Source organism: Chroicocephalus ridibundus, chromosome 2, assembly GCF_963924245.1.
Source record: "Chroicocephalus ridibundus chromosome 2, bChrRid1.1, whole genome shotgun sequence".
In the NCBI taxonomy this organism is placed as follows: domain Eukaryota; kingdom Metazoa; phylum Chordata; class Aves; order Charadriiformes; family Laridae; genus Chroicocephalus; species Chroicocephalus ridibundus.
The window spans coordinates 144376462-144664819 of record NC_086285.1 but is presented as its reverse complement, the minus strand read 5'-3'; the positions used below and the strand labels follow the sequence as shown (position 1 = coordinate 144664819).

Sequence of the window (288358 nt, the reverse complement as noted above, 5' to 3'; positions counted from 1 at the left end):
ACCTTCTTTTTTTTTTCCTATTTATCTCACAGTGCTGCCAAAAGATGCGGCATACAGCAAAACCCACAAGGCTGTACGTGGATGTGTGTGCAGGAGTGTGTGTTTCACTGATTTTAGAAAAGCCAGCTATAGTAACCATAGCTTGTAGTGACTTAACTGTAAAGATGTGTACTCAGCTCAGAACAGCAGCTCATTGAATTTCTTTTGTTATATTCGTTTTTGCCTCTCACTGTGTTTTCCTGATGCAAGATATGCATTGCAATCTCAATGAAGGTTTTGGCCAAATGTCCTGTGACACTTACAGGACGGTTCCCAACCTTTGTTTTAGCATCCTTGTGGAGTGCGGCACATTTCCCTGCATCGGTGCATTTTCTGAAGGTTTTTGGCTTTTCATTGCAGCCAGAGTGGTCCAAGGCATTGTTTGGGAGTGGTACCTTAGTTTGGGGAACATGTGCCTTGGAAAGGAGTAGATTCCCCAGTGAACTGCAAAGCTGTGAATGGAGATGTGGTTCCTGCCTGGCACTCATTGAACAGCTGAGTCCTACCCAGCCCTTGGGCTGTGGAGCAAGGAAACTAGCAGGGGAAAAAACCCTGCATTTCACACTGGTTTTGAGAGTGATATAATTTTCCTTCGGTGACTCAAATCATAGAATCAGGGAATGCTTTAGGTTGGAAGGAACCTTAAAGATCACCTAGTTCCAAGCCCTCTGCCCTGGGCAGGGACACCTCCCACCAGACCAGGCTGCTCAAAGCCCCATCCAGCCTGGCCTTGAACACTTCCAGGGATGGGGCATCCACAGCTTCCCTGGGCAATCTGTTCCAGCACCTCTGCGTGTAAGCCTGGACTAAAACTGCTCTGCAGAGACTGAAAATTGTCCCCATCAAATTTGTGTTAGATAAGTACTGTGGGCCTTCTCTCCTCCTCCCATTGCCTGACCGCGGTGTGTGGCACATCCAGCAAGCAGGTCTCTGGGGAGACACCTGGCCCTGCAGTGGGGTCAACATCGCTGCTGGTACCCAGGGGACAAACAAGGGCAGAGGCAAGATAGGGGAATTGTGGGTCTATAAATATTGCCCTGCTGCAGGCCAAAGGATGGTAAAGTGGTAATTTGGTTCTGTTGGGCTGTCACAGGAAGATACTGCACACACACCGCCTACTCCAGATGTTCACAGGAAACCTAATAAATGACACAACTTTACACCTTCACATGTCTGCTTTTCCTTACAAAGAGAGTCAGAGCTGGTGGAAGGGGAAGCAAGCTGCTGAAGGAAAGGAGCTAGCCAAAATGGGTAACCGGGAAAGGAGGGCAGAAACACATGCAACTGTCCTCACCTGTAGAGCCAGTCTTGGCAAAAGGAGAAGAAGGTGGCCAGAGGGAAACACACCAGCAAGCCTGACCCTGTGGCTCAAAGAGTTTGCCCATGTTTTAGAGGGGAAGGCTGGAACTGTCCTCAAGTAGTTTCTAGCTATATTCCTGCTACTAGCAGTGCCCATAAAATATATTATACTGTGTTTTTTTTCTATGGTGCCTAGATCTAAAGATATTAATTAATACTAGCAACAGAGAAAAAATGAGCTTGATTTTCAATAAATATCTTATTCATTGTTTCCCATTAGTATTACTACTTGTGATGAAGCAGAGCGGTGTTTCTTTAAGCATCCAGCATCCCCTTCAGTGGTACAGGAAGACCAGTGAAAGGTTCAGAGTACTCAGCTATTTTAATTAAATTTTCAGGGCTTGAGGATATAGATAAATTAAAAGGGGAGAAAGGATTTAAGTAGGGAGTGGTTTGGGATCCAACACACTGTGGTTTTTGTCAGGAAATGACTCTCCAGAATATAATTCTGTTTATCTTGACTATTTATCAGTGTATCAGGAAGAGGAAAATAAGGTATTGTCACTGCCAGATATGGAAATGAGAGCCTGGTGACTGAGTTTGCATCTCAACACATTGCTAGTTTGTCCTTCAAAAGGGGAGTTACAACACAGAAAATTTGGTACATCCTGAAAGGACACAAACTTTGGAAACTGCTTTCATAAGGCACTTTTCCAGGAGCACGGAAATCCTTGAAAAATGTCAGATATATTGGAAAAAAATATATAAAATATATGAGAATATATATAAAAAGAATATATGAGAATATATATATGAAAGAATATATATATGATTGGCTTAGCAAGAAAGAAAATATTTTCCTTCTTTTTTCTTGGCTTTTTCTAATTCCTTCTTTATAATAATAACGGAATAAAGGATCCTTCTCCTGTTGAAAGGAATCCTGTAGCCTCTAGAAATATTTTCTTAGCTGCTTTACCGCCAGTAGATTGCAAAAAGAGTGAGCCACCAATATACAACTGCATAGGGATGTCCATTCCAGTTCAGATACGAATATCCAACTACAAAAAAAACGAAGATCAAAAAGAGGGTTTTTTTTTGAAAGAAGAAAGTAAAGCAAGCATGGACCAATAAGCATTTAAAAGAAGACAGTTAAGACACAGTAAATAAAATAAAATGCCCAGAGACAAGTACTCCCTTTGAAAAAGAACATCAGAAGGAATGGAATTAGTGTGCAAAACATGCCTGACAATACCCTGGTGACAGCAGCGAGGTGGTGATGGAGAGTTGCCTGGTGCCCCAGCAGCAGTTACCGCTTAAAACAGAACTTTGTTCCTGTGCGGAACAGGCAAAATGTAGCAGCAGATTTTTCTGTTCCTCAGTGGCAGTGGTTTTGTCTAGTATTTCCATTTGTTTTGATTAGCACTCTGGGAAACGTACACAAAAAAGCAGCCCTAATCACAAAAAGCAGTACTCTGAATACTTTGTGGGAAAACATCATGGCCTGAGTGCAAGATTTCGGCACTGGAAGAAAGGTTTCTAACACCTACCAAAGAATTAACACTAGCAGATGCAGAAAAAGAACCTTAAAGAAAAAGGGTTCCTGTACCAAGACGCTTGGTACAGGGATGCTCTATCTATATCAGAGATGCTACATATATATTAGAGATGACATAAATTAGTAGTGAATATACCAAAAATGAGGTACCAGTCGAACTCACAGTGATTTTGAGTTGAGTTAGTTTGGTGAAAGGTTTTTAAGCCCAAACTTTCTTGAGTAGGGAATAAAGCTGTCAATGCAGAACTATTTTGACATGAAGTGTTTACTTTTGGAACTGTTATAGCGTTTCACACAGCTGTTTTCCTAATGAAACTTTTCAGCTTGTATTATGAAATATGAAAAGAAACTAACCTAAATTAAAAGATTAAGCAAAATTAGAAAACTTGGTAACATAAGCAAATAATTTCAATTAGTTTCACCAGTTGCCCCCCCAAACATTGTTTTGATTCAACTCAAGTACAATATTTGTCCTGTTTTCTTTTTCTTGTTTCAAGCATGAAACTGAAAAAAAAATAAATCATATAGCTTTAGCTGGGATGTTCCTACTAGGTTTTTAAATATGTAACTTGAAGAAAAAGAACCAGTGAATGTAATCTCTGAGAACTGCACGCCTGTGAAATTGCTAGTTCACTGGGAAGCCGTATCACTATCATAAATCCATTCAGTAGCGGGGTCAGGCTGTCAACACAGGGAAAAATGTACATCAAAAGCTACAAAAGACAAGGTGAAAATTAAATATAATAGACTAATAGAAGATGCAGGTGGAGATACATCGCTGTGAATTTACATGCAATGCTAGTAAGAGGCTTTGTGTTGATCCAAGACTTTCAGATGTCTAATACAAGAAAAAAGAACATGAGAGCAACAAGAGAAAAGGCTAATCCTAAAACCAGAAATTAATTACCCAACTGAGGAAACTCATGTTCTATCCTGACCTACACAACCTTGCAAGCCTTCACAAGAAGCTAACAGATCGTCTCTGGGAAATGTACGTTCCCAAAACCAAAAAAAGGCCCTGGTAGAAACGTAGACAAGAGCTGCAGACCACCATGCAGCCAGTGACCAGCTCTCCTACCACACAGGCATGGGATGAGAAAGCAATTAAAACTGGCACTCAGCATATGCTAATGAATAGGAGACTCTAGATGGGAAAAATACAGCCACATAATGTACTCAAAACCTGGCAAGGACGACCATTTTATTTGGCCAAGAGAACGTCTGGCCAACCTCTGGGGACAGATGTAGTCCCAGTTGTTGGAGCGTGCCGGAGACGGATCGACGTGACCTGTCAAATCGGTCATGCGAAAATCACCCCGAAGCTGCAGGCCGCAAATGCTCGGTGCTCCTGACAGGCACTCTGGTTTTGCAAGTCTGTGTTTTTGCAGGGTGGTCTCAGGCTGTGAAGTACCGGTGTGTCCTGCGCCGGCCACGGCTTGCTCTCAGCCACCTCCAGAGGGGAGCGTGGGCAACGGTCCCAGCCCTCTGCTGAGCCGTCTTCCAAGCTCTTCAGCCACCTGCTTGTTGAGAGGAGACGTGCTCCCTCCAAAGCCAAGTCCAGGGACTCAGAGGGCTTTGCGGTGACAGCCTTGAGAAGACAGGAGGGAAACAAGTCTCAGGAAAACCTGAGGGTTGTTACCCGGCATTAGGGTGTCCATATTTCACAACACCCAAGTTCTAACTTATCTATCCTACTAAAAAGAACCCACCAAAACATTACATTTAAAAAAAAAAAAAAAGTGATACTTTAAAAGACTGTTCAACCAGCATCATTATAATGGACTTTGTAAATAAACAAAGTAGAATTCTAGAGAAATTTAGAAATAGAGACCTCTCCCTTTTTAATGAAAACAATCAGTGTATCAGTAAGTCATCTTTAACAGATTAAACTGAAAGAGCAATTATATGCTTGACATAACATTTTCCATTATGTACTAATTCTAAAGCCACATGGTCCTTAAAAAGCAACAAATGGGCAGCAACGACAACAATAAAAACCCGAGAAACAAACAAACAAACAAACAAACTTACAAAGCCAGATGGGTCAAAGGCTTATTTTCAAATAAGCTCAAGCAAATTCAGACTGAGGGGCACTGGCCCATTACTTGGTGACTTCAGCTTTTTGTTCTTCTTCAATAGTTTAACTAGCTGCAAACTCTGCTCCAAAACACAAGCTTTCTCTAGAAAGACATAGTTTAGTCTTTGAAATGGATGCAGACCCGTGCAATCTGGCCCTCCTCTGCAAACACCAGCATCTGGACGAAGCATCACCAATGTAAAAACAGCCCTGAAATTTCTAGGTGCCTCTGAGTTGAACTCTAGCCCTAACAAAGTCACAGATTTTTATATTTGGGCTTTTATTCATTTGTTTACGCTTAGCTGTACTAAGTAAGACTGTTTTTACTGTCACTATGTGGGGATTCACAGAGAAAAAATAATCAGGTGTGTTAACGTCTAAGAGTAGTTTACACAAAAGATATTTAGGATTTGACTGAAGAAGAAGTTCTACTCACTAAAATTAATTGCTTGGCAAATCAAAACCATTCTTGGCTTTTGTGATGACATCACTGAATCACAGAATCATAGAATCACAGGATGTCAGGGGTTGGAAGGGACCTCTGGAGATCATCTAGTCCAACCCCCCTGCCAGAGCAGGGTCACCTAGAGCAGGCTGCACAGGAACGTGTCCAGGAGGGTTTGGAATGTCTCCAGAGTTGGACACTCCACCACCTCTCTGGGCAGCCTGTTCCAGGGCTCTGCCACCCTCAAAGTAAAGAAGATCCTCCTCATGTTTAGGTGGAACTTCCTATGCTCAAGTTTGTGCCCATTACCTCTTGTCCTGTCCCTGGGCACCACTGAAAAGAGCCTGGCCCCATCCTCCTGACACCCACCCTTTAAGTATTTATAAGTGTTGATAAGATCCCCCTCATTTGTCTTTTTTCCAGACTGAACAGACCCAAATCCCTCAGTCTTTCTTCATAAGAGAGGGGTTCCAGTCCCCTAATCATCTTGGTAGCCCTTTGCTGCACCCTCTCCAGCAGTTCCCTGTCCTTCTTGAACCGGGGAGCCCAGAACTGGACACAGTACTCCAGGTTCGGCCTCACCAGGGCAGAGTAGAGGAGGAGGATGACCTCCCTTGACCTGCTGGCCACGCTCTTCTTGATGCAGCCCAGGATGCCATTGGCCTTCTTGGCCACAAGGGCACATTGCTGGCTCATGGTCATCCTGTTGTCCACCGGGACTCCCAGATCTCTTTCCACCGAGCTGCTCTCCAGCAGGTCAGCCCCCAACCTGTACTGGTGCATGGGGTTATTCCTCCCCAGGTGCAGCACCCTACACTTGCCCTTATTGAATTTCATAAGGTTTCTCTCCGCCCAACTCTCCGGCCTGTCTAGGTCTCTGTGTATGGTGGCACAGCCTTCTGGTGTGTCAGCCACCCCTCCCAGTTTCATATCATCCTGCTGAGATATTTGTCGAGCTGCCTGCATGCATAATACTCACAGTTAGGACCTCTGACATAGAGCAGGTACGCCACTGCTGCATGGTGCAACATCTCCTCTGCAGCCTCTTGGGCGCTTCTGGGCATTTCTGGCACTCATCATCCCCATGTACACTCCATACCTCTCTGAAGCACACCTGGCGCTCACTGTGACAATGTGCTCCCCTCCACCATGCCCTCACTCCCGCTGCTGCTGGTCCCCCAGCTCCCATGGTGCCCATCACCAGGCCAGCCTCCTCTGGGCTGCGGAGAGAACACCCGGTAGACTGCAGTTCCCAGTCTAGAGGAGATTATGCTGCAGTATCTGTAGGACAAGAAAAGCCTGAGGTCATTGGCACTGGACCAGGACACAGCGCAGACAGGGTCTTCTTCTCTGAGAGCAGAGCTTGGGCCCAGCAGCCCTCGGCTGGGAGTGACAACCCCCTAGGCAGTGTGTTGAATGTCTGGCAGATGACCGAGGAAGTCCACGTTCACGCACAGTGTTTCAAGGTGTAATCTGTCATCCAGAGGCAGCATGCTGCCTTTTGGAGCCCTCTGCCCACCAAGAGGGAGGTGTTCATGACCCTTTCAGCTCAACAACCCCCAACCATTTTGGACTAATAATTTGTTATGGGGCAGTAGACAGTGATGCCACCTTGCAGGTCCCCAGCACAGCTGTCATACTAATCCCCTGAAGGGATCAGAAGCAATTCCCCTGCTAGAAAGTGGTGACACCAACAGGATTCACATCCCCATGTTGTGTTCATATGGATTTTATGGCTATATCACCTCCATCACCTTGCAGATCCTTGTTGACCTCAATCAAACAGTAATGGATAGGATGACCAGACTATTGGTTACATACGCTGCCCAGATTTTCTGCACCTCCTTGCTCTTCTTCCAGAGCTTCCACAACAAAGTCCTAATATCAGTATGATGCAGTGTCTGAGCCAGTCTATAGCTGCAAACTGTAGGTGGAAGGGGGTCTTTCAGTGACTCTTGGGTAATGAAAATGTGTGATGGGGGAACTCAGGTTTGGCCCAGTCCCTCTGAAGGACGCCCATAAAAGACACGGTGCTGAGTCAATAGAATCTATGATGCTGCAGTAAGATCAAATGGACTTAGACAGAACTGCAAGGAGACATCTTCTCCACTCTGGACTTTCCTCCTGCATCCTCTCCTGAGGGTGGGTACCCCAGACCTTTATTTGAGAAAGTGAGCAGGGTTGCTTTCAAAACAGCTCTGGGGAAAAACGAGCTGAGTGTTTGGGAAGACAGGACTCTGCCTCCAGCCTTCTGCGGGATATTTTGTTTTGTTTGGATTAACGCAGCTTCAGAAATTCCTGCAGATTTGTTTTATGGTATGTATTTCCTGCATTGCCCAGCCCATACAATTTCTTTCAGTTAATTCTTAATAACATAACTGAACTCAATAACCTGACATATAAGCTGCTGCCTCTGTAGAGCAGCTAATGTCCAGTCCTTCCTGGGGCTTTAAGAAACGACCATAGTAAAAGTTATAACTGCTGCTGGCACGGCTAGTAATCCACAGACAAAGCACAGAACACCCTGCGGCAGGGCAAGCAAACGCCCCTGGTTTGCTGACACGGGCACACTCGACATGGTTTGCTTGATCTAACTCTGACTCTCCCAAAATATCATGCCCTTAGCCTCAGGCTTTAGGTTTTTTTCTCCGTGCACTCAACCCAGCACTTGCCTTCAGCCTCACCCGAATTAAGGTAATAAGGGCACAGGGCTAAATAAGGGATAAATGAGAGCACAGCAGAAACGCGGGTGGGAATGTGTGCAAGAACCTCAGCAGCCAGCACGACAGTCAGAGTGGGAAAGGGAATTCCTTGGAGACAGAAGAATTGGTTTAATCTTCCTCAGGTAGAAGGCAAAATCACGCTTGGCTTTTCCTGGCTCTGGAGCCATCTGTCCCTCCCGCGCTCCGTGTAAGGGACAGAGACACCTAACACAGGTCTCATTACTCAGCACCCCCATGTCTGCAGTGCAGGAAGTTTTCAGAGACAGTCCTTAGCTTATTCTGCCCCAAATCTAAGGATTTTGCCAAAATATCCTATTTCTTAACTGTAAAATGGAAACAGAGTGTTCTTAGGGTAAATAAAATGAATGCTAGGAAATACTCAGGCATCACTGTGAGGAATGAAGAAAATGAAATGGCATCTGTCCTGGCACAATAAAGGGCTTCTTAAAAATACAAGAGTACAGTAAAGCATCTGTAGCATCACCTACCTCCACCGCAGATTAGCCCTGTTTTATACGTAGACTCCAGACTCAAAGCTGCCCAAGCTGAGTATATTTTGATCTAGAATTCTGGGTTTGCTCCGTTACTACATTTTCCATTTATGCAATGACAAATCCAAATTAATGTTTACCGAGGAGAGGAAGTCTGGCAAACAAGAGAGGAAAAAAAGTAAGGGAAAAAATGTTTCCTCCTCTCTGATGTGTGATGAACCTGTTGCAGAAGCACGGGCGGCCGCATTGCCTTTGGATGGAGGGTACCTGGTGCCTTAGCTTGACTGGCTCTGAGCTGCAATCAGTGGTTGTCTCATCTGGGGAAAACAGGATCATTCAGAGCTATTAAAGAGTTACTGGAGTCTGGAAGGAGAGGCCCACTCTGCGCACAGGGACTGTGGCAGCGGCTGGCGCTCCATTGATAGCTCAACACTAGGACTGGTGCCCATATGAAAATAGGAGCTTTTCTGCATGATGCATGCCTCCCTTGGAGCAATGCTTAAAATAATTGCTCACAGTCATTTTACTGTCTGAGGGCTTTGTTGCTTTGGCTTGTTTTGGTCTTTTTTGGTTTGATTTTTTTTTTTTTTTAAATGTGAGGATACTTGTCCAAAGAAAAAAAAGAGTCCAAAGACACAATTTCATTCTATTTTGGGTTCCTTCTTGCCTCCCCTGTCCTGGTTTTACCTTGATGAAACGCTCCCCTGCCCTGGGTGGAAGCAGCGCACAAGAGTCGCAGAGAGTAGGTGGGAGCAGCCCCCTCCGTAGCTGCTGCTGATTCACCCTCCTGAATCATCTTCCAGGGGTGCTGCTCCTCCGGCTGCGGGAGTGATGCAATGAGCGCGGCCGCCCCCGTTTCGCTCTCCTTCCACCCCGCACTTCTGGGGCCGGCACACCCTGGGTGACACAGGCTGCGCGGGGGCCTGGGAAACTGCGGCGGTTCTCAGCAGCGTGGCTCCAGAAGGGCAGTCGCATCGCTCTACCACCAGCATCCTCCCACCAGCTCGCCTGCGAACCCAAATAGCTGGGATGTTACCAAACACATCCAAGAGAGCCAGACAGCGAGGAGTCAAGCCTCCCACCCTGTGCTGCCTTTATGTTGCTTGAGGTCAATTATTATAAACTATCAATTTTTCAGGAATGCCATTAATTTAACTGCTGTGTAAACTGAGTTTCTGTTTCTCAACAATTATAATGCACAAGATCTCAAGCAGTAGTAATCCCTGAGTTTTTGCCTCCTTTTTCTTTTTTTTTTTTTTTTTTTTTTTTTCCCTTTCCTTCCAGAGTTAACAGTTTCCAGCTGTGTGTTCTTTGGATGTGTTTCCACACCAGCTTTTTCCATAATATAGAGCCGGCCCATTTCCAAATCCCAGATGTGCTATTTATTTACTCTGAAGCATCTGGGCCCCGACATGGTCTTGTCACTGCAACGTGGCAAACTTGTGAAAAATCAGAGTGGCAGCCAGTTAACAAGCTGTACTACACTGGCAAGCGGTGAGAACAGTTCAAAGGAGAGAGGAAGAAGGGGGTGGTGGAGTGGAAATGAAAAAGGAGCAAATTTCATGTTTTGCTACACTGTGCTTTCTAAGGTTACAAATGACTAGTGGCATTCAAATTGGAAACTGGGGATTTTTGCTCTTTTGTAAACAGAGCCATAAAGACACCGAAGCCTGAGAGAAGCCGGTCGGGGTGGCTGTGAGATGTCAAACGCCCTCTCCCCAGGTGGATTCTCTGAAGAGCGTCAAGCTCCGGCATGACGCTGCAGGTCTCACACAAGCTCACGCATCCTCTTAAAGAAATGACCGCAGATGCTAGAATAAACCGAGAAAGCTATTTTAAGTTCGCCTCTGAATTTTCCTGCTCGGGAAGGGGCCAGCAGGAGGAAGGACTTTCCATTCAATCTTTATGCCTGAGAAAAATATCCCTATTGCTGTCGTGTTGTAACAACAAACCTCTGGTTTTGCTTTAAAATGTGGAGTATGAGGGGAAAAGCAAACATGCTCTGAAACAAAAACCTGCAAGACTGCAGTGCACTGGAAATATGCAAGCTGAACTGTGTGACTGGGGCCTTTGGCTTACGTTTACCACTACCTTTGAGCCAAGAATCTGAAATTGCTTGAGGGTTACAGAGCTTTCAGTCTTTATGTGGCCCAGGAGATACTGTTGTTGAAGCAGGTGTCAGCATTTGTTTTAAGAAATAGAGTCAGGGTTGCATGTGAACGCCTGAAGAGTTCAAAGGCTGTTAAAGGGAGCAGCAAGGGAGAGACAAAACACTCTGTGGAAGCAATATGTTACCTAGTTCGGGTTTAATCATGCAAATGTTCGATCACCCACAGACGAAGGGTTTCTCTACCACTGTAGCTTGGCTGCCCTGCGTTCTGCCTATTATTTACATTTTAGAGCTAGTAGGATATATATGTTCCCCATTTAATACTGAGGTAGGAAACCAGGTAGGAAAGATGAAAAAAAAAAAACAATTTTAAGCAGTCTTGCATGGAAACAGAAGGGATGAATGCAGGGAAACGGGTTGGCAGCACTCTTTTCTCTAATCTAATGATGTTCTCTGCTTCGTATTAGAAACCACGTCACATGTCAAGAAGTAACACCTCCCAGATCTGTCCCTCTCTCCATGACCATCACGCTCTCTCAAGACCATATGAGTGAAGGAAGGGTATGTCTTTGCTGCAACATTGAAATCAATCTTCCTCAGGTCATTCCCTTTCCTGATTGGCAAATGTATTGCCAATCATTCAGGCAATACAATATGCAACAGAATAAAAAACTCCCAGGAAACAAAGTAGATCTGTCAAGAGCTGCTGGAAGGTGATTAAAAGCTTGATAGGAAATGTTTTTAGAATTTTATTCAGTGAGATTTTTCATCTTCAGATCTTCTTTTCACAAAACTCTTGACTAGCAGTTTTGGTACTAAAACATATCAAAAAGTTGCTGTCATTGAACAGGTACCTATAGAGGAGAAGATATAAGGCAGAGAAAGACAAAGGACTGAGGTACTACTGGTCAGACATGATCAAATGCAACACTAAGATACAGGCAATTTTGTCTGATCTTTCATATCTTCTTTTTTATTTAAAAAAAATCATACAACAGCATCAAGAACCTTTTAAAAAGTGTCTAACTTATGAGACACAGAGAAGCAAATCCAGATGTTTCTGCTTGTCAGACCAGGGGGCTGGGCAGAGCAGTTCCCATTGTCCCGAGAGCTTGCAACAACAGGTGTTGTCCTCTCTAGCGAGCTGGGAGCCAGGGTGCTGTGATTGTCTGGTGGCGAGGTGCAAAGAGTGGGAATAGTAGACGTAACAGGGGAAACCATCGCCCATATCTCTTCAAGGAAAAAAAGGCATTTTCCTAACTTTGAGAAGCTGAGGGCACGGAGGAGTGTGTAGTTCCAGCCTCAAGTTCAGGCTGGTCTTTTCCGAGTGTTGCACTTTTCCCACCATTATAAGTACAAAGTAGAAAGCTTGCAACCAATGTGAGTGAAGCACTCAAGCACGAGTATCCGTCTTTTCATCATTTCCTATGAGACTGTGCCGTTTTCAGGCACCCAGTGACTCATACAGTGCTCCAGAACCAAGTGGAAGAGGCACAAGTATCACGTCCCGGCGGTCTCTGCTGCACCCATAATTCCCACGCGGGGTCGTTACTTCCAAACTGGTGCATCGTAGTGCCACCTCAGGCAGTGGCAATGACTACCAGCACTCATAACAACACCTCCCTGAACTGTTTACACAGCAGCGAGACTAAAGCTCCCCACCACCTCGGTTCACTACGGCTGTCGTTTCCTGAGATCATAAAATTACTGCAAAGATTAAACATGATCTCTCCTTGTTGTCTGAAAGCTTTAGGATGCTTTACAGAACAGCTTATCAAACCATTTCTTCAATTCCCATGGGAAATGCAAATATCACTTATGGGATTGCTATACATGGCCTTTTACTGTTAATGGACACCAGCTATTTGGGTGTCTTTTCATTCTGACATACCGTTGCATGCAGGGGTATAGCACATCACTTTGTAAGTAGCAAAACACAATTATTGGTCATTTAAGTCTTGAGAACTGAGCAATGCGCAGCGAAACTAGCACGTCAGACACCCTCCTGTTCTGGCCATTGGAAAGGCAATCCTCCAGCTATGGCCAGAGCACCACCAAGTAGATTTTATTTGAAAGAAAAAATTTCTCAAGAGACAAGAGTAAGCAGAAGGTTTTGTAACCTCAACAATTGAGCACAACCGCTGCTGGTCGCAACCAAGATGACAGTTATTACTGATGGGAGACTGGCCAGATATTCTACGCTGCGAGTGGTGTCTATTGTGAACTGGGTCTGCCGTCTTCGTGATACACCAAAAATTTTGAAGCCTGCTTTCGAAACTCAGGGGCCAGGGGATTTGACGCAAAAGAGAAGTACAGTGTTCCTGGGGCGGCGGGTTCTCTGCAGGTATCCTGCACCATCTCTGGGTTTAGCACTTTGCACGATCTTTAGAAAATCACCCTGGCCATTGCTGCTCCCTTTTGGAAAGTGAAATGACAGATCATTACCAAACAACCGAATACACAGCAAATGTTAATCTCATTTAGAACTACACATAAACGCTCTGCAGATTAGTGCTCCTGCCATCATTCAAGGTCATCGCTCTGCTGTAGCCAAAAGGGTAATGTCTCATTACATTAAACCATGAATGCTTTGGCCCCAGGCCGGATCCAGCGCAGTGATGTAATGCTGCAGGCATAAGCTATCATAAGATCCCCAACAGTGGAAAATCTGCCCGCAGATGGTGTTGGGTATGAGTTGTTGCTGTGGTGGGTTGAAGGTGTCCATAATTCCTGCTTTTCCAGGAACTTATCCCTGAATGCCCTTTGATCACTGTGGAGCCTGTGTAATCACCATTGTTGGAGGACAACCCCTTCCAGTGCCAGCAGGGAAGGGGGGATGGCTTTGAAAGCTCCACCAGAGGTCCTGCCAAGCCCAGGCTTCAAGGCAAAGCCACTGCCTTTCCACAGCCCCTCTGGGAAGTCAGCACTGCCTTCTGTCTTGGGGTGCCACCAGCAGAGACGTGCATTTCCATCAGGAGAGGATGACCCAATAGACCAGAGACTGCTCACATGGTCTTTTTCAGCTTGTTTAGTGTCTAAATACAAACCTATCTCAGAAAACCTGCCATTTCCTCTTGGGCAAGTAGGAGAGCAGTGCCTCTGCTGCGTCAGACTTTTAATTTCCCTTTTATTGCCCATTCCACAAATGTCCCATGCTCAAAGCACCCCTTCCCCTTCCTGAAGGCATGCTTTTTTATGCTATTGGATATTTTCTTTTTTTAATTATGCATGTTAGCCTTATATCTACAACCTCTCTCCTCCTTCCAGAAGGGAACTGTGGTCTTACAGGCCACATAAACTTTTCCATAAATCAGTGGCCTTGTTATTTAAAAAAAAATGATTGGGTAATTCTCGTTCTAGAATTTTAGGGTACAGTAATCTTAAATAAACTCATTAATTTTGATAAATTAGGGTATTTTTCCCGAGCCAGAGTAGCTGCCACAATATACGTCATCTTCCTCTAAGGTCTTTTTCTTTATTATTTTTTCCAGACTCTGTACACATTAGAACCCAGCCAGCTTGTTTTGCGCATAGCATCAGGAGCTGCATTTACCCCTAGAGTAATTCCACTTAAGCAGAGGGAATTACAGGAGGCTGAAACTGGTTCCAGCATGCTAGATGGTTAAAACATTCCTGGTGTTGATAGACTGGCATTTCTAGATGCCAGTGTATCTGTATGGAAACCATAGTCCCAGGAGTGTGGCTGGTCTCCATGCCTTTGGGTTTTTTTCCTGCTCCTTTGAGCTCATTTAGTGGAAAAGGGAATTGAGGAAAAGTTTGTCAATCTCTTGACAAAAAAAAAAGAAAAAAAAAATAAAATCAGAGCAACAAGCCAGTGTAATTTACACTAATAAAAGTCTTGGTCTCCACAACCACTGATTACAGCTTCAGCTGGAGTGGAAAGAGAACAGCGGGTACTGAGAATCTCTACTGCAAATGAAGCGAAGCCAGAGGACTTGGCCATATTCGTCAAAGGCACAGGGTGACCCACGGCACACAGAATTCATACTAAAGGTCTGTTGGTTTTGCTACAACCAGGACATTCAGGGAAATAAGTCTTTGGGCTGAAACAGTCACATACTTTTTGCACGAGAAACGATAAAAAATTCTGAATTCATAAGTCGTTAGAAGCAGTTTGGATAGCTGCTGGGGTTATCAGCTCCGGACATTGATTACTTAAAATTGATCCCATTTGGTGATCTCAGGTCTAAATAACGATGTTACTATGCCAGCCCTGCCTCTGTTATACAAGCGGCGTATTTTTTTCCTGAATAAGAAATGAAGTACTTGATTCACAAGCAAGAGAGAAGTGTTTCTAATATATTTGTAATTCAAGCAAAACCAATTCCTCTTTCACAGCTAAAGGAGCTTATATCATGTCTGTTGAAGATGAGAGTTTAATGTAAGTTGTAAGTTACATCTGACAATTTCTCAGAAGAAAAGCCAAAGCTATTTGGAAAACTGAGGTTCTCTCAGTGGAAATGTAAAATGAAAAATGTCAAATGAAGCATCACTTTTTTCTTCAGGAAGTTAAGAATGAATCCAAATAGGGAAAAAAAAAATTAACTATAGGGCCTTCTTTTCTTTTTTGTCTCCTGTGCTGGAAATATTCAATGCTGTTTTTCAGCATTGGAAATATTGGAAATATTCAAAGCCACTGTTTTTAAAATTTTTCGTAGAAAATCTAAATATTTTTACCTGAATTAGGATCTTCCAGTGTGGGGAAAGAAAAAGAAAAAAGAAACAAGAAAAAAAGAAAAAAGAAAAAGGAAAAAAGGAAAAAGAAAAACGAAAAATGAAAAGATGTGGGATATTTTAATTAGGAAAGCTTTCTTTACAAGAAATTTCAGACAGCTCTGTCTGGAAGCCATGATAACTGCAAAGAAGGAGCACCTAGACTAACACCTAAAACTAGAGGAGAACTTGGGCTGGACTTGCACCGGGTACTCTCCCACAGCTGTCCATACTCCTTAACTCTTGGCACGTTCCCCAGCACTGGTTTTGGCCATGTCGATGGGCACTTTCCTGGCTCACGCCCAGTCATGACTCAGGGGATAATACACACGAAGGACCATTGCCAAAATGTCCCTGGTCACGGTGTGGAGGGCTACTGAATGGATCCAGACAGCTCTGTTCCAAAAACAGACATAGCCTACGAGCCTGAGGACTGCAGGGAGAAAAGATGCTATCAGACATGATGGAATGTTGAAATTATATAAACCCGACTTGTAGGTTTCCTGGAGTAACACCATTTAAATGAGCTGACTTTTATGAAAATGTCCCCTTCAGCCTTTCCTAAGAGGAGCGTTTTTTCTGTTGATCCTCCGGAGCGTGGGCAAGCAAATGTGAGCCAGGCTGCACATCTGCCTCACTGGGTGTGGGATGCTGGGCTGGTTTAGGGTGGTGTGTGCACTGCCTGGGCCCAGCACGCAGCTCTGGAGCGCTTCTAGGACCTGACTGTCCAGTGCAGCTGGGAATAGGAACACAGGGTATATGATGGAGGCTGGGAACACTGATGGCTTCCCTGTCCACATGGTAATGACAGCTTCCTAAGGTCTTCCAAAAAAGTATCAGGCTGTAAGTCTGGGATATTAGCAAATACATTCCAAACAGAACGTATATGTATCCTCCCTGCCTTCATCCCTCCTAAGGCAGCAGCCGGGTTCCTTATTTGGGTGAGATTTTACCTTATTGCAGTGCTGGAGTCATTAAAGCAGCTGCTGACCTGTGGAGAGACCTGGGACAAGGCTGGGAGAGGGGCAAGAGAGAGGCCAAAGGAGCTTGCAGCTGCTGGGGAAGCAGAGTGGTGCATGTGATGGAGATGTGCAGCAAAGGTTACTCCTACTTCCAATTGAAAAGCCATTTTTGCTCCTGCCATTAAAGACGGGGTTAGAGCAAAGGGTACAGCAAGAGGAGAGAGTCCCTCCCAGGCTGTCCCTCTGCCTCCTTCATCCATAGACATTTAGCCCACCCCATTACTCCCCATTAGAGCAGGTAAAAGCAACGTGCTCCACAGCCATCTGAGCTTCTGGCTCCAGAGCAACCACCAACCATTTTCAGGTGGGTCAGCAGGCCATGTTGCAGGGATGTTTGCATACCATACACATCATCAAGGCAGTTTGCCACAGCTGCTGTACGAGAAGTGACACACCACTTTTCGGTTCTGATGGATAGTGCTCTACCATGTTAGTGGGATGTTTCCAGTGATGTTGTGAACCTTAGCCTGAAAAAGAAGGAGGTTATTTGTGGGGGTGAACTCCAGAATAAAAAGCCAGGAGTGGGTTCAATATCTGAGCGATATCAAGCCACACTTGTACTTTCAAAAAACAAAAATAATTTTGAGTCATATTCTATCCTAAGGAGAGGTCTCAGCATATTGCTGCTCTTTGTCACTTTACCTTTTCTGCATTAAACTATGAGCATGCACAGGAAAAAAATGCCCTTTTGTAAGAACAGATAATGAAGTTTGGTGGTTTAGAAAGTCAAATGCTGCTTTTGGATTAAATCTCATGAAGGTACCAGGGAAGCTCTGCCAAAACTGTAGTTGCCTGACCTGGTAGACAAATAGCATGCATTGCTGGACACAAGCATGTCCAAGCCATCTTCCGAACTTTTGCTGTGGGATACCTTTTTTAAAAAAGTTCAGTATCTCATTCCTTAAGGAATTAAAACCAAGAGAACCTAAGGAAACCCAGATGTAGAAGTAACAATGCCAGGGAAAGCAGGCACTGTTGGTACAGGACAGGGCATTTGAAGAGCATGTAATTCAGCATGAGCAAAGGTAGCAAGACATCGTGCGGCCTCACACAGTCCATTGGTGGCCGCTGGTGGCTGTGCTGCGCCCCTGAGCCCCCGGCTCTCCCACACTGCTGCTGCTCTGCTGTGCAGGGGGGCGGGCAGCACAGCGCTCCTAACAAATTGATAGCTCAATCTTAACTTTGAGGGGCTTGCAGGACAGAGCCAGACCTGGTTAGTGAAGCTGAGGTTCCAATAAACACCACCCAACCTAGAAAGCCTGAAATGATGAATAACCATCCGAGAGAGGAAAACGACTGCTTTTCAGGAACTGTGCAGATTCATTCCGCTTCTGGGTTAATTCCCAGGCGAATCCAGGAGACGTCTGGAGTTTTCTGCCAAAAGCAACCCTTACAGACGTTGTCTCCCAAAGCAAACCCTTGGGAAGAGACAGACACAGTGCACTGTGTCCCATGACCACACGGAGAAAGCCAAGCATGCTGATAAGAGACTGGAGCATATGCCTAGGTTTTGTTCATACTTCTTTCTCCCTATCAAAAGTTTTGAATTATTACAACTACACTAATGAAGTCAATGCTGAACCACCCCACAGTTAAGACGTTACTTAATAAATGAACAAATGAATAGACTTAGGGTGCTCTAAAAGTTAAATGGCCACTCAGTGAAATAATACAGGGCTTAACCTATTATTGGCAGCAGCTCAAACAACTCAGGACTGATGTTCAGTCCTGCCTGCAAGTAAGGGAAGTAGAAGCACATATAGGAAGTGTAAATGTAACATATAGTGCTGAAGATTGGCTGTGATTTCCAACAACAGGAATAATGCCAATTAAACTCCAGCTGAAATCAAATTAATAGCATTGTGCATTCCTGCATCTTGAGAAAGAATATCAGAGAGGCCAGTTTCTGCTTCTTCAGAGCCTGGCTCAGTGGGGAGAGTATGGCTTATTTTGTGACCTAGTCTCCATAGCTTACATGAAACTTCCTCTTCAGCTGCTACAAGGTCCTTGTTTAGATTTCATTAACTGTAGAGAATAGCACAGAAAGAGATGCATGGGTTATAAAAAAAAATAAATAAATCAATCCATCGATCAGGAGAAACACAAGAAGAGAAAGAGCTGTGTGTACGTGCATGTGTGTGAGTTGCTAGATGTAATTGTATTTGCTAAAACAAAAGAAGAAAACCGCACTCATCTTTTCAGAAGAGTGGTCTGCTAAATGCGTATCACCTAGCAACTGGACACTAATTTCTCCCCACGCCTTGAAACCCACCAGAAGCTCCCACTGGTTTTCCAGCTTTATCAACATTTTTGCCTGTCACTAGGCAGAATTCATCCATGGCTGCCGAACCATGGAGTTATATCAAGAATTGATTTGCCATCCAATCTGGGTCCTGTAAATTACCTATTAACCCTCCTTTCCCCTTCCTCAAATTAAACAGCAAAGAAAGTGGCTTTCTGTTTAAATTGCCATACGGTTATGTATTGACTTAACACAGATAAGGCTCTCAGGCAAGTTTGGGAAATCAGCTGAGCAAAGATGTGCAAATTGTTTTGCTGGGAGAAGATAAGTGGGGAACGATTAAAGCTGTAAAGCAACTGTATTGCTGATTATTGCCCATATCACTGCAGAATAAAAACCTAACCAAGTAGCACAGGGCAATGTGTCAACCAGTATCTAGCCACCTAGAAAGTGTCATCCTCTTAAGACCCAGTGAGTAGGGCAAACGTTGCCATGCAGCTACTGAATAATCCCACCAGCCCAAGTGACACTGAAGCGAAAAGCCAGGGAAAGCAGAGCTGATGCATCATCCCATTGTTGTTCTGCAAGAATGGTTAGATGGGGCTTTGAGCAGCCTGGTCTAGTGGGAGGTGTCCCTGCCCATGGCAGGGGGGTTGGAACTAGATGATCTTTAAGGTCCCTTCCAACTCAAACCATTCTATGATTCAGTGATTCCACGGTGTGAGGCTGTTGCATCCCATGCAGGAGGCAAGTGTCTACTTGTACCACTGATAGATAACAACTATCTTTCTACCGGCAATGCCAGGCTGCCAGACCTTCAGCTGGCCCTTGCAGTCAGCTCTGGTGATGCAGACAGGACTAGAGTGCTCTGCTAGGCATGGCAGGTGGAGTTGGCATTTAACAGTCCATCCATGCTGCTCTTCAGGACTGAAAAAACACCTTAGAGCAGCCAAACCCAACAAAGGCATGCCCTCTCCTGTATGGTAACTCCAGGCTGACGTCTTGAAGGCAGCACTGCCTCGGGATGTACCCCAAGATCCCATCCTGGTGCAAGAGGGGAGGACTGCTCCATGGGCTTCATCTCACCTTGAAAGCTTCACTCTGCTCATGGGCAGGCAGAAGGGATGAAGAGCAGGGAGCAGGTTGCACACCAACCTGGGGAAGTGTAAGTTTTCTCCTGGGGTCCACCACCACATCCCCCAGTACTCTCTGACCCATTAAGGGTAGAGGTGGGCCTCACCATTACAGCTAGCACCTGGAAGCCACTGAGGTATCTCACGGTGGGAATTCAGCTTGGCTGACAGACTCCAGAGTGAATAGCTGCCAAAGGACAACGAAGAGACTGCAAATGATGGGCTATTTAATCACGATGAACACATTTGTGTCTGAGCCCTGTCTATACTGCTGTTCCTAATTCAAGCTTAACATTATCTGGCAGAGTCAAAAAACTACCTGAGTTGACCGGCTCAGAGGTGGAGTCAGATTTATAACCACAGGAGTCCTGGATCCCTGTCAGCTTTACCCATGACATTAGATTAAGTTGTTTCTCATAACTAGAACAGACAAAAATCATGTCTATTCAGTCCCTCTCCAGCCTCAGAACCTTCAGATTTGTCTCTTAATCAAAAGAAACATCACTTTTCTAAAATCTTGTTACAGCTTTCTGTACGGGTTACCGTGGTGCTCGCATCCCTTTGGGGAAGCACATTATTCCTCCTCTTGCTCAGCCACCGCATCCAGCCGCTTTGTAAGCTACTTTTCAACCTGGGCAGAACTCAACGATTCCTTTTAAGAGGCACCAAAACAACTTCTTCAGCTGAGACGGATAATAGAAGATTTCCATTTCCTGGCACACGCAGCTAGCCTTTCATCACTGATCTGGGACACGAACACTCAGGCTGACACATGCGATTCACAGTTTCTGGAAATGCCACGTAGGTTTTGTAGCAAAGGGGTGGAATCAGCCAGAAGGATGATTCTGGCATGGGCAACGCTCCTTTGCAGGGATCCCTTGAGTACCTGCTGTCACGGAACATCGCTCAGCTCTCTAGACATGCCCTTTCAGATCGTTCTCTTTCTCTCTCTCGGGAAAGCATCAATAAAGCAAACACTCGTAATTGTTTTTGATAAAGAAAGACCATAAACAAAGGCTTTTCTTTGCTGTGAATAATACTTTTCACTTTTCAATATTTAGAGATATATGTCCCTATCTAGCTATATTGCTGCTGGTGTAATGCTGTTTCATCACCAGAAATATAAGCTAGCTCAAGAGAAAGGCTGAGTTTTTAATCATGCAGTATGCTACATAGAAAGTATACCAGAAATAGCTGACAAAAATACAGAATTCATTAATACACATCAGGAAAATTAACAAAAGATTAGGTCTTTGGTAAGTATCATCATTTGGTAAGCCTAGATGTATTAGGCTACACTTCTGCCACATAATCCTACTAAATTAAATTGATTTACATCACTAGATAAACCTGAACTCCATAAAGTAGCTATTTTTAACTTCTGAAATAAATTTTATTCCCTTTTAGAATTTGGTTAGTTCTCTACATTTTATTACAGATATTTGCTTTGCTGCAAATAGCATTTGGTGGTAAGGCTTATTACTAGGATTCTGTTTGCAAATAAATCCCAGTATTACTGAAGCCCTGGAGGAAGGCAGGCATTTGGAACATTTGAGAAACAGGATATTTGGATCATTGGGAGACAAGGACTTCTATCAGCTCTTTCCTTCAGTTAAGTGTGTGATCAGGCAGTACGATGCTGAGGGATAGGGCTGCCCTTTATGTGATCAGAAGGTAGACTACTGAGTTTATTTTATAAATAAAAAGACCGCAGTATGCTTGCTGGGTCATTCATCAGCTGTGTACCATCAGACTGTCTACAGTCACCAGCCTTCTCACTTTAAATTACACGTGGGTCCATCCTAGAAATCCTTTAACTAGAAATTCCAGTTTGAATTTTGGAATAAATAGCAGCCCCGCAATTTCCAGGGCTCCCATCTATCGATTACGGTGTTAGTCTAGCAAGTTGCCCGAGGTTAACATCAGCAGACTGAGAAGTCACGAGAGCATCCCTTCATATGCCTCACAAACTCGTTCTGAACTCCTTTCCTTTCAACCATACCCAAAAGCCAAGCATCACTCAAGGGCTTCCTAGTGGAGAGCAGTGCAAGTGATAAAGCACAAAGTTGTTTTTCTTGCTTGGTGGCACTTCAGTCTATAGAAGATGTATAGAACTAATACAGACAGATGTTAGCTGCCCTAGCAAGAACTATGAGGAGGACTTACAAGAAGCTTAAGCTCAAAGTAAAGATGTCGGAGACTCTCAGATCATGTTTGGGGTCAGGGCCAGCTTCATTTTAAAGAGGTCACATAAAGCGCATTTGATACAGACAGAAACTCCAAAGCTTTGCTACCTGCCCAGTAAACTCCGCTGTCATGGTGTGTATTTATTCCATGGGAGATCCCAAAGGTGATCTGAATTTTGAACCAAACCCCTTTTTAAAATTGTTTCCGATTAAACAGTCATTTACACATTGAGATGGCAGAAATCTTGATCAAGTACAGTTGACCAAATTTTGGTGCAGAAACAAGGCATGGGATTTTAAATCACGTTTATTATCTTTTAGGACAGTTAGAGCTGCTGGCTTCCAAGCAGTGAGTATATTTAATGTGTTTTTGCTGCTCCCAGTGGAATAAAAAGAAAGCAGCAGTATTTTTAAAAAAAGCACTATGCTTTAAAAATTGTTTGGTATTTTCCTTATGTTATTATACCTTGGTTTAATTATAAATCTAGCACCATCTGATACCAGGACACTACATGTTCTCAGGCAGCCACTTTCAGCCTTTACAGAATATTTTACAGAAGTATTCAAATAAGTGTCGACAAATCTTTTATAATATAGCACCTTTTTCTTAAAAAGTAAAGCAATGCTTCATCTCTACATGCTTTGGCTTCAGATTAACAGCTCCTTTGGACCACATTATTCACTTAAGTCCCAGGCTAGGACTAGGTACAAATCTCAAACGGTGTAATAGCACGGCTGATTCAGCTCTTCATTGAAACATATTTTATGTTTGCTTTAGTTCATTTGAATTAGAGAACAAGTACGCTCTTCTAAACACAAGGAAAGACATTTTCAATTTTAGTATCTTCGTAAAAGCAGTAACATCTACCACTGCACAGAAATGAGTCAGGGGGTTTACGGTGGAATGGTGGCTGTGTGCTTCTCCTGGTTTTCCACCCCCAAGGCTCAAGCCTAGGGTAAATTTCTTCCTTCTCGTCTGTGAAATACGATGCTCTTCACCCACTGTGCTCCTGGTACTACTTGAGTTACTTCAGACCCTCCAATGCAATTAGCCCACAGGAGCTGAAATAAAAAAGACAAACAAAATTACTTTTCTCTCCCCTGCCTTCTTGGGATCAAACCCAGCATTTAATGAATTACAAATTTAAAATTAAATTTATGTCATGGTTTATCCCCAGCCGGCAACTAGGACCACGCAGCCATTCACCCCCCCACACCCCCCAGTAGGGCAGGGAAAAGAGGGAGAAAAAAGAAAATAAAACTCGTGGGTTGAGATAAAGACAGTTTAATAGAACAGTAAAGGAAGAGAAAAAAAAAATAATGGTAAAATATACAAAATAAGTGACTTGATGATCAATTGTCCAGCCCGTCTCCAGCAGCGATTGTGGATTCCTGCCCACCTGGCCAACTCCCAGTTATATACTGAGCATGATGTCCATAGTATGGAATATACTTTTGGCCAGCTTGTCCTGTCTGTGTTCCCTCTCATGCTCTAGGGGAAGCTGAAAAAGTCCTTGACTTAATATAAGCAACAACTAAAACAATATATGTTATCAAAATTCTTCTCATACTAAATCCAAAACAGCAGCTACTAGGAAGAAAATTAACTCTATCCCAGCTGAAACCAGGATAATTTAAATTTAACAAATTACCTGTTCTTTTAAAATGCGGTCTGCATACAGAAGTAGACATCAGTCTTCCTTGACTTCCTCTCTTCTGAAAAATGTTAGAGCAGAAGTTGTTTCCCAGCCACCCAAGGCTCATGGAAAAGGGGGTGCTTACTCAAGCTTTTATTCCAGAAAGAGTTATCATGCTTTAAAATTTAGTTTCATTCCAAAATTCACTGTCTCTTATTCTTCATTCAAGGAATAAGACCTTGATACTAAATAATGCCAAGTTAAATTCTGCAAGTGTTTCAAAAAAACAAATGAGTAGAGCTGAAACTTTCTAGAGATCAGATGATTTTTTCTCCATCACCACTGACTTGAACAAAATGTAGAACTTGGCCAAGACAGCACATATGTATTGCAAACTCTGCTGTTTCCATTAACCACAACCCAAGGTCTTTGCAGAAAGGACTGTGCTCTGGTTTGTTTGACTTTCTGACTCTGGGCCCCCTGAAGAATCAGATATCATAGCTTAAAACCTGTTAAAATACATCTTGGTTTCAGAGCTCAAAAGTTGGTAATCCATAAGTCAGGATCTGAAAACACACTTATTAGCAGAAAGGAGGGAACCCTAAAGATGACAGAATGATGAAAGGTATTTTATTTATATGGGTCAGATCACTTCACAGTCTCTCAAACCACAATGTTCTCACCTCCATGGGTAGGTGAGGGCTCTTTGCTTCTTTACCCCCTCAGAGTAAGACTCTAATACTTTGTTAAGACTGTTACAAAGCATTAAAAAGACGACTTTTCACAAAAGCCCGTTATACCAACACTCAGCAAAACAGTCGCAACACATGCTGCCACATGCCTATCTATTGCCCTACACTATGTTCTTGATGAGGAAACTCCTTCCAAGTTGTTATATTGCAATAACAGGATTTGAAGTTCAGGTAGAGATACGTTTTTCACTTTAGCAGGATGTTTGTGTGACACACGTTTCATGGAAAGAGAGGCTAGTTTAAGGGTAGGACCAAAACAAAAGAAAACAACCACCGAGACTGGACAGCAGGGAGAAGTTTTTCCCTCTAAGGCTGGGAGGGGTTGTTGCATGTGTACAAAGCAGCCCTTGGAGTTATTCCTTGGCAGATCATTTGGTAAATCCTCCCACTTCTATTGCAACGCTCAAGAGCCCAAACCCAAAGTGTTCCTGGACTTTCTTAATGGTAATGTACTTGTGCTAATTAGGAAATCATTTTGCATGATGCCATGCAAAAGAGTGACCTTACCTCTACCATCACAGGCTTACACTGCAAAGTGGATGTTGGAAAAGGAGATACGCTGGAGATCTTGAAGTGTCTTCTGTAGAGTGGGTGCAGCAAAGGAACCTACATCCTGGGTCACTTCCCAAGGTAGGGTGCTCACCCACGCCTAGGGTGGCAGAGGTGTGGGACAGGGCAGGACTGCACAGAGCTGGAGCACCCACACCTCCCACAGTAGGGGGTCTGCAGGCAGGAGGTCCCACACGCCCAGACAAGGAAGGGTGTCTGTGACCCCCATGGCCTGGGAGGGATGTCTGTGACCTGCCCTGACCAGGGAGGGGGATGTGTGGGGGCACACAAACCTGTGTGCGTAAGTAGCACGTGTTGGGATCAGTAACAGAGAGGGTTTAGAAATTTGTAGTTGCATGTTACCTCTTTATAAGTGGGTGGTATTGAGTTTATCTGTTGTATTGCTGATATCGATCCTGACTGTATTGTTCAATGATTGCCATTTCATCACATATCATTGATAAATCAATGCACCACTTCAACCCTGATTTGGTTTAAACTGTGTGAACCGATCAGGATTTCCTACAGTGTTTAGTCAGTGAGAGGAACAATGAGCTGAATTTTGTCAAATCCTCCTCAATTTGTATGGGTAACCCGGCTAATAAACCCTGAGAAATAAGAGTTTCTAATGAATTCATGGAACCGTGAGGAAGAGCACCACCTTTTTCCTCCTGTCTTAATCCTCCCTAAACGTTCCATTGCAGCATCCCCCTGCAGGCAGCATGGCAGAGTTTCACTGCATTGATACAGCGCATCCCCCGCATGGCCAGAACGTGCGTACTTCACTTTGGGAGCAATTGGCTGGTTATCACGACAGCAATTAACCCAAACATTATTCTGCCAAAGTCATCGACGATGGTAGCCACCGACGATGGGCTACCTTCCTTAGCCTTACTTGATTTCTCCATGTTGTGCCATTTGCCACGTCTTTCCCCTCCGGTAAAGCAGGGTAGAGACAATAGTCGGTGCGCTGCTGCACTCGCTGTGCACCGGCAGAAGTGCTGCTCATGGAGCCACAGCCATTTGTTTGCAAGAGTGGGTTGGAATGCTGTCTCTATTGAGCTGTGCCGGGGGGGGGATGTAGAGGAAGTTCTCACTGCAGTATCAGCACCCAGCGCTGATTGTAAGTCACCTGCAGTCATTCCGTCCAGAAAAAAAGGGCCGTTTTCATCGTATGCATATTTATGCTCAGCAGTAACCATCTTACAGGGAAATGGGAAGCAGTTTAACTTTGATGGCTGATTTTAAGTTTTCCCACTCTACCCCATGAAAATACAGTTGGCAGCGTGCATTCTCAGAGAGCGCATTAGCGATGAATTCATTCAAACCTCCCCGCGTGGGCAGGAAAAGGACTGGAGCTATTCTTACATTATTCATGGCAAGCTTTGGCAGCTCTCTCAGTGTCAGCATTCACAGCTTCTGCTCTGTAGTATCTCCATTGTACCACACGTCTCCCATGTTCAGGCTCAGCATTTCCAACAGTGATAAATACATTACAGGCTTCCGGTGCCATTATGCAAAGGCAGGGAGGAAAGCACTAAGGCAGCCTGCGCGCCAAAAGGATGAGGAAGGCATCTCCTCCTCCTCTTGCTTTAGCTGGTGATCCTGAACCTCTTTTTTTCCAGAACACAGCTTGTCCTTTTGGCAGGATCAAACATACTCAAACTCTTCCTCCACTTCTTTCCCTTTCTTTTGCACGGTTAAGCAGTTGCCCTTGAACTTGGCTTGGCTGGGCAGGATCCTGCAAGGAAAAGACTTGGGGCAGGGTGAGGAAAGGCAACAAACAGACCTGGCAGTAAGCTAAGGTCTGTGAAAGCCCATTTCAAAACTCTCCCATAGTATCCTCATTTTGTCAACTCATTGTTATCCCACATCATCCTCCATTCACCCCCCATCATGTATAGTTCATAGTTGCTACTCTTTCTGTTGACGTACATGTGTTAACTGAAAACTCCTCAGCTACGGGGGCATAGTAATATATCAATCCACCACCAGTAACCTGCTGAGGCTGAAAGTTATTAAAAAACATATTTATTTAGGGACGTCCTTCCTGGGCTGACATGTGGCATTTCTGGAACCAGCTGGATTCCTTTGAGAATAAGGTGCAGACTGACTTTTACAGAAAGGGCATGTTTGTAGGCAGCCTGGAGGCTTTGGTGCGTGAGATGTTGCCCCTCTCGAGGAGAAAAGGCGCTTCCTTCCCTGCCTCCTGCTTCCCCCCTGCTGGCTCTGGTGCTGTGTCCATTGTCAGGGGAGCTTTGTAAGGGCAATCTTCTCACTTTTCCTTTAACGTCTCTTAGTCTTGAGTGATGGAGAAATATCCGCACAAAATTATATGGTTAACATTTCCAAAAGCCACAAAGTGGCTGTAAAGGACAGGTCCCCAGCATGGTGTTGGACTCCGACGTCATTTTTTTAGATGATTTTTGAAAATGTTTCCTTTTGTATCACGCAGCTTTCCTCCAAAGCACGTGATTGAACTGAACTTCAATGGCTTTTTCTGGGTCCCTGTTCACAAGTGTTCCTCGTACCACGCTTGAGATGAAATAAAACTGCTGAGGCTCCTTTAAAGTTGCAAAATGTGCTGTCTGAGATTGTTGCCCTGGGGTTTGGTGTGGAAGAAAGACAAATGGAAAATATAATTTTCCTTAAATCCCTGCTGTCCTTTGTCTGAGCATTTGACTCTAATCCTCCTTAGTCGTAATAAGTTTATTATTTGTTTAATGTACCTCTGAAAATAACAGAATTAAGAGAAACGGGATGATTAATAATCGCTCGTGGAAATCATAAAGCAAACTGACAGCTCCTTCCCGTCAGTGTAGGGCTCAGGGCAGCCGCACGGGGAGGCCATGGGGACGGGGATGCTGCACAGCCATGATGTGGGGAACCCGCGCCCGGCCTCGCACCAAGGCCCGGAGCTGCAGCGCTGGGCACAACTGCAGCTCTCTGAGACCTGTGCTCCAGATCAGACCCAATTCACCCTCAAATAGCATTGCCACGGCCACCAGGAGACCCCACCGTGGCTTGTACTCAGGGAGGACCGAAGGTACAAGGCCAATGGCTCCTCAACAGAGGGCTCCAGGACCATCGTCTGTGGAGATAATTTTATTTCATTTACTGCTGACTCTCCTCCAGTTTGTTCAATGGATGTCTGAGGGCTTCATTGCAATGAAGCTAGTGGCCGGTGAAGGCAACTGAAAACACATATTGCCGTCTTCTCTATGGCCACCAATCTACCAGCAAGTGGAATCCAATTTTATATTTAGTGAGTGTCCCAGAGGGAAAAGCAAGATCTAATTGACTTCTTTCATTCCTAACTGCTTTAATGCTGCTCTCCTTCTCCATATCCACTTGGAGAGCAAATTCAATTAAAATGTCCTTGCCAATTTACAAAATGATTAACATGTTAATGATTTTGCAGTTTTACAGAAGGGGAACAAGGAGAGAGGAAATAACTTAGCAAATCCATCTGTACTATGGTGATGAAGAGCTACGGAGAGTCATGGGCACTGGGTCACGATGAGAAATTCCAGCCCCAGGCCAGAGCTGCCTCCAGCCATCTCCTTACCTGGGGCGGAACGGTCTCTTCCACCACCAAAACCAAACCCAAGCAGGGCTGGGATGGCAGGGAGGTCACAAGGCAGATGTAGATGAGGACAGACAGACTCTGGGAAATTCTTAATAGCAGATGGATAAGAAGAGCAAGAATAAAAGAGCAAGTAGAGTTATGCTACACCCACAGTGGCTCAGTGAACATCTTTCCTTCACACCAAGAAGGAAGAAGATTTACTGCACTGAATCCAGTGGCGCTACACTTGTTTGAAACCAATATTAGTGAGAAGTGGGCTGGGCTGCAATTTCTGCAAGCATTTCAGTGACGCCTTACAGGCCCAGCAGGGCTCCAGCCCATTGCTGCGGGTGATAGCCCAGCGTGGGCAAAGAGTAGGAGACTCTTGTTTCAGATTACACCGACTTCAGCAAACTGTGAAAAACAAGAAGGAAAAAAAAGATCAAAATCAAAGTCTCCACGAAGTACTCCGGGAGTGCCTGGCAGCTCCTTAGAGGTGGCGCGTCAGGAAACCGCAGCATAAGCGGGCAGCAGGTTTCATGTCCCCCTGCATGACAGCTTTGCTCCCGGCACCCAGGGCGGCAGAGGGTCAAAAGTCGTCTTGAGCACATCTTCATGAGCTTCAGTCATGGTGGTTCTTCCAAAATATGAGGGGTTTCTCACATGCTCAGAGTACCCAATGGCTCAGGGAGTAAAGGACAAACTATCCCCTGATTTGGAAAAGAAATATTACTTTTTTTCATATTAACTCCTTGTTAAGTTTTGCCTTGAACACCAGTGGTGGTAGCTGTCTTTCAAGCGGTGAGCCGTCATTTCAAAACCTTCCCCCTCACTAACTGCCCTATCGCCGAGAAAAATATTACAGATTTGGGAACGGTGGGAGCATGCTGTTTCCTTTTTTTTTTTTCTGAAAGGAAATACTAACAGTACTGCCAAACCTCAAACCTAATGTGCCGTTTATGCCTTATGCAAGGAAAATTTAGAAAAGTAGAGCTGGGAACAGCGGCAGCTGATGATCCCCCACACTTTGACAGCAGGAGCACGTTGAATGAGGATCTGCCTAGTATATTTAGGTTGGGGTGCAAGAAAAAGAAAAGAAAAAAGGAAAGAAAAAAGAAAGGAAGGAAGATAAAAAATGAAAAGAAGACGGACAATTAAATGTAAAGAAAAAGAGAAGCCCCTGTGAGAAAGAGAAGCCCCCGTGAGAAATTACAGTGTGAAAAGCAAAGGCATTAAGATCTCTGCAGTGGCCATCCACTAAGGATGTGCCTGCATCATGTTGCCAATGATCATGGCAGCAGATCGTGGACCTCTTTTGGAAGACCTGTGGGGGGAAGCTCCGAGGGCCTTGGCTGAGCCCAGCTGCTTGGGATTTCATTGTGTCTTGGCTCTCCCTAGATTTGTACAAGAGCACATTTGTACAAGCCTTGGCACTTCACACCAGGGGCTACTTGTGAAAACAGGGGTCAGTTTGGGGAGCACCAAATGTACATTAAATTGATAATTTTCCCTTGCTTGGCACTTTCTGTGAAAATGTTCCATATGTCGCAGATTGCACGGTTTGCATAAATTAATGGCAGCTGACGCACTAACACACAGGCCAACGAACCGAGCAAGGCTGTAACATTAAACCATAACTCCCCTGCTAGGAGAGATTATAATCCAGCAGGTTTAAAAAAAAAAAAAAGCAAGCACCCCCTCCCCATACCATTTTTAAGCTTTATAAAATTGCCAAATTAGAGTATATTTTACAAGGATTTTTGGCAGCAGTGTTGACTTGCTAGCCAGATTAAAGTGACAGAGTGTGACAATGGCTTCTCTCTGAAGTTCACCAGACCCCACAGCTAGATGAGGGCTGCACAGTTTATCTTGGGCAGATGCAGCTTCAGCACCAGTAAAACAGTTTATAGAAGAGGGAGGTGACTCCGAAGCTGTGGACGCCTGAGGTTATTAATGGCAACGCTTGGCTGGTCCGGCTCGCAAGCCTTCCTTCTTTGTCTCCAAAAGCTCTGCTTGGCATGGCTACGTTTTCCCTGTAAGGCCTGAAAAGCTTCAAATGGAGCTCTTTCTTTGGGTTGGAGAAATTACTTGGGACAGAAAGATGACTTTTTAACCCACTTGCCTGCTGGGATATTTTTAGAGACCACAGCTGAGGCTGCCACTAATTACGCTGTAAGTACGCATGGAGAGATCCAGCCCTTACCTCAACGGCTATGTTCATTTTCCTGGTCTGCAGATTTGTTTCTTTTTGAGAGAAACTGTGTTTTGAGCACAAGAAGCCCAAAGCTTGGAGATGCTTGGAGAAGCTGGAGCTGGAAGCCTGGATTTGGATTACTCCTTTGCAGAAAGCAAAGTGCTCAGCTGTTGGGAAGACGGACAGCCTTGGGAAACCAGGCTGGTCCTGGCTGCCCCAGAGAAGATCTCTGTCCTTCAGAAACCTCCCCTGACTGTGGGTTTCTCCTCAAAAGGGCACAGGCAGGAAGGGACAGGTGAAGAGACCGACTCAATATCATTAAAAGGACGGTAGCAGAGGTGGGGCTTTTCCCCACCAGCAGAACATCCTTCTCCCCCTTTCTGTACTGCAGGTGCTTTTTAATTACATAGTCCTTTAGCTACGAATGTTTATGAACAAGAAATACAAATGCATGCCTGCCTCTGGGATTAATTCCGAACCACGCACCTGCCAAGCATGGAGTGAAGTAGGAAAATAATTGTTGAATGAGTTGGGATTTCCCCAGCAGCCTTCCTTCAAGTTGGAAGAGCTATGCTGTGGGATTTTGAAGAAGCCCCAGTCACCCCAAAGAACAGATGGCAGCCTGGCCACGTTCTCCAGGTGTTTGCTGAAATGGCCAGGAAGTCACTGTCTTCTCCTGGTGTGCTCTGAGGGACCGGTCTGCCTCGAGGACCAGGAACCTCTGGTGTTTGAATGAGCTGCGATACACAGGTTCAAGATTTGCTGGGCCAAGGCTCGGGATGGCTTAACCATAGAACAGGAAAACAAGACACGGAGCTGCATTTTAAGACAGTAATTGTTTTTTTCTGGCTTAAATTACAAATGAAAACATAGATATTGCATTTCTTGGGAAGATCCTCATTCTTCAAATGCCAGTGAGCTCACTGTACTTCTAGAAAGATTTTCTGAGCTTTCTGAATGAATAATGAGGAGGGAAGGAAAGAAAGAAAGAGAAACAATGCACTTTAAAAGAAAGACTTTTCTGCCAGTAAAATGCATGTGACGAATGCAAGCAAAACACAACTGAAGGGGAAATTTTTCCCTATGAAAAATTTTGTATCAAAAGCAAATACAGGTCATTCCACTGGAAGAAGAGAAAGAATGTGTTAGTCATAGAAGTCCTTTGTGAAATAATAGGCTTTATTGCTGTCTGGTTTATTCCAGGTAAAACTTTGAATCTGGAGTGAGAATTGACCTGGGCTCAGGCAGCCACATTAACCAGTGCCCCTTCCGCTTAAAAAATAGATTCTCACATCAGATTTGCCCTCCTGTCCCAGCATAACCTGCTCTTTCCCTGGAAGCCCGTGCTGGCTGACAGACTTCAGGATTACTGGCATAACTCACTCAGCCACTGTTTCTTGCCCGTAGCCTGTTCAGCGGCACACAAGGGTCTGGCATTTGTGTCAAGAGAGATAAAAGCTAGTTTGAATGATGTGAAATTACAGGTGCTGCTCGGGCCTGCAATTCGTAAGCAGAGCTGAAAAATTTTACTGTCTTTTGCTGAGAACAGAGAGAAAAAGGAGACAAGGGGTCATTGTGGTATCGTCTGCTGCAGCAACTTTACACAGGACTTTACCCAGGACTTTACCCTAATTTAAATCCCACTGACACGAGGGACAGTGCTGTATTTGATTTACTGAAGAGGGTGAGCGTGGAAAGCCTCTCAGAGCTTCCTATAACGCTCTGCTTCACGTGGATGCTCTCCTTGGCACAGCACGGAGGAACCTTCCCTGTCCCATGACGTACCATTCTGTACAAAACCACTCCAAACAAAACCAGCAAAGCTCCCCTCCCAGAACAAATGCCTCTCCCCACATCGAATGGTATTTCAAAAGGGCAAGGCTGTTAGATAACGAGGACGGACATCCTCCCCTTCCACCTCCTCCAGCACCCAGCGTGGGCCAAGGCACAACTCGCAAAGGGATCTGCTGCCCCCCGCTGCGTTTGCTGCAGGAGCTGGGGGGGGTGTGGGGTTCCAGCGCTCTGCGGTACAGACACATATTGAACTCTGAGGGTAAAAATATTAAATTAGTATTATTCACCCCACAGAGCAAAGGAGGCAGGGACCCAGAGGAGGTGTTGTCTGTGGTCGTGGCAGTAAAGCAGGGAGGATGCTGCAGGTGTGGAAGAGGAGGAGCTGCGTGTCCCGGTACTATCTCCTGGCTTTTCCTTACTTCAGGTGCTTGTCTCGTACCCTTAAAACGCTCCAAATGTGAAATGTCATTGGTTCTATGAAAAAAGGGATCTCCGGCATGTCTTTGTCACTGCTAAAATAGAGCATAGCGCTGCTAAAAGCCCTGATTTCATCACTCTGCCATTTCGCATCGGCGTGCCACATTTTTCTTTCTGAGCTGTGTGACTCCACTCTGTCTTCCCAGAGGTTGTGCTCGTTTCCAGACCTTATCCTATCGCACAGACCTCTGACTTAATCCTGCCCTTACCTGCTCAATACTGGCAGCCCTAAAAGACTGGCCAGGGCTTTTAAGTGCCTGGTCCATTCATGCAGAAGCATTGCACTGAACTTTTGAAGCCATCCCTTTACGAACCACCACCGTCAACCAGGGTACACCGGCACATCTCAGCCAAGCGGAAGCAAAGAGCAAAACAGCCCAGGGAGGGGGAAACCTTCAACCTACCCTATCCTCCTCCCGCTTGCCCTTCTGCCAATATCAAAAGGGAAATGGGCCAAAGCTAGATACTCTTTAATGTGAATAAGGCACTTTGATATTGCTGGAGAGGGAGTTGATCAGACAAGCTCGGCTATTCTTAATTCTGGCAAACAACGGAGCAGTATGTTATCGACCCCTGCCTCAGGCAAGGCCAGCTTAGATCAAGCAGGAAACCAAATGTTGATGTTTCAGAGATTTCTTAGCTCTGAGGTACTCTAACACACTGAAATATTTGTGCCATAGAAATGAGATTCAATGCACTCGCTATTTTCTCACACTGTTTGAACACCCACGAGGGGTTCCCATGAATGCCTGCCTGAAAGCAGGCAGGGGGTTGCTGATGCCGTAATTATCTCGAAATGGTTGCATTGCATTTTTATTGGATTAGCATTAAAAGCCCAAATATGAGCTTTCTGTGGGACGCCTCAGTGTAATTAGATGTTAGAAGACATGTACATGTATATATGCCAGGGCAGAAGCTACCTCAATCCGTCGCTTATGAGCAGGTAACTGTGTCACTTTGTCATCTCTGGGTTGCGTAGAGTCACCGTGCTGGAGCTTGGGGGTTGCCAGTGAGAACGGGTCTATTTAAGGTCACTTAGGACAGGAGCTGAACAAAGGATTAATACGAGTCTGACAAAAATCATGTTTGAAAATATATTTATTCCGTCAGATTTCATGAGTGGTAGCTATTGCTCCATTCAAGCTGAATGATAGCGTTCAGCGTGCGCACTTACTCATCCTGACAGCTAACAAGATAAACATGTCAGCATGCGATTTGCCAAATATTTTCCCATGGAATTCAGGCAGGAGTTGCCAGGGGAGCTGGCTTTTGAGCGGAGGGACCGGGCCATTTAAGTATACACCCATACGCCATGCACAGTGGGCAAAACCCACACCCGACCTGCAAGGGACCTTTTCCACCATTCCGGCCAAAACTTAGGCTCGATGGCACTCTGCCCACTGTGACGGTCTCTCCTGACCCTTTAGTAAGTCTCCTTTTGTGGCATAGGATAATTGCAAGGGGAAGACCTGCTATTCATGCAAGCTCAATAGACGGCAGGGCAATGCTCATCAGGCCTCGGCAGCCGTGGATGCAAAGGGCAGCACTGGCAGAGCCCAAATTGGCTTTACCTTTCACTGTGGGGTAATTCTTCCTGGAGACTGAGCTTGTGACCTTTATCATAGTGAGTTTTATTTACAGATTGGAAAATGGCAGAGTGTCCTTTAAGATGAAAGGAATCAAAACACAAGGGAAAAAGAAAGATTTTGCAGAAGCAAAAGATCTGACTGGAGAACTGTTTAGAGAAGTCTGTATAAACAGACCTGCTAGGCCGACATCTCACATTTTAGCCACAGCTTTTTGGAGCCTTTAACTAGATAATGAAGGGATTTCTCAGGCTTTGGACTCCGCAGCGCATCTGTCTTTTAATAACACTGCATCTATTTCCTCATGCATTTTCCCTTGCCTGCCCTGTTTTATGTTCCCTCTCTGTCCTCTTACCTGTTACCCACAGGTTACAGTCACTGCCTTAACATTTCTTATCTTGAAGTTGCTCAAAAGCATTTTGCAGCCTCCTGTCCTTATCCAGGTGTCAGTTCCCGCCCACGAAAGAGATTAATTGCTATGTTGCTAATAACAGCCCCTGTGTGATGGGTAGGGATCATGTCACACCACAGAAATGAATCCAGGCTCAGCAAGAGGCTGGTGACCATCACAGACGCCAGCCAGAGATGTCCCCCTGGTAGCCCCAGCCCCACTGCACGGTGCACGGCATGGAGCAGAGAGCAGCCTATGCCAGGCAGCTGGCCAGGACCTCGATAGCCCAGCCTGTTGCCAGAAGTCCCACTGATAGCCCAAAGTGGGACCTCGGACTCCAGGCTGGGCACCACTACACTGCAGTTCCCAGCGAAACCCAGAAGGAAGGGTCCACTGCCCTCCGCCACCAGTTCAGGGGATGCTCAGGAGAGCGGGGTCCCCTCTCACCCACCCCCAGGAGAGACATCAGCGTGAAGTTTGTGGCAAAGGCTGAAGTGTCTCCAGAAAAGGAGGATATGAGGAGACCTCCTACTGCATCAGGCTGTGCCCGAGAAAGGGGCTCTCCTCTCTCAAGCTGCCTCCTAAGGACGGCGCTGGGGTGATGAGGAGACCACTGGCTTTCCCCTTCATGGCTGGCCCTCACAGCAACTGGCTATGTTTTAAGCTGAATCCACTGCACCAATAATTTTACTGAAATAAGTTTTTAAATAGCAACAAACAACTATATACTGTGTACCAAAGAAGAACTGGGAGGATAAATTATGATTTACTTAATGCTCAACTGCTCCCAACAGTGTAAATCTCTCATAAACGCTGCTGGTGGATAACAACCAACCCACCTTTCAGGCAGCCTGACATAGCCACCGTTAGTATTGTTCACAGAGCAGTGAAGGTTCCTGCCATCCTACAGACATGAAATAAAAATAGTTTGCATTCTTACAAGTAGGAAAGACTTGAGCCTAATAACCCTGCCGTGAGGTGTCCCCAGCTGAGGGAGGAGGGGATCCAGGTTAACCACAGGAGAGGATGGAACAGAAGAGAACAGGGCTCTGCTGACCACCTGCCGGAGCTCCCCACCTGCATCTCCCTCCAGGGCCCATTCATACCCCACTGGGCATCTGTCAAGAAAATATGAGATATCTGGGTACTAAAGTATCCAGTGAAATAAAAATGTAGCCTGCCCATAAGGATCTCCCAGTTCCCAGTGGTTTTTGGCTTAGCTTCCTTCTGAAATACTTCATCAGCATTTTAGTGGAAGATGCCTTTCAATGGAGCTCACCCTCTGCAGCACTTGTAACAGTCCTGAAAAGAAACACTGCTCTCATTCGCTTGTACAGCTTCCCTCCAACCCATGATGCATCCCACCCACCGTTTCAAGTGTTCACCACCCTACCCCAAAGCCATGTCCCACACCCTGACCCAGCTTTGCTGTGGCTGTGTTGTAAGAGTGCCCCCGCGGTGTCCCAGAGGCCAAACCCAACACATTGTCTTCACCATGCTCTTTAGGGTGTCACAACAGTGTCTGCCCTTTCGGCCTCCACTTTGCATACTGCCTGCAAGAAAAATGTCCCCTCCACCACCATACAGGAGGCCCAGGTGATGCTTGCTGCACAGAAGCAGTGTGTGAGCTACCCCAATGGAATTACATCTGCAAAACAGAAAATGTTGAAATCGGCTAGCAAGACTGCCCACCATCCCCTATTTTTGATCTTGGTTCACCAGAAGACAGCATGCAGAAGTACTCCAACAGCAGCTATGTTTGCACATGGTCAAACCTTCTGGCTATACTGGTGCCTCTGACTCCTTTTGCTCCATTCTGGCATCCACTTCCCATTCCTGACCAACTAAAATGCTGATAAACTGTAGTGGTGTGTAGGTATATGGCCCCATACAACAAATAAAAAATGCTGTCTTATCTCAAAATCAGGCACTAATTAACCTGGTCTTCAGTACCTGTCCGAAATCCAGTTTGGAACTGGTGGTACCATCTCAAAAAGTCCCATTTTCTCCTCTCTGATGGATGGCAGTAGTTTTTGGACATTTGGCACACCCTACAGGTCTCCTTTTCAAGCCTGCCTGTGACTGACCACTGGTGAAACCATCATGCTGGGGAGAGAGAGGCTTCTCCCATCTCCTCTTGGCCTGCTGCTGTCTGGAGAGGGGTGAGGACTAAAGCCATGAGCATTGTCTTTGTCTGGGAGTCCTTTGGGCAGTGTTTCTACTGCTGTTGGTTGAAACCAAAGGTCCTATGGGTGACTGAGCCCCTCAGACCCTGCCTTGGACCAGCTATAAGACCAACCTCAGCAGGAAACTGTCATGAGACCCCCAGGAACTCAAGCAATGGAAACACCTGGGGGTAAAGGCAGAGACAAGGGACTTCCCTACAAGCCCTAAGGTGTGTTTTGGATGTGCCTTTATTTTGGGGTGTTTCAATCAGTTGGGAATTCCTTTATTTGGAAACTCATCTGGAACACCCAAAAGGGCTGTGGGAGAGCCCAGTGGCCCTGAGGAGCTTGGGACCTTCTAGTGACCACAAGCTGTCCAGCTTGCCTCCCATGGCTGGGACGAGTGCCTTTCCTTTGCACAGGAAGAGCGACGGGACATTTTGTGCGGTGCAGACATTTGGGCAAACCTTCAGGAACATGAGCCTAAGTGCAGACAGTGACAGGGAGAGGAACGCAGAGGCTGTTGGCTGAGACAGGACTAACCACCGCCTTTAAGGTCCAGACAGAGGTGTGTGTTGCTGAGGTCCTGCTTCTTCTCCCTGTGCCAAGAGAGACCTGGGACAAGTAGGGCTGAGGAGAAGGGCTTTGCAGGGAAGTTGGGGGCTTGGTGGTACCCAGAAGGGGCTGTGGGTACACTGCACGGCCTCGCTTGGCTATGGGCTAGCTCAGTCCTCTAGGCACGATCCCGGCTTATAAATTTCTTCCTCAGCCAGGTCTAATAGTTGGCTAAACAGTGTCCACTCCCCACAGGAGCCACAGATGAAGGCCTTGCCTCTGCTGGTGGCAGCGGTGGGAAGTCCAGCCTTTCAGGGGCAGAGAGGTTCTGCCCAGTGCCTCTGCAGAGGATGGGAAGGCAGCCTGTGTCCCTTCCCTGTTTCTCCCATAGGACGAATCAACACTTCGCCTTTTCGTTTGATCCACTGGTATTTCTGAAGGAATTTACACAGCCTTTAATGTGGGCTGTTTCCCTGAGTTCAACAGAAAAGGGCTATAACTGAGGCTACGCTGATACTAGAAATCAATAAGCTGCAATGGAGATGTATGGAAATACACTGTGCTGTGTGCTAAGGGCATGGACTCGTGTCAAAACAAAATATCCTTGAATTGGTTTGTGCCAGCGTGGGTTTGGTCTGACCTGCGGACGCAGGTGTTCAGTCCCAGGGCAGCGCAGGAGGGCGCCGGGCTCTCCCCCAGTGCTTCTGCAGAGCAGGGAGGGAAGGAAGGGAGAAAGAAGGAGAAGGGTATTTTGGGAGTTGTTTTGAGCGTTTTTCATCCGGTCATAACAGACGATGAATTGGATACCGAGCAAAGTTAACAGCGACAGCTTGAAGTTTGCGGCTGCTCCGGTGCTGGTGAACCAGCCACCAGCTCCCCATCCATCGCGCTGCGCCCAGATCCACCCCACCGCTGAGCGAGGCGGGCAGGAACGTACCTTGTAATTACAGGCTGCAAACAAGCAGCGCAAGATGACAAACAGGGAAAAGTATAGCCTATCAGAAGCAACTCAAATTGCATCTCTACGTAGGATTGAAATGTAGTTTAAAATTCAGAGATTTGCTGTAACTCTAAATACACTGGTAATGTGCTGTATTATATTTGTAATTTTACCATAATGGAATTTAATGCTAGGCTATTTTTCAATATTTCAAGACACTGTCAAAAGGGTGAGCTGAATAAAGGAAAAAAGCAGTATAGTGGAAAATTTCAAAGAAACTTAACATCTAAAAAGAAAACAACACACACCAATATATAAAAACAGACACTTGAAAATGAATTTGTGAGTTATCTCCTGAGTGCGTTAGAAAAGACAGTACTTTCCCTTCAACTTTCCCTTCTACTTTCTCATTGTTTGAAAATCAGGGAGAAGGGAATAAAAGAGAGGAGAATCTCATAGCCCAAAGATTTACTCTGTCACATTCAATGACAGAAGAAAGATGGGGAGAAAACAGGAAAGAATAAAAACCATTTAAGACTCAAATTTGGAAATGCCTAAATGTCTGGTTTGGGGGATTCCCTTTCCCAGCCAAACTTTAGAAGGAAACGAATTATTTTCATAAATGTCACTCACTCCTTTGGGGGAAAAAAAGAAAATGATTCATGCAGAAAATTTCCACCAGCTCCAGTTGTAACATCTTTGCTATTTGAAGTGGTATGTAATCAAACTGCATTCTTACACCCATTTATGGATATTTATGTCATACAGGGTACGCAGCCTTGAACTTAGCCATTCGCATACAAGAATACGAGCTGGTATCAGGTTAATTTATTTTCCATCATCTTGTAGGCGTATTTCACTAGCAGACCATTTTAAAAACAAAAGGAGTATTTTGATAAATAAAACTAGAACGGGTTATGGAGATCCCACTGAAATTGCAAACTGAAAAGGATTCAAATGGGTGGAAAGTAGCACAGCCCAGGAAGAGGAGATGATGAACTTCTACAATGCATGAAAATGGAGCTATTTTGCGGGAAAGTCATTCCACAGCAATTTCTCTTTATAGGCATGTACTGTGCAAGCCGGGAAGTACACAGTGTGAAGCTTGCACTGCAATTTTTTCCCACTCATCATTCCCGAAACAGTGCTCAAATCGATGGCATTTTAGATTTCTAATCAGTATTCCTTGTGTGTCGGTTGAAAAAAAAAAAACCAAAACCCAGCAGTTAGTGGATGTTTAACTATATGTTTAATTACGGAGTTTTGGTTTTAAAACCCAAGGCCTGATGCTAAGGTTGGGCTAAGGTCCCACTGAAGTTCATGAAATGTTTGTCTAATTAAAAAAACCCCAGGGCTGGCTCTGGAGGCCAGGTGCGAATTGGGAGCTTGGCTTCTCTCACACCTGGTTCCTTGCAGGCATGGCCAATAGCATATACAGTTACTGTTTGGTCAAGAGGTTGCCTGATATAGCATGTACACAAAGCACAGGTCCAGGATGATCTTTTGAGTTTAAGGGATGTTTTCCTGCTTTCACAACTCTAATACTGCTAGCGCTGGATTTTCTGCACGGCATTTACAGGCACGTATACACACACAGACTTACTGTACCAGGGAACTCAAAGTTTTGCTGGTGACTCACAGGTACCTACAGCTTATTATAATAATTGGGACCTGCAGATCTACTCTAATTTTGAGTGCAGGTGTGGGAAGCAGATGAAAGTTTATTCTTTCAAATTAACTTTCAATGCGTTTTGGTAGGAGCGGTATGAAAAGATAAGACTGGGTTAATTCTGCCAAGATTTTTAATACCCTCCCTAATGCAATTAATAGGTTAGAGCTGTGAAAAATAAACAAACAAACAAACACACAAACAATGTTGTCAGAAGTTGGACAGGGTGAGTGGGGAGAGAAACTTTTACTAGGTCAGTCGCTTGGCATTCCTGACTGCGAAACAAGCCACAGCCAGCCAACCAAAAATATTCACTCTATACACCAGATTCCAGCTAATTTTTAACACTCGGCGTTATTAACACACTCTGGGTCCATTTACTTAATCATAATTAGTACCGCTTGTTCCTTCTTTAAAGGATTTAACATTCATTCGGTAGTTACTGCCTAGATTTGGGTGCGCATGTAAAACATCGCATGTTTTATACACTCTCCAACACGCTTTGCCTGTAGTTCCAACTGCCGCGCAGCTCAAGCAAAGTTTTGCCGTATGTTCAGTCACTTCTCAAATAAATTAAAACCTCAGAATTGTTTTTAAATGCGTAGGCAATCCAAACACCGAGACAGATTTGGGGTTTTGAGGCCACCTGAATTCTAGGAGATTGCATTAAGGAAAGATCCTTTGCTTGAGAATCATTATTAGTTGCTGAGGATGCAATAATTCTTAGGTGACGCAGTGAAATTTAGGCCTCTCAGCAAAAGGCAACAAAGCTGCATGGAGGGGTCTGCTCTGTTCCTTCTCTGAAGTGCTGCAAAAGAAACTGAAACAAGTCAAAATCCTCCCATTTTCACAGCATCTTTTAGGAGCACATACAATAAGACCGAAAATTTGAGGAGTTCTATTAAGCATAGCGGTCAGCTTTCATTGCAGCCTGGTTTTCTTTTTGCCGGCAGTGACTAATTGTCCTTCAAGTGGATGCTGACGCGTCTCTTCACGACCGTGATACGAGAAAAAGCCAAACGCAGAAGGTGGAATGGAAATTCCCTCCTTCTCATTTGTGTGTGAAAGCCCACCCAAACATGGTGCTGGTCCAGCTGAACACAGGGATGCTGCTGGAGGCTCTGCCACGCTCTGTGGCTCACACCGGGAGCAACAAAGACAGAAAGGCTCCTAAAGCACAGGTCCACACCCGAAACCAGGAGCCTGTAGCTTGGAGGAACTAAATGAACTAGACAAATATTTGTCTCCCCATTTAGACTCCTCTTCACAATGCTTGTCCCCACGGGTTTGCTTCTTCCAAGAACTTCTCTGTCAGTTTTCTACGCTGCCTTTTACACACGGGAAAAAAAGTTTACTAGATCAATCAAAACCTTCAACTACTTCCTTCCTATACATTAAAAGAAGGGTAACCCTATGTTGATGTGCTAACAAAAAACTGGTTTTGGAATGCATTTAAATTAAAGCAAGTTGTGCAGTTAGTAATTTCTAGAATTGTGTGATCTGATTTTTGTTAGACTTCACGTCCCTTTATATATGTACCACTAACTGTAAGTCGGGAACGTTCCTCCAGATACCTCCTTTGTACATCTAATGACTTTTATCACAGGATCAAAACCATTAGAATCTTCAAAATATTCATTTGCAAGCAAAATCTGTGTTTTCCATTTAATATGTCTGATATAACAAATCCACATCTCACAACATTATGGTACAAATAGAGAGTGCTTTCATACTTTGCCAGATGTTTCATCAACACTGATGTGACAGAGCCAAATCGGTTTCCCTCTACACAGCCCTGTCTCTTCTCCCAGCCCGGTGTGACCTGTGAAATGCTTTCACATCCAGGTATTTTTATTCTGGCAGCACAGAAGCTTTATTTGCTTTAGTATCATGAGAGTCATTTTTGAAGATCACGTGCAATTGCTTTTCTATTTAAAAAATAAAACAGTAATCAGACTAACCTGAAGTAATCATTTCAGCTCGCTTCCATTTCTCTGCGCATGAAGCTGTACAGGGCAGAGTCCCCTGACAGTGCTGGAGAAGAAATGCTGCCAAGGAATATTTTTCAGATTACGAACGGGTAGATCGGGGTGGTCTCTCACATGAGTGCCCTTTACAATAATGTTCTACCAGCCGATCTGTCAGGGTGATGACACAGGTTATCTCAGGACCAGGGGAAGGACTGCTGTCACTAGAGCCGCCTTCGGAGCCACAGCAGCAGCAGCAGCAGCAGCAGCTCGCCTGCTGGAAAACAAGTCCCTTGGCCAGAAGCCTACAAACGCACATCCAGCAGCCCTGGTGCGTTACGACGGTCATCCCTCGGTGGCAAACAGCACTTGCACGCTGTCTGTGGGCTCTTTGGAGAGCTTCCACTTCCAGCAATGCCCAGGTGCCCCAAGTGGGAGAGCACAGATGCCCAGCCCCTGCTGACAGCTGTACCATCAAACAGGCCACTTGGGTGCTGTTGATGTCCACGATTCCCAGACAACACACTTGGAAATGATCCCCTGTTGCCAACCGTTACTTTGTTTGTTCAGACAGTGGTTAGATGAATTGGGTGGAGAAAGAATGTTGGAATCAACTTTTCTTGTTTCACAAACGACCCAGGCCGCAGGCGCCCATACCAGTGGTCCTTTCTCAGCACTGCCAGGGACGGTTTTGGATTGCTTTTTGCTTGTAGTATAGTTATTTCAACCTTATCAGTGTTTGGAGATCAAACACAAGCACGCCTGCCCGCAGACGGGCAGCCCGTGGCGCAGACCACGAGCACACCAGCAGCCCTAGGGCTTATCAGCAACAGAAAGTCGCACCACTAACCTAAAACGTGCTTTGCAAGTAAGTAAGTGCACCATCTTGGGTAAACACCCATTTCAGTTATGAGTGCCTGCTTGCAGTGGTGTCAGCTTATGCAGCCGAAAGGATACAACTCAGATTTTGGTTTCAGAGACGTTAGTATTTGCACCACTTTCTGTAAGTGAATGTAACTTTGAGTGTCACGCCGCAGTGGTGCAGGATCTTGTGTGGAGAAGGTGCAATAGTCCGTGTATTTGAATTTGGGAATGAATGGAGCTAGCCTACCCGCGCGCATTCAAGATCTACATCTTGTTTTATCACATTGTCAGCTTTATGCACTCCATAAAATACATTATAGGATCTTCTCAATAAAACCTGAAATCATATTGAATGTAATTGGCTTTGTGCCTTAATATATATTTCCTTATTAGATTTCCTAGGCTTCCCATGCCTTTACTCAAAACTAGGTCTATATATAGCAACGACCCACATTGACTGAGGAACTTAGTTTTTTCCGTCATATCTTCAACACAAAGCCAAGGGAAATGGCAGTTGAGAGGTGTGGAGCTTCTGCAAACTCAAAATTCAAAGGAAAATACGGCAGCAGAATGACTTCATGGAAGCTCCTTCAGCCCAAGGACTCATGCAGGCAAGTCACTGACTCATCAGCTGTAACGCCGATCCTTTCTGAGCCCATCTGTACTTGTGTAGCTCTGGTTCTGTGCCCAAATGTAAGTCCAAGCATGTAGCACACTTGACTATAGGGAAATCTCAAGGCACAGGCTCTACTCTGTTGTTTTTTTCTTATTTTTAATTTTTTTTTTTTCCTACGACACAGTTGTAGGAGGCAGGGATGCTTGCAGGCTGTCACCATTCAAACCCAAAGGAATCAACATGGAGGAGAAAAATTTGCAAAAACACGCTGTAAAAGGAACCTTCAAGAGCTTTACCAGTTGCCAGTGAAACCATGCTACATCGCACCAGAAGAAAACACCACAAGGCTGCATAAAAATACATGACGGTTAATATCCAGCGTTCAGCAGGCTTTACTGGGAGATGGGGATGGAGAGGAGTCACTCGATGTAAACAGCTTGAACCACAGAGAGTAGGCTGTGTTTGAAGGTAAACAGATAGCTGTTTGAATCAGGAAAGAAAAATATTTTAAAGTCTTAAAATCCAGTTGGGCTTTTGTTGTTGTTGTTGTGCCAAATGTTTGTTTGGTTTGAAGTCTTACTGCGCTTTGGTAACCAGGTCTAGGAAATGGGGAGAGGTTGGAAATGAAAGACTTTTAGCAATACAATGGAAAACAATCTGTAGCATTCACAGGAGGGCTCGTCTTTGTGCCAGGCACAGTCCTTTCTTTTCACGTATTTTCCATTTCACAAAGGAAAGACAGTAGTGGGTTTTTTTCTCAAGACCAAATGAAACGGTCTGTCCGTCTGCAGCCAGTCAGGGAGAGAACGCAACTTCTTGTGAAACGGTGCCAAGATGATATAGTTACTTTGAGGGAATGATTTTCAGTTCTTGTGAAAGCTCTTGTTTTGCAGAAATTAGTGTTGCAACATGTTGCTTTGCTTCACAGAAGTTTTGATCATCTTTTTCCCCAGACACAAAGTGCCCGGGATGCGAATGCTTGTATTCTTGCAGGCGTATGAGCTTGCATTATATTACTCCTGTTTTAATGACTTTACATTGGCTTCCAGGAAAGTCATGTATTGATTTTGAAGTTCTCTTTATTAACTGCCATTAAGAGACTTTCAGAGGACTTGCTACATCATAGCTCTCTGATCTTTTTTCTATTTATTAAACACACCATTATTTAAAATGCAGATTGGCTGGCTACTTAATTTGAATTGAACCTGAATTTATGGATCCTCACTACATTAAGGGGAGATTTGTTATAAGATGTATCTTCAGACAAATTCAGCAGTGAGAAAACGTACACCTTTCTTTTATCTGACACCTTCCTCCTGCTGGGAAATGTCTCACTTCATCTGTGCAGTATCTTTTGCTTCAATCATGTACAAAAATTTGCAATCATTTTTTTCTAAAGATTAAAGTGTAAAAACAACCTTTGATGCGCTTTTATTCCTGTTGTTTACATTAATGTATTAGATAGCAACCTATAGTATTAGGTAGCAACCTTACATAAAACCCTTTGCAGGGAAGGGAGGAACGTGTGGACATTTCAGAACCTCCTTTATAAAGAAAGGTGAGGCGTAAATGCCCTTTGGATTTTGGAAGCCTTCTCTGGGTGTGGATCGAGACATTGAATTTGTAGTGACATACTGAAGGCAAATAGCAGAGCACTTGGCTGACCAGCGAGCCCTGCCTACGGCCTCCACGCGGCAGTTTTCTTTTCACCTGTTATTCTCAGGCTGCTGCTGAGGTTCCACAAAGGCACCGACCTCAAAAGGCTGGAGAAGCAGCGAAGCAGTTGGGGTTTGCTTGCTTGCTTTCTTCAATTAAGAATCACTGCATGTAACATAAATAAATCATCAACATCTGCAGTTGCATGAACCCCATTCTCTCCTAGAAGACAAATTAAAGGGCAGTTTTTTCATGCCTGAAAATTGTGCAAGCACACTGAAGGTCAGCGTTATCCCACTGGTAAGTTACAAGCTCCAAAGAAGTTGGTAGAGAATATTCATTGCAAAGAAAACTTGCTCAGGGGAAATCGTGGGAAGCCCATCAATTTCTAACTTTAAAGTAAACCTTGGCAAAAGGCTGAGCATTGACTGCATGAAACAATCCTCAGCAAAGGGAAAAAGAAAGATGAAAAGTCCTGCTACAAGCAGTGTTACGCACTGCAGTTTCCAACCACAACTTCACACAAGAATTCTTTTGGCATCGGGCACTGTTGTTCCAAATTTCCCTTGAACCAAAATTCTAATATAAGTGCACCGAGATCAGCCAATTTTCACCTACTTGGTGATGAAAGATAATGAACCCTTAAGTTATACATTTCTTCCATCCAGCTGGCTCAGGTTTACTTCCAAGCTTTGAACTTCCAAGCCTGCCATCAGCCTGGCCCAAGTCTTGGTCCTGTAACATCTGAAGCAGTGTTTCCTGGATTAAAAAATCCTTACTTTTTTACATAGTTGTACTGAATACAGGCATTTTGCTCTTCAGTTTCTTCTTTATTTTTTACAGCTACTAGAGTAGTCGAGTGCTTTGGGTATCTTGGCGCTACATTACCTTACTTAGGCACATTAACAATCTCATCTTCCCATTCGCACTTAGTATTTTACTTTATAGATCCCATTTCCCTAAAGACGTTCCATTTTCTTCCACCCTAAATACAAGGTAAGAACATGTTTTTCATTCCTTGAATGGCAGCATCTCAGACTTATTGTATGTAATTGCTGGTCCCGCTTTTTTAACCGCTACTTTTTGATTATGTTAGTGCCTGCAAGAAGAATAAGTCTTCCTCGTGCTGTTTTCTTTCGGCTGTGTGAATTGTGGATATGCGTACTACTAGTGACAGAAACTGACTTTTTAAACAAGTATTTGGAAAAAATATTTGAGGGCAATGATTCATTTTAAAGACAGTTTTAGTTTCACTCTAAAGGACAAAGAAGAACAGTTTAATATAACTAAGTTCTGTTGTCATTTCCATTAGCAAAGAGATGCAGTCAATACCAGGTATCAAATCTAGAGCCAGGGTTGGCAGGTGAAAAAGTGAGGAATTGATGTATTTGGGAGGCTGAAGAATGAGTTATCAGTAAGCTCTCTTCTTAAGTCACTGGCATTACTTCAAACTTTATCTTTAATTTATACCCTGAGAAGTCCTCAGTGTCATTAATTGAATCCACTAAGAAAACAGAGGGGAAAGTAGGTGAATTAGTAATAAAATCGAACATAGAGGGAAATCCTCTGACATTTCACTAACTTGTAAGTGCTTTATGAGGGATGACTCCTAATTATTTGTACTAAAGGCTCAGTAAGCACCAGGAACAAAAGCAGAATTTGTGAGTTTCGTGTAGATTTCTGTTCAGGATAATGAAGAAGGGTGGGACCTATTTCTCTTTGCCGAGTTTTCTCTGAATTGACTCCAGTAGGGCTGCCTTATTTCCCGCAGCTATAAGAAAATGACTGTGCGTTAAGAATAAATTAGACACTTTATTAAACTTACTCTGCAGTTTTATTATCCTAACTCTTATTGTTAAAAAAAACCCCACCCAACACTTCAAATTTGGGATATATTCCCTGTTTCCAGGCTCATGGTATTACTACGCATGCTGTTTTTTATACTAACCATTTCTATTTTTTCCCCCTTCAATGTTATTTTCTAGAAGTGTCTGTGCAGAACTTTGAAGGGAGACATCTACAATTTCACATGCAGAGGGTCCAATCTTTTAACCAACAGAAAATACTCCACAACGCCAAGGTTTCATCTGTTTTGAGGTCAAAAACCCCATGAAATTCTGATGTCTTTTCCATTCCAAACTGGGAATCAGTCACAGTGAAGACGGACCGCAACGGTATTCAGATTTCAGCCAAGTTGAAGTATTATTTAACTGCAAGGTTAATTCACCTACGGAGCGTAAATTAGAAGATGCCCAAATCTCAGCTGTTTTCAGGTTATGACCAAAGATAAAAGACATTTCATTAGAACAAAGATTGTCCCACACCTCTGGCTGCATCCAGGCTAGGAAATAGGCCTTTCTTTTTTTTAGTTTTTGACAAATTAAATCTGCACAGAAGGCATACCTTTAGGGTGTGCCAAGACCACCCAGCAAGATGGTTACCGAGGCAGAATTAGAACTTGGGAGTTCCTGGTTTATTGTCTTAAGTTAAAACCACTAGACTGAGCTTATTCTAAGGAGGGAAAAAAGTGGCCAGAAAGTAAACTTTTACAGCATGGTAGTTAATTTAAAGCTTGTTAGAATGTTGGAGATTAATGGCAACAGGAGGATTTTTGTAAAAATCAGGATAACTTTGGGAAAAAGAAAGAGTCTAATGTAACTGCTTGCTCTGCTACAGAGCAGAACGCCCAACTCCATCTGCCCACATTTGCAAATGTTTTTAAAGAAATTCCTACTGACTTGACCAATGCTTATCTGAAGCTGAAATCTTTGTTTCTTTGTATTTGAAGCCAGTGTAAATCAAAGGAACTCTGGGAGCTCTTCCTACAGTTATTTTAAACTGGGCTGAGGGGTTTTTTTCATAGAGGAATATAAAAGTAATAAGTTTTAAAAAAGCAGGTATTAATTTCGCTTTGTTAGTTTACAAGAATAAAGTAACAGAGGTCTTGCAAAGCGTTAGCTGATCAGCAAAATGTTTCTGCAAATAGTGCAAAACTCTATACACTTCTGGTTTTCAGGCTCATCCACTACCGTGTGAATAAACACTGCGCAATAAACCACGTTGCTACGTTTGCAACTTCTCTGAAGTTTGCCAAATCCCGGTGTCTCTCATAATCTTACACCTCAAACCAATTTAGAAGTATTGTAGCAGCAACTCTAAGACTCGCTGCTGCAGAAACACAGAGCAGCAATGTTTTCTCCATCCATCACTTCACAGATGAGGGAGGGAGGGATAAAATTTTCGTTGACACCTAATAGAGCACACACAGCAAATGTTTACTCAGTTCTTCTGCTTTGAAGACGTTGTCAAGCGCTCTGCTGACAGCCATTACTGTTCCTGCTTGTTTAGACACAGCTCTGAAACGCAGAGATATGGAACATGAAAAGTATCAGGCTTTGGTGATTTCACAGCGTGATGACAATGTTACATATTACAAATCCATTGCAAATCCAAGTCTGAAAGACATACAAGTACTGCAGTTTGAACTATAATTCAGGCTATCTGGGAGGAAAAAAGAGCCTGTGACCCTGAGCTCTTCCCGAACTTCTAGCATTTGGAGTGGGAAAAATAGTATTCACCTACAGACAGTCAGCAAGCACGAAAACTCTCCTCTCATTCCAGCTCTATGAGAGCATGGATGCAAAGGAGAACAGAACAGAACCGAATAGAATAGGCCAGACTATTTCAGTTGGAAATAGATGATACAACAATCATCTAGTCCAACTGCCTGACAAAAAGTTAAAGCATGTTGTTAAGGGCATTGTCCAAATGCCTCTTAAACGTGGACAGGTTTGAGGCATCGACCACCTCACTAGGAAACCTGTTCCAGTGACTGACGACCCCCTTGGTAAAGAAATGCTTCCTAATGTCCAGCTAAACCTTCCCTGGTGCAGGTTTGAACCATTCCCACATATCCTGTCACTGGATCCCAGGGAGAAGAGTTCAGCACCTCCCTTTCTACTTCCCCTCTTCAGGAAGCCGTAGAGAGCAATAACATCACCCTTCAGCCTCCTTTTCTCCAAACTAGACAAGCCCCAAGACCTCAGCTGCTCCTCACGGGACATTCCTTCCAGCCCTTTCTCCAGCTTTGTTGCCCTCCTCTGGAGGCATTCAAGGACCTTCACATCCTTCTTCAATGGTGGGGCCCAGAACTGCTCACAGTGCTCAAGCTGAGGCCGCAGCAACGTTGAATACAGTGGGATAATCATCTCTTCTGACCAGCTGGTTATGCCGTGGGACCTCTTAGCTGTGTGGAAAGAGGGCTTGGGTCAACCAGACACCTGGACTCTGTTCAGTGATCTTCAGTTCTCTCTAGATGAGGCCTGGAGTGATCACCCTTTCCACAGGAGCCCAGGGCAACCACCTGGGCTGAGGCGAGTGGCTGAGCTACCAACGTCTGGTTTATTATTTGTTTGCAACACGAAGATGTGGTGTCAAGAGCAGCTGTGTCATGCACTTCTAGCAAAACATTCCCAACAAATACTTTTGGCCTCACCCCATAAATTTAAGCTTACATAGTTCTGGGAACATAGCACATCCAGTGTGTTATTAAACACATAGTGGATGGAGAACCCCCTGTCCCCAGAGCCTCCTGAGGAGCAGCCTCTGCTGATACCACCACAGTTCGGAGTTTGATCAACAAGAGACAAATACACATTTTCTCCAACTTCTTTGAATCCAAGTGAACGCCCAGTGTAAAAAAACTGAAAGGAGGTTTTTCTCAATCAAAAGTCTACACTTTCTTCTATCACTTCTACTTCCTTACAACAACTTGCCAAATTAATCCTGTCTTTATAATTGCATTTTTTGTAACATTGATAGGCTGCTCTTTAATACGTATGGTACTTATATAGAGTATACTGAATTATTTAATTTACTATGTTCTCATACCTATGGAAACACTATGGTTTATCAGAGGAATGAAAAGAGCCTTCAACAACTGCACATGTCAAAAACTAAGTTCAGCTATTAACAAGCTAAAGGTATTTGTACATTAAAAAAAACCAATTTCATCGTTTCATGAAGATCTAACAAGACAACATTTTACAGTAATCTCTTCTACTGCTCATACTTATCCTCCCACCAAGCTTTCCATATATCCCAAAAGGCCCCCTGCTTGGAGGGACAGCAATATTAATGCCAGGCTGAGTTTCCAATAGAGCTGTACCCTGTTTACCATTGCAAAAAAGGCATATAGGAATTCGCAACAACTAGTGTGTTTTTGCTTCCCAACGTTTCATGTTAAAGGTTCAGGCTACATTATAAAGGCTTAAAATAACCACTTAAAATAACAGAACTCAGCACTGGGAATCGCTGCTGAAGAGAAGCATGCATCTTTTTCCAGATATTTATAGCTTTCTCTGCTTCTACAATGAGCAATTTGGAGGGGTAAAGCAGTCAACATTTTATTTCCATTCAGAAACTATGCAGTGATTTATGCCTGTTAAACTCTCCATGCTTAGATGTTTCATGACTCACTTTCTAGTAATTCCTTTTATTAAACTCAACTTACTGATGAGCTAAAGCTTGACAGTAGTCACAGAAAGAACAGCACAGCAGCTTTATTAAAAAATGTGGGTATTTTGTCATCTGCTTTTGAACAATCATATGCTGCATTGTGCATCATATTAAAAGCTGTGATACCTTTCTGTCCTAGTGATAGAAATTTAAAGCAAAATCAAACGTGATGACTTGAAATGTAAAAGAACCGGGGAAGTTGCTTTAAATACAGGCAATAAGATATGAATTCTCTGCAGCGGTATTGCTGGCACATATCCATAGAAAAGACAAAAGGTATAGACACTTTAGGGCAAGTAACATACTGAATAATCACATTCAGAAAGGGGAAGTCAAGATATTCCAGAGATTATAACACGAGTCACAAAGAGCCTCAGTGAAATCACAGTTTCAAAGACTTTCCCAAAGATTGCATAGTCTGATCATAGAAATCTTATCTCAATTCCTACTAAGACTAAAGAATACAGTTGCCACTCTGTAAATCCAGAATTTTTTTGGCAACTTCTGCATATAAAGCAAAAATGAAAGGATCTTCAGGGTAAGAAAGTTTTTTCATATTATGCATCGAGAGGGAAATGTGTGAAGGATGTATTAATATGTTTTAAGATTAATATAAATGGTGTAAGGCTACTTATTTTCCTTCCAGAAATCACTAACTTGGTTAACTGACAGAAAACATAAAAAATATTTTTTAATTTCCTTCTCTTGAATTTGCAGTCCAGATCATTGCATGTGGTCAGTCAAAAATGTCACTTTTGCACAAAATTTTACAATTCAGCTTCAAAATTATCTCAGTGGCATAAACAGAAAGTATCAACTTATTTACAGGCAGGAGTGTTTGGCTGAGGTAGGAACTTTGTTACCCTTAACTTAGCTTCTGGACTGACTGGTTGCGTGGCTGTTGGAAAACCATTTGACTTACTCTCTTTTCCCATGCAAAAAGATTTCCCATGATAATACGATGTGAAAGAGACTTAACATGTGTGTGATGGTCCAAAGCTATGAAATGATATATATATATAGATTGCATTTACGATGAAATGTATGTGTGTGACCATTTCGCATACATAATTGTCCCACATCATCCCTGGATGCAAAGTGCCGTTAGTTTAAACCAGATAGGCCTAATGTCCAAATTCTATTTTGAAATGGCAGTATCTGGAGGAATGATACTTCTTTTTGTTTGCCACAACAAATAGTAAATGCAAATAGTAATGCAAATGCAAATAATGGGAGTATATGTAAATGCAAACAGTAATTATGAAAAACACATTTTACAGGTGAATCCTCATGCAGCTAAAAGGTGTTAACTTCTTGCTCCTGTCCTCCAATTGGACCTCACCTCTGCTATGAACTCACATTTTAAATGCATTGTGTATTTTAAGACAGTGTTGTTAAATCAGGCTACACCAAACGTGAGCGCTGAACATCACTATCACCATTTAACCGTGAAACTGAGGTAGGTTCAGGTAGTGCTCCTCAACTCACCCAGCAAAGCAGGGTAAAACAGCAGTACTTGAAGCCACGGTCCCTGCCTTAGTGTTACTTTGCTCTAATTTTTGTGGTTCCTCCTCGGGAGCTTCCCTCTTTGGATTCCATAAACCTGATTTTCACTTAGTTATACAGACAGTCGTGACTGGTGATGAAAACTCATTGCACTGATAACAAAGTTCTGCCTGCCAGTAACATAGGCCAATGGTAATGGCAAGTGGTGGCCCTGGTGGAGCTGTCACCCACGTACTTCTGCATTGCTCTTTGAAGTCAACTCAGTCGCATCTTGCAGTTCCTGAGCCTCAAGGCACAACATACACAGATTTTTTCAGTTGATCAGTCATGCCTAATATCCATACAGACACTGATAAAGACAGAGGGAAATTCCGAAAAAAACCTCAGAAAATAGAAACTTAACAAAAACTAAAGGAGGTTTGTCTATCCTGACGTGAAATCAAACGTCAAGCTAAACACAGAGCTGGTTAAAAAGTTGTGAGTGAGGCCCCTCCTCCAAGGGCAAAGAGGATTACTAAGAACAGAGGTGCCTAAAGGCCTTAATCAGGTGCTAGCACGATATATTTATTAAACAATTGTAACTAAAAATCACAGCTCCTTTGTGCAAAAGGGCTGGAGCTCCCAGAAGTAATAACCATGAAAGACTACAGTGTGCGTGTGGACGGTGCTGCCATGCATTTGCTGTAGACAGAGGATTGTAAAATAGGTAAGTTAAAACACTGCCATAAGTGTGGTGTAAAGACAAAACGAGCCACGAACAAAGTAATTTTCCTTTCTATTATACATGATCAGGCTCTCCTATCATTTAGCTGAAAAGAGAAGAAAAAAAAAATTAAGATGCTTCTCTTCCAGAAAGTCTTGAGTTTTTCCATTCAAGAGCGAGCTGCGATGCATGCATCATTAATTTCTATGCAGAAAACATTGTTCACTTCAACCAGCAATTAGTGGTAACATTTCTATCCTGTGCAGTGATGAGATTTTTATGCTAATCATTACGCAGCAGTAAATTAATCATTTGGGCACATTTAGATGGTATGTATATTTCATGAGACAGATATAGATATCAAGATCAGTTTGATATTTACTCATGGTAAATGGAAATGTCTCAAATTGTTATGGGGGAAGCATACTAACTAAATATACAGCCAGAGATGTTTGCAGTGTAACAGCAGAAGAAGCACCGCTTCATCTCTTGTTCCAGGAAACAGCGCTCTTTCTTTGTTTTTAATTATTTTAAGGGATGTAAAAATCTTGTGGGATCACATAGAACCGAATCGTTCAAAGAGACGCCGAAACTCCAATAACGTCTTGACACATGAAGGACAAAAGCACCAGCTCAGTTTCCTATCCTGCAATTCCTCTTTTATTACTGGCAAAATTACCTACGTTCCATTATGCAGTATTGAAAAGAGACTTTTCATCAGCATTTGTGCTATAGTCTAGTCGGGTAAATGAATTATGTATTGGCCTCATCCCTCTGTAACTATGTCTGAAAGCTTTGAGTTGTAGCAGAAAGCAAGGCTACCCAGGGGCCTCCCTTCTTCTCAGCAGATGCAAGAGATCTGTAATAACTTAAGGAAAATTTTTATTTGAAATTTAAATTTTTTACATATATTTAAATACTACCGCTGTTTCTTCAACTCTCAGTGCACGGATCTTTGCAGGCAAAAAGCAATCTAGTCCAAAGCTGCGAGTGTTTTATTTTATTGGAGAGAAATGCACATATGGTCCCTTTTTCTTCGAATGTCGTCAAAGTAATTACGAAAAGCACAGATTTATGGTAGCTGACCCAGACAATAACGGTAATACAGTAATATAAATAATATCCTCAGCTATTACTTTCTCCACTAAAGTTGAGAAGATTCTCAAATACCAAAGGCGGCATGCAAGTGGAAAGCAAAATTCTGTTGGCATACCTGGATCGCGTCGGAAGTGCTCTCGAATTGAAAATTGACTAACCGATATACGTTTAATTGCCAGCAACTAAAACAGCGTAATTGCTTCACTGAGAAGGGATAAAGATGAGCTATTGCACAGAAAGTACAAAAACCCACCCGAAAAAGTAAGAAATTTATTAGCATCTCTCCATTTATTTGATCTGGTTGAATTTGATCTGGTTATCAGGACAGCACTGTGAACACCTGAACTTTTAGATTTGAGAACTATTACAGATCAGACAAAAAAGACCTGGTGAATCAAAAAGACAATGTCTTATTTTAACAAAACCTGTTTTTACATGTAAAAAGATCTTTGGGTTTCAATTTGAGACCTGAAAGATTTTTAATTTCACTATTTATAAAAAAATAAGATGGCGATTTTGGATTTATAACCTTTTTTTCCAAATCCACTCTGCAGAGCTTCTCTCCAGAACTGTGTATCTGAAATTGTTGCAAAGGTTAAATTTTCTTCAGGGGCATCACGGTCTTACAGCCTATGTTACGTAGCCTAGGAGCCAACGAGCAGATCTTGGGATGTGCTGTGGCACCACGGGCGTACCGCAGCGTTCTCCTCTACGGAGGGTATTCTTGGCTCCAGAGATTCTCCATTTGACTTGAGGCATTGGAGAAAAACACAAATAAATCTCGTTTCCAAGTTAGCACACGTTAAGATTTGTAACAATAACTGTAACTCCATGGAAAACCCTTCGGAATATCTGGCGTACAAAGTGGCATACCTTGAGGGAAAAAGATGTGGAACGCGGTTCAGGAAACAGTCAGGAATGTTCTGTGAAGGTCAAAAGGCTGGATTTAGAGACAGCTGAGGATCTGTCAGTGGTGTGCATCACCAGCTATGCTCTTGTCAAGCACATCAGAAAAAACAAGCACAGGCACCATGCCTTGAAAGCAGAGGAAATTTTTGCTAACTTTATTTCAACAATGGTTCTTTAAAAGAAAGAGCAGACTATCTCCAAGCAGCTTTTATGTTCCTGAAATGATTTGGAGGGAAAATTGAAATATTTAATAAATTTGATGTAAAACCACTATTATCATGGTAAACAGATACCATGGTTATTAATTCTATAAAAATGAATGGCTCATCACTCAGCTATTGCTCACCTACAAAACTGATTAACAGCACCAGGCATTGCCTGCCGTTTGGTTTAATCCTCCGTGTTGTTAGTTGTTTGGTGTTGATTATATTGCAGCAGTTATTCACATCAGTAAATTTGTTTGTTGTAAAATTTAAAAGCACAAGCAGGGATCAAGTCACAAAGAAATGAGCAGAAATCATACGCCTTAAAATATTCCCCAACACCAGTTATATCTTCTCTACAGATACCCTTGAAACTCATCTGAATATTCATAATCTTTGAGCAGGAAAAAAACCCAAACCCAAAAAACCCAAAGTATGCAAGAATCAAATTCCCAGATTAATTCCCCCGTCAAAGTGCGTATGTACGAGTATCCTCTCACCTGGCTTCCAGCAGGGGCGGGCACCCCAGCAAGAAAGGGAAGCTGGGAATGGCTTCAGCAGCCTGAATCGAAATCTGCTCTTACACTTAGTTTGGATATCAGCTGGCACGTAGTAAAGGTCACAAATCACAGCTGTGATGTCATTTCTGAAACATCACGGCATTTCAGAGAAAAACTGCCATATGAAATTCTCTGCATGTCACTACGGTGAGCCTTCCATCAGAAAGAAAAGGACACACGCAGCTTTCCATGGGGAGGTGCCTGAAGAAACACGGGAGATCTGGGAGTCCTGCGGTTGGCTTCCTGCCCTCGGTGTCCTGGTTTATCTGAGCCTCGCATGAAGGCTTCAGTAGGATTTAACAATGGGAGCGGAACGAACCATTAAAAGCCATATTATTTTAGCGTTTTGACCATTATTTGACCATTTTACCACATATTACCATTAAAACAGTCAAGTTTAATTTGTCCTGTAACCTGAAAGCCATATAGAATCTGCAGTATTATCTTAAGAGAGTAAAAAGAAATAGCTGTTTTATTAATAGTACATCATCCTAATGCATAGAGTGAAAGACAGAAAACAAACCCACAAACGTGCACGCTAACTCAATTCATTAATTATTCTGATGCAACAAATTTATTTGGCATATTTTTCCTGCTGCACAGGATCTTTGCATAGAAATGATTATTATATCGTAGTCAAAGAGGTATCACACCTTCACCAGAAATCTAAAAAGTACTTAAAAGAAGAAATTTTAAGTGAAAAGCACAAACAGAAGATATCAAAACAGTAAAAAGAAACAGGAATGTTTTAAAGAGCATGTGCTTTGAGGAAAACAGACATCATAATGCACAAAATCAGGGTGAAAAATGGAATTTCCCACAGCTGTAGACCACATGCATTAGTGGACTCACAATCTTTACTGAAGAACAGACATCTTCTTTCTCACTGTTTTATTACCTTGGCAACATCTCCTCCATGTCAGCAATTACATAGGAGACAACAGTCCAAACAGCAGCACAGAGATTCATCTGGTTTGGATCCTGAACTGTCATCGTGTCCCCTTGAGAATGATGAAACCAGAAGTATTTACTGAGGTCATCACGCAAGCTGGCACCTACAGAGAAAAACGGGCAATATTCCATTATAGCAATACAAATATTTAAAGAGGAATATAAACTTGAATCCATTCCTGGGCTGTTTGTGATTAAATCCACATGCAGCTGTATAAAGCTCCATGTAACAACTGTACAGAGCTGTGGTGTGTGCAGTTTGTAGGTTTTAGGTTAATTGACTTGAGTGAGCACGAGGCAGCAAAAACTCACACCGCGGAAAAGCCGACCTTCCCCCGGGAGACTCGTTTCCTCAGCAACAGTATGTATCCGTTTTCCTCTACGACTACCAGAGCCCAAGCAGGAAAATCCCTACAGTGACCCCACTTGCAGCAGTGCTTCCTCCGTTCATCCCACTGCTCCGATGAGGAGTTACAACTGAGTTATGGATCCTTTCCTTGCTGTTATTTATGTTGGGGAAAGCTTTGGAATTTGCTTCTGCTTCTGAGCCTCTGCTCATCACAAGGATGTGCTGTTTCAGAGCAGTTTTCCAGATAACCTTGGGTAACCCAGACAGCCCAGGACTACGTGACCCTCGCAGTCAGGAGTCCTCATCAGCCAGGGCAGAAGCAAGTTGGGTGAAACCACAGTTCATCCCATTCAGGAATAACTGACTCCCTCTGGGGGCACACAGGTAGGGAAAGGACTACTCTTCCCCAGCCCAGGTGGGCTCAGGAAGCACAAATAATGCCGGTGAGGCATTACTCAAGGCCCCAAGGCAAACCAAAGCCCAGAGGAGGCAGAGAAGCTGCTGCCCCACCAGGCGCTGCAGCAGAGACAGCAGTGGGGTATTTTCACGCTGGCCATTCTCCGCCTGGTCCGGTCGCCACCAACCCTCTCTGCCTCCCTGTCCCCTTGCAATTTTTCCTTTACCAGTTCATTATCTCTGCCTCTTCTTCTCTGGTTTTATCAGCCTCCATCTGCTTTGGTTTAATGTCAACAACCCTCTCATCATAACAGAACTCCACCCCAAAGTTGGAAAATAATTTTCCCCCACCATGCCGCTTCACTGCTTGCAATTCCTTTGCGTTGATGCCCTTGGTCTGCCTGCGGATCGGGGCTAGGAGGTGCACAGCTCCCACCCAGCACAAGTGGACCCCCACCTCGCTTGGTCATCCAGCCCGGAGAACAAGCACTGATGCGAATTCATGAGTACGAGCTGTGGGCCCCAGGCGGAAACACTGACTGAGGCTACTCCTACCGTGCCAAGTAAGACAGAAAGAAAACCCCCCGGACTGTTTGATTATAAAGATGAAGTAAATAAATTATTCATGTATTTATTTACACGCAGTGGAAATCAGTAAGAGATGATGAGGGCTTTGATAAACTCATGTGTGCTCATAAGGCTTACAGTTATGATTTTTCTTGGTTTCCCTGAGATGCCTGAAGCCTTTGAAGAGAATGAAAGCAAAATTTCTCACAGCGTAACTGTACATTCCTGTAATACATATCTTTTGATCACTCATATAGCCATTCAGGACGGAGTCCAGCTCTCACCGTGGTTAACAGGCATGTTTCTGTGGCTGTAATGGGAACTGACTTGGACTACTTGTTTCACGGCTATTTTAGAGAAAAGGAAGAGAAAGGTAATGCATTTTATAATTCCATCCAAGATTAAGATCCCTTCATGAGAGAGATGGTACGCAGAAAGACCAAATGCTGTAGCATATGGTTATACAGTATTGTGACTGATTTTATTATAAGAAGCTCTTCTTGCTCCTAAGAGGCTTGTTTGTTACTGACTTGAGGCAATGCAATCCCACAGAAGTCACCGGGTAGGTTACAGGTGCTGAATTACGTTCCAGTAATTCTAGCATTGGATTTATGTCAACTCGTATTCACTTTTAAAATTTGATTCTGAATTCTTTTAAATATATACAACCATAAAAGGGCTGAACTATGATAAATTCTTTAACTGATGGACTTGTGCACTACAGACACATTAGAAGTTAAGCCACTGAGGCAAAGCCATTACAATTTTTGAACACTTTTATAAGACTCAAGACAAAAATTGGTTGCCTGGAGTTTGTTGTAGACATTTCAGTAATCATAGTAACTATAGATTTACCGAGTAGTGTTTTATGTCTGTGAATGGAACAAGGATAAACATCCTTTATTTAGTAACGTTTAACTCCCTGAAATGCTGAAACAGATTTGTTTCTCTGAATTGATCTTAAAAATCAGAAAATGAGCTGGCTTTGGCATCAAGCGATGACTGCACAAGAAACATCAGAGTGTGTGAGGAGAGAGAATATTGAAGGCACCCTAAACTGGCCGTGCTGTCTCTTTCATGTCTTGGGCTAGCATTGAAGTCAATGACCTGCAAACATCTTGTGAGACTAAGGGAAAGACCCTAAGAAAGCAGTTTTACCCTACACAATTAGAAACAAAAGTGAAAATCCATGTTCTTGGCATTGAGCACAAGAACAGTTTCCAGCCGAGAGCCCTACGCAAGCCTCTAGACATGAAACAACCTAGGGCACAGATATGACTGCAAGTAATTTTCATGTCTCCTGCTCCAAATTTGAGACTTCTCCATGTTGATGTTAGCTGCCTGGAGACACTTATGGCTTCCAGAGGTCACCAGGCTGCAGCAAGACACTGAGCAGCACCCTTTTGCCAGCAAATACGTCCAGGACTAAGATCAACCCCTGCAGACGACCACGAAGAGGGAAGTTCTGCGCGGCTCTGTGGACTGCAGTCATGTTGGGTTACCTAAATAAAGCCCGTGGGATCCTACAGCCCCTTTTCTAAAAAACTATCAGAAGAAGCATGGCTGTGAGCGCAAGCAGCCATCCTCCGGAAGGCGGGGCGGGGAGAGAAGGACTCCGCATAACGCTTCAAACAGTGAGGTTTCAAAGTCCATCGGCTGGCTGACCAAACTGCATCCTCGATAGTCCCTGTATTATTGACACTTCTCAAACAAAACTTGCCGGGAAGCCAAACATACCACTTCCAGAAGCTTGAAAGAAACTGGAAAAATTCACCTAGACGCAAGTTTTAAAATTCCAATTGCTCCAGTTTTGTTCTTTCACATAAAATTGACCTAAAGGAGGCTTTTTTTTTTTTTCTGTTGTTACTATGTAACATTTCCCTCAGGAACAAGAGCTGGTAACAAATGGAGCTTTATTTTTGCCAGCTATATAAACTAGCAGTCAAGTAAAACAGATGAGTAGCCACGTCTGGTAGACCTGCTACAAATTACCCATTCGTCTCCATGCTAGCCACAGCCTTACAAGAGTCTGAAAGGTCTAATTAAGTGCCTTAAAATCCTCAGATGGGAGGTGCTACGTAGGTATGTATTTAATTCTAGGTGGAACCAATACTCAAACAGAAAAACAACCGTCGGGCTGGGTGCTCGACTGTCACATTTTATGTGCTTTGCTGCTTTCCCGCGTTTGCAGAGCAAGAACACCCATAAAGAAAAAAAAAAGGGGACGTTTGCCAAACGACCCTCTTTAATTGTCCTTTTTCAGTCTGTTCACATTCACAGTGATGCAAATCACATGAGGAACAAACACTGCGAAACTGCTTCTAGCTGGATGTAGTAGATGTTGTGGCATGGAAACAGGGGATGGTAAAAACCGCTGCCAAAAATGCTGTACTTATTATTTGAATGCATCAAAAATACTGGAAATTAAAAACCCAAAATAATTAATCATTTGCAGCTTCAATAAGATAATAAAAAGATAATTCATCGTTCCATTACAGAGTGGCAGGAAACCCTCTTTAGAAGAGTGGTCCAGTTCAGTTGCCTAACGGCAGGTATCTAGTGCCACCTGTGCTCCCCCAGCTGCCTGGTGGGACCCCTTGCCATGGGTCTGACCGAGGGTCCAGAGAAGATACCTCTCATGTCCAGAGCAGCTGCTGGAGCCAAGCAGTCCCCTATTCGCTAGCACGACGTTTGTGTTTGGGGAACACCAAGCAGGGTTCTCCTTGTCGCAGCGAGGCACCGCCTTACCTGCCCTCTGTGAGAAACAGTTGTGTAAGTAGGGTCAGAGGCAAACACTCAGTAATGCCTCTGACTTCTCGGGTTGGGCTTTCTGGTTTCTTTGTTGTGGTTTTATTGTGCTTTGTTTTTCTGCTTTTGACTCCTTCTGAGATTGTTTCCTTATTATACCTAACCTATTAGTGCACGCTGAGCAGGCTGCAGATGAAACCCATTTTGTCCTCAGGTTATAAAGCAGGGCAGCACTTGCCAAACAGATCAACTTACTCCATAAATGTAATAATTCTAAAAATATGCACAACCAGCATATGTTCTTTTGTGACCAAATGCCTTGAAAACCCAGATCGCACTCTAGGGCTTGGGGTGATACTGGTGTCATCTGAGCTGACGAAATCATTAGTCACTGAGGGGTCCCCTCAGCACAGCAGGCAGGCGTCCTGGGATCAAATCCAGCTCCTAGGAAAAATATTGATACTAGGTATTGCAGGCCTGCTACACACAATTGAAATATAAATACTATTGACCCCTTTTCCCTTCCCCAAGAGCTGCACCTTCTTTTAAGACTTGCCATCTTCCAAGCTTGGCCACCAAGCGCAAGTGTTTCTTCAGGAATTGGTTCACTGTCATGTAGTTGTGAGAAAAATAACACAATGGTATAAAGCTGCACCAAAGCTGTCCATTGCTTTTTGTTTTGTTAATGTGAATTATGGTCACTGTTACCAGAAGCAACAACCAAACGTAACAACTGTTGTCTGTCAACCTTTTGCTGCTACCGTTGCCAATCCTGCCACCTTCTCTGTTTGTCCTCTTTGTGACTTGCCTGAGGCACTGTTATGAACGTACCATCAGGACCTTGTTTCCTAGCCCCAGATAGTGTCTAACTCACAGAGTAGGAGTAAGATATGCCACTCCTGTGCCACTGCACTGGGGGCACCATCTCCAGAAATGACATGTCTCTATCTACCCATCTGGAGCTCCTTACTGGAGTCCAGCACAGGACCGCTTAGATGATTAAGGTACTGGAGCAACCTTCGTATGAAGAAAGGCTGAGAGAGCTGGGGCTGTTCAGCCTGGAGAAGAGAAGGCTCAGGAGGTATCTCATCCGTGTGTATAAACACCAGATGTGAGAGAATGAAGAAGAGGGAGCAAGGCTCTCCTCTGCAGTGTCAACTGACAAGACAAGAAACAATGACCATGAAAAAAACCACACGTAATTCCATCTGAACTCCAGAAAACACTTTTTTACTGAGAAGGTGGTCAAACACCGGCACAGGTTTCCCAGGGAGGTTGTGGAGTCTCCATCCATGGAGATACTCAAAACCTGAGTGGGCATTGTCCTGGGGAACCTGCTACAACTGACTCTGCTTGAGCAGGGCGGTTGGACGAGATGATCTGAAGAGGTGCCTGCCACTCTCAACTCTTCTGTGGGACTCTCTAACCCATGGTGCCATCTCCTTGTCTCATTCAGACATCTCTTATAACTGACACACCATAAACAAATTCTTCAAGTCAAGCTCATTCTTGTCCTGAACTTCTTTCGTGAGTCTCTTCATAACCAGCTATTTCATACCTGATTTGATGCACTGCGCAGCTGCTTTGGTAATTGATACTGACAATGTATTTTCAGTAATCAGCTGTGTAAGAGTATCTTCATGAGAATGCACACACACACGTGGAGGAATTCTGAAAAACAGCCCATCCCTTCTAGCTTCTGATCTCAGCATGAAATGCACAATGTGAATATTAATTAGCTGATGACCAGAATATTTACCTGCCTTACAACATGTCCACATTAAACACCAATTCTTCACACATTAATAAACTGTCTGCCGCATTTTTTTCTTACAGACTTGAGGAGATACGATGCTGCTATTGAGATAAGAGGATGAATAAACCACAAAATGAATGATGAGCGTGTCAATGATGACCACTGCTTCTTGTCAATCACTGTCAGGCACTAATGCCTTCATATGCACTCCTGCGATAAGTCATCATTAGTTTAAACTCTAATGCCAGATATTTAAGCATTAAAATTATTGTAATTTGTGCCAACAATGAACAGAAAATTAGTTATTGATTATCAGAATGATCACAAAGGCTGTCTCCTTAAAACACAGATATCTTCAAGGGGGATAGCATATAGTAACTCCCGAGTATTTTTTTCAGTGTAAAATGTTTTGCATTACATTCTTCCCTACATTTTCTTTCTTTTTTTATATCCTGAATAGCATTTAATTGCCAAAGCAAGCCAAATAGGAGTCTTGAAGTCAATATATGTTTGCTGTACAGCCCTATCAATGGTTTTCCAGTTGTCTGCTTTCAAGTAAACTTCGCAACACAACTATTCCACGAAACTTTCAAACACGACATGAAATTCCCCACTGGTTGTGTAACCTCTCTTGGGTGTGCTGAATCTTCAATATTACAGTTAGATTTTTGGGATACTGACCTCTACATGTACACTGCCATATATTATTTATTAATAAAGTTTATATAATTAATAATAATTTATATAATGAATATAAATTATATAAATTAATATGCTAATGAATTACAATAATGTATAACTTTTTCAGGTTTCATTTTACAGTAGTCCCTAGAGAAGCTGACGGAATTGACACTCCACGATTTTGCACAGTATATATACCTCTCCAAATAAAAAAGACTCCAGCTCAGAAGAACATACACGCTAAACAGACAAGAGGGACTGCAGGATGAAAGAGGCATGCAGAGATGAAATGGCACGTTCATTTTCTCACAGTTGCTGAGAAAAGAATAGATGCCAGACATCTGAGCCTAGGCCAGTGCCCTGTTGAGTGAGCTGTACTACCTCCTAACAGCAAAGTTGGAAATGCTTTAACAAGGAATATTTTGCTCAATGTTTCCAAAAGTCTATGAAGCTAAAAGAAAGGCTTTGCAAGATAACTATGTGCATCTCTTGCATCTTCCAAGTACCTATGTGTTCGAGCTTCATCTCCCTGTCAAAACAAATCTGTGCACTATCAAAGATAACACAAACACCTGATCTGAAAACTTAGTTTTATTTCTGCAGTGATTTTCTGGCTACAAAAGACAGATTCCTTTTATTCCCATTATTAAAGATTGCTTTTGTTTCCTGCTTTTTCCTTAAGAAATAAGGAAAACTCCTTGCCAAGTTTATTCCAGTCTTGGACTTTTTAATGCCAATGACCCTATTCAGGAATGTACTAAGAAACTACAATGCCTCGGAAATAAAGCAAGACCTGAGGAAATATATATGTCCTTTTCCTTTACACTAAGTACTTGGAATTAGGGAAAAAAAAGAGGCATCACAACCTTCAGCGCAGTTAAAAACTGCTATGTACCAGGGAAGCAAAAAATACTGAAGACAACAAGCATTCCCCTCCTCACGCCAGAGTGCTAACTCAGCTTTGTGCTCCTATGAACCGCGGGTGTGGGGTACACATGTGTCCCTACGGCAACAGAATCAACAGCCTCTCTCTTCTCATAGCGGGAGCTGCCTCGGGCATTTTAAAAGGCCAAAACTGCAGGGCAGAGGTGGGGAGACGCGTGATTCTTCCTTCAAAGGGTATGTGTCAAAGAGCTACCAAAGGAAAAGAAACAGATAAAAGATATAAACAGGAATATCACTTAATTCTCTTTTTTATTTTCATTTTGTGTCTTTTTAAAACCCAACAAAGTCACAAATATTAAATGGTCAGGCAGTAAGCCTGCTGCAACAGCAGTTCTGCCTGGGATGGGATGGCTGGAAGGTCTGTCCCATGCCACAGCCTCCTCGGTGCTGCACGGATGCCCCGCGGAGCGCCCGCCTGCTTGCACGAGGTGTTACACAGATGTTTTGTGAGAGCCGCCCTCGCTTAATTGCAGCCCTGCAGAACTATTACTGTAATGAAAACCCAATTATTGCAGACTTGTATTGCATGCATTTTGGTGCCCATATTAACCTCTTCTTTCGTGGGATAACCTGTAGTTGATAGTTGGCTTTAATGCCAATTATTTCATTACCCATTTTTCAAGTAAGCAGAGGCAATGGAGAATGCTAATGCTGTTTAGTGGAGCGCTGACAGCATTAGTTCTCCTGTCATTTAGTCTCAAATGATGAAATTACAGGCTAAGTTAGTTGAGTTTCATGGCTGCAGACACTGAAATAGTTTCCAGTACAGAGCTTATAAATAACATCAGAAGCCCTGCTGTTTCACCTCCTGAGTCATTCTCTCAAAAGTCTTTAAAATTCATGATTCAAACAACAAGGCAGAGGGAAAGCTTTCAGTCGGTTGTTTCAGTGTCTAATTAAATGAGACTACAGTGTAAGGGAGACAATATGAAGCGTGCATTATTTCTTGCTTTGCTTAATGCATTTGAGTATTAATCCTCTGGATACATTAAACAGACTAAATTACAGCTCAGGATTATCACAGTTACTTTTGCAACGCATTAACCTTTCACTCATTGTGGCAAAGGACCGGTGACAGCTGGGGATTCAATCTAAACTCGCATAAAATCCTGTGAAATGAGGTCTCAGGGAAGGAAGTTGTTCTAGTCCATAGAGCACAGGTTGACTAGGCTCTAAAATAATATCCTAAACAGCACTTGACTGGAAAAAAACCCCAACAAACAGATGAAGCTTCAACAGTAAAAGGCACCAGAAGCTCTTCCTCCACTCGTCCGCCCTCTGTCTTAAATCAGCAAGGCTCTTTTTTAAAAAAAAAGAAAATAAAAGGGTGAGTCTTTCTAGCGGGGTATTGAACAGCCAAGCACTGCCCAAACACGACCCCACGCTTGCCGTCTGGCTACTTCTGATGGAGAGATCCTCCACAGGCTCACTAATCCCATTTTTGAATCTATTTACACCTCTGCCCATCACAGCTCCCTGAGAAAATGCACTGTGTCCCCCAGCATTTCATGGGGGCACGCTACGGTTCTCGCTTCATGAGCTGCAGAAGTAGCACCCTGCCTTTCTTTGTTCACGTTCTCCATAGCATTGATGGTTTAATACATTTTTATCACACCCTATCTCCGCAGCTTTTTCCCAAGTTGAAGACTCCTCTTCATATGGAAGCTATTTAATATCTCTGCAGATACAGGCAGATGATGACTCTTCTTCTCCCTTTTCTAATTCTCTTTCACCATTCCTGAAACAAGAAGCCCAAGCTGCCCACAAACGCCAGTGTGTGAACGGATTTATGATGTGACTGCGGCGTACCATAACACCTTACCTAAGGATGCTTTCTGTTCCTTCCCTTTTCCTTCCCTGGCAGTGCGAAACACTGTTTTTTACCATCCCTGGTTGGTAAACCAAACCACTACTGAGTTGACAATTTCAGACAATTATCCACAGTGATTCCCAGATCTTTCTTCTTGACAACAACTCATCTGGATCCTGTTGCTGTGTATGCATAGCCCATATACTCTGCATTTATTGACAATGAAATGTCGCTGGCTGTTGTATTACTTTGGCATTTTCTAGCATGAGATTACTGTCACATTTTCACAGTCAGCATTAGTTTTGATATGAAATATTTGTAGTAGTCATCAGCAAACTTTGCAAACTTGCTATTCACTCCCTTTGCAGCTAACACTGAATTTGACAAACATCCAAAGTCCCCAAAAAAATGTGTCTGTGCAGCCTAATAAAGCCTTTCTCCATTATGAAGACTGACAATTTATTTCTACCTCCCTTTAATCAGGTATTACTCTGCAAGTGGAAAATACCTCTTATCTCACCGTAGCTTATTTCTCTAAAGGTCTTTGATCCAGGAGCTTTTGAAGACTCAACTGTACTTTGCTGACCAGATCCAACTACAAAAACGGTTATAAACTCCTCTGAAAAAGCCCTGCTAGATTGGTGAGGCATGACTTCTTTCTTCAAAAGCTACACGGACTCTTCCATTACTTTTGTATTTTCTGTCTTTGCAGCCCTAATCTTGGGTCTGTGACTACCCTGGTTTGGTGATTCACAGATCCCTATTTAGGGGATTCCCTACTTAGGGCATTTCAATTTAGAAGAGTTATATACCTGTATTAGATGTCTGTATATATATGTATACATGCTGTATATTTCAATATAGTTTACTTTATTTCTGCTGTCTTTAAAATGAGGTATATGGCTACATATATCATGTAGAGACTACTTAACATATGGCTACATACATTATGTAGAAACTACTTACCAAAGTTGATAGTTTTAAAATTGGTCATTGGATTTAAACATGCTTTATATTTTGCATGCTCTTTTAAACATAGTGTAAGAGGGATGAAAGTCATTGCAAAATTGGCACTTTCTCTAATTTAGAATTCCTTTTCATGTGTTTGTTTATGCCTCAGCTCAGCAAAGCAGTTAAAGTTTGAGCATGTGATTTATTTTAATGGCATTAAACTTTAAATGTCACACACAAGGGTCAAGTGAATTACTTTATAAGACCCCGACCCATGTAAACCATCTTTCCTAACCAAATGCATTTCTGTATGTCTCTACGTGTAGAGTAGCCGTTGTTATAAACCTGCTTAGAAACCCAAAGTATTGAAGGGGGTAGACATAGTGCTTAGAGATATAGTTTAGTGATGGGTTTTGCCAGTGTTAGGTTGATGGTTGGACTAGATGATCTGAAAGGTCCCTTCCAACTTAGAAAATTCAGATTCTGTGATTCTAAGGGCTTTCTTCACTGCTCTCTACTAGCCAAAGAGCTTCTTGCTAATGCCCAGTGGTAGACACTTGTTCCACCCTGTGCCAACAGCTTCCAAACCACCCCAGAGATTTGGTGGAAATAGTCACCTTCTGGATGGTTTGAAGGTCAGATGTGGGGAGAGGGAACTGTGAGAATGACCCACATATTGGGGTTTTGAGCAGCATTTCTGTCTGTAGCAACTGTTTGCATTCACTTACACTTCAATCAGTTCAAGAAGCTTCCATGTATTTTACAATCAATGGAGCTATTTCCTAAGCCAAAGTCACAATCCAACTTAACGCAACCCTTTAGGTCTGCTTTCCCAGGGGATGCTGGAGATGGAGAGGAAACATGTGGCTTTCCCTTGAAGTTCCCTTCGGGCTCTAAGCTCCTCTCCCAGATAGGATCACAACCGGATATTTAATCACGAAGTTCCTGTAGGGCTGTCCCCAGCAGGTAGCTGACCCCCAGAAATACCAATATTCATCAGACCCAACTAAGCAGAGCTCTCTTCTGCCCCGATAGTGAACAAAGCTTGCTAATGACCATCCTGGTGCTTAACTAGTTATGAAAAAATAAACGGTCACCCTGCTGTAGGTAAAACATCCTAAGCAAACTGCAAGTCTGTTATATTTTATATCACATAAACAGCAACTGTGCATTTATACAACCACACCAACAGGATGAGCAATGGTTTTAACTGTCTCTTTACTGTCATACCCCATTGAGATTATCAGACTCTTCAAGGTCATGGTGGATTTTAGATGTAAGACCATTAGACAAGGCTGGAAGAATACTATGACTACGGTAATAAAATACCCTTCAAAATATCTGTTGTTACTCTGATTATGGAATCACGGAATCACGGAATCTTCAGAGTTGGAAGGGACCTCTAGAGATCATCTAGTCCAACTCCCCTGCTAGAGCAGGATTGCCTAAAGCACATCCCTCAGGGCTGCATCCAGGCGGGTCTTGAAAATCTCCAGAGAAGGGGACTCCACAACCTCCCTGGGCAGCCTGTTCCAGTGCTCTGTCACCCTCACTGTAAAGAAGATTTTCCGTGTATTTGAACGGAACTTCCTATGTTCTAGCTTGTGCCCATTGCCCCTTGTCCTGTCGCTGGGAACCATTGAAAAGAGCCTGGCCCCGTCCTCCTTAAACCCACCCTTTAGGTACTTGTAAACATTAATCAGGTCCCCCCTCAACCTTCTCTTCTCCAGGCTGAAGAGTCCCAGCTCTTTCAGCCTTTCCTCATAAGGGAGGTGCTCCAGTCCCATAATCATCTTGGTTGCCCTACGCTGGACTCGCTCCAGTAGTTCCCTGTCCCTCTTGAACTGGGGAGCCCAAAACTGGACACAGTACTCCAGCTGTGGCCTCACCAGTGCAGAGTAGAGGGGGAGAATGACCTCCCTCGACCTACTGGCCACAGTCTTCCCTATGCAGCCCAGGATGCCATTGGCCTTCTTGGCGACAAGGGCACACTGCTGGCTCATGGATAATTTGCTGTCTACCAGGACCCCCAGGTCCTTCTCCTCAGAGCTGCTTCCCAGCATGTCCGCCCCTAACATATACTGGTGTTTGGCATTCTTCCTTCCCAGGTGCAGGACCCTACACTTGCTTTTGTTGAACCTCATTAGGTTCTTCTCTGCCCAGCTCTCCAGCCTGTCCAGGTCATAATGCATACTTGAGTTTTAAACCTATGTAAGTTATTTCCTAATAAATGTTAGATGCTCCAGATATTGGTGATGAAATAGCTCTTTCATTTGATCTACAAATCAGTGTATATTTAGCTAGTTCATTATTAATAGAAAAACAAGAGAGGTACTTGAAACAAAGTTCAGATCTGATCTTATCACAAGGTTCAGGGCTGTTCAGATCTGGGAGTTTTGAGCCATTTCTGAAACAAAGCTGCAGTAATCCTTCCCACTCTGGTCTACAGATCATGTTGTCCCATGGGCTGTGAACACAAAGTAGCAGGAAGGAAAATAAGCAATTTTAACGATTCAATGTTCTTAAGCAATAAATTGCATATTTTTGTCAGCAAAGCTGCAAAGAAACAACATATTTTAACAAAAAAGGAAGAATTAAGGTACAATGAAGACACCTGCCGCAACATTGTTGTTTGCAATCTCAGAATCTTTCTCTGTTTCCATGTTTCATGAAATTACATGGGGCCCTTTCAGAAAAGAAAAGGAGAAATTACAGGGAGGGAAGGAAGGACAGAAATTCCTCCCACCTGCTCTGACTCTGCAGCGTATCACTAACTGCATGTGGGGTCTGGCTAATCCACACAGTAGAACTCATCCTAGAAGATGACAGAGTAAATAAAGCAATGTCCCTAACTAGCATGATTCTTCCAACCTGTAAATTTGGGCTGCTGTGATAGCTATTTTGCCATGTGAGTGACTTGTCAAAATGCAAATATATTCAGAATGAAAGAGAAGTTATACAAGCTTAGAAAGAACACTAAGAGAAGCCAACAATCAATTTTAAGTTGAAAGGTTAACTTGCTTGCTTTCAGCGACAGAGCCTCAGTCATACCAGTTAGTGGAAATAGCATCTGCCTTAAAGACAGGCTTGCTGCATTCTCTGTATTAACATGCACAGAACATGCTGTTTGCTTATTAATTTGAGGTTTGTGTTGGGTTTTTTTTGTTTTCGTTCAAATTAAATCTATATGGGTGATGGCCACATTTAAAAAAAAAAAAAAGGCAAAGACTGGTTGGGTGCAACTTTACAGAAGCAGAACAAGGCACCAGCGTGTCCAGCTGCCCCAAATGCCAAGCTGCAAGCCTAGCTTTGAAAATCCTCTTCCAGATGCCACCTGACTATCTCCATCACAATCACATCATTGCATCGTTCAAGAATCAATACATCTTTTTCACCATATGGGAATAAAAGTGTCCAAGGTCCCATTTTAAATGATATGCTTGTATTGCTCAGTGCAGCTTTTACAAAAATTTCATGAGCAGCTCCAAATGACATTGCGCTTTACATACAACGTAGATAATTTGATAACAGTGACCAGACTCTACACAGCATAGAATAAACAAACCTCTGTTAGTTTAAACACTCCTACCATCCCTCTGATATATTGTGACCGTGATAAAACTTAGACCAGTGTTTACAGCTGGATAAATCAAAGCCATTTCGATTTGGATGTAGTCAAAGAAATCAAGCGCAAACACGCTATTGTAAAGCTGCTTATGGTGTTACATGCAAACACCGCCTACAGCCTAGTCAAAGGGGAAAAAGACCAAGTGATGACAGCAGTTAATCACCTAGAATAAGTGATGCAAGATTATTGCTGAATGATTATACTGATTTTAATAGAGAGAAGCTAGAATTTTAATGCTTTCCTTCAAAAAATGTTAATCTCCGCATTGCTACACTTGCCTTTCATAGGAGGCTCCCCAAATGCAAGTTTTCATAACCAGAATCCAATCTGACCAGCACTTGGGACATTAAACCCAGATTAGATGGATTTAGACCTCTGTCCTCACCAACCTGCCTTTCTTTTGATTGCTGTACTAATACGCACTTCTTAATCAATTAAAATATTTCTTATTCTATTAAGAAAAGTCTGAGAATATAGAGGAACCTTCCAGTCAATCAAAAAGTTCAAAATACTCGGGTTTCATTGGAAAAGAGTAGATATGACAATTGGTTCCTTTCAAGTACATAAATTGCAGAATTTTTTTACACAGCAAAGACATGCACATACATATACATAAACATACAACAACCCATATGTAATTTAAAAACTTCCAGGAGCCAAATGTACACTTGCTAAATAGAATGGCATGCTGCAAAATGAAAAGGACTGCAATGACTATTCAGTCAAACTGGAATTAAAGGTCTTACCTAAAAATAGCATCTGAGTGAAAAATTTTTACACTCTGGCCAATATTTATTTTACTTTTACATCCTCATTTTACTGTTACATCTTCACTTTAAAACTGAAAGGCATCTGATAGTAAAGAAAAAGAGGTTGGTTTTTCTCTCTTTAAAATCCATTGTTGCAAAATGGTCTTGCACGATCATTGGTTGAATAGTTTCTGTTTTCCACTCCTACAAGGACTGACATAGAAGAAAAACCAGCAGCTCTTATTAGTCCTGGGTAGCCCAACCTCAGACTTAGCTGGTATCAGGTTCCGCAGAAGAGGTGGAAAAAAAAAGCACCACCTTTTCAGAAATGCAGCCATTGAAATCAGAATGCATTGAGTGAAGAAGGGAAAACTTTCCATTGTCACATATTCTTTTCAGGGTCAAAAAATAGACAAGTGAGATTTTAAATAAGTAACTCATTCCAGGTAAGTACAGTCAAATCGTTCCCAGGCTGACAGACTGCCATCACGTCCCCACCGCTGCCAGCAGGGTCCACAGCTGTGACCCCAAAGGTGGCTCTGGGCTTGGAAAAACACAGTGCAGCAGAGAAGGCAATAATAATTACTTCAATAATTAGATTCTGTCTTGTGCTGCGTATCGAGAGCCTAAGGCTTATCTGGAATTAGAAGAGGCACCCGCAGTGCCTTTACAGCCATCTATTTTACCGAATGGAGCAGTCAAATACCCTCCTCTTGAAACAATGAAAGAGCAATCACACTTTTTCCTGTCTCAATGAATTTAAAATGCACTGCAAATGAAAAAGGAAAAGAGAACGACCGGAGAAAAGCAGTAAAAGGCATGGAATAATGCTATCCATGACAGGGATATGTATTTAATACTGTCCTTTTTTTTTGCCGCAGAAAGGATGCTCTACACCTAAAACAGGGAGGCAGATGTTTTTGCCCAGGTAAGCCGTAAGGAGGGCTGAGAGGGGGGCCTCAGCCACGATTTGCACAGCTCGGGGAGGCGAAGGCACGACACGGACGAAGCAGCGATCCTGCCCGTTTCCACGGAGGCAGGAGAGCTGGCTCAGCAGCTCTCACGCCTGTTAAATTATTACAGGAGTGTTTCTGAGTGCTCTCTTAGCTCAGGCCCCCAGGACCACGCACAGTCCCTTCCCACTGGCTCTCTAATTAGGAACTTGAAGTCATTACTTGGGCCAAGGGAGAGTGAAATGAAATTGTTACTAGGTTGAGTATACTGAGTGAAGAAGTTTTTACAGACACCAAGATAATGTTCTCAAAAACACTGCACCATGTCTCAAAATCGTTTTACCATTAACAGATTTCCTGGCAGCTACTCATCTGACTGAAAGAGAGGAGCTGCATGGAAAAGAAGAAAGAAAGCAAATGTCATTTTTAACTGTGTGATGATCCCTTCTTCCTCCCAGGTGTCCTGAAATAAAAGAAATAAATGCAGAGCACTTGGAGGCTTCAGCAGCATCCAGTGCATGTGCTTTTAATTGTAACTGCACATTAACATCCGCCCTAAAATCCAGCCAGCAGGTTTTGGTGGACAAGAAAAGTACTCATTAGTAATTAGGAAGAGGCAGGCACACTAATTAACTTTCCTCAATGCTTCCCATTTAGCACATCTTAGGGATTTAAAATTAAAGACGTGTATAATTTGGGACGTTTTCAAGATTAAGATGTCCAAAAATTTGTCGATTAGTTTTAGCTGCACCATGAAATCTGCTTCTTAGCTGGAAGTTAGAAGGGCTAAAACTGTGTGGGCCAAGAAAAGAAGCCGGGGCAGCGGATCGTCGCAGCCCTGACGCGTTCGGCCTGTGCTTCTCGCGCTCCGGCGCAGCGAGAGGGCGAGCGCTGCCCTGCCAGGGCCCGTCTCCTTCACACCGCCGCCAGCTACGGGCTCCAGAGCAATGGTGGCTGGAGAGCTAATAACCATTTTCAAGGCTGGCCCTGACACTTCCGTGAACCTCCCCAGCATGGGGGAAAAAGAACAGCCCAAGAATGAACCTCGGCTTTGCCAATACTAGGGATTTCAGCCGTTAGTGACCATCTATTTCTGCAGCATTCAGCGCGCAGGCTGTCCACAGAGACAACAAAACGAGACCGCGCTATGGTTTGCTTGAAACCGGTACAGACTGTGTAGGCACATACCGCAGCCCACAAGAGCGCTGCCTGCTTCTCCAGGGGCTGCTATTCGTGCAAGGCCCCAGGCCAGTCGTGACGCGCACCACTGAAAGCCCAAGGGCTACAAAGCCAACAACTGCCCAGCCTTCAGCAGTATTTTTCTAAAGACTTCTTCAGGTGGTATCTGTATGTGCTACAGGTACACAGGGCCCTAATTCTGCTCTGAAATACAAATGAAAAGACACTAATAATCTTTTTTCTTTTAATTTCACAGAATCACAGAATGGCAGGGGTTGGAAGGGACCTCTGGAGATCATCTAGTCCAACCCCCCTGCCAGAGCAGGGTCACCTGGCGCAGGCTGGACAGGAACGCGTCCAGGTGGGTTTTGAACGTCTCCAGAGACGGAGACTCCACCACCTCTCTGGGCAGCCTGTGCCAGTGCTCTGCCACCCTCAAAGTAAAGAAGTTTTTCCTCCCGTTGAGATGGAATTTCCTGTGTTCCAGTTTGTGCCCGTTACCCCTTGTCCTGTCGCCGGGCACCACTGAAAAGTGTCTGGCCCCATCGTCTTGATACCCACCCTTTAGATATTGATAAGCATTGACAAGATCCCATCTTCAGTCTTCTCTCTCCAGGTTAAACAGACCCAGGTCTCTCGGCCTTTCCTCGTAAGAGAAGTGCTCCATTCCCCTGATCATCTTTGTAGCCCTCCAGTCGAAACCCATTCAGCTTATTTCAGAGTCTCTGTAATTTGGAAGTGAAGGGCTGCTGAAATGTCTTATCTGCTTGCAGATTTGGTTAGCACTTTTAAGGCACAGAACATAAACAATACATAAGGAGCCAATAATGATCACTGGTATCATTACTATTTCCTGCTTGTCTCTGGCCTAAACCTAGAAACCAACTAAAAGATGCTTTCATTTGAGAGTAGCTAGCCTGGAAAGCTGAAAGCCTGAGACTCACAGCACTACCCCAGCCCCTTCATCTTCCCTCTCCCCTTTCCCCTCCCATCTGCCTTATGCTGCCTTTCAGCTCAGGCCAAGCGCCGCAGTGGGAAGCTGCAGGCACCCAGCGGCAGGACGAGGGCCTCGGATTTATATTATACAGAAACAAAGGCTCAAAGGAAACACTGCATTATAACTTACACCTAACACTTTAAACAACACGCAGAACATTCCTGCATCTAAAGGGCCACTGACTGTAAAGAGTGCTGTGAGCCTGCCTACCCGGATTATTTAGGGCTATTTAGACTATACGCAGACTAGCGCTACTCAGAACATATAAATAGCTGAACTGGGAAAAAAACCAAAAGTTCGGCCAGTCTTCTAGCCAGTCTCTGATAGCAGACAATGTTGTGAGAAAGAATAGGAGAAACAGAGTCTCTTCCTTCAGTACATGTGTTCAGTCGTCAAGAGTTCATGAACTTCCTGAACAGGAACTCGCATTCCTATCACTGTTGCACAGCCTTTGCTGGACCTTTCTCCCATGCAGTAGTCCATCCGTTTTAAATTTATATTTTTGCCCAGAGAAGCTGTGGGTGCCCCATCCCTGGAAGTGTTCAAGGCCAGGCTGGATGGGGCTTTGAGCAGCCTGGTCTAGTGGGAGGTGTCCCTGCCCATGGCAGGGGGTTGGAACTCAATGGTCTTTAAGGTCCCTTCCAACTCCAACCATTCTATGATTCTATGATTCTGTGTTTGATCCTGGCCTCCAAAACATCTTGTGGTGCTGATTTCCTCCCTTCATTAGTTATCCATTGTCCAGAAGCATGTCCTTTTGCCGCAAGTCTGTTCTCTGGTTAGTGTTGATGCCCTGATCCTTCAGGTGTATTATAAAAGGTGGATTGTTATTCTCTATAATGTAATAGGGCACTATCTATAATATATTATAGAGGATAACTATTCACCTTTTCTCTGCCTTTCACATACATCTCTCATGTACTTTTCATTTTTTTTTCCAGAGATGATGATAGTTTTGGTGGTGAATTCCACCTAAAGATATGACTGGACAATTTGATAAAACCCGGAACTAAGCTGGTTTGTGTCTGCATTCATTTCCAGGGAGTAGCTTGTACAGTATAAGGACTGTTTTGCTTTGATCAAACTAATAATTTGTAACCCATATTGTCTTGTTGTAGTAATACATGATGCAAAGAACTGCAGTTTCATGGAATCCTTAAGACAGGCAGACAATGAAAGGCAGAGTTGGGAAAAGCCAGGCTTTTCATTTTGCAGCAAATGACACAATTCTGCTTTTGTCTTTTCCAAACTCAAATGAAAATAAAAGACACCCTAAACTATTCTCACAAAGTGGAATAAAACAGTAAAATGGAATATTCCAATCATGCACGTTTTCTTGACTTAATACATATGTGAAATAAAAACCTTAAGGAATAGTTTCTCTAATTGTTTTAAATTTTAACTGTTTGTTCTTAGTGGAATTCACCATTGTTTTATTTTCTATTACAATTTCATCAAAATAGTTCTCGTTTATGCAAATCAACATTTCTCAATATCTTTCCTTCCTTAAAGGCTTAAAAAGCTAATCCACCCACAGAAACTACTTCTGCAATGCATTCTAACTACAAAGAAACCCCGAAACATACACCTGGGATCAATGCTTTTCATGCCAGTCACAAAAGCACTGTGATCTCCAGATGCTACCAGAATATAGTATGATCCATCACCTCAGTATACGTGATGGCTCACTTTGGACTAACTTTCTGATCCCATAAAACAGGTACAAAAGCTCAAAGTTATGTTATTCACTGAGGACACCAGAAGAGACAAAGAAAATTATGTATATTATAGGGTTGGTCCAAATTGGATGGACAGTGTACTTAGGGAGTAAAAAAGGGAAGGAGTGGGGCACCACAAAGGTCTGAGGCTATTCGATATTTTCATTATAGACCACAACGATGGAGCAGAGTCTTCCTAAGAGGCGACACCAACCAGGGACGTACAGCAGGGACACTGAGGGCAAGATGAGAATTTGTGAAGCGATCTTCTCAAACTGGAGACACTTAAAAAACCCCAGGATGTTGATCAGTAGGGACAAGGATAAACTACTGCAAGAAAGGAAAAAATCAACTTGAACTTCAACTGCTGCAAGAGGAAAGAAATTACCATGTCTCTGGGTTCATAATGCAAAGAAAAGAGAGCTAATGCACTTAATTTGCAGTAGGAAAGACTTAGGTTAGATACTAGAAAAACCTCCCTAAGCACTAAGAATAGCACTGGGACAGACCTGTTGGTCTATGATGTTTCCATTATAGCAAGTATTGAAGAACAGAATAAACAAACGTGAAAGAAATGACCCAGGCATTGGTGAGACCATGTTGGAACGGTGGACGTTTAGAGGCTCTCTAGAGACCTTCGTGCCAGCTCTGTGAGTCTTTGAAATCTCATCTGTTTGTACGCATTTCTGAAATAGCTCCTTAAAGGCTACAAATCTTTCTCTGGCGCTTGACTTGACCCACGACTACAGCCAGGTTTGGCCTTCGAGGCAGAGGGAAATTCAGGATCCCTATTCTGAGTGGTCCTTGCATGCAGCATTAAACTAGACATCAAATTTCTGGAGAAACCTCGTTGCATTTTATGAACAGCTCAGAAATAAGAACTTTACATCAGAAACATGTCCTGCTCCTAAATATTACACATGAACTGCAATGCATGTGCGTGTGGAAAATACTGCTAAAAGTCCTACCTCTACAAGTTTCCCGTTTAGGAGTACAAGGCATAAAAATTTTTGAAAATCAGTTCTGTGACTTCACCAGTGCTGAGTTTAGTTTTCGCTCCTTCACATCTGCTCAGAGATGGGCAACCGAGCACTGACATTTCTCAGCCTGCTCCCAGCACCTTCCAGTCTCCTTTGGTTGCTGTTGCTGTGGGTTTGGGGAGGGGGGGAAGCAGGCAGGCAATCCAGACGTCCCTCCTTTAGGTAAAACCACTTTATTTTAAGATTCTTCACAATAACCTCTGTCCTCAGGTAATTTTAGTTTTTCTGTCCTGTATCTCTAATGTACTTTTGTAAGTTGCTTTCAGTAGCTTCCAGCCAGTGAGGTGTTTGTATGTTACATATTCCCACGGGAATTTGGGATAGCTGTGAAACACCAGTACTGTAAACCCTCATGTCTCTGGTCGTAGGGATGGAGAATCTACTCTTTGAGAAACCAAGCTGTTCAACTTCTTTCCCCTCCAGAATGCCACATTATTGGTTTTCAACTGCTTCCAATTTTAAAATCCATAAACATTTTCTAACACACGGATGATCCCAACTGGCAACAGATGGATGATTAAGCCCACTGACAACAAACTTGCTCTCTTCTTAGGAGCAGATGAAGTTGTACATTTTTAGGAGTAATCCACAATCCCTCAGGAGTCTGGAGATCTGCTTTCAGACTGAAAATCCCTGCTTTCAGCTACTTCTCTACTTTCGCTTTCTTTAAAAACAGCAGCAACAACTACAAAAATTCTGCTGTCCAAGAAGGTCATTGCTTGGGTTTAATACAGTTAATAGAACTGAACTGTTTCAAAATCTGAGCAACAGGAAAAGTGCCCATTTTCTTTGGTGGATTTCCAAGCCCTACATGGTGATTGAGACAGCGCTGTCACGGGCACTGCAAACAGCCGAGAGCTGAGGACAGACCGGCCCTGATAGATAATAACTCTTAATTAGGTTTTCTGGCACTTTGGATGGAGAACTTGAATAAACTGCTGCTCATGTTGAGGTGCATGCTTTGTCCTTGCAAACAGCTTCGTTTACATGTCCCTAAAATACATTTGTAGGAAGCTCTTTCCACGTACACTGCTATTTTCTTTACACGCATTCACAACATTTGATCAGGTAAAGCTGCTCTTGTGCTAAATAAATGCAAGGTCTGATGACTCCAGCAGAAGATGGACCAGCTTAATTAGGAAGGTATTACAGACCTCTTCCTCTTTATTGAACCTTACAGACAAAAAGCAGCTCCTCAGCACCCCCCAGGTAGCTGCTCGCATTAGGGAAACTGGGGAAGCATAAATTGTTTGGTGATGTCAGCAGCTGATGCCAGAGCCGGAACAGTAATCCCATACCTTCTCTCTTGCCTTCCTACGCAGCCCATGGTCCTTTCTTGAGGATTTGCCACTACAAAATACAAATGTATATTCAGTTTTTCTGTGGTCTGTTCCATGGTGGAATTGACTGGAATTATTGCATGAAAACACATATAATGCCACTGGAAAGAGAGATATCTGTGAAAAGAAAAATTGGCGCTCAATAAATTCTGCTCTTCAGAAATTCAGTAGCACTGTAGATCAAATGTGTAAAATCAGTTTTGAAGACAGACAGAAGGGTTCCCATTCTGAAGTTTATAAATGCTCACCATGTCCTGGAGAGATTGCCACTGAAATAATTTTGAACTTGAGGAAGATGTCTCTATAAATGATTTCTGAGCTTTGTATTTGTTCAGCTAGGTCTACTATCAAAAGCATTCTTCAGAAGCCTCAGACATTTACACCTAAAATGTCACCTGCAAATGCAAGCCTGATGTGTTTGCTGCTTAAGGAAGGGACGAGTTTTCTGAGTACCATCTAAAGGTCTGTCACTAAAAAGCTTCCTGATCCTGGATCAAAAACATACTTGGTTCAAACCTCCAATGTGCCCTGCATGGCCAGTCAAGATGTTTTTATAGCCCCCTTTCCATGTAAAACTTTTAGACTGCTTAGGAAAAAAATGCTGTGGAAGTGCTGTACTATTCGCTACATTGGCTATAATGAGTAACAAAAGAGTAGTAAGAAAGTAATTGCTGAGGTTTAAACTTTAACTCTCAGGTTCTGCCTGGCAGCAGAGTTAGTGAGAAGGGGGAACAGGTACTACCCATGGTACAGGAAAATCAAATTAGGGATTAAGTAAATGGAGCGTATAAAAATTAATGGGGTTGGATGGGCTGTGTGAGGGAGCTTGTCAATGCCGCCAGAGGTTGCTTTCTATCATCTTGGAAAAGTTGTGGCAATCAGAAGAAGCCCCCAGTGACTGAAAAAAGGCAAATGTTATGCTTGTAAAATAAAAGGCAGCAGGATCCAGAGAACTATAAGCCAGACAAACTAACCTCAGTCCCCAGGAAAATTACGGACCGGAGGGGTGGAATAAAATTGGGTTGAAAACTGTCCAGACCGCTGTGTTAAAAGGGTAGCCCATCAACAGCTTGAGGTCTAACTGGTGGCTGGTTGTGAGTGATGTGACCCTCAGGGGTCAATACCAAGCCAGTACCCTTTGCATCTTGAGCAACGACTCAGATGAAAGGGATGGACTGCATCTTCATTAAATTTGTGGAAGGAGCGGTTTTGTGTGCAGGAAGGCTGAGCTACTGTTCAGAGGGCTCAAAATCCAGGAATGGCCTGACTAGGGCCTCATAAAATTCAGCAAAGACAAAACCAAAGTCCTGTAGTGGAACAACACAACCCACTGCAACAGTATGGGCTGGAGGTGCACTAGCAGGGTAGCAGCTCTGCAGAACAGGACCTGCAGGCCCTGCTGGACAAGTGACACCAAGGAGACCTTGTGGCAATAAAGGTAACGTGTGGGGCTACATCAGCAATAGGGTAGCCAACAGGTCCAAGGAAGTGACTTCTTCTAAATATTGCATCTTCTTTTGGGACTGCAGTACAAGAAAGGTGTGACCAAAGTGGACAGAGCGGACTCACGCTAACATACTCTCCCTGGATGGATGGTCAGCTTGTTCTCATCATTCTTTATCATTCCAATAGCAATTACATCAGCTTTGTTTTCTTGTAACTTTAAACATGATTCCAAACCACCAGTGGAAACTCTGAATAGTTGAGGATGTACCAAGCCCTGAAGAATCCTATTAGAAACACTCATCAAATGACTTCATGTAGGAAACTACTTGGAGAGCTGCAAGCCAGATCTTAATCGATTTAACCTGTGTCTCTCCCATCAAGAGCAGCTTACACGTGGTCTTCCTGGAATGCTACTGAACGGTTTATTTTTTATTCAGTTTTTAATACTGTAGCCATTACAGTTTGTTTTCCAGGAATTAAATCCATGAACCTACAGATATTTCTGCTGTTGTTCCTAACAGCCATTCTGGATCATTGCACATTTGGTGAGAAATCTCCCAACACTTCCACACTATGAATGTGTCTTATTTTTCATACAGTCAAATTCCAAAAAGGTGAAAAAAAAAAAAGGTGGAAAGAATCACTTTTAACTTTCACACTTTTCTATTGGCAAACACTTTCCACCTCCAACTTCCTTACAGAACACAAATTAAACCCTTTTCTTTTTTTCCTACTTCTTCATTATTTGCATGAGCTTCAGTGAAGTCAGGGACAGTTCTAGGAATACGGCTTAACTAACTTGTACTTCGAAACTGCATATTTAACATGTTAACACTGAGGTCTGTGTGTTAATGTAGGACACTCGGTTTTTTAGGATCAACAAATGGCAAATGCTTCCATATGAAAGGAATATTCCCACCCACAGAAACAGAATTCAGCTTTCCTACGCAGCAAACAATAGCGAATTAATATTCCTCTCAGAGGCACAGCCAGAATAAAAACAACCACACCCCAAATCCAAACGAGAATTTCAGTTAGATATTTTCAGTGTTTCTTTTCTGAGACAGAGCATATTCTCCTATTCACAAGGCGAGTGGCAGGAGCAAATTTATTGACAATTTTTGAAAAGTTTAGGAATTTTGTGTGCTTACAGAAAGAACCTATTTAATAACAGGGTCTTTTACACGAATCCACCTCATTTAATTTTCTGAAGAGTAAGCATCTAAAAGTAAGGAAAAAATTCAACCTTAATGATATTCACAGAAGGAAGAGTGAAAAAATATATTCAAGAGAAAGAAGTCCACTAGCCAAAAAGAACCATTAGAATTTACAATTTTATTTGAAACACCTTAATTTAAGTTTTCATTACCAGATTAATGAGTTTATTTAGTATTTGTACAATGCTGAAAGCACTGGAACAATTTTACTTCTAGGATTCTAAAAGCCGATCAGAATGTCAGTGTTTCAAACAAATTTATTGTAATTTTCATATAACATTATTTTAAAGCTCCTTTGCCTCAGTTTTTTGAAAGATAAATTTAAGTGCTGTGTAATACCAGTTACTTAACTAATGTGCTGTAATTCTTAGCTTGTGACCAGAGAGAAAATTTTGTCAAATTAACTACATCACAGATACTGAAGAAAAGAGAATAACTAGAAATAAGAAATTTGAGCTGTTTAGCAATGTATGATAGAGTTTCAGAAATATTTCTGGTTTCACAGTTCAAATTTTCTCTGGGATCAGAAAATTAACAATATTTCTAGTTTTTAAATTGTAATTAAGATTATCTAAACACTGTACAAATCAAAGACAAGAGCTTTTGATATTCAGAAAGCTAGTCTGTTTGAAATGGCAAGGCTTAAATGGGGAAGGAGGCATTTCATTATGGAAAATGCTTATAAGGTTTACCGGCAGATTCACCGATTTTTTAAGGCCAGCAAGACCCATTACCATCTAATGACACCTTCTGAATAACACACGGCAAAGAACCTCACCTCTACTACTAGCTACTACAGCTACTGCATCGAGCCCATTCCTCCTGCTTGAATTACCCTTTACTTTTTGAAGGACACCCAAGTCTTCTTTTACACTTTCAAAATGATGGAGAATTCACCAAGTCTGCGCGGTGCTTCTGTAGCTCACTGACCTTATTGGAAGGCGTCTGCTTGCTTCCACTTTGAATTTGTTTAGACTCAGATAGACTGAATTGCTAATGGACTATTTTTTAAAATAAGGGGAAAAGGTGCTGTAATCAGAAAAATCGCTTCGCAGCCTAATATGTATGCTGTGGTTGAGTCATCATTTACCATAGTTTTGCATAAATGGAGAGAGATTTAACATCTCCCATTTCTCACTGTAAGGTGTGATTTCTAGACTCTTGAGTCTTCCTGCAGTTCTTTTGTGATCTTGCTCTCACTCAAATGTCACTAATATCGAGTGAAGTAAAACCACTCAGTACTACCTGCTACTAATCACCCTTGATTGTGTCAACCTTTATCTTCTTAGTATTTTTATGAGTCTCTAATAAATTACTCTTAAAACATAATACTGAACAGTGGGGGTTCGTAGCTAAGGTAGATTTCAGCAAGTTCATTCAGCAGTAGTCTTCGCTTTTGTCAAAATAAGCGTGAATGAGCAGTTTTCAAGTATTTTCTATCATCATGAATTATTTTGCCCCGAAGACGACACGTTATTTTTGACTTGCCAGGACCACCCTGTGCCCTTGCATTAGAAATGTACCTGCTCTAATGAGAAATATATTACAGAAGCCCTCTTACAACTACCAGTAAAATTTGTATTCAAGCATTGTGCCTAATCACCCAACTCCATCCCTCTCTCCAACAGCGCTATCCCAGCTGAGTATTTGCATGGTCTGTGTCTAGTCTACATGAAACAAACAAACGTGCCATTCTGATGCTTCCTGTTAATTATTAGATGTAGTCCCATACTCCAATATGCCAAAACAAGACTCTCGTCCAAGCAGTGAAAAGAATTGTACGTAAAGTACGGTCAAGCTTGTCTGGAAGTCACATAGCACAACTAATAAGAAAACCTACCGTAATTTACAGACTAGTCCTTTCATTAAATGATTAGTCTCAAAGACTTTATTAACTTTATTAAAATCAGAGAAGGTCATATGAAAGGCTAATATAACTGAGACATTATGTTAAACTACGAGCCTTTTAAGGTATCCACCTTCATAAAAAGTTGCGGCATATTAAATTTATTTAATTACTCTAGAGTAATTTCTAATTTCAAAAGCCCATTTTTATGGAACAATGATAAATTAGAGCATAGATGAGTTATTTTACAGATTAATACACACAGTTCTTTCTGCAATCAAGATTTTAAATGGTTCTAATAGCTGTAGCACTTATAGTAGGTTCTTTAAGTGCCAAGCAATTATAATTGTTCTTTTAGCATACTGGTTTAATTTAATACCTCCCAAGTTGCAGAAAATTTGACTTCTGCAGTGGAACACACTCATTCACCATATTTCCTTTTGGAATGATAAAATAAGATATTTAAAAGGAAACAAATGACCTGGAAAAAGCAATACAGTATTGCTAATTATCACACAATAGTGCTGATATATCTCAGATTTATTGAGATCAAGAGTCAGGCAAGACATAGGTGTAGACCATAAGCCCCTTACCCCTCACTTCCAGGCACAAATAAACCAGGCCCATAGTGGCTGGTGTTGGTGGTGTGCTTCAACACATGTCCAGAGCAGCGGGAACTCAGCAGGTACAGAAAACATAGCAACTGTGGAATAGCTAAAATTACCTCAGTACTTGTAACACTACACGTAAAGCTAGTTTTTTGAGTAGTGTTTAGGAGTTTTGTCCAGCTTTTTGCTGCATGAGCAAGCAGGAGACATTTCGCTTGTGTTAGTCCTTTGGTCAAATAACTAGAGCTCTCCATGGGATACCCTATGCTAAACAGCTCAGATCATGAATCACACGAATGCTACATATTAAAGTGAGAAAGTGAAGTTTAATGTCTATTTTCAAGGAAAGCTTTTTCTCTTTCCCTCATCTTGTAGGAAGGTCTTGTCAAGTGAAATGCCCCTTACCTGTGCACAATCAAGCCAAAGGCTTTTCAGCATTGGCCTATGGAGTCCTAGACTACGTGAATCTGATTTTTCCTTTTATTCCCTACAGTTTTTCTTCTTTCGGCAATAAAAAGAAGCTGAGAAGCTGCATCCAAAGAGTCTGTCCAAGTCTGCAGAGAAGATGAAGTAGGTATGCTGAGGGGCAGTGGTTTATGCATCACAGTGCAGTACCACTTCCAAACAGTAATGCAGCCAAGAGTGAAAGGAGTTTACCTACTTAGAATTTGGGAAATAGAGAGTTTACCCAATTCTTCATGCCTGCTGGCAATCTGAAGTCAGGGAGTTTTCCCATTACACCCCTTTCTCAAACATCCCTGGCTGACACGGAGCAGAAGAGCAGGCTTGGCTCAGGCATGCCGGCGGGCTGGAGCTGGAGTTTGGTGCTACAAGGGATGATGGGGACAGGGGGACGGGTGGGCAGCATGCTCCGGAACAGGGGTGGAATGGAAGGATTTGACCTCTTATGTTATAAGAAAGGAAACCATGCATGTCAAAGTCCAGTGTCTAAGGGCCACAATACATCTTATTTTAGATGAAGGTAATAAAGAAGCACTATGAAAATATAAAAACGAGAGAAATGATATATGATAGTATTTGTTTGCCACCTCCAAGAAAATGACTAATAGATTGGGTTAGCAATGAATTTTTGATTTCTGAAGAAACATTAAAGTTAGATGAACTACTGGTTTATTAGTTTCTGGAAGAATAATTCCTCCTCTTGTGTAATGTAACAAAACAGCAAGACACCGTCACTGTGGAGACAGAGAGACATGAACAGCTATCAAGGTTCAGGGTGACATTGTAAAAAGGAGTTTCACCTTTAGGTCACAGGTTGAATTTTAAATAGAGGAGTTGCCACATGCCTTCTGGGAGTTGTTTGATGTCCTGGGTCAGCTCGATCTCAAATACAGCTCAGTTCCGAACAGACAAGTGTTCCCATCATAAACGCTGCAGCAACAGACAACCTCCCTGATGAGCCCGGCAGAAAGGAGTGTCCTTGTACCAGCTCTCCTGGAAATACAGTGTCACAACAGCCTGCCCTTCGCGAAAATAGGAGAGCACCCATTTTCCTCTCCCCTAACACCTAAAGCTGAACTAACGTTCACTGGATACTGCAATACAAATATAATCACTTCGTTCCCCCTTCTCAGTTTCCAAAGGTTTGCAGGGAAGACTGACTCAGCCCCGGTGCTATTACCTTAGGAACTGGTCTAAATCATGTTCGAAGCATCCTTGTGATCACCAGATACCTTGCTTTTTCAACAAAAATACCTGAGCGCTGGTCTAGCAGGGCTTGCTTAATGGTTTTTTAACCCTTTCAAACACTGAAGAAGCCTGTTGTGAAAAAGCACGCAAAGAAACCAAACAAATAAACACAACCAACCCGCCTCCCCACCCATATTTGCAAATTCTGGCCAAACTTGACTAGGACTCAGTACTGCAAAGGAACAGCTTTATGTGCCACAGTTTAGATGTATCCCTAACTAAAAACAAATACGCAATTGGACCCTTAAAAAGAAAGCTGAGGAAAATAATTGCATAATTAATAAAGGAGCCGTCTTAGGACCAATGGTAACCTCAAACTGCAAAACCACAGCGTAAAATACGACACCACAAAGCGCCCATTTCATCTGATTTACGCTTCATGAAAAAGCAAAAGAAATGTTACACAAATATTTTCAGTAGCTTAAAACTGGCTATCACTAGAAAAACACAGCCACAGACATTCCTCATTGCTGGGCTGAACTGTTCTCAAAATAATCCAACGTAAAGGCCACCAACGGAAATATTTTTAATACTCCACAGTTACAAAGCATTAAACTGCTGTGTTTGGTGCAGGTCACCTTGCTTGTGCTTCCAGAGGTATTAGTTAAGCTTCAGTCTACGGTTTGCAAAGCACTCTGAACTCCCAGAATAGTCTTTTCTTGTAAATACGCTTAAGTAACATTACAAATAACATTTCATTGCATGCCCACTAAAAATAAATATGCTGGAAATAGCAAGAGAGGAAGGAGCCAGAGTCACTTTGCCTGTCTCAGGAGCGGCTACGAACAGCTCTGAAAAACACACATACTGTTGCCCTCGGCGGATCTTTCAGACCAAAAGGAGCAGGAGGAGCAGAATTTTAATAGCATCTAAAAAGGTGAATTCCAGAATCTATTTACCACTGAAAAGGAGAAAAATTCTAGAGAAACGATGTCAGAAACCATTCTGAGTGTTCAAGAAGCACACCACGTTTTCTCTCACTGGTGCAGAAACAAAGCCACCAAGTGTATTTTCAAGAAAATATTTAAATGAAATTGATGAAGTGTCAACACTTGACTGCTTGTTTAAATTGGACAAAATTATAAAAGCTGCTACAGTGTGTTCAATTTGTTCCAATGTTATTATATACCATAAGGGCTCACTCGAGCAGTAAGAATACTGCAGACAAGGCGTGAAGATTACAAGATGTCTTAGACTTCTCCCTGGTACAGTATGAAATACAATCTAATGCAACCGAAATTCTTTTAGTGGAGCTAATTCCTTCCCACTGGGGCTTGATGGGGAAAAAAAGAATCACTGTTCCTTTATGCTGCAAGAACACTTTGTTATTTCCTTAATGGGAAGTTAAATGAATCAAAGTTTCAGACAGCAAAAAAATCCACCATCAATTAATGTGCCAAATTTTAATAGAAAGCAAATCAGATTTATTTAAAAACTCAGGTGTTGTTTCTGGTGTATTTATATTTTCCCAAGGTTGAACTTATAGTTTGCGATATTTTTCATAGTTTATGCTTTCTGAGGAGTATGGGTGACCATGGGAGACGGCTCCCGTTTCTGTCCTCCTCCTGCTGAGTGTACTTTACTCATTTAGCCTAGGTGACTAATCAGAGGACCATGGCAAACTGTAGCTCTTTATGCTCCAGGTGCAACTCAGTTTATGAAAAGCTGGGTACAAGAGCTCAACACGCACTGTTATCACAAGCACCACTCACATTAACAACTGAAAACAAGGCATTTGAATGCTAAATTCTTCTCTCTCCTTCCATAATCTGTCGCTCTCAGGAAGCACAACAGAAGTCCTCCATGACTGACTGTAATGTCCTCCACGTTCTGTCCCCAACACCTTCCCTAGGAAATCATTCCGATACACCTGCATTTTCTAAACACGGGCTGTACGGTGAGTTCTCATATTCCAACTACAGCACAGACATGTCGGTCTGAAATTCTGGACCAGGTGCCTTTGCATGGGCACTTACAGGCTGTGGAGGACGATGCACAGCTACAGCCTCTCAGCAGTGCTCAGTCTCTCAGCTCAACTCAGCACATCCTCCTAACGCTCACACATGGCGCAGAGGCATCTTACAGAAGCTTACAGAGCCTAGGAACCCACACGGCTGTATGACATTGCACCAAACAGCTCGCACTGTACCTGGAAAGCAGCACACCAGCTGAAGATGAATCCCTAGCTGTTAAACAGCATCCCTTCATCCATACCTCTTGCCCAGCATAGATATTTTGCTTTGAAAAATAGATAGCCATACAGTTTTTGAAGCAGTCAACTTTATGGTATCTTTGTACACCCTAGGTGAGTGAGAAGCAAAGAGTTCTGACCATAAATAAGAAGCATATGTTCCATGACCCACTGTGTCTTCCATAAGACCTGGTGAAAAACACGGCAGTTAATCAAATATTAAGTGATTCTAAGCATATAGTGGTTACTAGTTAAACTACCATGAGAAATGTGCCAACCTCCTTCAGTCATAAAACACCGGAGAAAAAGCACCTTAAAATTTTAAAACCGATCATAATTTTTTAAATATCAGTGTCATGAAACTTTTTTCTTTCTACTATTATTCAAGTGTGGAAACTACCATGGAAATTCCCTAAGGCTTCACCCAGGCTGGCCTCTAACTGGGGCTCTTGCGCCCTGCAAGCCCCCGTGCTGGTGTGGGGTCTCCTGCACAGGGAGCCAGATACAAAACTCCAAACAAACCCGGAAACCAGTTGAAACTTTGCAGAATTTTACCCCTTTCACACACCTTAATGCTCCTTAACATTTTAAATGTCACTTCTCAAAAACATTGTTTCTTCAGCATATAAAGCAGGGAAAAACAGCCCTGTATTTCAAAGGGGAAATAATAATAATAATGAAATTATTTGTTCTGCATTGGAGAATTCCCCTCTGCCTTAGTTTACTATTTATAAACCACCAGTCTGGGATTAATTATTATAAATCCTTAAAGCCGAAAAGAAGATTTTAGACATGTTATGCTACGTATAATCTATACCATTATTAAACTGCAGCTCAAATGCACTTTATGTCCTATTTCTGTTGGTCACCTTTTAACATTTCCGCATTTTACCTACGGTAAATTTTACTCCTCCAGAGAAAGCATTTCTTACTATTTTCAAAACACAAAACCACCCATTCGACGTGCCACTGCACGGGAGCAGCGGTGTCAGCTGTAAAGCACGCTCACCGGGAACGCCGTCTCTCATCCAGTAATCGATGTCCGTTCCATCTGCGTTGTCATAAACATCCGTAACATTGATGGGCTGCAGCAGAGCCATGATCTCTTTCACGATGTCCCGAGCTTTAGCATTGCCAGTAAACCCCAGTCCAGATGGCTTGAAGGTGCCCTCATCAGACTCCATGACAATATCAAAGTTGGAAATATTTTCCTAAACATATAAGGAAAGAAGATACTGTTTTGTGATTGCTCTTTTAACTGGCACCATATACTGGGTTCTAGATGTCAGAGCAAGCGTACCATAACAAACTTGTTTAAGCAGCAGAGAAATGCTTCTCTTTCCAGAGAAATGTGATCACGTGTATATAAGCATAAATGAAGGGACCTAATCTTACTGTATGAAAACGCTGAAACAGCTCAAGTTCAGTTCTGAGGCATCAATATTTTCTAGGAGCCACAACATGACTGGCCTGCTGTCCCCAAATACTTGCTATAAGACTTCTGAAGTGCCACCTGGAAGGGTAAGCCATTACCACCACATTTCAGTTTTCACTTGCAGCTCTCACTTTCTTCTTAGACCTGGAACTCAGAAATTCTGTGGCAGGGTACGCAGTCTGCTTGGATTTAAAATTAGATGCATTCAAAGCTTGCTTGGATTGTGAAGGACATCCCATTTAAAAAAACAGCTGATGTGTCTTCAGAAACACATTACTTTCAATATAACACGTACTCAACTCTGACTTCGGTTGGAGGACTGCCAAGGTTCCTCCTGACCTGAAGGAATAATGTCCATTTTAAGGGAAGTTTGTGCTTCCCTTAAGGAAGGTAAGTTCTTACAGGAAACATGAAATTTTAAGATTTTGTGTATAAATGGCATAAACCCTTTTGCTTTTATGTGCGCTCTGAAGATTCTTTTTAGCTAAAAGAACAAAAAATCACATCTAGAGGCATTTGTTTGCTTCCCACACACTCAGATGCAAAGTTTTAATTGGAATAAAGTACTGAGGAACTTTACATGAAAGAAGGTCTCACTCTTTTTGAGAGGCACATCACTTCTTTTTTTTTTTTTGCAAAATAAAGCAGTGTATGGCCAGGTCAGGCAGAGAAAAAGCTATACTTCAGACTATCTTGAATGTGAGTAAGACAACTTACTGCAGGTTTTACTCCTATGCCCAGATCTCGTTCCAGAACTTTATGGCTGTCATAGGTTATTACAAGAAAATCATTACAAGAGATACGTGATAGCAGTGAGTAACAGATCCATGTCATTAACGCCTTATATAAGCCTACAATTCAGTACAGAATTCCTTCACATTTTTCTGGATATAAAACCAAATATGAACTACAGATGGCTGTGAATGTAATATTCCACAAATATAAAAATCTGGCCCCATAAGTTTTCAGAAGTTCTTCATAGAATTTGCCAAGAACTGTGTTTTACACGACTTTCCCAGAACTTTCCTCTTTTGAGTGAAACAATTTCTAGCATGGCAGAGGTATTCATTTCTTACTTAGAATCATATCCAGCAGTTAAAAAATTAATACAAAACCCTTGCATATGAAGAAGCAATCGTAAATGTTCTAATACCTTGAAATAACCAGTCTACCTATCCACCCATCCAGCTACTGGAAATCAAGGTGGAAATAACCAACGCTGTTGCCAAACTGGCAATGACTATTTTTATACAATGAAAAAAACCTCAGATACAAGATTAAATGTCAAGAATCAGGATACACGTGGTATCTAGGCCTAGCTTCAAACGCAGTATTACAGGTCATGAGTCTCAACAGGAAATCGTGATTCACTGACCCTCTGAATGTAGTGTGAGAGAAGCAGGCCCAGAAAAGCACACCGTGCAGTGAAAGGGACCAACGATGCTCAGAAGTCACAGTTACAACAGAAAGAACGTCTCAGAACGGGAGTTAGGGTAGACAACATAATTCCGGTGTGCAGATGAATTGCCAACAAAAGGTAACGTAATAATAGTGAGCACTCTATAAATACCAGGATTGAAACATTCAGAAATGGCCTCTTTGGCTGAGTCTTTGAAGCAGGACGTCTGCTTGTTTTTAGAGAAGCTGCAATGAGGAGGAGCAACGAGGCGAGGGGGAAGAATTATCCAGGGCACCGAGGTGAGAAAAGCGAGGGCGGGAGCAGTGCGGCTACTCAGAAGAAATCTCACCTACTGCCCCAAAACCAAGAATTCTTAACTTCCAAAACTTCATAAACTGCTAGTATAAGAGCATTACTGCAGCCTTCAGTTGTGTTTTCTCATATAAATGTTCACATGTGGTTTTAATATGAAACTGAGAAAACAAACCACCCACAATACATTACACCATATTCTTGCTCTGTAAGAAAGCTCTTCGGTTCTTAGAACGTGCTGGAGTGGCAAGAAAACAACACACCCTGGGGAGAGAAACTAGACTCGTTGGGGGACAAAAAAGAAACAGGTCACCACTCCTCGAAGTACCACATGTCCTTGAGAAAGCTTTTTCCCTATTTTATCCACTGGAAGACAAGATTAATGACCATTCTATTCACTGTTGAGGTTGAAAGTTGCAATATTAAAAAAGGAGGTCAGGTTGATTTCACCGTACCCACTTTTGTGCATGTATATTAGCATTTCTTCTTATACAGAAAGAAATACATACACGCTGTGAAATATGCTACAGAGAAGATGCTCCATTGTCCTTTGCCCTCTATGGTGCAGGGATAACTGCCACTTAGCAAAGTGGGGTGAGACCGTGCGTTGCTCCCTTGACTAACTCAAGGGAACAGAAAAACAAACCAGTAAGATTTTTTAAAATAACTGCAGGCTCAGCTGTTTTCTTCACTTTTCCTCATATTGAATGTATCATTTAAATAAGCATTTTAAACTCAGTATGCACTTTTTTCAGAAAGTAATCCCATTTGCTGCATCTTGGTACTGTGCCACTTCTCTTAGCACATACCAGAAAATTAAATCTTGTTGGTGTAACCTGCTGCCTAACTCACTGCACATCAAAATAGACTTTTATCCTTTACCTTCCTATGACTTGGTCACAGAAGAAGTCACCTCCCTTTATCTTATCAAGCTTAGCTCTTGGACTGAATTTTTAAATGAAACATTACAGTAATTGCTGCATGGGAAAATTGGCTTTCTATAGCTTGCTATTTTCATTGAATATGCAAATAGGCATGCTCCTTGCCAATACTTTTCCTATTTTTATATTTTTAATTTTAATTCCTTTTATTTCTGTTTTCTCTATAAACGATCTATTTTTATCTCTGTTAAGCAAACCTAAAAATACAAGTGCTTCTCATCTCTAAGGAAAACACTTGAAAACATGAAATTACAACAAAATCTTTTCAATTAATAAAACAAACCCTTGCCATACATGTGATTGGTACTTTTATTGGTAGTAAACACATCCCATCCAGAGGAGACACTGGCAATCCCAAGCATACAGGTAGCTACTTATTCAGTCAAAATTCCAGTTGTTAATTCTTACCAAATGTTAAACTAGACTCCAACATCTCATGACTCGTCTACCAAGTCACTGACATCAATTCCTCTTACCCAGCTAAAGCAGTGAGGTACCTGAAAGGATAAGGGAGGGAACAGCTGTCCTAAAAGCCTTCAGTAATTTGGAGCTGTTTAAAATAGAGTGCTATTGCTTGTCCAATAGCCCATTTACTGGTTTTCTTTTTCATTCCACTGAGAAAAATCACCACTTTACAGGGAAAATACTAAAGTCTGTAATGGCAAAGCACTGTCCTCGACTAATGGTTAATTTTTTCCAGTAATAAGGGACATCAGCTAATCCGACAGTGCATTTTCAGCTTTCTGTTATTGATTTACGCTTAACTTTAGGAAACATCAACACTTGTATTCTTATATTGCAGTATTTGACTCAGAGCAGCTGGGATCCAAGTATAGCATGGCAACAACCATGTTGCAGAACCTATGGTGAAATGACGGTCATCCCACTTGCAGTACTAAAAGTGTGTTTAAATAGACACCCAGGTTTGTTAGGCTGGCAACGAAGACTACAGGAAAGGCAAGAGAAAACACCGGAAGCACCTAAGTGGATGTGACAGCTGGAAAAGAAAAAAAATAAAATAAATAACACCCTCTAAGTATTTAATAATATATAAACATGGTGTAGTGTAATTTTGAGTTGCTGTTTAGGATCAAGATTATTTAATGAAGCAAAACAGCATAAATGGAAACGAGAGAAAAAACACCAGAACAGCTGTTAGGAAGCAGGGATGCGCCAGCATCAAGGCATAATAACCACCAGCCACAAGTGTGATCATACCACTCACACGCTTTTTTCAGTGAAGACACGGAAAATCAGGAACACTGTCAGTTATAAATTTTTGTAAACTACCCCATCATTACACGGGAGAAAGCTCTGCAAAGCTTAAGATTAGCACGATTTTTGATAGATGACAAGAATAAAACCCATACTTTATTAAAAGATGACATATTTTTCTGCCACATTTTGTGGGAAAGCAGTCCGTAAAGAGGTCCACAGATTTTATGGCTTGTTCTCTATCAGAGTTACAGAGTCCTGACCTCTGAGAAGCCAATGACAAAAGTCTCAGTAAGTTCAACAGCCTTGGAGCAGGATTCCGTCATGTACTTATTAGTGTTTCACTCAGTAAAAACATACTAGTAGCATGTCTTGCCTTGTACAATACCACTACTGTTTCCTCTGCAAGCACTTGCCAGCACTGACAGAGATGACCATTCAGTATTGTAAGCTCCCTGGGATGACAGACAAGAAAAAGCAGACAGCTCTGAGGACAGCAGCAGGCTACGTAAGGGATGCATCGCATTACCTGCAGCCTTGTCTTGGGAGGATTTTTCTTCGACAAAGAGCCATATATCAAAGAGAAGCCCTCTTCCTGGAAAACATTCCATAACTCAAGCCCTTTTATTGCTGAAATACAAGGGTATCAAAACACTATCTATGCCTCTGAACAACTGTGTCCCACCGCTGTCCCGTTTTGAAAGGTTTTAGGTTTTTGTTTGAAAATAGGCAACACTGCCAAAACTAAAAACTGTGGTTTACATCTTTCAACCAAAGATGATTTTTACTCTTTCAGTAAGCGAATGAATACTTTTGTAACTTTCAATAAAAGAGAGATGAAAATAAATCGGCAATGCCTTGGAAATTACCACAGCGCACACATTGTTAATATTTCCTGGGTTTTATGCAGAACGCTTTTAGGTTCTGGGTAAGAGGTGAAACGTTAAAATGAAAATAAGTCAATGAGGAGAAAGTTCATCACGGCGAGTCAACAAGAGGTGACAATTTTCTGGGTCTTGCACAGCTGCAGGCAGTTTGGATAGAAAGAGCCCAGCTTTCTTACAGCAGAACATCCCAAAGCACCCGGACCTGTGGTTGGGTGCATCTGCCTGGAGCACGAGAGCAGAGCAGCCACCCTCAGAAGATGCCTCCACCAGCTCACAACGTTTCAGATGGCAGCCCTGCTACTTGCATGAGGGAAAGAAAAGGGAGGAAAGCTACAAAGACAAAAGTTCTCCTGACACTAGATGTGTATGAAATTTGCCACACACAGACACGCTGCCATGGCTGATTCTGGTCTTCCCTGTTTCAGGCAGGGTAAGGAATCAAACGTTTTTTGTGTTTTAGTAAAATCTGGTTTCCTCTGCAGCTTTCAGTAGGACTGCAACACTACGATATTAAGAATTATTAATTCCTACTGACCTAGAAGTGGTGTAAAATATAATTGTATAATGCTTAATATAATCTGTGCTTAATACAATCAAGGGTGCTTCTGGTTGTTAACTGTGATTCTGGAGAATACAGTGCAATTATTCTCTTTTTGCAGTTTTGTAACTGAACATTTCTCTTTTTATGCATTTCTTTCATTTCTTAATGAAAGGGATCAACAGGACAGCGGTGGTGAAAACAAGAAGCAGTAATTTTACAGAACTTTTGATTACAGAGAATATTTCCTGAGAACAGTCAGTAGGCAAATGGTCAACATATTTCTCCGGGATAAAAGAACCCACATTAAAGTCCTTGACGTGTTTGGTTCAAATCAGAAACAAACCCACACCTCACTTTTCACCAGCGTACTTGGTACCTTGGGAAATATACAGAATGTTGAAATACACGAGTTTTCTGAAAACTCTGGTTTTGAGAAGCCAATTTTTTCTGGGGAAGAATCATTTCACCCGAAAGCAACAAGAATTTTTTTGGATATTTGCTTCTTAGAGAAAGTAACTCATTAGCAAATCACAGTAGAAACCTCAAGTGAGCATCAACAAAGAGTACTTAAATTAGCAACAAGGAGATACCAGCATTTCAGGAAGTCCTGCTTTCATGCAGACCCAGCTTGGGCAAAACATCAAATCTTCTTGGTAATAAACACAAAAAGGAAACCATAGTACACATTGATGATCTATATTTTTCCTAAAGTGAAACCTTTCCTGAAAAGTTAAAATCGTGGATGGCATTTGAACCAGAAATTCAGATAAGTACTGTAAACATCATTATGATATGAATAAAAGCATGCAGAAATATTTTAAGAATGCTTTCTCTAATGCAGTTTGAATTAAATTTGTAACACATTAATGCCTTCAATGATCACAACAGAGTTACTAAAGTAAATTTGAATGTGGCCTAGGATCTCTTAGTCTTCTCATTACAAAATGTATTTGCTTTCCCAGGAGACTGTATGCAATATTTCTATTCCAAAATAAATATTATCAGCCATTCATAGTCCGTTAATTCAGCCAGGGAAGTAACTGTAACCTTGTCTTCATGGTACACAGATCTTTCACAGGAACTAGTCTGAAGCAACGGAAGGAGGACAGACACTTCGTTACACACACTTCCTTCTCCCATAGCATAAGAGTAAACATACAAAAACCTCAAAAACCCTACTGGAGGGCACTCAGGTACTGTTTTTAAAGGTTGTAGGAGAATCTGTACTGAATAGCTGCAACACGAGGTCCTGCAGAATTACTAAACTATGTTCCCCCTGCTTCTTCCATTCAACTTGGAAAGGAAAGAAGCAGTTGCAATGGTTCACATTCCTGAAGTTATTTACTGTATTGTCTGTACGTAAGAGCACTACTCAGCAACTGGGTCACACAACACTAAGCATTGGGCAAAGACTTCAGATGTAATGTCAGCATCCAAGACCTGGAGTCTGGTTTACACTTAGATCTTTTAATTTCATTACCCTTCATGAAGAGTCTTCATTGTAAAGGAAAACCAGGCTTTTTTCCAGTCTGGGATTCAACCTAATTATTAGCCGACAGTTAAAAGCAGTGAGCGCTTTGGCAGGTATCTCCTTTGGGAGCAAAGATGCCGGTGATTCACCTGGGAGGCTTCTACCCCATGGCCAAAACCCAGCAGGTGCTCTGCGATGTACCGGTGGGTGGCAGGTACCCCCACACGAATGGAGGCACTGAAACTGCTGGACGACACTTGGCCTTCGACTCCTGGAAACGTCTTACAAATATCATACAAAGGAAACAACGGATGAGGACCATGAAATGCTCTCCAGAGTAATATGTGATAAAATGAAAGCACGGTTGCATGAGTATTCTGGCTGCAGTTGGGCAAATATGCTTTTTCCCAAGCATCTTTTTACTGCATGCTATCAGAAACAGGAGACAGCGCTAGACTGAGCTTTTGGTCAACTCAATATGGCATCCCTTACATTCTCACAAAGCTCCGAACAGCCAGTGTACCCTACCACTAGTTTTAAAAATCAGAAACTATAATATTGGGCTCTACGGAAATACTTGAGTGATATAAATAATGCTATTGTACAGGGATATGAGTTAATTATTGGCACCATAGTAAAACCAGTACGCTGGCCCCGCAATCTCAGTTATTTCTGCAGTAACTTATCCACTTTCTAGCAGTGGCAACCTATAATGACGGATGAGGAAGAAAGACCTGAAATTAAATTGAAAGAAATAATAAATAAGCTACAAAGTTAGAGTATTTGTACTTGTCCAGTACTATATTGTCTTCATTTCTTCTCCCTTGCCACATTTCCACTGACATGAGGAGGTAATTTACAATGTCAAGTAAATCCATGTCTGTCTGTGCTGAATTACTGCATTCATATTTCTACTTGTTTGTAGCGAACTAAAGTCATAATAAGCCCAGCGATGTAGATGAGTCATACAGGCCATCTTTCATTTAACAAGGCATCTTTAAATACCACTCTTAGTTAACTTGTACTCATTACCATCAGCAAGCAATGTTTGTGCCGTACTATCCTAATTGCCAGAAATTTGCGCAAGTAAATCATTAAAAGGTTAAGTTATTTTTCATGCTAAATATAATGTACGGTATTAATCTGCTTTATTTTGTTATTATGAGTAATGCGATGTCCTATAGTCATATCAATTTATAATTATGCCAGATCGCATAGTAGGGGGGAAACAAGAACAACAAACAACAGACGGATGTAATTTCTGCTTAAATTCTCCATGTAAATTACAAATCCTTGTTAAGTTAGACTGGGCTTTCTTCGCAGAGCACAACATCCAGACGGAATCGCACCAGCAGAGCAAAAATTGAGACACATCTTTGTCTCATTTTTTTTAAAAGCAAAGTAACCAAGTATCTTTCAAACAACACCCAGCCTGCTTTATATTTCCCTCTTTGATCCTTAAGCCTGCTTTTTGATATTACTTCTGAATAGAAATCCTAGTGACAACAGTGAAATGCAGGCATTTTTGGCAAAAGATGAGACGTGCATGAGACAGTTTCACATGTTGTTGACACCACCACCACAGGACAGAGCTTATTTTCCAACATGGAAATCTGCAGGGATGTTGATACATTCCTCATGAGCGGCGTGCACTACACACAGAGCATCCCTCCAGCTCCTCCAAAATGCAATTCTGTACATGAGAAGCATCTCTTTCCCGTGCTACATATTCCAGAACATTTCATTCTAGTTTAATCCTGCTGAACACCAGAATACCAGTGGTAAATCCAGAGTCCTTAACACACACTAAATTGCAACCTGTCACCTCCCTGAAGCTGAGAAGCAAGCTCTTATGTTCCTCTTCCAAATGACTAAGCTGAGCTATCCATATAATTTTCCAAATTATATAAGGAGGAACTACATTATACATGGGTAGTTAAATACATTTCTTAGTAAATGTTAAACAAGTTAGTGGGAAATAATTGACTGTTCATCAATTAGCCAGAAAAGCACAACCACTGTAATGCTACCTCTGACAGCTCTATTTGCAGATGCAAATTGATTTAGTTTTGTTCATGACGATGAATTTGATTCAAAGTGAAATTTCCATTTGTTTGTTCTGATAGGTTGCTTACCATTAAAAACGTACTCTCAGGAACTGATTGTAAGTCTGCTTTCATATTATTGGACAGCAGGTGACTTCCTAAACATGTTTGCACTCATCTTGTCTCTGCCTTGGGTATGTTAACCATTGCTGAGTGCAATAACGCTAAATTAGGGAAAAGCATAAAAGATAACTAGTTTAGCTTATACAGTTACAGTATAGTTTTTCGGGGAAAAAAAACCCCGCACATATTCCAAAGACTTATCTCCAAAATAGTTTTATGCAACTTCCCTTTATGTCATGACGTACTTTGAAAAGGCAGTTCTTGGCAGGAGAGACAGATGTGACGATACACAGTATTTTTGTCTTGATAACCAGGCATAGAGTTTGTGTGTTCCTTGCATCATCAGAAATCAACCATTGAAAATGTTCCAGATCCTCTCGAAATAATGACTGTCAAAGAGTATTTTAGACTACATACTATTAAGATAAGATAGCAAAGATTTTTCTTTGCATTATTTTATATTTTACATAGTAAAATATTATGGGAAAATGCAACGAAGCAGAAATACGTAAGGCAAACAAAATTTATTTATATTGCCAACATATGTGGACCATTTGTCACTCATTCTCAGAAAGCTATGTTTGAAAGCTATGGCAGATATCATCATGAAATATCTGTTTCAGAACAGTTTTGTGACAGATATCTTAGGTCAAGCGGAACACGTATACATGTGGTCGCATCACTTTCTGTTAAATGTAAAATGAAGTCTACATTTACAATTAAAACCAGAAAATATAATTTCAGGCAGAACTAGAATCACTATTTTTGGCTAGATAGTAAGCTGAACATTTTGACAAAAATAATATGCAAGGCACAAGACCAGGGAGAAAAATGCTGCCAAGCATCAGAAGACATCATTTACCTTGTGCAACTGGTAGTATTGCTGGGCACCTATTCCTCCTTGCTCTTCTGCCGTCCATAGCACCAAGCGCAGAGTCCTTTTTGGACGAAGTCCTAAAACAGCATTTTAAATATTGTATTTAGTACTCAATATCCATATATTTGAGAAAAAAAGCACTGGTCTCCCCCCTCCAATGGATGAAAGCCTGGGTTTCCATTCACTCATCTCTACGTTCGCCCATTGCAACCCACTTCAAGTGTGGGTTTTGTTGTTGAGAGTATTTTTTGCTTGTTTGTGGGAAGGACTGAGGTGCGGGGAGAGAGCCCACGCCAGGAAGGAATGGGCTGTTGTGGTGCTGCTACCAGCTGCAGTCGCACAAGAGAAGCCCGTTTTGGGGACATACTGCGGGTGTCTGAAAACCACGACACAAACCAACTACCTTGATAGATTTCTGAGACATATGCTGCTGTCATGGTGGTGGTCTGCAGTTAAGTAATGCGCGTCCGCTTTCAGCAGATCCAAATCAAATTTTCATGAGAATTACCATTGCTTTGTCATGGTTAATTTATTATAATTAATTGAAAATGAGCTGCTGGATTTATATGAGAAATGTTTGCTCATGTCAAGAACTGAGGGGCTCCGCAATATTATTTTGCTTTTTATCAGAGAAACGAAAAGCTACAATCAGTACTTTGGAATCTGAAATACAATCGGCTGCTGAATGTATGCACGGCTTCTTAAAACAAGGCAAACACAAGCCCATTTTCTATTTTGCTATGGTAGCTCAGTAAGAAAGATAAGTTCTCAGATAAATTTTGAAACCATCTCTGCCATGGCAGAACTGAACAGATAGAAGTTGTTGCCCTTTATTTACTTGATTCATTCTGTTCATAAACTAATACATTTGAAACATCAAACCTGAGAGCATGGAAGAGCAAACAGATTGAGAATAGTGTTCTCTGTGCTGTGTAATGCTAATTATGTTCGAGCAAAAATAAAGCCCCCAAAACTATTAAAAAAAGAAAGAAAAGAAAAACCAGTGGGAAGACTATCACAAGCGGTAAAGCATAAATTACACTTTTGTGCTGGGGAGAAATAATATCGGTATCACTGTCAAAACTTATTTCATTTCCTAGCTGAAATGGATGAGGTTTACAAATAGACCTGACCTTCATTATTTTTTTCCTCTCAACACAATGAAAACCAACTGAAGATTTCTTTCCCAAAACTACACGCTACCAATCCTCATAACTGAAGGCAGAGTATACAAGGAATAGTCAAAAGCTGAAGAAAACACCTTGGATTTTCCAGTATTTCATGATGAAGGAGGTGCAAACAAGTGGTTTAAAGGTGTATTTTCTAAATGTTGATCTGCTGACTGTAAACAGGCTGTCAAACCTCATTATTTTAAAGACAACACCCTGCACACATCCCAGTGGATTTCCTGCTCTTCTCCTAAGTCATGACAGCGCAGGATTAGCCTCCTTTGCTTTTCAAATCAGCCAGATGGCCAATGAGGTGAAATCAAGATAGTAAAATAGCTATTGGTCTGAAGTTAGAAAGATTTTAGACACAAAATAACCACCAATGTGTCAACAGCTTGGTTAGAAGGGGCGGCTCTAAAGAAGAGAAGGTGCTGGGTATAAAGCATAGAGCAGCCTGTCGTGGAGCACGGTTCCAATGGCACCACAGTTTAAGTGGAAAATAAGAGGTGTGTTTGTCATACCACAAAATCCAAAGCACTGAAGCCCAGTCTCCATCCCCCCACGCCAAGGCTGTGAAAGCAGCTTTGGTAGGAGATGCTTGAGACAGGGAGCAGCATCTCCTGGCTCCTCCCAGGCAAAAATCAAGATGCTTTAGTCTGTCACTGCTGCCCTAAGGGGACTTGGGTCAGTCATCAGGGACGTCAGGTGGGGCCCCAATGGGCTGTAATCCCAGCTGATCGCTCCTGCTCCGCAGGAGCTTCAGAAGGTCTCATCTCACCTGTGGGGAAGAGATTCTTATAGCCCCCTCCTAGCCTGTCATTGCATCAGTCCGTAAAAGCTGGGGGGAAAAAAAAGCCCTGCTGAGCTTTGGTCTTCCCAGTCCCAGAGATGGTGTATTGGCTTTTCCAATCTCAGAGATTTCTGTCAGCAGATTCACTTGTATGTTCTACAGAAATTAAATGGGCAAGTTAAAAAAAAAAAGATATATAAGCTATGGAAGCAGTTATTTTAATACAAAACAAAGTCTACACAGGAAAATTTAATTTCCTCATTATCTTAATCTGAAAGCGATAAGTATTTATCTACCTGTTATTAAAAAGCACAGCTATTCTGATCAAAGAACATCAAACAAATCCAATATTCACAAGTAAAATTGCTAAGAATATTTTCAATGCATGTTTTTATTAAAAAATATGAAGTACTGTACTTAAGTTATGATTTTTTTTTCAGGAAGTTCAACTATTCTGACTTGCTTCCTAAAAACCACTTGTTCCTAAGCACAGTGTCATCTCCACAAAATCAGAATTCTTGCAGATCACAGCCCAAATATGTATTGAAAAGGCATGATGAAAGAGCACTTGGACTAGAAAGCTATGCTCTGTGATGGGTGTACCATGTAGAGGGCTGGGTAGCAAATTTTAAAATGAAGGAAAACTGTTTCACAAATAAAATAGTGCCTCTTTCCTTTTTATTTGTATAAATGACATATTACATAGTCTAAAAAAAAAAAGTGGATATCAGAAGAAAATCAGATTACAAAGGTACCCAGTCCATTCAAATAGATCATTTTGGCAAATGCAGCAGGTTATAATGGCATTCATCAATAGATCAGTGCGGGGATCCTACTGTCACTGGGATCTGAGATCCAGGGTCACTGGCATCTGAGATCCAGGGTCACTGGCATCTGAGATTATGTACTCAAAGGAAAGTTGCAGAGCTCAGCACCTGCTCGAAACCACCAAAATCCCTGTTTCCTTCCTACTGCTGCATCCCAATAAAGAGAACAGCAGGGGCTTACAGGAGGATAACACTGAAAAGGTGAGAGCTGGTACTCAAATAAATTTTCTTTCTAAGCCCACGGAACTAAATCCAAAACCAAAACAACTACAGAGCCTCCTCCAGCTACAGATTAATTTGCAAATCTCCAATGTATTAGAAAAATGAAGTAGCTTTTTTTTTTTCCCCTCTAGTTTACCCTTAACCGGGAAACATAGTCATAGGTTACCACAAAGGTGCGTTTTACTGATCAACCTCTACGTTCTTATGGTTTATCCCACACATAAAAAATAGCATAAGGCACCTGTGCTCCTAAGTTAAAGGATGAAATAAAAACATCAATATGGTCAGTCTACGACTAAGGAAACGTGGGCAGTGAGTACACCAGGACGCTTGCTGTATTGTACGCCCTCTGTGCTGGAGTGGCTGTTAGCCCTTTCTTTGTCCTTGGGTACCGAAAACACTTCAGTCATACTGAGATGCAGCTTTTATTGACTCTGTTCTCTGTTTCTTTTAAATCATCATAGAGTGCTCACGCTTGCAGGTGTCAGCAGCAAGCCTAGATAAGCCAAAATACCAAATGCTTGAGTAAAAAACAATTTGTAACTAAGCTTTATTAACTAATCAGTTTGACTTCAACCTCAACAACCATGAAGTATTTTGCCAAAAGCTATGCTTTCATAACTTATGTAAAAGATAATTGTCAACAAATAACATGGAGGTGTTAAACACACACACAAGCATATATATGCACAATTTACCTTAATTTTAAATCTAAAATGGATATTTTCTAGATGTGACAGTGTTTATTAAATCCACACATATTCTTACCCACGCGGATGATCTCCCTGTGATGATACTTACAAGGATGCTATACAAGACCTGAATTTTGTCCCACATATCTTGCTCACGTTTGATAGAATTCACATAGTGAAACTGAAATGTATGGTTTGGTACAAGCACAGACAAATTATGCTCGTCTGTCACGTGTAATGTTAAAAAATAAACCTGCCTCGCCCTCCAGATAGTACGTAAGCCAGGAGGGAGAACTTGAATTTTGTCTTTTTTAAAAAATCAAAATAGAGATCAGTAGTGTAAATACTAAATATTTATACTTCAGTAAATATTTTCCCGCTTTATAAACATAAATCCTTACTGATGAGGAGGATTAAGTACAAAGATAAAGTATTTTCTAAGAAGACACTGTATGATGGCTAATCAGACCTCTTCAAGAGAAGTCATCATGTTGTTGTACGACTGATCAGCTCTTCAAAATATAAAAAGTATCCTGCCTCAGTGAAAAAGGATTTTTTCCCCTGCAAGCCAAAGCACTGGGATCACCCCCAAGCAAATCAAATAGCTGCTCAGCTTACAGGAGGCATATAAGCATACTGCAAATGGATGTGAGTAGATTAACAGGTCAAGTATTTTAACTTGCGTTTATAGTGTATTCAGTGTTAAAATATTATCTTCCTGGTTTTTAATTCTAAAGTCTATTTCTATTTCTTCAGTCTGAAAGCCGTATTTATTTCCCACCCCTCCTGATTTTTAAGAACATTTGTAAGAGGTTGCATTAGCTGAACAGAGGAGAAGCTCCTTAGCAGTACAAAAATGGGGCTGAAGCTCATCTGTAACTAATACAAAGGAAAATGACTGTAGCCCCTCACCGTGCGCTGTGAAACTGTGAAGACCATGAGATTTCTTAGAGCTTTGCCAGCTTCAACCTCCCAAGACCCTACATAAATGCCCAGCAAAGCCCTGAATTGAGCATCAAAGCAGAAGCACTTGCAGTACCGGATCCCTCACTCACTAACACCAACTAAGCCACTGATGCATTTGCTTCAGGAGCTACTAGGGAGAGGTACATACCGATATGTCATCCTCAAGTCTCATCCACTGCTGCATTTAACATCACAAGCTACACGTTTTTCTGCATTATTACCCTGTGGCGTGGAATTTCTTTAAAAGGGTATTTATACAAAAAGTAGTAAGATACACGATGACGCTGCTGACAATCATTAAATTCCTAATGCACTCCCTACCTTTTTCAGGTTTGCAGCTGATTAGACATAGGGAATTTACTGTGTGACATTAGTTGGGATATTTATATCACGCAAGCACTTCTCATAAAATGCCTGGAATTTCTAAAACCTCTGCCACAGCTTAAAATAAAAATAAAACCAGTACTGCGCATTTTGCTAAAGACGACAAGAGTTCAGCATCAAACACAGTGGTACAATCTGCTTCTGTTTCAAGTACCAGCGTAGTTTTCTGTAAACAAGAACGAAACGGTACATGTAATAACATCTCTGTTAAGCCCCTGATGTAGTGTCAACAATGTGGAACACTTCCCTGTCTTCAGCTACGTTACAACAGGGAAATTCCACTTGTGAAATGTACTTTGTATCAGCTGAAATTACTCAAGCAAGACAATGACCTCACCAAGCTGAAACTCTGTGCTTTCAACAGCAGCAGATTATTGTCCATGTCCCATCCACTGCCTTTTGGAGCTGAACCTTTTAGCTGGACACCATTAACTTTCTCCCAGGCATACTACAAAACACTGATGCTCTCCCTTGATACTCTGTGCCACAAATTTATCTTAGAAATTATTCCACTAATAATTCGTAGGGGGCCCTGATAGACACCTAATACATCAGTCACCCATGGCTCGTTCATGTGACGGCATTCTGGTTTTAAAGGAATCCTTTGACGACAAGCTCCAGGTTTAGAGTTTGAAGCTGGAACACACACAGCATCAACAGACACATAGCTACTATTATTTTTAAGGAGGCACTTATGCTTTCCTTTATTACTGGTTTGTCCTCATCCTTTTTAATTTATTGCAGTGTCAACCGGGTTTGTCTGAAAATAGTGTCTTAGAAAACTGTGTCTTTGAGTTTCCTCCATGCTCTGCCTCCTGCTTTCCCCAGTCTCTCTCCTGCCATGCCTTCTTTGTTGCACAGTTTCCACAGAAATTTCCCAAGGTCTCTCGTGACTTTACTAGCAGCCTTCTACAAAAGCAATTTCTGGTGCATATTTTAGGGTCAAATTAGCTGTACCAATAGTCATTCTTAATTGCTCTGTTTTGCATACATCACACTAGCAGTCCCTTTATGCATCATTAAAATCCCCTCCAAACTAGCAATGCTCTGTTAATTTTTATTTTTTTTTTTGATCTGGACAAACATTCAAAGGGTTTTTTTCATTTTCTTTTAGATTCAATCTGCTAAAGTGGAAACTGTTTTACTCATTAACAGATTGGGAAACTGGGAGATTTTCTGAAATTTCCATAATCTCAGCAAATGTTTTATTTCCTCATTTAATTAAACTGCTGGGCTTCATGGCAAGTAACATATTTTAGCTCTCATTGCGTTCTCATTACACTACCTATTTTTTATATCTATGATATTTTTAGTCATAACATTCCCTATTCTCGTCTAGACCTCAAGTGAACTATCAAATAAGGTCACTTTCACCAACCCACTATAACTTTTTAATCCCTTTTCTTTCTTTGTAATAGACTGTGCACAGTTTGGGTGTTGCAGTCTTCCGTAGTATTTCCAGAGTAAAAGCCCACACTCTGTAGTTTTGGCGTCTGCTGGAGGTCCCAATAAACTCAAGTCACAATCAGCTGAGTATGCATAAATTCCTAACATTTGCTACCCAATTATATTGCTTTTCTGACAGGGTTCTGATAGCTTTTGAAATAAAAGACAGGAAGATTTCAATATTCCCAGATATTTTACAGACTATTACCCAATTTCTGTATTCTGCACCATGGGCAAGCTCTGTTTTAGAAAAAAGCTCTTCCCCTTAGTATCCTGTTTCTCTGGCTAATTTCGAAGAATACACATATAACAATAAACTACAGTAATAATGCAATTAATTGAGGATGTCCAGATTTTTTCCTCTGGAGACCAAGAAGTTTCCATTCTAAAACAACAGGATTTTGGCTTTCATTTTGTTATTAGAAATACAATCCTCCATGATTCAGACAACTAGTCTCACTATTTGTGCATAATAGTGTCTGTCTAGTTAGACATTTATTTAAAAAGAAATATTTTTGCTTTGAGTGAAAAAACACAATTTAACAGAGACAATCTTAAAGCTATTAAAATTTACAAGCTTCAAAAAGACAAAGCACACCTTAAGAAAAAACAACTTTTCAGCATAGAATGTTTTAGGTTGGAAAAGACCTTTAAGATCATCAAGTCCAACCGTTATAATACTTCTAGTATTAGTTAAACCCTGACTATGATATATTTGTAATTCGCTAGTGAAGCTCAAATTAGACAAGGGAACAGCTCTTTGCTTGGGAAACTTCTTTTCTTCTTAAAACAGTCTAATGCAATGCAATCTGCTTGATTTTTCGTTGTCGATAGCAGTTCTGTTTGCAGCACTGAGGATGAGGTCCTCGGGTAAGATAGTGCTGGGAAGCAAGTAACCCTGTAAGTCTTGAAGGTCCGGAGTAAAGAGAATGAGGTCTCCTGGAGAAGAGACATGGGATTGCAGGAAGAAGACGATGGAAAACAGGCAAGACAGGGGCCGGAGAGTGGGAAAAGTAAGCAGAGGCAGGAGTGAAGCTGGGCACTGCAGCAATTGGGTTTTTTTCTGGTTTTAGGGAGGCTGATGAGTTTACGGGAGAATAGGAAGGGCAGATTTACAGAAGAGTGGAGGTGGGAAATGTCAGAGGTTTTAGGTAGCTTTATTTTAAGAAAGCTGTGGAATATCCGAGAGGAAATGTCAAGGAAGGAGTTGTATATACAAGAGTGGAGGGGAAAGCTGTGAATGATTTGCCTGTCTAGTAGCTAAAAATAACACCGATTAAGCTTTTTGACTGGGAAGATGGGGGGAGAATAGGGAAGCGCAGCTCAGAACATGGTCTGATGGGCTGCAATCAAGCCAGGCAGCAACGCTGCCAGAGCCAGGGTTTCTCTGGGTGCCACCTCCTTGCCACCCAGCTCAGGGAGAGCTCAGACGAGAAGCGCTGACAAACATGCTCTTCTGCACATGGGGTTTTAAAGAAAGAATCAGTTAGTGTAGGGTTGTGAAGTCAATATAAGTCATGTCTACAAAAAAAAAAAAAAAAGAAAAGGAAACACGCTACTTGCTTGTTTACGTGTAAAACAGCAGAGCACTCCTCCACCTCCTGCCCTGCTCTGATCCTGTTGCCACGTTCTCCAAGTCCCGCAAAAGGAAGAAGACAATGTCCACCTTTAAAAAGCACCTTATTCCTCTTTAGGAAAACCGTCTTCCTCAAAGGTATTTGGACATTTCATCAAATTGTGGAGCAGAAAAGGCAATGCAGACTGACTCCCTCAGTCTCTTGTATCATAAACATCAACCATGGTTTGACCTTACCGAGTGGTGGCTCTGCCTTCTGCCTCTCCTGCCCTGCTCTTTGGATCAGAAAAAACCCAAGTCTGTTAGACTGTCTTCAGAGTTGATGAGTCACAAAACACACCAGCCACACTTGTCTCCCCATATTGAAAATAAATACCTTTAAAAAATGGACAGTAATGACAAGATGCCCCTGACTTCATCCGGGAAGGATTTCAGCATTTCACCATGTCGGCCACATTACAGATTTCAACAAAAATCACAATAGCCTCTGTTGCCAGGTTTTTTAATGTTTTTATAGATAAACAAAGCACACATTTTATCTTGAATCTCCTGGGTAAATTAAAGCTTGCAGAGAAGCAGCAGTCCAGAGAACAAAAAGCAACATGGGTATGGAGGGCTGCATGCCTAAATTTACCACCGGAGTAACAATTCTGTATGCCTACAGTCACCCCTCTGCTATGCCAACCTGCTATAGAAATTGAAGATTTAAGCATTTGCCAAATATGCATTCAACCAAATGTTGAAATAAAGGAATAAATGCAGTTGAAGTGTAATAGCATACACAGATATTTCATACCAAGTAGATTTAATAGATTTGTAAAAGGTGATTTTCAGAATAAAATATGCAACTTTGGTGAAGTTGAAAGAATGTAAGAACAAGGAGCTAGTATCAGGCATATTTAATTAATAAAATAAGAAAACCCCTACAGTAAATGCAGCCATTTAATCATGTTTCACAACATTATCTCCCAGACAGCAAACAAGCACGCCACCACAGCTATAGGAAATTCAGAAAAAACATATAACAAAATTTTTGTCAAGTAGGTTGAAATTGCAGTTATATGACTTCAATTAAACTAGCAGAAAAGGAATGACTCCAGTGATCATTTTTTTAATAAAACATATCTTTAGTCCTCATATATTAGCCAGTGAATTTGGACTTGAGAAATTTAACATCATACAAAGACTACAGTGAACTGCATAAAAATCTGTCTTACGGTTTTCCAGTCTCATCAGTCATGGCTATAATTCAGATGAGAGTTACAGTTTCAATTTTAAATAAGTTTTAAGGGGAAAAGAACTGTCTAATCAACTCCTTATGAGTTACATAAAATGTAATTCAGGTAGCACCTTAAAATTCTTACGTGCATTGTTTTAAAAACATTTCTATAGTTTTCTGTGCCTTTATCCTACGAAACAGAGATTTGGTTGTACCAGATCCATGTCTACATCTATAGGAAAGTTTACTCGTGAAATTCCATTTCCCTATAATGCTGGCAAAGACGCGGAAGTACACACAGCACCTATCACCACACATTTCTCCCTTCCTCGTGTGCATAGAGATCATCGTCTAGGAATGTAGGAAAGCCGTGTAAAAGGTGTGATGGCTGGGATTAGGCTTTGTCAACAATCATCCTTCCTTCATCAGGCTGCTCTAGCAGCAATGGCATCAGGCATCCTGCCCTGGGTGCGGAAGAGGAAAATGTGCCCGTTCATCTACTTAACTCCTGGTATTCGTTGGCTCTGGCAGCTCCCCAGAGCAAATATTTTTTTACATGGAAGACCCAGGGTTCCCAGAAGCGCTTGGAGACACTGGCTGAGCAGGAGACTTCCTGGTCTCTTGTGGCACACAGACATGACTGAACATGAGCTCAGTGCATGAGACAACAGCAGAAGCCGGGAAATGTTTACTCTGTACCACAATCCATCACTATAGTGGTCTTTGGAGTGCAGCCTTTCCTGAAGTCCATACCGACTACCTCAACACAGGCAGGAGTTCAGATAGCAATAACTGGCAATGCCTTACACTGCTGCAGTTGAAGCAGTTGAAGGGAAAGAGGGTAAGTTTGTGATTTGGCAAATTCACAGCACAGACATTGGGCTTCTTGTAAAGATGATCCCGTAAACACACAGAGCAGGCAGTAGCTGGTGGATGCACGTGAACCTCTGGGCTTGGCAGGGCACCAAGAGTTGACTAGCGGTGAAGCAAGCAAAACCCAAACACAGCCAGGGAAAGGTAGAAAACACATTTCTGAACAAGGAGAGAGAACTGGTGGATAAATGTTGCTAAAAGAAACCTGGGACCTGAACAAAGGACGTGTTGACTATTTGATTCCTCCTGTGCTAGCAGAGGTGACACTATGAGAATAAACTAGACTGTAGTGTCAACCAGCAGACCCCATCAGCTTCTCTTCTCAAAAGGCTCCAGCTGTTTTAATTAAAAAGATACACAACAGTTACCATGCCTGAAGTTTTTTAGAAGCAAGCAGTGAAATTCATCCATCAAAACTGACTGCATCTCTAACTCCAGTGGGCTCTCTGCTGCAGTCAGGAGCCTTAAAATACTACGCTTGGAAAGCTGACACTGCCATAGGACCACCTTCTAAAGACCTTTCTCTGTTATGGTAGCTATTTAGTTCCCTCAAGCTCTTTTTAAGGATAAAAGTACCACGTTTCTAGCAGTGGAGCAGGAGGTGGCTTTGGCAGGGCACTCCCTGGGGTGGGAGCAGGGCAAAAGCGCCTGTGGCCTTGGCTGGGAAATGTCCCTCGGCCAAGCAGTGCAGGAACACCGATGGATTGGGAGCAAAGAGGCAGCACTGGCTAAAGCTCTGAAATCATCGGATACGTACTACCTGCTTCTTGCTCAAATAGATTGTACACAAGTATTAGCCTTGAGAAAGACCAGCACAGCGGCAGCAGGAGGCTTGGAATGGTGGGAGAGGAACACAAATACCCCCTTCACAGAAACTGGCAACCAACATCCAGAGCAGGATCGAGTCCCACAGGCTGTCTGTCCAACCTGTATAGACAACTAAAGGCAAAATATGGCACCGAAATAAATCTGGGGTAATTATGTGGTGATTTTTTTATGAATAGCTGCTTAACTAGGCTTTCAGCTCACCTGGAAAGGCAGGTACTTTTGTAAACCTCATGTGACACGGGGACAAGAGAAACTGTGTTTCAAATGACACCAGCGCATTAACCAGACTAACACGAAAATGCTGAGCTAAATGGAACTGGCCATCTGCAGAGACACCTTTTTTGCACTCAAACTAACAAACGTGAAATTGGAGAATTATAAGTGCAACCTGAAAACAAGTTGGGTTTGAGGTTTCTAGACTCTAATTAGCAACACTGCTAATTGTGGAAAACTAGAAAACCCCCATTTGCTTGGGTGCTGCCTCTCCTACAGCTTCCAAATGCCCTCACACCACATCACAGCTCATGCAACGCCCCATGGATTCCCTTGGCTTAAAGACGGGAACCCCTCATCCCTTCTTCCCTATAACATACCCCAACGCCTTCCCATCATCTCTAAATTACCCCAAACAAAGCTTTCACTACCGCTGTAACAATATTTGCTACCTATCGCACAGAGTTTGCAGACAGATTAATAGGAAAGAGGATTTGATGCTTACACCAAAGCTACACGTGTGCTGGTTAACCAGGCGTTCATCATCAGAGGGAAAGGATAAAAGTGGAGTTTCTTCCTGCTTGTCCTTCAGTTGGGACATAAATGCACTCGCCCATCTCTCCTCAATCACCCATTTGCAAAGAACATATTCTAAATATCTCTATGCCTCTATCAAATTTAGTTAAAATTGATCAAAAGGTTAAAAACTGCAGAGGGCTGGGGAGGGCGGCAGCTGCCAGACACTGCTGCAGGCAAACTGCGCATTGCACAAGCTTTCTGCCTCCGACACCCCGCCTGCAGTTATGAAGGGTAATTTCTTCAGCATCAGAAATCCCCAGCTAATAGCAACAGCCCCAGCTCTGCTCAAGGAAAGGGAGTTGACCAGTTCAGACCAGCTCATGAACTGCCTCAGCCCCTCTAAAGATGTCTTTATTCTGAGAAAATGCAATGAGGAGCGATAACTGGCTGAAATTTTCATCTTTCTTCACATAAACAACTTCTGTGGCAACACTTCCAGTTCTTCGCTTTTTAAGCACATTAAGCCATAAAGTAGCTCACCACAGATCATGCCGATCAGCAGCATATATAAGCTTCAAGAGTTCCAGGAAAAAAATACTGTTTTTCTTTCCTTCGTGCTTCATTAAACTTCACCGTTAACTGGGAGAAAAGACCTCTTTGGATAACATTTGTCAATGCGGCCACTAGTTGGTGAATTTTTCTGAAATTAGCTTCTAGAAAAACAAGCAATTATAAGAGTAGAGTTGATATGGAGAAGCTGATACGGGTGCACAAAGGAAAACACTTCTGTTCACTCAGGTCCAGAGATGTCTACAACCACTGTGGGTACCAACAGGTGCACAAGCCGGTGCTAACCTTGAACTATTAGTTGCTGAAGGGGATGTTTCCAGAGTGAAACTGCAGCCGCACAGAGGAGATGAGATGGGGTTCCGTTTTCTGCACAGGGTGGTGGTGGAAAAGCCATGTGGAGGAAGATTCACCATGCTGAAATATAACCATCTAAAAGTCGGTGTTTGCTCTGAATTTGCTGCCTGTGCTTCCTCCCTGGAGAAGGAGAGGGAATGGCACCACCAGCAGCTACCCCTTCCCGTCACCCCGATGGGGGAGATAGGCAGGGAGACATTACAGCTATTAGAAGCAAAGCATCCAGACAAACTTCAGACTTTCCACTTTTTAGCTTTTCTACTTTCCAGGTCTAACTGAATCATTATAGGTCTAAACAGTCTTCAAAAACTAGAGTAGTTCACAATCTGGCCCTATGTTTTTTAGGTACTACTCTTTTGAAATGTATATGTGGGATTCTACATGAATTAAATCTTTTTATTCCACTCTCCGGTAATATACTATGGAATTATTTCAGTTCAGTCTGGCCTTCCTGTAGTTTCCTTTCTCTCAAAAAGAAACACCATCCATGTGAAGTCAAAAAGTGAAATGGAAAAAGTCCTACCAAAAGGCTGAAGTGCTGAAGACTCTGTGTAAAACCACTTGAGACTGTGCTACTGTTATGTGTCCTTATAGGGAACGTGTAACTATTATGGTGTCTGGAAAGCTACAAAAACATGGTACAGATCTGTCAGATCAATTTAAAAAAAAAAAGCCAACACTGAAGATTTAGGAAATATAAACCCTAACACATTAAGTAACTGCTTTATTTAGAAATAAAAGCAAAAACTGTTAAAAAATTTTACTTGAGGCAAGAAAATCTGCACTGCTTAAAATAAAAGGTAACCTATGCTTATATATATATAAAATATAAAACATAAGTTAAACTATAATTTTAATGATTTTTTAATAAATTCATGTATTTGGCCCCAAGCCACTAGCTATTAAATGGCTTGGGAAGGGGGTTATGTTGGAAGTACAGAACTGTATTTAAACTATAATCATTCTTCAGGTAATACATGGAATTATCAAAATCCTAATGAACCGGCATAACTTGTGTCCGCCATCCAAGGTGGACCCATCCAAGCCACATCCAAGGGGCACAGTGATGTCATGACAAAGTGTTATTAGTTCATCACTGAAAAAACCTGCTTAAATAGCGTAGTAATATCTCGCTTTTATGGAACCAATGGACCATGGCAGAAGTAGTGGCAGTTGTCCTCATTATATATGTTACAAATCTCATATTCAAAAATTCATATTTCAGAATGCTCACTTCAGCTTTAAGCTGATATCTCAGTATCTGACAGATCAGTTATACCATACGCAAACACAGTTTTTATGGCTACGCAATGTACCATGGCTTGAAGACTCCCAGTAAACAGTAAAATAAATCTACACGTGCATACAGACAAGCCAGTTTAGTTGTCTTATCACCATGCCAAATGCACTTGGTGGACTAGTCTGAGACTAAATTTATCAGGGTCCAAAAGGATATTAAACCACGTCTCCACAGTCCAAAATATAATGCTCACTGAAAATAAATAAAACTCATTAATTTGTTTCTCACATAATCTGCACATCTGCTATTTTGCTTTCCTTTTTGTCAGATTCTACGTGCATCATAAGATACAAAATCTGCATTAACCAATCTGCTATGGAAGACAGTTTATGAAAGGCCCTATCCCACATGGTTATCTACAGGTTAGATGTGATGACCCAGAAGTCCTCTCCCAGCCTTACGTTCCTGCAGAAGACTGGTAGAAGAAGAAGAGCTTAACACAACAGCTGGCCAGAACAGAGGGCATCAGCAAAGGCTCGGCATTCTCCCAGCTGAGAAAACAGCGTTTCACCACAGGTTGTACAGCAAACACACAGGCTACTACCAGAGGAAATCAAATATTTGAACAAGCAGAGAGTGATGCATTTCAGTCATGCATGAAGGGAAACCCTATGAATAAGAATTACACAACGTCACCATGAATTCGCCCTTAAAAGACACAAAACAGTTTATTCTGAACGGAATAGAGTCAGCAAACACAGAAGCATAATTGTTTTTTTTTTCCTGAAGGTAGAGAGAGGACGGACAATTTTCCAAGAACCATAAAAGAAAGATTAAAAAACACTAAAAGAAGGAGTAGGCCTGGATTCTTCTGTAGAGGAATCTTCTTTAGTTTACTTTTAAAAGAGCAAAAATTAAAACAGATCCACTTTGGTTTTGGTCACAGACTGATATTCCAATCATTCCGAGGCTGGGAAAATGAGAGATAAGAGGTTCAAATAATGCAAAATAAAGGAACAGGAATTCACAGGGATGTCTGATGTTCACCACTGAAATATGAGAGTGGCTAATCACATAACAGAGCTTGTCTACAAAGAGCTCTTCAAGAAACAGTGAGATTGTTCAAGTGCACAAATCCTTCTGATCGGAAGCAGAGAAGGCTAGTTTCTTATTTAAACTCTGCCAGAGCTAAGAGCAGGAGCGGCAGCTGATTTTAGTTTTTAATGAACACATGGTGCATTCCTCTTGACCACAGGTTACAGTTCTGGAAAATGGGAATGATGAAGAAAAATAGATTCCATCTGATTAAGGGGGAAAAGCATCCTTGGCTATCAACTTGACAATCTAAGAAGTCTGTTTTGAACTAGTTTTCAGGGGCATAGTGACAAAAGCCCATATGGAAGTAAAACCAGCAAAATACTACAGATCAAGCAGTAAGACTGGAATTTGCAGTTTGGAGACTAGAAATCAGATCAGGCTGCATCAGACTGGGAACAGCAGGACACCCAACCAAACTGGCTGGGTGTCTGGAGAACACAGGTGGATGACTATGCAACCACAGCTCCCTCTTGCATGTACAGCAACTCTACCTCATCTTACCTTGTGGACCACCTCTCCCACCAAACACACCCTATGTAGGCATACGTAGAGCATGCCCTTCTACAATAACATGCTGTCTGCAGCCCACTTCTACCCACAGGTCAGATGAAGACCATGAGTAGACGAAACTGGCCTTTCAGATCCCACACAGGGGAGCTATGCAAGCCAGGAGACAGTAGGCTGAGCAAGTCCACACTGCAACAGACATATCCAGGCTAGAAGCTGCCTTTTCCTTTTTCTCTCCTTCTTTATCTAAATTTACCACTGATGACATGGGCATTTAGTTCAACTCGCACTTCTGCTGAGCAGAAATTCTGGAGGAGGGAGATGAGCAAGTGAGGGCTGACAGCCTGTGTACTGGAATACCAACTTCGGAAATGTCCAGCTGATCTACAGACCAAACTCCAGAACCCACTCAGCTTGTCATCCTGCTGATTACCAAAAGAGATTCAAAGAAGTGATCTCTGGAAAGGGAAGGTGGCTCTGCATCCCACAAACCTATTGTAGCAGGATATTACGGTGTGCAAGGCCTCAGTGTCAAATGTTACTCGATGAGCTGGATGAGCCCACAACATTGGACAGGACACCATTGTTAAACCAAATTTGACAGAACTGTATTCTCGTAGTGACGAGACTCAAGGGTGTGCTTCCTCTGACCTGGATTACATTGCCAAGGAAATCAGCTGTCACAACGCAAAGCAGAGCCCAAGCACACAGCAACAGAAAAGCAGCGTAACCAGGAAACCTGCCCTCAAGTGCAAAGCTGAGAACACAGTAGCTTGATGGTATAGATGTATCTATCAATATTCAGTGGAACAAGTCCAGGCAGGATATAAATTTATTTAGGAAGAGCATTCAAGGAAGAAAACAAAGCAATTGAAATACATACATTGGAAATGCAAACTTCTGTGAAACTTTGAGTCAGTTTTACTGAATAACTTTACACGTAGATGAAAGGAAAAAGACCAGAGGCAAGATCATTGCCTGTATCCAGTCCTAGTTACATGTTCTTGAGAAAGACTTAGACAAAATTGTCTTGAGAAATTATCAAGAGAGAGGTAACGGGCTGGGAATTAAAAATTAACTGAGTAGCTGCTGTACAAGCAACATGTAGGACAGTGAAAGATTTAGGAACATGTTTGATTAAAATGTCTGCTTAAGAGTTAGAGAAGAATATCAGAGGCTATCTGTGATTTCATGAAGATTTATCTTCATTAACAGGGAGGAACTCATTAAGAAAAAATGAAAAGGAGTGACTTCCTTCTAAGTTACCTAGATATTATATCTTATACTGAACTTTCATTCTGTGATGATGGTGACCATGCAAGCTCAAAGTACTTTCTAGATCATTGACTGATGTGTTGCTTTTGGATGATCCCTGTGAGGAAAGGAAGAGTTTAACAGACAAATTTGCAAAATATTTATACTAAGTATGAATATTTGTGCTCAGAGGAAAGGATAAAGTAGAAAATACAGTTTAGGCAACATGCAAAACGTTCTGGAAATGTAATGCATTAAAAATACTTTGATTTAATTTAGAATGCTTTAAAATTAAATATTTACCCAGATCCTTAATGAGTGATAATGCTTCCCATGATATAAATGCTCCACCACCGTCATCCATAGCTCCCTGCCCAACATCCCAGCTGTCCAGATGTCCACTGACCAATACAATCTGGAAAAGCAATTATGAGAAAACATATCTACATGAAAACACCAAATCAGAAAAGTCAGTTCAGCATTTAAGCACTTTAATAATTTTTTCATAAATTTGGCTTTTTAGTTCAGAGCAGGAGAAAGGAAATATTTCAAATAAAACTCTCATTCTCTAGTCACTGAATATAAATCTGGGACAACCAAATGCATCCTACTGCTTCAAACCACTGCATGAATCAAAGTAGATATACTGTAAGGAATGTTTAAATGAAAGGTTTTGTCTCGTACATTAACAAAGTGCACACTTTCCAGAGATACAGGACTACTACATTGCAGAATGGTGAAAACTTCTTTCATGTTATGGCTATTTAAGCCCTTAGGCATGAAATTTGATTAACCCTATTTTTGGGTGCATAAGTCAGAAATATAAACTTAGACTGAAGTGTTCCCAGACACTGTTGGTTTATTATATATCTATGGTACTTGCCACAGAGGACCTCTGATTTATTACTGGATCCCCTACGTGCTACAACAATGACAAGATATTTTATAGTTCCATTAGTCATAAGGATATTTTAAATTAAAAACTACGGGGTAGTAAGTCCCAGATGGGTTTTCAGCAAAGAAAGCTTTATGGCTACAGTGGAGTATAGCAGTATACGTTTCTCCAGAAACACCCGCTTTCAGATCTGAACTCTTCAAATGTTGTCAAGCAGCATCAGACCAATACCAGAAGCGAGACCATTCCCTAACTGGACCTGAAGCTGAAGGGCTGCTGGATCTGTGATTGCAATGGAGATGTCAAGGAGGGACAAGAACTCTGAGCAGGCAGTGTGGTACAATGATGCAATTGGTCAAAAACAAGAGTAGGGAGCCGCTACAGTGCTCCAGGAGTCTTTGAAGAACTGGTACCAGAAAAAAGTGCCCTTGAGATAGGGTGGAAGTGGAAGCATCCAACCTATGATAACTCAGCACTGAGGAAAAACTGCAGAAGACCATGTAGCTTCTGTCTGTGTGCTGCCCAGAACTGGCCATACGCGAAGGGATGCTTCCAACTCCCCAGTCAGCTGATGTCAGTCAGGTCTCAGAGTTATGGGCTCTAGAATGAGGTGAAAAATACTTGTTCCTCCTCCCACCTTCTTCTCCCTAAGGGATGAGGCTCTCCTGGCATATCATCTCAGCTTTCATATATGCAGGACAACTACTCTAGCACTGATAATGAGAACACAATGAGTTTTTCGTGTTATCGAGTGTGCAGCTAACATTGCAAGGAACTAACTTGGGGTCCAACCATGAAAACCTCTATTTTCCACTTCACATGAGAGAAATCTTAGTAAGTTTCCACCGATTACTAAAAATAGCACACAAACAGATCATGGCAATGGAGTGCAGCAAATATGAATTCATAGGAGAGCTACCAGGCTGGTGAGGGGTCTGGAGACCAGGTCATATGAGGAGAGGCTGAGGGAGCTGGGCATGTTTAGTATGGAGAAGAGGAGGTTGAGGGGAGACCTCATTGCCCTCTACAACTACCTGAAAGGAGGTTGTAGAGAGGTGGGTGTTGGCCTCTTCTCCCAGGTAAATAATGACAGGAGCAGAGGAAATGGTCTGAAGCTGCGGCAGGGGAGGTTTAGATTGGATATTAGGAAGAATTACTTTACTGAAAGAGTGGTCAAGCACTGGAACAGCCTGCCCAGGGAGGTGGTTGAGTCACCATCCCTAGAGGTGTTTAAGAAACGTGTAGATTTGGCACTTCAGGGCATGCTCTAGTGGCAGAGATTGTAGGTTGTTTGGTTGGACTTGATGATCTTAAGGGTCCTTTCCAACCATGAAGACTCTGTGATTCTGTGATATAGCATAACTAAAAGGCCCCTTTGCATTAAACAAGGGCCAAGACAAATTACTAGTCATATATATTGTATTGCCATATGTCCGACCAGCATGCACCAAAACTCTTTACATTTAGAAAATGCACTATGAAATGTTTATAAATGTGTGCATTATAAATAACAGAAGCATCATGCTTTAGAAGCTGGAAAAGCTTGTGATCAAAATCTGAAGAGCAGCTTACTCTTTCCTTCTCAGATGTTTCAACTCTCTTTTGGGGGGAGGTACCCAGCCTTACCCAGCCTTAACTAAACATGTGCTTGCTTTCCAGCACCAGCTGATTTTCTTGGTAGAAGACAGACATGCTGCAGTCTTTATTCCAAAACGTCCCCTCCTTCAACAGCACTTAAATTTGGACGGCAGGCCGCTCTGTAAAAGCCTCAGGTTTACTCAGGAGGTATTCCTGCAATTTAATGTCATGATCCTCCCAAGCCCAGCGTGAAAGACTGCAAACAGCATGTTTTCCGGGGATGCTGCCCTGCAGTAGAAGTACTTAATCTGCAGCAGCCCTCTGCTACAATAGCAACGTACCTTGAAACCAGATAATCTAAGAAAAGCCATGCCAGCTTTGGAGGTAGAAACCTTTTGGGAACAAGAGCGGAAAAGAAGTGCTCACTGCCGTACTCCTTGCTCTTTTTGTTTTCTTATAAGGGAGAACTGAGCAGACACACCCGTGCAGACACTCTTGCAGGCGGTGCAGGCAAAGCATGAATGATCCTGCTTTGAGAGCTTGGGATGCACGTGCAGCCCCACTGCAACCTGCCCAGGGAGGACAGGGCTCAAACACCACCACACCTTGCGGTCGACTAATGCAGACTCATTACTGTCCACTCAATAAAGAATTTGCAAACAACAAATTAAAAAAAAAAAACAAAAAAACCAAAACAAACAGACACAGAAAAGGCTCTGAGTGAAAGCACAACTGTCTTCAGTGTAAATTTTGTCTATTCCACAACTTCAAAATCGCCATGTGCTTTGTTTGTTCTTAAAGCAAAAATTTATTTTAAGAAGGTACCTACTCACTTTCCTGGGAAAGAGCGCTTCAAGCTGAAGTGAATTATTTAGAAGTTTGTAAACTCACATTGAGAACCAAGCTTATGATAGAAACAACGCTTTGTCTTTGGCAGTGAAAGAATACTTCACTAACACTGTTCCCTGGCAGCAATCTCCACATGAGCATCTGAGAGGGAATTACTCCTCCTTTCTGTGAAACAACACATATTGCAACAGCAGGAAATTCTGAATCAGAAGAAGGTGGTGTAATCCCACTTGGGGTTACAGACTCCAATCACAAAGCATCGCTACCAGCTCCAGAACATTACACCAAAACAGATCAAGGTTCAAATGGATTGAGAAAGTTAGATAATTTTATGGATGAACTTCTACTTAAATTTACTTAAGCTGATGCCAAGCGCAATTACATAAATACAACCAATGTACTTCTATGTGAAAGTTTTTTCAGAACAGTTGGTTTTTTAGCTATCATGCTTCTGCAGCAGCAGCTAAAATGAAAGTTTCCACGATCCTGCTGATAGCTAGCCATAGACATTCTTAAAATAAGACACAGTCATAAAATAACAAAACCACTATGTTTATCTTGGTCTTTAAGTAGATATAATGTGTCTGGGCAAGGAATGGAAATATTTCTGAAATTCGCTCTAAACCACTACATTATTTAAAATAATATTATAAAATAATAGTATTATACTTCTCTGTACAGTTGGGCCAATAACAAAGGCAGTCAAAGCTATCATGTAAATATGATTATTGCATTTTCCACACCGCTTTCAAACCTGTTACGTGGCTCTCAGCTTTAAATCTACACACAGACTAATCACTTACATTTGCACAAAACATCCCCATAGAAATGTCAGCACATGCCAACCGAATGTACGCATTGCAAGGCAATGTGAGTATGTATATGTACGTATAAGTATTTGGTTTAAATATACAGAGAAACTACAAACAACTGTATAGGACAGTGCAAATCCAGCAATACACCTTTGCCAAATTGGCAAAAAAAAATTTAGGATAAGACAGTTTGCATGCAACATGGCAATTTAAGATTTGTCTTTCCTGCAGCGACACAGCTGAGAAATGCTACTTAGACACAGTCCTGAGACTGTGCAACAGAAGGGAAACTGCAGGAAACATTACAAATAGAAGATGACTTATTCTATTTCCTTCTGCACCAGCATTATGACCTCTGTTGGATGCCTTTAAGTCATGCCCCGCATTTCAATCAAGCCTACTGAAATATTTTGAAATTTATATTCTATTTTGTATATTTATATAAATATCTATTTATATATTTCATATCTTAAAACCAAGAAGATTAGGAAGAGGAACCACCCATTCCCATGCATCTGCATGGAGTTATCATGAAGTTATCCATTTCTAGAACAGGATGGTTTTTGCCACTAAAAAATAATCTCTCATTCCATATGTAGTCACATATGTCTACTGCATTTGTCACGCAGTAACTTAATAAAATGTAGGTAGTTACCTTCTGCTTGGTTAGAGGGAATTTTAAGAAAAGTCTATTCCATTTTTAGTTAGAATCATAGAATGTGTTGGGTTGGAAGGGACCTTTAAATGTCATCTAGTCCAACCCCCCTGCAGTAAGCAGGGACATCTTCAACTAGATCAGGTTGCTCAGAGCCTCATCAAGCCTGGCCTTGAACGTCTCCAGGGATGCAGCCCCCACCACCTCTCTGGGCAATGGGCAACCTGTTCCAGTGTCTCACCACCCTCATTGTAAAGAACTTCTTCCTAATGTCTAATCTAAACCCACCCTGCTCTAGTTTCAAACCATTGCCCCTCGTCCTATCGCTACGTGCCCTTGCAAACAGCCCCTCCCCAGCTTTCCTGTAGGCCCCCTTCAGGTACTGGAAGGCCGCTATAAGGTCTCCCTGGAGCCTTCTCTTCTCCAGGCTGAACAACCCCAACTCTCTCAGCCTGTCTTCATAGCAGAGGTGCTCCAGCCCTTTGGTCATCTTCGTAGCCCTCCTCTGGACCCACTCCAACAGGTCCATGTCCTTCTTGTGCTGAGGACTCCAGAGCTGGACACAGTACTCCAGGTGGGGTGTCACGAGAGCAGAGTAGAGGGGGAGAATCACCTCTCTCGACCTGCTGGCCACGGTTCTTTTGATGCAGCCCAGGATGCGATTGGCCTTCTGGGCTGCAAGCACACATTGTTGGCTCATGTCCAGCCAAGGCTTCTTTCTACGCAACATTAGAGATCATAAATATTAAACATTAGAAGAGAACTGTAAGTAACATTTTCAATCACAGAATCTAATCTAGAATAATATTTGTATCAAGTTGTGAATACCAGCATGCAAAGTTATTTCCTCTCACTGAGGTAGATGGTAATGGAAGAGTAATGAAGTCATCATTCATCTTTGCCCTTCATGGATGAAAAAGACTTCATGGATGGAGGTTAGGGTCCACAAAGTTGGACCTATATTGATGGAATATGGCTATCAACACATTCTCTTAAAAAAGCTTAGTAATAACTTTAATAATCCAAACGACTGAAAAGCATTTTTGCTTACACCTTCCTCTAGCAGACAGGGAAGATAAGGAGCGCTTTAACGTGCATGGAGAGGACAGAAAACTTGACAAGTATCACATACACAGAGAATGAGATGACCAAGAACTAAACAGGGTATCAGAACCAGATCAAGCGTCTTTAGCCAAGACACATTCAAACGCCACGTGTCTGTGTGCCAAAACTTCAAGCTAAAACAGTGAAGTGCTCTAGATTGCAACTTGAGTTCTTTTCAACTGCTCATCCACATTTTCAGCCAAATACTGTCACAGGTTAGTCATTTGCTCAGGCAACACAGGTCTACGGTGTTCCAGCCCAGTTCCCAATTACCTGGAAACTCATGAAAAGCATTTATATTAAAATTCCTGTGGTTCTTTTTTCTCCAGTTTGCTTCTAAATGGGTCCATCTTAAGCTCTAGGTACCACAATAAGGTCTTGCATTATTTGACTGGATATGTTTTCTGCATGGATCCCCTCCCAGTGCATAGGATATTTGTACAATAATTAACTTGCACATATGAACAGCACAAACAGTTGATTTGTGTTTGGACCAAAATTAGAGGAAAACAGAAGCCAGATGAGAATTAGGGTCCCCTATTCAATCAAATCAAAAAAATGTCTATAAATTCTCTCCTTCCCCAGGTACTCATTACTCTTTTTACTCACACAAACACTCTTTCACTTCACAATTTCCTATTGTCCCCAGTCCCAATGAAAATTTCTGACGTTGACTAAACCACAACTTCTTAAAAACTCTCAATCCCAGCTTCTCAGGCAGAGGAACCCAGCACCAAATTCAGGCCTGTGCTCTTAAGCACGGGGATTACATTTTAAGTAATCTACCCATTTGGATAGCATGACAACTATGAACGACCAGATGGCTTCAGTTTGTAAGGATCTAAAGATTTTTTTCATTTCATTGTGTTAACAGCATGAGAATAAGGGAAAAGAGAAAGGCAGCATATCATGTACCAAACTAGTGGGCAAATAAAACAGCTGGCAGAACTAAATTTAAGCCCATCATGCTTAACTTGCTTTCAAAAGTATGATTAAATAAAGTCTTCGTACACGTAGATTTGCAAATTAAGAGTAGTAAATCTGGCATGGCAGTTTTAGGATGTATTAGCATCATCCATAGCAGTGCTTGCAAATATGTTCTGGAAAACGGCAACACCAAGCAACATGCTTTTCTATTGCTTATCCACTCAGCAAAGCTCACACTAGCGTCCACAATCATCTCCCTCTTTTAAAGTAATTCTTACTCTGCAGACTGTATTCTCTTTCTCAGTTTTAGGAAAAAGTTCTGTCATTTTAGTGGAATAAAATGTTAGTGTGTAATCAGGTTTTGTGCCCTGGCCCATTCTCTTCCCTTCTTCCCCAAACCTTTCTCTCTTCAACTCACAGTAAAAAAAATGACAAATTATCAGTTATCAACTCTTCCTACTTGGTAGTTCATGTGCAGGCAGAACTCCATTCCTTTATACAAAGCAACAATCCTCAAGTTTTAAAATATTTACAGTAGTTATTTATTTGCGTCACGCTGTAAATCAGTCCCTGTCTTTTCCATCACGGGCCTTCCGAAAACCAAACACATCAGAAGTTGTAATCCTACGTCCTGCAGCAGCACACAGACTGCTGCAAACGCATCACACATCGTCTTCCTTTCTGGAATCCAAGCCAGCTCTTCCAACAGCAGGATAGAGCCTCAAAGGAAACTTTTCAAGCCCTACAGAACAAAGACAACCATTTAAAATGGTTATATAGTTCTTGCAGGGATACTGCATTTTGTATCTATACCACCATTGTTTCAAGCTCAGCATCTCAATGCTTGGGGAAGACAAAACTGACAAAGTAAGTTGAGTGCCCATCAGCAACATATGGTATGGGATTAGAATTAGATTTACATGCAAGGTTAGATACATACGTACATAATATACATATATTTTAATATAAATTCTCCTGTTTTTAAAAAATGTGCAGTTCATTATTACCAGAAAAAAATATGTTTATGTTTAAACAGAGGTCTACTCTTTTGAGTGTAATTCCATCAACTTCAACAGCTAAATTCAAGACGGAGTTGTATCAGAGATGTTCAGTTGTAAAAAAATGCTTACTTGGTAAAAACTCTTTGTGAAAGCCTACCCTGACATTTTCCCAAATATTTCTTTTGGGCTACAAATATGTGAAAAAAGATTTGTGAGTTTCTGCACTTGCCTTTAAGAAAACACTAACTGCCTCCAGTTAAACTGCAATTGGATTAAATCATGCCCTGAATGTAAATCAGGAACATTACCACATTTAGTGGATTTTATTTTGTATATATAAGAATATTTCTTCAAATTAGTTTTTAGCTTTGGTGTTCAAATAATATGACTTCACTGTACAGCTCCTTTTATTAGATTTCACGCACATTAGGAATGGTTCTCAAATAATCAGTCTGGCTGTCTCAACCAATTTACAGTCCTAAAGATACAGTGAAGTTCAGAAAGAAAAAAAATGATTAAAACAAAAACTGTCTTTTCTACTTAACATGTAGTGTAGTAAGTCTTCCAGGCTTCCGATTAAATGATAGATCTGCACATGAAACAGAAGTGACTCACTTAGTCACACAAGAATCCAACCCTATTATTGCTAAAAAGCTGATTAACCTTCAAAGAGCCTCTGTGTCAGAATATACAGTAAACTCGTTAAAGCTGAATCTCTACTTTATAAAAGTGATTGAAAATAAAGTGCTCTCGGAAAGTATTGCAACCAAACCTCCCTGTTTGAAGTGGATCTCAAAGCCACTGAGTAAAACAGCACGGGCTGATATCATTTATGGCATATAAGACAGTGAAGGAGAAAAGTAGCCTGAAAATAAGTTATTACTGATAAGGGAATTGTAGTAAAGGTAATGGGACATAGAAACTATATGAGCACTCAAAAGATAACCAAATACTGAAATGACTACCCATTTCTTCTGAAATGTTGGATTTTAAGACTTAGCATTTCCATATTTAAGTTCCCTAGAATCTTTTATTTCCTATTTCCTGAGCTGTAACATTTCAGAAATAATACCACTCTTAATAATACTGTATTTTGAAAATAAGGATTTTAATTTATACATTTCAGACCACCTCTAAAGGTTTCAAGAGGAAAAAGTCCTATTAATAACTTCACCTAAACAAAACCAGGTTATCACCAAAATGTCGCCTACCCTTGCATAAAACTGGTGTTGTAGCTGCTATTTTTCTAGTTCAAAGATTAGCAAAGAATCTGCAAACCCCCACGTATGAAAACTGAAACGGTGTCTGGCCTGATGTGCAGGGAGAAACAATCCTTTTTCTACACTTACCGAAGGAAGACTTCCCTTAGACACGTAGTAGATGATTGTGTATGACAAAAGGGATTATTTTATAATCTAGAGACTCTCTGTATTTATATATTTTTCACTTTAGGGACGTATATGCTTGTACCATATTACTACAGGTCTAGCAACATTCACAAATGTTTTATCTTTGCAATTTCTTTTATCAGATATCAAAATTAATCTCAGCTAAAATAAACATTAATGGCTAGTGCTACTTCTTTAACTGAAACATTTACAAAACTGTCCTACTTCTACACTATGATACCGTGAAATACTGGCAAGCATCACTTTCCAAAATTGTAGAAATTGTAGATTTGTCTCAAAAAAATTCCAAAACTATTTTTTCCTCTCCAGAACACTAGTGGACCCCTTAAGTCAGCCCCCGTGCCTAGCTAGCACTGCCTTAGAGCATTGTGATGACCCAAAATGTCCTGAAAGCCATCCTGTGTAGCCAGCTCTGAACTATCCTCAAGAAAATAGATTTTCTTGTACAAATCCCCCAAGAAGATTACTAGTGGAAGCAAGTCAAAGCAACCCTTAGATGGCTGTAATAATATCAGAGGACTACAAAAGAGGAGGCTTCAAAACATAACCTTTATGTCTCGGTGCCGGACACTGAGCATCAGAGAACACCAGAGGTCGGAAGGGACCTCTGGGTGCTCATCAACTTCCACACCTCGCTCACAGCAGGACCACCTTAGATCTGATTGTTCAGTCTTGTCCAGTCGAGTTTTGAAAATTTCCAAAGATGGAGATGCCACGACCTCTCTGGACAAATTGTTTCAAAGTTTGCTGTGAGGATAATATTTTTCCAAATACTTATCCTAAGCCTTTTTTAAAATGTGCTCTACTGAGCCCTCACTGCAGCTCACGATCAGCTCACAAGTCTGTCTCCTAATTTTACATCTCCAGAAACTTAGTTTTACTTAATCACCACCAGCTGAACATAATGGAAATGAAATTCCTGCCTTTTACCACACCATTGCCCCTCACCATTATATTTACTAAGTGGAGTCCTGATCACATAATCAGTTCTCCCAAAACTGCCTCATCATCCCTCTTCCACAGTCACAATGATCTATCAGAACTGGTGATGTCTCTTGTCCTCGCTACTCTATAGTGGGAGGTGGGCTCCATGCCTTTCTGCTGTGATGGCAAAAACTTCCCACTCTCCATCATTAAGTATTTTCACGGTCACAGATTCAGAGGCCTGTGATCACACCTGCCACTCCAGCCTAGGACGGAGGCTCTTCTGATGCTGTCTTATTACTCCACAAATCCACGTGTACACCAGGTTCCTGCCATTTCTTCCTCTGCTACATAAAGTATTTCATTGCGAAGCATGCTAAAACACTCCACTAGTCTTTCATATGGTTACTGTAACCCTTTTTTATTTCTATGCCTTATCTTACGTTCCTGACATCTGCGCTAGTTTTTCCGGAATTTTGCTGAGATTATAATTTTGTCAGTCTGACCTCAGTGCCTGAAAAGGTTATGGAACAGATCATTTTGAGTACCATTACGTAGCACATGCAGGACAACCAGCTGATCAGGCCCAGTCAGCATGGGTTCATGAAAGACAGGTCCTGCTTGACTACCCTGATCTTCTGTGACAAGGTGACTTGCTTAGTGATGAGGGTAAAGGCTCTGGATGTTGTTTACCTGGACTTTAGTAAAGCCTTTGACATCTTTTCCCACAGCATTCTCCTGAAGAACCTGGCTGCTCATGGCTTGGATGGGCATACACTTTGCTGGGTAAAAAACTGGCTGGATGGCTGGGCTCAAAGGATTGTGGTGAATGGAGTTAAATCCAGTTGGCGGCTGGTCACGAGTGGTGTTCCCCACCACTCAGGGCTTAGTATTGGGGCTGGTTCTCTTTAATATCTTCATCAATGACCTGGATGAGGGGGTTGAGTGCACCCTCAGTAAGTTTGCAGATGACACCAAATTGGGTGGGAGTGTTGATCTGCTTGACGGTAGGATGGCTCTACAGAGGGATCTGGACAAGCTGGATCAATGGTCTGAGGCCAATGGTATGAGGTTCAACAAGGCCAAGTGCTGGGTCCTGCTCTTGGGTCACAACAACCCCATGCAGCACAACAGGCTTGGAGAAGAGTGGCTGGAAAACCGCGCAGTGGAAAAGGGCCTGAGGATGTTGGTCGACAGCTGGATGAGTATGAACCAGCAGTGTGCCCAGGTAGCAAAGAAGGCTAACAGCATCCTAGTTTGTTTCAAGAATAGTGTGGCCAGCAGGACTAGGGAAGTGACTGTCCCCCTGTATTCGGCACTGGTGAGGCCCCACCTCAAGTACTGTTTTGGGCCCCTCACTACAAGGAAGACATTAAGGTGCTGGAGTGGGTCCAGAGAAGGGCAACGAAGCTGGTGAGGGGTCTGGAGCACAAGTCTTATGAGGAACGGCTGAGGGAGCTGGGGATGTTTAGCCTGGAGAAAAGGAGGCTGAGGGGAGACCTTTTTGCTCTCTACAACTATCTGAAAGGAGCTTGTAGTGAGGTGGGGTTTGGTCTCTTCTCTCAAGTAACAAGTGATGGGACAAGAGGAAACTGCCTCAAGTTGCGCCAGGGGAGGTTTAGATTGGATAATAGGAAAAATTTCTACACCAAAAGGGTTATCAAACATTGGAACAGGCTGCCCAGGGAATTGGTGGAGTCATTATCCCTGGAGGTATTTAAAAGACAGGTAGATGTGGTGCTTAGAGACATGGTTTAATGGTGGTTTTGTCAGTGTTAGGTTAATGATGACTTGATGATCTTAAAGGTCCCTTCCAACCTAGACGATTCTATGATTCTATGAATACTGAAACTGCTACACAGAGAGGATGTGGGGTCTCCATCCTTGGAGATATTTAACACCCAACTACGCAACCTGCTCTAGTTGACCTGGCTTTGAGCACAGGGCTGGACTACAAGATCTCTAGACGTCTCTTTTTATAATTACGACACTGATTCCAGAATGAATAATTCACATTTTCTTCTGGCTTTAAAAATAATCCACATTTTTCTTGGCTCTGAAAATTTCATTAGAGAGACCCAAAAAGCAGAACACAACTTGGAAATCAATTGTACCAAACCCAAGTATGTCCTTCAAGATCCAGACAGCTAAAATACAACTGTAATCTTCAATATAGTATTTTACTATATAAAAGACCTCTTTTCTACTTAGGGCAGTCAAAATCATGGTAAAAATTAAAGTTCCATTTTATGGAATCATTTGCAATTTTTGTCTAATAGTTTTACGAACTGATTCAAGAACCCACAGAAACAGGACATTATTTGGCTTGCAACATGAAAAAAAGTCTTTATCTTACATTGACCCTGAAAGAATTGCTTTACATATTGCATGAGACTTGTCTTCAAAGTCTCAACATCATTTTCAGATTACAATTCTTCTTTCACCAATAACAGTCCCTTTGTTTTTTTTTAGTTTCTGATAATTAAGACAGCGTTTCTATTGAGGTTTAAACGTCGACTTAGAAAATCATTAATTTCTCATTTCTAAATTCAGATTAGTTAATTACATTGTATTGATCTCTTTATCAGTAAAATGGGACTAAACAACTGTTTATTATGTAGGGATATAGTGAAGATTAACATTTATTTCTATATTTATGACAGTACTCATGGAAAATACTAAGAAGTGGAGACTCAAAGTCCCTGTCTTCTAGTGAAATTACTGGAGCTGTATCTCTTTAAACAAAAGAAAACTCAGTCCACAATCTCCAGTACCTGTGCACAGCCCCACAGAAACAGAAGTTGTACTCACAGCTGAGTACTTGTAAGTAACACTGACAGATTGCCCTGCTCAGTTCCCATTACTATCTCAAAAATCCTGAGTTTTGATACAAAGTGATAGCTCACCCTTCATGTTTATCTGTCCTTAATTTCTTTGTTTATATACTATTGTGAATCTCAAAGTGTTTGACACAAGTTTTCACCAAGATGGAGAAGAGGCTGCTTTATCAAACTCAAATAATTTCTGTAAAAGACCAAATGAGACAACTGTTGTCAGGACGATTCCCAAGGTGGAATATCTGCTCAAAGTCAGGAGAGATTCAATTTATTTGAACCAGTAACGCGAAGGCTCTGGAATGCGTTTGGAGCGCAAGGGACTTCAGAAACCCTGGTGCAAAGTTCAGTTTTGGCAAAGCAGGAAAAAACAGCAGCAACACACACTTCCAGACGTTTGGCATATCGCAAGGCTGGAAAGCAGTTCAAGCACATGGGCTGTCCGAGCACTGCGTGGCTACTGCCTGTTGCCATCTTTGAATAGGTGCACGTGCCAGGCATAAGCCAGCGCTTTCCTTCCACAGAGCAGACAGCAGATGGATAACTCATAGCTCTGGACAAACCCTGGAGAAAGGGTGAAAAACAAGTCAACTGCAGTAACAGAAAGGGAGGAGATACACAAGTCCCTCGTCCTTCCACTTTCCAAAATCACGGTGTGATTACCACAGGCAGGGATACCAGAAAATGGAAGTTATCTCATTTGGAACTGGTACAGCTTGTGTGAAACATTTGGGTATTCATTGCAAGGGACAGGCAGAGTGATTATAGCGCTCATCCCAAAAGTGAGAGAGGTGTCCTCATGGCCACAGCCTGGAATCAAGCCGAGATGTGCTTTGCATATTGGTCTCCATCTCCCCCCTGTCAAGCACCTCAGAAATGGCTGCATGTTGGTATCATCTCAGACATTTTCACAGGCACAAATTTTTTCATGCCCACTACAGCATGATGCCCGCCACCTTTTGAGCTTGTGAAAATGTTCACAGCAGAATTTTTTTTCCCTGTGGCCAGCTACAGAGAGGAAATCATAAAGAAAAGCACCAGAAACACCAGCTAGGTCCAGGTTATATGGATAAGTTTGTACGATGTCGGTTTCTGTCTACTTGGACTTAACATCAACTTTATGTCCCTAGGCCACTCAAAATCTGTCAGTGCTAACTAATATTCCCTGTCACTTCACCTTAGATTTGAATCTCTGACCTTCATATGAAAGGTTGTGAGCCTCATTGCCGATGCCACCTCCCTCTAGTTTCTCTTCCTACAGCTGCAAGTTGAAATAACTTATTTACTTAACCATCCCTACACCCCCCCAATTTCACACATGACAGAGGAATGTATGCTCACTGAAATTCTGACATCTATATAGCACTGGCTAACCAGTTGGCAAACACCACTGGCTGCTATTAGATATCACCCTGCAACCACCTCCGGAACATGCATTAAAAAGACCCTATATTCATTCAGCCTCCACAACCCTGAAACTGCGTGCAATAAATGTTGTTGGATTTTTTTAATGAAAACTTGTGTCATACTAAAATTATTACTGCTGTTCTATTTGTACTTCATTTCATATCTGTTTGCGTTGAAATGAATTTAATTTCTCCTTCAGGCACTGTTCTCGGAGGCTCCTATTCTAATTTTATTAGTTTTTGTGCCTTTAACTTTCAAAATGAAACACAACGGTTATCACAGTAGTACACAAAACTGATTATACGTCCTGGATTAATAAGCTTGAAAGGCATGTTTAGTTAAGATTGTATCAGGGCTGTACCTGCTTAAATATTTTAATGGTTGAATGTTAAACTTATTCTAGCCTTTAAATAAACCTCCAACAAGATTGCACCCAGAGAATTAGGGGCACGGAGAACAAGAATTCTCCTCACGCGTCCACTCCGGTCCTTATTATCAGAAGTAAATGCATGAAAAATGTGGTTCATGTGTTTATCATTTGAGTGCATTCAGCAATTTTTATTCCCACGTTAGTGGATTCAATAACACAATTTCAGAATAACTGACAGGAATCTGTAGTTCTCTCTAAAACTCTTCTCCTCCCACTGACGATGAGAACAAGCAGAAAACTCGAACATTTCTTAGACTGGGCAAAAACATTTACCTAGATTGTGCATGTTACAAATGAACCAAAATGTAAATTAACTTGTTCTATTACTAAGAGCAAAAAAGGCAAAACTACTCTGCTTCTGGGCTGCTACTCCTGTCCTGCCGAAACCCCTCCGCTTGGCAGGATAACTTACTTGAACAACAGGTGTCAAAGACACCCTCTCGGAAAAGCTGCTCCAAAGAACAGGTCCCTTACAATGCATACATCCCCAAAACAAGTAAGCTGTATACTCATGTTCTGAAACCACCTATGTTCACATAACCCAGAGCGTAGCTACAAATCTCGCTCTAGTAACTAATGTTTACTCTTCCCAGCTGCAGGACATCCGATACGGACACTGCTACCACAATTACACCATTATAATTGTAACTGAGCCACACACCAGGCAAAAAGAAGCAGAACTGAAATATTTCTATTACTTTGCCTACAAACCTTGTAATCTGACAAACGACCTCACGCCTACTTTCTATTCCACAATTGATACAGTGCTATTCTACGTTCTCCACTATACGTGCTTTTCCCAAAAAAGCTACCTAATGTTATATTTCTTTAAAAAGACAGGAGGGAAGTTAGTAGAAACAATAAAGAAGTCAAATGAGCTAAAAAGAAAGCTGCAGATAAAAAGTGTCTGCAGTTCTGTAGAAAGTGTTGCCTCCAACCCAAGTATTTCACCAGAATTGCCCATGACTTGTTGCCAGTATCATCAAATCACCATAGGTTTGAGGGAAGAAATTTATATAAACTGCTGCCCGGGAACAGATCGTGGCAACTCATATATTGGCTGGCGGCGTTGGAACATGTCATTTGCTCTAAGCAGGTCACGCAACTGAGTACCAGAAGTTCATGGAACACACACAAAAAGCGTGCTAGATTGCCTCAACAGTCATCTCTGTCTATTGAGCTACAGCAGGTTCTTGTTCTAAGGACACAATCTCTCCAAATGAACCCAAGAGAACACCAAGAAACAAAAACGGGACTGAAAACCAGGCTGTAAATGTATTGCAGAAAAAGCTTTTAAGGGGTTATGAGAGACCTGAGTTTCCTCTGAGGAGGACAAAGCACAATAAGAGCTCAAGGTACCTTGATCAGGAACTGCACTGTCAAACAACAGGTGTTAAACAGGCATTTTATGTAATAAACAAAAGTTGTGCGAGAGATGACAATCATTTCCTATCACGGGGTTGTCTTGGCGTCCCCACACACCCACCTTCACCATACCTGCTGCAACAGCGTCTGGGGACCTTCCTTTGCTTGCTCTCCAGACCATCTTGATCAGCAGTTGCACCCCCATGTCCACTCTGGTTTTCATGAGCAAGAAAAGCTTAAGTATCAGTTTGCAACTCAAATCTCCCTTCCACTCTCCCCACCGCACACCCCCCCACAAAGTTTTTAAACTTTGGGGAGGAATCTGGAGCCCAGTGCACCTGACAGGGTTTCCATCACAGGTGTGAGGGGTCAGCCACCTTCAGTGGGCCACTGTGGCTACCAGGAAAATCAAGAGAGCGAGCATTTCTCTCCTCACGATGTTCCCCTCCTCTCCCACTGCCCAACTCAGGCTGAAAAAGACCAACTTCATCTGAAAGACAGGAAAATGAATACTCACAGTAAGGATGGCGCAAAGAGGGCAAGCTCCATTCGGCAACCAGAGACAGGGAAAATGAGACATGCAGGCATTTTATCACATTCCTGGAAAGCTATTTTATCATCTGATTTAATTCTTTTCTCCTGCCTCTCCAATATTCAAACCCAATTTCCTCTCAATTAATTCAGCCCCTAGAACCTATTTATTGACAGCTTGACCACCACGGAGGAAACGGAGAAGAAAAACAGAAAACACTTCATAAAGCACCGTTCATCTTCAGAACTTCATAATGGGCCATACATCTTCAGATATGACGTGTCTACGCATTCTAACCAGAACATGCAACATTTCAAGTACCCTTAAATGTCCCACAAGTTATTAAATTTTTAGCTTTCAAAATCTAATCTCAGATCATCAAAGACTTAAATCAACAACAGTTTATATATAAAATGAGATGCATATGTTTTTCGATATGAGAAAGTGCATGCACACACAAAATACAATAGAGTGTTACAAGACTAAAGTTCATTTAGAGTGACATTTGCAGCAAATTCCTTTTCTGAAGTAACATTGCGGAACCCAGAATCATACCAAAACCAGAGTAATACATTTTCTTACACTTGAGGGGAAATACTGATGGTGAGACTATCTGGGCCAGTAATAACAATGTGTTAAAGTACAACAAAGAATATACCCTCAATGCTTCTGCATTTTCTTTTTGCAAAGTGTTTGCCTTCCCCCTAAATCCAGGACCTTATACACTATTTTTCATAAACCCACAATTTACAAGATATTAAATCATATTTCTTGGCTCGAGACTACCATTATATATATTTTAAAGACATTTTCTTCATGCCAATCAGCCATAGCAAGAAAACTGCTTTTCCATGGCTCTTAATAGAAGGGAAATTGCTAAGTATATTTAACAGTGACCGTATGACCAGTGGTTGAAATTCCCATGAACGTATACCTGGGTTTTGTTTAGATATAGGAGAAAAAAAAGACCTTTTGAACACAAAAGTTTTTAATCCAGAAAACACACGATGTCAGAGACATTCACAGAAATTAATATGTGAGCTAAAAATATGTTACTCCCAATTCTCTCTCCAGATCTGCAGGGTCTGGACTGTATTCTGAGTTTGGTTTTGGTTGTTTTTTTTTTTTAATTTTTTTGTCTAATTTCACAGAGTTTCCCAGAATCCATGAGAATAACTCCCATGGTGTTTAGTGATGTGTCCAGCATTGCTGTATGTTCCCTCCCTCTCCCCATCACAGTGCGAAATCACTTGTTTGCATACATTACACTGACTTTAGGCAACGTAAAAGATGTGTGCTTTGCAGCTGTAGGGAACAATGATTGGATTTGGTGCAGTATGGAGTCTGACTGATTCCCAAGAAAGCTCTTCCCTGCATATACAGACGATATGCTCATTTCTGTCAAAATGAAGATGCCTACCATGACAGATTGCAAGCTTCTGCCAGAGAAACATCTCTGCAGAGAATGACTACAAGCAATATTCTGTGGGAAGCAGGTTAGTAAACAAGGAACATGGTTTGATTTTTTTTTTCTGCAAGGGTCACATTTTACTAATTAGGCTGCAATTTAATTTTTTATTGTTCATATATATTTACTGAAAAAAATTACAGTTTTTGGTGTCAAGGGCTTTGGCAGAGCATCCTTTATAAATGAAAGTACTAGTTAGGTTTATTAGTTAGAACATGTTAACCACAGGCACAAAGAAGCCATTGTGTATGCCTGGTGGTTTGGTCTGAAGCTTCCCCTCTGCCAGTGTTTGCTGGAAAGGCTTTTCTCATACAGGATTTGGAGCAACTGAGCACTCGCCACATACCTAAATTGTGTAATAGATGGCGTGTTAAAAAACATCTCCTACACCAAGACAAGAAAATGTAAATTTTGATAGAAATTTTTTTTAAAAAAGCAGCAAAAAGAAAGCAGGGGACAGTGCTAACAGATTACAGAATTAAAATTTGAGTAGAAGATGTACAATAACCTAAAACATTTTCTCTGTACTAGCGTGGCTAAGGGTGGAAGCCCTTTCATTTTTATGAAAGGGGATGCATAAGACAACTAGCAAACAAGGCATTCAGGACAGTAGTGCAAGAAAGAACATTCATATCAACAGAGGGGGAACGCAGAGGACACGTTTTTTTTTTCTCATGGCTTTTATAGAAGGGAAGCATAAGAAAACTCTGACCCCGTGTAAAAGCCTTTGAAGTTGGATGTAAGCCCTCTCCACAGCAGCTAAGAAGCAATTTGTTGGATCTTGTCTAAACACTTACAGCTAACATAGTTTAAATATAGTTTTGATTATTCTGGCTGCATCCATCTGAATCACACAATGTTTACAGTATTTATTCTTTCTTTTGGTTTATATAACATGCTCCATGCATTAGTTTTCCATGTAAATAGCCAGCAATTAGGACCAATGTCCAGCAAATGTCCTCAAATTTGCAGTATCCTCATAATGTAACACTTCTTAGACAGCAGATAGTCAATTCTTCTCTCTTTTCCATGAGACGTTTAGATGTAAATATAGCTAGATCTCACTTTACCCCCAAGTTGAACAAATTGTCTTTAAAATAATTTCGCTGTAGCTTTCACATAACTCAACAAAATGCATCCAGTTTGGACAAGTCACTGTTAACATCGCCCTAAAATGCAAAATACCTTGCCGTGAGAGTTGGATTTTTACTACACCGCAAAGCATCTAAAGGAGTCCTAAAAACATGTCACCAAAATGTATATTGGGAGAAGATTAATTATTTCAGAAGGTGGAAGACACCATCTCCAGAAAGCTGCTGAAAGAGTCCGGGCCAGTTTCAATTTCCATCAAAACAGAAGAGATCAAAGGGCTGGATGAGCAAGAGGAAAACAAACTAACTACACATTGTGAATACCAAAGTAGCATCAAAGATGTACAAGGCTACAAGTGCAAGGCCAGCAAAAGTTCAGCCAGTTCCAGAAGTGTCTTATAAAGGCAATTGCAAGGGAGTCTTCTCCCAACAGCTGTGTAATTTCTGTCACTACTAGCTTTGGTTCATTCACTATCTACTACATGGATGGGCAATTATCAAACGAAGATCATCACTTTTGCAGGCTGCACATGCAGATGTTGCAGAAGTTCCTTTGTTTTTCCATTGTGCTTTTCTCCCAAACTTTACAGGTCATGGAAACAACCACACATTAAATAAATGAAAACCTTCCTCACTAGTTCTAACTGACACGCTGCTGTAATCTTCACTGAGTGAACATAAACCAAAACCATTGTGGTTAAGGAAAAAGGAAAATTCAGCTTTGAGCACAAGCAACAGTTCACAATTCCGAGACTGGAGACTGGGACAGGACAGACCACAATCCTGTAGCACTTTGTCCTCTTTGGACTGGGCATATGCCAAGGCTTGTCCAGTAAGAAGACCACTGAGCAAAGGTTATTTATTCATACATTGGAATTTGTTTTGCTTTTTTAAGTAGAAGTTTGTTTAATAAGATAGCGGAACTAACAAAAACAGACTAGAGGCAGAAGAGATGCAATATGAGAGCAAACTTTTCTCCTTGTCAGCAGGAAACTTGGGGAGCAAAGTGATTGGCCATTCTGTAGACAGCTAACCATCTCTCTCAGGAAGCTTTTCACAATATTCCATCTAAATATTCCCTGCTTAGTTTTTCTCAAGCAATTATTCACGCTATATGCAGACATTTTGTCCCCCTCCCCTCCCAACCCACTCACTTCAGAAATGAATAATTATTCTACAATCATTCTCCCCTGTCATTCCCCATCCTGTGCCTACATTTTGTGTTCTTTCCACTGCCTTCCTTTAAAGTAATCAATACTATTCCTTTGCTGGACTGAAAATTGAAAGCTAGAGATGGACTTTCAGATGAAGTCCCATCCTAAGGTACATAAATTGCAAGAAATCCTTGCAACTGCATTATGTGGTGGTGTGGCAGTTCCAGGAAATTCTATGCCAGAAAACCTCTATATGAACCAGGGGGAAAAGTGATTAAAAGGAATGACCTGTTTTGGAAAACATTAGTCATAGAAAGGGATGAAAAAATACTACATATAGAGAATTTCAATCTAAATGAAACCATCACGAACAAAATATCCGAAGAGGAGAGTTTGTGAGAGCAAGAGAAGGCCAACTGGCAGACACCTCTAGAGCCTACAGGAGCCTGCAAGAAATGCTGGCTATGAGAACAGACTTCGGTTTCAGAAGAGCTGAATAGTTAAAGAGACTCTCAAATTTATCATCTGCCATTTCTCATTTCTTCTCTTTGTGTCAGGATTTAAAAAACTTAGGTCTCCTCTCTCTCCCTATCCTCTGAAGTCGTTCTTGTTTTAATTCCCTGTGCACATACCGTGAGTCACACCTCTCTCGATCCTTTTCTGTTTCCTCCCCTTTGTAACCTCATGTTCCCCGACATTCCTAATTCCTCAGTTAAACATGACAGAGTAAAAGGATTTCTCTTTCTACTGCCCAACCGTGTCACTCTCCATGCCTCAAAATCCTCTTAGTGAGTTTAATCCCTCAGCTTCCCCCACTTCTGTCAATCAGCTTTCTGGACTTGTTCTTAACTTCTGGAACTTTTATTTCAAAATCTGTACTTACAAACTTTTTACAAAGCAGCATTTAATTGCTCCCTATGTGTCATCCACTTAACTCTTCTCTCATCACTAGTTTCAACTGTAAAATCTTTGGGATAGTAGCTACCCTGTTATTCTGCTTAAATGTCCTGAAAACTTGGGATACTGTGGACACAACTACAGCTATCTGAATACAGCAAAATTAGGAGGGCAATCCCATTATTTCTTCTAGATGAGAACACCACACAGTGTCCTTTTCTTATTATTGGACCAGAAGTTTAGCAGGTACCAAATATTCCCACTGGACTGTAAGTTTAGCAGGTAGCAAATATTCTCACAGAAGGTAACTGTATATAGATAACTGTATTTGGTTTGCAAGATTTGGATACCCTGGCCCCTAAATTTTCAGTGCCTGTGAAATTCCACCCTTCTACCAGTGCAGAAGGTACCTTTTCAGCTACATGAACTACAGCCAAAGCAATTAACCCATTTAATTCATTCCTCTACGACATCTGCTTGGCTTCAGACTACCAGTCCTTATTGCAAGATGCTCAGCGACCTGAACCTAAAAAGCAGCAAGGATGACCCAAAGCCGGCAGGCAGTGCTGTGTGTGACACAGCTGCAGCTGGTGTGGCACAGGAAACAGCAGAACAGTTGAGGTCACAAGTGTTGTCACCACCAACATTCACCGTGATGGAACACTTACATGGTACTGGTTAAAGTACAACTAATTTCTGTCCCCTTTAATATGTCTGAAAGTTGCCCAAGTTAACATGACCGTTTTCAGAAAAAACACTTTCTCCAAAAAAAAGAGTGTAAGTGCCGGACCCAGCAAATGTAAAGCAGTTTTACTCCCCACACTTGATTTTAAAGTAGTGTTGGTGTACAAAACTTTAAGTAGTTATTATTAGCTACTGTAATTAAAACACTATAAACATTTATCATAACAAATAGGCAAATAATGCAGCTCTAAATCTCATCTGCTAGCACTGTTCAAAACATTTTCTCTTCTGATAAAAATTTGGGTTACCTAAAAAAATATTTATTGCCAGTTGAATTTCCAAAAGACACAACTTTGAATGAATGAACATGGTAGTTTCGCATAGACTCAATTCCCTCTTATGTCTAGATTCAGAGGTGGCATCCACCACATCTTTAAAGCTGCAGATTTGCCGCATCCCCTCCTTCAGCTCCGCTGCTGGGTAAATACCCAATACTAAAATGTAAAAACATAAAATACCAAAATGTTGGGTAAATACCAAATTTGGCCTTTTCAAAAACATTTTATCCCATCTAATAAAGCTATGTTAAATGTTTAAATCTATTTTGAATCCTACAGGACTCACAGTATCAATATTTTCCAGCTATTAACACTATAATTTAACTGAATAGTGTCAAAATGCTAATATTGATTAGATATGTTTCTTTACAAGTTCACTGCATGTGCAACTGACCTGGTATTAATGATAAAATCATAAAGACCTCTACCTGTTTTATCTCCTGAAATCTCTTTACCAAAGGTTATACAGTGGCAGTTCCCCATAAATTTCACTTGCCATTATATAGCCTATTTAAGTAGTTCTATTGAACCTTTCTTAAGTTCATAATCAAAGCATTAATTACTTTTGTAGCTCTGCAATGAAAATTCCGAGCTATTAACATTGATTATTTTTGTGCAATTTTTAACATAGTATAGCAATGTTGAAAGCAACAGTTCATTCCTATTCTCTTTCCTTAAGTCTCCTAAGTAGTTTTACAAGCACAACCTGCTGGAAATAATCTTGGCATGAGAAGTACTTCCCTCGGTGGTTATTTGTAAGGATATTTGCTAATAATTCCACAGTCTAAAACTATGTTCCATCACAGTTCCTTTCAAATGCTCAGAAAACTGAAAAACAAAAAAAGATTTTTTTTTCCCCCTAAAATCATTCTGCTTTGCCCACTTCCTATCACGGTCATCTGCATTTCTGTCACTTTTTTTTTAATTCTTTATAAACAATTTATAGAAGCAGAGCATTTCCCATGATCAGATTTTTAGATATAGGTACACTCTTTTGCCCTCTGCTTAATCACTGTATTATACAAACCGCACTCCTCTCACCCAATTTTTAAAGGATGGTTGCTGTCCCTTACAACGGGTAATAGAAAAAACCCAGATGATAAAGTTCCTGCACGGAGGACACAGTGAAAGCTAAGCCAGATTCCTCTGCCTGGTTTTTGCTTATAAAAAGATCACACTTAATTAAGGGGCTTTTTTTAATTTTCTGACTGAGCATAATATTGGCAAAAACAAATCAGGCACCAGTCAAAACAAATAATCCCTTTGATTTCCTCCTCTGACGACTCGTACTGGTTGAGTGTAATTCATTCTTGAAAGAATTTCCCTCCCCAGATCCCACACTGTGAGCGGCTTTCAGCCCCGTGAACAAAGTGAAGTGGTCTCTGGCTTTCACGGGGAGGGCTCAGTGATGTGGAGAACTTTGGCAGGGCTACAAAGGCTCGGCAGAATGGAGGCAGTCTAAACAGATACGGCTGTTTGGTTTCTCTGCCGGAACCGCTGAACACAGAAGTAAACTGTATGAACCCTGTTTGCTCGCTCAAAGTATCACAAAAAGCACAGTTCATGATTAAGTCCGCTTTCTACTGACAAAAACGTGCTTAAAAACCCCTTAAACAACAAGCATGTACAAATGTTAAGTGTTCTGTACATACAAAGGAACTTCAGCTGAGATTGCTAAAAGCTTAGAGGAAACAAAGCACAAGGGACACAGACCAAGTCAGGAATTTTAAAGCCAGAATGCTTCTCGTTCTGCTTCTGTATTGGAAAATACCATTCTAGATTAGGCACTTAGTAAGAATCTCCAAACGCTTGATCTACACCCTTGTTGGAGACACTTTACACTTTATTTCCGGGAGGAAAAATAAATAAGGATCAAAAGACTCTTTAAAGCCAGCCTGATGCTCCAGGTATAAGACTGTTTGTCACGGAGCCACCTAACTGCTGCTTCCTCAGCACCTACCTCAGCTCTCCCAGCTTAATGAAGACACTGCCAGTGCCGTGGACTTCTACGAACTACAAATGGGGCAGACTGGGTCTAATTATACGGGTGCAACTGAGGCTTAATGTATCTCCACTTGGCCTCATTCTCCCCACTGGTCAGCTGCAGAGGGTGCAGCTTCAGCTCCCCTGAGCTGATCCTGCAGCCCCGCTGCCATGGCACGGGCGGGCGGGCAACAGCGCGCTAAGGCAATTCCAGTACTGAAACTGCATCAAAAAAAGAAAGAAGAGGATGCATTTCTGCAGCACAATCACTTGTAGCATCTTAATAAATCTAGGGCTCCACAATGTTCAAATTCTGTGTGATATCCCAAGTCTCCCCCTCCTAAGCCACAGTAAAATGATTTATTTCATAAAAAGGGTACATTAGCATGTCAAGCACAGAAAGCACCGTTCAAAATATTTAATTTTGCTGTAAAAACCTTTTATTGTTGTTGTTGCATGATTTTTTTTAGTAGTTCGTTACAGCAAAAGTGATTCGCTCCAAGTTACTAAACCAGTAATTTATTAATCATTCTGTCTAGCCTAGTAACTGCTGCACAAAATGCACTAAATAGATGTTACAAACTCTTTTTCCCTTGAGCAATTTTCCCTGGATACACAGCAATCCATTTGCAGCATGCGGAAATTAGCTAGTGAAAGGACTATAACAATTTCTTTTATCTTCAGGAGAATTTGAGCTCCTGAGTGCAGCGTCACTGGGAACCTCTTCCCCATACGCTTTCGAACAAGGCAGTAAATCAACAGTATCAAATCTACTTTCAGTTGCAAACATAGCAAAAAGCCAAAACCAGTGTCACAGGTTCAAAAAGACATCTCTATATAGTTAAATATTGAGAGTATGTTCGGTTAATATAGAATAATGCAGAAAATACACTGCGTGGGTTACCAGTGGTAGAGGTAAAGAAGAAAAAATACGCCCCAACAAGCAGCAAGTGAATCTCTTGGATTTAGTCACTGCACCTTGTCCTCCACGCAACCTCTTGAATAAATAGCTTTATAAACCTTAGCTGAAATGGAGTTTGCAGATAAAACTTTGGTTATTAGATATAATTTAAATAAAAGTCTCTGCTAAGAAACTCAGACGGATTCAATTTTCAAGGAAAAGTGAATTGTTCTTAACTTATTGTTTTATAAATACGTGCTCTGGTCCATTCCCAGCTCTGACAACATTCACTGAATATCTTCCTGATTAGATGGCCAAGAACAATGTAAGTCCATACCCAAGTATGTCAGATACATATTATTTGTGAGCCATCACACCCAGAAACAAAGCAACTTACGCAGCAAAAATTTCTCCCAAAGTTTTCCAGCTCTTCTTGGAATGAGCAGGTTTAAGTGAACAACAATATTCCTATTTCAGTACAGAATATGTATTTCTAGCCAAAGATTTTTCTCAAAAGTACGTAAGCCAGGCTGTGCAACACAAAAACTTTCAGCAACCAAAAAGAAGATTCAGCACATACAGCATTATTTTTTTTTGTAATAAAAATAAATTTAGAATACATTTTCCTTGGTACTTAAGATCCCCCTCATCATTGTGCCAGCACATTCCCCTGAATGCAAAAATAGAAATCTCTTCCTCCTAGCCCTCTTCCTGACACTGTAAGTAAAAAAATAATCTTATTCACTCAGAGGCATGCTTGAATAAGGAGGACACAAGCAGAAGGGAAAGTTAAAATCCTAATAAATGGATATGAAGCCTGATTTTTTTACTTGGGTGAATCCACCTCATCATCTGTATTCATTTCCCCTGGCAGTTGTCTCCTACCTGTCCACTGGCAGGCAAACTAACTGTAGAGATTTTAAAGAGTACATTTAAAAATGGACAGTGGCATCATGTACAGCATTAGAATTAAGGTACTAACATCAGATCTGGATTCTGCATTCAGCAGGAAACTACTGCAGTCAGCAGAACACTGGGATGGGAGCTCAGCTCACAGGCTGCTGCTATTTCGTATTTGCTGAGTCTTTGAAAAGCTGTTTAATTTCCAGCAAAAGAAAGAAAAGGGAAAAAAATATACAGATCATCATGAGTCATGGATCTGGCCTGCTGCATCTTTTGGCAAACTTAAGTTTAAGACAGTGATTACTAGCATCACGAATATTTGGGCATCCGTGAGGACTACGAAATCCAAGAGAATCCCCAGGCAAAGGAATGATTTCATCCAAGAGCAGAATTTGCACGCTGGACTGGGGACTTCAGTTTCTTTTACTTGATGGCTCCCGCGTGGGAGCCCTCACAGGGCCAGCCGCTCTGGGCTGTATACCACCTTGGACATGCAGTTCTCTGCCCGGGGAAATACAAACGCCAGACTAATCCCCAGTGATTTTCATTTACAAGTGCTCAATGAGTCCAGATGCTACCAGCAGGAAGAAGACAATGTCTCTTCAAATGCTTCTGCAGCCCAGACACAAATTGAGAAAACTTCAGCCAGATGCCATTTTCCTGCTTCTTATCCCGAATTCACCTACCAGCCTATCTACTGCGGGGAGGCCCTAAATTTTCAGTACAGATTTTCATGGGATTGGTGCTCCTTAGTCAGGTAGAACTCCCTACTCCAAAAGCCTGATCTTTCCCTGCCATTTAAGACACAATGTAAGGGACTGAAATCTAAAACTAGATCCATCCTTCACTGCTTTTTTTTTTTTTTTCAAAACTAGATAGATAAAAAATTCTTTATTTGTAGCTGCAATATCAGAGTAGCCCTAGCTGTCTATTAATCTCTGTAACAAGTACGTGTTAAACACCCACTGTCAGTGTATCATTCTGCAGGATGAGTACCTGCTATATGCTGTTTGTCCTTTAACCTATTCCAAGGGGAGAAAAACATGTATTGGAACGTCTTCTAAAAAGTTTTGTTTATTTTTGCTGGAGGAACAGTGTTTGCAGATGTACATGGTGCTGTATTTCCACGGCAGAGAAAGCTGCCTTTCTCTGGAACAGAAGGTCAGCGAAAGCCCTTATTTCCTGAGAAGAGGCTACAGGCCCTGGTCCTATCAGGCTCAGACCAACTTTGAAAAGTAACATCTCCTAAAACAGCTTTGTCAGAATGTGGCCCATCATACAAGAGGAGCATACCTACTGAGTTTACAGTTTTCATCCTCTGTTTTTAGATAGCACAGGCCCATAAAATTAAAGAGCAGCACAGAAGGATCAATACCTTGCATTCGACTAATTCACATTTATCAGTCTAGGATGCGTATCTTCAGTAGAAGACAGAAGTACCAGGTCTGCGGATTCTTCAGAATGTCTTTTTGTCCCACCAGAACTCTCCTCTGTCAAGTTCACCTTCATATAGCTGTTCTTCATTCATGAACTGATCTCACCTAAGCACAAGATCAATACAGTCTTGGTCCCATTACTACAGAAATACATGGTGAGGAAGGAAGAATATGTAGACTTTTCTCATCCACGTGTTATTGGTGCTTGAGTCCATGTTGTCTTAACAGTTCACCCCACAACTCTCTGAGGCTGTTGGAAAGCAGGAAGAAAGAACTGAATGCCAGGAGTTTCATCACCACTCACGGGGACTGCTTCAGGAAGGACTCTAAGCATTTTAGCAGAGAACTCAGGAAGACATGGAAGTTGTCTCTCTTTTAACCATTAACATTGCAACACAGGTGGCTCATCTTCTGGCCTGGACACCTACCATGCCAATTCTACAAGGCTGAATTCTGACAGACAAGCTTATAGTAAGTAGCCTTTGAGTAGTCCTTCTGTGGTTTTGCTTGGGAATGAGAGGTTCAGGACAGAAGAGCAGCTGGCACATTCAGTTTCTTTGGAGCTGCTTTAACGTGTAAATACCTGAAGGAGAACCTACTCTCCGAATACTTCCCTTTCCCATTCCCTTTCACAACACATAAATCAGAAATGAGGTAACAACACTGGGTAGGAGAGGCAACCCACTGTGGGTCACCTTGAACTCAATGAGCAATTACTTCAAATTTGTAATTGAAATAAACGTGCTTCACATGGGCAGCACTGCATGGATTACATCAAGTGGTCAACTGAAGAGGAAAAATCTCTTTAGAAACAATCAGTGGCAAACCCCAACCTCCAACTGCCTTCAGTTTTCCTCAGGACTTGCCCTTGCACAGTCAGCTCACCCCAGCCCAAACCAGCAATGCTGGGGAAGGCGTGTTCACCTCCAGTTCAGGCACTCAGCAGGAGAACAGCAGAGCAGGAGCACAAATAGGTAAGGGTTACAGAAAAAATCAAAATGGGTATTTCCATTCAGCTCTTCACTCAAAAACGTGCTCCTGGCCCACAAAATGACTGCCCGTTCGTGGCTGAGCCAAAGAGCCGCACAGGTCACGGACTCGAGACCCGCACAGCACTTCCTTCCTCTTCCCAAAACTGCAGCCTGCCACCAGCTGACTCATTGTGTCGACCACCAAAAAGTTTTCTATGCTTTGGTACTCTGCAGGCCGCGGTGCAGGAATCTGGCTGTAGCACACAGCTAAACAACTCTTCCTGCACTTAATTTCAAACAAATGGGAGAAGGGGGAAAGACTATCCACACCACTTCAAAAAGGCACTGCAGTAAGCCAGATGGTGGGGATTACGTCTGGGGGAAGGCTGCTGGTTTACAGTGATAGGACGCAAGGGGGAGGGAGTGAGAAATTTGGCATCCCCACCAACACAAACTTAGCACTGCAGTGCATTACCTGTTGCGTGGGTATTGTTCCAGCGGTGAAGATTGCACCTCCAGGTCCAAGACTGAAACAGCAGGTCACATTATGGTGGCCTGAATTCACATTTAATTTCTTTTTTAAAAGATTATGATAGGTAAGCTACTTACAGAGTGTTTTTATTCATCACAAATAAATATTTTCCTCACATTTACTATGCATGTGAAAATTTTGATATCTATGTGTCAATTTTGATATCTATCTATGCTACCGTTTTCCTTTGTTCTTCTTATTTTCAAAAAGCATTAAAACAAAGACTGTAAAAAGGCTAGTTACTTTCAGATCCCTTTTCCAAGGTTCAAAATTGTGATAAACATTTTAAATTTATCACTTTTTAAAATATTGATCTTATGTACTGAAACATACATCCAACCAATTCCAATTTCACCTGCAGAAGAAAATCTTTAAGGATGCATATTTCCTAAACCTGTACCAGAAAATCATTTTATTTTCTTCTAGAGGCAAAGGTTTTATTAAACCTGAGACACTGCACAGAAAATGAAGAGAGCTCTGAAAAAAAGGAAGTTCTTCACAGGACCGTCTAGACAACCTTAGATAAAGTAAGGTTTCTTAATTACTAATTCAGTAGGTCAGCTTCAGAGCAATTGCGCAGCATTATGCTAATCGTTTCAGATAAATAATTTCTGTGGATTATCATCTGATAGAGTTTATAACTGCAGCTGATTCACCAAGGAAGAGTGGGACAAATATCTCTCTCATTCTACACCACAAGAGATGGAGGCTTTGAGTTACATGCTTTTCCTTTGTCCACTGATGTAGTGACTCCACCACAGGCGGCCACGAGGATGGTCAGGAGCACTTGCCCTTGTTGAACCCGTGCTGGCTGTCTCGAATCACCTTCCTGTCCTCCATGTGCCTTAGCATAGCTTCTAGGAGGATCTGTTCCATGATCTTCCCAGGCACGTTACATTTAAATGAAAATGCAGTTACAAAGAAGATTCTTTCAAACCACTAAAACTGTATTTACAGCAATTTAAACAGTTTCAGCGTCACTTGATTTAAACAGCTAAAATTACTGCAAGCTAGATGCTTTTTCGTCAACTTCTTACTGGCTTTCGAAGATCATCTTAATTAAATCCATTAAGTGATTCTCAGTTAAAGAGGGAAAAGTTTGGTTGGAATTTTTTGTTGTTTTTTTCATTTAAACATACACAGCCTTTCCCAATTAGGGAAAAGTATCCATTAGAAAAAAAAAAAAAAAACGAAACAAAAAACTGAGATTTCTTTGTGCTTTTAACACAAACTTGAATTCTTTTAGCAAAACTGAATTTAGCAGCAAGTGATTTAATTTGACAGACACGCAAGTTATGTATTTTTCAATCTATATATTATTGGCTGGATCTTAAATAGCTAATATTTGTGCTTTGTGATATTGTAGAATCCTATGATGAAAGGTCCCTAAAAGAGCTTTAAATGTGCTAGATAGATAATTAGAAAAACAAAGCCAACTCTTTAGTGCAGAGGCTTTTGAAACAAACTGGAGCAACTGCAGCATGCTGAACAGTCAGATGCTCTCTCAGCAGCCTGAGCTTTTTTCAAGTGTGACTCTTCAACACTCCAACTTGTGGATCTGTCTAAAACATGCTTGCTCACGGGGCAGGATGTAATCTCGTTACTTTTATGCCATAATTTGTACCACACCTGCTAAATCCTAAGTACCTTACAACTGTTTCTGAGTGAATACGGCAAGGACCTTGTATGAGCCACCGGGCTGGGGCACATTGTACATTCGATTTCTGCTTCCTAAAAACCAGCAAGTCACATTTCATCCGGATGAGCGTTGATGATTCTATGAATTTGCCAATATTATTCTGATTCGTTGTTCTCTCCTCTAGAGTATTTAGTACTTTGTGACCTTGGCAACACTTGCAATCACATTCTTCATTCCCTCATCCTGGTCCAGTCACCACCAGATTCAGAAGGTCACACTGAAGCGTGACTGTGAACATGCCCCAAGTTTTTCTGAATTCACAGAAAAACCTGTTACAGATAAATGAAAATGGAAGTAATCTGAGTGTTAGCCATTGCTGCCTTCGTGCAACAAATAATCTCAAGTATTCTGAAAGGCTTGCTGGGTATTTTGCAGGGCAGGGAGGGCTGTTATATTGATCTCAGGCAGGAAACTGTGTGTGTAACGAAGTCCACAAATAAAAGAATAAAAAGCTTATATATTTTCATGTAATTTAGAGTATTATTCTTAGGATTTTTTTTTAAATGTAACCAATCTTTCAAAGTCACCTTATTTATATGTCTTTAAACTTAGCTGTATCTCTTTCCTGAAAGTCAGCATTTAGATTTGTCTAGGCAATTTTAAATTAAACTACTAAATTAATCAATGAAAAAGTAAATGCACCACACTTAGTGGGTAAGGCTGCAATCCAATTATTTTGTCGAACTTATTTGAAGGTTGGAAACTCTAATGAATGAGAAAAAAAATCATCAGACACGAGGTTGCTATAAATAGGCTTATTAACTATAGCCTATTTATATGCACAGTAGAAGAGCTGCGGTCTTCCAGAAAGACTTGCAGAACAACTTGCAGAACGTGTTAAGAGACAGTCAAATGAAGTATCATCTGAACATTAATTCCAGCTAAGTGAACAGATCCCTGGAGCACTTTAGCATATAAACTGAGGTCAGTGGGCTTCAGGCAGAAGTGGAGAACATAAATCCAAGACATCCCTGACTTCAGGTTTATAATGCCAAGAAACAAAATCATACAAGCAGAACAGACCACGAGCTGTATTATCTGCTTGCAAGATAAGACAGAGGAACATACTTGTCAACAGTCCAAGATCTTGTTTTTCCTTTCCTTCACAAAGAATAATGTGATCTCAGGTCCTCTTCCTGATTATTTGAAAGGGGAAAGAAGAGGAGGGAGGATATCATGTTTTAGAGCTCAGTAATCATTCTCCTGGCAAGAAGCTGGATGACAGACATTTCCCATTTGGAATGGTAGAATATGCTCTACTCTGCCGAGCAGCATACCACAGAAGAAGGTGTCCTAAAACTATCATATATACGTACATACATACATATATATACATGTATCTTACAGCAACAAATGCCATTAGAGTGAAGGAATATTATTTCATGAAATACCTTCTCCCATAAGCAGCACATTAAATTTGGCACACAGAGAGGAGAAAAATCTTTGTCCAGTTGACATCACTGAAAGCAGAAACTAAACACAATGATCACCAGATCATACACACTATTGAAAAATAAAGCCCAGAATTTTAAGTGATGCAGAAGTACTGAGACAGCATTAATATTCTTCCCTGCTGAGCTGAAATATTTAAAACACAAGGAAAATCCTACTTCTATTTGCTTATATGCACTCTAGGAAAAAACACCAATTTTGTGCAATTTCTGAAGCAGTATGCTTTACAGACTATTTCATCTTACATCATATTATCATATATAGGGTGGAGAATGGACTAATGTACATATGATTAGATTAAATGGGACACAGGGATTTTTTCTGAGTAATTTATAACAGGACATTGTACACTGTTCTTGAGACTAGTATTTCACAATGATGGTTGTAAATTCGAACACTGTGATAGAAATCAGATGTCAAGGGACTATGTAACTACCAGAAGAATACACATTTTAGTTTATTTTTGTACAAATTTGTAAACCAGTTTATTAAATAAGTGACAGAATAAAAACTAGTGGGAAAAGCAAATGCAGACTGTGAGGAACATACTTTTCAGCATGTATAAAGAGGCAAAACTACAGAACCTGTGGTGCAAAATACATTTTCTGTTAAAGACCCTGTAATACACCCTTTTTTTTTTTCTTTGCAACCTCATTAAAGAAGAAATGGAATCTCAGTCCTAAACACATAAACCAGTTTACTTTTCTAACAAGTGCTATTGAAAAAAGTCAACCATGTAAATCAGGAATTTGACCAAAATTTCCATTTACCTGTTACAATGAATTAAAATTACATTTGTGCACAATGAAGTCCTAGAAAAATTACGTATTACATCATGATATATTGTTGGTATAAGTACTGATAATACTTGAGAAACTCTATAAACAAAATTCATTCTTTGATCTAATTGAGATTTATGCCTGCCAGCCTCAGAAGATCTTTAACATTTTATTAACAATCATTCTGGACAAATTTTACTGGTATAATATGCCTTACCGTGTATTTTGCTTTGCCAAACCGTAATAAAAACTTTTGCATCACTGTGAACTACATTTACAATAAAGCTATAGTGGCAAAGTGCAAGGCCTTTCAGGTCTCAGAAGCCTACAGGACTCCTTCTAGGCAAATGAAACTGTATCAAAAGCTATATAAAAATGGTATAAAAAAACCAAGAACAAATTGCTATCAGCATTTTGAAGCACAGACTAAAAAAGCAACCAAAGTCTTGAAACTAATTCTCTCACACCAAATGTGGTCAGCTTATTGTTTTCACTGCCTCTCCCCACTCCTTGTTCTCACAAAGCAGCAATGTGATGCGTGAAACCCTAACGAGTTTACCCACCATTCGTCAGCCGCTTCAGTGTTTCTCAAGAATACTGTCTCTCTTCCCACTGAAACTATGAACTCCGCTAGAAACCCCGCTACATCCTTGCGAAACCATCTCTCTCAGCTGGTGCAACAACATGTTTCTTAGCATAACATCTCTACCCTCAGTATTTCAGTGTGACTGAGCCAACCAAGTTCTTTCCCCCTTTCACCTGGGCCCCAGCCCGAACATTTTAGATTTCACTGCTTTTAGCGTTATCCCTCCACTCCATGTTAGCTCTGTCCGCCATCTAAAATTTCACTATCAGGTCTTCCTCCACTTTGGTTCCGTGTGTGAGAACCTCTGAATCTGTGTCCAACAGCTTTCTAGATCCAGCCCACACACTCTTAGACACGCAGTTTTCCATCAGACTTACATGGAAAAGATGTACTGATGTATTTTTACAGCACTGTACTCATCTTCTGGACTGCAGACTCACTAGGACAAGAACTATCTTGGTAGTCCTCCTTCTGCCGTACAAGGTCAAGCATATAGTCCGCACCTAACAAACACAAACATACTACTACAGCTATCAGACTACTTCTGTAGTGAATAGTTGTTTTGAAACTAACCCTTGGCACTAGCATGTCTGGCGCCTGCTTATTCATAACAAAAACTACGATACAGTTTCTTTCCTTCTTCCTCCTCAATATTGTGGTTTCTTACTTCACGCTTCAGGCAAGTACCACATCTGTCAAACCCAGGACTACCCTTTAGATACTCTTGCGTATTAGAATGCAATAAGGATCCAGTGTAATTTTAGAAGATAACTTTTTCAATGTGGAGAGAAAAAGCTTTCACAACCATTCTGTAAACCCTATGTGTGTTTGTAAATTATTACCAAAATAAAATCCCACAGTAATTCTTTAAACTGCTGTGTGGGAGTAGAGACAAAGGAATGGGTGGGAAGAAAAAAAATATTACAGTGTATCTGCTTATACTCACATCATCAAAAGGACTACAAAACTATGTGCTCAGATACATTTGCTGACCAATAGAACAAGCACCGTTAAGTGTTTCTTTTTAACTTCTAGTTTCACAATTCAGTTGGTTGCAGTTTAAGAAGCAGAGAAGTTAAAATCCAACCAAATGCTCCAAAGAGTAGAGCACAGAGCAAAGGTCTAGCAAGTAGCTTTGGGCTGACACCAGACCGGACTCAAACAGAGGAAGAGGCTGGGGTAGACAGCCAGCTGACATGTATATGGTGATATCTATGCCCAAGCTCGGGTGAAAGGCAGAAAGCACCCTGTCTTGAGCTCACATCAAGAGAATCCAAATAGAACATGTCTATCAGGGTGACGGCAGCACTCAGTTCCTCCAAACACCTAGATGTCCTCATTCCTTGTCACTGTCCCCCTGGTGCTGCAGTAACCTAGGATATCACCAGTTGCATGCCAGTGAGTTGAGTTAGCACATGGAGAGGAGACCAGGCGCCGACGGTAAGTAAAGCTAATATGTTTTTTCTTCATATCGCAATAGCACTGGCAGCTACTGTGCCTCAGTTGGCAAGAGGAAGACCCTTTCAAAGAGCTGCTGGCTTGCCCCCACCCAGTAGAGCACATCCCTTGGTTCTGCTCCGGCATCACCAAGCTGAGAGACACACCAACTTCCAGTGTCTCCAAGATTAGCAGAGCCTGCTACCACCCCGGCCCTCTCCCCCACTCTCAGCTGCCCATTTATAGATCTGGTCTAGTCAGTTTGAAAATATCTGAACATTATAAAGGTCACATTACACTGCCGAACCTGACCTGATGCCTTCCAGCAAAATCATTTTTAAAAATATGTAAGTTGTTTTGAGTCTTTCTTCCATGTATACACATTCCCTTGTTCCATCAATATTTCAGACACAAAAGTACTACAATGCTTTTTAACTGTTACCCCTTAACGACATCAACCATGTATATACAAATGACTTTTAAGATGTATTTGTTGCATACCCAGATACTGAGGTTTCCAAAAAACATGCCTACTTCAGGGGGCATCAGTCATTCTGAGTTAGAAGGCAAACTGTTACCAAGTTCTCCTAGCAGAATTAGATGCTTTCAATCAGCTCTTGGGTTTCAAATGGGCAATTCAAGTTTTAGAAGATTTGCCAAGCTCTACGCCACAAAATTTAGCATGCACTTCAGTCTTAAAATTTGGTAGGCCTTCTAGGAGTTAAAAAAAAAGAAAAAAATGTAAAATGGTTAAGTTACAAAGAAAAATTTTCCTCCATATCAGTTTCATGTTAATTTGATTGTTTTCATCACGACAAGAGCTCTGTTTAAGAACAACTGATGGCAATATTGCCAATCCCACAAGGCACACTATAAAAAACAACCCCCCAAATTAATAGTACAAAGTCCTGTTACTAATAAAACAAACACCCACAGAGAGGGTACTACTTCTTTCAGCAAACATTTATATAAAAACTTCAAAGAAAATACATTTCCTAACAATGCCAGTGTTCTTTCTTCACCCTTTCTCTTCTTTCTTTTTCACCACTTCTCTTCTTCTTTCACATCAGTTCGCTATCATGAAGTAATGGGCTGGCACTCTCAAAACCCGATCTCCATAATCATCTCTTAAATTCTTTTAAATTCTCTTAAATTCTAGCAGGGACAGGCATCAGCTTACAGTCACAGAAGAGAGGCTCACAGAAGTGCACTTACAAATCCTTCAACATTTTGGAATGAATAGCAAAACAATCCACATGGAGAAAATGTGATAATGGAGCCATAACGTGATGGCACCAGACTCTTAAAACATTTCTACTCAAAGCCCTATTGTATGCATGATTTAGTTTGAGCATAGGGATATCTGGAAGCCACATCAAAGGGCTAATGGATAGACATTTTGTTAACATATGTAGAACTGATGCCAGGCCATAAAACAACATTGTACTGAGTATTACACATCTTCAGAGAAGTCTTTTTTTTTTTTTTTCCTGGGGTTGGGTTTTTTTTTTTGGTCTACAAATTATTTCTTCCCTTATGTGCATGAATGCCTAACAGGCTCAGAAGCCTGGACAATTTTAATGTTCTCTTGTTCCCTGGAGCTTTGCCCAGCATCACAAATTCTGAAAGAGGGCTGATTTTTGAAATAGGGAAAGGAAGAAGAATGAAAAAGTAAATAAGCTGCGATTTCCTTTGTAGAACAGGTTCTGTTACATCAGTCACAGATCTGTAAAGAACTTCACAATCTATTACCTTAGAATGTCTGTTTCTCAGGTCATTCCTAGCACTGCTACTTTCAAAGTGGTGTCCAAACTTGGCTCACAGCTACAGCACATTATTCAATGGTCTTTTATGCCTGTGGTGTTCGAAATAGAGTCACTTTTCAAATGGAACATTTTGTAGATATGGCACTCCATAAAAACAGGAGGCAAAAAAGCTGTATAGAGTGAATTCCTGGAACAGATCTTCAGGATTCCACAAAAGCCACTTATGAACTCCTCTGTTTCTGCTCTACAGTATTTATGCTAGATCACAAAATAATGAGCAACCATTAAATTTATGTACTTTGTAGGATACTTAGGAAACAGTTTTCCCATCACTTAGTAACTGTGAGATAAGTAAAAAAGCCCTGCACACCAAGAAATATACAGCACGGAAAGAGGCTGAAAGTCAGGATTATAGAAGAGTTATATCTTCATCCACTTTGATACCTTTTCAGTTAATCAAGTATTTTGTGGTTCCGTGTTTGGCACATTAGGTACGTTGAAGCCAGACTAACAAGAAACAGACGCTATTTATAGCGTTTCCCCAGAGATGGGAACGGTTGCTTCTGCGCTTTAAGACCAATCATGTTACATCTGTATTAAAATGAGAAGGCAAACATGTTTTACTGCCAGCTCTGCCTGAATTTCAAATGAAAACCACATTAGTTAACTTGTGAATTTCTCAGTCAGTCAGTCTCCAGTGTCAGCTTACATAGTTTAAATAAAACATCTCACCAATACACAATACAGTACAAAAGGATGCTAACGGCACGGTCCCAGGTTCAACAGCGTGCTTCAAAAACTTCTCCAAGCTAAAAGTCAGGAATGGAATGCAAATGTCTCTAACCAGCAATAGCCTGGACCTGAGCAGGTTCTGCTACCATACCCTTCTCATTTCACAAACTCTTTGGCTCAACTGTCAGCAGTCATACAGGCTTAAATACGTTAAGTCCCACAACACACAGGTTTTCCACTCTCGCTGCTGTCCCAAGCACCGTGAGAATGGGAACGGAAGCTTAGAAACACTGCCAGCACATCAAGCCATAGCACGTTTGGGCCCACTGCTTCCAATCTGTTTATATGAAGAAAAGCTTGATCTTGAACTTATTATCTTATAGGTATAAGCTTGCCTCCTTTGGGTACCTACAGGTACTTAGGCCTCAGACAGCACTAAACAAGGACCTCGGGACTGACAGAGGATGGTGGATGTCTCTGCTCAACGTGCACGGTCATGCCTGCTCTGACATTAGCAAGCATCCTGTCTAGGGAGAGCAGCCCTTCCCTAACTTAGAAGGAATAATACAAAGATAAACAGAACAGAGACACTGGTGAGACACTGAACTTTACTGACAGCATGACAAAATCCATTTCCTTTTTCTGTTCAGATGCTTTCTACACCACCTGAAAACTTGGCACTGCAAAGTCACGACTTACAGTAGGTTTCAAAGCACATTTTTCTTAGTTGGAGCAATTGATGCTAAAGCATTTGCTTACTGCTATTGGCTGGCCAAACAGAAAGGATAAAGCAGAACAGAAAACTTGAAGTATCAGTGGGTTCGACTTTTCAAAAGCACCTGCGTGCCTTGGGTGCAGAGCTGCCTCAAAAAGCAACAGGACATCTGCACCCATGTCACATCATCGCTCCTGAAGAGGAATGCATCCCTGAGAGCTTGATGCTTCACAAAGCAATAATTACATTTCTTTTGCTGCTTTAAGTTATGCAGAAACGTAAAAGTGTTGAAGTCAAGCACAGGTGCCTAAACAAAGGTTTGCAAGTTTGACAATTCTGAGTATCAATTTGGATGATATCAAACATTTCTTGCAACAGCAAAACAAAGCATGTATTAAAAGACTTTAAGAACACTAAGTCTAAAATACAACAAACTGTTAGGAAAATATGTCAGAAGTATTTAAACTACATTTTCTTCTGTTTCCCTTAACATTATTCTAGTTTTATTTTTTTCCTCCATCCATTGCTATATGCAAGAATCTACACAAAACACTTGGAAAAATGACTGAAAAAGGAGGAACTGAACTGGACATGCTACAAGAGCGCTCAAATAAAGAAAAAAAAAAGTAAGAAAAAACAGTAAATCGTTTTCGCCTTTAAAGGATTTTAATAATAATATTCAACATTGCTTGTAACAGATAAAATTTTCAGACAAATATTAGTTCAGTTCTTGGTGATTATTTTTAATAAATATGCTAAAATCTCACAGAAGGAATTAATGAATTATTTATAAATCAAGCAGTATATTAAATTCTGGTCAATATACAGATGAACACAAACATGTTTAACATGCAGTTACATCTAGAGCCGTACCACTTCTCACCAGATTTCTTCAGTATCCTACAGTGACCCTCATTTTCAATTAAGTTCTAGTTTTTTAAGTTATAATTTGCTGCAATACCTGTGACCAGTTAAGTTTCACAGGCTTCAGCCTAATTTCAAACTGTTTTGCTTTAGACCTTTGTAAGAGTGATACCACCCGCTGCTGATTTCTCACCCAGAGTTCAGAGATCCAGATTTGCTTTTGTTTCAATTCAAAACTTAAATTGAAATTTTGGCGCATGGAAATGGTACCTTTCTATTCCCCTGGATTTGTACTGCATTTAGAAACACTTTGGCTTGAAAGGCATTGTAAGAGTTTGGGTCTGCAATGTATTTTATTGCCTAAATAGCTAGATGGTTCCCATTTTTACCAGAGTAACGCAATGGAATGAGCGTGGTGAAGCACCCATTAAGGATCCAAGAGGAACTGAGGACTAAAAAACCTAAACATTCACTTGTTTTATTTTCCTGTTTCTTGGTTACATTTTGAAAGTGTGTCCACTACCACTCCCATTAACATCAGCAGGGGGCTTGTAAATAAGTCTTTACCCAGTGTTTTCAAAAAACCGAGCTTCTCAGTGGAAGAAGTGAAGAGCTAGCTCCCAATCCATTTCATTACTTAAAGAAACAGAGCAGGACAGCAAAGAGAAAATCAAGTACAGGCAAGCACCTTAACACAACTTTGAAGGTACATTTGGACACTGCATAACCTGAATTGAAGTGTCAAATTTTGAAATACACGTAACATAATTCAGGAAAGATAGCCTATAAGCTGGTTAGAAGTATGGCTAAAAATTCAGATGACGTAAAATTAAATTAACTGTACCCTAATTTAGAAGTTGGGGCATTTTCTTTAACTTGGTAAATACGTGTTTCATGAAGTTAGACTCACAGGCGATGGTATGTAAACCAGTCAACTATAAGGGTAGTTACTTTTTCCCTGCCCAGTGATAAGCTTCTGAAACTGCACATTCGTGCTAACGCTGAGGGTCTCTAGACATCACAAGCCGGAGCTACAGAACTACCGTTTCAGAAAATCTTTTAAGAGCTATGCCTGGTTTAAATGTCAGAGATAGTAATTCTTATTTTTCATTGAAGTTAGAAAACTACAATATTTTAAAAAGAATCGTGGCTCAGCAGATGTACTCTAGTAGCAATTTCTAGTGCTGCTGCAACTGAGGCTGCATCAGCATTTTCACAATACACTATACTGCCAGAAAAATCATTCCATGTTGTAAGCTGACATAGAAGACCTCATACCAGGCACAAATCCTTCTGCACCACAATTTTAGTTTGTATGATTTTTGGCTAAGAAGTTGGAAGAAAAGAGAAAGCAAGAAAAAAAAGTCTTAAAATGGAAACAAACAATTTAGGATTAACAAGTGTTAAAACAGAATTTGCAGATACTTTTTAGCGCCAATGGTTTATTCCTCCAAACTAACACACACGCACAACTCCTGCTAAACACAGCAATGATTTGCACAAGAAAAACCATCTTCAAAACAGTTAAACTGACACCCTGCATTCACTTTTACATTTGAAGAAAAACTTAGGCAAACAATTTTATTTCTGGACAGCAGAACCTGGCTTATTTGCCTGATCAAGAAACCACTTGAAGACTATTAACAGAACAATAAGCAAACCCCAAGCACAAATCATTACGGCAACCTTAGCTTACTATTAGTTATTTAGAACATGTTAGAAATGAGTCTGGAGGTTTCAAATCTGCTACCTGAAATAGACTGAAAAGCTGAGATGTCTGAAAAGTAGAAAGGTAGGCGAGTAAGAGTTACTCATTTGAGGGATTTCTTCAGGTTTGTTTTTTCATATTTTTAAAGAACAAAGTAATTTTCCTTCTGTATATTCTCACTCACCTGCTCCGGGTACTTGCTTCCAACTATCTCTGCCACAGTGTTAAAGGAAGGAGAGTCTGGATAGGTCTTAGCCCCCATCTTCAGGTGCACAACGATTTTAGTTCCTCGTAAAGACATTCGTGACATCATTTCAGCATCTTCCACCGAGATGCAAGCAGTGGGAATGCGGGGCACATCAGGGTGGTAACTCTGCCACCCAGTATGTGGGCTGTGAAAAGAAAAATAAAACCACAATGTTAACAACTTAGCTCCGTAAGTTATCATCGCTATTATACAATTATTAAAAAGAATAGTCACTACTATCCCCAACAGACTCTCAAAAAGGATGTATTTACTATTTTTAAATAAACCTTTCAATAAAATACAGCAAGTGTTTTTATAGTAATCAGTATAACTGACTGTTAGCATTCTACATGTCTGGAAAGCTATTCTGTGTCACCTCTCTTTAGATCACTGCCATGCTTTAACATTACACTAGTACATGCTCCGATACCACACTTCCTTCACTGCTTTATCATGAAAAAAAAAAGCAATAAAAAGCCAGCAAGTGAACAGTTCATAAGAAGTGCATTTTTTATCCTGTGACAAGTAATGAAATTAAAATTCACTACTTCAACTATTTCAACATCAGACTGGAGATTTCTTTGAAGAGCACTAATATGAGAGACTTCAGGAAAAATAAGACAATGAGACCATTAAAAAAATACACGTGCATTTGTTCTCATTACACTCAAAATTTCCACTACTACCTGTAGACAAAAGAGGAAAAAAATATAAAAATCCAACAAATAACTTTACACAAATTACACAAAGAAAAAGAAAAAAATATGCACCACTATATGTAAGGCTTCAGTGTCTTCCATTAAGGAACAGATATGCCTTATGGAAATAAAAATAGGGAAAAAAAAATAATAATCACAAGGTTCCTCTGACATTCACAGTGCAATATGGAGTGACTTCTCCTTTCTTCTCAGAAAGCTGCAGACAGTTTCATGACTATCTAAAGCAATTATTTCCCTTCCAGAGGCTCCTTCTACCACCGCTGTGTGCAGAGCTAACTGGAGTGAGTGATTCCACATCTGACGTCGCAGGATCACTAGAAGGTAATGGGACAAATTCCTTAACAAGTTCCTTCAATGTTTTTTCACGTTTGGCCACTGTTTACATATTTCTCATTTTCTGTTGCTTCTGTTGAGATCTTTGGATCTGACTTGCAGAAGTACTCAGTATCACAGCTGCAGCTGAAGTCAACATTTTTAAAGTGAAGTTGCATATAAAGCCAGATAAAGCGGGAAAAAACATGTGTGGGAAAACAGAGAAATCAGGATCGAGATGTATGCACAAATTCACAAATACTCCCGATATTAAATCATTCATTGCCTTCATTTCCCACTTGTAAAAAGGGAATAAAAACACTCTCTGTTTTGCAGACAGGAAAAAAAAGAAGGGGAATAAAAGTACGCTTTGTTTCAAGAGGACAGACTCAGTGAAAAGCCTCCTAGATGAGTTCCTGTCCAACCTGCTCCGGGTGAACATCCTTTGGCAGGGAGGGTTGGACTAGATGATCTCCAAAGGTCCCCTCCAACCCCTACCACTCTGTGATTCTGTGAACACTTGAGAACCATTCTGATACCATGATAATGATCAGAAATCAACTGGTATACATGTCCTAAATCCTAAAATAAGGTTAGAACTGGGCATTGAAATATTAGGGTAAAACTCTGAATAAGCTGCTCTCCAGTACTCGCCATCTTCTGCAGTAAATCTGTAAGCTAAAATAATATATCTGCAACCCTTTATGACAGTTCTACTTTGTAATTCTCACGTTTCAGTCGCTACTCCAGAGGTGTTTTCAAAATACATAAAATAGCCATCTAGAGGCTTCTTCAATATTCTTATGAATATGATATTTGTTTGTTTGTCTCAGTTACTAAACTCTGACGTTATCAGTGAAATGCCAGAGAATTCAGTTTCTCAAGGAAATCTCTAAAGCTAAATCATACCTTTATTACATGTTACCCTCTAAAGCTAAATAGTATCTTTACCTACATGTTATCCTATGAAGAAGGGCTAGAGTTGAAGCTTTCAAACCAGATTACAGACATTCTTCACATCGGCTGTTACAAATTTTAATACTATTTAGCCATATATTAATAATAGAATCGCAGAATGGTTGAGGATGGCAGAGACCTCTGGAGGTCATCTTATCCAACCCCACTGCTCAGCCAGGGCTACCCAGAACTGGTTGCCCAGAACCATGCCCAGAATACGTGAAAATCTTCACCTATAAGCCTACTTACAATAGCAGACACATTTTTATACATTTAAACAAAAATTTAAAAAAATTTGGGGGACTTTTAAGACTTCTAAACCGGAAAAAAAAAACCCTTAATTCCTGGAGGAGATGTGGTGAGGAGGAAGGGAGAAATCTACTTTGTAAGGATATAGATTAGGTAAAATGGGAGAGATTATTCAGCTCTATTTGTTTAGATGAATAAATCCTTCTCAACAAAAACAAGTTATATTGTAATCAATAAAATAACCCGCAGAGTAGATACGTATAAACATTTATTTGAAAAGAAAATACTAAAAATCTGTTACAGAGGTCTTACGGGAGCTGCTTCAGAGCGTAGCCAGATCTGTTTATTAGGTGGCAACAGTTTAGGAAATTATTGCTCCCAGTTGTTTATGGCTGAACCTCACACAAATGTCGGTGCCCCTTCTCCTCATCAGCTTTGCAGGTTGGGTGACCCATTGCTCACCTTTGAAATAACAGTTACCCAGGTACTCAAAATCTCTTGTGCCATATAATCATCCCCGAGTGGGATAAACTCACATAGACTTATAAATTCAGCTCTTATATTTTTTCTTTCCCTTTGTCCCTGTAAAAAAAAGAAGCTCCCCTGACCCCCACTTTTAAACTGCGACAATTTGCTGTTTATGTTTAATATTTCTTTGAGTGTTTGGGGATATATCCAGCATGCTAACCAGGAGACTTTCCAAAACACATAACATAAACAACACACCGGGAAAAAAAAAAATAAAAATGACAATTTCATGTATTAATGTTCAGAAAAACCCCTACATTCAACAACTGAGTAGAAACAAACAGTTCTGCTCACTTTAAATGAATCCATTCACCTGTGTCTTCTGGCAAGATTATGTCTTAGTACTAACATGTCATGTACTCTGAACTGCAGTAATTCAAGTTTCATCACTACCTGTATTGATTTCACTCTCCTTGTTATTTCCCAGATGCTCAACAAAAGAAACCCCTAAAACTATGTTTGTTTCTTCAATATAAGTAGCAATCACATTTCTTTCAGACGCTTATTCCTGACACTCCACCACAACTGTGAATAAAGCTTCTGACAACCTGCTGAGATGCACGCATGCTTACACACCCCACATGAACGAATGCTTGCAGGTACAAAATTTACCCCAGCTGGCCCCAAAAACAAACCTTGAAGTCACCTTGCCATTTTTATGCTCAAACTACAATGCCAAGATTACAAAGGTAAACCCAACTACCCAAATTAAGATATTTTGGCACAGGCAAGCAGAGCCAGCAACTGTTCAGACGATACCAGGACCTGTAGTGAATGGACGACTGGCCAAATGATTGCCACAAAAAGGGAAATGGACCCTAAGCGTTACCAATACAAAGGCACAAGGCAATACCACAGTACTGTATATTCCTAAGGCTACCAGATGAACTTGCATAGAAAAAGTTTGCAGCAGACACTAAGCATCCTGGGATATACCTGATTAAAGTTTACATGCATGCAAAACATGCCATGTATTAAGTATATCTACATAATAAATTGCTTAATAAAGCGTGAAAGAGTACAGCAAAATAATTTCCAAGTAAAGTAAAATTAAGCCCCTTTTATGCAGAGATAACAAAAAATTGGAAAGGCTGCTGGCCCTATGGCAAGACCTGAGCAAAAGTTAACTAAACAAAATAGAAAAAAAAATTACTGGCAGACTCTGGGTATAACAGATGAGGATGGAGAGAAGCGGTCCTGGGTTTAGCTAAAAACAGGGTGAAGAGGATGTAGTTCTGGAGAAAGAATCTGGTATTGGTAGGCAAGGAAGATTTTTATTTTTTTTTTTTCACTGAGTCTGAACAAACACGGCTTTGTGGCTATTCTTTCTAAAGAAAAAGGATATTACTAAAAAAAATAATAAATCTGACTTGCATTTAACATGCCCTGTCCCTTCAAAAAGAAAAGAAAGAAAAGCATCACATAAAACCAGCTAGGGAGATTACAAAGCAACCCTGACTTGGAATCAGCATTCACCTTTGCAACACCGGTACCCACAGGCGAGCACGGTGCACCTCTGGCATTTCCTGGTAATACCTGGGAATGATGGCAGCTTCTGCTGCTTCAAACCCACCCTCTCTCTGGAAATGCTGTCATCCAGCAAAGCCTGAGTTCATTTTGCAAAACTTTAAGGGTAATTAGGCCACTTGATATCTAACATAGTCATACCCCAATACCATGGTTTGGTGTCCAGCAGAGGAGAGGTGGTGGATTTTACTTTTGTTTTCTTTAACAAAAGCATCTGTTCTTCTGATTTTAGATCTACTGGATCACCTCATCTCCATATTTAAACTACGTAAAAAATTGAACATATCTAGATAGATTAATCCTTTATAAACCTATTAATGTTAATGAAAACTCATCATCATTTGGTCTTGATATTCCTGCTGGCAGGAATCAGATAAATAAAATGGTTGGGTTTTGCTTTTGATAAACACCTAGATTTCACATCTTGGAAAGCATTTAAGAGAGGTATCACAGTATGAATAACAAAGCAGAGGAAAGGCTCCAAAAAATAAAGCATTTTCTCTATGAGAAGCGCACATCAAATGACTAGTAAGAAACAGATGTGGCTTACATCTTACAGAAAAGTGTAAAGGAAGGATAAAAAAGTCAAGAGGCAGCTAGTTAGTTTCTCTTTTGAGTAAAATAATCAAATGTGGAGAAACTAAAAGGCGTGGATGAAAAGATCTGCTGCTGGTGTCAGGTCAGTTCTGCCTCTTGTTACGGCGGCAGCCGACATTGCATGCTTCGTTACTTTGTTCCTGGACTACCAACCCTTATCTCTAACATAAGCTAAAATGCCCAAGGACAAATAAACTGTGTAAGAACCAGTGCTTCAAGCCAAACTGGATGCTCTGATGAAAAACACTTCTCAAGTTGAAGCCTCAGGCAAAGATAGCCATCTCCTAAAGGGAGAAGCAAGCATGACATTACAAAAACTCTAACGTGACTACAAGGCATAAAACCAAAACTTGATTATACGAAAGCTTACAAAGATCTACTTCAGCCATAATGTGTATACACACACCCCCAATGCACAATTCTTCACACCAATCTCATAAAGCAATCTAGGGTTGGGAAACACAAAATGAATGTTGTCCAAGTATCTTTAGTTTACTCACACAAACATATTGTGAGACTCTTAATTACATACATGACAGTCTATTTCCTACAGGACCCATGCCACATTCCCTGTGTCAACCACATGTAAACTAAACATTCCTATCAGGTCAGCTAGTTTGCTACTATTGACTTAAATCATAAAATAGATTCCTGAATGGAACCATGACTATACTAATCACTGTCTATATCCATAGCAAGATCACAGCTGTGACTCTCAGTAATGAGCTCTCATCTTCTTCACACTTTGGCTGTTTTTTCACTTGTGTATTTTACATATCAGAGAAAACTCCCTCACATGCAATGCTTTACACTTTAAAGGAGTGATGGAATATCCTGTAGCAATACAGAAGGGGAAATGTACGCTGTTAGCTAAGGATAATAGCTATTCATGAGTGCCTCACTCCTCTATCTTTCTCTTCATCGAGAGCAGCATGGCAAGGGCTGAACTCCATTCAAGTAAATCGCCTTTTCCAGCACCATAAAGTCCTTACAAAACATGTTCTTGTGCACACACAGACTGTGTATATTCTTTCAAGATTCTCATCATTATCTGGATAGAGAAACTGAACCGTAACAGAATTAATCAAAATGTCAAAAGTATTGTTAGTCTTCTCAGAAGAATTAGGTCTTTAAAAATAAAATCAAGACTATTTCCCATTTACAGCCACTTGGCAAAACATAAAAGAAATAAATTCAGCCTAATTTTGTGTTTCTGACATCATTTGTCCCAAGATTCTCCTGCTTTGCTTGCTCCTTATATTAGCTTTGTAGGATTTGATTTCTTGGTTTACAGTAAGCTGAAACCATAGCAAGACTGCAAAATATGAATATGCACAGAAAATCTTAAAAAACTAAGAAGCAAAAACATCATGTGGTGCAAATATGGAATTAAATAATATAATATAGCAGTCCGTTACCAAGGATAGAATATTTGGAGTCTAGTTATACAGTCTCTTCCAGATTACTTTGTACCAACCTTTAACTGATGTAGTATCTGCACAAGCGTAATAAAGTGTAATAAAGTGTAAGAGAGACTCCAGAAAGTATTTGCCTTACCAAGGAAAACTGCCTTTGGGGCGGGGGGGGGGGGGGGGGGGGTGGGAAGAGTACAGCATTACCCTGTTACCACATGGACTCCATTTATATTAACATTTAGAAAACTGCATCTAATCAGTGCTAGGCGCTCATTAAAATTAGGCTTTACCAAACAAGCATAATAGCTTTGACGTAATTATATACATGCTAGGCTACAGAATGCAACCAACACGTATATGTTTGTATTTCATTATAATATTCAGTACCACACACACCAAGGGAATTCTACAATAACCACAGAAGTTTTTAAAAAATATCGTAGATTAGACATGGTTTGTCAAACAAGAAGCAGAAAACAACTGTGAATGGTAAAATGATCAAATGAAGCAAGTCCAATGAATTCCACCCCGGGACTATCCAACTGCTGGGAAAGTAGAAAAGTCTGCACAATCCTTTCCAAACGTCTGTAGGAAATGGAGGCTTGCATCAGCTGCTCTTTAACTGAAAAAGAAACTTTCTGCATCTTACAGACAGGAGGATGACTCTCCAGCAGCTGACAATACCTTGAGGGAGCCATTTAAGTCATACACCTGTTTGGCCTCCTTCTGCTCAATATGAAGAACCAAGTTCCCTCCTCCTGTGTTTACATCCCCGCCTTGTGGGAACGCAGCTGCCTGCTGCACGCTACCATAGGTATGTGAGCAGAGGGCTCCTGGAGGGAACGCCAATGACAATCCTAATTGCCAGCAGCTGCAAGGCTTCTGGCTTCACAGGGTTTCTTTTTAATTTTTTGTTGAACTCCTGGCTTCTCAGCCTGGAGCAGAAGCCATATTTATATCTTCAGTGACCCCTCTAACACCAGAGACTAGCGAGCACACAGGACAAATTAAAAAAACCTTACTGGAAACAGATGTTATATTTTATACCTACAGGAAGGATATAAATAAATCCAAAGGAAAAAAAAACCACCAACAACAAAACACACACATTTTCTTTATTTGGAAAGCAGACAATCAGACAAAGAGGCATCACAGGGTTAGCAATACACAAGCAAACTACACAACAGCTAGCTGCCTAGAGTACTGATCTGGCCTTCATACCTCCTCCATTTAACGACGTTTGTTAGTACTGATAATGAATTTTTACATAAAATTATCAGGCACAAACAAGTGTGAAGAGGCACCAAGAGCTTTCAGTGTAGGATCAATCACCGTATCAGTGCTTCCAAGTCTCTGTTTCATTGCAGACAGTAGCAGGAAAGGTCAATCTCTCCTATATACAGACCTATACATTAGGTCACTCAGAAACTTCAGCCTCCTCTGTCATACAATGTATTATGGGACGGTACACGGACGTTCCTCCTTCTTCTGAAAGATGGTCATGGTAATGGGTAATGTGCAGCCAACACTTTCAGTGAGCTGAAGGAAAAGGGTAGGGATGGAGGATACTGGTCTTACCCACCATAAAATTTCTTCCTTTTAATCAGCTGACCACAGAGGTAAACAGAGGGGGGAGAGGTCTGAAAGGAGTCGGGGGAAAGTTTCAAACTCACAGAAGAGGGCATGGATGGAGCCTTTCTTCTTCCCTTCCTTCTCTACGCCACACACCATTCAGAAGAGTACACTCTTTGGACACTGTCCTATGTAAAAAATCTGAAATACAAACCTGTCTTAAACATATTTAGGAATAGCTTTTCCCTACAACAGGTTGGGGCAATGCAAACAAAGCCTCATGAAGATACATCTTACAAGTCTCGGAAGAGGAGGAGTATCTTAGCACCAAAGGCAACTATGTAGATGGATAAAAGGGGAGAGCTTTTTAAAGTAAAAAAACAGACAGTAGAATAACTTAGGTATTATCACAATAGATAGCATGGAAGTGAATCCCAGTAGTAAACTGGAGGAAATGGAGAAATCTAGTCATCTTTTCTGCTGTTTGTGAGTGTAACCCTGTTCCCACTGAAAATCAGCAGCAAATCTTCCATTAACTTCAATAGAAGTAGGGGGAAAAAAAGGCTTTAAAAACTGACTGTACATGAGAAGACAGAGCAAAGGGCCTGACTGGATTCGCCCTCAAGCAGTGAGCAAGCCAAAAGCCACTGCAAGACATTTGTCTGTGTGAGTCCCTACATTTTCTGAAGAAAACTGAAACTCTGAAATATCCTCACTAAATAAATGCTTCTTTTAGTCACACAGATCTAATTTCTATAGAATATTAAACTCCTCGTTGATGTTGTATTAACCAGTCCAACACTTCTTCTGTTCAAGTAAAAAAAAATAAAGTCAGGTCAAGAGAATAAAATGCATGTTAGTAGAAATAATACAGAGTGGGTAACACTTATTTTTCCCCTTAAGTGAGATATTTTAGTAGTGCCACGCGACAGGAACTATTTGAACATCACCTGATCATTATATTTGCCTATCTAGCTCACATATTATACAATGACACTCACGCAATGTAAAATGCAATGCAGATGCTTAAGTGATACGGATACTTTATCTAGTAGTGCATTACACTGATTTGATAAACTCATTCTCCAATGAAATGGTTTGGTTTAATTTTTCAAAACTTGGACAAGTCTTGCCTGTGGCTCCAAAATTACAGATAGACCCTGAATTTTTCAGTCTCAAAGTTGAAATTCATTGTAAGCAGAAAAGTTCCTTTTAGCAACAGAATATATTTTTAAAGCTTGTTATAACATTATAATAACTCCTGTGGATCTAGGACTAAATATTGAGACGCATGGCAAAATGTCATGCCAAGTGTGAGCATTCTTTCCCCAGCTGCATTTGTTGACTGTGGAAGATTCTCCCAAAAGCTTCACCATCTACATCAGATGAAATACAAAATGTCCCAATAGGTACGTATTTCCTCTGAACAGCTCCTTTCCTGGCAATTAGTGTTGTGTCTGGGAAATGAAGAGTGTCAGGCTAAAAAAAAAAATAAATATCGTTCCAGTGCAAACCCTGGTTGGGAGAATGATTGAATCACTTCTGGGGATCTTCCCGTGCTGCTGGTTTCTTTGGGAGCACACAGGAGGAACACCCGGCACACGGCAGCTGCCATGAAGAAATGAATGTAGGGTTTTCCCGAGAAAACAGTTAAGTCCTGAGAATTCAAGTCATTTTCCTTCCTCAAAAGGAAGAGAGAAATTGCTGTCAATGGCAACACTTTCTCACTGTTTTGTTTTAGATATCAAGTTTGTCGTGCTCTTCAATACATACTATATACTCATATTATTTTGCTTACTGTTTGGAGGTTTGTCCTCTTCCAATTTAATCCTGAAGATACACTGATTCCTTCATCATCCTTTGAAGGGGAGAGAAAAGATTATTCTCAATCCCACTCTTACGTTTTATGGATTTCTTTAATATCTAATAAAGAGTGCCTAAGAGAGTCTCTGCTGGAAGACAGACTGTCTGAAAGAACACAATTTTCTTTCCTTTTCATTAGCTGATCCATGTTGCTGAGGAAAATGTTTTGGAAAAAAGGTAGCAGACTGTAGGCTTTTGTTGGAATGCACAATAATGATCATGACTTTTATAGTCTGTACATAAATTTAAATACACAAATGCTTTTGGACCTTAATCAAGATATACGGGCACACAGACAGTCAAATCAGATTAACTGTGGTGATGGAGAAAGTGACCTGGATTTAGGGACATGACGAGATTCCAGACTACCTAAAAAGTGACAGCTATGGGAATGCTGCAGCTCTCCAAATTCACCTCTGGTAGCTGGAGGAGAAGAGGGCTGTTGGGGGGACCACGGGCTTCCCCGCTTCCTCCTCACCCATCTATCCTGGGTGTCACTTCTGCTCAGGCAGCCTCCACGAGGAAGGGTGTGCAGCAAGTCACCTGCATTCACAGACTCGTGTACGCACCACAGCCTTAGAGCTCAAGACACGAAAACGTTGAAGCCCACCTAGTGCTTCACTGCAAGACAGCAACAGAATAAAAAGTCATAATTTTCTGCCCAGTGTTCAAATGCTAACTAGGGATGATTTTTCCCCCCCTGAAGAACACTATGCAGGAAAATTATCTTACTGATTGTTAATGATTAATGTTAACACTGAGACCACGTATATAACTTCATGAATAATATAAATAGAAAATATGTTAAAAAACTGTACCTTCTTAGAAAGAAGTGTATCATATAATTTTAGAAGCAGAACTGTTTTTACAAGATAATATGCACCGGCTGAATTAACCTGCATCTGTCAAGCAAAAATTTGTTTCTGTAAAATACTCTGTACTACACTTCTGCATAAGTATAGTGGAGTTATTTAAATTATTCACTGGAAATGGTACTTGTTTCAAATCTAGCCTGTCTATAAACCGATACTGAATTCTATAGAACAACGCCGAATGTGTGCTGTGCATAACTATTTATCATGTAGTTGAAAGCAGTTCTGTAAGTGCAGCCTAAAGATCACTTGCAGCCTGCAAAGCCTTTGTACACCCAGCCCTCAAAGCGGGCTTTTAATAATTTCATCTACATGAAAATAAAGGTCCACTGACTTGCAGGTAAATCTTGCAATGTAGTCCATACACTGATTAATACCAATATTAACAAACTCCTGTTTTAACATGACCGTGCTTGATCTACTACTTAACCACTGAACTGTTCACCTGCAATGAACAGCTGATGGTTGACATGACCCACGGTACACTCCAAATCAGAGAGTATCACTTCTTGCTGACAGAGCTACGAAACTACTGAGTGGCTTGACTACAAAAAATGCTGATAAAATGTATTCTTCCTTGGAAATTTGTGATTTGTCTAACATTTAGGGGAGGCAGACCCATTTAGGAGCATCCTTCTGAAACCCCGACAGCCAGACTGTCCAGCTCACAAGCTCTGCTCCCTGCTAACTCGTTAATGTCCTTCTGAAAAACATCCCCTTTCTGTACGTTTTCTGTTTATACAGACATACACCCAAGCACATTGCATGATGAGCTGACACGGATCTAAAGCATTTATTTTTTAATTTTTTTAAATTTTGTACGAAAAGTATGACAACCAATCACACCAGTTGTTTTGACAGCTTACGGGGGAGACCCTCAGAGGAACGAACGGCATTCTCCTTTCCTTTGTTAGGAAACTTCTGTGGACAAGCATTACCTGGAATTCTGATGCTTTACAATGGTGTTCTCCAATTCCTTGTCATCTTTTTGTACCTGCCTGTATTCTGCCATCTTTTCATTAACTCCTAAGTCATTCCACTAAGTAACACTGAAACATCCAAGGAATAAAAGGTACTGCTCTATGTGGGAAAGGGTTAAGGAATCCATCACTGATTGTCACTGAGAAGTACTATACAAAGATTTACACAACTGAAACCTAATTTTAGGCACTGAAAACCAGTTACGCTTACAAAATCATAAATTGCAGCTGCACTGATTATTCCAAGTAGCTCTGCTAGAGTTTACTCATGGGTATGCCTATTCACATCACATTTCTGGCAATACCGAAATGTTCGAATTCTCTCAGACACTGCAGCACACCATTTCTGTTTTCCTAGATTGTCAGCATTATAAACTAAGTAAAGGAAGAGGGGAAAAAAAAGACATAGTTTTGTGGAGTTACAGCCTTGGATGGTCTCCCAGATAAACCCAGCAGCCCAGGATTCTGGACTCCAGGTGCTGGCTGCATCTGGACAGTGTTGAATCCCTGCTCAAGCTCTCTGGGCTTGAGCACAAACGTAGATCCCTCTAACACCCTTTCTGGAGATAAAGAGCACGTACTCAAGCTGCCAGGTCCCTTCGCATTCTTCTGGCTCTCCCATGTTGTCCCAGCAGCGACTGCAGCCTTCTCAGAGCCTGAAACTGGGAGCCCTGAAAGTTGTTGTTTCCTTCTTTGGAGACTGCGAGGAGAGATACTTAGAGGGAGACACAGACCCTCCTCAAAGAACAATCACAATCTACTCCCCGAAAAAGGTACAAGCAATACACAGATTATAGAACAGCTAAAACCTCCCTTACATCCCACCTGTGAGCTCACTCTTTCCAAACCTCACACTTCTGGCAAAATCACATTTGAATCCCAGGACCTGGTTTCTAAAGTTCATGTTGTTCTTGATGATAAAGAGCTGTTACTAAGAAAAAGCCTGGTACTTTTATGAAATTCCAGCTCCTTCATGCTCTTTCCAGCGACTTCAGCTCTCTCACAGTGACTTGTTACTGAATTGAACTCAAAATTCAAATCCTTTGAGCTACAGTCAGCCAACTGTTTTTAAATATTTACATTTGAAAATATGATATTCCACAGTAATGACCTGTATTCTCTGTCATTCACCTCCTGCCAGAGCCTTCCCACAGGTCTCTGCTATGTCAACCTGAAATCTCCCATCTAGCAGAAGTTAACAATCAAACACACTACATTTTATTTCATAATAAAAACCGATGGTCATGTAATGGATTCTCATCAGCAGTAGTCACCCACTGTTATGTAACAACACAACCATTACTTGCGTTTGGCACAGGCAAATTATTGCAGAATCTACTATTGACTACCTAATCACAGTTTAAAAGAGTCAACTTTTAATGTTGTCTTCTTTACAGTAAAAAATGTACAAATGTTACACTAAATTAACATTCAAAAAATATTACTGCTGCTTGCTAACAGGGAAAGAGAGAAATTACCATGAGCTATTCAAGATCCCACGGGGACATGAGGCAGAGTGATGAATGGACCTTCAGAATCCCTGGGTTTAGTTAATTCACATGATCATTCTCCCTCGTCTGACAAAAGTGTCTTTTGTTGTCCTGTGCACAACTGTCTAGAATCAGTCTGAATTTTCCAGAGCTAAACAGTACAATAGTTTCAATATCTCTTGTTGAGGTATATTTTGTGTGCTTCACAGTCACCAGCAAACTAGTATGATGAAATCCAAATAGAAATAAGTAAATCACAAACCCTGTGGTTCCTTTCTGTTTCTTAGTATAAGTGCTCTTCTTTTGTGACCACAGTACATTTAAAAGCCAGGAACTGCAGTCAAAGCTCAACCCTGCTTACTAATAACAAACAGAAATATCATCAAGGACAATGCTCTCTGTTTCACAGAGTATTTGCAGTATTCATAGTAGGCCGCCAATGCAGAAGTACTGCAGACAGTGCCTAGGAAAGCAAGACAACAATGAAACGGTTTAGCAGAAGTCACAGGCCCTAGTCACCTTCCCAGCTAACGACATATGGGAACGATCTATAAATACCAAACCAAAGGTCAGATTTAAAAAGAAAAGTTGGAAGAGAACAAAGTTAGGGCTTTAGGTTTGCACCATCCTCCTAAATATAGAAACAAAATGAGAGAAAGTACAAGGTGCCTGAAGGAGAAGAGAACAGGCAAGTAATCAAAGCTGGCATCACTGGCAGGGCAGAGACAGGAGTTGGCACCTCTCATTTAATAAACCAGATGGAGAAGGATTTTCACCATTTAGCCCTACCCTGCAGGCAAGGCCAGAGGATTAGTATCCCATGCAACAAGATGGGCATTGTAAGAGAGAGGCTCAGGTGACTGATTGGATTTGAAGGGAAAACAAAGCTGGAGAAAAGGATTAAAGTAATTGAAATGGTTACACTTAGAAGGACCAGGACATTACTTCTACAGGGAAGAGCCCATTATTACTGTTGGCCATCAACAACAGGCTACATTAGAAAACAATTCTAAACAACAACTGTGGAATAATTGGCTCTGACTTCCTAAAAACACGAGTCAAAATTTGTGTGCCGTAAGTAAGGGGTTTCGTCATACAAACGGGTCTAGCTCATCATACTTAAATGCCTGACTTACATCACAGTAGAGCTAACACAGCAGGGTGAGGCCATCCTACGTGAAGACAACATTTAATGAAATAACACAGAAATACCCTACCATATGGACAAGCCACAAGCAAGACTGTGGGAAGTGGAAGAACCAGAAAAATGAGAGGCTCCCTACCCCCTCAAAAACAATGCAAGCATTCTTGTGAAGAGAAATCATAACATGTTGGAGTAAATCATACACATTTTCTCACATGTTTAAGCAAACAAGGCAAAACAAAACTAGGAATTAGCATTTCCAAATCCTCTGCATTCCTGGGGCATAAACCCCAGGAGATTGTGGATATTAACAGTTGACTAGCACATTAAGTATATTTTTAAAATGGCACCTATATTTTTCTCCCTGTTTGTTTTATGTGACATAAGTAAAAGGTTACATATCAAAATAAAACATTTTGTTGTATGCATGAGACAGATTCTGAAGCACACAAATCCAGCCAGAGTCCCTACATTAACCTTTTGGAAATCAGCAGTAAGCCTTGAAAAGAATACTTCAGATGTTTTACAGAAGACACAATATGTTTCATAAATAAAACTTTAATATATACATGCCAAAACTGTTCTGTAACGTGTAGATAATTTTTAGTAACATCATCAGATTAAGAACAATACCAAATAGATTCTGAGAAAGTATCCTGAGTAATGGAGGAGTAGAAACAATACTCAGTGGGAAGTACAAACTAGAAAACCAATTATAAGACATGAGAATAATAAAATTGGACAGGCAGGTGAATCTCTACACTAGACCTCTGTACAAGCTGTTTCAGTGTTGCCTGGAACAAAATCAAAAAGTGAGTTGCTGTGTAACTTGAAATTAATGGAGTTAATCCTAGAATACATCAAGAAACACAGCCTTTACACTGTCTTTTTTTTTTTTTAAATTTAAAAAGGAGAGCATTAGGCTAGGATATGCCAACCACCAATTCTCTACCATTCTGGCACAACCATCTGGTACTATTTAATCTCTTCCAGTTGTCCAGAGTCATGTGTTCTGGAGATGAACACTCCAGATAAAGTCCTCGGTGCTGCACTTACACAGAAAAAACACGGAGAAATACAGAGAAATGAAATGACAGTCCACATACTTCTCAGATCTCATCAGCAGATGAAAATAAATACACCCCTTGTGAAAATAATTCATTGGCATTCCATTACTCACACCCCTCTCTAATATTTGTCTGCATTTTCATTGTCAGGTTTTCCTTCAATCCTCTACATCTATGGCCGCCACATACTAGTGAGACACTTCTTGTCAGTGTAATCAAGAAAACTGAATATTGCGAGAACATTAAAGCAGAACCTGCAATTGATGAATCAAGATACTCAATCATGTCAGAGGGTTCTGAACTTGCTGACAGGGCTTTTGTAGGCACAGCAACTCACACAGACTCAGAAGAGGCTGGGCAGCACCAAAGAAAGCCAGAGTTGATTAGGGTAAAACAGGAAATCACGGAAAACTGCTAAAGTTCCCGGTGCTCAACCCGCAGCAAACACAGCTGTAACTCCTTAAAGATCAGTACAACAAACCCAACACTTGGCAGCTTTACACACTCAACGTCTTCTTATACATGGACTAGCAATGCAAAGGCAGAATACACTGTTCCTTTAAATTTTACTAACTCCGTAATATTACCAAACCTAATCAGTGGGTGCTCCTGGTACCCGAATATGATGAGCGTTAACACGTGCTATTCATGATATGGGTGGCCATCTAGCTACCAACAAAATGCATGAGTCAGTAATTTTAGGACAGTGGGTGGGCCAGAAGAGAAGATAAAAACTTGAATATTACATTGATAAAGGGTTGCCTTGGGAAGCTAGTAGTGATGAAGCAAGGATTTCAAAAGGACCGTTATCCTCACAGCATCTTTACGGATAACAAAGTCTATTGACAAAGACTTTATTCGCCCATTACCTGCCTCCACCGAAATTACAGGACACTGCTTATATTACTAGACATTAAATGGATTAAGTTCTTCCCAATTACATGAACATATTCCTGAACAGGAGTAACCAAAACTAGGAGGAGGTAGAGAAAGCCCTTGTTAGTTCCATCAGGATTTTACTGACTTTGTAAGAAAACAAATATGCCAGATGTACGAAATAACCCAGAGGTTTCAGATGTCACATCAAACCCTGTCTACTGGAAAAAAACAAAACAGTAGAGTTACGCAGTTCAACGCAAAGAGGGGCCAAAAAGTTTGGCAAAAGCCAAAGAGAGATTGTGACTTAAGAAACATCATCTACAGATTTCTCACTATTAAGAAGTTACCTGAAATTTGACTCCTTAATCACTGCTCAAATAGCAAAAGCCCGCTATACGATATGATCATCTCCTAAAGCACAGGCTCCATTTCTTCTAAGGACATCTAAGTTCTCTTGCTGACAGCTAGGATTTGCCCCAAAATGAGCACAAAAGACTGCACTGCAGAATGCAGTCTGGCATGTTGGCCTTCAGGGAACACAGGAAGCCAAGTAAAAATTAATGAATTGTCAGTCAACAACATAGACATCCTGGAGGGAAAGCCCCTAAGTGCAGGGCAAGAAAATAAATCCCAGAGCACACCACCAATTTGTATCTCTAAGGGCAGCAAGACAACGCGCATAGCACTATGAAACATAACTAGAATCTTCGAAGAGCTCACCAGAGACTTATAAAACATGGTTTCCTCTTATTTTCTCTTGTTACACCACAAACAAGGGGTTTTATCCTTGTTTCCCGGTCCCTTAGTAGAACAGAAGACAATATTGCTGTATCCTGTTGCCACAGGATACTGCCTTAGGATAGTCTCTCATTGAGATGTTTCCTATGAACAATTCCTGCTGCTATACCAATTCCGTAAGTGAAAATTGTTCCCAAATAATCAGTGGGTGCCTCCTGATTTCATCAGTTATGCTACAGCATTACTGTTACATCTCTACAGCTATCACCCAGCTTCCTGCTGCCTTTATGCCTTGTGCCTTCCCAAAGCCTGCACAAAGTGGACAGAAGATGCTGCCTACTCAGAAGGAGATTATTTTTTTTTTTATATAACAATTCTGCAGTGTCAAAAGCGAGCACATACAATATGAAGGGGGGGAGAATCAGGTTCAGTTTTCCAATTCCCTTAGAGATCAATTCTAAACTACCTTGACCACAACTACATTCTCCTCTCCAATGAAAGAAAATAACTCTTCAACGCACACATTCACCACTGCACCCTGTGCGCATAAAACCCACATGCTAGGGAGGAAAAAAAAAAAAAAAAAAAAACCACAATTAAAAAAACACCAGAAGGCAATAATAAGAACAGGTACTCTGTCACTGGAAGATGGTAATGACCAAAGACAGTTTCTCCAGTAAATAAATGAAGGCATCAAATGCACCCATAATACAGGTAAACTCTCTTATTTTCAGTACTTCCAGCAAGAGCTAGCTTCCTGGAAGTAGGAGTGGTGGCACTGCTGGCACTGCTCATAACAGGATGCACCAGGACCAAAGAACATAGCATTACAAGCAGTCAAGGAAAATTCCAGATACCAGCTTAGCACTGTCACATGAAATGGAAAAAAAAGGTAAATATAGTAGATTTTTTTACTCAAGGAATATGGAAATAGTTTACTTTTATACTCAGAGAAATGTCTTGTGCCGCAGACATCCTTTGGAAAACATTATTTCTGGAAACTTAGCCCAGTAACTTTCTCACTTCAAACCAGATCTTTCTCAGTGCTTTTTCTTGACAAAAAGGCAATCTGGTTTAGCCATTTCTATCAAAAAGTTTTCAATAATAATAACATTTGATTTTACATGCAAATCAGCATCAAGGAGACCTACTTGGCTGACATGCAGTGAATATCCCTAACTTTGTCTTCCCTGACTTACAGAAAGCCTTGTCTCTGGCCCTGCATTCCCTCTTGGAATTTCCATTGGATAATCAAGAGCCACAATCTGCATTGGTGAAGTGAATCCTCGTATCACAGAGGGCACATCTCTGGCCACTACAATAGAAATTACACCATAAACAGTTTGCAGTATTGTACAGATGATGTGACTTTCTTAAAGGTCTCATGTGGTATGTCGATATTAGTCTTTTAGTTTGAATAAAGAATGGGCTTTTGAAGTGAACCTCCCAAAATCCTTCACTGCTGATCACAAAGCAGTCTGAGCACCAGCAGTAGATTCCTTCCTGATGAAACTAAACAAAACATGCATTCCATAAGTACACCTAGCATTGCCCAACCGCTAACATATGCTCAGTCTCAGCTGTTGCACCTAAAATTTTAACTGCAGCTTTATTTTTTTTAAGTGATTTTTACTGTAATTATATCATAACATGGAAAAACTCTATTGCAACACAAAGGATTTTGTTTTGAAAGATGTAAAAATGATTTGCAATTAGAAGAGGAAAAAGTTTGGACAACCAGTAAAATATTTTCCCTAATCCCAAGAGAGCAAGACACAAGATTATTTCATTCACCAAAAAGCAGGGAAGTAGGTTTACAGATGGACTAAGGTACATCCCACCCCTGCAGACTTGAGAACACAAGGCTAGCTTAATTAGAAGAAAATTAAAAATTGAGAGGACTGAACAGAACTGCAGGAAATTAACTCACATACCACATCCGTTAACAGGCCAAAAGCCAGAGTAACAGCAAAATTCCTGAACTGACACAGCACTTGGAGAGGGGGACCAAAATTCAAATGCACCGGGGCACTAGCAGCTCACACAAGCTAAGCCTGTACACGCAGCCGGAGATGTTACGTGTCGGCTTCTCTCCATCTCCACATCCTATGAGCATCAGCCAGGCTGGTTCCTGAACGTGGCCAGATACGCCACAGAGGTCGCATGGCTTCAGCGGCCCAGAAAATCACATAGCCACCAGGGTGCTATAGGCACATCAGAAAAAGGTGCTTACGAATTTTGGGCGAAAAGAGGGAAGGGAAGCAAAAACTTACAAAAACTAATTATACAAAAACTCCTATTTCATAATCCAATTTCATTCTTTTCCCTTCAACGGGTGCCAGAGGCAGCAAACAATACTCAAAGGCCTGAGTAAAGCTAATTTTTTGGTTGATCAGCAACCTGGATGACCAGTCCCATGCTACAACAGACAGTATTGCTAAAGAAAAAGTGATAACAAATCTAATTCCTATTTTGTGCTACCATAGGCTCACTTGTTCACAGCAATTGCATCGTTTATTAAATAATCAAAATGAAAGAAGACGGTAAAAATGAAGTGTTTAGCTGAAGAGCTTCTGAAATTATTTTAGGATGTAGGTTAAATTTTAGAAATTTATACACAAGTCAATATTTTTTTGATGAAAATAACAGCTGATGGTCCAGGCCATTTAATGGGCAAAAGGGGAAGCCTTCTAGGGCAAAGTGATGGGTCATAGAAAGAAAGACGCCTAAGATGGTACCAAAAAATTAGGTATACTGGCATTCATTGTAGGAGGGGCAGAACAGGAGGGAAAAGAGCCTTCAGGGCTCATGACACAACCAGAGGATATAGTATTTCAAAGACAATACAGTTTTAAAGGCCAGATGCACCTCTTTGCTACAAAAAAAAAAAAAAAAAAAAAAAAAGCAAAAGAAATCCTACCAAAACTACTGTATGATCCCGGATTTCAGAAAACTTGGCAGAACAAGCAGGAAAGTGTCTCTGCCATTGCTGACGTGAATAGGCCCTTACTTTCCTTAGATATGGAGTTTTAGGGAAAGGAGGAAGTTCTCCTTAGCAGGCAAGTCTCACATTTGGAACCAAAGGCAGCAGACCAAGCGTTAGGAAGAGGTGATGTGGTACAAAATCACTGTGCTAGCACTTGAGAGCTGAAAAATGACACTAACTCATGTATGTTGCCAGCAAGAATGAGAAGGGAATGAACTGTTTATGAAGCACTGAAGAATTAACGGGAAAACAGGAGAGGAAAAGAAAATGCACTTTGAGAATACAATGTATATACAAAAAGCTAGACGTGACTATACATGATACAAGAAAATAAACCAAGTGGGGTTAAAAGGGGGGAAATTAAGATAAAGGAAAAGCAATAGTTTTCAAATTGACATACATTACATGAAATGATATTCCAGCCCTGGCAGGCCTGCACTTAATTGTGTCATATGCACCCACTCGGGCTATCTATGCAACCTCTGCCATAAATCTTGAGTTGCACCATGCCACTCAAATTCAGCTTTTGTCCAGACACAGCTTTTGATTAGAGTTACTAGAACTTCACAAGCAGACATTGTGCCTTGGCCACCCCTAGCCTGAAGAAGAGGAAAGAAAGTAAAGGAAATTACTTACGTCAGATAAGATGCTGAATTGAGCCCAAAAAGAGAACTTGACCAAGTATGTGTCCTTGTTAACAGTCTCCAGACTGGGTCAAAGTACTCCTTGGTCTTCTTTGGCCTTGTAGTATGTTCTCTGTTGGATTTCTTATATACTGGAGAGATTGTTCTGCAGCATTTAAAAAATAATAATTGGGCTCTTGGCATTTATCTCTGAGAATTCTGGGGAACCTTCTTTTTGAGTTCTTAAAAAACCACTCGATTTTTCTTCTTTCTAGAGCTCTTAAAGCTGTTATTATTACAAGACACAGTGTTACGACTTTATCTAATCTGTGGTTCTTGAGAAACAGAAGGATTTACTTATAGTTTTAGATTCATAAGAGTACATTCTACACAGGATAAACACTGGACCATTTCAATCGCTAAAGGATACCTTTTATCTATAAAATGTTCTAAAATGTACAGCTAGGAAGCAGAAAACCAGACTTATGGCTAGCTTATTACAACCACATTTTTACTCATGCCTTGTAAATTGACTATTTTTGCTGTAAAAACATCCACTACAAACTGGGAAATAGTCATGAATTTATTGTACACAACAGTAAACGTATATATTACTTTAACTTCTACAAGACCATTAATCACAGCACAGTCAAGCTATTAAAGCAAAAAAAAAAGGTAACATCCGGATTTCTCCAAAAAGCCAAATACTATGGATACTGTTGACTGATTACAGTAATACATGTTATTTGAGAAGTTTCATTAAAAATAGTTCTGTTACTCTTAACTCCTAATATCCATGTTCAAATATTTTCACCACCAAATTGCCAGTGCTTCAGGAAATTGTTACTGGGAAAAAGGCTGTCAAACACACCGTTTGGGTGGAGGGCAGTGAAAATGACCTACCTGTTACAGTGGCTTTCTCCTAAGTAACAGAACCTACTCTTACATGACACCTATAAAGTAGCAAGAGAATTATTTGACTGTAACACAGCATGAGGACAATGCCACGAGACACAATTGCCATGCAACATGGTAATACCAATCACGTAACCACTGTCATCTCTTCATAGGCCAAGGGAGATGCTGCTAGTTTTATTTCCTATTCACTTACCATTTCTGACCTAAACAAATGAATCCATACCTTGAAACTCAACAATAAATCCTTCAAGTCCTTCACTGTTACTCATGAATTGGCATGAGCCCTAATAAAAACACAGCAAGGAGTTTTCCTAAGTATACTGAAGTTCATCCCTTCTTGCCCTCATTCAGAGTTGGGACACCTGAGTCCCCAAGCAGTTTCATTCACCCCGCAGCTATACTACCATACCTTAAAGAAAAATAAGCTGTCTACATAATCCCTGCTCAGAGGTTCCCTTCACACTTTTTGCCCGTGACAATGTGGCAGCCATCTCTGGAATAAGGAACAGCCACCAAGCTGCCAGCAAGAGCACTGATTTCATTCATGTTGTCGTTTTACCAATTCTGTCTGGTCAGCAAACTCTAATAATCTGGCATAATAAGCCTAAAACATTAATCTGCTAGAAAGTACCTAGTTTTAACCAATGAATATATATAGTGAAATCACACCACAAAGTGCTTCCATTGTTCCAGCCAGCGTAATTTGTTGCACACAGAGTAAGCAAATAACAAAAAGCGACCCTCTGTCCAAAAGGGGTTGAAATCTTAAAAAAATTAAAAAAAAAAAAATTAATTAAAAAACCAAACCAACCCAAAACCCACCACACCAAAGCTTATACAATTTAGGGGAAATTGTGAAGTTCCACCCTTCATTCACACGAGGAGAGCAGGATAGTGCAGTATCAGAAAGAGAATACTTTCTTCTAAGGTGTTTCCAGGATGTTTTGGAGAACTGCCACAATCCCATTATCAGTTACTCATATTTTAGGTGCATATGTAAACACACAGGCACAAGAAGTAAAGGTTCTGGTCAACAAAGCAGCAGTATACAAATCACAAGAATGCAAGACTTACTTTCACAATGCTTAGAAGTCTTTTATCGTCTTTCTACCTTTCATCTCTCACCCTTCTAACACGCTGCTCCCTGCAGCAACATAGTATTTCCCATCAGTCAATCAAAAAGGCAAGTGACTTGGACAAAAAGGGCCCCAGACACTGATTGACAGCAAGCACCACAACCAGCACAGCACATCAGTAGGACAGACAAGGAGACACAGAGCTAGTGATTAAGAAAAAACATAGAAGGCATGGAGATGATAAAATCAGCCTGCCTACCAGCAATACCTGCTTTCTGTTAGAAACAAGACAACCATATCTAGGCATCATGAAGTGGCAGAAGTGACGGACTGGACCTGAATACCTCCCTTAATACAGGAAAAAAAAATATATTAACCAACCCCTCCCCCCACCCAAAAACCCCTAAGCGAAGGTAAATGAAGAAAGGACAGAAAGTACATTTCATGAAAAAATGCTTCCTGGCAGCATCTAAATTTGAAATTGCTTTTGGAATGATACCTCGGCTCCCAGCCTTGATTAAGGATTCAATACTTCTAAACAAACATGTATTTGGCATCTGTTTCTCCTCTCTTTTCATTCAATTCTGAAAAAGCTGTAATGCCAGTACCCAGACCTAATAAACAGGCTTTACTGCCTGCAGTCTCCACCTCTGTTCCTCATCTCTAAACTTTCCATTACATGTTAAAATGCAGTTCCATAAATAGTCTGGCAAACAGAAAATGCAAAGAATCACTTTCAAATGAACACCTCTGCACGGCACCAGAACTAAGGACTGGATAAATCAGAGTTCAGATCATCCTCCGGTTTTCGGATAATCAACAGATTACGGATTGCAATATTCTTTGATAAGACCAAATATAACTATTTTGAAAACATATAATTTTTCATAAAACTGTTTTTGAAACATATTCTACTCTGTTGATTATTATTAAATTTATTAGAAAATGATAGGTATTAGAAAATTTATTGTAAACATTGCTGTGTCTGTCAGGCACCAAGAAATACAGTAGTCTAGTCTGGATACTATCTAAATTCAAAATACTTTACTTTTGAGAAAGTATTTTAAACCGGTAATGTTGGCTTCTTTAGGGGAATATGGAGCATATAAAAATGCTATCAAGCAACTACACAGGCAGCAGAATGGTCCTCTGCGCATGATCCAACACAGTTAGCTGGCATTACTGCATTTCTCAAACTTTTTGAAGCATCACAAATGGTGATGCTTGCACACTTCTCATACTACTGAGATGTGACCACTTAGGTTTTGTCTGAAATGGTGGAATCAAATGTGCGTCCAAGTGCGTGTCCCAGCCTTAAACAAGGCCCAAAACCATACTACCCCTTCCCACTTCCCAGCCTGGACTTATGGAGAAAGAAAATCTAGGAGTGGAAATCAAAAAGAAACCATGATAGTATCCAAGCAGAATACAATTCCAGTTTATGATGTGGCATCCATTCAGGCTCAGGTTAGCTACTGCCAATGACTCCTCTGTGGGTAAACAGTCACTGGGCAACTAGGGGAACGAAAAAAGTGGCCTGTACTACTCTGAATATATATTGTCCAAAAAAAGAACGGTATTACAAAATACAGCAGCTGACAGAAAACTAAAAATGGTCATTTCAGAAATATAAAACTATATATAATAAATAACATACTAAGACATCTAAAAAAATTAATTTTTAATATATCATGATTTCAACTACCTTACTTAAAAAGCAAAGTGAGAATTACAAACCTTACTGCTAAAGTGTTCAAAATAATTATGTTCAAAGCAGACTACTCCTTCATCTAGTACAAGTCAGCCTCGTGCTAGGAAAATGACCAATACAATAAAAATTGTGCACTTACATTCTAGTCAAATACCCAGAATGACCAGTTCATACTCTTGCTGACAGTCTGGTACATGTTGTTACCAAAGACATTTTATTTTGGTTGATCTCAGAATATTTATGGTAGCCTTGAGAATGCAGGAAGTTCTTTCAAACAAATATCATACAACATTTGGATCAGTAACAAAAAATTAAAACATTTTGAAAGAATGACAAAGCACAGGGGAAAAGAACTATTGTGCAGCCAATAGTTTCAAAACCGAACACCCACTCATAACTGGCAATGTTTAAGTCATAGAGAACAAAAATGCCTGCCCAGAAATGACACATGAACTAAAGGCTGAAATGTGAGTCACAGGGAGAAAAGAGAAAAATGCTTACCTATGAATAGAAAAAGAAGCAATGGATCTAATGAGGGATGCCACTGCTCCAACTTTAGCAGCTTCCACTGCTCCCTGCGATCTGTATCGCACTGTTTCACCATAACTGATGAAAGGTTCATTGTAGACAACAATCTTCCCAATGGCTTCCTGAGCTCTTTTGTGCAGTTCATCAAAAGAGGCTACCACTATGACTTCCGCAGTAATTCCTGAAAGAAAATATTACAGTGGTTTTAACATTGCTTTCCTACAACTCTCCTAAAGCAAATTTTAACTGAGAAAAGCATGGACTGTGCAGAACACAGGGCATTAGGTTTAACTTCTTACTGGAAAAGGAAGACCATGTAAAACAGTTCATCAGGGACTGGTACTGAATAGCTGTACTAGCACCCTGAACCAAGTACACGCAGTTCTGTAAACCACGCGATCAGGTTGGGATTAAAACATAACTTGAAGGGCAAGAGGGATACACAGGGGGAATTCTGTTCTCTGCATGTGCTTTAATGCCTCGCTGCAATCATTTATAGTACAAAAACATTTGCAAAAACTGCCTATGGGATTAATAAAAAAAGATAGTAATCTTTTCATGGAATTGTTTTGATATGTTGCTAAACAACTTAGCTTAACATAAGACAACTGGAAGCACATATTTTTAGACTGAAACACATAAAATTATTTAATCCACAAATGAAACAAAATTAAAGCTTTACAGTTTCAACAAAATTTGTAGTATGCATATAAACTCAAAAAACCCAAAACCTTCATATTTAATTCAGGAGAATAGCACAGTTATACTGAATCTCCCTCTGGGAGTTTTCCCAGGGACCCATTGAACACAGGCAGGTTCTTCTGCAGAACTATTCACACATGGTAAGTTAGATCCCACCCAGCTCTTTGTTTTTAATAGTTGGAATAGTTTTAAATTGCTGTACTATCTTGCTTGAAAAAACAAAGGATTTTACAGAGAAGTAGTTCTTCCCAAAGGCAGAGAATCCTTCTAACTTTTTAGAACATTGAGGAACTATATTTCAAAGCATTTAAGAATTCATTAATATGACCACTATGCTTAAAACCCAATTTTTTTGACTGGTTACAGAGATAAGTAGAAATTACTTAACAATATGGGCTGGTACTTTTCTTCAAAATATAGAAATAGTAATGGATGCCTGAAATGTTAAGTGTTGTATGTTTCACCTAAATGCCACAAAATATGTCAATGAAAACTAAAAATATTAACAAATGTCTAGCAAGGATTTTTCAAAGAAGTCAAACTATCATGTTTTTAAGAAGAAAATGTTTCTCCTTGAAAGTCCTCTTTCTTCTTCTTTTTTTTTTTTTTTCGTGGCACAAGAATCATTTGGAGAAGATTTCAAAGACTTATATTTGAGACTGCAATACATGAGAAGAACTAACAGAAAAATAGGAAGATCATCTCTCCCAGCACCAGAGTATCTAGGCTCCTGGCTTCTTTAAGATCAAACTGTAGTATGCTTCAAAACCTTAAAGAAACTGTTTCACACAAAAAAAGTTTGCTTTTTAAGAGTGCACCACTAAGAGGGCAAGAGACATCTACTACAGCAAAAGCCCGTGAGTTTTAGCTACAGAACTAACCTAGTGTAAAAATTTTAACTGAGTAACTATTCAGATTCTTAGCTTTACAGAAAGATGCACAGAGAGCCAAACCAGAGAATCACCTTCAAATTTTACTAGTTGTTGTTGGCAGGTAGGTGAGCACGCTAGCAGACTCCGGCTGCTTCTAATGAACTGCAGGTTCAGCTGCCTATCTAAGGAGCATCCCAGCGACAGGATCATTCTGGGTATGGAACCGTGCCACTGGATATAAAGCCAGGTATCTGCAAAATTTCATTTTCCACAAGAAAAGCAATGGTCTCAGTAGGTTGAGACTGCAATTCGTATTTCATATTAGCTCTCCCCAGTGCTCCACTTGGATCATGCAGCAGCACTGGACGGGCACACGTTCTATTAGTGACTGGGAAGCGAGGAGTGTAACTCTTCTTGGCATTACTTTACCGTATTAATGAACACACACCAACTCTGGATGATTTTTAAAGAATTCTACAGACAGACAGCAACTATCTATAATTCCTAAGAAATCACAGAATGGTAGGGGTTGGAAGGGACCTCTGGAGATCATCTAGTCCAACCCCCCTGCCAGAGCAGGAACAAATATCTTGGAGAATTACATTTATGCCCCCCCCCCCCCCCCCCCAGATGACAGGCATCAGGAGTTTGTACGGTGAGTTTTGTGGGAAAAGAACACAGAGCTGCAAACTCCAGCCCAGTATCTCTACTTTTGAATGTACTCAAAGAAGCTAAATAGAGCCATCCTTTGACAAAACAAAACAAAGGCGCTCTCTGCAAGTTTAACTTAATGGCAGCATGGTATACATAAAGCATAAATCACAGTGCTTTGTGTAACCAGATAAAACTTCCTTCTTGTGTAACTTCTGACTAATTCAATGTCTCGTTTGCATTTGAGTCCCATTTCATACCATTTCAGTATCATCTATTGAAGTGACAAGACCCATGTTTATCTTAAATACATACGTGGACACACATACAAAATCACCATAAGACCTCCTGTGCAACGGGAAGAACGAAACAAAAACCCCAACTGTTTATTGGTTTAAGGGAAATGAGTTATTCCTTTTCAAAATGTGAAATGCCTCACTTTACCAAGCCTTTAAGCAAATTAACTGACCTCTACCCCTTGCATTTCCTACCAATTCAGTGCCTCGTGGCTCTGCTTCCCATGTCCAAAGCTGTTCTATCTCTTTCTCACTCCTGTCATTATCTTATCCAGAGCTTGGCTGTGCATTATTGAACAGAAGTCTTCAGAAAACCCATGTAAGGAGGGAGCTGGATTGCCTGCTTACTTAAGCAAGATATAAAGATTATAACCACTGCAGTCCAAGAGATGAATACGCAGCATTTGGGGAATTAGCTAAGTAAAAGGCATGAAGCATAGAAGACAGAATTACGAACATGATAAACTTGGGTGACTATATGAAACTGAAGACTATTTATTTGTTCTCACCCTGTGAAACATTATACATATTGTTGCATTGGGCAAGTGAGCAAAAGAATTTATGCTGTGCTATGGGTTTCCCCTCATTTCTCATATTAAACAGTAAATCGTACCCTGTCATTTCTGAGAATTAAGGTACAGGAAGGGTGTTAGTGGTGGGAACAAGAAGACAATTTACCAACAAAATTATATATTACAAAGTCCTCTGTACGCAGAAACGTATGTTTCTATCTAAACACCTGAATATGCCGCAACTTCGATGATCACACTGACAGTTGAAATAAATGGCATGGTATGGATTAGCAGTCTAAAATCCGTCACAGGCAGGATGAAGGCAAGAATGATTACAGTTACTCTTTATTAGCTACAGAAAATACAACTTTGTGTGTATGTACGTATATATAAAAACATCTGTAAATCAAGTATCTGCAGCATCGCCATACATCAGAAGTCTGATTCTTGGCATGAACAATTCTGTCTTACCTGCCAGCAATTGTGCCAGAAGTAGATTAGTTCAAAGCGAATTCCCCATGAGATAACTTATTATCCCCAAGATGAAATGCAGCAAACATTTAAGCCATTTTAGTATCTAAAAACTGATGAACGTCTATTAAAACATCAAGGAAACTTTGTACAGAATATTGTTGCTGTTTCTGGCCACACAAGGGCAAGACATGGCAAGACTTTACCATATTGAGTATCAGGAATTCCTGAGATTTGGGAACCTACTCTCTGTTAGTTTTTTATTTATGACTAGCCAAAACACTCAACTCATAAATACACAGAAATTCAACCTAGTTAGTTACAACCAAGTGTTGTATTAAAAGAATTTAGCAAAGCCAGAAAGAAATACCATTTACATACAGTTTAATCTTACTGGATACCAACTTCCTGATTACTCAATTACGGCCTTAACTCTCTTCTTTTTTCCCCCCAATCTCATTTTTGTCATCCATTTAACAGAAAACAGTCCCTTGGAGATCTAGTTACAAAACCAAATGCGGACATCATTAATTTGAGAATGAATTTTTTCAGTAACAGCAAGTGAACAACTCACCCCTACATACCTTCCAAACTTCATTTACTTCACACTGTGTTAACATAAGAATTACGATTTCTCTTACAAATCAACTATAGAATACTGATGCTGCTGATCCCCATGCACTGAAGGTGCCACTGTCAAATAAATAATGTGATAGGCAAGGCAATTTTCTCTTAAAATAAAATACTCTATTTTTAGGTCTAGACACAGTAAACCTGGAAACTACATGAACTAAGTCTCTGATAAACTTCCTTGTGTGTTACATATTGAAAATTTTTGCATCCTAAGCATAAAATACTGCCTGAAATACCAACTCAAAAAGTCAACAACACATCTAATTGTTCTGGTACTGGTGGAGATTTTGAAACTGCAGAACGTATCTGAAACTTGTTCCAGCCTCTGCAGTCATGAAAACAAGAGGGAGGGAGAGTGCTGCCTCCCCATTCATCACAACCAGGCAGCAGAACACCAGGAGCAGGAAATCAAAGCACTTCATGGTAGGAAAACAGAGTAGGAGCAGCAGCACACCACAAAAGCAGTGCATGAAGCCTGCGTGATGATCGCAGCCCTGCCTCACAGCGACATCAGATCACATTGATTCCCTCGGTTCTTGTCTACCCCATGGCTGCCACTTCTCAGATTTCTCCATTTCCACCTCAGCTCTCCCACAAAGCTAATTTATCCTGGAAGCTGCTGCATCAAGGTATACTGTATTCCATGCTGACCCTAAGCACATGCAGGTGGTAGCCCCAGGCTTTTCTGACCTTGGCCTGGCTAGTCCAATTGTCCTTCAGACTCAACCATGCCTCTGCTTCTTTCAGAAATGGCCCACATGCACTGTCTTGTGCCTATTTGCAAGGTAGCTTCTTTCACAGAGTGACAGAGAACCTAGAAATTTTTTTGCATAGGTCATAGGAAAGAGCTGCACATACAAAGTTAAAATGTAGGAGCTGGGATGCGAGTTCTCTGATAAATATGGCAGTCTTGGACCCCGGATGCCACACCACCCTGCAGAGAACCAGATCATGTGCCAGGATCATACCTGTGGATGAGGATATAAGAAGATGAAGCATGCAACAGGGAAAAAGCAGGTATCTGTGTCTGGAGATCGGGAAGAAAGGGAGTTGCTGGGACAGGTCAAAGAAAACAAGGCTTTGGGGTGTAGAGAGAGAAGGCAAATATATTCTTGAAAGCTAAGTAGATTAGGGACCTGGCATTATATCCTATTTAGATTCAGCACCCTCTAAAATCAGCCCAGAAAACATTCATCCCCTCAACTCCAACTTACCTCTTTTAAAAATATGATGCTTTTCAGCTCTCTGTAGGAATTAGTTCAGCTTTCCCCCAGTGCCCCACATAATTCAACAAGGTTTTCAGGAAAACAAACCCAAATTCTGGGTCCATAATGAGCTCATCAAATTAAGGCTTGGTGTCAAGCTGAAGCAAATGAAAGATTTGTGTCATCACTTATTTTTTTTCTGCCTCAAATATTATTAGCATGTACTGAAAATTTAAAATACTTTAACACCTAAAAACACATTTGCTCTATCGTCACATATCAATATACATTGGTATAAAAATTATAATATGAAGAAGAGATTAATTATTTTAGGGGAACTGTGAAACAAAAAAGAGGGCTTTTATCAGGAAGAAAGATTTTGTAAAATCTGAATATACTTCTGGAAAATGTGACCTCACCTACCCTGTGGAACAGCAAAGAGAATTACTTCATGAAACTAAAATTACATGTGAGAGTTATCCAAAAAGGATATGAGGCCATTCAGCTCTGATGTATGGCACAGAGACTAAATGTATTACTCTGTTCTTTAAGAAGAACACAGAGAAAAATAAACACTGTATAATAGTTACATTTCCGACAAATATGACTTACAATTTCCAGGAAGTACTGGATCTCATCAGAACAGTTTGGTTTCAATAACGTGTAGCCTATTGTGCAGCAGTAAATCCTAGCAGCAAGGGGGTTGGACCTGACCCCCAGCACGAAGCCTTGGACGCCAAAAGAGCAGGGCAACAGGTCTGTATCTCCCAGGAGCAGCCCTGCACAGGACACAGGCTTGCTATGCAATGTGCAATGTCTGGAGAGAATCGGCCGCCCAAGAACGGGATCCAGAAAAGGCAGTTTTGGAGCACATAGGTGTCCAAGGCAGGAAGTATCAAGGGTAACATTTCCCTCCTTAGAAAGTCAAGATGCCAATCACTGCAGGCTGTCCCCTGGGAGGAAAGGTGATAGTGCCACTGAGCTGTACATGCATTCCCCACGCATGCAGAAAATCATGTTCAAATCCTGCCTCCCTTAGTGTAAGGCAGGAGCTTCAGCCTAGGCTTACCATCCTTGAGGTAAACACCCTCAACACAGCGACACTGAAAAGGGCCAAGACCTGAAAATTCAAATTTTTGCAGTTGCCAATCCATATAGCTCACTGGAACACTTATTAAAGCAGCGACTGGAATCCATGTTCTTCCCAGACAGCACGTCCACCTCAAAGCCACACAGCTACTCCTACTCTCTATGTCTTTGAAATGCCACTGAACTAACTTTTTGCCCAGATGCTGGCCACTAAACACCACAGCATCTGAGGTCCTTCATGGACATCTTCTTTTACATTCCAAGAAAAACAGTAGCATAATTATCATACCGCAAGCAGCGCTGCTCTAAGTAATAATAAACAATCCAGGGACCCAACACTGAGGCTCGTGGTCTCAAGATGTGAATCAATAGCTTCTCACGCATAGAAAAAGAGGGATTCAGTGAAGACAGAAGGAGGGCTTTGCACTATGCTCTCGTGCCTACGACTCCCTCCAACCCCTGTTCTCAGCACTGAACCCTTCCTCAAAGGGGCTACCCATATCTCTCCAGAAGGATCTCCTTCTCTCCCAGTAGGTCAGTGGTCATCCAAGATGCTGGCAACTCAAGGGTAATTCCTCTGATACGCATTAAAGTTAACTTTTTTGTTGGCCTTTTGTTAATCTAATCCACTTCACCACAGAGAAACAAAAAAAGGAGGGTCATCACTGGGGAAAAATACATCAACCGGGACTGGGGCCAGACCACTTCTTTCAGCAGCATCCCTGGTTTAAGGCAACTGTGAGCCTACGGCAAGAGCACACGCCTTCAACAGCTTTGAGACACATATTATTCCCATTTTATAAATAACAGGCTGAAACTATATTAATCTTATCTAAGTGGCAAAACTCCCACCACCTTCTATAAGAGCAAGACTGGACCAAATGTTGTTGATAGTTAAACAAAAAAACCCACGACTTCAACACAAAAACTAGGAAAAAAGTCTGCCAATATATCATCTTCATATTTATATTATTTCAGTTTTGCTGCAACAAACAGTACATAGAAACCAGAGACTGTTCCTTTTTTGAGGAGACGTTTCAGGCAGGCTGTATTCTGGGGCTGGTTCTACTTGTCAGTATTTCTTTAAAATGAAAGGGCAGGGTCACCCATCAGGAAAAAAAAAAGTGCGTTTTAAAACACATGCAAAAAATATGAATTCTTTGATACTTTATGGTCAAACATCTGCTAAACTACTACTTTCCTTCAATTGTGGGATTCTCAAAGCAACAATTATATCTATTTTTCTCAGAATTTGGGGGATATAATCAGTACTACCAGAAATCAACACAGACTCTCTCTATATATATCTGTATGTTTTGCCAATGTTGAAACACTGCAAATGAAACAAGGACATTGACTAAATATGGTAAACCTCCAGTTTGTCAGCTCCCTAAACTGAGCAATTCCTAACATTCAATCCTGTCTGTTACCTAGGAATCCATTTCTTCAAGGTGGTGACCATTTTCAGTCTCTTCTGACTTCTGTAAAGCCAGGTCACTCTGTGTTTCCTGTTTCTCTTCTCCCTGTCACTAAGACAGGCATGAAAGCTACTCCCTCCTTGTAATGAGATCAAAGGCAGTGAAAAACATTCTCTTTGACCCAACACCTTCAAATCTTGGGACACATTGAAAGGAAAAGTTTTTTTCCCTCTTCAATAAAAAAAAAAAAATCTAACCTTTTCTGTGCTGGCCCTTTTTGCTGTGTAAATCAGACTGGATCTAGAAACTTGACATCCTGGCATGTTGCCTAGTCCTGAAGAAAAAAAATAGGAAAATGTGGATTTTATCCACAAGATCACAAGGTACCGAAAAGCCTCCTGTACATCATCAGAACTGTTCCAACCTTGAGTGAGCCAACCAGCTCTATGCCAAACTCATATCTGAGACAAAGTGGGCAAATCCCAGCAAATCCAATAAACGGGCAAAGCTTTGTCCATGTCCCATAAGTTTTTCAACCCCACGGGCATGGGTTAGATAGACAGAACACCTGCAGGAAGAGATACTCCTTGTAACCTGGAGTCAATGCTGGCTCAGGCTCCACGGCTAAAACACTGCTACTATATAGGGCTTCCTATATTTTTTTCATTTTCACCTTTTTCCACACAGTCACATGTTATATGCCGAAATGGAAAGCGAGCAGCCTCAGTGTGTGCTGTGGCCATTGGGTCACTCTAGGAAACACTGGTTTGAATTTCCGTGGATACAAGGGAAAATAAACCCTGAATTTCCAACATACAAATCAGGTTTCTAACCACTGTTCAGCCATTGTCATGTTAACAAAGAGCCCTTCAGAACACTAGCTTGGGGAGCTGAGGTCCAGGAGGAGCTCTGAGGGCACTGGGAGCCACCGAGTCCAGCATGAAGCATTAAGCACATCCAGAGAGAAACAACATTCTAAGTTTCTGCCAATGCTTCCTATTTTCTTAGCTCATCAAGTCTCAAGACTGGGAAAGGGAGGAATACAAGACATAACTGAGAGGATGAGAAAGCAAGAAATGGTCTCTTGTACCTCCTGCTGGGATGGGGGAGTCCCCCCCCTCTTGTCTTAACCCCACACCCAGACCTTAAAAGACAAAAAGTACAGCCAGTGCTGTCCTCTGGCTCCAAGGATCAGTAGTGTCAAGGAAGGGATCTGTCGGGGCTCTACAGAGACAGTGGTTCATAAAATTAAGGGTCCAAAATGTATCCTGACAGGAACACTGGTTTTAAGCGTGCAATAACTATCAAGTTAATACCAAACACCTTCAGGGATTGCCTGCACAGTCCACTTTAGAGGCAGCTCTGAAGGGTGTCTCTGTTCCTGGGCAGAACCCAGGCACCAATGGCCAGATTTGTGGAGCCAGCATCTGAAAGCCTGTCCTTGACCTTTAACGCGTCCCTCTGGCAAACCTCAGCATGGCAGCAGTAGATCTCCCTGGTTTGATCCTGTGCAGCAACAGCAGTGCAGTGCCAGGAGAATCAGCATCAGGCATCTCATGGTGAGTTGAATTATTTTGATTTTGATTACAGGGTGACTCACGCTGCCGCAGCTTCTTGGCTAAAACAAGACAAATCTGAACTGCCGATATTCCCTCACTGAGGGAAATTGTTCAAATATTTCCGATGTGATTTAGGGCAGCTGTCTATCCCTTTTTCTCAGGAATAGGGCACAGTGACAATTCTGGTTAGAGCAGAGGGAGCGGATCTAGGAATGAATTCCTCAGAAGTGATGAGGCAGTGGTTTTAAGAGTCCAACCACACATTTTTTTATTCCATGCTTGGGATGAGTGAGAGTTTTAGAACAGGCATTTTTATGAGCAGCACACCTTGCAATTCTCTCGCCCGGAGAGGCTGATGACGAGCAGCTCTCTCCAGGCATTTCCGTCAGCCAGGCGTCCGGTCCAGCGATCGGAAGAACAAGAGCCAAGAGCTCACCAGGGATGAGCTACCCCACATAACCTCCTCAAGCACGACAACCTGTCACAGCTTGCACAGAGCAAGATGAGACCAGCAGAAATCATTAACAGCCACAAACAGTAGGATGGATTTTAAGTCAGAAGGTGAGCAATTTAATCAAAATGATTCCACTAAGTGTGAGAAACTACCTGCTCTTCTGTGAGAGATCTCATTGCCATGCAGTCTTCTAGCACCAATGCACACACCTCTTCAGAAACACAGCACATGTCAGAGGAAAGTAAAAAGGTGAGGAAGAATAATGTGGGGTTTTTGAACATTACTCAGCACAAACCAGCACTGGATAATACAGTCTTATCTCAAGACACCACCAGCTACAGGTACTACCCCAACTATTCAGTCACTGGTATAATAAGATCTTTACAGGTGAAAAAGGACACGGTTAGCCTCTGCAAGCATTTCTAAACATCTCACTTCAGTATCTCTTTAAATGAAAAAGACAAACCTAGGAGTAAGGCAAGTGCAAATAACTACACAGCTAAGAAAGGGATGCAAAAAATAGACGACTTGGGATGTGAAGATGTTCGCCAAGATGAAATTGCTCGTTCTCTTTGCAGGTTCAGTAACACTTGCTCAATACCAGAAACGCCATTTTAATTTTAGCTTCCTTTCTAGGAATTTTGGAATAGGACTGGAAAGGATACAAAATAAGTTGTAGGTTTAACCTTTGCTGTAAATATTCTCCTGTCAAAGCACTAAGCCTTAGACATATCCTGGGATAAACAGATACTATTAATGGTTTTAGTTGTTTTGCATTTTAGGTATGTGTTTACCTCAGTATGACAGAAATACCTCAGACAAAATTTAAAGCAGTAGTTTCCCAAACCAAGTAAGATTTATTCCAAACATGTCTTAAATTACCCAGTTTTATTTGTTGTGTTCTAAAAGGCTATATATTTTTTTTCTAAACGAAACAGCTTTTATACAGTATTTGTTTCATTTCAAATACTAAGCTCACTATCACAAAAATTTACGATTCATAAAAAAAAGTTATAAGTATCATGTTACCTTTTATTTCCTAAACTAAATTTATTTTCTCATAAAGGGATAAGAATGCTTTTGAACTGGTCTAGGAATAAGCCTGTTGTTATTTATGGAGCTCAGTCACAGAGGAAGGTTGTCTTCCGGCCTTAAAATAGCAATCCTGAGAAAGCCCCATATCAATATGTACAAAAAGAGAATCCTATAAATCATTTCATTTGCAAGCAAGCTAATATTTTGGGGCTCAAAACACTTGAATTTTACTGAGCACAGCTGACGATCATTCTTGTTCCCGAAGTAGCATATCACATATGATCCACTAAAAGGCAACACACAGTCCAGTGACAGGCGAGCCAAAGACCCTTCCAAGGTGAGCATGAGACAGCAAGTGGAGAGAAGAGGGGAAGGCATGGACAAACAGATACCAATTGCCATGCAACTGCCCCCTTAGCATTCAAATATTAGCACTTTCCAAGCTCAGCAGGAGATTCTCCTCCTCTTCCTGCTGTCTTGTTTTTTGCCAGAGTGAATTGCTGAGCTTCGCAGGACAGGGCATGGCAAGAAGAGCAGAACACGTGTCAACTCAACACCCCATGGAGAGCTTCTGTGGACAAAATTAAAAAGAAGGACTGGAAAAACCCAGGTCACAAGAACAACTTGCCAGCCAGCCTCAGAGGAGGAGCAGAGTCTTTGCAAGTGAGATTCAGCAGTGTTAAACAAAAGGGTATAGAATTAATAGAGAGTTCCGGAACCAACTCTGATTTTACAGACTGGTTCAACTGAACTGAATTAAACCAAACTGCATCATTCACAGACATGTCATACAGAAAAGACCCAGAACAATAGCATCTTGTCTTGCAGAACTATTATAGCTGAAAGAAAACTTCAGTTTGTCCATTGAGAGAAGAAGGTATTAGGAATATAATACAATTTGGTGTTAAAAAGTGATACTTCATTCCAAAAGGAAGAGTTACCTTCTGGAGGAGTTGGAACACTGCTCCCAAGCCCCAAAATAGCAATGCTGTGATTCCTTGGTTCCAGCATCATTGCAAACTCTTCTCCTCTTTCCCAGTGTGGTATTTTCACAGGCTCCAGATGCACATTTTCCAGCCCATCTTCCTGCAGAGCACTGAACATATACTTGATGGCTGCATCTAGATTTTTCGAACCACTGAGTCTAGGTCCTATGGTATCAGCAAAAACTGCTAATCTTTCATAGGATCTGTTCTGAGCTTTTCCATGAACAGCAAGATCAATAATAGCTTTAGCAACATCAGTATAGCCAGCTATCTCATTTTTAATATCTTCAAATGGTTTTGGGTTACTGTCATCTCTTCTCAATGACTTCCCAGCATATTGTGGTAATAAATTCATGAAAAATATTAAAAATACATACTTCATTTTTTCTTTTCTATTTTCCACAGATGTCCTGTTGGAGACAAAAAGGAAAGAAAAAAAGAATATTCAAAAAAATAATCATACAGCTATCAGCAATACCAGTTTTCTGTTATTTGGATTGGCAGACAGGCCAAAATAAGAAGAAATCCATTTACCGGGAAAATGCTTTGATCAGGAAAGTAAACTCAACTTGGAGACAATTATTGCAAGCAAATGAAAAAGATACTTAAACAACTGGACACAACCTTTGTTGTGGTCTTCAGAAACATGCTTGGAATGCTGCATCTCTTTAAATAATCACATCCTTCACCAAATCAAAAGCCAGGGCTGCTCCAGTCCAGGAGGAGCTTTGCATCTCCTTTCTGTTAGGAGCAGGATTTGCTAGAAATGCCAAATCAAATATCTTCACACAAAACACCTGGACATTTCTTAAAACATTCATTAATAAAAGTGCTTCTTCATTTCTATCTTTATAATGAGGAAAGCACTTTCTGTTGCACTAGAAAGGTGTCCGAGCAATTTAGATCCAATGCCCCCAAGAAGAAAGTATGAGTTTCTTCATTGCATAAATCCATGACTACCAGAGAAACACAATTTCTTATTAACTGGTGTGTCTCTTAAGGACTGACTTCAGCAGCACTGTAGAGAGTTGCAGCACCAAGGGTGCTGATCCTGTGTTGAATACCAAGAGTTATCTTTGTTAATGCTTTACAGTTTATCCATCTTATCATTAAAAGTTCTCATTTTTAAGATCTTACAAATTTCCAATCCCATAAAAGCAACAGTTTGTCTACACTATTAATTGAACTGACAATGAAATCTTTGGAATCAGTTGGAGTAGTTGCAAAGCTCCTTTATAACACAGGAAGTATGATTATCCAAACCCAAAATATAAATGTCTTTATTGATATACAGAAGAGAAAATGAAAATGTTTCATTGTCCTTTGAATTTAAATCAGGCTGCAATTTGAATGATAAAAATTAGCAATAAGAAATCAGGCCTTTAAATCAGCTCTATAGCTGCAGCTATTATGAGATTTTAAACAATAGTAATTAGCTACAGCCAAGTGAAGTGACAATTACTACTAGCCCAAAAAGATTTTGATTCAGCATTTTTGCCATTTTCACGGATTTTCATGGGAATACATTCTTTTTCAAAAATATTGGTAAGTTGTCTTAAAAAAAACAGTAACACTAAAGGCAAATGTTAGACCCTGCTCTACAAAACATGTTTTTCTTGGAAACAATTGTTCTACAAATAGCAAAGGACCAATTAGTTAGGTAATATGGATAAAATATGAGTAAATCAGACCTGCATGGCAGAAGTATTACTAAAAACTTTTGCTGTTAAGATTTCCACATTATCTTTCTTCCCTGTTTGTACTTACTTAGTATTTCTGGAGAGTTATGCTCTTCATTTTATAATTACTGACCTGAGGAATCATGACAACATACTTATCTTGTATTTTTGGTTCATGATATTACACACATACAGAGAGCCAGTAAAAAGGTAGGGTGAAGGGTAGAAGTGTGCGTGTACATTTATACGTATGTATTTACAGACATTATATCCACATATTATATTCATATGCAAACTACAAAAAAATCCTCCTTTAATTTCAGACAATTGCACACTACAGGAGCTTTAATTGAGCATTAATTTTCAGTCATTTTATGGAGTAGGCAAATTTCACAATAACCAAATAGCTTTGTAGACCATAATGCCAGAAGGGACCAGACTATCTACCTCATCTGCGTGCCACACAACACTGACTGCAGGATATTCCTGAATTAAATCCCACCACCAGAAGCCACACAGCAAACCAGCAGTCAAGCCAACTCCTGAGAAAGTAAAGATGAGGTTACACGAGTTTTGCGCCTCTGCAAGCACATGCCACAGTTGTATTCAAAGTTTCTGCAAGCTCCATTCTGAATGATCTAATGTAAGAAAGCACCTTTCCACTGATGCTTTTTATAACGAACCACAAATAGATGAACTCATTTTCTCAAGACGCTCATTCTGGACCATTTTCCAACATTTGCTAAAAATAAATAAAAATAAGCCTTTGACATAATGAAGTTACCTTAATATACAATGAATTCTGACATCACATCTAATATGTATTTTGCCCCATTTCCTCTCCTTTCCTCTCTTAGTTTCAGTGTATTTATATTTCCACCTAGAAATCTTTGTCTCAGTGTAGGTTGCAGGAACTACTCATTTGACTTCCCCTCGCTCAAGAAACATGCTGAGATAAACAAGAATCTGGCAAATTCGGATGTAGCTTTGGTAGTTACAGTTGCCACTTCACTTCTACTTTTTGTCAGATTTTTATTCACTTTTTTCTTCCAAAGAAGCTTCACTTTAACAGTGGCAGAGCATGCTAGGAAAAGCTGAATTACCACCCTCAGTAAAGAGCCTAAGTTGATATGATAATGTGAATGTTTACCCTTCCTATATGTTACTATAAGAAAGCGCTTGTAACTTTAAAGCATAACTTCTGGAAAGCCAGAAAGGTGTACATCACAGAATCACGCAATGGTTGAAGTTGGAAGGGACCTCCAGAGCTCATCTTGTTCATTCCCGCTGTTCAAGCAGGGCCATCTAGACCAGGCTGCCCACGACCATGTCCACATGGCTTTTGAATGTATCCAGGGAGGGAGACTCCACAAACCCTCTGGGCATCCTGTTCCACCGCAGTCACCACCACTGTAAAAAATGTTTCCTGATGTTCAGATGGGACCTCCTGTGTTTCAGTGTGTGCCCATTGCCTCTGGTCCTGTCACTGGGCATCACTGAAAAGAACCTGGCTCCATCCTCTTTGCACCCTGCCATCAGGGTGGTATATTCCACAACCAGCCCTTCCTTGCTTCTATGAGGTCCAGCAGAGCACCTCTCCTTGCTGGCTTTTCTATACTTGTGTAAGGAACCTCCTGGATTGCTCATAACATGATGTTCTGACCCTATAGCAGATATTGGGATGGTTAAAGTCCACCACGAGCATCAGGGTCTGTGAATGAGAAGCTACTTCTAGCTGTCCAGGTCTCATCTACTTGTTTTTCCTGATCTGCTATAGGCTAGACATATAGCAGACAGCTACTACAACATCACCCATATTGGTCTGCTCTTTAATCCTTACCCATAAGGTCTCAGTTGGCTCATCACCCATCCCCAGGCAGAACGCCAAGCACACCAGCTGTCTTCTCACAAAGGGCAAGCGCGCCTCCTTTTCTTCCCAGCCTGTCCTTCCTAAAGAGCATATATCCATCCATGACATCATTCCTGTCATGTGAGCTATTCCTCCACTTCTCCATGACCCCAACAAGATCACAGCCCTGCAACTGCACGCAGATCTCCAACTCCTCATATTTATTCCCCACATTGTGTTTATTAGTGTACAAGCACTTAGAAGCATGGATTCGTCAATGTAAACAGAAGAGGCAACCACAACATTTTTGTGAGAGCTGTTTGATCAGCTCCCAAGAAGGGGGGATGACATACCAGGCATGCATTCATAAGATGCCACCTGAAATGCCGGCTGTGCAATGCAGAATTAAGACACAGAAAAAAGTGAAAGGATTAAACCACACTTCTAGGATCCATAAACCACCAGAAAAGAAATGAAACCAACAACAAAACCCCCAAAAAACCAGCAAACAACTCCCCAAAAAAACACACACAGACAATTTTTTGAGTCACCAAGCCTAGCTCATATGATAACCAGTACAAACTGCCAGCCTTTCATAGGTCTTTATGGGTCTTTTCATAAACAGCAAGTTAAACAATAGCTTTAGCAATATACGAATATTAAGCTATTCTCTTTAACTATTCAAATGTTCCCTAAACTTGAGATCAAGGCAGTAACAAATTCTTCACAGTGAAGCATCATTTTCCCAAAAGAACAACAAAAATCATCTGTGATTTCATCTATGAATGACAAATCCATCACACAGATTTCCTCTCTCTCTGCGAGACAGACAGGGCAAAGGTCTTTAAACAACCAGGAGCAGAAGACTCGGGTTATCTCAGGACAGTGACAGAGAACTGTGTAATGCCTTTTCTAGTCTGAGTTACTGTTTATTTGTGGTTATACTACACAGAGGGTATTGGTGTATTTTTATTGCTATGCTCTGTACTTTCCCCATGTTGCTTCCCTTTGGACCAGTTAATTACGTGCTTATAGACATCCTCTGCTAGAGACAATAGTAATTTTCTCAGGATGACCATGCTCGTTCCCTGATTTTTGCCAAATTCCTCATCCACAAAGAAGCAAGAAAGATAATCTGATTTCTGCCATAAGACAAATTCTTGCTGAGTGAAGTATGACAACAACTTTGTACAGTTAGTTTAAAAAACTTAAGGTTTGGGGTTTTGTTTAATGGTTTGCAAAATCTACCAGACAAAGCTGATACATTCAGTTGTTAAACAGAAAACACAGGGGGATCGTTTAATTAGCATTGGCAAAGTCAGAGTCCCCAGCTACCAACTTCACGCATTTTTTCAATGGAGAAATGAAACCATAGTTATCACATTTCCCTTAGCTAAGAAATGCTTCCCTTGCCTTTCCTGGCCTCATTCAAAACCAGCAGCATCCTCACTCCAAAGGCTGCTCCAGAGCTACACTTTTTCCAGGAATTTCCCACTGAACACTAGGGGAGACGAGACATGTTTCCGCAGCTTTTGTGGATATAACATACTTCCACCATGCACAGTGTTTCACTACCTGCTGCTGCGTTATAAGAGGAGCATAACTAAATTCAAACACTGGGAAAGGACACAAGAATGGGAACGTAATTTATTGTGCTTTCCTTGAATAGTCCAGCATAATCTGGCCAAAAGCTAGCAGTGCTCAAAAATAATTCCCTGCTAGGTAAAGTAACATCATACTCACTTGGACTGCAATACAGGAATCACTCCACTGCTAATTCAGGGAAAGAATAGCACATCTGTTGTCCCAGTCTCTGCAACATTAAGGTTATCACCCCAGTGAATCATCTGGGAAAAGAGACTACTGATTTTTGCACATCTTACTGGTTAGACTTAGCAAATTAACATCATGATGCTGGCCAAATTAAAAAAAATAAATAAAAGGACAGTCACAATTGTTTGATGCATTTAATTATTCACTGAGTTTCTTCAGTAGAAGTTTAGAGCAAAATGAGATAGGAAGAAAATATATTTTCATTAAGTAGTCCTTATTCCCAGCTGTATTAATGCATCTCATTCCATGGATCTTTAGTACAAACTAGCCATTTTCCACACTAGGGATAAGAATCTGGGATTTCCCTTGCCCTTCCAGGAATATTCATCAGAAGGTTACAGTCCTTCTATTTTATTTCTCTGACCCTAGAAATCTTGCATGCATGGAAAGGACACAGAGTGGTCCCATTCCAGCCTTGCCTGCCTCCTCACATTTAGGATATTCTCCTAAAAAGTGAAGCTCTCAAGACCATGTAAAAACCGACAACTCCCACACCTTTCACTTCTTCAAAGGGACTTCTCATCACTGGCATATTAAGCAAAAAGCAGGAGCCACCATTGCTCCTCTTCCCATTTTGAGCTGAACTGGAAGCCATTCACATACCAGACACTGCACGTTTATGCCAGATTAATTTCATCTCTTTAGAAACTTCAGCAGGTCTCAAGGCTTAATCATCTCCAGCTTAAAGGGTTACGTAGGCTTTCAGCTTTCTGAAGACTACGCTTAGGAACCATTGTAACTCTGTGGTCCAAAATGAGTACAAAGCTAAAAGGCAGTAACATAAAATGGTTCCAGTTCTTCTAGCTTCAGGAGGAGTACCTAGTGGGCATCCAGCCATGGCAGTACCTGTATCCATATATAGAGGGAAGGACGTGATCTGAATATAGTCCACAGAAGAGAGAGATTTCTTCCTACAAAATCCTAGCAGAATATTTCAGAGGGCAAGTCTGCAGCAAAGAAAATGCCCTTAGTGTAAGAAGACCAGGTTAGGGAGCACTTAAACAAACTGGACATATGTAAATCCATGGGGCCAGAAGGGTTGCACCCACCAGTGCTGAGAGAGCTGGCTGATGTCATTACGAGGCCACTCTCAATTATCTTTGAACACTCATGTCACTCCTGTCTTCAAGAAGTGCAAGCAGTACCATGTGGAGAACTACAGGCCAGTCAGCCTCACCTTGATCCCTGGAAAGGTGATAGGAGAAAATGCTCCTGGAAACTATTTCCAAATATATGGAGGACAAGAAGGTGACTCAGAATACTTAGCATGGATTTACCAGGGGGAAATCACACTTAACCAACATGATAGCCTTCTAGAACAAAATGACTGGCTTGGTAGATGAGGGGAGAGCAGTGGATGTTGTCTACATTGACATTAGTAATGCTTTTCCCATAAGATCTTCTTAGGGAAGCTGATGAAGTATGGGCTGGATGAGCAGACAGTGAGGTAGATTGAAAACTGGCTCAACAGCCAAGCTCAGACAGTTTTGATTATTGGTATGACATCTAGTTGGCAGCCAGTAACTGGACACATCCCCTAGAAGTCAATACTTGGTCCAATATTCTTAATGATCTGGATGTCCAGATCTAATCTGGACAGAGTGCAGCCTCATCAGATCGGCAAATGATATGAAGCTTGGAGGAGTGGCTGATGTACATGCTAGTTGTGCTGCCACTCAGATTGAATGGAGAAATAGGCAGGCGGGAACTTTATGAAGTGCAACAAGGGGAAATGGAAAGTCCTGCATCTGGAAGGACTAACCTTCACGCACCAAGGGCTGGGGGCCACTCAGTTGGAAGACAGCTTGGCAGAGAAAGATCATGTGAGTCCTGGTGGACCAGCTGAGCATGAGTCAGCAAGGCGACCTCATGGCAAAGACCAACAGCCTCGTGGGCTGCAATAGGAAGTATTGCTAGCAGGTCAAGGGAGGTGATCCTTCCCCTCTGCTCAGCATTGGTGAGGCCACACCTGGAGTACTTGTCCATTTCTAGGCTCCCCAGTACAAGAGAGACATGGACATACTGGAGAGGGTCCAGTGAAGGGCCACAAAGGTGATTAACAGACTGGAGTATGTCTCCTATGAGGAGAGGCTGAGAGAGCTGGGACTGTTCGCCCTGGAGAAAAAAAAATATTATTCAGGAGGGATTTCATTAATTGGTTTAAATACCTGATGGGAAGAATGCAGAAGACAGAGCCAGGGTCTTTTCAGCAGTGCCCACCAACAGAACAAGAGGCAATGCACACAAATCGAAACACATGAAATTCCATCTGAACACAAGTATGCACTTTTTTTACTGTGAGGGTGGTCAAACACTGGAAAGGTTGCCCAGAGAGGTTGTGAAGTGTCCATATGGGGAGATGTTCAAAACCTGACTGGGCACAGGCAACCTGCTGCAGCTGACCTGCTTAAACAGGGGGTTTGGACTAGGTGAGCTCAAAAGATGTCTTCCAACCTCAACCTGTGATTCAGAATATGAAACGAAGCCATAAACACAAGATGAAAGGATTACAAAAAAACAAGGGAGAAAGGTCCCAGGCATGCAGCAGAAAAAGAGAAATTAGAGGCAGGAAATAAGTCTTTTTCAGCTCCAATGAGTAGTATAAGGGAATGAAATATACAGCACAATGCTACGCTAGTAGTGCAGACAGTGTCATAAGAAGATATGTTTAATAGTAGCTAAGCAGCTTCTTTAAGGATGATTCCACCTATTATCTGATCCATTACTCCATAGCTAACTACTGGTTTTGATACTACAGAGCAAGATCATTTGGATCTTCATCTTTTATGGTGCCCTTATATATAAGAGCTTTAGCACACACAGACTGTAACCAGGCTAACTGGTGTTACCACCATTAAAATCATTACAATACAAATTACTTAAATGTAATAGATGGAAAAGAATGAAAGAGGATAAAAAAATTCTCAGTTGAGAACACTGTCTACTGCAATCAGATAACTGAAAGAGGAGCAAAGGGAACAGAAACAGGATAAACAAAGCTAGAGCAATGTTTCTTCTCCAGTGTGGCAAAGTTTTCCCAAAATCCCAGTTGAAAATACAGACAAAAGGATACAGAGAGTTCACAGGAGTCATGGTTATGGGAAATGAGTAAAGAAAACAATAAATTGAGAATATTATTAACCACTTAATTGCTAGAGATCTGCTAAATCTGCAGAATATCTATCAGTTTCCTAACCATGTACCATTTGATTTTCCTCCAAGGAATGTAGGAAACCTTGAAATCTCACAGTGGTTTTGATAACATTAGAATAGACTGAAAAGCCCCAGGGTAACAAACTCACATGCTGCAGAGTGATGTCTGATACATTTAATAGCATCTGAAAGAAAGTTTGTTGTGACAGCTGTGGAGTAGGATAGCTGGAAGGCTAGGTGGACTTGCAAAATGAAGAGGAGATTTCTGCCTAAAAATAAAGTCATAGAGTTCTCCCATCACTTAGAAAGATAAGGGGGGGTGGGGAAACTTTATGATCTTGAAGAGTGAAGCAGAAAACCAGACATTCCCCAAAGACTGCTTTTCCAGAATTGTCAAGATTCTTCATCTGGGAGAATGTTTATCAGTTAGAAAATCTTTGGGAACACTCACAGTCAAAGTTACCATTTAAATTATAAAGTCCTTAAAATGAGCCTTCTTACATCTAAAGCTAAGGAAAGGAAGAGTACAATATAATATGGATACAAGACTTTGAATAAAAAACAAAGTCTTATTACTTGGATCAAAAAGTCTAAAACTCCAGAGGAAAAACCTTTACTAACTTCAGAAGAACTATCTTTATTTGCTACAAATGAAGTTATGTCCTAAAATCCTGAAAAGTGCGAGCTAGTAGTGTATGCCCATATATGCCCAGGTAGCGATACTGACTTATGTGGAATAGGAAGTGAAATGTTTAAAGGCGGCTAAGGATTAAAACAGAGAGTCTGAATGTGCCCAGAGACCTTGCAGTCAGAGCTCCTCATTTGGTAGAAGAAAAATTTCATACCCTATTTATACTCTGTAGTGTGGAAGTACTATAGTTAACGTAGGAAGGAAGCAGTAAAAGGAACTACACTTAAGTCTTTCTTCACCTGCAAGCCTCAGAATAGTAACAGGCTACCTTGATATAATCTTATTCAGTAGCTGCTGCTAAAACGGATGTCAGTAATCCTGAAGAATCACACCGTAATCCAAGTGCAGAGTGCTGCAACAGTGGAGCTGCAGAAATGACCAGTCTGCTACTTCCCTAAAAAGCAGTGACAGCTAAAACAAAAATTAAGTAAAAAAGACAGTACCACTAAACAATGCCTAGACCATGCAGCAGTTGATATTGTTCTTAACAAGCATTCAAAATACAAACATTTCTCAAAAGGGAGAACGTTATCTTTTCAGAGGCAAAAGACATGAATTCAGCTGATTTTTACATGAGAACAACTAAATAGAACAGAAATACTCAATGAAAGAAAGGCAGTTAGGAAACAATGACACCGATACACACAGTGTTGTTCATGTTACAGTGAATGCCAAAGTACGTAGCTAATGCCAGCTGATGGCATTGAAAGACAACTGGGGGGCGGGGCAAGAGAGATGATTTTGGACAATTAAATCAAAACATAACAGAATAGGACTGCAATTATATTATCTGGTATTTTGATACTCAACTTTGGTGACGCTTCCTTCAAGTCCGTAACTATTGCTCTAGTGTTAAAAAAAAAAAACAAAACAAAACAGGTTGCCTTCAAACACAGAAAGACTGGCTTATGAAAAAGAAAATATATTCACATACACCCATTCTGAGACAAAACATTTGTGGCCTCTTACTAATTTAAGCTACCTTTCTTGATTGTAAAGACCCTTGGGATAGACACACATCTTGTATCTTTTCTTGAAATTCATACAGAATTGAGATACAAACTCTTCAGAATCACATATTGTTCTTTCAGCCTTTTCTACAGGAGAAAAGCACCTCATTTTTATGGAGGTGATATAACCACAGAAATCTCCTCTTACAACCACTTCTGTATTTTCTTATATCAGGAGATGAATTAGGCTATGGAAAAGAATGAAGTGTCCAAGAGAGAGAAACAAAAGGTCCCAAATTAAGGGGCACCAAAGACAAGAATTGCCAGTAAGGTCACATACTTGAAGTATCACCCAAAATTCTAAACCAAGTTTCTTTTTGAAAATACATTCAACAAGACATCTTATATCCTGTACTTAGAGTTAAATTATTCCCACAATTCTGATGCTAAAGATGCTAAATATTTTCTTTCTGAGTTTTTACTGGAAGTCCAGCAGATTGCATCCAGCCAAAGGATGAAGCCTATCTTCATACCACGATAAAGCCTAAAACACAAGGTACGAGCTATCAGCAAGAGATCAATCCATCTCTATGAATAGCAAAAGCTGCTAAAGCTGATAGATGGACATTGTAGCAGGAGCAAACCAAGTGTCGTTGACAACAGCCAGTGCAAGGCTGTCACTGTCGCAAGTTGGTCTGCCACCCCTATGAAAGCTGAAAGCCATCAAACCGCCAAGTATCTGGCGCTCACAGACACTTCTTGGTTCTCCTCCAAGCAGCGTTCCAGCAAAAGGCTGTTCAGTCCTACAGAACACATATATGCTTTATGTTGCCCCATATTCTGGGCAGAAAATACAAATACTTTGTCTCCTTCCAGCAATTAAATCTCAGTTTTAAAGGTGACTCTACACTATTGAGGATTGGGATATTTGCCAAAAAGAACCACCAAAATAAGTAACCTTAATTACAATTATGTAATGGAGTGCAACAGGCCAAGTTTTCTGATGAAGTGACCTGTCTGGCCTTAACAAAAATTACACCACATGATAATCTCACCTACATATATCATATACCACTCTAGAATTCTAAACTCTTAAGTTAAATTCTTAGCATTTCTATACATGACAAGAATAATATTCCTCCGCGTTCCTCTGTGAACACAGCTACAAAGCATTTTTAGCTTTGTATATGGAACAAAGTTTTTCATTTTAAGTCAACAAATTCAAAGAAGAGTTATGCACATTATTAAAAGCTTCAAATAAAAAGACCAAAAAAAGCGAGACCAACATTTTCAGAAGTATCCAACCATTTTAGCTATTTTATTCCATATACCTCTAATCTCGTTTTACAGACTATAAGTAGGACCACAATTCCAAATTAAGTCAATAATTATTCAGCATTGCTGAATATGATGAGATATTTAAGAATATTAATAAATAAAATTTTCAGATTAAAATAACTGTAATTTTTCTGAACATCTTTTTTATCGGTTAGTTTTTTCATACAGTCTTTCTCTACAGTCACAAGAAAAGGTATGTTCCTCATACTGCTATAGTATCAACATTAAAGTGGCTTTGTGAAGCTGAGAAATCCGGTGAACATATTGCTAGACTTGTTAAGAAAACTGATATTCTCGTCTTTTGCCTCCTTACTGTAAGATACTGTAAGATATGCCCACCAAGTCTTCCCTTTCCAGAGCAATAACGGATGAATTTCTAAATACAACTACATGAAAAAGGCATAGCATCAAGAATTTCTCATTACAATTGACAGAAAAAATATTTTTATGATGCACACATTTCTTTACTTATATTAAGGGTGGGAAAGGATATTAATTTCAATGAGATATGTTATGAAGTATGTCATTTATGATATCATCATGTTCACTAGGGCATAATACTGATACTCAAATATCATACTGTATTCCAACATGTCAACATCAGAAATAAATTGCTACAGCTCAGTGCCAATGTAAAACTGGGGCTACCACCCCACTGCAGACTGCACTGCAATGTACAAACAAAACCAAATCTTAAGAAGTTTAAATGTAAAGAACCAAGGCAAAGAACAGACTGTAAGCAAGATAAATACACTTTACTTAGTAAAGAGCTTCACAGAAAACTGTGGTTTAGCCAATTTTGAGCAATAAATAAGCAAAACCACACCTATTTCTGATGTTGAGGAAAGCTCCAACACCATTTCGTCATCAAACCTACTCCCCGGAGCAACACACCTTCGATCACAGAACACTACAGCTACCATGCATAAGGTGGTTCAGATTTTGCATTTAGTTTCTAATTACTTTTTACTGCCATTTAAGAGACAAAAAAATTATCAAATGATTTTGCTACTGCAGGACAAAAGACGTCACTTACAACAGAACACATCTATCAGTATTAATAACTTTTTTTTTTTTATTTCAAGTGGCATTCAACAGTTCCCAGTTAAGATCATGGTCCACAGTACTACTCACTGCAGAGAGACACTGAGACAAGCGTGCCATTAGGTCCTTACAACTACGGACAGACAAAAATGGACAAACAATTGGAAGAGGAGGGACCCAGAAGTGACATCTCCAAGCGATTCAGTTGCCACATGAAAGACACTTCCATTAACATCACCACTCAAACCCTTTCTCCTGAAACTACCAAGAGGAGCCGATCAAAAGCTTGCTGCAGTGAAGCAAATGGTTGTATTACAAAAAGTTAACTGGAAATCAAAGTGGGGGAAAAAAAGGCAAACAAAAGAAACCAAAAAAAAACACCTCAAACAAAGAACATACCAAAAAACCCCCACCAATTACATAGAGAGGACAGTGACAAATGCTGACACCAGTGAGTCAGGGTAAAACAGTTCCTATTTTTCTGAGCCATGCAATTCTACTTCCATGTGTTTGTGTTGGGTTTTTTTAATACAAGATAGCAAAACAGTTCTAAACATAAAACAGTTATTGTATCTGGTATGCTCATAATAAATATCTGAAAATGCCTATTCTCAACTTATTTTTGTTCGCATATGAACACACCTGGCATGTTTCTGTCCATAGATCAGACTCCAAAGATCCACCATGCAGGTGACCTGTGAGATAGCTTATACTGGGCTGCAATAGGTTAGCAAACCTTAGATAAGGTTTAGAAAATTGACAATTTTCTGCATAGACAAAATTTGAGCATGGGAAAATATGTACAGGGAAGCCCAGACGTATACATTTTTCATGTGAAAGCACCTCAGTGCAAGATTTAAAGTTCATTTTTAATACTTAGTTTGCAAACATACACCTTGCTGCTACCAGCTACAGCACCTTACAGGTCTTTTGTTTCTTAAGGGGAAAGAGAGGTGCACCCTGCTCAGAATCAAAGAATAACTGACACCTGGATGAACACCAATTTCTTAGTAGCTTTTGATGAATTACCATTCTAAGCAGATGGCTGAAACAGAAGAAACTTCTCTCTGAAGGAGCCAAAAAGTGACAGTGTAAACCTAAGCAGATGTTCAAAGTGGAATCAAGACTCTAAAGCACCTTTCAGAGGACTGTGGTTTTTTTCTCAGCGTAACAGAAGTGTCACCAGGAAAAGTAGCTGTATTAGCAATTTGTATGTTCAAATCCCATTCATATGCTCAAATTAAAATATTTAATTGAGTGCAGTAGCATTGGACTAATGGTATCACATATTACAAACATTTTCCACTTCATAAAATCCTGACACAGTGAATTATCTATAAAGCTAAACATGCCTACAGTATAGTTTTCAGGTCTGGGAGTATTAGCCATTTGCCCTTGGTCAGCATTTTTCAAGAGACCTGAAGCCAACAGTTTCCAGAAAGCAATATTTTTTTTATTTTTTTTTTTCAATTTTTCAACAGGGAAAGTCTTTAGCAAAAGATCAAAAGATACTATATTATAATATACTACACTATATTTTAGATAATGTTAATACAGATAGCTGCCCAAGCAAAAATAAATGCCTTATTCTTGCACAGCCATACTTTCAGAGATACCGTAGAACATATATGCATAAATACCAACAGCAGCTTTACAATAAACGAAAAAATTACCACTCCTAAAACGCATTCAGGAGCTACACTGGAGACAGCTTTCCAAAACAGCAAAATCTATTTGTGAGAAGGAAGGTAGTGTAATGAACTATGAAACTCCCTTTTCTCAACACAATTATTGTTCAAATCTCATTGTGTAAGAAAAAAAAAAATGGAGGTCCACCCTTTAAAATCCTCACGGGTCCTTTGTTCTAACTGTCAAACTATCTGTGGTACCATTTGTTTGATCCAGATGCTTAACAGGGTCTTGAATGTGACAATATAAAAGCTGATACTGTACTTGAGTGTCATGTTAAGGGAAGATACTGACTCTGGCAGACATAAGCTGACTAGGTATACATATATATCATTTTCTGGCACACATTGGACCACATCCGGCACACATTTTATAGCATCTGCAACGCTATTAGAGACAGAATGTGATCAACCCTCTCTCTGCAAATATTATGTTAAGACATCTCCCTGTCTTTGCACTGACATGATTCTGACACTGCACCTGACCAATAATACTCATAGATTAAATTATGCCAAGAAAGTAGCGGAGCAAACAAAACAGCCAAAATTTTCCTCTTAGGTCTTAAACGCATCTGCACAGTTCAGATTGCATAAGGCAAAGCTGACATGCAGCTGTCAGCTCCAAAACTCCAGAAAAGTTTTTACACTGGCCATCTGTGAGAAAACCAGCTCAACACCGCTGCCACAAACACACCAGGCCCAGGTGAGTGACTGCACCCAAACTCAGGAAGTCCACAGGAACTTCAACCAAACAGAGCCCAGAGAGGTCACGGCTCCATTTCCAGACTGTAGTTGCTCACCCTGTCCTTCTGCTATTCCATGTGACAGCCATGAGCTCCTTCTGGGTCTGCTGGAGGAGTTATGCCTGGAACACAATAAAAAGTGAAGCTATTTAGACACTCTTTAAATTGCTATTTAGACAGTTATCAACCTGGGCAGGGACCCCAGGTGTTAGGACACCTTTGGCTTTTATCCTACCTGTTAAATGGCCCGCTGCAAGCACAGCTTTGGGAACGCTGCCTTTAAGTGTTTCTAGTCACAAGACCAATCATTAAGGAGACAAATGCTTGCAGAATCAACCCACTTAGAGCACTTTACTTTGATTTAGCTATAAATGGTGATTTTCAAAACCACACGTTTGCCCTGTCATAATTGCATAAAATTCAGAGGGCTTTATCCACAGCATGAGCAGAGAGGCTATTCAACATTTGGGGGTCCGGTGTTACTAGTATGAGGAGAAAAGGGAGCCTCTGCCTCCTTCAGTGAATCCAGGTGTTGCAAATGTCAGTCTCCTTATGAACTAAAATGCAAGTCCAAAATAAAATGAAACTGGTATTGGAGGATCGCTTACACTCAGTTTTGATTTTTGACATATATCAGCTTGCGAGCAGGGACAACTGATGAGGTAGAGTTCTTATAAAGTTACAACTGCTCCTTCATTCAGAAACAGCCAAAAAAGCCATCTTTGAATTCTCAATGACACGATGCTCCTTTCAAGCTGACAGTGTCACCACACGTGCCCACACTTCCAGGATTTCCGTATTAGGGTCACTCCTCAGAAAAGTCTTCTTTGAAACCATATGGAAGTCAGACTGGAACATAAACAGTGCTTGGGGCAACAAATTACGTATCAGTCTGCTCCCTGATGACAGTGACTTCCCAGTTATCCATTGGAACAGATCTGATGGCAACACTAATCCTATGCCCCAACTCCATGTTTGCCAACAAGCCCTACTTGTTGAGTACAAAGTACATATATATATAAAAGTACCTGGAGAGCAGACAACGTCAGCAAGAAGCCTACATTTCTTAAGTTTACTATCCCATTAAATTCGTAGATTAAGGCTCTTTCTACAGCAAAGTTACCTTCTGCTTTCAGGAGAGCAGCTGAGCTTGCACAGACCACCACTCACAGTTGCAGCGATGCTTGCAGCCAACAGCCCAGCTGTTACCTCACCACAGCTGAAAATGTTTTCGAGGAAAAAAAGCTAGTATTAGCTGACTTTCATCCTTCCTATGCCGCTTGTCTGTAGGGACAGGAGATGTTACGCAGCACATTTCATTTTGATAATTTTGGGAGGCTGCATTAGACAGATGCCTACTGTAGTTATTATTATTTATCCACTGTGCATCTGGTTTTGTATATACAGTTCACATACCGATAAGCTCTCAATAGTTGTTTTTATATGACATTCTTCAAAGGAACTTTCCCATGCTCCCATTCCTGTTTGCATGCTGCTCAACCAGGCTGTGTGTTCTGGAGTTTCAGAACACAGGCATCTGAATACATTTAATTTTAATACCAATGCATTGAGAACAGAAGCAACGGAGAAGTGCCATATCTGCCAGCATTACAATGAGGAAAAGCCAAAGTTTCAAGCAGCATGTGAAAGGCGAGAAAAAAATTAGAGAATTTGACTACTAGTCCCCCAAAACATAACTGCTCTGACTTTGGTAAACCCTTGATGCCTGCAAATGTGTGATGGCGGCACTGACAAGAGCGTGGTGTGTAAATGCAATGATGAGACAGCTGAGAGGGCTGCACCCCAATCACAAGAAAATGGCACTGGTTTAAAAACAAAAGAAAAAAACCCAAGCATATAAACATTAGTTATGCTTCATAGATACATATATCATACATATTTTAACTGCGAGGTTCATCTCCTGGCTTAACATCAAGGTCAGCAAAACAGGACTCACTTTGTACATTTTTTTTAATGCTTCTACTTTAAATAAAACTTGCCATATGATCTAGATCAAAGAAACACAGGATGTGTCACTATTGATAACGACAGCTCCTCAAATAAAGCTTAAAACATGCATTGACTTCTTTTAGCCTAAAAGCTTAAACCATAAAGCAATTTTCACAAATTTGTTTCACAAATAACATCAGATGCGAGAGTGTGATGCAGGAAAAAAAAAAAAAAAAGTCATTTCTAGCCATGCCAAAAATTCCCATACTCGAGAAAGCATCAAGCCTTGTTTGCTTATGAACACAAAACAACTCGCGCTGTTTTGTCAAAGGGATTATTTTTACTCAAAACCAATATTCTGGGGCCAAAAAATCAGAACGACGTTGAGCAACGAGAGGACTGCTACCACTTAGCACTGGGAAATATCTTTTCCTCTAGTGAAAAAGACTTACAAATGAGTTTTCAGATCACCTACTGCCAGATGTAAACACAGAAAGATAATCATACTACTCTGACCACCTCTTTTTCCAATGAAACAAAACATTCATTGTCCCAGTCAAAATTTAGATGTGAGGCTTAAGACACCATTGTCACCTGCTATGAGCACAGCAAACTTAAGAGATATTTTGACATTCAGCACAACTTGTTCTCTCCAAGTTTCTTACAGTTCGACCACTTTCTCCTCTGTCATTACCAGATTTGCTTGTCCAAAATAGGACAACTACCAACAAGCCCTGTATGATCCACTCATATCGAATATGCTGGGTCTGGCTAAGTTAGGTCTTTTTAACAATCACAACTGTATCGTACACCAGATACATCTTGCTTTGCAGTGCTGTCTGCTGACTTGGGTGGCATCACTTACTGGAAACAAGCACATCTGTCCTCATTCAGTTACTCTTTGAAGGGCAGCCACAGAGATATTCCTGCTCACTACCGCCCTTTCTGAAAGTTTTCTCTTCAGCTATAAGAGGTAAGTCCAAAACGACGCATGAATCAGAAATATTAGCTGCAGTAATGTATATTAAAATCAGCGTAGGTGTATTTTACCAGCCTATGGAGTGGGGAACAGAAGATTTAGATCAGTTGTGGCTTAAGTCCATCTAGGTCCAAGATACAGTGGTTCTGCTCTCCAAAATGCCACTCACTTGCACCAGAACCTCATCCATATGGTCAGGCGGCAAGTTGGCTCTGGGAACCAATCCAATGAAAAATATTTATTCTTTGTTTGCAGAAATTAATCATGAACATTAGTACCAGTAGGTTACTGCCAGAGAGAAAGTGGGGACGTACTACTCAAAGGAAGAATGGACTGCAGCAGTTCCTGCAGCCTGAAGAGCAGACAGCTCTGCTCTTTCCACCACCTCTGCCACCTGGGTGACAACCACTGGCCAAGGGACAGGTGAGTGGCTGGGGTGGAAACCTCTGCAGCAGCTGCAGGTAAATTAGAAAAGGGAAGTAACTCCGAGCCTGCATAGAATTTTCCAAGCCTATTCCTGAAACTTTTTTGGTTCTGAAAACCCTCTAGAGATTCCTTACCCAACAATTATTTCAAGACAACCAAACTGAACAAGTAATTAAAGTCAAGTTGACTTTGTTTTTCTTCTAGTATATCTCACAGTGCATCACTGAGGTAGAAATTGTCTGCTCCGTGTATTTTTCAGCAGCACTGAATACATTACCTGAGATTAGTAATGTATTTTTCTGCCTTATCTAGTTGTCATAAGAAAAAATATTAATAGCCCATTGCAGTATATGATCAATCTTAAAGAAATCAGTAACTTGCAATTCCTTTGGCTTCCAAAGCAATAAAGAATTTCATTAAACTAGAACTCCAAGAAGTGTTTTCGCAGACTGCCACAGAAGAGCGCTCATGTATTGTATGGGAGAACATGACCAGAGAGAGCACTAGAAGGTGAGTCCTGTGATTCAGAACAGTAAAAATCAACAAGATCAGAAATGCTAATCTCAAAACCTGTGGAGAGTAGAAAGGGAAACCATTACATGTAAATCAAATTTATGCTTTGGTCTTCAAAAGTTACAGATAAAAAAGTGGATGCTTTCCCAACGGAAGTTACTGGCTCAGATCTCATTTTAAGGCATCAAAAAGCACGCTTCTTTCTCAAATGTCTATCAGCACATGCATAATATTACATAAGCCCCTTTTGTGGGGCTACTTGAAACACAAAATTACTTTCGACTCACTTGTCTTATGTAAATTAACAGTCAAGTGCCTCCTCTGAAAAAGACTAACATAAAAATTAAAGACACAGATATCAATATACATGTAGCAGATGAAAGCTAGAAAAAATGGGGGAAGGAGGAAGAGCGATCTCATTCGCTTTCACGCAGAGAGTTCTAACAGGAAATGTACCATCACTACATTTGAGTAAGAGATCAGACACCATAACCAGCAACTGGAGGAAAAAAAAAAAAAAAAAGAACAAACCACACATATACTTACAACCAGAACTTTCTCACATCAGTACTAAAACAGACTTCACAAGGGTGACAACAATTGTCAGTTGCACAAAATGGGGGGGTTACAAAACAGGTCTGGGCTAATCCCGAGCTGGTGCAAACTGCCACTGTTACACTGAATGCAGGAGGATCACTCAAGCAAGTTTAAAATAAATCTTAGTTGTTTATATTTCGTACTATGTAAGAAATGTCTATGATAGGTGACCCGAGATTAACCTCCTCTCACTATAACATAAAGATCACTGATTTAAAATCAATCTCAGACAATTGAGAATTGAGATAAATTTGATTGGAATTTTTCTTTTCTCAAACTGCATTAGTATCTTTTAAAATCAGGTTTCAAGATCACATGCCTTTTACCATACCTCTGATTGCAATGGGTAGTAGAAAGAAACATTTTGGCAAAATATATAAACAACTACATCGAGATGTATTTTAATTCATATGTCTGTTCATTAGATACTTCTACTGAATCCCTCTTTGGCAGCAACAGCACGAAAGGGATTTTCCCATTTTTCTCTCACACCCACTGTGGAGAAAATTCATCAAACACATCTGTGTTAAGTAGCCTTAAAAGACTCTGAGAAAATATTACTATTACTAATACCAGGACACAAAAAAAACAATCCACTAACACCCTCCCCCCCCACCAATAGATAGATAGGTAGGTAAGTAGTAGATAGATAGATAAACCCCCCCACCATTGGTCCATTCTCTCTGTCTCAAAAAAAGAAATCAAAAAGAAATCTTGAAAGATCAAGGTACTCAAAGTATCGTTTTTAAAACTACAGGTTAACGTTTTTCTCAAGATGACATACAATTTTTTATTCTATCGTAAAACTGAAACAAAAAAGCACAGAGCATTCTCCACAGATTCCGTCAGAAATACTGACTTAATGAAGCAATTGGCATTTAGGAGATTAAGAATCAGAGCTAAAAATTCACTATTGCCATCGCAATGAAAATGTAAGTGACTGGGGGTCAAGTGAAGAAAGAACTTAAGTTTATTTCAGTACTTTGAGATTATTGCAGACGTTTGGTAACAAAAATGTGAAAGATTACTGCAATGCAGTTTTTGACAGATAATATTTCCTGTCGAGACAGAACAGAAAGAACTGTAGAGCTTCAAGATTGTAATCGTTTTGTACATTTCTACGCACAAAGTACTTTTTTAAGCAAAATATTTCACCCCTGCAGCTGCTATCTCTTAGATGTACTGCCATCCTTCATCTTCATCCTCCCACAACTGGAAAGGAAGGAAGAAATGACAAGACAAAGTTTTCAATCTTAAAATAAAAGTTTTATATGCTATAGCAAGAATAGATAAAAGAATTCTACGTGCATTATGAGTTTATGCAATTATATCAACAATAAGAGACTATGTAGGTTGCTTCCTTTCCCAGTTTGGTATTAAAGACATGCAGGCATTTGCAAAACCGTGTTATAAAACAAATAAGAATATATATGAGCTTTTACTGACAGATGTCTCCCAACAGGGGTCAATGCCAGGTTGTTCTTCCCCAGCCCAGATTTGCAATCTGTTCTTATCTGATTTAGTATCTTATTGTTCTGCTGTTCAAAAGAATTATATATATATATTTCAAACACCGAGAAACAAGATTGGGTAAGACAAAGGCTTAGTATGAAGCTCTAAAGCTGCAGTGGCTCTGATCCAAGTTTATCTGCACAGACTTCATCTGAAAGATTGAAGTTTGGGTAAAGTAAAACTGATTGCAAGGCACAACTGATAGACGCTATCCAAGATAGAGTGGATATGTCTAAAGCAATGAGTCAAAATTTACAAGGAAACAAGGGATGTAAGAACTCTCATGGATATGGCAGGCTTTGCAGGGTTTCTTTCTTATTTATTCTAAATAATAATATAACAGAGGGAGCACCAGACGAGGCTGGAAGGTGATTTTAAGGAGCGATAGTAAGTAAGCATGAGAAAGACTTTAAAATAAAAGCCTTCATCCTTGCAGAAAAATAACCCGAGCAAAATCAAGGCAAATTTTGTCACGCTAGCTTAAATCCTAAGAATTTCTCAAGCTGAAATAGAGAGATACACTCTGGACAGACGTTGATGTAAGCAGTCCTTCCAGTCCCATACAGGGAATCCGTTCTACAGTCATACCAAGGATTGCTTTATAAGAAGAAACACCCACACGCTCCCCTTTCATCAACAGATTACAACACTCTTACACTCTTTTGATGCAAAAGGGCAGGCAGACATGGAACAATCTCCAGAGACAGTAAAAATGAATCCAATTTTGAACACAGTGAAAACCACAGACAGGCAAAATTCTGAAAATTAAGGCTTACAATACAAGAAATCATGATTTCAGGTGTTACACGTGTATGGTCCTGTCTGAGCAGGTGCTTTGAGTGCTCATGCAGCACTTAGGAAAGTCAAGTCCCAAAAATGCTGCAGTTTGAAGGAAGAAAAAAGTAATGAACAAATAAACAGACATCCAGTGCTTGTAGTTTGAATCGTCTCTTCAGTAGTTCCACGCAGATTTGTCAGACACAACCACTAGATACAAAAGGCTCCTCTATATCTAATGCTTCCTTAGTAAAACCTGATTCAGCTTGCAGAACTTACGTTTTTTCATCTTTTTTCATCTCACTTTTCTCTCCCTCATATATATTTTAGTACTTCTATAAAATATGTATATGCATATACACACATATAAATTTGTATATACATGCATAAAAATGCCTCTCTTCTTACATGCTTTTCCCTTCTGCATCAATTTGAAAAAGATAGCCTTTAAAGTCCCATCAAAACAAATCTAATGGGTACTACTTACTTGAATTTCCTACTCAGAAGCACTAAACCACTTTACATGCTTGGATCTTTTCACTATGAAGCGTGCCGTAAAAACGTAATTAAATATCTAACGTACCCATCTGGTACGTATGGGTTTCATCCGTTTGCAGCTTCCAGCCAGGGACTGCTGTCAGCTTGCCTGGTGTCAACACGGCAGCAGAGCACCCTGCCTCGCCTAATGTTGGCCACGCATCCCCTCAGGCACGTGCCCCACAGCCTGCTACAACTTAAGGTCAATATTTGGTTTTAAATTAAGAGGAACGAGCGGGTAAGCAGGCACGTCTTGTCACGCAATGGAGCGTCCGTGTTCCTGAAGGTCAGACACTGCCAGAGTCGAGCGGGAAGATGGGCGTGAGGTGGGCCCGACACCCCGCTGCCAGGCCGAGGGGCTCCATCCCACCGAGCCATGGCAGGGCTGGCCCAGCAGCACCCGAGGCCGCAGCCCAGCAGCTGAAGGCCGCATTTCGGGGGTGGGGGAACCCCAGCAACATATGCCGGCAAGGCCTTAGAGCAAGGCCTCGGCAAGAGGAGGAGAGGGGGCTGCGGCGCGGCGGTGATGGCGGCCTTGCCCTCCCTCCTCGCCCCCTGCCAGGCGGCGGAGCCGGGCCCCACTGCGAGAAGCGCGGCCCGGTAGAGCGCTGCAGCCCGGCGGAGAGGCACCGAGACAGGGAAAGCCGGGCAAGGGCTCCCCGCACGGGGGCCCCCAGCCCACTGTGAAGAGGAGGAGGAGGAGGAGGACGAGGAGGAAAAGGATGAGGATGAGGAGGGGAGCAGAGCAAGCACGCACCTTCCCCGTGCGGAGCGGGCCGCGGCGGCGCCAGCACGGCCCCCGCCTCCGCCCGGCCGGGGAGGAGCCGCCGGGGTTGTAGAGGAGGCGGGCCGCCGCCCGAGCCTGGACGGTGCCAGTTGCTCCGAGGCCGCCTGAAGCTGCGTAGAAGCCGCCTCAGGGCCGGGCCGGGCCGGGCCCGGCGCTGCGGGTGAGGCCGAGCGTGTCCCCCGCCTTGCCGGCGGGTCGGGCCGTGGCGTCTCGTAGGCCCCTCTGAGGCGGAGGAGGCCTCAAAACTCCCGTCCACGTACCGTCCCCAGCCCTTCCCGGGGGGAAACCGGGGGCTGCCGGCTACACGGGGCTGCCCTCCTGCAGGGCAGGTGTGTCGGTGGTGCGAAGATGTACAGCAAGCAGCCAAAACCTGAGGAGGCTTCCCCACTGCCTTCAAGGTGGTAGCGGCCTTCTCCATGGGGACTCCAGAGAGGGCAAAGCCGCATCAGCCACTGATAGCTTCCAGCTGGCCAAGGCCTTTGCTGCCTTGACACTGCTAGGAACCAAAGTAAGGCCACCACTGCTCATACAGTGGCCTCCTGCACAAGTAACGTTGTGCTCATTTAAGTAAAGGTGTGTTTATAAAAACGCTTAGGTAAATGAGTGCAATTCCTTCTGTAGATAAGATCTTAAAATACAAACATTGGTCTTAATCTGCAAACACTTGAAGCTCTCAGTTGGTTCTGTTTAAATCAATGGGACTACCCAGGTGCTTACAGGTAAGTGTTTTGAGGATCAAAGCCCTTGGCGCATTTCCAAAAAGCTGTTGTAGCAGGAAGACAGTGAAGAATTTCCCTCTAATATTCAACACTGCTCCAATATTCATGATCTTTCTGCCTAAGTGAAAAGACTGTAATACTAATGAGCTACATGGGAGCGTACCTTGAGAAGGGATTTGAAACACACATTATTATAAGATAATGGCTGTTTCTGACAACCTGACTCCTCCACCCGTTTATTTGAGGTGACTCACTTGTGTTTTTCACTCATATTTTTCAGTGCACAATCTGGATGGTACATTTTTGCAGCTGGGGGCTGTGTCCTGCTGTAGAGATCACGGAGCGTGCTGGTGGGATGGAACAATACATTTCTCTCAAACTGCTGCAGTCCTTAAGAGTCCTGTTCCATGGAGGGTAACAAAATAACTGTTTAAATAAAAATGTTACACAAGTCAATGTCTGCTAGAAATCTGCCTTGTCACTTGCCTGTGCACTCTTTATATTCTTTACATGTTGTGCCCTGTAGGCTGTAAGTGTCCATCTGAGACTGTATCTCTGGAAAGAGATTATACACAGTGATCAAGTAGTTATAAATGTGTCGCTGTAAGTCATGCAAGAAAATATTCCATCCTGAAAGACTGGCTGTTGCACCCACAACATCTTGAACTTAACCACCAATGTACAACTTTCCTTTTTGCTTCCCACAAGAGATAGAACATGGGATGGGTCTGCATGTACAAGCTCATGTAAAACTGTACTTGCAGTATTTGAATTTAGGATTTTGGTTGATTCCTGAGAGTGATTCCTTATCTTTTAATTTGCTCCCTTTACAATTCAATCACTTCCCAAAACTGGTTTCCCATTATTTTTTCCTGAATTAGCTTCCTTTGTTAATCCTTTCCTCGCCAAGGAGTCAGAAGGACGAGTGATAATAAGCCATCTTTTTTCCCTGTCATCAAATAGTCGGAAGGATGGAGAATGCTTGGCATGGCTGTCATTAATCCCAGGTCAGAGGGAAATGAGCACACTGCTCACGTCTTCTGTTGGCCTTGCCTGAGAAGCAATAAGAGCAAGTAAGGAGACATAACAACAAAACCTAAAGCTCCACCCCGCCAAGCCTCTTCAGCCAGCAACAGCACAAATCTGTTTGTGGGTTTGAAACACATCAATACCCACTTAGCCTCAGGAAAGGTATTTCAATCACACCCATCTCTTACATTATTTTCTTATATTTTGCATTATTCATTAAATACATAGTTTTGTTTTCCTTTAGTTTGCAACTTCAGGACTTTCGGATTACTGTTCTTTCCTCCTTAGAATTGTAATTGTAAATCAGGGAGAAGCTGTAGCTGAGGAGACTTGTCCTCAGTTTCCCAGACTTTATAAGCTACTGTGTCGGGGAAAATCCTCCCCCATCCGGAAATCACCTGTGTGATCCACCTTGCATACTTTTGAACTCATTAAGACTATTCAGGTGTTTGAAGGTCTTTACAAGATTGCTGTGATTACACTGGTGGCAACAGTGTCGGAGTCAAGTACTTAATATTCAAGAAAGGGATTGGATATATATGAATGTAAAAAATAATCAGAATTATCTGATGGTAACTTAGTGCTTCAGGGAATAAGCCAGTATCTAACTCCTAGAAAGAGGGATGAAATCTAATGTGAGGAAAGATGACGCTTTTTACTGCTGGATTTTTTTCACCTTCTATTATACAGTATATGAAGCAACTCATGGAGTCTGCTGTTAGGCACAGGATATTGCCCAAATTAATCCTTAAACTCTTCTGATAGGACAGTCACGTGGTACCATGCTTCTCCCTGCACAGAATGGGGATGATGGATGATGCTATTTCGCTGTGCTTTGTTTTTCCAGTCTGTTTAGTGGACCAAGGACTGCTTTGGTGGAGCTCCGAGCTTCACTGAGGTCTCTAAAATGTGACTGTATTAAAATAACAAGAAGGAATCACAAGCATATTCACATACTAATTATTATGCAAAGTGAGGAGGGGGAGGGAAGAAAGTACGAGATTCCTTTGAAAAGCTGCCAGCACAGGTCCAAACACAAAAGGTGTTTGAAGTGGGAGCACACTGTACCAGCCTGAAGGAATTACCAATATACCAGCTACCCTTGTTTAGAAGCATGCTCTCAATTTTCATTTTATGACGTTTATTTACCAAAGCATTTTCCATTTTTTGTCTCCCAAAAGTCTCTTCTAGGTCCACATTGTATTTCAGTACCACTAGAAGGTGTTTTCTTCTTTCAGAGTTTTGCTTTGTTGCTTTGCACCGTAGGAAGGTAAATATGGACTGCTAATTAATGCAAACTTCAGCTTTTATTTTCTCTTCTTTTTCAGTTGAAAGAGCTGAAAAGAAATATTCCTAAGTTTCCAAGAGGCACTGTTTTTCAGTTCTTCCTAGGAAGAATGTTCAAGCTTAACCCGGACTTGTACGTCTTTCCATTTATGCAGCCTGGCAGCAAATAAATATACCTAACAGTGCATAGGATGGAGAAAAATGTGGGGACGTTGGGAAAGAAAAACAGCAGGCACGTCGTGGGAGCTATTCTTCTATACGGTTCTGCTAGCTTTTCTGCTGCTGTGTCAGAGACTCTTGTTTTCAGGTATGAAGAGCAGCATCAGCTGAGAGCAGAACATCTGGCAGCAGTGGGTTGGCAGGATGTGCTTGCTTGGGACACACCTTGGCTGGGGCCTGTCCGGTGCTATACAGGTTTACCGTCAGGAGTCGGCATTAGTTGCCCCAAGTTTCTACACGTTCTCATACTAAGTTGATGTAAGCCAACAAAATCCAGCCTCTCCTGCTGAAGTGAAATCTCCTCTCCGAACAACACAAGGCAACATATAGCTACTAGCAAAATGCCACTGTATACGTGCTCCAAGAACACAGCGATGTTGGCAGCTGCAAGCCCTGGGTCCTCACCCGGTGTGCAGTTTCTGCTGGTACAGCCTCTCACAGCGAGGGCATGCAGCACCTCAAATAAGCAGTGATGAACACGCATGCTCCAGGGACATAAAAATGTCAGCAACTCATTACCTCCCCAAAAAAAGTTCTGGCAGCAAAACTTGCTGGTAAGACAGAGCCTGGCAGTGTAATTTCTCCTGCAGATTACTACAAGTTTATTTACGGGGGCAATGGCTTTGCCGTGCCACAGAGAGGTTTTTGTTAAGCATTGGCAGAAAGTGTTCCCACTTGAATCTCCCTATAAACTGGGTGACTTCTGGTGCCATGGATAGAGAGCAGAGCATGGGCACCTGATGTAAAACCAGAGGTGCAAGGAGCCCTCTCTGTGCATCCCTATGGATCTCCAGTCTTCAGGTAGCAATTGGTCCAGCAATATACAAGTCCTCCTCCACTCCTGTGTTTACAAAGCAAAGGCATTTGGCTGCCTAACATCAATTATCATATATTTGTATTAAAAATACATTAAATACTGCTCTAAATAACTTTCCTTATGATGAAGGAATTAAATTATAAATAGTTTCTCTCAGCAACTCTCTCCACTACAGCTAAGTACCTTTATGCATCTCAATATTTTTGTGAGGATAAAATCCAGATTCAGCTTACTCAAAATCCAGGTTCAACTCATTCAACACATACTTGTCCCAAGCAAGTTTAAATCCATAGATAGTTTTAAAAATGCAGATAAAATACATGTTTTATTCTGGATATATGGCCTTACAGTAAAGGGAATCCTCTGCCCTGCCATGTACCAAAGCAGCCCTGTTTTTGTAACACATCTACTGTGATGGTGAGCCCCAAGTTCAAAGGACATCCAGGGCAACCACAGCACCCCGCATGAAAACACAGTTACTCCCTGGGCACAGCTTGGGCTGGGTTGAACTGTGTTGAACACGTTACAGACTGTCTTCATACAGGATGAGCCAATAAAATACCCATCTAACGGAGGCAGATGGGAGGCTGAGCAGGAGTGTCACCTCTCTGGGTCATGATGCTTCAAGCCAGCCGTTGTACGGGGAAGGGGAGCCTTCTTGGAGTGGTAGATACTAGGCAAATGGACAGAAACTGAGTGCCAAAATTGCTTGTTACCATCTGAACGTGCCCAAAAGTGAGAGGTGTTTTATTTTGTGATGGGTTTTGAATGCAGACAGCCACAACTCCCCACTGAGCGTGGGGATGCATGCTTTGAGACCCAGCTTCACCAATAACCTCATTCTAGGATTAACTACAACACTCTGAACAGGCTGCTCAAGTCAAGCAGAGATAATATATCATTAATCATCTAAACTTCAAACAAATGTGATTCTACAAGAGAGTCAATGTGTTACTATCAAAACTAACTAAAGTTTTGGAGTCCTCTTCTCATCCTCTACAGTATTTATTTAGAAGATGGCATGATTCTTATTCGAATTTGTAATGCCTGTTTCATCACCGTTTGAAAGCTTTGATGCACATGCTGAAAAGTGAGAAGCTGATATACTAAGAGCTCGTGTAAAAGAATATATTGCTTATTTAAGGACAGGTACGGTATTTCTTAGGATCCAGAAGAGCCAGATCTGAACAAGTGTATGGAGTTTCAGATTCTGCATTAAAAGTCCCATCAGGAAAGGCTCAAGTAAAACTCCACTTAGCTTTTAGTGGCTGAATGTGTATTATAAAAAGCACAGACTGGCAGAGAAAAATTGATGATTTCTACTGCCAAAGCTGTTACAAAAATCAAACCATGAATTGGGAGAAGTGACATGGCTGAGCACCTGTAACCAGTTTTTGAGATGATAAAAGAAAACTTTAGACTCTTTGACAGCTTTTCTGTAGGCATAAAATTCTCTCTTTTTTTTTCCAGGCTTTTTTTTATAAAACCTCTTAGAAGCTGAAAAAGCAGGAGAGCTTGTACTCTTCCAAGCTATGGAAAAAAAGAAGAAAGATTGGTTTTAAAGTCTTAACAGACATTGTGATTGGAATTGCTCAATTCAGTTCAATAACTAGCAAAAATGCTTTTGCCTAATAATAGTTACTATTAATTAATAATTAATAAATAAATAATATTAATTACTAAAAGTTACTTCCAATAATTACATATGCTTTAAAGTCAAAATGTTTTTGCTAATCTCTGATGTGCTTAATATATTTTACTTCATAAGAAGTGCTAATTTTATGCCTTCTTAATGAAATCTCAATTTCCATTGGAAATCAAGTTGAAACAAATAAAAGCTATAAAGTGAATCAGCTGGTAAATAAATATTTATTTACCATTTTTAACCTAACAGAATGGAAAAACTAGAATATAAAAATGGAATTTAAGCTTTGTAATGGCAGAAATATGTAAATTGTGTGTGCTCCTGCAGAGTAAAAGGAAGTACAAAATTTGCTGTAAAGATTAAATTAATTTAGTTAAATTAAATTAATTAAATTAATTTTAAAGTTAACAAGTCATCTTGTTTACCAGCTAATGAAAACCAGTTTTCCTTAGGAAAATATCTGAGCTCATGCAAAACAAGGTGAAAGCTGATGATTTAAAGAAAAGTTTCTTGCTGCTGCTTTGATTGTAGTCAATAATTTAAGCTGAGGGTGATTCTCAGGGAAGGTTTGCCTACGGGATGCAGCTCAGATAATGAAGATTTACTACAGCTGCCCCTGAAGCCTTGCCTCGCCAGCACGAAGGGGGCACCGCCTGGCAGCGAGGCACCAGGTCAAGGCAGGGTCCTTCATTTGAGTGTTTTGGTGTGAGCAGGAGTTAAGTTGTGCCCTCAGCCACCCGAGGCTCAGCCCCCAGAAGCTGTTCCTTCCCAAGAAGAGGGTTTTTTCCCCAAGTCAGCACTAACTCAGCTGGCACTGTGGGCTGGTCCAGAAGGAAGCACGCGCTCCGCTTCTCTTCCTTTCGCAAGAGACTCTTCTGTTAGTTCTGCGGTAACGAAAATTATAGGCATGGATGATGAAACCCGAACTTCAGACTGTTTTACATTCTTTCGGTACTGTTTAGTGTGATGATGGTTGTTGACTTTTCCCCTGCCGCTATATTTAGAAAGGGGAGTAGGAGGGAGATGAGCATTAGTATTATGGGTTATGACACAAAAACATCAAAAAGTAAGTCTGTTCCCATTTCTCTTTGGTATCCTCTGGGGAGCTGTAGTGTTTAGAGAAAGCTCCTGTTTCACCACAGGAGCTCAGGAAAATAGGCACCAAACTTTGTTTAGACTCTAGGACTACATATGGCTGTACAAGGTGGGTGGGTAGCTAGGACACAGAACTTTTCTTCTACTGAGCTTTGTTTCCCACCACTAGATAAGCTCCAAGTAGCTTGTCTGGTTGAATTATTGTTCCTTATATGTTAGTGCTTGGTTCATTTTAGGACTAAAAATAGAAAAAAATCAGAAGCTTCCTCTGCATTCAATAAATCAACAAAAGATCCATGGGAAAAAAAAAATTGCATAATGCCCCAGAAGAAATCTAAATGAATTAAAGTCACCCCCTGCAGAGAACTTGGGCTCTGTTTATTTTCAAAAAACTATTACAGGTTTTGCAATATTTTTCTGGAAGTTTTTCACAAGCATTCCTACTTCCTCTCACTCTGGGCTGGAGCTGAACTGCCAGCCTAGAGGAATTCTTTGGACCTGGCCTTCAGCCATGAGAGATAGTGGCCCTCAACCCCAACTACAGCACAGTTCTTAAGCTGCAACGTGAATTCAAAAACTCAAGATCTCTGCAGGCTGTGCCATAAGTACACTTGACATCAAGAGAGTAAGGGTAGTGAAAGCTTGACATCTCCCAAGCATGGAGAAGAAATGGAAAGTTTCTTCAATAGGCAACAGTGCATCTCAACTGCAAAGCTCTGGTTGCACGTCTCATCCGTTTCTTCCCACTTCCCATGGAGAAAAGACAATCCAGACCCTTCCAAGTGCAATGTGCAACACCCTAATCGTTGCCTCCTGGCACCCTCCCAGCACCTCCTGCGGGTAGCAGAGGGTGCGCGGGGTCAACCTTGTAGATCCTCCACCCGTTTTGCCTTAGCAGTTCCTCTGCAAATCTGGGGGGCAAGCAGCCAGCAGAAGCCGTGACTGGCAACATGTGCAAGAGGTAGCACAGACCTCTGACGCGCTGGGAAGCTTTCTACAACCAAGAGCATCTCTTGGGGTATGACACCAACATCTGCCCTATTCTCTCTGTTAAGAGCAAATTCTGTGCGACGGCAACCACTCAAGAACACAAAATGCCTTTTAAGTTCCAGTGGAAAATGTGGGCTGTCAGGACGGCTTCTCTTACTGCCTTCTTTCCATTCACCCCAAATTAATGTCTGCGGTTCTACACGGGCCCTGTCCTGCCCGCCCCCCCAATCCCCGCTAGAAACTAAGCTCAGATACTGCAAACACACAGAGGGTTTTTCAGATTTCCACCCACGCAAGCAGCTACTCCGCACATCCGATGCACATGTGAAATTGGTTCGCAGGGGTCAGGGCAGGAGCCCACGTTTCCATTTCTAGCTCTACTGAGCTTAAGTTTTATCATCTGTTTGTTTTCAAAGCAAAAAAATACACAACTAACTTACTTTCCTTCACAGGGGAAGAAATCTCAGCAAAGCATCTTTTCCACTGGCAGGGTTGGGTTACAGCCCCCCCACTCCCACCCACGCAGCTGAACCCAGCGCCTGGTCAGCCCAAGAGGCAGGAGGAAATGAAATGCACATGTCCGCGGCCCCCTCTCCCGCTTCAGCTCCTCAGCAAAACCGCTCCCTGCTCCAGCCACGAGCCATCCCAGGACCAGAAGATGTGCCAGGGAGGGGGATACTTGCTGTATCTTTTCTCAGAGAAGCTGTACAGCAAAGCGGTGCTTCCTCAACCTGAAGAAAGTTTTGGAAAGGCAATGCTCTCAAAGTTCACAGCAGGGAGGTTTCACACCAAGGTTCAGAGCTCTGCTATACACAGGCAAGAGCTTAAATGTAACAAAACTACTATTAACGCTCATTACAAATGGACGCTGATATCGCAAATTCCTCAAAGGAAATTATGCCAGTCTGATTAAGCAAATGCCAAGTAACAAATGTAACTGATTGCAAGTTAAAAAAAAAAAAAGCTACTTTATTTCCATCTGTAAGAATAGCTTCCTTAGAGATATCCCCCCCACCATATTCTGTTTCCCCTTCTCCTTGTTGGCTTACTTGAACAAAGACTGTAAACTAAGCACGTAATATAATAATTTCCCTCATACCGATAGTTTTTATTTAATATTTATCTGGATACTTCTTTCCTTACAAAAGTTTCCTGTATTCTGTATGTTGCTTAAAAATAGTATCTGTCATTTAAGACTGCACTCTACCATCACTTCTGTACACAGCTCCAAGGGAAAAAAAAGATCAACAACTATCCCAAATTACAAATATACCCTTCTCTTGTTAAAAGAAACAAGAGGACAGTTTTGGTTTTAATTTATCCTATTTCAATGAAGTGCAATGCTCAAAATGAAGAAAAACTAGCAATGCAGCCTGTAAACACGAGCTACAATTCACTTTTAAAGCAGAGGAACAAGGAACTCAACTTCAGAAGTTATTTTTCCACGAATAAAGCAAAGGCGAGAGACTTCTTTTAACATAAGCTTTACCTTACTTGCATCAGGCTTCATTTGCAAATAATCTAAGAGGAAGTAACCATTTATAACCCAGAGTAAATCAAAGTAAAACGGCATTTTGATAAACACCAGAGCCTATCAATCACAAGGAGGTGCCGGATCAGGTTGCTTGAGGAATTTCAGAGCTGCTACAGCAGCTCCAGCAGAGAAGAGCCAAGGGTCTTTAGGAAAAGCCATCCCAGAGGTACAGATGTCGCTGCAAGCTGCGGGCATGTGGCACAGCATCCACAGCCTGGCACCAGGACTCCCAGCTGCCCAGCAACGTCCATGAGTAGCCAGGGTATGGCTGGAAACGCATCCAGGAAGGGGAGAACAAAAGGGAAGCAAAACCGAAGACCAGCTCATGCTAGCAAGCCTCAGTGTAAGAGAAACGCATTCAGCTGCCCATTTCTTCCGAACCGCGTTGCTGGAAGCCGGGCGTCTGCATCAGCCTGGTCTTCGGACTGATGAAAAATCGACCAATGTTTACAATCGAGGTGACGGCTCTGTTAGAATTTTTCCCTCACAGTATGGCATGGCACTGAAAAGAGAACAGCAAAGCGATCGGAAGATAATAAATGCCACTATCATGCCTATTGCGTGTTCCAGAAGTCTCACATTTTTGTTAGGGAGGGTGGGAGGACTGCGTTACTTTAAGCCTGTGTACACAGCTGAAGCATTAAACCTCTTCTGCACGCAACAGAGCAGATAATGGATGTGTAGGGGAAAAAAAGGCAAGTGGTAAAATAGAGCCGAAACTTTACCGTTGCTTCTGCCTGTAAGCAGATGCAGCAGGAACCCGACAAGTGTAATACTTGGTAGCTGCATAGTTACAACAGATGTCTAGGTTGGATAAAGTCTCCTGTGCATTAGATATACAAGCAGAGTTTAACATTTATAAATACAAAGGAAACAGCTTCTTAATCAATTTGCTTATGAAGAAGGAGGAGACAATTTATCCGGTGTTTAATATTTACAGCTATACTTACAGTGATATTCATTGCACCCTTAAAGAAAATTCAGATCCACTACCTTAAGCAAAGTGGGCTTCAAAAAACTGGATGTCAGACTATACAAATAAAGTATTAGTTTAGGCATGGTAGACTTTATTTTGGCACTTTAACAAATGCTTTATTTTACAGCAGTGGCACAGCATTTGCCAGAAATTTTCTTTTCTTGGCACAGTTATTTCAAGCAGTTATTTTACTAATTGAATTTCACTAAATATTGCACAATAAGATATACCTGTTAAATTCTTACCCTGTTTTTACTTGTTGAACCTGTATGGCTTTGAAAGAACTTGCCAGTAAGTATAAGTAATTTAAAAAGCAATATATTAAATATTTTAGCACAGGATAGCGTTCGTTTGTTCCCAAATGACCACTGAACTTGGGACAGCAACAAATACAAGTTACGCAACTCTTATCTGAAGAGCTACCAGATCTTATTTACAATACATTGCCATTTCTGAGAAGCAGTTCAGCTTAATGTCCTGAACACCTATATTTTGGAAATTTCAAAAATAAAAAATGAGGAGGTTAAGAGGGCAGAAGACGAAGCCATTTGTCTGTTACAAAGCATAATATAAGGAGGCAGACTGTCGCCTTCTCCACGTGCCCCTCTATCCATCACCTATCTGCGGTCTAAGCAACAGAGCCTTTTCTCTTCTACTTGGAATATTTCTTTCTTCTCTTATGAAGATATTCCACTTGTCTCAACTCTTCTGCTGGAGTCCAAGCAGAATAAACCAAAATTCTCCAAAAGGCCGGGGAAAAAACAAACCAGAACAACAAATATACACAATAAATGAAACCGGGTACTCCTTTGAATTTTACAGTACGGAAAACAACATTTGCAGGAAGAATAGGTCTGTGTCAATACTGCCATTAAATATAACGCAAAGGTCGCATGACTCATAACTCATACACCAGATGCAAGACTTAAACATTCCCGCTTTTCTCAGCAATAGATCTGGTCCGAGGATCAGCCTCATCAACAGCCTATTTTTTTGTTTTTGGTCTGGATTTCTAAGATCTACTAGATGTACTCTGTAACATCGAAACATAAGCAAGCAGAGATAAAATGAAAAGCATACAAAAGTATATCACAATGGAATTCTCAGTATTAGGCCACATGATTTATTCAGTAGTGTTTATGTTCCCAAATTACAATTATGTCTATCCATGTAAGACTACAAAAGTTACCATTAGAATTGTCTGTGCTTATAAAATACCAACATTTTCTTTTACTGTTATATACTCATTAACACCAGTCTGCGACAAGTTACATATAATCATAGGCACTTCAAAGGCTTTAAAAGACGTTTACAACTTAAATGCATTTTTAAAGAACAAAAATTTAAACCCCTACGTGTACCTTCAAATTGCAAATAATTAACAAATACAGTGGCCATAGAAATCTGCAGCAACTTCTCAAAATACTGTTAGAGTCTTTGGGTTTGCTTAGGTTTGTCAGTAGCTTACTCCAAATCTTCCTGACAGGAGATTTGTTTAGTAAGAATACGACTATACAGTTTGTAGTAATAATCCAATTTTACACATTAATTTGCTGTTACAAATCTCACTGAAGCTACAGGTACGCTGAGAAACAATGCAAAGTGTAAAATTGATATTCTGACACTTAAATTTATACAAAGTGGAGGTTAAAGTTTACATAGCTGAAAAATTACATTTACACTAAAAGTTACTGTTATCTGAATCATCTGAAGACAAATTGCACCATGACAACTACAAAAAGGCATTTTTTTGGAAACAGATAAATTAATGAAATAAAAACTAACTTGTAAGATCAATCTGAGACATGCCGACAAAAATTAAACAACTTTCATTGAACCATAGGATAAAACAATCATTTTCATTATTTTATATTTATGCATAAAGTTTTAAAAATGATTCAGTGAACATCAATGGTTTTATAAAATAATGCTTTGCCACTGTTATTCACAGAACACTGCAAATGTTAAGTTTTAATTTTACATTTTTAAAGGAATACATGAAAAGTTTTAAATACAATGGGATTTTATCATAAAGGTGCCGTAATGGCTCTTTAATGAAAAAAAAAAAAAAGAATCTTCATTATTCTATGCAAAAGCTTTATTTAAAAAAGTTCAGTGATCTCATAAATAGAGACACTAAATAGGAATTTTATGCATAAAACTCCTTAGTAGGTGCCTTTTGATAGGCAGCACAGGATGGTTTACGTTCACCAAGGTCGTAACTGCCTTCATCCTTCTTTCTCATGCGGTATACCAGCAGCAGGATAAGGAAGATTGCGAAAAGAAAACCGATAACTCCGCCAGCAATAACAGCTGTAATCAAAGAAACAAGAGATTCACAATATGCCAGAAAAACAAGTTTAGCACCATGTTTCTTTTTCATCTCACACAGAGTTTGCGATTGTTTTCAAATCACAGAAAAGGGATCCCATTATGCAACTGTCTTGATTATTAGTATCCTGAAATATATTCTCAGAAAGCCTGTTTGTGTTTATAAGGCAATCATTTAAAAGGACATTCCACCTACAAGTGAGCGATCCACCAACTCACAGTTCTAAAAATGGTATTAAAAATTTTCCAAAACCTCAATTAAGAAAGCCACCCATACTGACAGAGCATGAAGTTGTCATCATTTATAATAGTAACACTTAAGTTTCTTTCAAACTCATTTTTCAACAGTTAACTTTTTCAGCCTTAAAAGAACTATTTTGTTACACCAGTTAAGAAATAAGTTTTCCCTTTTCTCCATCAGTTTTCACTCTGACTCTAGACTGAAATGAATTTCCTATTGACGAGTAATAGGAGAGAACACTTCATGGAGTTGTAGGAACCGAGTCATTACATTCATCATGTACTTCCAAGCACGTAGAAAGTATCAACTCCAACTAGACTTCAAGAGCAAACCTACATGCTTCCACTGATGTGGATATTAAGGCTATTTCACATTCTGATGCTCACAGGAAGATGTGGTCCGAAACTGCATGACTTTCATGGCTCCCAAGACCCGTTCCGAGAACAAGCAAAAAAAAGTATGTCTGTAAACACTGTTCTTATGCCAAAAAATCCTCGCATGCAGTGAAAACATTGGTGGCCAGCCTGCGCCTCCCGAGGTTATGCATGGAAATAGACACTCCTGCACCCTAAGGACAGCGCTCATCCATCCCCCTCCATCCACTCATCCCTACCATGAGCTCCTCCCAGGCAGTGTCCATCTGCACCAGACGGACCAGACAGCAATGTGCTCTTAGGAGCGTGGGTGAGAATTAAATTTCTGCACCGCAAGCATCAATCCAAACTGCAACTCCCTTTCTGAGCTGTAGAAGCTCCATATATTCAGCAGGCATTATTGAACTTGTAGGCATCAAAGCAATTAGCAAGACCTCACTATTAAAGAACTTCAGAAGATGCCCATCTCATTCTCACCAAATCAACCACTGGCTACCCCCTACAAACGTGTTTAAGAATCTACCAAGAAAACACACATGCTGAGTTTGCATTATTTGATACGGATCCCCTCTGTTTTCTGTGGTGTTTCCAGGAAGATAGACCTTGGCAAGCAATGCCTCACCTGCCAGAACTTCTGTTCTCTGGAAGAGGTTTTCTGAATGCTTTTCGGTGAACACATCAGTGTCATCCCCTGGCTCATCACTCTTTTTCTTGGCATCTATCTCGGGCTTTTCCTCTTTATCAATTTCTTCAGGTGACTGTGGCACAAAAAGGAAAACAGAGCATTGATCAGAGACAGGGCGCACTGCAAGTCGGCACTGTCACTGCCTGTCACAGGCAACCACGAAGCTGTGGCTCCACACGCGTACTCCACCATACCCACAAACACAACACATGGGAAGCTTTCTGACCGCAGAAAGCCACACTACACACTGTAACTGGATCTATCTGTCGTCACAATGTCGGAATGAAAAACAACACTATCCACGAGTTTAAAACCCTCAAAAGTATATTTAGCAAACAGCTGTTAAATATTGCCTGTGTTTATTAGAATAACGGCCTCTGAATGAAATAAGAATTCTAAAACTAACACATCAGGTATGTTATATTCAGAACACCTTTGAGGGTAATTTAGACAATTACTTATGGTGGTAGAAGGAAATACTGAAATAGTAAATGGAATGTGGCAAGTGTTCAAACTGCAGCCCAACCACACAACCCTCTCCTTTGAGAAGGGAAGTTTCATGCAGAATTTTTGAAGAACTCTTTGAGAGATGTAAAAAAGCTCAAAGGTGTCATGAGAAACTGTCTTGTGTATCATGAGATATTCTTTTTTGCATCTCTCCTTTCATCTGAAATCCAGACATCCCTACGCAGACTTTCTAGTAGGAATGAAACTGAGCAGCTCTGTAGTCATTTAACAGGCTGCAGTAGCATTAAGTAAAGTTTGGGGGGGCTTTTAAATCCATATATATCAAACAAAGTTAACATCAAGCCATCAACGGGGTACAGCAGAACCATTGTAAATGGTGTTGCTCTCCAGCCACGCACCTTTGTTTGTGCAGGCACCTTGGTCTGCATTTTCACCGTAGTGGTCTCAGCCCTAGATGCATCACTAGTTGTCGGTAACTTTGGAAGTGTTCTGGATGTTGTTATTACTGAACTGTCCTCATCTTCTTCAGCACCTGGAGACAAAAGAGATGACATTTCGTTGACCTATGAAATTCTTCCAGACCGATCACATTTTTTTATTTTTATGTATATTATGACACCAAGGTCAAGCTGCTTGGACAGCCCACCCTAGGCAAATGGCCTAGATGACAATGACTGCTAAGATAAAGATGCAAGTGCAAACACACTGTGACCCAAACTGCCAGGGGAATATTTGCCCCAAGTGATCCCAAGAAAGAGGAAGGGGGGACATCAGCCAGATTAAGCAGCAACCAAGAAATTACCGCAATATTTTTGAAACAGAAGGAACCAGCCTGAAAAGAAGTATGAAAAAAACCATAACACTTAACGGGGGGAGAAACCCTGGAGTGGAAATCCCTGGAGTCAGGGCTGGTGTGACCCTGTCTGACATGGCCCCATGGCACCAGGGGCTCTGCTGGGGCTGGGCGGTGCCATCCCCCACCCCATGGGTGCCCCCAGCAGCCACCTCCAACTCCCCCATGGCCACCACGGGGGCACCCCCGGAACTCATACCCCAGGGTGCAGGGTCACCTCCTGGGAGTGGCAGGCGGTAATGGGGCCCCTGGGATCAGATGGGGCTGGGGGCACCCTTGTCTCCCACAGCAGGGGTGCGCGGGCAGAGAGTCCTGCACACCCAGATGATGGGGGGCTTTCACACCCCACAACCTGTGAGAGGGGAGGGTGTGTGTGCACACAAATCTGTGTGTGCGTGTGGCACACGTTGGGATCAGTTATAGAGGGGGGTTGGAAATTTATAGTTGCGTGTCACCATTTGGTAAGTGGCTGGTATTGTGCTTATCTGTTGTATTGCTGATGTTAAGCACAAAGGCATAGTTCAATGGTTGCCAGTTAATTGCATATCATAAATAAATCAATCAATAAACTTTATCCTGACTTGACTTAAACCACATGAACTGAACAGTTTTTCCCTGTAACACGCTGCTTCAACAACAAAAATCTCTCCTCTACAGCAAATCTGTTAAACCCTCAAACATAAAAAAGCAAGTAGTTTCTGTCTTCAGGAAGTCTGCTATTACTTTATACTTCAGTCACTAGGAATTCACATGTTTTTAAACTTCACATAATTCAGAAGCCTTTTTATTTTGAAATAAAGAATAAGAGGATAGAAAACTCCCTAAAGATGACCTTAAATTTAATTTCCTCCACATTCAAAGTCCTGCTGGAGTCTGAAGGCTCCTTTAGAATAAGATAATGGACATGTCTAATAAATATCCTTTAGTGATACTGGAAGGAAGAAGACACAGACAAGAGAGTAAATTATTGCAAGGCTTGAAAGAGGAAAAGAATCAACCTATTCTCGGACCACTCCTTAGGAATCTCAATGTGTTCTGCTCGTTACAGACACCGGATACCCAAGTAACTATTGGGTAATAAATTCAGCAAACGTGCATAAGAGTAATTCCTAACAAATAAAAATGTATCCTCTTACAACAGACTAGTATGACTCACTCATTCCAAACAGCCTTTTTATCTTATTTTTGTAAAGAAAGGAAACAGGCTGAAAATATGATCACAGTAACCAAGTTTTAAACTCACAATTCAGAATTATATAGATTTGGCATTGAAAGGAAGGGCATTAACAAGACAATAACTACAACAACTTCTGTATTGTGGAAAGGAAAATTTGGAATCATTAAAAAAGTACTACATTAAAGCTACCGGCACAGAATAATACTGGAAAAACCTTCAGAGACAACACAATTACAGTGCAACCACCAGAATAAAGACCTCACAACAAGAATCAGGTATTTTCCTGAAATGCTACTTAAAGATCAAAAAACCAACATCCTGCTTCAAAACAGAGATGAGGAAAGGCATCCAACAGGAAAATTTTTCTGGCTTTGCCTCAAGAGTTTTCTTTGAGAAATAAGGGCCCAATGGATAGCTCAGCCTGCTTTACCTTCCAAAGTTCCTCCAAATTACACAAGACTTTCAGAGTCAAGGAAATTAAAATTGATGATCAGATTAGAGATCTGATAGAACAGCCTTTGAGAGTACAGAACTTTATTTTCTTCTTTTTATGAAATGATAAGTCCCATTCAATCACAACTGCTCCTCCAAATCCTTAAATGCCACCTTCACTTCAGGCAATAGTTGTGTCTGCCAGATAAAATGGCGAACGTTACAGGTCTGAACATCGCTGTCTATGGAGGACGCAGATCTCCAGTCTCTCAACAAACGTGCGACTAATCTAACTCCTGGACTAGTCGCTAGATTTGCACCAAAAGGTACCCAACTCCTCTTGCCGTACAGCTTCAGGAGCCTCAGGGGAATCCTGACAATCCCCAAAACATTGGGGCACCTATTATTTAGGCCTGACTCAGGTACCTGCTCATCCTCATGGTTTCCGCTTTCTAATTAGCTTTATCTAGACAGGTCTCTTGCTTGGCATGGAGTAAGTCTAAACAAGGGGAAGGCACTTCCCTTGCTAAACTGACAGTAGTATCCTCAGAATTACCCATAAATAGGATTGAGTGATCAAAAAACCTCTTTAATGCTCTCCAGAACATAGAAATACCATTTTACATAGTATCATGTTCCCTAAAAGGCAACAAAAAAACCAGAGAACTATCCCCCTCCCTGAATCCAAATAGGATTGGAAAGGACTCCCTTAGTGAGGACACCAGAAAAAAACCCTGCCGTAATTAAACCCGTAACTATCTCAGTGGTAAAGAGTTGAGAGCTCTCGACCATTGCAGACCATCTTTTATCCACTGTAACTTCTTCAGGACAACTGCTATCTTCATAGTGGTCAAAATAGCCTAAATTGTGCTGTAGTATTGGAAATATGTAATATAGCCCTCAGTGATGTGTCTATTCACTGCCCCTTGGATGACAGGAATGCAAATACTTTCACACTCTTGGTGCTTGAGGAAACTTGTCAGGAAATCAAGACTGTGCCAGCTTAAATCATTATATACTACAAAAAGCCCACAGTAGTTAGCACTCTTACTTGCAAAGCAGCCAGTGATTAACTCTTCCTACCAAACAAATCCAATCATTTCAACTTATCTTTTGGGATCATGTTTGCTTGCTGTTGCACATCGCACTCTGCGAGTACTATCACCACAAGCAAACTTGTCATGAGGTGGGCACACACATACCCACTATCTCTTTCATACCTTCCATCTCCATCATCAATGTGCCACATACCAGAATGATGTATTTTTAGCTGGCTTATCTCACTCCCATTCACACGAAAAGCCCCCAATGCAACCCTTAATCAACACAGCATTAGGCAACAAGAGATGACACTGTAAACAAAATACTAGTCCCCTATCAGGGAACTGCAGCTGAAATACACGGGGACAGTGGAAGGATGTTGTGTCTCTGGTAATTCTCACCTGAGGAGGGGAAAAAATCCAACAAAACTTGAAGAAAATAAAAGGAAGAGTCCTGACTATAATGAAGTATACTGAAGATTCTGTCCAGCACAACAAAAACACACTTTCAAACAATATCACAGTATGTTTTTGTGTTGAAGGACCTGGAGAACCAGGCAGTCAATGTCACAAAGCATGCTTGGGGCTGGTGTAGCAGGTGGACAGAAGAATCTCTTGCTCCAAGCAAATCTGAAAGGCACATATGAGTCGGGCCGCAGAAGGCAGAAAAATTAATAATACTTGCCGTGTTGCCTGCACCATGGGAGGGGAAGCACAGCAGGAGAGGGTGTGTCGCCCCAGCTGGAGTGCCTGCCGGGCGCACTGCCACCAGGGCCAGGAGCACCCAGCGTCGGCCATGGCCCCCGCGGCAGCTCCTGTTCAGCACCAGGGAGAGCGCCCGTGCCTCCCCCGCCTGGAGCCATGGTCCCCAGCCACGCCACCAGCCGTCACCCAGCCCCACGCCACGCTGCCATCGGACTCCTAGACTGCTTTCCAGCCTTACGAGTGTAACTCTGGCTTCCCATTAGGCCAAAAGCCAAAGCAGATCTGCTCTTGTGCTTCTTGGAGAAGCTCTAGCCCCACCACCATAACCTTCCTCCAAGAACAGTCCCCAGTCACAGTATCAGTCTAGACATAGTTCAACCTGAGCTAACCTTCTCAACTCAAGCTCATGAGAAATATTAGGTTGCAGAAGAGAAGAAGGGGAAGGAAAACATGCATCAGATTCTAATACATATTGCATAGATTTGACTACCAGGAGTAACTTAAGACACAAGAATCAGTTTTCAGAAGAACGTGTAGATAAATCTAATAAAGATGGTGGCTTCCCTTAACATAAAGGTAGTCATGCTGCTTAGCAGCTACTTCCAGGTACCTGCAAGACCAGGGCTCAGTTAAGATCTTTTATGCTAGAGGAAAAAGCAACAGTAGTTTTAAAAGCCTTTCAAGTTGTATATAGGCAGGAAAACTTATTTTTACTCTTTTATTATTATGCAATATACAAACACCTACACTAAAAAGAGTGATGACAGACCGAGGCATCTCCTCAGAGATGGAGACTGCAAGAAGGAAACAATGGACTAATTAATTCACTACAGACTTTCTGATGTTGATACAGGACAACCAGGAAGCAGGCACGGCCCCTTCAGAAAATGTCAACTGAAGGATTTGGACTGAACACTTGGGCAGGCAAACCTCAGTAGCTGAATGCACATGAAGTCTAAAGAGACTATGAGAGGAAAAAAAACAGAACACCATCACCTTTTTTTTCCTCCTTAGAAAAAGCCCTCAGACAATTTCTAGTTTGAAATGTGTCATGCTTACAGTGACATTTGTCCATGTTAATGCTACTTGCAGACCTGCAAGGGCATTAATGGTGGTGCTGACAATTCCTGTTTATCTCCATAGGCCTAGTGGCAGCTAACAATTTTCATACCAAAGAAAGGAGTCAGCATGTTGTCATCTTGGATCTGTTGGCTTTGAGTGCAATTACATAGCAAGAAAACCACTCTTAAGTGGGAAGGCTCTGCCTGCTAGGAACACTACATCACTGAGTATCAAGTTGAGAGAGACATATTCAACACAATGTGAGAAAAATTTATCATCGCTATATCTGCAGGACACTTTCTACTTCATAAAATGGAGATAGTAGTAAGTATAGGGTGAGCAGGGCAAAGAGGATGCTAATTTGCTTCCCTCGAGCTTTTTTTCTTAAGTCAATAAAACTGGGCTCACAGATTGCTTAGAAGATTATTTGAATTTAGACTTCTTCCTTTGTTCAAAAGAATTAGATTTTGATACTGTCACATGAGCTCTCTGGAGTGGCATCCAGCTAGTCTCAGTCTACAGTGAGACTTCTGCTTTCTTGCAGGAAAGAAAGAGATTGCCAGAGGCAGCATGAGTGTGTGTTATGTATTCCATCCTCCACCCATGGTTCAAGGCTGAACACAGGGAAACAGGATGGGAAAGCCAAGGTGTTACTGTTGAAGTCCAGGGTACTTTCTGTCCTGGCTCCACCTTTACCACTGAGATGGGTTAATAAAATCTGAAGCCAGTTCTTCTATAGCCTTTTCCACTTCAAAAGCAGGGCTGCATTTTGAGTCAGCCTTATTAGAAACAGCCAGTCTCCACAGAGAGAGATGAAATAAACCCAAACCAGGCCATTCTCCATACCGCTATTTAATGTCCACCTATCTCCTTTCCTGAAGCCTACACAAAGCCAGCAGCATCTGACGTCACGACAGAACAGGATGCTGACTGAAGGGGCAATTTTCTCAGAAATCAGACTTCTCCTTAGACAGTTCTGGAAACTGCATGAAATCACTGACTTATTATTTTTTTCAAATAAAATGTTAAATTTCCCCTCAAAGAAGTGTACAGCAAGGATGTCCAATTAAGCCTCCGATCACATTGGAATGTCAAACTTTCCCTGTGGAGGGCTTCCAAAATGAAGGGTATTACCCAGGTGCCAATGACCGATGGGCCTGGATTTGCCTAGCAGCACAGTCAAACCCCTGCAGACTTAATTTTAACGTACCTTTGAAACTCCAAAAGGAAGAAAAAACAAAAAAACATGCGAAAAATCTCAGCTGTGGCTCACAAGGTAACAAAGACAAGGTTCTACAAAAACATACTTTAAAAATTCACAAGTATATATAAACATCAAAAGACAGATTACAAAAAGTGCAATAACAAACAAGTAAGTAGCACGCTTGGAAAACAAATGGGATTTCCACAATAGCTCAGCAAATGCTCACAACAATGAAGAAATTTCTCTTCCAGAACTACCATAAAATTCTGCGCTTAACTTTTAATGGCTGGAGCCTCCCAGCTAGTCTAGGAGACACTCCACAAGAGGCTTTCTAAGAGAAATGATTAATGAGGCTTCACTGACAGTTTTTTTTGAAAAATGATGAGCTAGCTACATGCCTCTAATGAGTGTTTAAGTCTGAAAACTCAGTATGTTACGCTTATGAATTTCTTTATTCACTATATGCATGTAATTACCTCAGAGAAAACTGTCATAGTTTTGGCAGTATCTAGACTTCCAAATTTAAAAGAAAAACAACAACAAAGAAGTGGACACCATGTTTACATCAACCTGAATGCATGTAAGAGAAAACAAGGCTGCCGCTGCTATGTTTTCTTACAGACTACTAAATTAGCATTATGCTATGGGAAAACTAAGCCTTCTCTAATCCTTATTTCTAAACTCCAGAGAGATCTACATAGAAACCGGAGGGACAGAAGACAGAAAATACCACAGTGAAATGATGCAACTAAGGAGTAAGAGAAAAGAGCAGAAAGTTAATATTTAAAACACAGCCCGCAGGGATGCTCAGTGCTCTGTAAATAGAGAGACAAGCACTCATGGTATTCACTAAAAGTATCATCTCCAGCTTATAAAGGAAAACTGCAAAGCTTTTCCTCAAATAATTGCATTACATCTTACACTTTTCAAAATCAAATTGTGACATGTTGTCTCACCTGAACCTGACCCAGAAGAATAATCATCATCATCAATTGGATAGACGCCTGATGCTTCTTCAACAGAGCTGTTGTCAAGGTATAAATCTTTATCAGAGGTCAAATCTGCTCTCTGAAAAACAGATAAGAGGGAATGGTTAAAAAGATAACAGTTCTCCAGCATAGCAGTCTCTTAATCTTCACTCCTATTTCCGAAGTTGATGATGGCACACTGAACAGTTTATACTTTCAGTTTACGCAACGTATTCATCTAAGATATTAAAGAAATTTGTAAAATTACAGAGTAAAAAAAATCTAAGGTTGCACAATGAAAACTAAGAAACCACGCAATCTTTAGGAAGGAAGCCCCCTTCAAATCACACTTCATCTCATTAAATGCATGAATGAATAAATAGTATTTGCAATATACTCTGCAGAGCTTCTGTAACAAGAAAGAAGCAAATCCCAGGATTGAAGCCCTCTGTCAGTATCTCAAATACACAAATCTATAGGCTGTCACGTGAAGTCTGTCATTTGATCTCAAATGGGATGCAACAGGAGCACACACCGAAAACCATCTCAGATATACACCAAGCCAAATACAAATGTTTAACAAGACAGTGCTGGTGATCAAGGATTATGAATGACATTTCCAGCAGGATCAGACAGCACATCTCCAAAATTCTGATCAGGCAAGACGCTCCAAATCCTAAATAAACACATCTCTCCTAAAATTTAGCTGTAGCTTCAACAGGCTAAAAAGTTGGCTTCTTTTGACTTTCACCACATTTTTCTGTCTGCATGTATTTCCCGACTAAAAAAAGATTTTGCTAAAATGAGCTGATAATAGAACAGGTATCAGTCATCTTTTTAGATTGACAACTCAGGCTTTGAAAGACTAGAAATGGTCTTCCTCCACAGCAGCTTGTGCTTTCTCAACAGAGCATAAACTTGGTTACAGGAGTTGTGTATCTCTGATGACTGAGAAGGTACCTGCCACTATTACTACTATTACTTTTACCAGCATTTCTGTATTTGCCCATATGCCACAACTTGTTGAAAAAAGTATGAAAGTTGCAAATGGAGTTTCAAGTCAAAAAGCGATACTATACCAATTTGAGTCTTTTCTTTATATCATATAATTGCCCAAACCAGGTGCTCTGCATCCCAAGGGTTTCCACCTTACTTTTTACCGCATGGCACTGATTGCCCATTTTATGCTACACAACATTCGCTGTAGCTTTCCTAAAGGGATACCAAACTGTGAAAGGGGTAACTCCTGTATGCCAAGACCCACATCTGACTTTCTGAGGTAATTTTTTCCCAGAGGTCTAAAAAATATTGTTGAAGACAATTGTGACCTTCCTTTTTTTTTTTTTTTTAGGAGGCTTTTGGCAATGGATTCCTGTTTCAAGCTTCTTCACGGCAGAAAACTGCAATTCAGTTCAATCTAACATTTAAAAAATGATTCTTCATGGAAAGCAGAAAGGCCATCCTGATTTATTAGAGTATTTCAGGGTAAGAGACCTTTGCACTGGGGGTACCTAACACTTTTCTGAACAGCTCTGAACTAAAAAGTATTATCCGTTTTTTCCTTCTAAAGAGGAAAAGAAAACTTGGTCAAAGTCTACTCTTGCTACGGCAGCTTTTACCTGTGGGATGTGTAGGGAAAAAAAAGCCCTGCTTTTAAGATAGGTTTACAAAAGGCCTGCTCCCATCTGCTGCTGCTAGTTCACACGGTCTGCCTGGAACTGGCTGCAGTCCAAAGCAGAAATTCAAGACGATGTCTGGTCACCATCAAATGACTTAATTCCTTTAAAAGATGTCTCCAAAGAAAGGCCTGAAGTGGCCTGGTAGGTGTATAGGTGGTATTGTAATTAAGACGCAGCTGAAACTGTTTCCGTATAGGAAAACAACTCCCTCTCACGGGACAAATATCCTGCTGTTGATCAGGCTGCCACAATGGACCAAGCCACTTTGTCCCATTTTACTTTCAGCCCCAACTGTGGTACAAACCAGCCCACTCCTCAATATCAGGCAGGAAAAAACAGAACATATTTAAAAGGAAGTGCAGGTGGCTGACCATGAGTATATAAAAGGCATACAATATTCAAAAGATATCAGAGGTAGTAAATGTTACCTAACGCCAAGCTGGGAAAAACATTCGAAGACCTACCTGGAGAAATTTCCTAACAATGGAAACTGCCAATAGCATTTGGCAACAGCTGAGAAACAGCCTGAGTTTGCAATTGTTAGTGAATGAAAACCAGTCTGCATGAGAACAGAAGCACCACACCCCCATGCCCAGAACTTTTAGTGTTGAATAAAAATATGAACTTACCAATCAATTTATTCCCTAGGCCATTTCCCACTTCTGTCTATATCAGAAACGAACACAGCAGAATTCAAAAACTGAACAGAAACCCAAAACACCCCCCCCCTCCAAAACAAACAACCCTGTTTTCTTGCTCTTTCCAGCCTCACAGGAGTCAGAGAAGACAGAAAGGATCCCTGACAGTTCTTCTAAAGATCCGTTTTTTGTAAGACAGTTGAGCAGCTAACCCAATCCAGCCCAAGCTACAAGCGCCTGGTCAGCCAGGCTCCCCACCATTATATTCATTCCCTTTCTTTCGATGAATTATGGCTTTTCAGCAGCCAAAAGCTTTCCTTTCTAGCTATGCTGAGATGTTCTCAAGATTTAAACCAGCTGAAAACAGAGGAACAGAAATGGAAGAGCAGCCTGTGTAGTTTTCAGCAGCAATTTGAGCATCCATTGTATTTTATTCTGGGCATCCAAAGGATACAATGTGAAACATTATTTAATATCTAGCATTGTGGATGGCACAGCTCCATCAGAATGACAAAACTATTCCCCACAGTACAATATTTACTATGAGGAGGAATGTATGACCCAGTGAACCCCAAATGCATTCAGATCAGACATCACGCTTCATCTTGAGCAAGATGCTCTGCAGCTTCTCCGGCCAGAGCCCCTTGCTTCAGCCCGTTTCCAGTACAAATGACTCTCATCTAGTGGAACTCGGGGAGGACACGAGCACCCTCTCAAACCAAAGGCACAAAGAAGCATACTCTAGCTTAAAAATCCCCAGGCATTTGCATAGATAAACACACTGCGCTGTCCCCAGAGAGACTCTCTTTGCAAGCTGGCTAGTAGACTTGGGGTAGGGGCACCCCCTCTACACCCACAGCTTGCACCTCTTTTCCCAGTTGCTCAGAAGCATGTAGCTGCCTTAGGCCACTTGGAATGAAAACTGCCTTCATTTAAGCATAAAAAGAAAAGCCCAACAGTTAACAAAAAATGCACAGCCATTAAAAATAATTCTCTGAAGATTAAGCTTAGCAAAATGAGAGACGGTTAATGAAAATAAAAGAATACTTCATGGTGCTTAAGTGAGTATTAAGCACCAAAGCCATGCTTTGCAATTTTATGCAGTGTACGAATAAATTTGATTTAATATTTGCTCTAGAAATGTTTTCTCGCTTGTCAGCTGGGAATCCATGGGGGCCCATGGACTACTTCCAGGGTGTTCACAAAAGATAAATTGGAAAAACAAGTTTGTTTTCAGTAGGCTTCGACAGAGAAAGGTCTGTACTACCACTTCAATAAGCTTAGGAGGAAAAGAAAAGTTTGCAAATTCTAACTCCATTATGAAGGCCAAATATTTAAGGGACTATTTCCTATGGCTAACAAGTGAAACGAGGGCCCTCATGTCACTTTTATGTAACAGCCTTATTTTCAGATCTATTAAAACGGCAGGAACACCAGGCAAGGATGTCTCTGTTATCAGTCCTTTAATCTGGCCCTGAAGCCACAAAAACTGCTCGTTACCTCTTGACAGAGATTGCATTCTCGTCCATCATTGTTATCCCACTTACGTTTTTATTCCAAGAATATAATGCTGCAAAATCCTGTGACCTAAATACTTCACATGCTACATGCCAATGATCGCTGATTCCTGTCTGGTTATTGACTACACTGGCACAAATCTAAATCTCATGGATGTAGTGTAGATTAGCACCCACTAAATACTAGATAAAAGATATTCCCATACCAGTTATATGTTGAAGTCTCAAAGTCTTTATTTTACTAAAGCTTACATTTTAAATTATTTTTAATATAATAAATTTAGATCATCCAGAACATATTTTTTTTAAAAAAAACCACCTCATTTTGACACTAAATGAGAGAGGAAACAAAGCAAAAAAGCTTTTTCTGACTCGTCATCTCATGAAAGGCATAAATCATTCATCAAAATTTCAAATGGCAAAAAACTGAAAACAATCTTCAGACAATAGAAGGGTTGGGAAAGGATGGCGCACTTCATTTAAAAAAAAAAGTACAAAGGGCCCTGTAATAGCCATTCCCTTTTCCAGTGCTGCTATTACAGTCAGTCTCCCCATCATGTGGGGATGATTTAGGAGCAAGACATTAAAGACTTTCATGCCATGTGGATGAAGCCAAGAAAGCTGGTGTGAGGAGCAGTGAAGAAGTAATGTCTACCATCGCTGTTGTGGCTGTTTGAAACTCAGACGGAAGAGCAATGAGTAACTGACATATGGAAGGAAACATTTTATTACTTACAGATGCACTGAAATGTCTGTTCTCTGCCTTTTTGGGTATATGGATGGGACAGAGAATTTGAGGTTTGCAGCTGGGTTATTAATGGTACATTGCCTCCCTTCTTCCCCAGATGGAAGTCTTTTAGATGTAACCCGTTTAGTATGCACACAACCAGAGATTAATATTTTAAAAGTGATGTTATATCCCAAATATCTAAGCCAGAAGGCTCTGAAAATTTGCAAGAGTTACAGCTGTTGATTAGGTGGCAGTCTTATACGTAAGAAGGAAAAAGAAAACAGATCTTCCTCTTCTATTAACAGATCGTGCCGTTCTATTAGTGCTTGTATAAAAGCATGTTCAGCTGGTGAGTCTGAGTTCACTGAAGTGATGCATTCTTCATACACACTACATTTTTGGAAAGCTAACTACCTGGATGCATTCATCTAAAGCCCTAGGGCCATTGCAGAGACTCCCAATGAAGGCAGGAGAAAAGGCAGTTGTGTGAAGGAGGAGCTGTATTTCCCCCTAAGTTTCCTGCAAAAGGAACTTTGATCTGCCGCTCAACAGAACTTAGTCCTAACAGACCTCAGCACTGCCGACCCCAAAGCTGGCAAGCTTCTTGCTATCATTGTTCACTATTTCTTTGCTTTCCTGATCACACCAGGAAAGCTATTTCACTGGTGAGACTGTCCCATCAAGAGTTCGTTAACCTTGTCCAGGAATGCGAGTCACGATTTTAAACAAAAAAAATCTACAGCACAAAACTTGAAAATCACATTTACACCTCAAAGCATTAGGTTCTTCCAGGGAAATGTGCTAACCAGAAGAGCATCCACCTCTTATTTCTAATCGCATTACTGGTTCTAAGAGATGAGCTGCTGTCAACTCTGGCAGTGCCCATCAACTTCCCTCAGCCTGTGCATCCCTACACTGAGCACGTGTACCCTGCTACAAACATGTAATTTTGAAGTAAGATTTTATGTTACGAGGCATGTTTACCACTAATTGTCCTGCTATAGATGCTTTTCTTTCCTCTCACTGATACTACAGCTGGGCACAGATGAAACGGGAAGGAAAGAAGCAGGCCCCATTATTTCCTTTCAAGGTGGTGGTGGCCACTTTCATGTATCTGCAGGCCAAACTCTTCCCAGCAAACCCCACTTCACTGCACTGTGCCAACTGCGGTGGGGCCTTCGGCAGAAGTAGTGGTGGAAAGTATGATGGTGGGCAGTTCGGGGGTTTTTTTTGAGAAATAAGATGCTAATAATTAATGATGTAATTTAACACTCTAAGGACTCCCCATTTTCTTCCTTGGAGAAATGATACTGCCTGCGCAACGGTGCAGTCATTGGAGTGGGTACTGACTCCAGGAAAGCTGCCCTGCACCACCACCTGGGTAACTGTGATCACAGCAAAAATATTCTTTCCATAACAACTGGCCCCAGACTAAATCTTGCAAGTTTGAGAGCCAGGGTTTCATACAGAAGCCATCTGCATTGCTCATTTCCTCCGTATCATTTTGACGTGGTTACCATCTCCCGGTTTTACTGCAGAACAGCTTAAAACCCTCCAAAGCACTCTCCACAGCTTCTGCCTTTCTGTGCCAGTCTTCCTGCTCATCCACCCGCCCAATGTGAAAATCAGCCTTGCAATGGCAACTGCCTGGACCAAATTTGCGAATGCCACCGCCACCCCGACCGTTGGCTTTGGCCAATTAAATAACAACCTTTGATTGCTGTGACTCATTCTGGAGGGCTTGTTTCCAAAGGTATTTTTAAAAATACCTCAGAAGACATTTGCTGCCCTTCTTCAGGTAAGGGTGGAAGCGGAAATGAGCTCTGTACAGGTGTCCCTACCAGCGTTGTTAAGTTGGGTGGTTGCCCATGGGGCCGGTGCCGGCAGCGGCGCGGCAGGCTGAGACCCTGTCTGGTGCAGCGCAGAGCCACTACCATGGCCGGAACACATGCCAGAAAGATTATTCACGCTCCTTGTACCTCATGCAGAAGAACTTCCTGATGCTGCACAAAACTATAGCTTTAGGCCTCCAATCTCTCATGACAGATAAAGAAAGGGTTTGACCGCTCGTGGCTGCTGAGGAAAGGCGGAGAGCCCAAAATAAACACAAGCACTGCAAACTGCTTCTACCACTGCTAGCATTCAACAATAGAGGACTCTACCAAAAGAGCTGATTTACAGAGATTGCCTCATGTCAGAGCCAAGAGTCAAAATATGCTGCCTTTTAAGACGCGCACAGTCTGTTACGCCAGACTAATTACCAAAACAGAGGCGTATTTGACAGGGACAGCATTAATAGAAAAACTCTTGCTGGTGTCAGGCATTTCAGCAGTCTATCTCATGGCTCGGACTACAGAAAATACACCGCATCCATGGTGCTCACAGGGAAACACTCCAAGGCAAAGACCCCCCAAGGTAAGGAGACACCAACAAGCCACCACCATGTCAGCTACTGTTCACTTACAGCCATGCACCAAAGAAATTACTGTGCTGCACTTGATAAATTTAAATTCACACTCTCCACAAAGTCATAGAAACTCATGTGCCTGTTTTCTAACAGTCATCTGTGCCTTTAGAAATATTCCCTAATGTGTAATTACATGCCGTATGGCACATTATATGATAAGAGAACTTTAAAAGATAACTGGAGAACTTGTTCAAGCTTAGCTGAAAATGTTTTTCTTCCCATTATAAAGGCTCACAGATCTGTGTAGTGGGTCTTTCGCCTGCTTACAGTTTTGGAGCTAAGGCTTGTCCTGCCTTAAGGAGAAAGATAACCATCCTCTAAAGTTCTTGCCTGTTTGAGGTAAATTCCAATGGAATAAGCTTCTGTCTTTCCATTTCTTTTCAGAGTCTAATTTCCAGTTGCGCATCATTTATGTAGTAGATGTACACAGAGGCTAAACTTCAGTCTATCAGTCTAATCCCTTGTCCAAAAACTGTGTTGCCCAGAGTGGGACAGAGGTTGCTGTATGAAAACGCAGGAGGGAGGCAAGCGAGCACGGCAGCAAGATCAGACAGAGCTTTCTGACATTATGCACAAGTACCAAAGGCACAATTTGTGATGAAGGACAGATCAAACAATTTGCTCATGCTCTCTAGCCTCAGCAGATATTTAGTAAATGAACAGAGATACTCATCAGTTACCCAACAGCCTTCCTAGGCTATCTAACTAGGCTCAAGCCCACATCGGGTATTAAAGGACTGCTAGTTGAGCGAGACCATAATTGGGTCTGCTTCAAGAAAAGACGCCTTCATCATCCACCCTGCAGAAGATACCTACATCTTCATTCAGTTATGCGGAATGTTCTGGAACAACAAACCTTTACCTCTGTGCATCTGTGCCACCACTATATCCCAGTGAAGAGCAGTTTTTCACCTGGGCAGACTCTCCTCAGAAGAAGTCCCACAGTTTCATCTTACAACTCAGTAAGTAAAAGCTACCTGGATCACAGGATATGAAACTGCAGTGTTTTATTTTCTTTCTCCAGCAATGGAAGTTTCCTGTGGTTCTACAGCAACTCGTGCTGAAAGCCCACGCTCAAAAGGGGACCAGGACCTACAGCCAGGGAAGCTGCATGATCAGACCACCTCCACACAGGCTACAGGTTAGGACCAAGGGACCTTCCTAGCCAATGACCACATAAACTTACTCCAACTCCAAAATGGTTAGTTAGGAATGATAGAGGGGCACGGCAAATCTGATACACCAACCCAAGCAAACAGTGCTGCTGTGCTGTTTACATGAACCCCCTGATTTCACACTATATCACATCCCCTGACTCCGCACTAACAGGCCTTTCTCTCCTTGCACGTGAAACCCAGAATTAAACACTGCAGTTTAGTTGTCTTCTTTACCGTGAAAACCTCAAGACCTCTTAACAGTCAGGGTACAGCACACAGCAATTCTTGTTTCCCATGTAAAAGCAGAGGTTTAATAGCAAAGTTTCTCCAGGAACCCCAAAATTAAAAAGACTCAAAGCCCTCTCATCTTTTGTGCCAAGTCACCAATTGGTGCAAAGAACAGTTTATTCTTCAACTCTGCCTTTGACGTAGGCATGATACAACAGGGAAACTATTTTAGAAGGGCTACAGCTGAATCAGCTTCCGAAGTGCCACTCCAGCCTGAAATATTAAAGGGCAATGTGCAGGCAAAACAGTATCAGAAGCCAGCAGCCAGCAGTGTGCATCACGGGTTGATTTATCTCAATTAGCATAGCAATTTTCTGCACGTTTTCCAAAAAGCACCCATCGGTTTCACCAAAAATAGGATCAAAACCACCATGCAAATTGTTGTCACAGCTCAAAATGCTGATCAGTTTTTTAAGGACACATCAGCCCATGTGCAGACAGGTTAAATTTAAGGCACAGCCGTGACCAAGAAGCTAAACGTGCTCCTTTGAAAATGCTGAATGAAGAGGTTAGCCTGCTTTTGAATCACCAGTCCCAAGTCTGACAGTAACGGGAGATGCAGGTAGCTTTTGGTATAGAGGTCAAAACTACACGTACCTGACCCAGTCAGTGCTTTTAGATCCAATGCGCACTGACTCTTCCACGCACACCTCCCCTCTCCTTTCATGCTTTACTGATCCTTTTTCCTAATCAATCAGAAGAACTAACACTTATATTTTCCTCCCTCCTCTTGAGACTGTGGATGAATGATTAAAGCTGCCAGGGTAACCTCTTTGGCATGCATGCCAATAACTCCTCACCTAATAGCCTTTCCTCTGCCTCGCTGCCCTGGCCCACTGGTGATTACTGCAATCCCTTGAAGTGGTCAAATTGCAGGGCAGCCCCCATGGAAACCTATTTGGAGCTGTTCGAGCTCATACCAAAGAATGATGTTTTTAATACAGATTGTTCTTTTTAAAGCCCTACAAAAGCAGCTGTAATCAATCGTAGTGGGAGCACTGCAAACCTCCGCCAGTTTCAAAAGCCCCATATCGATTCCTTTCCAGTCCGTGGATTTCAACAAAATAACCCCATGTGAGGAACCTAGAATCAACTAACGTGAAATCATTTAAATTAAGATATTTTTGCCATTAGTAGCAAGAATTGGCAATAAACTGCCTCAATCAATTGCATTCCTTTTGCATAAACAGGGAAATTACACATAAAACAACTATATTATTAAAGTTACATTAAGCACCAATTAAATATTACTAGCAAAGGTTATGTATGGCAACTGAAGTTTGCCGAAGGTGAGGAGGAATCAGACTTCAGAGCTTAAGGAGTGAGCATTTCCAATTCTTGAATGCTTAATCTATTATTCAATAGGGACTAATTTGCTGAACAATAAGGTCCGCAAATCTCTCAGTGGACACTTCTATTTGCCACCTGCAGCCAGCAGAATCTTGGTGACATCTCACCAAAGCTCCCCATAGGTGGAAAAATGGCCACTGGTAGATCTGAAATCTGTTTGATCTTTCTAAAACTGTGTGCTCTGGTAGCAATTAGCTGAAGGAACTTCCTCACACAAACACATGCAACCTATTTCAGAAGATGGTCATAAACCGCTTTAAATGAAGAGAAATCCTGGATCCTCTGGAACTGAGATGAACTCTGGAACTGAGATGTGGTAACACATTCATATCACAGGTTCACTAGATTCTTACTTAAGGAAAGTAGAGCTTAAATAAATTTTAAGTATGCTTAAATGAAACACCTTTGTATCAGGACTCTCAGTTTCATTACAACAGGATACGCAGGCTGTGCACTCAGCACGAGAAGAAAGAATCACCCTTTAAACAAGTATCTTCAAAAAACCCGCAACAAACAAGAAACCCCAAATCATCATCTTTTTACTGCTTCAGGTTCTGACAGACAGTACCAGTTTTGAGCAGAAAATCTTCTCTAATGATGCAAAATGCAAACTGAACTGCAGATCAATGTGAACTTCGTGTTAGCCAGCAGAAGATGCTGCATGTGCCGACTTCTTTCTCCAGTCCATGGAGACAATCACATCTTCATTTATTCGGGTAACTACTTCCAACTTGTTGGGTAATGGCTGAGCTAAGTGATAAGCTTGTCCTCTGGCAGTAAAAGCACTGGTAAATACAAAACTGGGTTAAATTAAGCCAGAAGCCTTAATCTCTGCGGCCGAAAAGGATAAATGGTATCACTGCTACTCTTTCCACTGGTATAGTCTTCTCAGACAGAGACAGCGAACACAGAAAGCATTGAGAGACCAGGTACATCCTTGTGAGATACCTCTTAGTATCCCAGATCCCCAAACAGTAAAACAACAAAGATGACTTTATTGCTGTTTCCAGGTGCCAACTAGTCTAACACCCACTCATCTCACTGGTGTACAAGATTATGTTGTTGGATTCAGCACTCTGATCCTGTCTTACTTAACTGAATTTTTGCTACAAAGGCTTGGTGTTCATATCCTCTTTGATGCATACAAAGATAAGAAATGAGTTTACTTCAGATGGGATAAAACACCACTCTAATAACTTCCACTGTAAAAGCAGTTGAGTGAAATCAGAGATACGGCGGCTTGTACGGGCGACGTGGCTTCAGGAACAGTCTTCTGTCTGGTATGCTGCCCTTCAGGCATGACTCCCCTCCTTCCACTGGGGAGAAGGAACTGGTGCATCACCGACACAAGCCCGCATGACTCCCCAGCCAAAGATGACAGACGGGCTGGGCTGGGGGGACACACAGCACCCTCCCTGCAGCACCAGCCAGCTTCCTAGCCAGGTGGGGCCGAGGCAAAAAGGAAGGATTTTCCCTGCTGCCCTCCCCTCCTTCTTAGACTCTCCTGGCAGCTCCCTGGGCTTGCAGTGAAGCACCAGACTGGGCAAGGGAACTAAGGGGACAATTTCTTCTGAAGACAAATATAGATCAGGGCTGCATTCAGAAACTAGGTGGATATACTAAGCAGAACCACTAAATGAGAATTTCACAGAATCATAGAATGGTTTGAGTTGGAAGGGACCTTAAAGACCATCTACTTCCAACCCTCCTGCCATGAGCAGGGACACCTTCCATTAGACCAGGCTGCCCAAAGCCCCATCCAGCCTGGGCTTGAAAACTTCCAGGGATGGGGCATCCACAACTTGAACTATATTGTTAGGAATTTCACCCAGTTTTGCAGCTGACTGATCCCATATCAACTGCACAGCAAGAGAAAACGAGGCAGAGCCTTGGTGAGGCAGTCTGCTGCGAGCATCCATACCTGTTGTAAGACACTTCTGCACAGCGTTTCACACACACTCATATTGCTGAGAAGAACCATCTAACATATGTCTGCTCTTAAAAAAACCCAGTAACGTACACAGAAAGCATCAAGCTGAAACCGCCTCGTATAAGGTATCCTAAAATAAAAGAGTTACTCCATGAGCAGTGGAAAGTCTGGCACTTGATTTTCTACAGAGCTTGCCCTCCCCACCACAACCCCAGCTCCTGCCCCTCTTCCCTGTGCTGCTCCCTCCCTATGAGCTATGCATGTGGATGTGGCAGAACATGGATTAAATAACTGAAGATGAACACATAGGAATTTCTCGAAATAAAAGTTTCAGATGGAATTACCTAAGGGACCACCTTCAAACAGCATGCTACATTTTTTTTTGGTTTAAAGCATGGTCAAGAAAACCGCCGCTTTATTTGAAGGATTAGTGAACTGATAACATAATCTCTCCCCGTTAACATGAGTGGCTACTTTTAATGAAAACTGGCTGAAATAAGCTTCATATTGATTACCTTCAGCTGATGTTTTTAAAAAAATGCTACATAAAACTAAACCAAATGAATTACATTATAATGAAGGTAGGGATCAATTACACTGCATTTGATAAATTAGTTTCCCTTGATCTGAAGGAAGGCAAGCCAGGTAAGCTGTTTGACAGCATTTTTAACAGTCATAGATCTGACTGAAGAGTAAAATACAACAAAGACTCTTAATGGTATTAAATATCTGTTATCAAAGAACAATCCTTTCTTTCTAGCATTCATACTTTAAATCAGAGTTCTGCTGAAGGGAACAAAAATTTCAGTATTTCTATAGCCAAACACAAAATCTTCATAAAACTGTCCCAGCACCATCAATACAAGGTTAGCCACGCTCTACAATCTTTTAAAAATCCATATGCCTACAAAACCTCCTGGAGCTGTTACACATTGAGGATTTCACAGCATTATTGACCTGGGCAGCCTCTTTATCCTCAGTAAGTTATTTTAAGCAACTTTCTGCCAGCAAGCAAGTCTCTTTGTTAGGCTTTGTCTGTATTATTGCTAAAGCACTGCTTACAATACAGCATAAAATGTGGAGGTACTAAGCAGAAACCAGAAAGGGGTCTGTCAAGTTCCCTTTTTATTTCTTTTTTTCTCCATTTTCCTGATATGCTTCTAATATGCTACAGATCACTGCCCGGCTGGCTATGCATCTAAGCGCCTCCTGAGAGGGAGCAATGTGAATGTACAGCAGGCAAAACAGACCAAATCCATGTATTTTGGGGACCATGCTATTTAACTTGCACATTTTATTTTGCCTTGTGGCACTTTTATATATATATATATGTATACACACACACACACACATATATATAATTAGAGAAACAGAAGCTAGCAAATGTATGTGTAAGGAAACACACCACCTGGCTTGGGGGGTGAGGAAAGGAAGAAGAAAAAAGAAGGTAAATTCTTCATACTTCAAACTCAAAACCCAAACACTCTGCTTTATTTTTAAACCTGTTATCAGATAAAGGTCTTCAGCTTGAGGATTCTATCACTGTGGCATGGTAGGAGATGCAAACCTCAACCTTACCTATATCCACATAGATCAAAAAGACATCTCATTGTCTTCTGCAGGCTTGTGCCTGGACGTATCAACCAAGAAGGCCAGCGCTAGCACAGCAGCCTTCCTTGGATTGTAATTTATGAATAGCCACAGTCAAGCAGCCACATCCATGCTTCTTCTACTTTACTACTTAGCAAAAATATTTATGAGGTGATCCTGGTTGGGGAAGCAACTCTTGCTCGTCCTTTTACTTTGAAGTTTCAGATCTTGAAAGCTTGCGTGGCCAGTGACCCATACTACTCCTTGGTGTCAACAGGACCTACCTTGTTTTAATCAAAGGGCACACTATATAATGTACTCAACTGACAGCCCACGGAGGCACAGAGAGATTTAAATTTGATAACAGCTTCTGTATCACGCTGCATAACTAGACTCTCAGCTGAGTGCAAAGGCATATAGAGGAAGCTGCCCAGGGAGCAGGGTAATAGAAAGGTTTAAACTGCTACAAAATGAGTCTACAAAATCTCTGCTAGTGATACTTTATTTCTGGATGTTAGATCAACTTTCCTATTTCCTTGCTAAACCTGTACCTTGCACAGTGAATGGAAAGAACAGATATTTTCTAAGTTATCCATTCAGTAAGGTTTGCAAGTACCACACAAACATCTTTTAAGCAACGTCTTACGGAAGCAACTAATTGAGCACTGGCATCTTTTTGCTACTTAACATGGTTAAGCGCTGGCAAACATAGTGGACACAATGGATAAGTAACCTGTCAATCCTGAGTTATTCTAGATAAGGCACGAATGTATTCCAATTATCTGCACCATACTTCTGACAGTTCTGCTTCAAAAATACAGCACATAATCCGCTCCATATAGCCATCAATCAAACGGACAAATTCTCTTAAGGTTTCATTGTAGATATGTCCAAAGCAATTGCACTTTACAAGGCTATCCCCAGATTAATAACAAAAGTTTAATTCAAACCACAGGTTTTTCTCTGCAAGCAATAAAAAAAGTTTGCTACACTGACGGCATTAGAAAGCTTCTTAGTTCCCGTTTCTGTTTGCTTCAGTAAAAGGGTCACTCAGGACTCGGAAATGGAACAAGAGAAAAGGAGTTTCATCAGCCTAAGTGTTATGGATATCGTCTGCTTAATAGACCTGACCTCACACAAACCTGCTCACCTCCCTGGGTTCTGGGAGCTTAAAAAAAATAATCCAAGGACAAAGAGGGGAGGTGTAAAGACTCTGCTTAGGGAGACCAAATGGCAAGACATTCAGATCTGCTACAGTAAGAGAACACAGAACAGTTTTGAAACATTACTAGTACATTTGCATATGTATAACTAAGAAAACAGAGTGGTCAAGGACTGTGTTTCAAATGAGAGCAATGCAACGCAAAGCAACATTTTAACATATGCATCTATACAATTAGATATAAAAATGCGCCTGTAATGTGGTTTTAGTAGAAAGCATAGAAGAGTTTTCTATCACACAACATATTGTATTTAAGTTTTTCTCAAATTAGACATTTTCATCAAGAATAAACCTCTCCTCACAGGCCCGGGTGTAAATCAGGTTTTCTGATAAACATACATGAGCAAATTAGATCAAGAACTTGTCAATAAATACAATTTTGCAAATAATACAAATGGAGGCAGCTTTTTACAGCATGTTGGGGAAGACAACTGTAAGGAGGCAACTACAAGATGGTATATCCTGGCAAGTAGCATTTGTTTATTTGCTTTGACCAGATAGAAGAGATCAGAAACATACTCTCATATGCCATTTTCAGGGACAATAATTGAATGAGGGCAGATGATGACCAGGAAGCATTTGAGAACTGAAAAGGTGAAGATCATTTCTGCTGAAAGCTCAGTTCATGACAGTAACTGACGTCTCTTCTTAAAAGTCACTCAGAAGTTGATTCGACTTCTTAATGACAGGACGAACAAAGACCATTAGGCAGAAGAACACAACAGCAACTGGCATTTTGATAACGCAGAGTCATCAGCTCATTTCTTTTCTTTAAAAACATGAGTCCATACTGGACACATCCCATGAAAGCTAATGCTACTCATCCAGTGAAATACATGGCTGCACTTCGCTTGCAGAATAATTGGCTTATCAAGATAAACTGGCACCCCGAGAGTTTGCTGTGCTGGAACTGCTGGCTTTAACAGCCTGACAGAGCATGGGCCCTTCTGCAGGCCGAAGGCCCCAGTCCAGCTCCTGGCAGGGCCCGTCCTCCCTCCATTGACGCCGTCCCGTGCTGCAGTCCCCCGGGGAAGCCCCGATGGGCTGGGAGAGCAGATTACTGCTGGCTTACGGCTCAGAAACAGCACGTTATGCAACAAAAAGGCTGAACAAGCCTCCATTTCATCCTTTTAAAATCAGTTTGAAAGGGAAAAAAATGAATGGTCGTGACGAAGAACACCAAAAAAGTGACATAAACCCCCCCAAACCCAGCGGAAAGCTGCGGGATAACGCCTCAGTTTTCCATGAGGGGGGTGAGGGCAGAGTCAGGAGGCCCTGCCAATGAAGCCTGCCGGGAAGCCAGGACTCGCTCTGTATTTTCTGCTCAAACACCACGTCCTTCATGAGTCCATTTACAATTTCAAAAAGAATGACCAGGCTGCGCTCTGCAAGTCTAATATTCCTAAAACCGGCTTTGGAGGTCACTCCATCTTCCACGTCAGGCCATGGAGGAGGAGGGAGAGGGAAGGGCCTGCCCCATGGTGCCAGCAGCCCCTGTGCCCCAGGGACACTGCCGCTCCCCACACACACCAGCTCGGCAGCCGCCGGCTTCGGGCAGGCAGCAAATGGCGCCAGCAGCCAAAGGCAACCCTCCGGGCAAGCCATGACCTGCCTTTACAGACGTCTTCTTCATTAGTTTTCCAGTAGGGCCGGTTTGAAGTGGTACACCATTTGCATTCAGAGTGAAAAACCTCGTTTTGTCACCAGAAAGCCGAGGAGAAGTTTCCAGATGGACATGAACCTCTCCCAGCTGGCTTTCTGCAGCAGGTCCGGTGAGCACTGATGAGCCAACAGGGCCCAGTTTTGTGAAACCCCATTTTGGGAGGATGAAAGGCCTGTTCCCTTCTCTGTGCTCATTACAACCACGGTTCAGAGGTAACACAAGATGGAAAGCGCTCGGGTTTGTAATAGCCAACTGCAGCCCTTCGGCTTTTGCTGAAGCAAAATATAAAAGTGGCACTTAAAGATTTGACCACAAAGCCTCAGTACATATAGTCTGCACACTGAGGGACAGGCTGCAACAGTACTGCTTTTTTTTGTCTTTTCTTTTTTAAAGGAATACTTGACATTCAAATAAAGGGATAGTTTAGGATACCTCACACCACTTCTCAACCTTATAATGTATTAGGAAATCAACTTAATATCCTATTATCGATTTATAACCAGCTACATCATACCCTATTATCGATTTATAATCAGCCCTATCATCTGAAAGTTAAAGCTCACGTCCTCTAAAGGAGTCACCAAGAGGAGCAAGCTTCTCCCTCACTTCCAGGCCTGCTCCACTGGATTGTGTAGCTGAAGGTTTCCATTTTGCTGGAAAAGGCTGTCATTCATGACATTATGCAGTGCTGAAGGAGCCAAACAGATTAAATGGACATCTGCCTTTCCAGTCTGCTATAAAAGTGGTTTAATACCAAGCAGTGTTTAAACAGTAAAACTGTCTGCAATTGCTGCTCTATAATCTGGGAGTAATCAATCAATCTCAACACCGAGCTTCCATTACTGGTTCTCTGCAAGCAGCTGGAAAAACTTCCAGGGCACATACTACTTGTTTATACCCCAATGCTAAAGAGGAATTAAACACAGATTCAGTCTGCATTCACAGTGATCCTGGCACACGTCAAGTCTCAGCTTGTATTACCAAAGGAAAGCACAGAAGATACTGTGAAACCTCCAGTTATGGCAGCTATTTGCCATGTTACTTCCCCTCTGAACACGTTATTGCAATAAATGCCCTGAGGGCTTGCCAAAGTAAAGCAGAGTATCCCATCAGAGCCCTCATCTTCCCACTCTTTGAGACCGAGACCTCAGCACCTCAGAAGAGAGCACAGGACACAGCTGCAGTCCTGTGCCACCCATGGAGCTCGGCTGCTCTGGCTTGAAGCCATCCCGAGCCAACAGCATCAAACTCGACATCTTTTTCAGACTTGTTGCTTGATGTCGTAATGACTGTGGGATTACAACTGTCGTGTTGGGGATTCAAAGGCTTACTTCTTTTAACAATGTAATCTGTGTTGACACGTTTTGGTTAAGATGTAAGTGTCCCTTGCTCTCAGAGCTACACTGACCCTGCCAGCAAAAGCTACGCACACCAGGGGCTGATGTTCCTGCTCAAGAAAACTAAAGGCGTTTCCATTTAAGCGGGAGAAGGCCAAGGAGATGTGGACACTCTGGCCCAGGCATGGGACTTGAGTTGCAGAGAGGCAAGAGCTAAAGACAGGTAGCTCCCAGAGGCTCGGTGCACCTTGTGACAGGGTTACACCTGGATTGCCCCACTTCCCCAGCTGGACATCAACAGGCCCAGGCCATCCCTCTTACACAAAAGATGGCTTCCAGAGTGGATTCATGCTGAACCTTTCCATGCTCCTATATTCTGTTGCACTTAAGTTGTTGCACAGTGCTCTCCAACACGATATATAAAGCGTAAGACTAACATCCCTCACCTGTTTGCCCCTTCATCCCCTCCCGAAAGCCAGGATTTCATGTGGCAGAGCCCCTTGTTTTATCTGGAGTGGGCGGACAGGTTGTCCCACAAATGCACAAGTTACATCATTCAATTTAGATGCAGCGGAAGTGAAACCAGTTCTCCGTAACAGGGATATCAGCGGCTGATTTCACACCTCTCACTTTAAAGGTAGCTCCAGTCCCATGTATTTATTCATCAATAAATTCTGAGTTAATGGCAAGTGCCCAGCATGGCAGCTGGTCAGGACAAGGAGCCCAGCAGAAGGACGCTGCTCCTCGCAGCGCCAGTGCTCAGCTCTGCTGCCGACTGCAGCCACCCAACCTCAACGGTGCTTCCTTCATGGTTTCACCTGGCCTGATGAAAAGTGACACGGCCTAAAGCGCAACATCAGCCTTGGATGAAACGTAAAGTATTTTTCCAATGTTATCTGCATCTACTCCCACTCTCTGTGTCCCTCTCTGCTTGGCACAGGGAGGCAAAGGATCAAAGCAAGTCCCCAAATAGTCATATGCACATTCCTTTCCCTCTCAATATCTCTGTACAATTAGCATAATCACTACAAATAGGCTTCACTTGTAATTTTGAACCCACTGGCCTCATGCTGGATTATCCAATTCAGGGCTTTAATACAGCGGCACTCTCAGATGAGACTAAGAAGAGGGGGAAGCAGAAAGTCACTGTGTATTTCAGGCACCTAACTTTACTTCAATTCAGAGTAGCTAAATTTAGGACCAAAAGGTCCTTCTACAGATCAATGGAGAGAGGTGTACTTCTCCAGAGTCCTGATTTTATGTCTGAATTCAGACTCCTCAGTTGACAGTTAATAGCTGAACAGTCCTTCCAACACATGTCAAGCAAGAGAGTCAATCTCTGACTGAAATGGCTCCTATAACGTCAGGTTCCAGTAGGTCTGAATGAGTTTTGGAATAAAACAGTAGAGAGGCACATTGCAAAGCCAGCAGATCTTCTGCATTTTCCAAGGGAACAATTACTGTGACAACAGCACATTTACGAGCCTTGGAAAGAAAACTCAGTATCTCAGTGCTGCCACAAGATGCGCTGAAAAAAACCTCAAACCCCACAACTTCAGGCTGCAGACCCATACTTTTGCAGCTGACGGTTCTAATAAGAGACCTCTGTTTATCTGTAATGACACAGTATAACCCAACCAAGTAGGTGACTCGTCCCTGGACTGGGACAGCGGGTACTCATTTCTCTGGACACTTTATAAGGAAGGAAAAAAAAGCAACCACAGCATAATTCTTGGCTGCAGAGTTCTTTCAGAACGAAACAGCTGTATTTCTCTGGCCATGCACAACAGCAGCTATTTCAGCTCTGAAGTATACAAGCACCCAGACATCATTGTCATGCAACTAAATGTGTGGAGCCGGCTGTGCAGAAAACCAATTCTGCTGGCTAATTAGCTCAGTACTATGTGCCAAAAAAAATTTTTCCAGGTAAACTTTTTACCTCTTCTTATGCTGCTTATAGTCGCTTGATGACTGCTATGAAAGTTATATTGTTCCACACTTGTAGAACTGCAACTCTTCTCCAGTTGTTAATTCTACCCTGTACAGTCATTAAATGAATGGTACCATATATCAGATCCTTTCTCAGTGCTATCCAGTGTGTACAGGAGAATGCATGCTGAACATAATGCTTTAGAAATAAGATTTTCCATGTACTACTGTGAGGAATGGAGACCAAAGGAGAAGCTGCATTGTGATACTGTAATCAAAATCCACAAGATAGCACAACTATTCAGACTTGAGCTATCTCAGAAGGATGTAATGGTTTGTAAAATCTGCAGACTGTATTTTACTTTATTTTCTCATGGACAATGAGAACGAATTGTAATCTATTAAGGCTTAAAATTAAACACCCCATATCTATCATGCAATGAGACAGAAACCAGCCAAACCAGTTCAAAACTCACAGTTCTTTTCTATGTAAATTTAGCTTCGTTCCTAAAATCAACAGAGGCAGTAAGACCGGCATCCAAACGCGAGTGAGACAGCCTCTTGAAATTCTGCAACACAGTTAGCACCAGAAACCTCCCAGGTGTGAAATGAGAAACTAATGGAGTTTGCTAGCAGTGAAAAGAATCAAACCCGAATTGCATGGCAGAAAACTGCTGCCGTTAAACAAGCCAATTATCATTTCAGCGACATTTTACCTACTACATTCTTCATGGACCATAAGTATATGTAATGCTCTTCGATAAGGGCACTGTATACCTATCAATTACAGAATAGCAGAAAAATTGACCTAAGGCCAACCCATAAATGTGAGATGGGCTTGTGTTAAAAAGTGCTTGAAATTTCTGGTAATTATACACCTATTCTGCTTACAGATAGTAAGGACCTATTACCTCAGCATAAGACAACACTCCAGTTCCTATTCCTGTGTCACCTTCTTCTCTTTCGAGCCAGCCTATTGATAAATGTGCAGACGGTATGAAAACCCCCTAAGGATACCTGCATATAATGCACTTACAGACAATGGTGTCCTGGTCAGCAAGATGAAATTACCTTACAGTGGCTTAGAAAACCTTCCGAGAGGGACATATTGTCCTAATGTAATAGGAGGCTGTGGGAACAAACAAGTCGAGAACAAAACAAGACAATTACACAAAAGGAACTTCCCAGCTAACGTCTGAGTGGCAATTACAGGATATCGGTGTGCTTCCTGGCCCCAAGCTGAAGACCCATCACTGTTCGTCAGAGATAGGGGAAAAGGAAAAGAGAAAAAGCACAAACAAGCATGGAGAATTTAAAACCTGTTCCTGGAGAGCCTCAGCTGCCCAGAGGGCCAGGCTTAAAGCAAGGGATTCAGCTCCAAAGACACCTACTTTTAGGCAAGCATTTGCCTGGAGCTCAGTGTACAAAATCCTATCTTAATCAGTGGAAATCTAGCCTCTGCAGCCAGGGGAGCCCTGTTGAGCTTCCTAAACACAGGCACGTAGCACTGCTTGGGATGCCTCAGGCACCCTGTTTTGTCCCCAGCTCTTGCTCCAGATGGACACGTGCCTCCTGCAGGTCCTGTCGCACCTTCCAGGACTGTGCGGACCTCCCAGTGCCAAAAGGCACAAAAAGTAAAGATCATTTCTCTTCTCTGTCCTGCGCTGGGAGGGCAGGAGTTGCAGACGGGAGGAGGAGGCTGTTTCTGAATCAGGGACCGGTCTGTGGCATACAAGACAAAGGACCCTGAATGACGGCTGCAGAGATGTCTGAAACACTTCTGGAACACTCAGCTTTGTAACCTCAGCACACAGTGCCTATACACAGGTATTGAATATAACATGAGCGAAGCCTGGCTTATCACCCGTCAGTGACAGCAACTCCTGCACAGCAGGGCAAGCTTTGGAGAGCGCTCCAGGGTGTCAGAGCCCACTTACGCCACCTAGAAACTCCTCAGATGATGAGGTCCGGGCCAAACACCCAGACGCTCCTCACAACAGCAGATGCCAATGCAGACTTCCATATCCCAAGTGCACGACGATTACACAGGATACAAGAACTACACTGAAGATTTTTTTCTCTCCTGTTGCCCTCTTGTAACTAAATATGCCAGCATAGAAAGTTTCCAAACGTTCAGAGCTAATTTAAAGAACCTGTTGCTTATAGAGGTGAGACGAACACTGACATCTTTGTAACACAAATCTATTAAACAATTTTTCTAATAAGTAGAAAACCAAGAACCCCAATCTTTGCCTGCCTCACCACAACTTAGTGTTGCTTACACTGGTTCCCCTTGCTGCTGTGGAAAGACCCTGAGAACCAGCAATAGTTCCTACACCAGTGGAGGAACACGTCCAAGTTCTGCAGTGGCCTGTTGAACTCTCTCTACAGGTCACTAAATCCCCCTCATCCCCTGCTGCCTCCAACACATCCATGTCAGAGGCTGTGGGAGCACTGGCTGCTACAGCAGCCATAGCTTCTTCTGGAAGGAACAATCCTCCTCCCCTTTGCCATGGTGAAAAGCTAACTAAGGCGCGGTGGGAAAGAGGAGGGTACCCTTCTCACCAGGCTTGCACTATTCTGGCTCCACAGTGAGAGATCAGCATTTTCACTAGCCTTAGGCTCCACAACTACACAGAAAATCATTTTCAGTCTTATGCCTGTAGACACAGGCATGGGATTAGAAGAAGTCACAGTACTCGTACCTATGGCATAAGAGCTGGTGAAAATATTCTGATTAGGAGCAAGCTTTACTCTCATTTCAGTGCACATAGCTACGAGGTGATTTGCACAGATTTACATGTAACTTTTCAGTAGTTCTCAGCCACACAGTCCCTTTGCAAAAACAAGACTTCAAAAAGGAGTAGCAGGTTGCAATCCTGAACTGGATCCTATATTAGATGGGCAGCTGAAAATAACAAAGTGAAGCACTACCAGCTGGTTTTGTTAAAACACCTGTAGATCTACTTCCAGAGTTCCTCATCGTACAGATCACCAGCAATACAGAGATTAGTAGGAAATCTTGGTGAACATCTCATTCTTTCTTCAAGGCGAGAAAGACAGGTCCAAGCAGGATTTTTAAAGGCTGATGCATTATTACCGACGTTTCCCTGTCAGCTGGATTAACCCAGAAATTGGCCAGGTAGCGGAGTTGATGGTAGCTCTCCCCTCCTCATCAAGGTGTTGATGAAAGCTCCAAATAAAGCTTCCAAAATAAATGCTATTGCAACATTTTTAGGGTGTAGGCACACCCCAAAACCTCATAAACCAACAAGAGGGCTTTTGTTCTCTTGACTGAAGGCCAAGCATTTCAGAGCACTCCACTGAAAGCTAACCAGAAAGGCTACCTATTTCCTTCCTTCCCAGGCTCTCAAAAACACTACCAATGGTATTTTTCTTCAACCATAAATCAGACTGCCTACCAACACACTGCAGCATGGTATGTAGAATGTAATTTGTACAAGCAGTCAAAAAAATAATAAATAAATGCATGACTGTACTCCATACTGCACTCACTTTATTAAAAATAGGCATTTTGCTTTATTGCAATGATTCTAAAAGGGATAAAAGGACAATTTTAGAAAAAAAAAAAAAAAGGGGTCTATACCAAGGCACAATCCCCGATTTTAATTCCTTTATATGCTTGAGGTCTGTGATTAAGTTAAACATAGGAGCAATTAACTTTTGTGCAAGTAACACGTAAGCTTTACTGCATATACAACCAGAAAGCCTTGACAGCTTCCTACAGAACAGGCATTCCCACAGGGGCTTTTAACTTCTTTTAAATACAAGTACATCTTGTAAGGAACAGAAAACAATACAAAACCTCCACACGACAGCTTCAGGATCAGAACACAGGGTGTGGGGGACAGAGGTTTGGAGTTTTTTATCTTTATCTGTTTTAGAAAACTTGCATATACTTCTAAATTTCCTTGATAATCACATAAAGCGTAGTTGCTGCAATAACAACAGTCACAGGCCAACTAGAAGTCATTAGCAAGCTGCGTATGCTATGTATGTTCTGTCCTTTTAAAGCAAAAAACACGTTTCCAGTTTAAACTTTTTCAGTTAACTCCATTATCTGGGCCTAAAATTTTTCCTGTGTGAAGCGAGACATCGTCTAAATGTTTCTACTGCATTCAAACACATGGACAAGATTTGTCTGTGTCTTAACGATACTGTCTTGAACCAGTAGCATTAAATCAAACGTCTCTTACTTTAGGAAGGAATGAGCATTATTTTCAAAAATAATACAGCATAAGTACTACATGTAAGTTTAGACTTACTTATTTTGGGGCAAATTCCTCCAATAGCAAAACCCTAAGACTGCTTCTGACAATGGGGAAAAAGACTTTTATTTCATTGGAACTGTTTGTCTGAGAGATGTCCCCTCTTCAGCACCTATAATGAAACCCACCTTGTCTGGGTTGAACTCACAGCACAGGTAATACTACTGCCCTTGGAAGATATGGAAGCCTGTTCCTGATCATTACTAATGAGAGAGGAAAAAGAAAAGCTTAGCTAAATTCAGGCTTTAGCGTATTCCTCTAAAGTTATAGGTTGCTGAAACACTGAAGCCAAACCAGGAAGGGTTTTTTTCACCCCTTAGAAATAATTAAATCACATTAGAAAAATTAAAAAAAATTAGAGCAGGGGTAGCCTACTAACCTATCTTTTATATTGGACACTAATTGAAAAAGATACAAAACCAAATAAGTTTAGGAAAACATTAACCTTAATTATACTGTGAAAATCCATGGCCGTTAAACAATCATCCACATCTGATACTTACCTTATTATGTGCCTTAAGTAAAACTGAGTACCTAGCTCAAGGGAATCCCTGCTTAAAAATTAAACATAAGTAAACTGAAGCACAATAAGCCTCCACGATTTAAAGGCAATACTCTTAAGTACAGTCATGAAACAAAAGTCGTACTATAGCATCTCATTTGAGATTGCATTTAGAAAGATACACCATTAGAGGACCGAATCTATTAGCAGAGAATGCAGCAATTCCTGCCAAGCTGTTTGATAGAAACCAGGCACTGATATAACCTAATCTGTACAACTTCCCATTAGCAATACCACTTCCTAAAAGGAAGGCATTAAGGTTGAAGGGCTCTCACAGCAGCTACTGCAATTCACTATACAGAGCAAAGCAAATCTAGCGGAATTACTTTTCTAAAAGGTAAAATGGTCATCCTGAGATGTCTTTCCAAATCAGAGTTATTTAACGCTCCTTATCAAAGACGGACTTGTAGCATACTATAGAATTTGCAAGTAATTTAGTTATTTACTTTTTAGAGGCGCTCAAATGGGACTTGTTATCCAGTCACCCTCCTTCTACCTTAGCTCTTGGCCATGCTGAAGGCAACATGCTGTCACTTCTGGTTTAGACAAGAGAGACCTCAGTGCTCACTCAGTGCTGTGGTGAGAAATACTCTAACACAGCGCAGAGCTGTATTTTTATCTCTCCACAATCTCATTGAAGACCACAGCTTTCTTTTACACAGCTGAAGTATCAAGTTTTAGCAAGGAGTCCGTAACACTGAGCTCTTAGTACTCACCTCTCTTGAAACTCAGATTACCAGGGAAAAAAATGCTCCCCTCTTATTAGCCTGTTACTATGAAATAGCTATTCATAGATTCCTGAAATACCTGCAATTCTTTTCATTCGCTATGAAGAAACTCTTATAAACCTTAATGAATTTCAGAAACCTTATACATGAACAAAGGCACGATGCTTCAAGAAACAGGAGGAATGCTCATTCAGTACTGCACAACACTCAAGAAAATGACATAGGAAGCTAACAACATTTAAAAAAAAGTATATTTTATAAAAAATTCCCACAGAATATATGAAAAAGATATAAACCCAGAAAAAATAACTTTATAATGCATATACTTTCTAAGATTGAGCAATTTAAGGTGAGTTATGGAAAGAGAGTGAGAAATACAGGTCTATAGTAAAATATTGTTGTTTCCATATAAATATGTCATAAACTATAAATTATACTTTCCTTGTCAAGTTCTTGAAAAGGCCTGTGAAGCAGGGTGAGGTGACATGCTAGCAGAAACCCCACACTGCAGATTATGCCATTCTTTCAAACTCACACAACACCTTTTTTGAGGTGTACTCCCTTGGTGTATCTGAGAGGAGACAGGTCCAAAACTGAAGCTTCACTTGGCAAAAGGGGAGGGGGAAAAACTTCCTCTGCTTATTCTGCTTTTATCAATATTACACAATGAGGTGTCACACACCTTGAGGGACAAATACAGCTCATATCAACTGCTGGCACCAGCCAAGTCACTGCACCTATACGATTTGGAAAGCGCTTCCCCAAGAGTCACTCATGAAGCATGGATGCGGCAATTTCAGTCAAATAAAACAGAGCTGCCAAAAAGAAAACCCACTTTGCCATGTTGCCCACACCAGCTTCTTCTACCTTCCAAGACACCACCCTCCCTTTGCTGCTGGCGAGGCAGCCTCAGAAGGAGACCCGCCATCCATCACCAAGGACAAACCTGCTGCCCAGAGGAGAAGGAGGTAACACAGCGAGCACCTTGCACACCCAGGCTGGGGTTTGCCATGTCGGGTGTGAGCACCCAGGTGCAGGTCACTGCCTGCCAGCTACTCCTCAAGCGGGAGGAAGGCCTCACTAACAGAGACCAAAGGAGGTCTCATCACCCGAGCTCTGAGGCTGAAGTGGTATGAGAAAAACAGAGAGAGAAGGAAAGGAAGGAAAGGACATACTAGAGCAAGTGTAATAAAAGGTCTAATTTCCCAGTATAGCTTCTCTTCATTAGAATACTTCAAATTTTACAGTAGCAAAAGCCACCTAGAAGCAAAGATGAGTGAAATAAAGGCTTAGCAGAAACAAAACATGATGAATAAAACTGTGATTGCAGAAAGGCGGCTTTTCATCACTAATACACCCCAAGTGGATAAATTATGGTGAAAGTCCTATTACATAGAAATTCAGCCACCTGGGAATTCAAACAGTTAACAGCCAGATCTATTTTTAATCACATTCACCTGCCAGGCCTAACGGCAGAGCGGCAAAGCCAAATCCTCTGCAACGGAGTAGAACTGCCTACGGGCTTCAGAGGTACAACCTCACTGCACTCACTGCAGGGTTTGTGCCGGCAACTCCTACCAGCTCCCCAGTCTAGGGGCAGAGCAACCGGCTTCGGAAGAACAGAGGAGGGAGCACAGTTTCAAGCACAGTACCCCACCCCAATAAACTAGACCTCCTCTGTGCCTGATCTATACAGGACACGACATCAAAGCTTCTCTGGCAGGAAACAAAGAAGGGAATCGGAAATATAAACAACTTCCAGGGATGGCAAATATGTAAGAGCAGAATTAAGGCGCTTGTTGATGTCGTATGTGTCATCAACTTTGGAGGATCCAATTCTGCAACATCACTGAGGTTCATGTGCACAACCTCTGCACTGTGAGACCAGTACCTATACCTGGTACGAGCTAGCCACCTCAACGCTAGCCTGAAGTCTACAGCTGCAGATTCCCAGGCACTACAGTGTGATTCCAGCCCTTGCAAACGTCCTCTGCTTGTGCCGTGTGGAGTATCCTCAAGCAGGAGCAAGGCGGTGGCCATCCAACAGCCTGGGCTTCAGCCAGGCCTGGGCTGCAGCTCCAGAGACAGGCAAGATGCCATGGGTTTAGCCTTACGCTGCTTAGTAGCTTGAGTTTGGGGCGGGGGTGAGGATTTGGGAGGAGAGAAGAGCAGGCAACTGCCAGTTATCAAGTAAGAAAAACAACAGTGCTTCACAAATAAGTCTGCAAGGAGAGCTTGGGATGGAAAGTATTACTTATCCAAAACAAGGACATCGCACACGTGTTACGCTTCAGTCACACTTAGGAACGACGGGTAACAGAATTACACAAGCAATGACAACCACTGGTTTCCTTCACGTGAGGCACAGAAGAAACATCCTTTCTTCCAGTTAGCGTGATGGATGGAAACTTGTCAAGACTCACAGGCTTCTGTCATTTCCATTCCCTCTCTGAAGGGCTGACCAAAATAAGTGAACTTCTTGTACAGGACTCTCTTACGGATTTACTCATCTTTTCCACTGAGACAATTCCGTGCTTGTCTGCAGTCATCTGTATCCCTCCCTCTCAGCTGCATTCCTAACTTTTATGGCCAAACACAGCGTGTAAACTGCCGTTGGTATGTATAATTCAATTCATATTTTATTTTTTAAAAGAAGCAACAGTTCCTAGGACAAACTTGCAAGGCAGCCAGCTGCCTCTTCTCTGCATTTGTCTCCTCCTGCTCAGCCTGGGCCATGCAGGCTGCTCCTCCCAATGCAACACTTGGTGGATTTTGCTTCCTTCACAGTCTTTTCACTGAGATACAGAACTGAATAAAGCAACCTCTGCAGTGTTAGTCTAAGTGTTCGCGCCATTCAGTGCTTATACAGAATTTTTTACCATTGTCTCCTCCCTCCAGAGCACTACAATTGATGACATTATTTTGTAAGTTTATAAATAAGTAAACAGATCTCCAGCAGACAAAAGTATGTTCTGGCCTGCCTTGGATCAATCCAAAACCGTGAAACCACTTCATGGAGCATTTTAACAGCGCCAACAAACCCTCCAAGGAACACAATTTGACTTTTTTTTTTTTAATTCATGATGTACAGGGCTGCTCTGAAAACACCAGTTCTCTCCATTTTTTGTTTTATTTGCAGCTCTAAAATACTTTAGGACACTATACAAGTACATGCCTGTAATTTAAGCCCCTACACTTTTTTTTTTTTTGGCACTATTAAAAATTAAGGGGCTCTAGAAAATGAGGTAGATGGAAGAGTAACAAAGAATAAGACATGGGATCCATCTAACCTGAACTTCACCACCAACACCCTGAGTCAGCATGTACTGCACATATCTAACACGAGGCACAGCTGGAGCCCAGCTAATAGCTGTCACAATACAACCTGTATCACAGTCGCACAAAGTTTTGTTTAAAGGTCAACAATCACCAGAAGCTGAAGAGAGATAAGGGAGGCGATGGATCAACTACTATTTAGTGTTATGCAACCAAAACACTTTCTTCAGCAGCACCTAGTCCTAAGTAGAGACTGGGGTTGTCCTAAATCCCAGCAAAACAAAGACCATCACCCAGCAGAGCAAAGCACATGCACTAACAGATGTAGACTCCTGCAACAAGGAATGGCTGCCAACTTGACCTCTCTCCCTTGATGACTGAAATCCTCAAGCCCCCTGGTTTAGCTTGGCTTCAGCTACTGAGGCCACATGGCCAAGCCATGCCCCCTGGCCCACAGGCAGACCCCAGGCAGCACTCGTCCCCCCTGGCCATCACGCACCAACAGCAGGGCCACCCAGACCCTCTGCCGTGGGAGAACGAAAGGGTCAGTGGGGCAACCGAACAGGGACCATAGGGCAGCGTGGGGCTCCTGGCCACGTGCCTGGCCCACCTGCTCCCCAGCAAGACCCAGCTGGCAGCGGAGCTGGGGAGCCTCCAAGCCAACCCAGCCCTCCTCCACCTCTGCAGAGGTGCCACAGAGGCACTTGGGGCACCAGCCCTAGGGGGAGCTGGTGGCAGGGCTCTAGGCAGAAGGGCTGCCCACCCCACTGCTGGCACTAGGGACATACTTGGGAAATGAAGACAGCCACACTTCTCTGAATGCCCTTCTCCCACTGGTTCAAGCATCCGCTTAATCTGGGGATTAATTTCCTGAAGCCATAACCATGAAACAGTCAACACCTCTCTGCATCCACCACAGTCACTGATAGATACCTAGCATGACCGAAGCACTTACCTTTCCTAAATAAATGAAGCGCTGCCGAATCTACATCCTGTGTGCACACAGAGATACAGCAACAAAAACAGCTTGGAAAAGGGATGAAGAGAGCTGTGAGCAAGTGAAGAACTACTCTTTTTTTTCCCCCTTTTTTTTTTAAGAATCACTTTGGTGAAGCCTTTTTAAAAAGAATCTCATTTGAAAGGCATCATAATGAATAAAAAGTCTTGCGTGCTTGTCACTCTGCACCTGTACAGGACAGACTTCAAAGCATTTCCTCTCTGCCGTGAAGCCACCTAAACTTCTACAGTTCTCTGACATACCACCTTTATTTTCATTGCTCAATGTTTATTCCTCTAAAAATCAAAGTAGTAGAGAAACAGATGTGTATGTGTCTATTATCAAAACAAGTAGCAGGTCAGCTACCTTTGTCATGCTTTCACTCTGTAAGAAAAACACCACCACCTTTCTGTATTCCCCTTTCTACCTGAGATTATTCCACCCTTCAGTGTCTCCAAAGCTACAGGTTCTTTTTTTTATTTATTTTTTTTTTGTATGCTGGAGTAAGATCTCCAATTACTACAAACTTCTCTCAAGTCAATGATGGCATTTGCTCAGATAAAACCAACACTAAAAGCAAGAGTATCCCAAATTTCTGAATGGAAATTAAGAAATGCTCTAGAAAATTTTGCTCAGAAGTAGATGAGGAAAAGGACACTCTTAATATGAGCTATGTTATGCTGCGCTTCTCAAATATTCAACTGTGAACACAACCTTGATCACAACTCTGTTTTTGATGGCAGTAACGAGCAACACTGATGTGATGGAGGGGAAGAAACAAATACTGGTTTGTGGGAAAGAGGGAAGGAAGAAAAAGACATTACACAGCACTTATACAGCTTACAAAACTGCTTTTTCCTATACAAATTCAGAACATAAGCATGCTCAGTAAAGCTTCAAGCGATATACTTTCATCCAAAGGATACCAACAGAGCTGAGGTCTGTTCATTTCTTCAACTCTGTGTTTTGCATTCAACCAAGACCACATCAGGTTAAATTTCCCCATAACGTAAGTGGCTGCATGGTCATCCTTTACTTCACCAAAAGCAGAGAGGTCCCTGGGTGCCCCAGTGAGGCTGCCGAGCTGCCCACATCATCCTTAGGGCACCCATCCCACTGGGCGCAGGATGGAAGAGGCTGAGCCGGGAAGGGGCACGTTGGCGCAGGCACCGCAGCTCTGGTGCCACTGTTCACCCACGGCACGCTCAAAGGAGCCATCGCCACTGACCGTATGGCACAAATGCCTGCTAGCTACCGGATGAATTATGCATTTGGGATAGCACTGGTTTCTATTTTCGCAGCGCTGAGACAGCCACGTGCAGTGGGAGGACTGAACTCTATTTTCTTCAGAGCAAGAGATTTAAAATAAGTTTGCTGCCTGAGGGTGGGAAAGCGGCTCATGCTATAAAACAAGAACCTTTTCACTTTGTTACCGGAGTTTCTAATTTAATGTAACTGGGGTAATGGGTAGCCAATTTTAAGCGGGTGGTTTGGTTTAAATATTAACTCTGGTGGTACATAAGGCTTCATTCAAAGCATACGTTCAGCTGCATAGCGACAGTTTACAAAACAAGTGTAATGCATCGAAGAACTGCGTAATAATTACACCCTTGAAAGTTACTTTTACAAAGTTTCATATGCTGTGGTCTCTTTAAAAAAAAAAATCAATAAAACCTCACACAGAACACACAGACTGAAAAGTAAATTAATACAGTATCTAGCATTCCTTATATAAAATTGCTAAGAAGCGTTGACTTTTTTAAATGGTAAAAGCATATAACTAAATCCAGCTCCATAATCCGTGCAGATCATGCTGATGCATGGAAATCCCTGAACTGCTAGGCAATAGAAACTTTACATTTGAAAAAGTAAAGTCCCTAACTTGTTTTGATTCCCCAAGGCAATTCTGCAGCAAACCGCCACTTAATACATCAGCAAAATACCACTTACCAATCATTTCTTTTGAAAAGACCCAGTAGCATATCCCAAGCTGTTGTTTGAGGCCAGCCTGCTAGGCCGTCGCTGATCATGATAAAATCATTTGGACTTTGACATGGATCTTTTCTTTTGGTGCGTTTTACCTAATCTCTTGTTTCTTAACCAACAAACCAATACAATTCTGGCCAATTTTTTTTATCTCCCCCTTGTCCTGCCTTTATCCCCATCGCAACTTACGATGCTCTCACATATAAAGGGAGATTTGCCCTTGCCATCAAAAAAGCCACAATGCATACACACGAATTCTTGTTTTCCTATTCTGTAGAAAATCCTGTCCCCTCCATCCCGAATTCTACATGCATTCGCATGGCACATGGTGTCCTGGAAAATGGCATCCATAGTACTCCCAGACTTTTCATCCCCTGATACTAAAGCTGAACCAGCAATCCCAAACAGTCTAATGCTTTATTTTACTACTGTCTTCCTTCTTGCCTCTCCACAAAGACTGTCTAGTCCAAAAAAACCCACATGTCAATTCTGGATACTTAAGCTTCAGAGATGAGTAGACTGACATTTAAAAGCAGATTTTAAAAAGAAAAACATGTTCAGAAACTCAGCTGTGTGACATGCATAATATCCACCTAAATTCCCAAGAAGAAATCACAGCATCGCTTGAGTAGATGATCCATTTCAATCCTCCCTGCGGAGCAAACCAATTCACATCTCTAAGAGGATTTGTCCTGGAGAACTGGTCCGTTTCTCAGTGCTGGGAAGTGCAAGATACCCACGTCTCCATCCAGACTCGGTGACAATCACTGAAAAGGTACATTCCAACCACAGGCAAAAAGCAGCAGGTGGGAAAGATGTCACTTAATGTAGAACTGTGCAAAGAGGGCAGCAGAGAGATGCCTTCCCAGCTGAAGCTGCCTCCTGGAGAACCTCAATTATCAGGTATGAATGACTGACGTTTAGCAGCTAATAAATATTTACTAGGTAAAAGCTAAATAAGTTTTAATAGCTCATATAAAATATTAGCTAATTTTCATCATGTAAGTAAGAATGTTACAACCATATGCACTGCGATGCATAACCTTTAACTTGGTTAATTCATATGCCAAAAGCCCTCGATCATACAGACTTCCAAAGATAAACCGATAAAATACAGGTACTTTACTTCATACATGACCGTAACAAAGCAGTAACTCATTTGCTGCTGTTGCTGTAGGAGCTAGAAATTTCTTATGTTATGCTGAATTATGGACATAACAGCCATATTGGTTTGCGTATTTTCACACCAGTTCAGGTGTGAAATACTAAAAAGAGTATTTGGTCTTTTTCCACCCAAACAGTCAGCTCCAACCTGCCACTCTGGCCTGCTTCTCCTAGTGAAAGCAGCCTTCTGCTTTCACAAGCTCTACACAAGAGCACCTCCACCTCCCTGGGTCATCTTTCTGGAGTCCCACAGATAAATCCACCATTACCTTCGCCCTCTTCTCCCACAGCGTTACTTGCAACACTACCATGCCTTCCTGACGAAGCCCCGGTTTGGAGGAGGTGAGCGGCTCAGGGACGGGTGAGATGATGGAACTCCTTCACCTCCCGGCACCTCTGCTGGGAGTGACAGCACCAGGTACCCACTCACCCTCCATCAGCGCTTCCCTTGGCTCTTGGGCAGAGTACAACGAGGAACTGACTGTAGTCACATCCTCCATGTAACGAAAGAAAACCAAAACCCAACAAAAACGAAAAGTAGAAGTAATCAAAAGCTACAGCAAGCGGGTTTTCTTGAGGGTTTTTCCCCCTTTCAGGGAAAGCCGCCACTCTCCCATCCATTGCTGCAGCCACTTCCAAAGCACACATAATTTTCTGGAACAGCGTTAGTTGGTTGGGAGCAGTGACAGGATGATTTTCAGCATGCAAAGTCACACTGTGGCTCTTCTCTCCCCTCTCCCTGTGTCTCTCCATCCAACTTTCTTTATATGCTCCGTACCCACAAGAGATCAGCAGCAGCAGTGCACCATTACTCCATCCCCCTCTACCAAATTTTCAGCAGAGGAAAGCTTGACATTTTTCATTAGTTGAGGGCAGATCCCTCCACATCGGAAATACAAGCACCCAAATACACCCTGTTTAGCAACAGCTTCAGCTAAGAGGTAAAAAAATGATCAGAACTCGGTACTTGGCTCCCTTTTCCTCCACAGAAAGTGCTGAGACACCACTACTGGAGTTCTGGGCTACTTCATCCCTAACTTGTGCTAAATATACTAGAAATACAGTGTATTTACTGTGCAGCAATCCAGACCTTTATCACAGAATTAAAAAGTAATTCTAAGTTCATGAAATATGAACAAAAATACTTGGATTTGACATCTGTGGTGTTTCCAAGACTGTTACAAACACACTGAGGAGGGAACGATGGGGCAGATCCATAGATGTTTTCAAAATTAGGCTCCTTACCAAAATACATATTTACTTGTTTGACCATGACGCTGCCAAAAGAGATACATTGTCCTTCTGGAAAATGTCACCCGTTTCATAACTTTCCCGAAAATACACTTTCTTATGCTTTTCTGAACGCATACAAACACAAGCATCAAAAATAAATGAAAACAAACGTAAGAGTCACAAACTGCCAGAGTTTCTTAATCATGAGCTGCTTCTTCCAGCATCAGAAAAAATAATCCTGCTCTGATTGGCATCCCAGCATACTATTTCAAATAAGTAGGAGGGCTGAAAGAAAGGGCCCCTTCATCTCCCAAACCCCAAGAGAAAATGAAGGAGTTATTTCCAGAGCATGTACTCAATGACCACCCGGTGAAGCCTATTCATTTTGGTCAGACTTCACAAGTCCTGCACCACACCTCATGAACACACTGCCTTCTTCTGATGCCTCTTACGCTGTCAGCAGGAGAGGATTAAAAATAATTATGGAAAAAGAAAATATTTTAGGGAAAATACTGGAACACTTCTCCTTTTAATTTCCTTGGTGTTTGTTCCTTCTCCCTTGGAAGAAGCTGTCACCTCATGCAAGAGGTCACCCTTAGCAGTTTCAGCCTCTACTTGCACTGAAAGGAAAAAAAGAACCTCAAGAATTTTGAAAATGGAGCTGTGCAGGATCTCTGCTGCATGGTGGGGACTTCACACAGCCCAGCCATCCTCTTGCAAGGGTTCAGGTTAACTAGTCCCCCTGGGAAAGCCTGGATGTAACCATGATTGTCATGGCCTACACCACTTAGCCTTCTGCTTGTGGGAGATGTGTTATGGGGCACCTAGTGCTCCAGACTTTCTAAGAGTAAAAATCACGAGGTAAAAAGCTGTTTCTCAGATATTCATGCCCCCTCACTACTGAGCAGTTTCTCTGCTTCAAAATGCACATTTTTCAACACTGTCTCCACACAGCACAGGCTTTGTCACCCCAGCCAGGTGCAACCGAGAAAAGATAAAAGGCTAAACTAGATGCTTTGCAACAACCAAGCAGCTGCAAGCCAGGGAATAGGGAGTTCATGCTCTACCAATACCTTAACTCTCACCCCGTCTCTTTGCCCTGACGGGAGCATCAGCACTGCCCAGAGCGTGCTCTCAACTCTGGAAACATTTCACGTCATTGACCACAAATGAAGTGATACAGGCATGTTTTTCCATAAGCTGGAGAAGGCTCTGCAGCCAGGGAAAGGGGAGGTTTCCAGTCCCACTGGCAGCCTGGTAGAATGGGGGGCTGCGGAGAGGGAGCTCGTGGTGGGGAAGGAGCCTGGAGCCTGACCACCTTCCTCCTACTGCAGATCACCTGCCTCAGCCTTTTACAGCCATCTCTTAACATGCACTCAGGGAAATTCCTGGTGCATTTTATCAGACCTGTGTCAGTCAAGTTTAATCAAGATGGTTTTCTCGGAGTCCTTTCACTCTTTGTTCTTGCTTTTCCTAACCAGAAAGGGGATGTGGCAGTGGACACATAACAGCTAAAGCTACACTTTCCATCGAGTGAGACTCAGCAATTAGAAGCTTACTCCCATCTTTCCTCTCCGCAATTTTTAAGTCTCTCATCCCGGCTGCCTTTACAGATTCAGGCTTCCCAGTTCAACCTCCCTTTCTCTGATGCTGGCTGTCGCAGCAGACCCTTCCGCAGGGGCCTGGGAGAAGGTCCCTCTGCCTTGAAGAAAGCCAGGGCTTACAGCCCTCTGACAGCTCTGGGAGCAAGCCTCTGGCAATCCAAAAACTAAGCCCAAGACTAGCTTTCTCTGAAAAGAAGCCTATTAAGAAAAGGCTTTGTACCAGAGAACAATTCCTAAAACTTTAGTCACAGTCCCAAAATAAAGCCCAGGACTAGCAATTTCTCCTGGTCTTCATTTATCTTATTCTTTCCCATAAACCCCTTTCCCACACATGCTTGCCCTTCATCACTGGAAACAAACTGCACCCAAAACCCAGCAAGGTATTTTTGTGTTTTTTCTGTGGTTAAGATACCCAGAGAAGTTTTTGTTTAAAATAAAATAAAATAAACTGGTATTATTAGAAGGGAGGTATAAATAGAGCTCAGAGAGGTCTCTCATAGCCTGCTCCTCAAACATGCTTCTCCTGAGCAGCACATCAAGGCTATTTCAAGTTAGCACCTCCCATTTTTCACTCCTGAGCATCTCAAAGTGTGTCAGCTTAAGCAGCCAAAGAAAGAAATGGTTACTTAAGGGCAAGTGTAAATACTTCGGGAAGGGGTGGGAGGGAGACGGTTGTGTTAACAGGATGCTCACCATGCAGGGTATGGAGAAGCGAGCATCCAGACAGCAGCTGCTGGGCCATAGATAATCCCACCGGGCACGATGGAGCCCACCCTTCCTCTTGCCCCCCCGGCCCCAGCCACCCTCAGCACCTCCTGAGGGTGCACAAACTTCTCCTGGGAGAAAATGCTCCCTGCACTGCCTGCCTCCAAAATGTCCCCTGGTGCAAGCATATGCCCATGCCTGTCCTCTCAGGGTAGCAATATTCAACATTTTCCCCTCCGGTATCCATGGAAAGAGATTAGCACTCCAATGTTTCATTAGCCAGCAGCGCTAAGTATTCCACCAACTTGTGGAAAGAGTAAAAGCGACGAGGTTAATGTATTTGGTAAGGCTCTGTCGAAGGGTTTGGGATATTTTGTTTCAGTACAGCATAAGGAAAGCAGCTGTCACCTTGATTACAGTGCCCTCAGCAACCTGATACTTCTCCAACTAATCCCAACTTCAGCCGGCTCCCCCTCCATTCGGGCCAGCACACTTACTGATCACTTAAACAGTCAAATGGTGATTTGCACAAAAATAAGTTTTGAAGTGATGCTGTAGGTCGGAGGAGGAGCACTGGCTTCCTCAGCACCTTGCACCCACCATTCCCGTCCTTCCCCAGGCCCCGAGGAGAATACAAAGGCTTCCAAGGCGACCTGAAGAGCAGAAAGAAATGCCAAGCTGCAAAGTTTGGCTCCACACACTCACTTTCCAAAAACCAAAGGGGATGAGGGATGCAGTGCTCAGATCATCCACATCTGCTTAAACGCTTGGTTCATGTGCTCCAGCACTGTCAGACACAGATTACAAGTCAAAAATGGAACCAGTATCCCTGATACAGGGACTCCTTTCCACCCCAGACCAGTCACCTCCAGGATTTTTCCTTGAATTATGGTCTGTCCAAGATGTGCCAGCAGCCCAGCATCCCCTCGCTGCCAAAAGCTCTGCCAGTGCTTCAGTCACCCCCAGCCGTCCCCTCCCCACTCCCCCCAGTTCATGGCGGCGAGCTGAGCGAGCAGAAGGATTCTGGAGGGTGGGCAAAGGACCAAGGCAGGCCCAGATTTCCATCTACCTTTTCTTCTGCTCTTGGATCTTGTACTTGCAACACGAGACTGAAGAGCGGTGCCAATGCTAACAGTTACCTGGCTTGCCTGACAGCACAAAAGCAGCAGAGCGGGGAAAAAAAACATAAAAAAATCAGCCTAATGAGATTGGAAGCACAAGAGATTGGAGAAAAAAAGAGCAAATAATGAATATAAGATACAAATTACAATTAAGTGCACTGTAGTTACTACGTACTGCGCAATATTGCTCAGAAATACCATTAGCACAAGTCAAAAAACCCACGCTGAACAAAAAGCGACATTTCTGGTAGGAAACTGGTAGTCTTACACCACCACTGTGGTGATAATGGCATGAGAAAATGTACAAGTGACAGGTTAGACAGAATTTAAAAGCCCTCAGTTCGAGTCGCTTTGTTTGTTTTTATCTTCTGATAAAAACAGCCTACACCTACGCAGACAATAGCACGGAGCACTACCCATCGCTGCAGCACGCTCTATCGTACCGCTGCTGAAAAATAGGCTCCTTTTTTCCCCATTTTCTCTAGAAGACAGAAGCCCATTGTGACATAACATCATTACATCTGCTTTGATTTATCCAAAGGAAAGTCAAAGCAATTATGCTATGTGCTTTAACTGATACATTTACACAGCTCCATGGACAATGTTTTAAAATCTAATGATTTATTTCCCTGGAAAAGAAAGCAAACTTCTTATTTATAAGCTGCTTCACATTTTTGAAATGTTCACTGAAATAGGACTTCAGTGTAACACGAAGTCTCTACCGTACGTTTAGAGCCAGCACTGCACTTCAGGCTTTGCTATTAGTCACAAAAAGACCCAGCAAATAAAAAAAAAAAAAAGTCTTAAGGAAAGCTAATTGACAACTGCAAAGCGCAGGAGAAGGTTCCGCCTCTGCTTAATCGAAGGTCATTTCTGCTAAGCTGCATGCTATATTTACCACCTGGCTTGTAATGGCTGCTTTTATTCAAATGCTCTGCGGTAAAATATATGCACGTGTAGGGGATGAGGACTTTATCATTGAAACCTTCTGCAAGAAATTAGGGGAATGAGGAAGGCTCGCACGCTTCCGCAGCAAAATTAGGTCAGGACGCCTTTGAACGGCGCCATTTGAAGGCTGTGCCAGACTTCAGATCAAATACTTTTTAGTGCATTAGACCCAACGGCTTAAGAGATGAACTTCTATACTGCTGATAATTATTACTAGTGCTGTGCATTGCTGCCTCCCTCTCCACCTGTGGATAATTATAAATAGCCTACATTTTCCAGTCCCTGACATATGCCACACGGTTAACAGCCCTTCCAAAACCCATCCTTTATAACCATGGGTCACACATTTCAGATATGATGACCATATAACTCTGCACAGATTGGGAAATTACGGCTTGCCCCACACATACTCTTTAACTAAATGCTCCCTGGAATATACGTAATTAGCATCGCGGTAATTAATCATGTGAAGCTGGGAAGTGCCCAGCTGGCGATTCAAATGCAAACCTGTCTCTGCCCTCTGGTGCCTCCGTACAGCCCTGAACGGTGCGGCCAGGGAGCATCACTGCCACCGGCTCTGCCACCTCCTGCCCTGCTGGAGCACGGTCAGCCCCGGGGATGATGCTCTCCTCCACGCCAGCTCCTGATCTTAATGGGTTCCAGGGCTATCCCCAGATAAACCACACTCTAGTAGCCCAGCTGGGAGGGCAAATGCCAAAGCACTCTCTGCAGATACATAAAGCAGTTAATAATACGCCTCTTCCCCACGCAGCTTGACTGCTTACACCTCAAGGAATGGCCAATAGAGCCCACCAGTCCCCACATCCCCTCATGTTTGTGTAAAATTTCATTAATAAATTCATCCGTAAATTAACTGCAACAATGCCCAAACCCCAAAGGTCAATGCTTCAAGGAGTAAGAGGGGGTTACATAGCCAAAACAGTAACTCCGGCTCCTTTTGTGGAGCTTAACCGCGCAACAAGAGCGGCGGTAAGAAAAATCAAGGCATTCAGAATTTTAAGTCTTTAAAAACTCAGACTTTTCCTTTCTTTCTTTTTTTAAACTCTTAACATTCACAGCTGAGTTCACTCTAGCAAGCTTGGCTGTTGGGAGGGTTGTTAAGATACACAGAAATATCCACCTCCAGTCTCCTACCACTCCTTGTTTCGCTCTCCCGTTAGGTGACACTACTAATTGTACAGCTGCTACAGCTAGCTGCCAGCGACTGCGCTAAGGAGGTTTTCCAATTAGGTTAGCTGAATTAAATAACAAGAGAGAGAGAGAGAGAGAGAGATTAGCTTTTTCTGTGCATCTCTACGAAGCCAAAGAGAAATTCCAAAAAAATACTCTTGCTAATCCTCCCTTAGGACCCCTTCATCTCTGATCACAAATACAGAAATGCCATGTGAGCTACGCTACTACACGGGAACCGTGCCAGCTCTGACTGTCTGTACAGCCACAATCTTCAAGACAAGGGATCCTACCTATTTTTTTTGAGACTGACAGCATCTGCCAGAAGAAGTTTTCTCCCCAGTTTTCTTTAGATTCCTCTCGTCAAATACCTTTACACGCTTAAACCAGTGGAGATCCTCAGATGTTATGTGAGACAGCAAGAAGTAACATAGTGAGAAAGTATCACAGAGGTTCCTAACTGCATATTATAGAAGCACCAGATTTTTTTCCCAAGCTGAGTTTTTTTTATATCATAACACGAAACTGCCTAATTCTTCCAGTGCATATAGAGAAGGTCAGAAAAAAAAAAAAAAATGATAGGCACATGACCTCGGTAGCATTACTAAATATTCGCAAGTCCAGATTTCTTTAACCCACAGACAAGACTCATGGTTCTTAAAAAAAGTATCAGGAAACCTTCATCACTATTAATTTTATTTGGCTTTTGGCATATGACAATTTACTCCAGCAGGCAGAAGACCAATTACAGGTGTCCACCAGAAGAAACCTACATCAAGATACCAAGTCTCCAGCTCTTGGTTAAGTGGGAGAGACACAGTCAAGCAAGCAGCATTAGTGAAAGCACAAAACCCCAAAGCAGCCAAGGGTAGAATAAGCTTTTCAGGATTTGAATCACAGTAAGAACAGGAACAAAAGGGAAGAAAGGTCATTTCCCCTTTCTAATGCCCTACGGTTACAAAGCAGACAAGAAGTGGCATTTTCAGCACGGCAATACTATTGAGGGTACTGTCCCAAACCATTTTAGACCCAATGCTCCTGTGTTACCAGGAGCTCAGGAGTTCCCTCCAGCTGGTGAGCCCTGGCATGGTGGCATGGGCACACCTCCACCTCCCCACCCCAGCAGAAAGGCTATTTATTACTGAGCCTGAGACTCGGCAAAGCCATAGCGATCCCCCCTTGCTCTTCAACTGGCCATGGCTGCTTGGGCTAAACGCCACCAGAGAGAAAAGCATTTCTGATATGCAACACAGCTGGAGACGCAGCCAGCCATACTCGGCTTTAACGTTCCATCTCCTCCAGTCTCCTCCAGTCTCCTCCAGTAACTATTGTACCTGTGCGCTTTAGGGAGGTACGTCTGTTTTTAACTTGTGGCCATGGTACGTACTCCCCTCACCCCTCAAACCCTGCACAGCCAGGCCATTAAGCTGCAATGAGGTTTCCAATCGTTACTCAGCACGTTGGAGGTAAGGCTGTTAAATGGTATCAATATACCTTTTTATGGTCAGTTTTCAGAGTTGCCAACTTCTTCAGTGCCCTCATGTCATCCGTGCCCTCTGCACCCCAACGGATGCTCTATGCTGCTCTGCAGGGAGGACCACAGCTCCCACCAGAAGAGCAGAAACTATCTCATGGTTTGCCACAGGGCTTCCTCACCCACGTCCCGTTCACTGCCAAACTCTCTGGAAACTTCTGGAGACCTCTGCCATGTTTTCATGCAGCAGACAGATATGTCGTCCACCAAAGGCGTTTTGCTCAGGAGACCAAAAGACAAATTCAATCAACCCAAGCTTCAACACGGAGAGACAATTTTAGCTGAGCCAGGAGTCCCTTCAGGCCACAACAGTTCTGGTGTGACCTCCCAGCCTGGCCAGGTCAGGTCCAGACCTATGTTAACCATTATTCCCAGTTTTTCTCTTTAGAATGGTATTTTTCCAATTCATTCACATTTCACAGTGATGAACATGCCTGTCCCGCTACCAGGGCTCTGAGGGCAAAGGGAAGGCTGTGCTGGAGAACCAAATCAAAAGCACCTGTGGGAGCCACGGAGGATCAAATCATACTTACGGAGGAAAACTGTTACGAAATTGCTGTATTAAATCACCAGTGGAGAAACAAGAGGAAAACGATTTGTAAACACCACCTTCTGTTTAAGGCCTTTTTTCCTAGTAAGTAATATCAGAGAAGCTGCTCTTCCTATCCTAATTCAGGCCAGGAGAATTATTAAGATGATTTTGAGAGCAATTTTGTTCTGTTTATTTAACTGGGAGTCCTCCTCATGTTCTGCGTGGCACTTCGTTTCCTGACACTTGAAAGACACACTGTCTTTCGTAAAAGACATGCACACAAAAGTATATAAAATTAAAATATATGTAAAATAGAGATGTATGTAGAATAAAAACCTATATATAATACACACAAAGTTTCAAAGCCCTTCCGAGATAGAACTGCAACAGCTGCAGAGAGCTCAGTGCTGAACGTTCTGTGGAAGACAGTCTCCAGGAATATGTAATTTCAAACATACTCCCAAAAGTTTCATTTCAAGACAATTTAATTGTTACATTCAAAAAAATCAGCCTTCACAGATGAGAAATAACCAAAGAGCACGCGACTGGAAAATTACAAGCAACTCCACCAAAGACAAGACTTTAGAAGATATTCATGGCACTTTAGTAACTTTTCCTTTCTACCTCCAGGACTAGTCATCTTTCTTCTACCATGGACAAAGAGATTTGTGAGTTCCCACATGCTACAGATGCTCAAGTCACTAATGATCCTAAAGCATTAATCTTCTAACATCGTATGCTGCCACAACAGTTCTTGAGAACTTTTCACCTTCTTTCAGTGAGACTTATGCAAGCCACTCACTAACACAACCAAATTTCACACACCCTGTTCATGGATGCCCCTTCTCCTTGCTGCACACACACTTCCATTCCCTGTGCTTGTGCTGCCACCCGTGGCAAGTACCGAGTGCCCCTGAGCTCCTGACTGGGAGGAGACGCGGTGCCACAGCCAGGACAGGACCTGGATGTTCTGCAACCCTCCTTCCACGGAAAACTCAGAATCTTGCTTCTCAGCAACGTTATTCTATGCACATTCTTGCTGCGGGAATTATACACTATTATTATTTATAGGGCTAAGCCATACCTATTTTTATTTATGCAATGTCACAAATTTATATTCAATGGAAGCTCAATTTTCGGATGTCCCAATAATGATGTATTTCCATTACTTTGAACTGGCTTCACCTTTCCACTTTGCTTCCCTTGCAGGTTTCCATTTTAAATAATAAGAACACCATCAATGTCACACCTCCGCGCCTGCATATTTGAATGCGGAATCTCACAACACTTGAAAGGGATTTGAAAGGAAAGGCTTTGCGGAGGCTTTCACCTGGTAATCAGTTTAAGTGACGCACTGATTCTGGGATCTCCACTCCCAGAATGAGCACGGCTAAACAACAGAGCAAAGGAAGGATCTGTCTCCTGGACACATCTCCTCTCCTCAGCCCGCGAGATACAGCATGTATTCAAGCCCGTCATTAGCCTTCCCCTGCAGACCCCAGTCCGAAAAGCAAACAAGACTCGGCTCTTAAAGCTAAAAGAGATCAAGCGCACGGGGCTTGGCTGGTCACAGCTGTGCCCTCCAGCTGCTGCATCCAGCCAGCTGTTCCTGAAGGTACTGCAGGGTCACCACAGCTGGAATTAAGGCAGCTCAGCCCCGAGAGAGAGGAAGGCTTACTTCTATTTGTGTAACTAATGGAGGCACATCAGCAGACATACCTAAGAGGATCCTGGGGCAGGTAGGAAAGATGGAAGACCCAGTTGGGTTATTCATTCATGTGGCGGCAGGCACATTACGTTTTTTCTTCTCTCAAAACATCCTTCGTCTTGAGGCTACACCAGTCATGCACCCAACTGCCCCCCCGAAAAATACTTTACATGCCAGGCTGTATTGCTTTAGCAGCACTGTTTTCTACAGCTCTGCGAGGCCATTACGGTTACACTTCTGCAATACCTTTCAAAAAATAAGGATAGGCCACTTCACACTGATCTGAAAGGTGACAAGCGACCTCCATTAGTGTGGAAGCACCTCTAGAGAAAATTATGCCTTATTACGGCTAATCAAGCAGGAACAACACATGTCTGACAACATAATATTTAAAAACAGACAACACATTCCGGTTGTTAATCACAATGCCGGTTTCTAACCATTTTGATTCAGTTCCTGTGTATACCACAGGCTCTTTGACCTTCTGCAAGTCCCTTTGTCTCCTCACCCTTAATAAGAGTACAAAGTATGTATTTTTCTTCACGCTCAACTCAAACACAGCCAAACAGGTTTTTATTTGAACTTTCCCAAATCAATTCACCTTTGGAACAAAACAATTTAGCCTAGAAGGCAGATTTCTGAAGAAGTTGTTTATATATAAACTACAAATAGTGATTTCAGATGGAGCGTCCAGCTCAGGTTTTAGTTAAGCACGGCTTAAGTAAACACTAAGAGCCTATCTACAGACAAGGCCAAGTTCTGCAGATTCATCACCACCCCATTAGTCATTATTTCATTTTAAATGAACCCCCTACCTGAGACGCCAACAGAAATCTTCTGTGCAGCGCAAAAGTACTTGTTGCAAATTGCTGTTAAACGCTCCTGCTGCAATCAGTTTTCCAATACTTTTGAGGATTACACGTATTTTGTATTTCTGCCTAAATATCTAGTATGCTTTTGAAAGCATCCCTCAGGGCTGAGCTAATCAGGAAAACAACATACATACAGAGAACTGTCATTACTACAGGGTCAAACACTAATGCGGTCTTTACTCGAGAGATTGCAAATTATACTTCAATGTGAGCAAGAGAAATTTCGCTCCCAAACTGCTGAATAGTGCCATGTAACCTATGAATAAATTAATAGTCCTGAAAAGATTATAGATAGCAGTTTATTGTCGTCTTGTAAGCATGAACCAAAGATAACCAAACAACAAGCTGTTTGCAGAACCGCCTAAAGGAATTCTCTCATGCTTGCTACAACACGGAGAGCAAAGCAACTTGAATGAGGACCAAATTGCTTGCTCGTGACTTGGGCATCCTCTCTCAAAGACAGCAGCACAGAGGGCATCTTTATGACTTACATTCAAGTAGCTTCTTACACGGGGCCTCAGATAAGCTCGCCAGTCTCAAACACAACATTTCTGTTAAAAATCAGAGTCAGTCAAATCTATTGAGAAGACAAAAGGGTACTTTTCCGTAACTAGACAACAGCCCTTTGTTCAGCCACTGAGCCTTACTAAAGCCTGTAATTCTTCGCCATAAGGAAAATGTTTAAACTGGTCAATGGCAAAAGTCAATTTGGTGCGATAATGTAATTAATAAATGCCATCCATATGCCTCTGCTTGACGTTTTATAAAGACAATTGACCACTAAGAGCAGGGCGAACGGAGCTTTCTGCAAACGACTGTCTGCTCCACGGAGAGCTCAGCTGCGGCAGGGAGGAACGAGCTCTCCTCCAGGCTCAGGATTCCCTGCCAAAACACCATGTTCCCCACCAAGGATGGCAGGTAGCTCCCCACCATCCCCTCCGGAGGCTTTAGATCCTAGCTGTATGTTTGAAGTGGGGCTTTTCATAACTCGCACCTCTGCTAGCCAAGCAATTAGGCTTCGACCTCTGCTAGTCAAGAAATTAGGCCTTGATCTGGTCACCCTGAGATTACATTTAAGATTAGGACCACAGAGACTTAGATCCATCAAAACTTCAAACAAACCCAAGGCTTACAGCTCATTCTCCCTAGTCCACCATCTTTATCCCATTAGCTGCAGCGGTTGCCTCAAACCTACCACAGAGGTATCGTCTGCCCAAGAACCACAATCCCACTACCCGACTTCAAACCCTGAGATATTTGTCCCGACTTGCTCCCGACGACGAGGCTCTCATCTACTTCCCCGATAAGGATCTAGAAAAAAATGCAGAGAAAACATCTCTGCACTTTGGGCCTGAATAGTAAGTCAGTTCCAATGCAGACCTCGGGGCTAAGATATTAAAAAGAGAAACTGCTTCAGTGTTTGATCTTGGGTCAAGATTCATCTGTTCTTTAATTTTTAAAAGATAAGCTAACCTGGGAGGGAAACCTATTCCCAGAAAGTGGCTCCTGAGAACATCCAGATAAGGGGCGGCTTCATTGCAGCACCAGAATTGTAATACCCAAAACTGGTGGCAAAACCCAGAGCTCCCCCGAATTTCCAGCGTACGGCAGCGCAGGCAGATGTTGCATGGGAGCACCCAGATGTTCAGCCAGAGCAAGGGGAGCAGCCATGGCAGATGCTGCTGGCTGATTGCAGGGGCTGCCAAGCCACAAAAAGCAATGGACAGATATTTATTAATTCTCCAGTGAGAAGAAAAAGCTCACGTGAGTTGGGGAAGGGTGGAAATAAATCAAGGCGAAAAAAATTTCCTACCTTTCTTTGGAACTTACTTGGCAATGCAGATTTAACATGCTTAGGGGAGACACGCACAGCATATAAATCTGAAACGCCACCTATCTCTTCAGCCCTTCATCTCTCTTCTCCTGTAATTACTATCTCCAAAGTTTAGCTGCATTTTTCAAAAAACTAACATTTCTCCTCTCCAACACACTATTGATTTTCCAAATTCCAAAAGCAAAGTAAACATTAGGAACAAATGCAGGAAAATTATAGCATTGTGCTTCTGAAATACTAAATATTTCTGAAAAAAATACCCAATATTATCTTTGTATCATCTTTCAATAACGTTTATGCCAACAAATCAGTGCTCAGAGCTTACAGAAGAAACAAAAAGACCACCCAGTTGCTGTTGATGCCTCAGTGCTCTATTTTACTGAAAGCCTAAAAACCAACCCCACACACGCGTTGCTGACGTGAAGCAAAGTCTCCAGGCTCCAGAAACCTCACTGAGGAAGAGAAGAGCCAGGATCAGCCTTCTGTGAGGAGAGCAGCGCAACCTGCCAGCCAGCAAAGTTCCCCAGCGCCCGCTTGGGCTTGCAGGGAGGATGAGACTATTGCACCAGCTCTGGAAAACCGTTCGTCCCGCTGCCGTGACCCAGGATGAAACGGAAAGGTTTACCAGTCTCTTCCGAATGGGAGCTGACAAGTACAGCTGGATGCTTGGCGCTGCTCCCTGGTGCTATTAAAATCAGCAAGAGCTGACTCCTGCTATCATCAGGACCAGACCCAACCTCTTAAAAGGCACATCAGGCCTCTCACTATTACAGAGTTTGCCTTTTCTTTCCAGAGGTTTCATGCCACTCTTTTTCCCCTCTCCTAAAAGCAAACCAGGAAGCCTTGAAAGTACCTAAAAAGTACATTTTTTTGCCATTTAGCCAAGCCTGGGTGAACTGCCCCACATCCTTCCAGGCCCGCTGGGGTTACCGGACCCCGCTCTAATCTGGCATCTCACCGCACGCTGCGCTGATGGCAGCAAACCACCCCGCGAGCCCTGGCTGCGATCCGCCAGCTCTGATGTGGGCAACACTTGCCACCACGCGCAGGTCAGCACGAACAGGTCGGGCTCCCCCTCACCCTCCGCGTCCCCACCATGTCCCCAAAGGGCGACTCCCTCGGGGGAGCTGGCACAGCACAGCGGAACCCATCTGCGGCACCACAGCCCACCCCAGGGCACACAAAGCGCGTGCCCAGCATGGGCAGCTCTGGGTTCCAGTGCATTTTTAACAGGGCTCCGACATCTACTTGGCCCACCCCACGAAGAGTCTTCTTGCTTACAAGAAGGGAACACAGGGAACCCACTGCTTTAGGAAACAAAATCTCCTGCTGCCTTCCCCTTCCCTGCTCAAAAAACTCCTGTATAATTTACTTCATCGGAAGTTATATTTTTACCTTGCAGCTTTGCCTAGATAATAATAACAAATAGCAGAATCAAAAAAAGTGGAAGAAATTTAGAGCTAAAACCACCTGACAGTGCTCCAGAGAGCCAGCAGGTTTTCTTCAGCATCCACATAAAACTTCTCTTATGATCAGGACAGCCTTCTGCAGAAGACAACAGTTTCAGCATCTACCTTTTCCCAGAGACCGGTCTACAAAATCCCACCTTAAAGGACCACGTAGCTGCTGCATAGTGGGGGGGGAAAAAAAAAAAAAAAAAAAGAAGAAAAAAAAAGAAAAAAGGAGGGGGGAAAAAAAGAAAAGGAAAAAATCCACCCCGCCTTTACTTTTCCAGTCTCTCCACAACTTTCTGGCAGCAGCGAGGGCGCTGCAGCAGGGCCGGGCAGGCTCCCCCCCTGCTCCCCGAACCGCGCTGCCCCCGTACGCCCTGACAACCCGCCTCCCGCTGCCGCAGCACCTTCATCCTAAGGCAAAAACACATAAAACTTAATACTTTACTAATTACTGTGGCAGTTTAATAGTTACTACACCATCAGAGGACTTCGTAATAACAGCATTTCTATAAAATTAAAGTATATTGTACCTCATTAGCCAGGGTGTTTCTGCAGCGCAGTTATACTTAGCGGAAACAGGAGTCAGTGTTCTACACAACCCTTTTTTAATTAGTCCTTAAGAAAAGTGTTTTGCAATTGTATCCTTAGAAATCCCTAATGATGAGCCAGATTTCACGAAGGCTGCGACTGGGCTAATTTATACAATAGCTAGACAACTTCAAAAGTTAACCCAAGCTAGTGACATTATTTAGTTCAGTGGAGCAGCTCATTTTAATTGGATTAAATTGTCATGGTTTTTTAATTTCATACTGAAACCTCAATTTATTATTTCCTAATATTTGCCCAACACTGCAACCGTGTCATCTGCACGCCCCCTTCCCTCAAGACAATCTCAGATCCAGCGATGGAAAAGACGAAAACCCCTCCAGCCGGCCCTCACCAGCTCCGCTCCGCGGAAGGGTGGGAGCGCTTCTCCGGAGAGTGGCTCTTCCAGAGGTACAAATCCCGGCAACCGAGTTAATTGCATTAAGCAGAGGCCCCCGGTTAGCAAATACACTTGTGGCTCGGACAAAGTGTCAACAGCGGCATTACCCCGAGCATCCCGCGGCAAGAGCGGAGGGAAAGGGCCGGCGGGGACAGGGCAGGCTGGGGCTCCGCCGAGCGGCGGCTCCGCGGCCGGGACAGGCTGCTGCCCGGGAGGCGCGCAGCGCTGCGCACCCGCGCAGGGAGAGGCGCAGCAGCGAAGCTTTTGGGGCGTCCTGAGCCGCGCAGCCAAAGCTAGTCACGGCTTTTTTTTTTTCCCCCTCTTTTCTTTATCTTTTTAGCAACCGGCCGGGGTGGGTTGATCTTGCACGGAGACGCTCCCGCCTCACCGCCCGCGAAGCCGGGGGGAGGCGGCGTTTCTCCCAGCGGGGCCGGGACGGGCACAAAGCCCCGCGGGACGCGGCGCCCCGAGGGCTCCCGGAGCCAGCCCCGCGGCGCTGCCGCCCCTCGGGCGCCCCACGGCCGCCGGGCAGCCCCCCTCCCTCCGGGGCGGCAGGGAAAGCGGCACCGGGGGGGCTCCGGGGCCGGCAGGCGGCTGGGTCGTCGCGGCAAACTTCTTATGAGGCTCGCTGGAGGGCGGCAGGGTGCTCCGCTTGGCTTCGTGGGCTTTTTTTTTTTTTTGGGGGGGGGGGGGTGTCTCTTTTTTTTTTTTTTTTTCTTTTGGTGGGGGGGTGCCTGCTGTTTGCAGAGCGCTTAGCTATCAACAGATGCCCCCGCCAACCGGTGAGCAGCGGTGCCCAGGCGGCTGCCCCCGTCCCGTCCCGCCGCGCCCCGCGGGGCTGCCGCCCCCCCCCACCTCACCTCCGCTCGCCCCGGTACTCACCGGCTGCCCGGAGGCGCAGGCCACGAAGCTGACGGTGAGCGCTAGCCACACGCCCCGCATTATTCCCGCGGAGCCGCCTGGGGCCGGCCACAAAGGAGAAACCGGGGGGCGGCGGCGGCGCCCGGGGGGGCGCGGGGCAGGGCCGCTGGCGCCCTCCGGCCCCGCCGCGCTCTTTCCGCTCCTCTCCGCGCTCCGCTCCGCCGCTGGCCGGCGGGCCCGGTGCTGCGCGGAGCTGGGGCGCCCGGGCTGCAGGCTGCGCGGTGCCGGCTCCGCCGCCCTCCTCCCTCCCTCCCTCCGCCCCGAGTGCGCGGCGGCGGCGGCGCGGCTCCCAGTTAAACCCCGCAGAAATTCCTGCAGGATTACAACACAGATTGGCAGCTCCCCCAGCCAGTGGAAGGAGGCGGCGCGCCGCCGCCGCCGGCTCTCGCCCCTCGCAAATTCAAGCAACTTTCCCCCCCCCAACCCCCAACGCCACCCCTGTCGCTCTCCTCCTCCGCCCCGGTCTCCCCTCTCTCGTCGTTCCCCCCCCCTCCCCCCCCCGCCCCCAGTGGAAAACATGAGCAGCGCCGCGGGCCGACGGAGCGAGGGCCCGGTGTTTATAGCGGGGACGTGGAAAAGCTCCCGCTTTTCAAGGGAAATCTGGCCGCTGCCGCCTGCTCTTAGCGCTCGGCCGCCGGCTTTCGCATCGCTGCTCCGCTCCACCCGCCCCGGTTAGCCCGGGTGGCAGCCTCAAGTGTCGGGAAAAAAGCAGAACGGAGGGGTTAAAAATCACGGGGAGGGGGGATATCCCAAAATGCCAGCCCACTTTGGATCCCCACTTGGCTTTCGGCCCCACGGTTCCATTTTTCAGGCTTTTCTCCCTTAACAAGAAGGCAAGAAACTTTTAGGGGTGAGGGGGTGGCAAGCAAGAGAGGGCTGCAATTTGCACCTAGTTACATGGATCCAGGAGCTATGTCTTC

At 41.8% G+C, this 288358-nt stretch overlaps 2 protein-coding genes across 5 annotated transcripts; both read right to left on the bottom strand.

Moving 5' to 3' along the window:
- Window positions 1–54698: 54698 nt before the first annotated feature.
- Window positions 54699–216480, bottom strand: CPQ (carboxypeptidase Q). Of its 4 annotated transcripts, XR_010070054.1 has the most exons (11): window positions 208426–208490; window positions 193356–193810; window positions 181491–181698; window positions 177298–177450; window positions 156704–156911; window positions 116005–116116; window positions 98940–99031; window positions 88718–88919; window positions 55873–56987; window positions 55134–55183; window positions 54707–55009 (listed from the first exon to the last, which is right to left on the bottom strand). XR_010070054.1 is itself a non-coding variant. In XM_063327242.1 (10 exons), the coding sequence occupies exons 2-10, from the start codon at window positions 208455–208457 to the stop codon at window positions 56827–56829; spliced, it is 1623 nt and encodes a 540-aa protein (XP_063183312.1). In that variant the 5' UTR covers window positions 208458–208490; window positions 216417–216480; the 3' UTR covers window positions 54699–56826. The 4 variants fall into 4 exon arrangements, 3 of the variants coding, with proteins under 3 accessions (XP_063183312.1, XP_063183313.1, XP_063183314.1); XM_063327242.1 differs by adding an exon at window positions 216417–216480 and having other exon boundaries at window positions 54699–56987; XM_063327243.1 differs by lacking the exon at window positions 208426–208490 and adding an exon at window positions 216417–216456 and having other exon boundaries at window positions 54699–56987.
- Window positions 216481–227857: 11377 nt separating this feature from the next.
- Window positions 227858–287725, bottom strand: SDC2 (syndecan 2). The gene is made up of 5 exons (XM_063327241.1): window positions 287400–287725; window positions 238286–238397; window positions 231255–231388; window positions 230326–230461; window positions 227858–229070 (listed from the first exon to the last, which is right to left on the bottom strand). Exons 1-5 carry the CDS (start codon window positions 287457–287459, stop codon window positions 228907–228909), a joined length of 606 nt encoding a protein of 201 aa, XP_063183311.1. The 5' UTR covers window positions 287460–287725; the 3' UTR covers window positions 227858–228906.
- Between the last annotated feature and the right edge of the window lie 633 nt (window positions 287726–288358).

Coding starts and splice junctions, on each gene's coding strand:
- CPQ (XM_063327242.1), bottom strand. CDS start 208,457: ATGGCTGTCACATGGAATAGCAGAAGGACAGG. Junction 116,117..156,703: donor GAAGCAAGTACCCGGAGCAG/GTGAGTGAGAAT, acceptor TTGCTTTTCCAG/ATTGTATTGGTCAGTGGACA. Junction 56,988..88,717: donor GATGAGAGACGGCGTTCCCG/GTGAGCGTGCTT, acceptor TTTTCTCTGTAG/GTGCCAGCTTGCGTGATGAC.
- SDC2 (XM_063327241.1), bottom strand. CDS start 287,459: ATGCGGGGCGTGTGGCTAGCGCTCACCGTCAGCTTCGTGGCCTGCGCC. Junction 231,389..238,285: donor TTCTTCTGGGTCAGGTTCAG/GTGAGACAACAT, acceptor TTTTGTCTCCAG/GTGCTGAAGAAGATGAGGAC. Junction 230,462..231,254: donor AGGTGCCTGCACAAACAAAG/GTGCGTGGCTGG, acceptor TTTGTGCCACAG/TCACCTGAAGAAATTGATAA.